The 217,550-nt window shown below is 42.3% G+C and overlaps 3 protein-coding genes, 1 non-coding gene and 1 pseudogene across 10 annotated transcripts; 3 read left to right on the forward strand and 2 right to left on the reverse strand.

Annotated features, from left to right (window-relative positions):
• Window positions 1-984: 984 nt before the first annotated feature.
• Prkci (protein kinase C iota) lies at window positions 985-60,796 on the reverse strand. Its single transcript, XM_048452655.3, has 18 exons — window positions 60,517-60,796; window positions 38,052-38,173; window positions 30,762-30,851; window positions 29,237-29,287; window positions 24,691-24,776; window positions 22,930-23,070; window positions 22,021-22,075; window positions 20,509-20,567; window positions 16,005-16,181; window positions 15,497-15,594; window positions 14,945-15,031; window positions 14,547-14,682; window positions 12,062-12,149; window positions 10,666-10,791; window positions 9,659-9,738; window positions 7,645-7,734; window positions 7,046-7,161; window positions 985-3,785 (listed from the first exon to the last, which is right to left on the reverse strand). Exons 1-18 carry the CDS (start codon window positions 60,615-60,617, stop codon window positions 3,698-3,700), a joined length of 1,791 nt encoding a protein of 596 aa, XP_048308612.1. The 5' UTR covers window positions 60,618-60,796; the 3' UTR covers window positions 985-3,697.
• Window positions 60,797-81,521: 20,725 nt separating this feature from the next.
• Phc3 (polyhomeotic homolog 3) lies at window positions 81,522-151,843 on the forward strand. Of its 7 annotated transcripts, none has more exons than XM_085682373.2 (16): window positions 81,522-81,674; window positions 85,226-85,391; window positions 89,700-89,855; window positions 93,233-93,310; window positions 99,365-99,523; window positions 101,884-101,982; window positions 108,584-108,827; window positions 114,256-115,127; window positions 115,416-115,463; window positions 120,041-120,194; window positions 124,905-125,155; window positions 133,104-133,263; window positions 137,661-137,775; window positions 139,809-139,941; window positions 140,032-140,263; window positions 144,073-151,843. In XM_085682373.2, the coding sequence occupies exons 1-16, from the start codon at window positions 81,661-81,663 to the stop codon at window positions 144,225-144,227; spliced, it is 3,036 nt and encodes a 1,011-aa protein (XP_085538499.1). In that variant the 5' UTR covers window positions 81,522-81,660; the 3' UTR covers window positions 144,228-151,843. The 7 variants fall into 7 exon arrangements, with proteins under 7 accessions (XP_085538499.1, XP_085538500.1, XP_085538503.1 ...); XM_085682374.2 differs by having other exon boundaries at window positions 89,732-89,855; XM_085682377.2 differs by lacking the exon at window positions 115,416-115,463.
• A 1,723-nt stretch (window positions 151,844-153,566) lies between these two features.
• Gpr160 (G protein-coupled receptor 160) lies at window positions 153,567-202,669 on the reverse strand. The gene is made up of 3 exons (XM_087899611.1): window positions 202,458-202,669; window positions 179,367-179,463; window positions 153,567-154,870 (listed from the first exon to the last, which is right to left on the reverse strand). Exon 3 carries the CDS (start codon window positions 154,805-154,807, stop codon window positions 153,803-153,805), a length of 1,005 nt encoding a protein of 334 aa, XP_087755737.1. The 5' UTR covers window positions 154,808-154,870; window positions 179,367-179,463; window positions 202,458-202,669; the 3' UTR covers window positions 153,567-153,802.
• LOC125412145 (U6 spliceosomal RNA) lies at window positions 165,485-165,588 on the forward strand. Its single transcript, XR_007235496.2, has one exon. It is a non-coding gene; the product is annotated as a U6 spliceosomal RNA (small nuclear RNA).
• On the forward strand, window positions 165,977-171,988 carry LOC125412118 (CDK5 regulatory subunit-associated protein 2-like; annotated as a pseudogene).
• Window positions 202,670-217,550: the final 14,881 nt, after the last annotated feature.

Raw genomic sequence — 217,550 nt, forward strand, 5'->3', positions numbered from 1 at the left:
TTCAGAAACAAGCTGTCAAGGTGTCAAGGGCTAGAGCCCCGTTTTGCCTTTCAGGGGAAAGCCGGCTATCCCAGTGGCTTGATGTCTCACACAAATTCCCCTAAACTCCCAAGGTCCTTGCTGGACTGCCTAGAAACGTAGCCAGCACCCAGTGTTGGTGACACCAGCTGACGATGTGATGCGCTTCACTAGTAACAAAGGTTGCAATCGGGATGAACACAAGGGAAGGGCTTCAATATACAGTTCCCTGCTTTCTGTCCATGAAGGCACTGAAGATGTAATTACCATGGAGAAAGGAGCGTTATAGTGAAGACTGTGTCCGAGGGACACCAGCTATTATCCAGAGTGAAGTTCCCGCCGTTTGGAACACAACAGGTCAGTGTGAAGCCTAACAGAGGAATGACCTGCTATTAATGTCTGGATAAGCTTTTACTCTGTGTTCGGTTGATCTCCTGTTTTTCACATGGGAAGACCTACTGAGGAACAGGTTTAAAATGTACTAGAATCCTTTAATCACAACTACTAGAATGTTGTCTGAATAACAGAAATTCTGTAACAAATGTTGATAGTCTAGTTCTAAAACTTTTTTGTTTTAAAGATTTACTTATCTATTATGGATACAATGTTCTGTCTGCATGTATGCTGCAGACCAGCAGGCAAGACGAGGGCACCAGATCTCATTACAGATGGTTGTGAGCCACCATGTGGTTGCTGGGAATTGAAATCAGGATCTCTGGAAGAGCAGCCAATGCTCTTAAGCACTGAACCATCTCTCCAGGCCTGTTTTTGTTTTGTTTTGTTTGCTGGTTTTGAGACAAGGATTTTCTGTGTAACAGTCCTGGCTGTCCCGGAACTAGCTCTGTAGACCAGCCTGGCCTAGAACTCAGAGATTCACCTGCCTCTGCCTCCCAAGAGCTAGGATTTAAGGGGGTGCCCCACAATTTTTTTTTAATGTGGCACTTGTTAAAAATGGTCCACTCCTCATAGGTATTAAACATTTTATTTAAAGATTTTAATGTAAAAAAATTATACAAATACAGATTACATTAATAGTGAACAAGACAATAGTCTACATGACAAAAATAAAAATAAATTTCTAAACTAAATGTACCGGCACTGAGGACACATGGAACTAGACATCCAATCCAGCTGCATGTGATAAAACGATCTGACCACAGTTTATGCAAAATAAATGATTTCTAAGACACCAAATGCCAATCGCTCTGCCCATTCACACCAAGAGCCCCGATGAGTGTTCTGAGAGAACTTTTACATAGCGTATAAAGAGCTGGCACGGCACTTACGGACTGAAAACTAGAACGAAAAAACATTTACAATAATTCTGTATAAAACACACAGAGTAAATCTTATTAGTTAAAAAAAAGATTTAAAAACAAAGACCACCATTAATCAGAGACCTCGTCGTCTCTTATTTGCACAGTATGGCAGAAAATGGATGGTTTACTGGGGACGAGGAGGGGAGGGTATGCAAATTGGATTAGTTCATTTAAGTTTGCAGACAAATTTGGCGTTCATTCACTGATTACCTTTCTTGAACTGTTTCACCACAAAAGTAGACTCACACCCCATAAGAAATATTGTCACACACATAAAAAGAATACCTTGAAGAAAATGTTTTTCAAAATGAAATACGAAGTCCCCAAAGAGTCCGAAGGTAGCCCAATGATGTGCATTTTCAAACAAACTCTCAGTGACTGTTGTGTATTCCAAGATGCCCAAGGGACAGCACCCTTCAATGGTCATAAGTGTGCTGACATGCCAGAATTCTCTACCAGTTTATGATGCGACGCTTTTCAACTTAAAATAAACCTAAGTGTTGGGGAAGCACACTTCTCAAACATGAGACAAACATGGATATACAGATAAACAGCTGCTTCCTGATGTGCATTCTACTGCATGTATTTGGCTGCCCCCCCCTTATTTATTGCAGGGGAGGGTGTGCATGCGCCATGGTGTGCCAGCTTGTAGGAGTTTGTTCTTTCTTTCCACCATGTGGCAAAGCCAGGCCATCAGGCTGGGCAGCAACTCCTTTACCTGCTGAGCCACCTCGGTGTCCTTTATTTGGCTTCAATCAATGGAGGTTTCCAGCGCTCTCAGCCTTAAGTTATTTGAAGAAAAGAAAATGCATGACACAGACTTGGGAAACTTACACTTCTAATGAAACATAGGATAATTTTTAAATACCTACATGTTTTAAATCATTATAACACTCAACACTAGATAGCATCCCTAAAATTAAATTTTACTGATTTGACAATTGTACTTTATCTAGATTATTAAAGTTCTTTATATAAAAATATTTAAAATAAACAGCAGAATGATGTTAAATGGTACTTCTTTAAATAAATGTTGCTAAATACTAATATTAATGAAAATATTGCGGAGAACTGAAGAACTCTGCCTCTGAAATGCATTCTATTATGTATTATTTTTGTTACCTAAGACATAAAACTCAGTAGGAACTAGAACTGTGGTGTGCGAACACGCGTGTTACAGTTACTCATGTCATAACATAAACTACTGTTCTGGAATTTCATTGTAGACACCAACTGGTCTCAAAAGTACAAACAATGTACTTTGGGGAAGGAATCAAAAGTAGTTAAGACATTCTGCTTAGAAGATAAATTATTTCCCTGCATACTAAGTAATAAAATATATATACATAAACGTTCTGCCTCCCCTGAATGAATGGAATGCTTTTCTAAGTTTGGGAAGAAGTGAGTACTTCCTCATTATTTAAACCAAATCTCAAAAGCAACTGTAGGATTCATTCTCAGTAAGAAACAAAACATTACTATTATTCTGCTTTTTCCTTTATATGTACTGAGCAGCTATCCATATGCTCTCTGGGTCCTTGAGCTGCATACGCTAGCTCTCTCTGAGAAGGCAAGCTCAGACACTCAACCCCTTATTCTAAAAAGAAAAAAAATTAAATACAAAATAAGCGGGTGGTAGTGGTGCACACCTTTAATCCCAGCACTCGGGAGGCAGAGGCAGAGGCAGGTAGATCTCTGTGAGTTCGAGGCCGGCCTAGTCTACAGAGTGAGTTCCAAGACAGGCACCAAAGCTACACAGAGAAACCCTGTCTCAAAAAAACAAAAACAAAAAACAAACAACTCACAAAATAAACCATTGAGCCACTTTTTCAAACATAGCTAATTTATAATCCAATTCTTAATAAAACAAGTAAATTGTGTATCAATTTGATAACCGTTCCTTTAAATATCAATAATTATCCGAACTAATGAGAAAATTTATAGGAGGATTCTTCAAGGAACTCTGAAACTAGTATACGAGATGTACTGTGAGCCACCCTCCACTACACAATTAAGCCTTCAATTGACTTCCCACGAAATGACAACTGTGGGACACTGATGATGCAATCCCACCCTGTGTCACAACGCAACAGAGGCTCTGCTTGAGAAGCTGTGGTATTTCCTTCAAACTAAAGACAACTTCCTTGCTCATTACTCTGGAGAACAAGCGTAACTAAAGTTTGACATGACTGTCAGGAAGCTAGCTCTAATTTCTTTTTCTTAGCTCTATGAGTCCTATCATGTATAAGAGGATCCTGAGAGATGTCTGCAGGTGACAACATAAATGCTAACGGTGCCAGGCTAACAGCTGACCCGTGCACTAAATGGCAGGAAGCAAATGAACAGCTGAAAAGCGAGGGTCAGACACATTCTTCTGCAGACATCAGAAGAGGGTTGATATACTCAAAACCTTCAAATTCAGACTGATCGATCTTCCTCACGATGTCACTGTTGAAAGAAAAGTGAATTTATTGTCATCATAATCAAGATTTTTTTAGCCTTTAAACAGTGAAATACAACTAAAATGCAAAAACAGCTAAATGATTTTAATTGTGGAAAGAAAACAAGTTCTTAGATTAATCACAAAGTGAGTTCTAGAACAACCAGGAAGGAAAAAAAAGCCCACGAGGAAAACTAATAGCCCCACAAGCAGCAGCCTGAGAGCCAAGAGGGCTCAGAATCAGGCTGAGGATTTTTAAAAACACAGAAATGATCACAATCCCAGTTATTTTAACTTTTCCTCTGAACAGAACTCTCGATTAAGGTAAATAGGCAGGTCTAATTTAACACCAAGCTCAGCAATCACTTAGCCAGGCAGTGAAGAGAAGGAAGAAGTTAGCCAAAGGAAACGGCAACAGAAACAAGTCCACCGAGACCTGGGGCAAGGGAGAGGCTGGCACCGCGTCACACTGGACACACCTCAGTGCACAGTGAGAGCAGACCACCCAACACTCCAGTACCTAAAGGGTGTGCCACACTGCCAAGCCCTCCTTGATGGAGCAGCATACACTGCAAAGCTCTGAGAGAAAGTAGTATCCTCTAATTTTTGTGTGTACATACATGTGCACACACACGCAAGCACCCATGTACTTGTGGTCTACAGCATGTGGCTTCCTCAGTCACCCACCTTACTTTCTGAGCAGGATCTCTCACAGGACCTGGAGCTCACTGTGGAAGGATGGTTAACCAGCTCCAGGTCCCCAGCATCTCTGTACCCCGAGTACTAGGATTATAGATGTGTGTCGTCACACTTGCTGGAGATTTGAACTCAGGTTCACATGCTTGCATGGCAAGCACCTTCCCCCTGAGCCATCTCCCAACCCCACTGTCTGCAATATTTCCCACAGCTGAGTCCTGCTCTAACCACATGTGGAAAGGGAGGGCAACACCGAGCTGGAGAAACCAAGGCAGTCAGCATTCACTACACTGCATGTGGAACTGGAAAGGTGGGCAAGTGTGCAGAATCGAAGAAAGCACCAGAGCTGGAGCTGGGGACTACAAGGGCACCGAGGGGGAGGGGCCCCTGGAAGGACGGCACTGCATCTACAACTAATGATGTTTCATGAAAGGATTTCACCTCCACTAGTCAGATCTAGTCGCAATTTCAGGTCTCTGGAAAAGAGGAAGATTTCAACTGGTGAAAATGACAGAGGAGAAGAGAGACGTGAGTCAGGAGAGAGACTAGCGGGCAGTGGTGAATGACAGACTGCCCAAACACCTTTTGTGTTTTAGTGATAGGCCTAAGAGGTAAGGCAGGGACAAAGGTGGGGTGGGGGTGTGGACAGTTGTCACCTGGGAGGTTTCTGACTAGGGCTGAAGAACTGAACAGTCCATGAAGCACACTGGATAGGACACACAGTAAAGGAGGAGGAATCAGTGAGCTGGGGGGACTACACCCTTGGTATGAAGTGTGAGACTGGACCTCGGGTTACAGCAACAGGACAAGAAAAGAAAGCTCAGATCCAAGTGCTACAGGAAAACACAGAAAGCCGCCTCAGCAGTGGGTAGTATAGAATCTGCCGGCTGAAAGACATCAACAAGCACAGCTGAGTCTGATCGACAGGAATAGGTGGTGGTGCAAGAGGCAGCCGTAAGGCATGACCTAAACCAAGGAATAGCATAGAAAGTGGGCTGAGTTGTTTATCCATCAGTCAGTGAGATGTCAAACAGAAGGACAGGAGCACCACAGAGCGGCAGCAAGACGCTCAGCAACCACCCTCGCTTCTTCTTCATAGGAACCCTATCCAGTGGACATGACTGCGGACGGCAGCGAGAAGCTCAGAAATCACGCTCACTTACTCTTCCTAGGATCCTTGTGAGGCGGACACCATGAGAAGGAACAGGACCCGAGAAGCCATGCAGTCCTACAGAAGGCTGCACGGCAGGGGAGAGCAACAGGGACTTGAGCACCTCTCTCTGGCTAACTCCCCTGCTCCTTCTAACACACAGTCTGTCAGGAACATCCACCACACAGGGCCCGCTGAAGTCTCCAGGGCACGAACTGAATACAGCAACAGAAGGTTGCCATGTACAGAGCCGGGGAGGGGAGAAAGATGGCACAGACAAGCTGACCTAGGACGGCACTGCTCTGAGCGCCACACCGTCCCAGACGTGGGGGAGAAGAGGGCTAACCAAACAGTGCTCTGAGACCTAGGAACCAAAGGTTAAGCAGCAAGCTCATCTACAAACGTCTACCAGTGCTGACCACACTGACAGAGTCTGGTAGCTACCGTTTATTTCTTACTAAGAACAACAACAGGCATCTCTTTAAATGTCTGAAGAGGAAAGAATCAAGTGACAAAACCGTGCTGTCTCACAGAAGGGCTCAGGTTGTGTAAAAAAGCAAAACTAGTGCCTTTAGGTAGGAGGAAAACTAAGGTACTGAAGTAGTAAGAGCTGGGAATGGAGAGGGCAGACCAGACGGAGGGGCAGCCTTCCAGGAGTGAGGTCTTTCCCAGCAGGAGGCAGAATAAGGGCCCAGAGGAGTGAGGCCCAGACCTGAGACACAGACGTCTGCAGTCCTGAGACACAGTCATCCAGAGAGGTCACAGTCCTGAGACACAATCACCCAGAGAGGTCACAGTCCTGAGACACAGTTGGCCGAATGAGGTAGAGACAGATAAATTCTCACAGAGTCAGGAAAAGTAGTCCCTGAGAGAAGGCTCCAAGGAACAGCTGCCAAGAGTGTGTGGACCAAAATAAAAGTGAACACCAAGAGCAAAGGCCCCTTAGATTAGAAAATCTTTGGGGGGGGGGGAGGGAATCAAAACAATCTCTAATCACTTGAAATGACACAAACAAGTAGTCTGACCCCTGCTGGCCACACAAGAGACTTGCATCATTTTTAAAAGGAATACCCAGAAACTCAGAGAGATGCTCATATTGGAATGGGGCAGTGCAGTCCAATGGTAAGTACAGGTCTTGGCCAGTCAGCCCCAGGTGTGAATCCTGACACCTGCGCACCTCTCCTTAACCTCTCTGAGCCTTGGTTTCTAATCTGTAAAGATGACAATGCCCACTTTACAGAGCTGTTGTGAGAACTGGGATAATGCACACAAAGCAAGTAGATATAACCACTGCTAGAGTTTTAAACAGTCCAGCAATGGATGGTTACATATAAATTAGAGAGTATTTCCAACAATTAAACAGCCTTAAGATTTAGATTTCAAAAGAAGTTTAAAAACATTTTAGTGTGTGGAATTACTTACTCATCATCTGGAGTGAGCTGGACTGGTTCATTTGTAAACTGGGAATCAAAGTTATCCAAACCAAATTCTCCAGAAATGTTTGGTTTAAAGGGCGGCACCACCTGCTTCTGCTCCATCTGAAAGACAGCCCAGAGGAGAGCTCAGGCCGTACCCAGAAACACCGTGCCTCTGCACTCTACTTTGCTCTCCCACAGCTCACGTGGCACACTGCTATACCAGTTCAGCAACCATGGCCACATTTTATTAATCTGAATGTCGGTATGGGCCTTAATATTACAAACTGCCCCTGTACATTAATATACTGTTCTATTTCTAAAACTTCTTGTTTATCTCCTTTTTTAAGACAGGGCTTCTCTATGCAGCTCTGGAGCCTGTCCTAGAACTCACTCTGTAGGCCAGGCTGACTTTTGCCTCGCAGGGGCTGAGATTAAAGGCGTGTGCCACCAAGCCCAGCTCTCTAAAGCTTTTTATAAGTACTATAGGGTAGTTTTAATTTATTTAAGCTACAATATCTTAGCTTTTCAGTAACTCATTAGCATAATAAAAGTTGGCCCTTGGTTATAGTAAAACCCGAGCAGCAACAACAACACAGTACATACCATGTCCCAGTCCACATTCCGGAAGAACGGGTGTCCTTGGATGTCAGCAAAGCCAGTTTGAGGGTGGCAGCCCAGCCGCTCCTTTGGGTCCTACGGCAGAAGCAGTGTTTCGAGGGCGAGATGAGTGAGATTCCTGTCTTATGACGCTTTGTTTGGAAATGTCTAGCTAGTTCTAGAAAGCCCCACCACCAAGTGAGTCATCTAGAGCGCAACAGCTAAGGGTCCCTCCTGGCTCTTCAACAACTTCTCAGGGCAGTAAGCGGGGTAAGCATGGCAGCAGACATGGCGGTGAACACCTATAACCCCATTGAAGTATTTTCTTTAAATCGACCAGACACAAAAGAATTGGAATTCAGTACATTCTGAATGTAATCTTCACTTGATAATTGTTCTTGTTGTATACGGTCTTACTATATTAAAGTTAAAACTTTTCATTTTTGTTTACGAAAAAAGCGGGTGTTGGGGAATATTATTTTAAGGTGTGTTGCTTTTGGTTTATGTTGCATTTGTTTAACTCTGTGACGCTATGATTCTTTGCCTGTCTAAAACACCTGATGGTCTAAAAAAGAGCTGAATGGCCAATAGCGAGGCAGGAGCAAGGGTAGGAGGGGCTGGCAGGCAGAGAGAATAAATAGGAGGAGAAACAGGAAGAGGAAGACATCAGGGGTCAGCCACTCAGCCAGCCTCGGAGTAAGAGAGAAAGTAAGATATTCACAAGTAGGGAAAAGGAAAAGCCCAGGGGCAAAAAGTAGCCGGGATAATTTAAGAAAATCTGGTAAGAAACAAGCCAAGCTAAGGCTGGGCACTTCTAACTAAGAATAAGCCAGTGTGTGATTTATCTGGAAGTTGGGTAGTGGGCGCCCCCAAAAGCCTAGAGAGAGAGGTGGAGGCAAGAATGTCAGGAGTCCAAGGCCGTCCTCTGTTACACAGAAGGCAAGGTCAGCCTGGGCTAGCGAGTACGACCACCACTGAGAACCCTCTGAACGTTATCACACTTACGTTTAGACCAGTGCGATAGCCCTATGCTCAACTACAGCAACAAACCCTCATGTCTAAGACAGTGACAGCCATTACCTGATCACTGGACCTCATAAAGCCTTGGCTTTTTACTCTTACTGTGAATTGGAATGTTTTCTTTTTCGTAAAAGGCATTTTATTTTATAGATTAGCATCTCTCAACTTCATTTCTCATTGTATGAAACATAAGCTTTCCAGTTTAAATCTTCCCTCAAAAAAATAGTCACTCAGGAGTTTAGTGGTTAAGAGCACACTGGCTGCTCTCAACCAACTCTAACTCCAGTTCCAGGAGAGGTGATGCCCGTTTCTGGCCTCCCTGTAATGCAGTAATACACGTGGTATACAAATATATATGCAGGCAAAAATCACCAACACACACACACACACACACACACAAATAGCCCTCTAAACTAAGTGCCGATTTCCAATTTTATTAAACTTTGTCATTATCTGCTCAAGGTGGCAAATATAATCCATTTCCTACCTTATTTATGTGAAATAAAATTTATGAATCCCAAATTCTTAATCTTAGACCCTAAACTCCTCTAGTGCATCAACAACCACAAGTGATTGATGCTTACATTTTTAAGATGCTATTTCGTTTCCTCTGAATTTTATTTTATATTGGGTTCCAATTATGAAATGGGTAGAAAATACCACTGTCCACCTGCTCAAAAACTACATGGTGATAAATGGGTGTTATGGATAACGATACACAAAACGGAAGTGAGAATGCAGTTATAGCTGTTCCCAAGGACAACATTCTTCCTCCACTGACATGATATTTATGCACTTACACTAAAAGCATCAAATCTAGAAATCTAGCTGGGGTAAATTATACTGGCCAGGAGGTGATCAAATCAGGTGAGGATCTGATCGTGTCTCATTGACTATGGAATAAACTCCACCCTAAACGCACTGCCTGCACCTCCACTTACCAGGCTGACTCACACAGTAGGGAATGGAGGTCACATCAGATTTCACACACGGTTCTTACCTTGTTGAGAAAACTCTTCAGCACACTTGCTGCTTTTACAGACAGAGAACGTGGTATGCGAATTTGCTTTTCCAAAATAACTAGGAAGGTAAGAATGACAGTAATTTTCAGCTTTTTATGTGACTGGAATATTTAAGTTTTTTTCTTTAGACGCCAAGATATTTAAGGCATTTCAGCAGAAAACACATTCTCTACATAACTGAAATTCTTCATATAGTTTCCCAATCCCTTGGCCCTCCTTCTCAGAGCTGGGACCTCACCTGAACACTGCATTTACTATTTACAAGCATGTTTTATTTTTTATATCCTTGCTGTGCCTCAGTTTCTTCCTCTGTAAACAGGAATAGAAGCAACACCTGCTTCACAGGGTTCTTACAAGGTATAAAGTTAAGAAGGTAAAGCGCTTGCATATGTAGCACAGAATTATTCCAGGAAATGTAAAATTAAGCTCCATCCCCACCAGCGGTCCCGACGAGTTCCCGACGAGCAGCTCTACACTTCCAAGCACTAAGCACTTCTCATCAGACTAAAGTCTCTGTTAAATGTACAGGCACGAAACTGTAGCTCACTAACACTCAGTGTGTATTCTAACCACCAGTGAGGCCGGGGGCTTTTCATATTAACCACTTTGTGGTAGAGAAGCCTGTGCCTGGCCCCCTGCTCCTGTTCAGCTTTCAGCACTCCTCGCTGTGGGCACTCCAGCCTTACCACCTCTGGGCTCTCTGATATCCTTACACTGCTTTTCTTGAGCTCGGGCACCAAGCCGGGGTTCACGTGCAGAGATTAGACTCTCCAGGCACAGACCCCGCTTCAGTCTCTGCGGCAGACAAGCCAAGCGGCTGTGTCAGGAGTGCGGAGGAGCACTGCAGACGGAACTACAGACTAGAGTGGGAACGGGAAGTCAGAGTGTATATCCAAATCATTCCCTTTCTTACTCAGAATAGTAATTTGAAAGTCTTAATTTTGTTCTATATTATTGAGAATCTTAACAAAATACTGTAAATTACCTTGGAATAGATAGTCCTCTGTATTTTGATCAGGATTATCAGAGCTCCCAACAATATCAAAAGGAGATCTTCCGGCCATCATCTCAAACATGAGCACTCCAAGAGCCCACCAGTCAACACTGAAGCCTTTGGAAAGAAAATTCAAATAAATCTTCTCTGTATTCATGAAAAGCCAGCAATCAGAAATCTACTTTATCATGAAATGAAATGTAAATTCTAATTAGATTATAAATAGTCTGGCAGGCACTAAGAACTACAGAAAAACTGGTCCAACCTTAAAAGGAACATCTATATACGAATCCCTCTTCCCAAGTAGAGAGATGGTTATGGAGGATGGGAAAGTCTATAAATGCAGGAGGTGCTGGACCAATACAAGGAAACAACAGCTTCCAGACACATCAGGGCAGCTGCACACAGGAACTCACAGCAATTGGGACAGCATGCACAAGCCCCATGCAAACTCTAGCCAGACCAAAGGCCAGCGCGGGAAGGGAGGAGCTGCAGGTGATAGCTGCTGGGGGAGGGAGTTTCCTCTAAGAGAGTTGCTCCTTGTAAGCTGACCGCGCTCCTGTGGGCAGCACACACTGGACATGAGCGAAAAAGAAAAGGACACAAAGGTGAGTGAGTGTGTGGGGGTGGGCTTGGGAGGAACAGGACAGGGTAGATACGATCAAAACATATTGTATGAAATTCTCAAAGAACTAATAAAAATGATAAATACAAATGTAAAAAAAAATTAATGGAAGTCGGATGTGGTGGTGCACATTTCAATCCCAGCACTTGGCAGAGGCAGTCAGATTTCTGTGAGTTCAAGGCTAGCCTGGTCTACCTAGCAAGTTCCAGAACAGCCAGGGTTATGGAGCCAGACCCTGACTCAGAAAAGGGGTAGGGGGATAGGGCGATGTATTGTCTGATGCTTGACTGCCTGACCTAGCCTTTAGCATCTTTTAGACTCCTAGGGGAAATACCCCAGGGGATCTGAACAATCTAGAAGTTCACAACACTGGCTTCACACAGCTGATGGTTTAAAACCTACGTGGGCCATTTCTGGCTACTATGATTTAAACTGTTCTGTGCATCAGTTCCCTTATTTATAAAATGAATCAATTACGGTAACCTCAGATTTCAAGGGAGCTTAGAGTTAGTTATTTATCACAGTTCTTGCCACTGCTCAGTGTTTGTCACTAGTAAAATGTTATTCAAATGTATACTCCACCAAATACCAAACTCTTTTTGGCTCTGGTTTCAGGACCTGAGAGTCTTCATGTAGGTTAACAGAACCAAGAAACATTCCTATTACCAGGACGAGTATTAAAATGCTATAGTATATTGTAGTTCGTACCACACTAAACTACCAATATAGCAATAGCTAAAATACCACCTATTTATTTATTACCATAGTCTTCTCCTCTTAAAATTTCAGGAGCAATGTAATTGGGAGTTCCACAGAAAGTGCTGGTTGTATCTCCAGGCCGTAATCCTTCCTTTCATAGGGGAAAAAAGGAGGGAAAAAAAAAAATGAAGGATAAGATACTATTTTAAATTTGCCTCTCTTGTACTTCATCTACTGTCTAAACTCACCACGTATATGCAATATATTAAACCTAAAAAATATCATTAAGAACATTTATCTTACCATGAAAATTGGGATTGCTACTAGAGTAAAGAAAACTTATTCACACCAGATGTTGCTAAGGTCAATTTAGCAAGAGGCAGGTGACTTTGAGGCCAACATGGTCAACAGAATGAGTTCCAGGACAGTCAGGGTTACACAGAGAAACCCTGTTTCAAGCAAAACAAAATAAAAATCACTTTTAAAATAATATTTGTTGGGCTGGAGAGATGGCTCAGAGGTTAAGAGCACTGGTGGCCCTTCCAGTGGTCCTGAGTTCAATTCCTAGCAACTCCACGATGGCTCACAACCATCTGTAATGAGGTCTGGTGCCGCCTTCTGGTCACTCTTCCTGTGGAGCGTGACTTCTGCCTTGGTGAACAGTAAGGAATGCACAAACAGGCTAAGTAGAGAAAACACTCTTAGCTAAATGGAACACCCATGAAGAACTATAACAAATATAAATTTCTGTATACCTACTAATATATTTTTTAAAAAAAGAATAAAAATGAACAAGTTAGAAAAATTTCATTGTCTTCAATCATAAGATTCTAACATCCCTATATCAGAGAATATAGGCTACATACCAATAACTAATAAGCAGAGAAAATTTTAGATTAAAAACTGAAACTGAAAAGAAAAACCAAGCACGGTGGTGCAGGCATCGTCCCCACACCTGGAAGACTGAAGCAGAGAACTATTAATTCAGGGACAACCTCAGCTACACAGGTTTTGATACCTTGTCTCCAAAGAACAAAGCAGAAGCAAAGTCACAAAACAAAACCCACCCAAACACAAATAAACAGAAAGTAAAAAGCAATCCAAAAACCAAATATGTTACATATACCCATATACGCAGTATAAATATGGTCAAATAAAGGGAAGGACAGTCCTTGCAGGGCTGGGGAGATGGGGGTAAAATCTTGCGAGACAGTCCAGGTCTGCCTTGAGCTCTTGACCATCCTGCTTCAGCCCTGCAGAGGTGAGTCATGCTACGGCCTCCGTGTGCTACTGGTAAGTTTTACTCTTGTTCAAACAGTGGAGGAAGAAGAGGAGGAGGAGGAGGAAGAGGAGAAGAAGGAAACCACTGTTCTAATTTGCTCATATTTTCATCTGCTCTTGAAACTCACAAGAATCCACTATTATTGTGGTTACTTAATTCATTTTTTTTTTTTTTTTTTTGAGACAGGGTTTCTCTGTGTAGCTCTGACGTCCTGGAATTTACGGAACTTACTCTACTCTATAGACCAGATTGGCCTTGAACTCAAGAGATCAGTCTGCCTCTGTCTCCCAAGTGCTGGGATTAAAGGTGTGCCACCACCGCCTGGTGTGATTTAAAAAACAACAAAAAGAGAGAGAGAGAGAGAGAGAGAGAGAGAGAGAGAGAGAGACCACGCTAAGAGAGAAGAGAAAAATGGCAAAGGGTCTCCCTAAACAGAAGTGAAGGATACACAGGAGTGCACTGACTAAACCTTCTCACTGTCTACAAATGAACACTTACATAACAGAATAAATGAAGGTGTGTCATAGGAAAGTGGTCTTGAGTTGTACACATTGTGTGAAGGCTTTCTTTCCTAATGTAAGTTAGATATACAGATGTAACATTAAATCCTCAATACCACGCGAGTGTTTTACTACTGTAAAAACATGGAATTCTGCTCTGGTGGCACCTCCTCCAGGCGGATAAATAGAGTGCATACACCCACACACCTGGGGATGCTTTGTTGGAGGAGCATTAATAAGTAGAACAGTTCTCTAGACATTTTGTGGCAAAAGACCAGATCTCTAAATGAAACACTGTTGCCAAAATATAAACCACCAATAAATAGACATAATCTGAGACAAAGCAAAATGCTTATTTGATTTTGTTCTTACTTTATATCAGAGATTTGAAATTTAAATATAAAAACAGACTCCTAAGGAAAGTTTGCAAGTAGGTTCAGAGTCCACAAAATGGTAAAAGATTGGAAGATGATATGCAAATATTGGGTTAACATGAGGATTGTAGGTAATTTTTATTTCCAAATTTTATTCAAAAGTGTATCAGCTTTCAAGACAAAAAAGTTATAATCAATTAAAAATATTTAACCCTATATATAACACACATATTCCAAAAGACATGGAATTCTGAGAATGGCCAAATGGTCAGGGAGTACACACTCATCTTCAACTAGAATTCCAAAACCTCTTAAACAAGGCAGTGATCACTTCCCATCTGAACATGAAGTTACTCAGTTGACAGCCACGAGCTGCCCGAGGGTTCGCTCACCTTACACATGCCATAGTCAGTCAGTTTGATGTGTCCTTCAGAGTCCAGCAGCACATTATCCAGCTTCAAATCTCTATAGATTATTCCTCGCTCATGAAGGTAATTCAGTGCTAGACTGATTTCTGCAGAGTAAAACCTTAAATTGAAGAAAACATACACATGATTTTCCTACAACTGGTCACTGCTTGAAAAACCCTAAACATACAGTGAACACAAACAGATTTTAATATGTGATAGGTATACTATAATTTGTTATGTAAACTAACCTAGTTCAGCCTCCTCGTGACTTACAAAGAATAAACCAGCAACAAGATAACTTGTTTATGTACTGTTTTCAACTAGCTGACACAAGGTCAGGCAGTCCTGAGGCACAAATCCAACTCAAACAAAACACTTACCTGGCATGTTCTTCAGGAAGCTTTCTTTGTCGCTGCATATGAAACATTAGATCCCCTCCATTTACATACTCTATAACAAAAAACAACCTAAAACAGAGGCAGAACCACAAGTCAAAATGAGTCATATAGTTGTGGCATTTCCAATAGAACAGCAATCACATAGCATAAGGGACTGACTGAGTCCTCGCCAAGAACTTAGTGAGAACAAGAGGCACGGACACAGAGAGGAGTCCAGCATGGCACAACTACACGGACTCCACTCTAGAGTGTCTGCTTGGGGTAAGGAGCTACTGACTAGGTGAGTCATGTCTACATGTCATGTAAGGTAAAGGAGACACTATGTCCTAAACTGTGAATGTGCAGGGCACTAAAGGGCTGGCTATCTACTGCTGTGTCTTAAGAGCCCCTTCTCTCCCTGTTTCTTTTCTGTTTTTCTATTAGTGACTGGTGTTAGACTGGTATTGCTGATTGTAGCAGGAAGTTCTTAGTGCTCCTACAGGAATTACAGGAAACAGATGAAGCCCAGGAACATTCTGTCCACTTTAACCTCACCTGCTTTCTGTCTGGAAGCAAGAATGCAGTCCAACAAGAAAAGGGTGATTGGACGCCTGCTCAAAAACATGTTTCTCCGTCTGCACCCAGTCAATGTCCTATTTAAACCAACGAAATCTATGTCAAATGAAACGACCAAAACTATGAAAAATTTGTTCTTAGCAAGCCAATCATCACAAATGTTAACTAATTCGATTAAATATCAAAATTACTCACTGTCATGAAACAAAAGTTATACAAAGAGAAAATACAATAACAAAATGTCCAGTATTATGAAATAGTCTTGAACACGCAGAAAGCTCAAGTACTTCCCTTGATAATGATATGCCTTGACGTTATTTTTACCTAAGGCATGTTCTTAGAGAAGCAGACCACAATAACGACGCACAAATGCTGAAGTAGTGCGCTTTTGTTGTGTCTGTCTGTTGGTATTCTGGATTAAACCAGGGCTTCGTACATGCTAGGGCTTGCCTCCAAGTAGAAAAAACATAAACATCACCATGCTTACCTCATCATCATTGACGAGCTCTTTTTTCACAACTTTCATTGCATAAATGCGATCTGTTTTTTTTAATCGAACCAACAGTACTTTGGCATAACTTCCTCTCCCTATAACGCGCAGCAAATCGAAATCCTGGAGACCTAAACTCGATGACGCTTTTCCACTCTCCCTGGTGTTCGTCGCCTGTTGAGAACATTTATACAACAAAGTTTTACCTGGAAATATTTTGCTCAATACTTTCTATTTCTAACAAACTGTTCTAACTATAATGATTTTAAAGTATTTTCTTAACATTAAATTTAATTTCTTAACTCTTTTCTTATATATTCTAAAACATTTGCTTGGGGGCTAAGAAGTGTTAAGAACAGAGCTGATCTGAGGAATGCTAAAGGACGTCTTGAAAAGGACCTGACAGGTTTCAAGCACAGTATCACGGAGACACATGAGTTACACTTGACACTGACTTTCATGACTGGGAGAAGAGATGCTGATAACGAGGAGAACATATGTGGACAGGATAACACTGGCAGCTCTGTGTATTGTTTGGTTTTCTAAACAGAATTTAAGTTAAAATAGAATATCAAGATAGAAGAGTCAGCCAGGCGTTGGTGGTGCACGCCTTTAATCCCAGCACTCAGGAGGCAGAGGCAGGTGGATCTCTGTGAGTTCGAGGCCAACCTGGTCTACAAAAGCTAGTTCCAGGATAGGCTCCAAAGCTACAGAGAAACCCTGTCTCTAAAAACCAAAAAAGATAGAAGAGTCTGTAAGGAAATGGTTGACACCAGATAAATGTATCCTGGGCTGTGAGAGGACACACTCCAAGGTGTATGAGATGCTACAGGCAGGAAATGAACATGAAGCAGTACAGATAGCAGTAGATTTGATATTAAAGGGATGGCAAAGTAACCCTTTCAATTCATTTAAAACTAGAAATTTAAACATCCATCAATTTATGCAGATCATCAAAGATAATTTTTTACACGATATCTGCAAACCCAAAAGAACACCTTTAGGGACCATGCCCCATAAGAATAAAGCAGAAGCCAGGGGTTGGGGCACTCAAATTTAATCCCAGCACTTGGGAGGCAGAGGCAGGTGGATCTCTGTGAGTTCAAGGCCAGCCTGGTCTACAGAGGGAGTTCCAGGACAGGCTCCAAAACTTAGAAACAAAAAAAAAACCCCTACAATAATTAAAAAAAAAAAAGGATAAAGCAGAAATCCTATGGTTAAAAATATCAAGAAGAGGAAGATAGGAGAGGGAAAGGAGGGAGGGAGAGGAGAAAGAAATAAAAGCTCCAGATCTGAGTCCTCCGGCCTCTGCAAGCACCTGCACTGACGTGCACATACCCACGTAACACACACACACACACGTAATTAGAAACAATAACAACAATAGTTTAAAGAGAATGGCCATGGGGATGGAGAGGGGACCACTGCTCTTCCAGAGGAGCCTGGTTCCATTCCCAGCACCCACACGGCAGCCCATAGCTGTCTGCAACAACAGTGCCAGGGCATCCAATGCCCTCTTTTGAACTCCACAGGTACCAGGCACACATGTGGTACAGACATATGTGAAAGTAAAATATTGATACACATAAAATAAAGTAAACACATCTAAAAAATATTTTTAAAAAGTTTACATTAAAAAACTAGAAATAATAATAATTACACTTTGTAATACTAGATTCTCATTATTGAAAATACCAATTTAGTTCTTTAAGAAGAAAAAAACATCAGGTGGAAAAGGCCAAACACTAGAAATAGAAAACAAAGTGGGTAAATTTAAATAAAGAACACTGATTTAAACCCCCCCATCAAAAAACTGAAAATATGGCAAAAATATCACTGAAGACAGGAAGAGAGAAGACTGAACTTCAAGTACTAAGTTTACTTTAAAGGGCATCTTCTTGAAAATGATCAAAGTATCAACAGCTTGTGTTGAATCTTAAGGCTACAGGATCGCTACATAAACCAGCAATAGGATGAAAGCTTAAAACAATTTAAAAAAAATCCATCGCCAGTATCTCCACTCAGAGGACTGGCTTACTAGAGACTGCCCAGCCTCAGCGTGGACAAGAATGAGGAACAACCACAATTCTCACAGGAGTTTGTAGTTTGGTGGAACTACAAACACACAAATGGAAGCCTGTGGCCACCATCTCTTTCAGTGGATTGTACATACTCTTTAGCACATCTACTACTCACGCCCCAAAAGTTGTTATTTACTTACATAATTAATTATTTATGAAGTACTGGGGAGTGAAATTTTTATTTTATGTAGTACTAAGGACCTCATGTATGCTAGGTAAATGTTCGACTCCTCAAACTTCTCCAACCCTTTTTTCAGTTTTTATTTGAAATCGGTCTTCACTAAGTTGTCTAGGTTGGCTCTGTTATCTTCCTGCCTCAGCATCCTGAGTAGCTGGGATGACACACTGGCTTTCATCAGCTGGGTCAGTAGCCAAACCATACTTATAAGATTGTTTCATCTTAAATCATAATAATTCCAACTAAGAGGGAAAATTGAAGTGGGACAGATAAATGGAAATGATAAAAATAACTGAAGTACTGCTCCGTGGAACATGACATCTATGTTACACGGAAGAAGTCAGATACATGCATTTTGTAGGAGTCCATTTCTACAGCTGGAACAAAGGCAAATAAAGGGGCGCAGACAATGGCTACTTTTAGGGGAGGGGGAGGAGGAGACAGGACAGGCCTCTGGAGTGGTGGTGCATCTCTCTTCTGAGAGGTCATCCTATGTCACTGTGTCAAAAACCCATCTAGCTACGTCCCATCACCTGAGCATTAGTTACACATACTGAAAAGGTATAACCACCAAAGCAGTAAGAGTAATGATGATAATGATAAAATGCCAACACGTTTCTAAAAAAAACTAAAAAAAAAGTAATAAAGACCACCAAAGAGCAGATTAAAGAAATATGAGCAATACACGGGTCCGGAAGAGCAGAGGACACATTCTTTAGTGTCAGGGTTTTCTTCCTCTATATGACTCAATCAGCCTACAACAAAACAAGACCTGGTCACAGTGGCAGAGTGGGTTATAAATGTTAACAACCTCGGCAGTGGAGAAGCAAACATGCACACTTAGAAAGACTAAAAGAAGATAAAACAGAGTGGAGACTGGGGCGCAGCTGGGCAGGGCAGGAGCACCTGTAATCCCCCGTCTGGGAGGGGGAGGAAGCAGGATCAGGAGACAGAGTCATCCTTAGATATGCAGGGAGTTCTAGGACAGCCTGGGCAACAGGAGAACTTGACTCAAAAGAACAAAAGAAAACAAACAAAAGGTAATTGACTAAATCAGAAGGAGTCTAAGATGCCATACTAAAAATACGGGATCAACAGATTTACTTCAAAATTCTGCTGGAGTAAAGCATGTAAGGAGACAAAACCCCGGCCTTAGGAGTTCACAGTTAACAGAACCGAGTAGTGCATAGGGGAGGGGCTTTGCTACAATGTTCTGTCTGCTACTTCTGTATCAAATTTCCATAATAAAAAGTTGGGCGATAACAGCCATCAAGCACTAAAAAGTGAGAAGAAGAAAAGGTAAGGACTAATCTTCCATGACCAAGATTTAGACACTCTTCACACAATGAGAAGAGGCAAAGGGCTGCTTCCAAGACAACAGACTGGGAACAGGTAACACGTGACATTCTTTTTCACCAAAAGCTTTTCGAAAACTGGTTATTGTTTTAATTAATTTCTGTTTTAGAACAAAAACTTGGACTTGAGAAACCGCTCAGCAGTTAAGGACACTTGCTGCTCTTGCAGCAGATCCAAGTTTAGCACCACATCAGGCAGCTCCCAGCAGCCTGGAACAACTGCCTCAATCGACCTGACACACTCTTGGGCATCCATGACCACCTGCACATATGTGGCATTTTCTTACGCAGATACATACAAAAATAAATATTAAAACCCAATAAACTGCCTAATAGAAAGAAAAAAAAAAGAAAAAATCACTAGTCAGATGGCTTAGCAGGTGAAAGAAAGTGTTTGCTACCCAGGCCTTGCAACCTAAGCGGGGTTCCCAGGAGCCATATACAGGTATAGAGCATCAGCTCCACTTCTACATGCATATGGCAGCATGCCTATCTCATTCCTACACATCACACATACAATAATAACAATAATATTTTTAAATAGCAATTAAGACATTTAATCATTTACACTTTAAGCAATTAGTCCAGAAAACAGAAGAGTCTGCAGTATGTTTCAAACAATATTATCAAGTACTGAATGCTATTCCTATGTATATTGTACTTTTTGCATATGCTATCTTAAACTGAAAATAAATTTAAGTTATTTCATAATTAAAACTACTTAATAAAAAATTTAAATAAAAATAGAACTCTAAAATCATTAAATGTTTTCCTTGTATTGATTGTTACTGTCTAGTGGGTAAGCAGCTCCAAGTGTTACATTTCTAAGAGATCACGTCCTTCTAAGAAGCTAACGATGCTGTATACAGTAGTACAAATTATCTTACCTCCTTTTCTTCACCAACTTGGTCCAAACTTTCATGACTTGAAGGATTATATGGAATTACTAAAAATTCAAAATCAAATATTAAAAAAGAAAAATAATCAATGATGAATTTGACTTAAAATTTTTCTTTTGACAGTTTTTCTTGTCTTTACATATGAGTAAGTAATTAGTGAAAGCTTAATATTTGTTAAGAGTAGTGAAGGGGCTGGAGAGATGGCTCAGCGGCTAAGAGCACTGGCCAGAGGTCCTGAGTTTGATTCCCAGCACACACATGGTGGCTCACAACCATCTATAGTGGGATCTGATGTCCTCTTGTGGTATAAAGTCATACATGCAAACAGAGCACTCATACACATAAAACAAATAAATCTTAAAAAACATAAGGTAAAGGAAGATCATTTAAAAAGAAAGAGTAGTGAAGGCAGGGAGGAAGCACCCATTGGCGGTCAAGTCCTGCCTTTTCTCTTATTTATGAATAATTTGTTCTCTACAGAGGACTATAAATCCTACTGAAATGCTTTAACACCCGCAAACAGAGATGGCAGGCCTATAACCTTTATCTTAGAAATGCTTGACTCTCACAGAGATGAAGACCTGTCATGATCGGGCTTCTGCTCTTCAAAGCTGCTGGGGGTTGGAGGAGTAACAGCCCTCAGCTCAGACTGTTCAAGCTTCTTTTATGACCAATGGACCAGGTACCAGAAAAATTCTTTTAGCTTCAGCATTTCCCAAATATGTGCTTAGATTTTGCTCCTGTTTAACACAACTCATCCTACACAGTCAGTTTGCTATGCTGAATCTCTACATTTCCAGAGGAAAGATTTGAAGGAAACCAAGTTGCTTCATCAGTCAACATGCTGCAAACTCAGCTTTGTACTTTCTCACTGTGAAAACAAACTAGGCTTGCTGAATTTAAAGGCTTCTCAAAAGAAATTTTTTGAACTAAGAAAGTCATTTGTTAGCTTACACAGTCGTTTTTTCAAATGCTAAATGTGTATATTAAAATACTGTGACAAATTTTACAATCACAAAATATGCTTATGTACATTATGTTTTTAAACTTAGGCTTAAAAAAGCTACCACAAGACTGTGGCAAGGAGGCTCCTGGGGCAGAGGTTGAGGGTGGGGAGTGCAGGAGAAAACAGGGAAGGAGAAGCAAGAGAATTTTTATTTGAAAATGCTATCATGAGGGCTGGAGAGATGGCTCAGCGGTTAAGAGAATTGCCTGTTCTTCCAAAGGTCCCGAGTTCAATTCCCAGCAACCACATGGTGGCTCACAACCATCTGTAATGAGGCCTGGTGCCTTCTTCTGGACTGAAGAAAGAATACTGTATACATAATAAGCAAATAAATAAATATTTCTTTAAAAAAAAAGAAAAAGAAAATGCTATCATGAAATCTAATACACTATATGCTAACTCAAAAAATAAAAAAAAAAAACCATGAAGTCTAATGTGAGAAATTAGACTTAAGAAAGCCCCCCAGAGCAGTCTCTAGCCACTACTGCCCTTACCTGTCTGTGCGTGGTCTGGGTGCATGGATGACTGGTCCATTGGCATCATCGGTTCCTACAAACAGTTCCAAACACACAGTAACTTACAAGATTCTTTTCAAACCTCCAAATCTCTATAAACCTAGAAATGACAGTATCTCAATAGGATGTATCATACTAAAGCTTAAATGTGAAAAACTCTACGTGATATGAGTTACATTATTATTATACTACTTAACAATATAAAGCCATGCACTACTCCTATGAATGACATAATTTTTACAGAAAAACAAATACACAAGGGATTTCAGGTGAGTTAGAAATAAAATCGTGGACCCCTACCCCTTTACAGTTCAGTATGACACCTTCTTCTGACCTCCAAGGCCAGAACACACTGGGCATATACATATACATACACATAATAAAAAATAAATCTGAAAAAAAAGACCAAATCATACTGTTGAGAAAAGTGAGTTAGAAAAGGATGTACACCGATAACACTACTTTTACTAAAAGTACGTAAAAAAAAAGACACACTCAAAATAATGAACAAAATTATTAAATACTTTAAATGACTAAAAACTAATTGTTTCTCCTGCAATAAAACACTAAGGAAAATACAGGTGGAAGGAAGGAGGAACCAGGGAATTTAAAAAGTATGGAAAAAACATTAATCAAGAACACTTTGAATCTTAATTCAGAATGAAAAATCTTAACTTCTGTGAGACAACTAAAAATGTGACTGCTGCCTAGACAGCATGTGATAATGGTTCCTTCAAGACTTGCAAAGTTTACGAATCTTAAGTGGAAGGTAAAGGACTCCTACACACTGTATTTTCTGAGATGTACTTCTGTAACACCTTCCTGCTTTAACCCTGTTAAATGAAGCAAGCTACACACATATATAGCAAACAATTCTCTAAGCCTTACCGGTGGCAAAGAATGCCGCCCACACTCAATTGTGACAAGCTTGTGGCACTTCTTATGAACCAACAGTTTGCAATTGATGCACTTATATCCTTGTCGTCCAAGTCCCCAGATTCTGTCTGTGCAGATGGCACAGTGAGCACGCTGCAAAGAGTAAATTCAAGAATATTTGATCAGTCAGTCAGTGGTGGTGCACACCTTTAATCCCAACATTCAGCACGCAGAGGCAAGTGGATCACTAGAAGTTCCAGGCCAGCCTGGCCTACGTACTGAGTTCCAGGACAGCCAGAGCTACAAAACCTATCTCAAACAAAACAACCCCAAAAGAGCAAAACCATAAGCCATAGCTATTTTCCAACAGCTTACCCATTATGCCTTCAATCCCAGAATTCAAGAGGCAGAGGCATACTGATCTGTAAGTTCAAAGCCAGCTTGGTCTACATAGTGCGTGCCAGCCAAGGCTACATACTAAGACTCTGTCTCAAAAAAAGCCAAACAAACAAACCCCAGGATATTTAAAAGTCGCTGGTTTTCCTTTTAACTGAATTCCCTCATCAAGGCATCAGTTGTCAGACTATAGCAAAATCAGATGAAACAAAATTTTCTCAAATAATTTTTTTCAAAGGCTATTGACGATCAGTGAAAAATAAAGAGAAGACAGTCAGTTTAAAGAGTCATGAATATACCGCCATGTTGCTTTCTGATGTTAAATTCAAGAAATTTTCATCTTTACAAAAATTTCACAGTAATGAGCACAGGAAACGTGGCTAATAAGCTCACAGTCTTCCCGATTATGCAGAGGGCAAACCAGGCTTTCCTAGAGAACTTGGGCCTTGATGACGCCAGGGCCACTGGCAAGAAGAGTTTGGGGATCTCGGGCATTCATCTCTATTGACATTGATGAACTGAGGACACGATGTTAATTGTAGAAATGAAATCCATAAATGTATAGTTATCAAAAGAAGTTAAACCAGGCACTCCCGTACTTAGGCAGGCAGAAGGGATTGCCATGGGTTCTTGGTTAACTTCAGCTATACCAAGTACCAGGCCAACTCTAGCAACACAGTTTAGAACCTGTGTCAAAAAAGGTGTGTTTCTAAACACAGGCTTATGCCAACAGACTGCTTGTTCTCAAATCCCAGCTTTGTACTTACTGGCTAAACAGCTGAGATAAGACTTAACTTCATTTTTCTCATCTATAAAATAGAAATACAGTACCCATTTCACAGGGCTGAGTAAGGATTTAGTGAGTCTACACAGGGAGAGCACTCGGGAAATTGCCTCATATATGTGAAAGCTAGCCAAGGCTTCACTACTATTACGGTTTTCTAAACAGTGAATTCAAGGGCTTATACAATAAACTTTGATAATTTCTGCCTGCTTTGAATTATATGTAAACGTAATTTTCTTATAACTTTAAAAATCCATATTTTTTTTCAGACTCATTTGGAAATAAGGTGAAAACATTAGAAGTTTAACCTAAGTCAAAGGGCATTCATTCATTTAATCAGGACCTTCTTAAAAAGCCGGAACCATTCTCAGAGCGGCAGGCTGTGAGTGAAGCAGAGAAGCAGGCAGTGAAGGAAGCGCTATTCTAACCAGAGCACAGCCCCAGTAGAGGGCGGCAGATCAAGGCCTTGCTGTTTACTTCTTTTAAAAGGACTAACAAGTTTTAATAACAAACTGTCTTTCTCTCATAGGGAGAAAAATAAATAAATAAAAATATATGTCTCAAAGTATTAGAATCCAACAAAACAAGTTTACCCTGTTGAAACGTTTGGCTTGAAAAGTGTGACCATTTGCACAATAAAGCTTCCTCCACCGGCGGGCCCCTCTGCGGTAGATGGACTCTGGAGAGAGAGCAAAAGTTTAAAGAGCAGGTTTGAATAAAAGCCACTTAATTAAATCTGACTTTTCCGTGATGTGGACCGCTGGAGAAACCATAGTAACACAAACTAGAACGGAAATGTACAACGGGCTCGCTGCAGGGCCGGCTGCAAACACACAGGGCACCGACACTGGAATAATTAGTACTGGTCTCTTTTCAAGAGATTCCCACCTAACTCTGAGAAAAACTGGAGCTCCTGGACAAGCTAAAGGAGTAAATATTTGCATCCTTTACCTGATTTACAAGTTACAACTTACTCTTTTGTTATATCTAATATCTTCTCAACAAATACAAATAAAAACAAAGTCTTTTTGTCCCCTCAGAATGATTCCGAAAATGCAGTGTCTGAAACTAATGACATTCACTCTAGTCATCCATAACACAATATAACCACTACATCTTAGAAAATTAACTCAGAAAGCAAAGATACAAACTTTCTTTCTTAACTGTTCCAAAACTGTCTTTCAAAGCTGTCAGGTCCTACTCAGGAACAAATCACAATTCAGCCATTGCATTTGGTTTCTTTGGTTTGGCGTCTGGTTAGTTGGTTTTCACGTCTAACATACTCAAGACCATGCGCTCTGCTTTGCTCTGCATGTCTTAAGCAGTATTTTTGTGCTCCACACCCCGGGTTGCAGAGTCTGCCTCTTCACGATCAGAGTTAGTGCTAAAACTCTGAGCAAGTGTAAGGCATACACCTTTAGTCCCAGTACTGGAGGCAGAGGCAGGTGAATCTCTGTGAGTTCAAGGCCAGACTGGTCTACAAGAGCTAGTTCCAGGACAGCCAGGACTGTTACACAGAGAAACCCTGTCTTGAAAAACCAAAATAAACTTTTGAGCAAAAATACTCTAGAGATGCCTTTAAAGAGAACAGGGGCCAGAGGAATGTCTCTGCCGCTGAGTGGACCTCACCGCTCTATCAGGACTAGAGTTCAGTTCCCAACACCTCACAACTATCTGTAACTCCAGTATGGCGGCGTAAGCACACGGGGCGGGAGATCAAATGCTCTCTGCTTCTCAGGCATCTGCACTGGTATGTGCACACACACAATTAAAAATAAAATAAGAGTGTTGATCTTTTCTGATGGCATGCCATCAGAGGCACACAAACACCAGAACGTCAGCGCCCACCACGACAGACACCTTCACCAGGAGTGACTCTGCATCCCTTCTTCACTGAAAAGGTACATCCAACTTCATGAAAGTTAATCTGTAAGTGATACTTCCATATAACTACATCTACAACAAACTTTCATCCTTTTTGGTCTGTTTTTGGTAAAATACTGGGTCCTGTAACTCGTGTGAGGTCCTGAACCCAGGACCTCACACGAGTTACATAAACATTCTACCTACCACACAGTCACGGGTCTGGCCCACTCCAAAGGTTTTATATAATTGCTATTATCTTTTTTAATTTTTAAAAATATTTGTCAGTGTTTGGTTTGTATGTATGTATGTATGTATGTATACCATGTGCTTGCCTAGTACTCTGGAGGTGAGATGGGGGAGCTGGATTCCCTGGAGCCAGAGTTACAGATGACTGTCAGCTGCTACATGGGTGCTGGGAACTGAACCCAGGTCCTCTCAAAGAGCCATGTCTCCAACTCCCACAAATATTTTTTTTCTTTTAGCTTTTCGAAACAAGGTTCTCTATGTAACAGCCCTGACAGTGCTGGAAACTCCTCAGACGAGGTTGGCCTCGAACTCACAAAGGTCCTCCTGCCTCTGCCTCCTGAGTGCTGGAATTAAAGGTATGTGCCACCACTATTGCTAAAATGCACAGGAAGACAGATTAATCTAATCCATTTGTAATTTTGGCAATCCCTCACTATGACATGCATTATCTAGTAGTCACTGCAGTCCACTAGACATGGCACTTACTATCTACTGGTGATATTTATCAGTGCTAGTTAACAGGAAGAAACATTTCTAAATTATTTTAAAGCAGATGTAGCACTGAATTCACTATTTCAAGTTAAAGTAGAAAGTACCAGCTATAATGTTCTTAGAAATCTCTTTTTCTGCTTGCAGAGCTAGGGATACAGCTAGAGCCTTGCACACTAGTGGAGCCTTGCAGCATGACGCCTGACACCAAACACAGGTGTTTTTGTTTGTGCCTACATTATCTAGTGAGGGCCAGCACATGTTAACTTACCAGATGCTCTTATGAATTAGACTATATACCCTAAATTTAAATATTTTACTGCTGTCTAAGAACTTAAAGGGCCAAGAGACCACAGTCATGGTTATCAATTTTCCTCTCTAGTTTAACATTCATTTGGCTGGGGAAAAGGTGGTGTCAGACCTCCACCACTACTTTGAAAAGGTCAATGAGTGTGCAGTGTAAGGGGAAGCCTAGAAATTGCATTTGACCCAGAAAGCATGCCATATACCTACAGTAGACTTCCACGGGCACAGAGCCCTGCACAACTGTGTTAACAGTGGCTCTAGGCTCTCTCCAGAGCTCTGCAAAAACAGTCAACACGGCTTTAACTCTCCTTCCATTAGAACCTCAGCAAGATGTTGTGAGCTGAAATCAAACCTGGTTTTCACCACTGCCTGGGTGTTCTGCCCATTCCTTCTATTTCCCCATCTTCCTATGTAACACATTACATCTATTTAATATTATAGCTCTTTGTTTTCCCTATCCACTGAAGAGCATTAAATCATAAAATCAGAAGCTTAGACTTGGAAATTTCACATAATTCTATAGTGATATTTTATTTATGTTTTAGTACATAAAGCTTGTCTAAAGATCAGAAGGACAAAGCTAAGCCACTAGATGTCAGGTAGTGGTGGCACACACCTTTAATCTCAAGATTTGGGAGACAGAGGCAGATGGATCTCTGTGAATTCAAGGCTATCCTGGGTTACACAAGATCAATGCAGAAACAAATCCAGGTGGTGGCGCCTCACATCTTTAATCCCAATACCAGGGAGTTGCACCTATCTTAATCCGGGTACTAGAGGGAATATAAAATCGGAGGAGAGAGAGGCTAATTCTGTTTAGTCTGCGGTCGCCCGGCGCTGGTACAGGTGAGACTTCTCTAGTGGCTTGGCTGCTTTGCTTTTCTGGTTATTGGGTTGAACCCCAATACCTATTCTGGGTTTTTATTATTTGTGTTGCATAATTCAAAGCAAAACATTCATTACTTTTCTTTCTGAAGTCATGTTTATGTGCAGAAACCCTAAAAGAAAATGCGATTCTATGACAATCCCTAACAGTGTGACATCTACAAAGGTACCTGGAAGTGAAGTGCCAAGTCACTGATTCTCACGTTGTCCAGAGAGCATAGCAACGAATGAACGTACGGGGGTCACTAGACTCGGAAGTCACGCATGTGTGCGCACAATCAAGTACAGTGGCAAACAGACTAGGTTAAGCACCGTTAAATCTGAACAAGTGATTTGTAGGTATCCTTTTTTCCAAGATGTTTTGAAATTTCCACAGATTTGAAAATACTCAAAATTAAAAAAAAATGAAGTCACATGACTTAATTGAATTGTGTTTTTATATGCACAACAGACAGTTGTGTAAGATGTGGCTAGATGAAATTCATTTGGCAAAGCGCAGCTTAGGCAGTTGCTAATATATTCTAAACTAGACTGAAGAAACAGAGTAGGTCGAACAAATTAAAAGTTCTAGTTCTTTTTTTGTTTTTGCCTTGGATTTCTTGTTTTTTTTTTTTAAGATTTATTTAGTTATCATGTATATAGTATTCTGCTTGAATGTATGCCTGCAGGACACAAGAAGTGCACCAGATCTTATTACAGATGGTTGTGAGCCACCATGTGGGTGCTGGGAATTGAACTCAGGACCTTGGGAAGAGTAGCCAGTGCTCTTAACCTCTGAGCCATCTCTCGAGTCCCCAAAAGTTCTATTTCTTGAGGTAGGCATGGTGGCACATGTCTTTAATCCTAGCAGACAGGTCCTTCTGTCTGTGTGTTGCTTTCACTGGTTAATAAAGAAACTGGCTTGGCCTATTGAAAGGGCAGAATTTAGGTAGGCAGGGAAGATGGAACTGAATTCTGGGAGGAAGAAAGCAGAATCAGGGAGATGCCATGGATCCGTCACCAGAGATAGAAGTGCTGAATTTTTGCCGGTAAGCCACTGCCACATCATGATATACAGATCAATAGAAATGGGTTAAATCAAGATGTGAGAGTTAGTCAATAAGAGGCTAGAGCTAATGAGCCAAGCAGTAATTTAATGAATACAGTTTCTGTGTGGTTATTTCAGAGCTAAGCTAGCTGGGCGCCAGGACCAACAAGCGGTCTTCCGGTTACAGAGGCCAGCCTGGTTTACAAAGCAAGTTCCAAGACAGTCAGAAACCTTGTCTAGAAAAACAAAACAAAAAGTTCTGTTCCTGTTTACTGTGAGCAATTCGAATTTCAAGTGTACAGAGTATTAAAAACACTCACTGTCTTCTCCTGGGCAAGGCATTCCAGGACGTTCTGGCACACAAGGAAATACTGAAAAAAAATTAAAACTAGTTAACAGCATATTTACAAAATACAAACTATACAGAATTAAAATTAATACAAAATTCAAAGTGACTTGAGTTACCCAAGGTAGAATTCCAACACATGGCCAAAATTAGTCTACTAAAGGCTCTCATTTTTACCAAGCCTATATATAAAGCAACTTTCTGTGAAAACAAGTATGTCTGTAAGTAACACATTAGAAGCTCAATTTACTAATTCCTGACCCTTGCGAATAATCACTTTCTTCTTTTGGGCCTTAAAGAAGGCAACTATTACTTTTTTTAAAAAATAATTTTTTTTTTCTTTTAAAGAATGACCAAGGGCTGGAGAGATGGTTCAGAGGTTAAGAGCACTGACTGCTCTTCCAGAGGTTCTGAGTTCAATTCCCAGCAACCACATGGTGGCTCATAGCCATCTGTAATGAGATCTGGTGCCCTCTTCTGGCATGCAAGTGTACATGGAAAGAATGTTGTATACATAATAAATAAATAAATCTTTTTTTAAAAAAAAAAGAATGATCGAGATTGGCTTTTTTTTTAAGATTTATTTATTTATTATGTATTCAGTGTTCTGCCTGCATGTATCCCTGCAGGCCAGAAGAGGGCACCAAATCTCATTACAGATGGTTGTGAGCACATGTGGTTGCTGGGAATTGAACTCAGGACCTGTGGAAGAGCAGGCAAAGCTCTTAACCACTGAGCCATCTCTCCAGCCCCCTAACTACTACTTTTTAACATCCTTGTCATAGAAAACTTTGTTTCAACAAAGAATTAAATGACAAAAACCAAAGTTTTTAAAAGATGTGTACTCAATATAGGAATGAATTAATATCAGAAAGAGTATCAAAATCCCCAAAATATTAGCTTATATTCCGGGCTATATATTTACAAACATACCATAGAAAGCATATAATTCTCATTATAATGAGAAACATCTCTTTAACTAACTGTACTGAGTGAGAGCACCCGGAACAGGAAACTGTGCTGGGCAAGTACTCTACAACTGAGTTAACTCTCACTGTGTAGCCTGGGCTGCCCTGGAGCACAAGATCCTCCTGCCTCCACCTACCTGGATAACTGACTATTTCTCTAACATTTTAACATTTTATACTAGAAGAGGGTAGCCCCTGCCCTGCACACACACGTGCGCGCACACACATGGGCACACACACACTAATACAGAGACTTCTAAAACGGTACAGGAATTGTTGTTAAGTTGTAAAACAATGGGAAATCACATTTTAATATCCTCGAAGACTATACTCAGATAATACACCTCTCTTACACTATAGGAAGCAGGCTCATTTTACTGCTCCAGCACAGGGAAAATAAGTTAAAGACAATTATATAGGGAAGAGGCCACATATAATAAATGATACCTAGATTGTCTTTAAAGAGTCAATAAAAAAAAACAGTTATGTTTAAGTTACATCTTTGGGAGAGTTGGCGGATGGCTCTCTTACCATGGATCAAGAGCTCAGAGTCCTTGTTCAGTTCATAGAGCCTGAAAGCTTCTTCTAATTCCAGCTGAGAAGACACTGTGCACGGATCTCCTAAAACACAAAGGGAAGCTCAATCTTCATGCTCTGAGTTGGATAACTGTAAGCAGATTCTATAAACAGTAATGGAAGGAGTGTTGACGAGGACAGATGTTTAGACACTTCCTAGACCTCCATTCTTTGGGTAGATGACATCACATCCAGTTCAGGCTGCAGAATCAAACACAGGGCCCAGACACCACATTTCCTACATATAAAAACCACTCTGAGCCGGGCAGTGGTGGTGCACGCCTTTAATCCCAGCACTCAGGAGGCAGAGGCAGGCGGATCTCTGTTTCAAGGCCAGCCTGGTCTACAGAGCAGTTCTAGGATAGGCTCCAAAAATACAGAAAAGCCTGTCTCAAAAAACCAAAAAAGAAAAAACAAAAAAAACACTCTGTTCTGTATGAATGTGCATGTGTGTGCACGTGCATGCACACACACATACATACACAGTAGCAAATCTACTCTGACTACCTGTAGGCTGGCATGGCTCACTTAGATGGGAACGTTTAGAAGCCAGTCTGTTGCCTCTTCCTTCTCCTTAGTATTGTGGATGGAGCCCAGGACCAGGCCTGGCAAGCACTTTAACACCAAGGTATAGGGCCAGCCCCACCCCTGTTTTGTTCTGTTTGGGGATAGGGTCTCAATAAATTACTCAGGCTGGCCTCAAACACATAATCCTCCTGCCTCAGTCTCCCAAGGTCTACACCACCAGGTGTGATACTAGTTTCCTTAAAAGAGGAGTAAAAGCAGCTCCACTGCCATACTAGAACTCACTCTGTAGATCAGGCTGGCCTCGAACTCACAGAAATCCATATGGTTCTGTCTTCTGAGTGCTGGGATTAAAGGCATGTGCCACCACCACCCGGCCCAGCTATTACTTTTAAGACCTCAGTAAATATTGGTTCTTTTCTCTGGCATTGCCTGGAATGTCTCAGTTCTTTAGGAAAGCCTGAGTGTGGACGGTGAAAATGGTTTACGGGAGGCATCTGGAAGACAGCATTATCACTCAGCCGGCTTCTCCCTCCTCCGCCCTCTTAATCCCCCCGGTGCAGCTTTATAATATTAGGACTCATTTGCCTGCAGCCAGGGCAGCTCGGGGACCTGACCGAGATCTGCGCTGCAAACGGTACCTTAAACCACGTGACAGGGGACACGGAATTGACAGGAAACCCTTGTCTGTCAGTGTGAGCCAACCTTGGGAAGTCCCTTAGCTCGTGACATGGTCTTCAGGCAGGCCTGCCCCCTTTGGCTCTGAGGTATTTCAGCTGGGACTGTAACTGAGTATGGCTGGTTGGGACCTTTCTCTAAGTAGTGACTTTGTCAAAGATTTTCTTTCACATTACAACATTGCTCAATTAGGTCACAGGAAAGAAAACACTAAAGCACTCTGGACTAAGATAGTTCAGCTTGAGCCATTTAATAAAAAACTTTTTTAGATTGATTTATTTGATTAAGCATTTTGCTTGCATAATATATGTGCGCCACATGTGTGCCTGTGGCAGTCAGAAGGCATCAGATTCCCTGGAACTGGAGTTCCAAACAGTTGTAAGACACCTGTGTGTGCTGCAAATTGAACCTGGGTCCTTTGCAAGAGCAAAGGGCAGCAAGGGTTGAGCTGCTGAACCATTTCACTTGCCCCCACTTTTCTTTATATTAATTTATTCATTGACAATTGCACAATATAAACAATGCATCCAGATAGTGTGCACTCTACTCTAACTGTACTTTCCAAGGGGCCCCCAACTCTTCCCTCCATTCTTCCCAGGCACCCCAACATATCCCTATTCCCTTTCATTTCTTTTTTTGTTAATAGCCTATGAGCACTGTCTGCTGGAATGATGCCTGTCTGGCTGACTCACTCTTGTGTACATAATCGTAGCTGTAGTGAGCCTAAAGACAGCACTCCACGGCACCCCTCCCCATCCTGGGTCTCTCACAATCTTCGCACCCCTATTCTGAGACGCCCCTCCTCTGCCACGTTCCCTGAACCTCTGGTGAGAAGGATGTCACAGATGTCCTATTTAGGGATGGACACCAGCTTGAGTTAGTCTTAAATGCTGAATTTTAGTAACACGGACAACAAGGAAGAAACACCTCTCCTGACTGACCAAAGTGCTGAGTCATTCCTGGAGTCAAGAGGTGACATATATACACCAGCCAACATTCCTCAATGAACAAGTCACTTAGAGCAAAGCCGGGGCCTGAACTGGATCCGCCCCCTGCTGTGGTTATATGAAACATTCCTCCATGCTAGATGCCACTGATTCTGCCTAATCTTCAATCACACTCAGTTTACAATGAGAGTAAAGTGAAGTCATTTCCTTTTCACACTGTCTCAAAGAAAACAGTGTCTCTATTCTTTTCTTCAACTCAGCTGCTGAAGCCTTAATCCCTTTATCTTTTCTGGGCATTTGTAACATTAGCCCTGATAACCCAGAGAGCCGTGAAAAGTAAGTTTTCAACTCACCAACTTGTAACAGAAATAGGTAACCAAACCAGAAACTGGTACAAAAGGAAAAGAATTTCATGGCCTTTTCCCTCTAATGATAGACAGGAGACGACAGTCATGGGCTGTTTGTGGAGCCCCGAGAACAGAGAAAATGACTGGAGAGTGAACAAACTGAGTGAACAAGGTGTGGCATCTCTGTCCCTGAAGGCAACACAGAACATAGAAAATACTCCTAAAAACAGTGGCTGAAATAAATCCACAGTAACTACATAGAGGGTTCAAAGTATCAAAAGGCTTCTTCCTTTTTTTCTAAAGTATTCATTTTTATTTTATGTGCGTAGGTGTTTTGCCTGCATGTGCGTCTGTGTGAGAGCGTCAGATGCACTAGAAGTGGAGTTACAGACAGGTGTGAGCTGCCATATGGGTGCTAGGAATTGAACCTGGGTCCTCTAGAAGAGCAGCCAGTGCCCTCAACTACTAAGCCATCCCCCAAATTGGTTTCTTTCAACCGCCTATGTAGATATGGATACAGAGAAATGTCAAGAACAGAATAATTTTTGGTGAAACTTGGATTTCAAAAGTATCTAAAAGAAAAATCTTTCCCTGCCAAGTTTTGCTCAGTTTGAAAATAAAACTGCCCCTCTCCTCCATTTCAATCTATAAGTCATAAAAATAACACAAACAGCAAAGATCAGACGCGTGGAGCTTTTAGTGAACACCAAGACTTCTTAAAAAATGATGCATATGGGGCCCGGTAAGTGCGTTTGCAGCGCAGTTACTGGCAGAGGCTGCTGGATCCCTGAGGGCTACAGTTACGGACAGTATGAACTGCCCCCCCCCCATGGTGCTGCACTTGGTCCTCTGTGGAAGCAGTTTTTACTCTTAACTGCTTAGCCATCTCTACACCAGGATCTTAGCTAAGTATAAGAGCCTCTCAAACCTCAGAAGCGTGTAGATGGGGGTCTTGTCTAAAAGAGATTTATGTGGGTATGGCTGTTACCTAATGGGACAGTTTTAACTTGATACATAGAAGGTCTACAATGCTCAAATGAACATGTGACTTTCAACTCTGCAGGAGAAAGTCTAAGCAAGTTTCTGGTCTTCAAACGCCATTGCCTAGGAAAAGAGAAGGACGACCCAAAGCAATGTTAGTCCTGGAAGACCACTTCCGGAGAACAGCAACGATTTTCCTGAGGAACAGTGGTATCTGCTGTTCTAACTCAGAGCCTCCCTTCTTTGGGACAGGAGTAGGCACTGCACTTCTCCTGTCTCTAGTTTATTATTCAGTGAGTCGTTCACAGGTCTTCAGAACTAGCAGAGGCAATCAAGGAACCTAAACCACGGGTGGACAAGACAAAGAATGAGAAGAGCATGTTTGGACTATGAACCTTTTGTCATCATGGATTAGGCTCTGGGTGGTTTGGAGTGTATTAGTACTTCTGTATAACCATAAGGAAGCAGGAAAGTAAGGCAATCACCGATAATATATTCAATCTTTTGTTTTTCTTGAACTGAGTGCCTGTGTGTCACATGTGACCTTTTTGGACCATGTTTGATAGGTAAAGCATTCTATATAAGTCATTATAAAACAAAGATGACCAGGAAAGCTACTTTTCAAAGCTAACTCTATCACCAAATTTAAACTTATAGAATAAACACAAATACGTTCTTAGTATTTGCTCACTGCAGTTGACTTTGAGAGAATTAAGAGATTAATAAAACCCACATATTAATCGTTAGGTTGTTCAATACACCTACTTTTTTTCACCTATAAAAAGAAACAAATAATCATTAGGCTCTAAAAACAGTTGTTAGATATGAAATACCCAACTATTTGTAAAATAACCTGACAAGATGCAGAACACAAAACTTAGGTCACATATTCATTATATTTAAATCCATATTCCACTTCCTGGCCCCCATTGGTTCCTGGCCATATCATAATGCAAAAGACATTTAGTCCAACTTCAAAACTCCCATAATCTAACATGGTCAACACTGTTTAAAAGTCCAAAGTTCAAAGTCTCTTCTGAGACTCAAGGCAATCTCTTAACCATAACTCTCTGGGAAACAAAATATTTCCACATGTGATATATATTATCATTCAAAAACGGAAAAATCAGGACACAGGAAATACTGAAAACTATAAATCTTTAGTGGCTCTGCCTTTCCAGCTTTGTTGCCTGCAAGATACACATCTCTCTTGGGCTGGTTCCACTCCCTGTGATCTCCTTGGGAGAGAACCCATGGCTATAGTACTTATAACATCGTGGGGTCTCCAATACAATCCAGGCTTCACTTTCAGAACTTCAAACAATGGCATCTTAGGGTTTCCATGCAGGGACTCCCTTTGCCACACGCCAGGCCTCAGTGGCTCTCCTTAACCGTGGAGGAAGACTCCATACACCTTTCCTCATGTATTTCTCATGACTCTAAAGCCAGAACCGTAAGGACAAGAGTGCCAAGTTCAGCTGCTCATTTGGGAGCCTGGTCCTCCCCTTGAATCACCTTTGCAGAAACTTTCCTTGTAGACTCTTAAGAGCAGAAAATTCAGCTGGGCAGTGGTGGTGTACACCTTTAATCCCAGCGCATAGAAGACAGGTAGGCGGATCTCTGTGAATTCAAAGCCAGCCTGGTCCAGGATAGCCAGGACTACACAAAGAAACCCTGTCTAGAAAAACAAAAACAAAAAAAGGCAGAAAATTCCTCAGGCCCTTTCTTTTCACAAATTGGAAGCTTAGCTGGGTAGGGTCTTGCCCTGGTCCCCTTGACCTGTGAGGACCAGGCCTCTCCTTAATCCCCTTATCTCTCAGCACAAGCACAAGACTCAACTCCAACACTCAATTTCCTCCCCCCCCTTTTTTCTCCTCACACTGTAGTTTTGTGTTTCTTTTTGTCCCACTTGCTATTTTCACCGCAGACCTGCATAAGAGTGATTGCTAACAACGACACGACAGTTAATACCACGTCCTGAAATCTCCTCCAAGAAATTTTCTTTGCAATTTAACCTCAGGCAAAGTCTTAGGACTACAGTGTGGAATATTCCTTTATACTGTGGACATATGCCCTTGAGATTGGTTTAATAAAGGAACCAACTGGTCCATAGCAGGACAAGATAAGGTTAGGGGGAGAATCAAACAGAATACTGGGAAGAAGGGTGGAGTCAGGAGCTGTGAGAGATGCAGAGGAAGCAGGAGATAAACATGCTGTGTTGAAAGAAGGCACCGCCACATAACAGAGGGTAGATAAAAAATAGGAGCTAATTTAGATGTAGGAGTTAGCTAGCAATAAGCCTGAGCTACTGGCCAAGCATTTATAATTAATATTAAGTCTCTGTGTAGGTTAATTGGGAACTGGTGGGCAGGAAAGAAACTCCCCACTACACCACAGCAGAAGCCACATTCTTTTGCCAAAATATCACAAGAATGGTCTCTAGCCCAGTTTTTAATATTGTTTCTCTGAATGCTGGGCCTATATAATCCATATTGCTCTCAGCAATACTGTTTTGCAAGATCCTACTAGGAGGCCTATTTAACCCAGCCTACAGGATTCAAATGTAACTTTTCTAGACCAAAATCCCAGTCTTCTAAAAACAGGTCAGGCCTGTCACAGCCACAGTACCATTCCTAGAGGACCAGGCTTCTATTCCCAGTAACCACACACTGGCCAACAGCTCTCTGTAATTCCAGTCCCAGGGGACCCAAGGCCCTCTTCTGGCCTGTTCAGACACTGGACACACATGATGCAGAGAGACATGTAAGCAAAACACCTACTCAAATCAAACACACACAAAGGAAAGGCATAATACTGCATCTCATAATCATATATTCTGTCAATTAAAAATAAAAAAATAAAACTATACAGAGAACTAAAACAAAATAAAGTAAAATAAAAATCGTATCTACCATTCCCTGTTCTATGTAAGAGTATATGGCAGTAATGGATACACAATTACTATTCACCTAAAATGTTTTGCTACTAAGGGTGATAGCTCACATAAGGAGACCAAAGAAGGGGGTCACTGCAAGTTCCATATCAGCCAGGGCCACATAACAAGACCTGCCTTTATTTTAAAAAAGAAGAAAAAAGTTAATTTAGGGGCTGGAGAGGTGGCTTAACAGTTAAAAGCCCTTGTTGTTGTTGTTCTTGTAGAAGTTTAGCTCCCGGCACCACAACCTTCTGGAGCCAGTTCCTTCAGGGGGATCAGATACCCTCTTCTGGTCTCCTTAGGCACCAGGCACACATGTAGGCAGCGGATGGTGAGAAGCCTTAATTCAATGTCTTCGAACTGAGGAAGCTGCCCATTCTTTCATTCTATCAGCCCTGGTCCTTAACCCTGTCTAACACTGTGACAAGCCTCTTGAGTTTGAGGACAAGCAATGTCTATCCTCAAACAGTTCACAGGGCTTTGTGGGTACAAGTCACTAACATTGCCCTGAAGTAAAATGATCACAATCACTAGGACTGCTCCGACATTTTCCTTACGATACATTCAGTTAAGAACAAGTAAACTTTTATATTAAAATATAAGACATTTATAGTCAAAATTAAGTTAAAATGTTGCACCAATAAAACATTTGCCTTACTTCACTTTGGAGAGGGAAAGGAAGACTGTGTACTCTGATTCAAATCTTAATCTAAGTACTCAAGTGTGGCATTAAATTTCTACTTTATCTTTCCCTCTTGATTTTCTTGGGACTCTTACTTTATCTAAAAGCAAATGCGCACACAGGTAGCACCCCTTTACCCCAGTCACTCACCTTCCTCGTCTATCCATTTCATGGTGAACGGCTGTTCATTGTCAAAAGAACACATATCTCGAACCTCACTGCAAAGTCCCTCAAAGGAGATGGAAGGCTCAAAGTGTGTTATCATAATGTCCCTGAAAAAGAAAAAGCTTCATGTTTAAAGCCATACTGATCTACATGTCACTGAACACCTGATGACAGGCTAGTTATTCTGTGTGTACATGAAAAATTAAAACATTAATGAAATAAAATTACAATACAAAAAGCACTGGATTTCTAGAAACCCTTAACTCTGTTCTGTCACTGAGAAGGCGCCCTCACTACTCCCCACTGTCACAAGGCCTCCCACCTCCACAACCACACTCTACAAGCATTTCCCTTGTACCCATCTAAACTCTACTTCAAACCCCATCCCCAGATTTTCCTACCCCCAAAAGTCCACCATTCATTTAGAGACTGTCCTTTTGTTACCCTGGCTCCCTTAGCCTTGACTTATACAAATAACCACCATAAATCTATCAATCATTCTTTGTATAGCATGAGTTCTACATTTCTTATCTCATTTTCAGCTTTTCCCCCTCAAAACTTGTTTTCCAAAAATAGCTTTAAGATAACTTCCTTTAGTATAGGTAATCTTCCTCCCCAATTACAGGAATACACTTTTAATAAAAAGTATTAATATATAAAAATAGCAAACAATATTTATTATTGCATTAATATATTAGCACTAGATGAACCATTTAAATCCAGTAAGCAGCTGTTCACTTAACTTTACAGTTGTTGAGTGTTTTCTAGTAGAGGCCTAGTGCCCCCCTAGGCAGCCTCTCCACAGCGGCCACTCTGCTGGACTAGCTTTAAGGTTTTATACAATGAACACAGCCCATGACTTCCTGCTGCAAATCCAAGTGTATCTACTATGCAGAGTCAAAGTTAATGTCCCTAGGTAGCTGGGATGGTTAGCTTCGTTGTGGACATGGGAAGAGCGGCCTGAGGACCAGTCCAGCTTTGGTTGGTCTGCAGACATGCCTGGGAGGGGTTTTCTTGGCTGAACTACTTGAGGAGGTGGGGGAGGAGCAGAGAGCTGGAGTGAGCCTTTTTTCCCCTAGGTTGCTTTATCAGGGTTTTGTATCACAGCATCAGGGTCTACAGCCTACAGAGCCGTCCCAGCTACTGCCCTGGCCTACTTCTCCAATGGGCGAGATAAACATGTGTTTCTAGTCTACCCTCTGTCCCAATCAGAGTACAATTAAACTTGGTGAAAGCGAACGCAGAGACATTTGCTTCATGATATCCCTGAGGGCAATGCAGAACAGGATGAATACCTGTCAAAAGTTAGCTCTGACCTCAACATAGGAAGGATAGATAATTCTAGAGCCAAATATCAGTGCCATGACCATGAAACACAGACTCGAGTTACCTCAAATTCCATGTTCAACATGGTAACATTTTCATGAAGTTCTAAATCAAACCCACACTTCAAACACACTGGTGGGACATCAGAGAGGTGACTCACAGAAAAGCAGGACCTCTCTGCTGTCAGCCTAGATGCTCGCCGATGACACTCCTTACTTAGCTTTCGGCATGAACGTCAGCGGCCAGTCAATATATTTGAAAACGTTTCATTCGTTAGACACCAGGATGTTAGGTCAGACAGAGATGGGCAAGGAGTGGTTATTTAGGGAGCTAAAAGCAGCCCAAGATAAACTGTTCCTAGGCTGTGGACCTGCAACAGGACAGCCTCTCCAGTACCCAAGACCTCGCCAGGTGGTCAGGCTTGTAGAAGGTTTCCGGAAGAGGAGCTGTGACTGGATCTGGGTAGCAGAGATACAGAACACAAAGGATCTTTTTAATTATTAACATGGCAGCCACCAGTTATCAGCCAAAAGAACTGACAGCTACAGTTAGCTAGAGAGGGAGCAGAGGCAGGCGGCCCCTCAGGGCTGCCAGAACTGACAGCTACAGTTAGCTAGAGAGGGAGCAGAGGCAGGCGGCCCCTCAGGGCTGCCAGAACTGACAGCTACAGTTAGCTAGAGAGGGAGCAGAGGCAGGCGGCCCCTCAGGGCTGCCAGAACTGACAGCTACAGTTAGCTAGAGAGGGAGCAGAGGCAGGCGGCCCCTCAGGGCTGCCAGAAGTGACAGCTACAGCTAGCTAGAGAGGGAGCAGAGGCAGGCGGCCTCTCAGGGCTGTCAGAAGTGACAGCTACAGTTAGCTAGAGAGGGAGCAGAGGCAGGCGGCCTCTCAGGGCTGCCAGAAGTGACAGCTACAGCTAGCTAGAGAGGGAGCAGAGGCAGGCGGCCTCTCAGGGCTGCCAAAAGTGACAGCTACAGTTAGCTAGAGAGGGAGCAGAGGCAGGCGGCCTCTCAGGGCTGCCAGAAGTGACAGCTACAGTTAGCTAGAGAGGGAGCAGAGAGCAAGGCGGCCTCTTGTAGAAGGCCGCAACCACATTCTCCACCATAGATGGCGCTGGACCGCCAGGTGAGCTAGAAAGCTCACACGTGTTGGTATTTTTCCACTACTCCCAAGGTATCACCTGGGACTGGGAGCAGTTGACCAATCAAAGAGTGACACGTCCAAAGCAGGGTCTGTTTCCTATATAAGGGATGGGTTCCATCTTATCTGTGTCTCCGCCATGTGGCTTATGCTCTAGCTCCCAAGAGGATTAAAGCCTTTCTGCAGAAGTATCCTATGTGTACCGCGTGGTTCTTGCTGGCGAGACGGTAGCGCGGGACATCTGGTGCCGAAACCCGGGAAGAAGAAGAACTTTGCACCGCCGGAGACCCCTTGGACACAAGGAGGATTCAAAACTGCAGACATGCATGCTTAGAGAGGTACGCTCTAAAGTCCAGAGAGCATATCAAAAACTGAGCAGCAGTGGGAGGTTGTGCGCGTGCACCCAAATAAGTTAAAAAGGACCCCCCAGTGATTTTAAAAAAGTAAAAATGGGGGAGAAGGCTGATTTACAAGGTCAAAAGCTTTATGTTATGTTGTTTGTGTTGTCTGTTGTGTACTGGATAGGAGAAAGATATTTAAACTTAAAAACTGCTAAGGATATGATGTTTTGGGAAAGAGGTTCTGTTTTCGTCTCCACAGAAAAGGAGAGCCTAAGGGTGTACTTGGGATTTATATGGTTTGAATCACCGAGACCTCCTAAAATGTTGTAGTGTATACCCCTAAAATACAGCGGCCCAATAACAGCAGAAAGCAGCCAGAGACTAACGACGCCCAAATTCCCTAAAAGATTAAATGAGGTTCTTTCAGTGATTACAGATCTGCAAGCCTGCTTCTCTGAGTTCCGCTTTGCTCCGTACACCGGTTTGGACTCGGAATGGGTGCAGCTGGGGCTGGAGGGCGGCTGGAACGGAGCTTTGCTCTGTGGCTATGGTGGGGAGCTCGGTTGGTGCCTGGCCTGGAGGGTGTCACGTACCGAGAATGAGAGCGGTGCTACAAGCTGCCAGGCCAGAATTGTACCTAATTGTACCTTGCAATGTACCTAAAACTGTGAGGGTCTCTGAGGGTAAAATGGCTCTGGTTCCATTTGGCTACGCTAAACGATGCTGACTTCAGGCAGGGCTGGTCGTATTTACCATAATAAAAGCGCAATTAAGGTTTAGACGCAGTAAACAGGCAGTACCATATTACATCTACATAATGCGACTTAAGTTTTTAAGAACTGCTTAGCATTTTAAGAATTCAAGTCCTCCTAAAAGATTGCTGTGTATACGCTTGGCTTGTCTGGTGTTTCAGGATCCGCAGGGAGGTGAATGCGAAGGGCCCTTGGATTTTGGGGTGATTGGGTCGTTGGCTGGATCTGTGAGAGTTTACAGCCGCTTTTGCTGTGGCACAGGTGTTGAGAGTTTGCTAGTAGGGAAGCGGCCCTGGTCGCCGCCTCTCCCAGTGGCCCCTTGAGCCGCAGCGGCTCTGGCGCGGACCTTGAGATGTTGCAGGCCTGTGCCGCCTCGGTCTGAGTGTCGGCTCCCGCCGCACTCCCCCACCAACACAGCCGCGAAGGTCTGGGCTGGCCCCGTGGGAAAGGCGGGGGCGCCTGGGGGTGGAGCCAGGGCCGCACACAACACTTGGATGGTGGGCGGGCTCTGGAACCCAAGGCCACCGTACCAACAAGGAATACGGGAGCCAATAAATCTTAAACCTAATATCTACAAACAGGGCCTGGGTTTTTCCTAGGCGCCACTGGGACAGCACGGCCTATATCATGAAAAACAGAGACCCTCAATCAGCTATCTACCACAATGGCTACAGCCCTGGATCAACAGGCTACCATAGATACATCTATTAGAGGTAAAATAAAAAACAGGTAAATATCTTATGGCAGCTTGCCCAATTGGGCTATAAATGGAAAACTCCAGCCTTATATGTGACCAATGTACCATATAAGAACTTTATAAAAATGGCTAACTTGTCCCAAAAATTGTCTTTGTATCTTGCAGGAAAATTTTGATGATTTGCTGTCCTCCTTAAAACGGTCCATCGTGACAATCAACTCCACGCGAATGGACATAAGCCTGGTCAAAGAATTCCAGTCCTGGATTATGTCCTTCATCTCCTACTTCAAAGAATGGGTGGGGGTTGGAATGTTTGGAACAGTCCTATGCTATGGAATAATGTTTCTCCTCTGGATGGTCTGCTGACTCAAATCCCAAAGTCTTAGGGACAAAATGGTTTTTACACAGTGCTGGCTACCCTGGAATAGGGAGCCTCTGCTTATATATGGTTATCTATGTTAAAGCAGTAAGGTTTAAGCCAACCAGCTCCTGCACCCCTAGGACCATGGTCCATGGCACAGGATGGAATGCTTGGCTTAGCTAGCCCTAAAGGTTGTGGAGCTAAAGAACATCACACAGAGAATGGCCCTCTCTGAGAGATATGTCGTCCTACATAAGGGTTTCCTGCCGTATATTCCCTTTCCCAGAAAAATGGCGGAGGGCAGGCCGGATAGGTTCCAGGTGTCATAAACCTAGGGACAGATTCCGTGTAAGCCCATTTTAATGTTTTCATTTTGGGAAGTGCGACCTCTATCTTTACCTTTTGAGGGAGTTGCCTTTCTGCAAAGAAGTAAAATTAGGGGGAGATGTAGAAGGCCGCAACCACATTCTCCACCATAGATGGCGCTGCACCGCCAGGTGAGCTAGAAAGCTCACACGTGTTGGTATTTTTCCACTACTCCCAAGGTATCACCTGGGACTGGGAGCAGTTGACCAATCAAAGAGTGACACGTCCAAAGCAGGACGTGTTTCCTATATAAGGGATGGGTTCCATCTTATCTGTGTCTCCGCCATATGGCTTATGCTCTAGCTCCCAAGAGGATTAAAGCCTTTCTGCAGAAGTATCCTATGTGTACCGCGTGGTTCTTGCTGGCGAGACGGTAGCGCGGGACAGCCTCTCAGGGCTGCCAGCATCAGAGAAGCTTCCTCCTGCGGCAGGTGGGAACAAACACAGACCCACTGCTAGACGTTAGGCAGAGTGGCAGACCTTGGAACACTAATCCATAAAGGGGATGTCTCCATCAAATCCCTGCCCTTAGGACTCAGGGAACTGAGGAAATGGAGGCAAAAGAGTGTCAAGAAACCAAGGCCTTCTAGACGCAACAGGGCTGGCACACATACAGAGACTGGCAGCACGCACAGGGCCTGCACACGTCTGTACCAGATGGGGTCCTAGAGCTGAAAGAAGTGGACACACGGCCCCCACCCATAACCTAGAAGCAAGCTCCGATTGCCACCTGCAAACCAAAAATTTGTTTTCTCCAGTGGAGTCTCACTGGGAAACTACTCTTAAGGGTAGGCCCCACACCAACAGATGGTGAGCACAAGACTAACAAGCCGAGGTCCTTTGTGTACATATTATGGCTTTTGGTTTGGGGTTTTATGGGGTCCCTGTGTCTTCCAACATGTGTGTCTCTGTATCTATGCATTTCCTCAGCATTTTCTTTGGTTCTTTTTCATATTTGTTTTACCATATTTGATTTGTTTTTTGTTTATCTTACTATATTTTATTATTATCTACTTTTTAGATGTCTGTTTTTTTCTTTTTCTTTTCTGGTTTTTCAAGACAGAGTCTCTCTGTGTAGCTTTGGAGCCTGTCCTGGAACTTGCTCTGTAGATCAGACTGGCCTCAAACTCAGAGATTCACCTGCCTCTGCCTCATAAGTGCTGGGATTAAAAGTGTATGCCACAACCACCCGGCTAGGTGTCTATTTTCTAAAGAGAGACAGAAAGGGTGTGGATCTGGATGGGAGCTGGGGAAGGACTGGGAGGAGTAGAAACCATAATCAAACTATACTGTATGAAAAAAAATCCTATTTTCAAGCAAAGAAAAATAGATGATTTTTTCATATACATTTTGATAACGCCCCCTCCCCCAATGCCTCCCATATCCTCCTCATCTAACTTCATTTTTTTCTCTCCAAAACAATAAAAAAACCAAAAATCAAATCAAATCAAAACAAAATTTAAAAAAATCTATTAAGATGAAATATCAAAACAAAAAGCCCACAAACACAAATCACGGAGTCCATCTTGTTTGGCCAGCTACTCCCGGGGCATGGGGCCTGCCCTGGAGTGTGACTGACAGACCCCATGGCGATGCTCCATTGGAGAAAACTAATTTTCCCTTTCCCAAAAGTTATCAGCCGTAAATAGCTTCTTCATTGGGGTGGGACTTTGCATCCACTTCCCCTCCTCAGTGGTAAGATTTTGTGTGCCTCTGTCAGTCCTGCTATGTCTAGAAGACACAATTTCCTTGGATTCACCCACTTCGTCTGGTCCTTGAAGGAAGGGATTTGACAAAGACATCCCACTTTGGAACTGAGTGTTACAAAGTCTCTTGCCCTCTGTATTTTGACACAAGACATTCTCGGTGATATTCATCTAGCCTTTTCCTCTTCCCTTCCTCCCACACCACCTCTGAAACTTAGTCCACACTCTAAGCTTTGCTCATTATCTCTACATACATATCTTCTGGGTTACAACTGTCACATTTAAGACTCTAGACCTTGCTCTAACTCCTTTTTTCAACTTGATCATACTGTCCCAAAACACATAACTATAAGAGATACTAGTTTACTCACAACCCTACATTATAGTCTAATTCTGAGAGTTGATAAGAAGCATTATCAACATCACAAATATGTCAACCACACAATGTCTTATAATTCTAAATCTGTCTTACATTCTTTTTACTTAATTCATATTTTAATAATATATCTACAACTAAGTTAAAAAAAACAACCAAAAGCTAAACTTCTTGGATGCATATATTCATACTGGTTCTTTGTTTGCTTGTTTTTAGAGACAGGGCTTCTCTGTGTAACAGTCCTAGCTGTCCTGGAACGCACTCTGTAGACCAGACTGGCCTTGAACTCACAGAGATCCACTGTCTCTGCTTCCCAAGTGCTGGGTTTAAAAGTGTGCGCCACCACCTGGCTTCACATTCCTAAGCTCAAGTATCTTGAATGTACTGTAGTGATGTAGGAAATGATAAAGTTTCTATAGAAAATCATTTTCCATCAAATACACTTTTGTCAATGGAATACATTTTTTAAATTATAAACATTCACAAAACACTTTGTCTTGTTTCTTAATGATAGGGTCTCACAAAAGTGGCCCTGGCTGTCCTGGAACTTGCTCCATAAAATACTCTGCCTCCTGAGTGCTAGGATTAAAGGTGTGGGCCACCATACCCAACAATACACACATATTTTTAAGCAACCATATCTTATTCAAACTTTGTAATTGTCAATCTAAACATTAAGGCCCACCTGACAGATTTTGAAAGACAAAAATCACAGGGTCACAACAGTATGTGGCAGTAGCAAAAGGACTCATTTTCAAATCTTAATCTAAAAAGTCCTGTAACTGGTGCTGTGCTCCGAGCTGCTCTCCTCAGCATCCAGCACACCCACCCCCAATCAGTACTGGAGAAGATGATTTCTGCTGCCATCATTAGACCATTCGTTACCAGCCCCTTCAAAATCTGACTCCTTGCCTGCAGATACGGACGCACCCCATTCTCCAACAACCATAGGGAATATAAAGGCCTTAGATGCGCCAACTCATCCTGTAAGGGTCTGGAATGCTGACATTTCAGTTTCAACTTCAGGGCAGCTTGATTGTTTTTCTAACTAACCCTGTGCTCTGGCTTGACTGTGTGTCCCTTCCAAAACTCATGGTGTAACTTAATCTCCATTTATTAATCACTGTAGTGGTAGGAGGAAGAGGGGCCATGCTGGGCATGGTGGTGCATGCTTTTAATCTCACTAAGTAGAGGCAGGTGAATTTCTTTGAGTTCAAGGCCAGTCTGGTCTATAAAGTAAATTCTAAGCAAGCCAGAGCTACACAGTAAGACTTTATCTTGTCAAAAATAAAAAATAAAAAAGAAGAAAGAAAAAGAAAATGAATGAACAGAAAAAAAGAGAAGTGGGCCTCCAGGAACAGTGATTAAGTTATGCAGGGTTTCGTGGGCTCCTTTCTGCGTCTGGTCCTTTCACTAATATTGAGGGTTGTTGCCTTCGTTGGAGAACAGAGTGAAACGGAGACATGCTGACTAGAGAAATCAGACCTTTAACTACAAATCTGTTTGTAGACTATGCTATCTATAATATTGTTACAGAAGAACAAACAGATTCACAGAGCCTCTTCCCTTCTCTTCCGTAACTGTTACTCCTGAATAAACATCACCCACTCTCATACTCTGAACTATGGTTTTCCACAGCAGAAGCCAGACAAAGTATATCTTGGTTTTTTTCAGTCTGATTTAATAAATTTTACACATGACATAGCTCACACACAACAGGAATGAATTTATGTCCATCTGTCCATCCTGGAGACAGAAGTCCAAGATGAAGGTACTGTAGGTTTACTGCCTGCTCAGCCTCAATTTCTGTTCCAAAGATTTGAAACTTCTAGTTGAACTGTGGCCTTAAAAAGGGCTAGTCTAGGGTCACTTCACAAAGGTACTAATCCCATTCACCAGATGCAATGCAACTCCCAGCAGACCCCCACATTTTATCTTTTGAGTCAATTTCAACATATGAATTCGGGGGGAAGGCACAAATATTCAGACCATAGTAGTGTATTACCCTAAAACCTCCACCAATAACTTTTACAGATGATAAGCAGGATACAAAATTAACACACATAAATCAGTAGCTTCCTATATACAAATGACAAACTGACTGAAAAAGAAATCTAGGAAGCAACACCTTCCACGGCAGCCTCAAAACATATTTGCACCCCTGTATTCACAGCGGCATTGTTCATGACAACCAAGAGGTGGGAGGAACACAAGCGTCCATCCAGATGAATGGATAAGTGTTATACAACATACAATGGCTATTCTTCAGACCAAAAAAAAACCTATCCATATTACACATCACAATCCCTGAAAACATCATGTACCTTAAAATAAACAAGTCAAGCACACACACAGTTCTAGAGTTTTCTGAAGCTTTACTTTTCATGAGTGGAAAAAAAGCAGAACCTTAAAAATAAATTTTTTTTTTTGGCTTTGAAAAGTCTTCCTATATCACCCAGGCTGGCTTTGAATTCTTTAATCTCCTGCCTTAGCCTCCCAAGTATGAGAATTATATCTAGGGTTCATGACACCTGGGGAAATATCTGTGTAATATTTAAAAAGCCAAAGTACATATTTCCCTAAGAGACTAAGTGTAGGGGTGGTTTATTAGCTACCATTCCTTAAGTTCCAGGAGCTAAAGCATTTAGGGAGCGTTTGTGTAAACACTTTTCTCCTTGAGAAAGCACCTGGTTTACAACGCTCCACAACTAACAGATCCCAATTACAATAACAAAGTGAAAACTGAGCTGAGGATGAACACACGGCACTCAGAAGGTGGAAAACAAAATATACACACATTTTTCTGGCTTTACTCTATTGTCATCATAAATTACTTAATGGATGGTCAACAGATTGGTGTTTTACCACAGAGTCCCTAAGTGGCAAATTTAGGTAGTTTTACTAATTTTTAAAGGAAAAAAAAGGGGGCATCATTAATTTTGTTAGTGATCTCCAGAAGACAACTGTTTAGGAATCCAATGATCTTATTTTCTGAAATATAAAATGTAAAACCTCCTCAAGACTGATTTTAAAAGTAAAGTCAAGAAGAAGCAACACTGAGTTCTGCTATTTAAACATAAACTTTTCTTCTGAAATGCACGGGTTAACTAAAAAATGTCTTATTTGAACTTTATTTAACTTACAGCAATTGCCTGGGCAAGATTGTCCACAGAGGCCAGAACCATTGGACAAAGGGTTCAGAGGCAGAGAAGAGTCCTGTGATCTCACAGAGAAGAGTCCTGTGATCTCACAGAGAAGAGTCCTGTGATCTCACAGAGAAGAGTCCTGTGATCTCACAGAGAAGAGTCCTGTGATCTCACAGAGAAGAGTCCTGTGATCTCACAGAGAAGAGTCCTGTGATCTCACAGAGAAGAGTCCTGTGATCTCACAGAGAAGAGTCCTGTGATCTCACAGAGAAGAGTCCTGTGATCTCACAGCCATTATTCAAGAAGCTGTCAATGCCTTCCCACGAAGACAGCAGACTAGAGGAGTCCTCAGACCCACCTAAAGCAGGTCATGCTAACACGTCTTTAATCTCAGTGCTCCTATAACAGGGTGGGACGAGAGAGGGAAATCGCCTTTGAACCAGTGCACACAGAAGTGATCGAGAGATCCTGTCTCTCTAGGCACAGTGATGCACACACCTTTAATCCCAGCACTCGGGAAGCAGAGGGAGGTGGATCTTATGAGTTCAAAACTAACCTAGTCTACATAATGAGTTCCAGTACAGCTACACACAAACACACATGGGGGGGCACCTGTCACCAATGAGGTTTAGAGTTAATTCTGATATCCAATATTGTCCACACAAGTTATTGTAGCACGTGTCTACACACACACACACACACACACACACACACACACACACATATGCCACACAGAGATTTAAAAAATAATAATAATAGAGGGGTGGCAAGATAGCCCAGTAGTTATAAGCACTTGGTGCTCTCGCGGAAGACCCAGATCAGTTCCTAGCACCACCCATTCGGAGGCTTACAGCTAACCATAACTCTAGCTCCAGGGGATCTGATAATGCCCTCTTCTGACCTCTGTGGGTACAAGGCACACATGTGGTGCACGTACATAATACATGCAGGCAAAACACTCATACACACAAAATAAAAATAAATAAGTTTTTTTTAAAAAAAGACTATACCCAGGAGGTGGTGGCGCACATCTTTAATCCCAGCACTTGGGAGGCAGAGGCAGGAGGATCTCTGTGAGCTCGAGGCCAGCCTTGTCTACAAGAGCTAATTCCAGGACAGCCTCCAAAGCTACAGAGAAACCCTGTCTCATCCATAAACAAATAAATAAAATTTAAAAGTAAAAAATTAAAGAAAAAGACTAGAAGCTACCTCATACTGAGTTAAGAGGACTGTTCAGTAGTGACGGAAGAGGCTCTTCCCCTCAGAAGGGTGCACAGCACAGCGGAGAGTACGGGGAAGAGTGCACTGCAGCAGGACAGGCAGACAGAGGCTCCTGCAGAAAGCACTGCCGACGGACTTCACACACAAGCCTCTAGTCCAGCGCAGGTTCGTCTGCACAGGTGTGCAGACAGTCACAGAAAGAAGAGCCACCTTCTCACTCTACAGTGCAGTCTACATGACTGAGAAGACAACTATTCCGAAACCAGAGAAAGTAGACTTCAAAGCAAAACTAAAGACAAACAAGGGCACTACCTATTAGTAAAAGGAATAACCATCAAAAGGACAAAGCAAGCCTGGGTATGTAGCCAATTAGCACGCACAAAGCCTGGAGAGATGGCTCCACCCTAGAGCTGTGCTGCTCTTTCTCAGCACCCACACCAGCGACTCACAGAGTCACAGGACTTGACACCATCCTTTTCTGGCCTCCCCTTGGATGGCAGGCACACAAATGATGTGTACATACACACAACACAGGAAGAACACTCATACACATAAAACTTTAAAGCATAGTTTTTAAAACCCTAGATTTGGTACCTAATACCACATAAACCAAGGCATGGTGTGCGGTGAGCCTGTAACCCTAGTGCTGGGGAAGCAGAGGCAGGAGGATCAGAGTCAAGATCACCTTCAGTCACAACAGGTTTCCAGGTCCCCCTGGGATACCTAAAATTCTATTAAAATAACTAAATGGATATATAAGAATATGTAAAAATTATAAGCACATATGCACTAAATCTGCTCCCCCCAAAAAAAAAACAAAAACAAATAACACTACTGGGCATAAAAGGTCCCACAAGTCTTGATACAATAACAGACGGTGACTTACTGAATCTCATCTTTAGAGAGGTCATCCAAATAACAAATCAATCAGTTAAACTAGACTACAGAACAAATGATCTTCACAGATGTACAGAATAGCCTGTCCACAAGAAAAGAAACACATTCTCAGCACTCTGTGCACCTTCCCTAATACGGACCACAATCTAGACCACAGCGGGTCTTCGAAAAGGCAAATTATATTTTCACATCATAACGGAAGAAAGCAGAAGTCAGTAGCAAGAGAAACTACAGAAACTACTCAATTACTTGCAGACTGAACAATATGCTCTTATATGACCAGTGCGATGCTGAGGAAATCTAGGTGACGTTTAAAAATTCCTAGAATTACCGGGCGGTGGTGGCGCACACCTTTAGTCCCAGCACTCGGGAGGCAGAGGTGGGCGGACCTTTGTGAGTTCGAGGCTAGTCTGGTCTACATCTACAAGAGCTACAGAACAGGCTCCAAAGCTACAGAGAAACCCTGTCTCGGGGGGAAAAAAATTCTAGAATCAAATAAAAAGGAAACCCAAGGCAGTCAGCAGCCATGGATACTCATTAGAATCAGAACATGTGGCCATACAGCAGGATGATCAGCGCTGACAGCCAAGGTGCATGTCACCACTGAGGACCGGGTGGGAGCCCAGGATCTGAGACCCCACCTGGGGCCATGCTGGGGTCTGAGGGCCACCCTGCAGTCGGGGTGCCATCCAGACTTGGGCTGCTGCTGAGGGCCATGTCTGGGTCCATGGTCCTATCACAGCCGAGTCTGTGTTGATGTCCATGGCCTGGGTCCAATGGCCACACAGATGCCTGGGCTCTGATCTGCCACCAAGGGACATTAAAATGGTCAGGTTGCCAACTGGGACCAAACTGCAACCAAGGATCATTTCTGGGTCCATGGTCCTATCACAGTCAGGGTCTATTTTGACACCTGTGGCTCCTGCTATCATCAAAGGCTGCACACATGCTCAGGATACCAGAAGCCATATTGGGACCTGAGGGTCATGTTGCCACAGGTCATACAGATTGGAATAAACTACACTATCACCTGGGGCCATGGTGGCATCCATGCCCAGGCCTGGACTGCAGTGGGTCTGTGGCTCTACTGTGCTAGGGTCTGTGCTAATATCCATAGCTCCTGGTACCAATGAAGGCCATGCAATGCACGAGGTCTGGGTTGTCACCTGGGGCCACCTTGCCGATCTGAGGGGCCTATGCAGTCACCCTGGGCCATAGTGACATCTGGGCTTAAGAGGTTGCTGAGGACTATCTTACCACAGCTGGGGTCTATACCAATGTCCATGGCCCGGGGTACTATGATACACCACTGCCCATTGTTACCACAGGGGCGCATGTGACCCAGGGTTGACCATGTGTTGAACCATGAGTTAAAATATAAGTGCCTTGCTGAGCTGGCCCCACCCTGCGCAGGCCCTGGGATAACAGACCCCAATTACCCAGACATGAGAAAGCTGGGAGAGCTGCTGCCCCTCCCCCAACCCTCACCCCACACTCGGGAAAGCTGTTCCTGACCCCCCCACCATGGGCCCGGGAGACAGGAGGATCCAAGGGTTCTCTGATAAACCAGTCTTGCCAACACGGCAAGCTCCAGGTTCAGGAAGACCCTTTCTCAAAAATGAGATGGAGAGCAGCCAGTGAAGGTCCTTGATGCTGTCAGCTCCACGTGCACACCCTCACACACATACATTTACACAGACACCGAGCACACAAATAAATAAGAGGGCTGCATATGACAAACCACTAAAGGGGAAAACTGAGAGCATTTTCTCTAAAATTAAGAACATGACAGATATGCCCATTCTCACTGCCCCTACTCAGGAATAGTCAATCTTTAAGCTAGAGCCATAAGAGAAAAAAGTGACACAAATAGGAGAGCAGAAAGTCAAAATCATATCCATTGTAGTGTTTCTACTATAAGTAGTAGGATTTTTAAAAAAGTCAGGAGTTTTTCTATATACCAGTGAACTTGAGCAGAAATAAGTTGGGAGAAAAAAAGAAATCCTATTCACAGTGGCTTCTAAATAAATAAATAAATGATACTAAAAATAATTTTAACCAAGGAAGTGAAAGACTTCTCCAGCAAAGACTAAGGCACTGAAGATGGCGTGAGAACAATGGAAACACCTTTCATTCATGGGCTGGCAGAATTAATAATGAGAAGATGACTGGCTATTTACCAAAAATAATCTCCAGATTCCACAAAATTCCCATCAAATTCCAGGAACATCTCTTCACACAACTAGAAATAACAATCCTGAAATTCATATGGAAACACAGGCCCCCACCAAATAGTCAAAGCAATGATGGAGGTATCACAGTGCCCCATCTCCAAGCTATATACTACAGAGTCATGGTAACAAAAACAGACAGGCAGACCAGCAGAACACAATAAAGACAAGTTCATACAGCAATTGCCACCTAATTCTTGACAAAAGTGTCAAAAGCACACATTAGAAAAAGGATAGCCTCTTTAACAAATGGTTCTGGGCCCAAGGCTCAAGAACACCACAGAAGAGGAGACGGAAAGATTCTAAGGTCCAGAGGACCAGGAACTGCTGTGAAACTGCTTCCTAGAAATGACAGAGACGCTAAACTCAATATACCTCAGATAATATGGCTGACCAAACAAGTCCTAAAGAAGGACACCACCAACAGACATGCTAACATGGAAGAGTGATATCTTATCTGAACCCACCCTAGACGAAGAACTACAGGCAATTAAGGATGGCTGAGAGAGGTGGAATTAAGTTTTCCCAAGGATGAGCCCCAATTGGTCATCCAAAACAAAACAGTCAGTCCTGAAACCATATTCATACGAATAACACTAAACAGATTCAGCACGTTCTATTATATGTTTATGCATTTATACACACACATATGAGTATATATGTGTGCAACAGTAACAAAGAAAATAGATCATGGATTTGAGAAGGAGCAAGAGGTGAGGAAAACAGTAGTGGTTGTAGGGAGTAAAGAGAAAGGGAGTAACGATGTAACTATAGTTTAATTTAAAAATAAAATTTTAAAAATGGTGCTGAGAAAATTGGATTTCTACATTTACTATACAGTAATATATAGTATATAGTAGAAAACTAAAGTAAGAACCCTACCTGTAATTCGGCATAAAAATCAACTGAAAATGGGGGCCAGTGAGATGGTTCAGTAAGTAAAAGTGCTTGCTGCAAAGCCTAAGGGCCTGAATTCGATCCTCAGAACCCACAGGGTAAAGAGAACAACTCCTAAGAGCTGCCCACTGACCTCTCCACACCCACCACATAGCACGTGTGCTCCCGTGTGCTGCACAAACACATAAATGTAACCATTTTTAAAGTAATTCAAAATGAATCAAATTCTTTAAAAGCGGACTTGAAACTCTGAGAATGCTACAGAAAAGGACTTCAAAATATAGGAAATGCAAGGACTTTCTGAAACAGACACCAATAACACAGGAATAATACCAAGAACAATAGGCGGGGACATATGAAATTAAAGACCTCCTCTTTGGCAAAGAAACAATCACCAGAGTAAAAACAGCCCACAGAAAAGGGGAAAAACAACTTTGCTGTTTGCTGACAACACACTGCGCAGGAGAGTAGTATCTTGAATATGTAAAGAACAAGATAAAATAAACCTCAAGAAAATCACCCCATTGATAAAAGGGCTAATGAACTGAACGGACAGTTCTCAGAAGAAATCAAAATGAACAATAAGTTCATGGAAAGTGTACAGCATGCTTAGCCATCAGGAAAATGAAAACTATTTTGAGATCTCAGACATCCCAGTCAGCACGGTCACCATCAAGAAAACAAGCAGCACGGCTTGGAGGTGAAGACCACTTGTTGGTTTTCCAGAGGTCCTGATCAGTGCCCACAAGGCGGCTCACAACCATCCTACACTCCAGTTCCAGGGGATCTGACCACCTCTTCTGACCTCCATGGGCTCATCCAGGCAAGACACTACCACACATAAAATAAAAATAAATAAATTGTCTAGCATCCAAAAGGCAGAGGAAGGTGGATCTCTGTGAGTTCAAAGCCAGCCTAGTCTTCAGAGAGAGTTCCAGGACAGCCAGGGCTACAAAGAGAAACCCTGTCTAAAAAAAAAAAAAAAAACCAGCAACAAATTAATTTAAAAAAAGAAAGCAACAACGAACACCATCAGGGGGAAAGAAGACTTACACACTGCTAGTGGAACTGCCAACTGTTCTGTGGATGGATGTAGTGGTTTAAACAGAACTGACCCCAAAGGCTCACATATTTAAATGTGCTATCATTAGGAGTGGCACTACTTGACAGGGGTATCAATGTGTACTCCTGGAAAACTCAAAAGTGAACCACCTATGAGCACAGTGTCATGCCCTGTAATTCCAGCTGCTAGGGAAGTTGAGGCAAGAGAATTACTTGAGGTTGGGAATGCTACACCAGTCAAGGCAACACAGCAAGACTCCAATTAAAATAATAAAATAAAAATAAGGATACAATAAGTCTGCAATGTCCCTCACAGGCTCACTGTCTGAATGTTTAGTACACACATGCAAGCACTATTTTGCTGGAAACACTGAAGTGAGGCCCCACCAAGAAGTAGGCTACACAGCGAGGTCTGTGTGTCAGTTCATCACCTCCAGTCTTGCTTTCTGCTTCCTGGTCCACTGTAAAGTCAGCAGCTGCCCTCTGCCTCAAGCACCTGCCACCTGATGTCATACGTGCACGCATGGGGCCAAGAATGACGAGCTGAACCCTTTGAGACCATGAGCTAAACAACTTCTTCCTTAAGGTACTTTCGTCAGATTATTTTGGTCACAGCAATGCAAAATAAGAGGAAACAAAGCTCTCATTTGTGAAAGAAAAAACTTCTTGGTAAAATACACAATATATCAACCAAAACAAAAACCTTGGGAATAGGAGATTAAATAAATAAGACTTACCAACGCACATCAGACTATATCCTGCAATAATCAAATTGTGTTATGTACTAAACAGATCTCTCCCTAAATCAGTGGCACAGAATGAATCTGTGCACACTGTGAGAAATGCAGTAGCAGTTACTTCAAACCAGCAGTGAAAGTAGGACCTCTTACCAAAAATGCTAGAATTTTAAAACATAAGTTGTATCAGAAAACTTCTGATGAGTATACCCCAAAATAAAGTACTGAGAAGGTGACTGCTTAAAACCCGCACAAGCAAAATGTAGACCACCTGTAAACGAGAAAGGCATCTACTTAAGGCAACAAACCAAGAAGGTACATATAAAGGAGGAAAAAGATTTAATTACACAAAATGAAAAATCTATAAATAAACGAAAAACTCAGAAATGCCTGGCAACTTTACTAAATAAAATGTCAATGCCCCATCAACAAATTAGAAGGAAAAATAGGTTGGAAAACCAGCTAAGATTGGTGAAATAGTTGCATGGTATGCATGAGAGCCTGGGTTAGAGCACCAGCTCGGCATAAATCTGGGGTGTGGTGGCACACATTTGTACTTCCATCTCGAGAGAGATGCAATGAAACCAGAAGCTCAGTCACCGTCTCCCAAAGAGTGAGCCATATGCCAAGTGGGGACACTGTGTAAGAACAGAGAGGGACCAATGGAAGGCAGAGGAGGGGAAAGAAGGAGAAAGACCACACAGGAAAATGTGTTACCAAACACCTAGTGATCCCAGCACTCAGGTGTCACAGTCTGGAGGATGGAGAGTTCAAGGCCAGCCTGGGTTACCAGTGAGTTTGAGGCCAGCCAACTGCCCAGACTATCAAGAAGGGGAGGAGAAGGGAAGGAGAGAAGCATGTCTCCCTCTGGGGAGAATTTTCTAAACAGCTGCTTCCTTCCGTTTCTTCTTCAGCCCTTCAGTGTGCACGAGCTTCTCGGGCCTCCTAACTCCTCCAGCTCCCTAGCACCAACAAGTCACTTATCTCAGTGTCTCCAAACTCAACATTTCTGAGGGTTCTTTTCTCTTTGGCCAAGCTATGGTCAGCTGCCCCATGGATCTGGCTCCCGCTCTACCATTCCCACCTCTTTCGTTTTTTACATACAAGCTATGACTATGTAGCCAAGGATGAATTTGACAAGTCTTTCCCAAGTCTCCTGCTTCTATCCCCTAAATACCAGGATTACAGGCAGGCACAACCACACTTGGTTTAATGTAGTGCATGGATCAAACCCAGGTCTTAGAACACCGGGCAAGAACTCCACCAGCTGAACAACATCCTCAGCTTCAATGCCGAAAAGTACACAGCTAAAATAATTTTGCAATACTCTTAAAAACAAGACCTGACGGGGCTTGTTCACTATAAGGGGAAAAATGCAAACAGCTCTGCATTCCAAATGTGCAGAGTCAATCCTGAGCTGTGGACATAACTCAGTAGGAGGGCGGCTACAAGAGCGGGTATGATCCCCTGCACTGCCAAAAACAGCTGGCGTGCACTGAGGAACAATGGCTTAAAACACGCTTTCTACGATTCCCGTACACATACAGTGTAAACAAATGAGCAGTCCAGGCGGTACCTGGTTAATTCTATCCCACAAGTACCTTTACATAAGGATCAGCACACAATGGCAGTCTATCACTAACCAAAAAAACCTGTTTCTCTTCCTCCAACAGCACTATGTAACAACTGAAAAGGGCCACCGACAAGGGTTTCCATGTTGGGGGAAAAAGGGTGCAGACCACAAGATAGGCACTCTTGGTTGGTCTCCAGTCAAACCAGATTGTCAGTGCTTTTAAAAACTAGAAAAATCTACTTTAAAAACTAGAAAAAAAAAAAAACTCAAATTGCATGCTTCTTCTAAGAGGAAACACTTTCCCTCAAAATCAAGTTTAACAGACTAAGTACACTACATGCGTACTTGAAAGGAGAGGGTTATTCACCCACTGAAAACATTCGAAGGTTCAGCCTTCACTGGGAAGTAGCCCTGTTAGGAGGAATTTGGCCTTTCGAAAAGGCTAATGAAAAGACGGTTTTCTTCGGGGGTAGTTTTTGTTGCTGAGACAAAATCCTGTATAACCCAGGCTGGTCCCAAACGCAGTATGCAGCAAGGACAAGCTCACGCTTCTGCTCCTCCTACATCCACCTCTTAAGTGGTGGGGTCCCAATGTCCCACACAGCAGGTTTATGCAGCTGGGGAGGGACCCGATGGCCTCTCGCACACTAGGAAAGCACTGCACCAGCCGGGTAGTACATCCCAGCCCAAAAAACATTTTTGAAATGCAAACCCTCCTGTAGTTCCCAATATAAGGGAAGGGGAGTCCACTTTCTAATCATGTATGGGATTTGTTATCAACTCATTAACTATCCTTGCTAGTGATTCATTGTTGTCTCATCAATGTTAATAAGCAGCTGGCTGGAATAATAATCACCAGTTTAGATTATTGTTAATAAACATATAATCTTAATGGCTGACTCAGCGATCAGAGAAAGGTACAGTTTAGAGTACTGAGGTTGTCCTTAGAGGAGGGTTGGAGGAAAAGGCACTATTAGGACGTTTCTGTTGATTGCGAAGCACTAATGGCATGTAGTTACTTGTGTCTTTCTTTAGTAAAACTTCTTAAATTTTAAAAGATATTAGTTAGAATGTCTTCAAGGAATTTTAAACAGAAAAATCATATATGCATACTTTTGTGTTTTCTTTTTTAAATAATTGGAGCAATAAATAAGAAAATCCCTACAGAACACCTGTATTTCTAGAGTTCAACACACTGATTCCTTTCCAAAGAAATACTGGACATTATTTACATGATATACCTGTTTGCACTTGTCAAACAATTAAAAATACGGGGAAAATGAAAAAGCATTAATCCTTTCCTCTTTCACTGAGTCACTGTGGCTAAATATAGTAAGTAAAAAACTAAAAACAATAGCTAAACAATCAAAATCTGAGATACACAGGAGACAGGAGGTATACAGTATAGAAAATTATATACACTATAATTTTCATCTTTCAGTGGAAGTAATCAACAAATGCTATCTAAAGATGATACCTCAAAAACATAAATATAACTTTCTGGCGATTTATTTCTATTTATGTATACGTGTGTCACATGTATGGGGGTGCCACAGTGGCCAGAACAGGGTAGTGGGTCCAATGGAATTAGAGTTACAGAAAATTGAGAGCCACCTGATAAAGATACTTCACACCCAGAGCTAGAGAAATGGCTCAGAGTTTAAGAGCACTGGCCTCCATTCCAGAGGATCAGGGTTCAAGTCCCAGCACTCACATGGCAGCTCACAAATATCTACAACTCCAGTTTCAGAGGATCTGACACTATCACACCAATGTACATAGAATTAAAAAAATTATTTTAAAAATAAATAAACAAAAAGGCACTTCAAACCCAATTTGAGTCCTCTGGGAGAACAGCAAGTGCTCTTAGTGGCTGAGCCAGCTCTCCAGACCCATAAATGCAACCTTCAGAAGAAGCACAAATTAGCCACCGACAGTAGAGCCCGTGGAGACTGGAGAGGGAAAGCCACACTTTATTTTGCACCTGTACACAACGTGTGCTTTCCTATTACGAGCATGGATTCATGCTGACTCTAGTTTGTTACCCTCAAAGATCAGACAATTCCTTTAAAGTCCACTGCATTTCACCCTCTATGCCTAATAGCCATGGGCTGCTAACTTTGAAAATAGAACACACTTTAAAGCAACCTGTGGGTAACCACCCCTTAGAAGGCTACAGACCCTTTCACTGGGGTTATATGAGATAATCAGAAAACAAAGATATTTACATTACAATGCATAACAATAGAAAAATTAAAGTCGCGAAGTAGCAATGAAAATAATTGTATGGTTGGGGATCACCACATGAGGAACTGTATTAAAGGGCCACAGCATTAGGAAGGATGAGAATCAGTGTTCTCAAGTAAAATATCTCTCAAATTATCAGAAAGTTGTATGGTTTGCTCTTGGAAGGGGAGGGGGGTTGTGGTTCTTTCAATCTTGCAAAGTTTGTTCATAGCTGACCATGAACCAAAACAGCTAAAGCAGTTATTATGGAAACTACCAACTTCTCAAAAAATTCAAAGAAAAAGTACAGAAAAATGTGTTGGGGGGGGTTGTTTTAAAGTCAAAACCTCTGTTACCCATGCTTTAAGAAAAACAACAACGTCTACTGTAAGTCCTACAGATTAGTCCTGAAGTCAGTCGACCTTACCGAGGCTGAATAATAACAAGCCTAAGGCCTTCCATGGAAGCAGGAAGACGTGTGGACCTCCAGTTCTCTCTGAAATGAAGAGAGCGCGACCTGAAGGTCTGCTATCCTCACTGACCCTCAGGAATGTACAAGCACGCACAGCACTTTGAACCATGTGGTACTTGAAATTTTCAAAAGCAATTTAGTTCTGCCTAGACAAGCAGTTGGGCTTTCTGTGAATCCCTACTCTCCAGTCTCCATGACCACGCTAACCTCGCACCTCACCAGTGCTCCGAAATGATCTCAAGGAAGGGAAGAGCTTTACAAGACATGCTAGAAAATTATTTGACACAGTGATCTCAGAACTGATTAGCTCTGGCAGCCACGTTAGTCTGAACGTTTGGTAATCAAGTGAGTAACGATCACAGGATTTAAAGCTCTGTCTTCTCGCCTTTCGATATCTCGCCCTAACTAAGCGCTTCCGAAATGTGGACCAGCACATTTGCCACTTAATTCTGACCGTATCTAAGGAGCCGGTGCACATCCTTTAAAAAAGGATCGACTTCAGTACTAAGTTTATCTCTTATACTGGCTGGATGACCGTAGTCCAGATTCACTTCAGGAACTCTCCCACTGCGAAGGACAGATATAAAATCTGATTTCAAAAATCGGAGGCTTCAGGCCTGTCGGTAATGGAAAGAGCCAGCTAACTGGAGCAGTCCAAGCTTCCGAGCAGCCGGTGAACAGAAGGTTCCCTCGAAATCCTCAAGCCACCCAGTCCCGACACAGTAGCAAATCTCACGGTCAGCTGATTTGTTCTCCCCTCCGGTTGCACCTACTCTTCTCCGCCGACTCCTAGCGTCCTACACTCATTGGTCCCGGGTGCCACCAACCGCGCCCCTCGCCGCCCCCGGGATCGCTCGAGCCCCGTCGCCAAGACCCTTGCCGCAAACCCGGGCCAGGGCCGCCCACGCCCCGCGCGGCCACTCACCCGCGGTAGTAGGCTTTCACCCGGACCTGGTGGGAATGGTCCCCGCCGCCGCCGCCCGCGACTGTGTGGGACATAGTGCTGCTGTCCCTCTGGGTCGGCATCTCCTCACTCCCCCGCCTCGCCGCCGGAGGCCGAGGGGGCCGGGGCAGTGCCGGACGCCGCGAGGGACTTGGCCGCCCGAGCCTGTCTGGAAGTCGTGGCCGCCCGCCTCACCGACCTGCCCGCCTAGCCCGCGCCGCGGAGCGAAGGGGCGCCTCGCCGCCACAGCCCGCACCCCGACGCTCCTCCCGCCGCGCTGCACAACACGCCTCCCGCCGCGGCTCCTCCCACCACGCTCGCTCCCGAGGCCGCATTCCGCGGCAGGGCGGGCACTGGAGCTGCGGAGCCGGGCGCGCTCATCCTCACGGGGAGGGAACGGGATCCGCCGGCCTACCACCAGACGCTCTCAAATGGAGAGCGCTTGGAATTTCATCATAAATTCTAAAATGAAGCTTTTAAACGGAAATATCCCTATTGGAAAAACCTATAGGGCACACACGCTCAGGGTTGATCCCCCCATTCTTGTACTTGGTCGCGTCCGCGGCTAGTCGGCTATGCTTCCTGGAAGATTTGTTGCGTGGGTTTCTGGGATTTGGAGTCCCGGTGGAATTCTGGGACTTGTTTCTTAAGTATAGGGAGCCGCGTTTTTTCTGTATCTCGTGCTTCCCGAGATTGTAGGCATGGAAGTTCTAAAAACAGCTTGAGTATCTGAGGGCACTGGAAACATGGCTTCTTCGCAACTTGAATTCTGTTTTCTGGTCAATTCTCCTTGCCAATTTCATCGATCACTAAAATTAAACAGTGCCGTTTGGGGGAATAAGATTTAGCAACCTACTAAGAACTTTTTTTTTTTTAAAAATCGAAAGAGGGTTTCTCTGTAGCTTTGTAGCCTGTCCTGGAACTCTCTGTAGACCAGGCTGGCCTCGACCTCACAGAGATCACTTGCCTCTGCCTCCCGAGTGCTGGTATAAAAGACATGTGCCCCCATCGCGGTGCAAAACAATCTTGAATACAGTACATCATCATCACGGTTGTCCAGGAGGGCAACCGTGCCATCTGGATGCATGTTTTCACCAATAAAAAATGGTGGTTACTGAAATCAGCAAGGATGTGCTTAATCTGCTCTGCAGCTCCTTTGAGTAATTTCGTGTAATCTTTGCTGTGATTTTTGTCGCCTCTTTGGTAGAGCTGTTTCTTCTAAGCGATGGTTCATGATATCAACACGGGTGACTACTGTGCTTTCAGTGCCTTCGCCCTCCTCTTCGGCAGAAGCATTTCCGTCAATGAGCGAGTCACAGACGCTACCCTCTGTTCTACTGACCATCTGGCCCACCACCTCCAGGCACTCCTTGCCTGCGCTTTACCACATCTCATAGATGTCAGAGAACGCCTCATCACGGCTGATGAGGTCCCGGTAGATGATCATGACGGTGGCTGGTGACAGGGCGCTAGCCTGGCAGCTCAGAGAGCACGGTGCAGTCTGAGTGGGCAGAAAAGGCCAACTTGAGCGCTCCCCAAACTCACATCTGTAGTAACTTTTAAAACAAGGAAATGAAGCTGGATATGGTGGCACATGTCTGCAATTCTAGCACCTGTGAGTGGAGGCAATCAATAGTTCAAGGCCATCCTCAGCTACACAGTGAGTCCCAGGACACATAAGGAGACCATATGGACCATGGACACCACAGCATGTGCCCCACTGTAGCTCGAACCACAGATACCAACATGTTCTCCGGGAGCAGCATGGACCATGGACATCTTTGGAGGAGGCCCAGACCAGAAAATGAGCCATGCTACATCTCGGTCATCCTCTCGTTGCTCAAAGCCAGGGTAAAGGTGCTCAAGTGAGCTCCAGGCTGCTGCGCACCCTGAGTCACCTACTTGGCAACAATGTGCTCTCCGGTCCACCTCGGCCTCCTCCCACAGCTGTCACTGCCATTGTGTCTCTGGTTCCACCTCTTTCCACCACGCATGTGTACTCCATTCCCCCGTCTTTCCCTCCTCTCCATCGCATATTTGTTTATGGAAGTGGCATTGCAAACTGCAGTGTGTCACACAGTATATTTTTTTTCGCAGTATATTTTTTTGACCAAACAAATTTACCTGCAAATATTCATTGCAACGAGTCATTGGTAAGGTTCAGGGTTTCTGAATACTGTCAATTCTGGTCTATCATTAGGACTCATCTTGGATATCCTTCTGTTGCCCAGAATCAGGGTCATCTTGGCTAGGCAGGGCGACTGACCTAGGTAGGAAGCTGTTGGAAGGTAGACTTTTCTACACTCCCAGCCCACTTTAGTGTTTTTTTTTAATGCCCTGGGGCAAATGTTCTACAGTGTTCCTTACGATCTCTCCGTTCCTCCCCTTTTCCCTCCCCTTCTAGGGTTTTGCCATGCCTTCCATGCTGACCCTCACACCTCAGCCTCCCAAATGCTAGTATTACAGACATGAGACACCGGGATTACTTTTTAGTTATTCGGAGTTTTCCCTGTGGTTGTGGTAAGAATGTCCATAGCGTTTCCTTTATGTGCATTCAAGAAGCATTCTGACAGTGGTTTTATATGTAATGCAGTTGAAAATAGGTAATGTAATATGCAAACAGTTAAACGGAACACAGAAATGTAATTTTCAGTAACAAACTACTAGAAAATATTGAGGCAACTCTTTTTTGTTGTTGTTGTTAACCTCTTTAATTAAAGAAAATAAGTCAGTAGAAGAGAGCCTTTTATTGCTTGGTTGTTTGGTCTTGAGACACTATTTCACAATGTAATCTGAGCTGGCCTGAAACTTACTATATAGATCAGGCTGGCCTCAAATTCATAGAGATTCGCCTGCCTCTGCCTCCCACGTGCTGGCATTAAAGGCGTGGATAACTGAGCCCAGCAGCAGAAGAGCTGTGAGGTCCTGGCCTAACAGGAATCATATCTTAAGGATTTGATTATCTTATCCTCATAAGGAGAAAGAGTCTAAGGATAACTGTATCTTAAGAAACCTTCTGCCCGGCAATGGTGGCACACGCCTTTAATCCCAGTACTCGGGAGGCAGAGGCAGGTGGATCTCTGTGAGTTTGAGGCCAGTCTATTCTATGAAGCGAATTCCAGGACTGCCAGGGCTATTACACACAGAAAAACCCTGTCTCAGAAAAAAAAAAAAGAAAAAGGAAGGAAGGAAGGAAGGAAGGAAGGAAGGAAGGAAGGAAGAAAGAGAAGAAGAAGCAAAGAAACCTTCCTTTTTTTTTTGACCCTCCCACTGATGGACTTTCATATTCGTTTTGAATTACCTCTACCCCCACGTGCCCTTCAGATGGGATCAAATGTGGAAAAGTGTTTGCTCTGCCCTTCAGGTGGTCGTGAAAATCTGCCACTAGATTTTCACTCTCTGTTTCTCAGACGATACAACATGGGAAGCCTCCCAATCCATTTTTTCTGTTTCCTAAATGTTATAGACCCTCAGTAATATCCTCTGCTTTGTGCTGGAGACACAGTGCAACGGTAGAGCGCTTGCCTAGAGTGACTGAGGTTCTGGGTTCATTTCCCTGAGGGAAGAAATCAATATCCTCAACTTGGCATAAGCCTCCACCCTCTGCAATTTCACTGAAACTGGGACAACATCATCAAAAGGAGAGAAAACTATTCAGACTGGAAACCCTGGTCATTCGGAGGGTTTTATTGCCTTGTAGAGATAAGCATTGGTACTGGACTCAGCTATACTTGCCTCTGACTGCTTGTAATACCTGGAATAGAAAATCAAATTTGTGCTAAAAACCCAAATGTTTAAAAGACTTAAAAGTATTATTTGCAAATGTTTTCTCATTTTGCAGCCATCAGAGAGCTTATCCCATTCTGGAGCGAGGCAATAGTCTGTTTGGAGAACAGTGAGTGAGAGAACAGGTGATAGATACAGACTCTGTGGTCACGCTTTAATATCACGTCATTTTACTTAAGCTTTGCATGTGGGGGTTGGGTGTGTGTGCATAATTGTATGTGCATGTAGTAAGGAGGCCGCTTGTTGTGTCCTGGCTGCTTAGCCCCAAAATAATCACACAGAAACTGTATCAATTAAATCACTGCTTGGCCCATTAACCCTAGCTTCTTATTGGCTAACTCTTATATTAATTTAACCTATTTCTATTAATCTGTGTATTGCCACACGGCTGTGGCTTACCAGGTAAAGTTCCAGCGTCCATCTCTGGTGGCTACATGGCTTTTCTCTGACTCTGTCTCCTTTCTCCCAGCATTCAGTTTAGTGGCCCCCCCAGCTCTGTTCCCCTATAGCTATACTATAGGCCCAAGGAAGTTCATTTTATTAATTAACCAATCATATTCACAGCATACAGAGGGGACTCCCACATCATGTGCACATTTGTCATGTGTATGTGGGATCCAGAAGCCAACCTCAACTCTTGTCCCTCACTCAGGAACCATGCACCTTGTTTTTTGAGGCAAGATCTCTCACTGGAACCTGGGGCTCACCAATTAGGCTGAACAGTCTGACCAGTGAGCCCAAAGAGCTCCCTCTGTCTCCAGCTCCCCGGCACTGGGGTTCTAAACATAAGTCACCACAGCTAGCTTCATGCTACCACACCTGGCTCTTTACATAAATTCTAGGGGCTCATCACAGGTCCTTATTCCTGTTGGTAGGCACCACACAGGTGAGCTATCAAACCAGCCCACTGCTTAACTATTGTAGGGTATTCAGGAGAGAACCCTGCTCAAACATGGGTTAAGCCAATAGGAAGTCTTTATTAGCTGGCCAGGTGTTGCACTGAGCTTTTCTCAAATAGAGCCTTTAAGCACAAAAACCATGTTCTGGGTCGACATAATTCAGTTAACAAGAACAGTTATCCAGAAGTGGAATTGCAAAAGCTAAAAATCAAGGGTAGTACATTTTGAGACTTTCCCAGAACTGTACAGACTTTGACAGATGAGAGTCTTATTTTAGCTTTGGCAGGCGGTGCTGTCTGTGTTCTGAATTTTACAACCTGAATGGCACGTCCGTCATGGAGTCAGTGGTGCTAAGGTCCGGGGTACCCACTACACTAACCTTAAAAGAAAAAGTCATGTCTGGGAAGTAGAAGCAGAGGATCTCTGTGAGTTCAAGGCTAACCTGATCACACAGGGAGCTGCAGAACAGCCAGGACCACATAGAGAGGTCCTGTCTCGAAAAAGCAAACAAGCAAAACTCATGAGCAAAAATGACCAAGACTCTTTGTGGAGTCTGATAATTAGACTAATGTTCTGTTGATTAATCTTTTCAAGTTAGCATAAATAGGTAATAAGGGCACTCAAGTTTTTTTTCTCCTTTTCTCGATTCTCCCCTATCCTGAATTCCCTTCCCTACTCTACTGACATGACCAACTTCATCTCAGATAATTTCTGGGTTCTCTCCTCATTCTGGCCACACAGACTTATTTACATATTGTTTCCCAATCTCCTGCTCTATACACACTAATTATATAGCATTAAAGCATGAATATATTTTTACTTTGAAATAGAATTGCTTTATTTTTAATTGAAGCATTACTAAAAATATTTTTTTGATAATCATAAAAATAAAGTTAATTTATTGATTCCAAAACACACATGCATACACAAGCATGCACACACATACATATACAGGTATCCATACACAAAATAAAAATAAAATCCAGTAAAAAATTATAAAACACTTGTCTAGCCAGGCAGTGGTGGCGCATACCTTTAATCCTAGCACTTGGGAGGCAGAGACAGGCAGATCTCTGTAAGTCTGAGGTCAGTCTGATCTACAGAGCAGGTTCCAGTATAGGCTCCAAAGCTACAGAGAAATCCTGTCTCAAAAAACCAAAACTAACCAACCAACCAAACAAACAAACAAACGAAAAACCCCACTTATCTAATGAAGACAACCAAATACCCAAAGTGGTCTAAGAAAGTTCAGCTAGTACCTTCTGTGTGGGTTAAATTGGTGCCGGGCACTAATGCACACTCTTCTCTTTCAAGCAAAGTAGAGTCCAGATGTGCTATCAGGACACGAGCTAATAAAAAGAAAAAGGCAAAGTTGTGACCAACACAAACAATAAGCAAGAACAATACCTAGAGTGGCATTTCTCTTCTTTGAGAACGAAACAACACATTTGTTTCCAGTTAGACTAAACGCAAGAAGTTGACGCTATAAATGACATGTTGGAGCTGGAGAGATAGCTCAGTAGTTAGGAGTATTTGCTGCACCTAAAGAGGTCCCACGTTCAATTCCCAATATCCACCTCGGATAAGCCATGACTCGCTGTAACTCCGGCTTCCAGGGGTCTGACACCCTCTTCTAGACTCTGAGGACACAGTATTTATGCACATATACTCACACTCAAACACACACACAATTAAAAATTTTTTTAAAATGTGGATGACATGACTGGAGAGCCTCTGTCCAAACACAGAAATTTCTTCTGAAAGTTGTTTGTTTCCTTTGAATTGAGTACTGGGAACTGAACTTAGGACCTATCACATGCTAAGCCCACAATGACCCAATAAGCTACAGCCCGAGAGCCCATACACGTCTAATTGTTAAATGTTATTTAACGGTGTCTGCACAGTGCTAACAGTTCACCTTAAAATAGAAATTACCTTCCGATTTAGAGAAGCAGAGCTTTCCTTAAAGATGGCATATTACATTGAAATGTAAACACATTCTAATAATGTCTCTGAATGGGCAGCATTTACCCAGCTTGCCAGAGTCTCCTTTGGGAGGGAACCAGTTCTCTCCCTGACAAAACTGCTGGACTTTTCCTGTGTCTCAGAAACCACCTCTGCTTGCTTCCCGTTGGACTCCAGTATTTCCGTATTGATTTTCTTCTGATCTTGACTGGGACTAAATCACATTTGGGGGCCAGGGATAAATCGGGAAAGATGGAGCTCCCAGCCTGGAATGGTTTCCTGTTGTCTGTCAGGTATGCAGTGCCTGTGGGGGGGCCATGGGAGGGCCGTGGGAGATAAAGCCACCAAGTTCATCAGCACACTCAGCTGTTCACCGTGACTCGACCATGTGACGGCTACGGAATGGCCTCCTGCTCCAGAGAATAACCAACTAGAAGGGAGCCAGTAATTACATCGCAGAGCACCACACTCAGCCTTTTGAAGCAAGCTGCCATTTTCTTTGGTTGCCTCAGGTTGAAGCAGGAATGTTACTTTGTAAAGTCTTGTTGACTCGCAGAAAATTACTGCACCTTCCTGTTTGTGGTTGTGTCTAGTCAGCTCCTGGATCTCCCGGCCCCCAAATTACGAGCTGCTTTGCATGTGAGGCTACACAAAATCAATCTATTCTGATTATACGGTAAATGCTGCAGCTACCGTTTGGACTGCTAAAGAAGAAGAAAGTAGAAGAGGCTCGTGAACCTTCAAAGAAAAGAAAAAGATTGGTTTGAAGGCTAAGCTCCCCAGTAAACAATGTCCATGCTGGACTGGAGATGTAGCTCATTGGTGGTGCTTGCCTAATACACCAAGTCCTGGGTTGAATCCTCTCGGAATTTCTTTTTGGTTTGCTGTGATAAAACACTGACAAAATCAATTTAGGAGAGCCAGGGTTTATTCTGGCTCACAGTTCCGGCTTACAGTCCACCGTTTGGGGAAGTGGAAGCGGCAGGAGCGCCCGGCAGCTAGCCACGCTGCATCCATAGTCAAGAAGCAAAGAGCAAACTACGCTTGTGCCCGGCTGTCTCTCTCCTTACCCAGTCCTGAACCCACCTTTGAAACGGTGCCACCCACCTTTAGGCTTTGTCTTCCCAGGGGTTAAAAACACTGGCTGCTCTTCTAGAGGACCCGGGTTCAATTCCTAGCACCCACACGGCAGCTCACACTGTCTGTAACTCCGGTTTGAGGAGATCTGACACCTTCATACCAATTTATATAAAATAAATAAATTTTAAAAAAAGAAAGAAAACCTTCGCAGGCATGCACACGTTCCAATCCAGTCTAGATAATCTCCTATGGAATTCCCACCCTAGGGGATTTCAGGTCCTTCTGCCAAGTTGACAGTGGGGATTAATCATCACAATCCCCAGTGAACCAAGTGTGGTGGGAAGCTGTAACCTCAGCCCTTGGGAGGCAGAGGCAGGACGATCAGAAGTTAAAGGTCATCCTGGGCTCCACAGAAAATTTGAGGCCATCCTGACTACACAGAATTCGATTTCAAAAGCAAAATAGGGTGGATGGGCAGCAGAGAAGGCTCAGTGATCGGCAGAACTAGCTTCTCTTGTAGAGGACCCGGGTTTGGGTCCCAGCACCCACGCCAGGCAGCTCTCAACTGCTCGTGCTCCAGTAGCTATAGTCTGTAATCGCATTCTAGGGCATCCGATGCCTGTGGGCACCTGACTGTACCCAGTGGACACACATCTGTATAGGCACACACAGAAGCATATAAAACAATTTCAAATCCTTACAAGAATGTGACATGCTGAAAAATGTAAATAAGATACACAGAGAGGAAAAATAGAAACGTCAGAGGACTGGTGAGGAGACTCCACATACATGTGGACATACATGGACATGTAGTGATTCAAATAAGAGAAGGCTTGGATGAGAATGATCACTAAAATCTGCTTTGTTGGAGTTGACTTTCTCAGAAAACCCACTACTTATCAACGATTTACTAGGGGAACACTCTTGCTCCTCCAGAAGGCTCATGGGACATCCTGAGCGGAAAGCATCATTTCACCGGCCAGGATTGGTGTGAAAAGTCATCCCAGGGCTTCACGCTATACAACTTGGGGTATCGCTTGCTAAGGCACAGTCACTGGGGTGAATGTGAGTACGCTGGGCCTGTGATGCAGAAGGCGAGGTCTCTTGGGGGACGTATGTCCAGGTTACCAGCTATCCTGCATATGACGGATGTACACACGTGGGCTTACTGATCTGAGGGTGGACTCACATATGTAACTCCAGTTGATAGCTGAACACCGAAAACCAAGCAGGGAAACCACCATTACTCTGATCTTTCTGAATACTGCCAAGCAGCACTGGGTGTCTGCAGTTATCAAGAGGACTGCGTAGGACCGGTGGTGAGATGGCAGAGTGGGCTAAGGCACCTGCTGCCAAACCTGACAATCCAGGTTCAAGTCTGGACCCACACGGCAGCAGCAGAGAACTGCCTGCCACAAACTGCTTTCTGACCCCACACGAAGGCACTCTACACACAGACACAGATAAATAAGATGAAAGTGATTTTAAATCTCACAAACACAACTATTTATTATGTCACAAAAATTAAAATGGAAAGATAATATTTGTATTGACAAATGGTAAAGTAAACCGTTGTTTATGTCTACTTCAGCACCAAACTTAACCTCAGTAGGACAGGAAGGAAGGCGGCAACATCGAATAAAGCAAGTCTTTATTTTTTGCTTTTCTATTGTTAATCCCGCCGGTTGAGAATAAGACCATCACCACAGTTTAAAGCCAGATTTGAAGCAAGCTTTAATTAAATACTGGCCATGTGGTGGCACAGACCTTTAATCCCAGCATTTGGGAAGCAGAGGCAGGCGAATCTCCATGAGTTTGAGGCCAGCCTGGTCTACAAGAGCTGTTTCCATGACGGCTAAGATTATTACACAGAGGAACCCTGTCGTGAAAAGAACAAACGACAACAGCAACAACAAGAATTGTTGTATGTATTCGTGTGCACGTGGAGGCCAGAGCACAGGCTGAGAGAGCCAGTTCTTTCCTTCCACCTTGAGGATTACACATTTGGAAACCGGCTGGGGCCTCTCACCAGGCCCTTCTGCGCTAATTTAAACGCTGACAAGCAGAGACGGTTGACAGTCCTTTTCCTCCAGGCAAATCCCCTTGTGAGGGAAGAGTTTTACCTAATTCACTTTATCTCACTTAGAATCTGCATACTGTGTGTGAGGGGCTCCTGTGCACAAGGAGGTAAGAGGACAGCCTCAAGCGTTGCTCCTCAGGGTAGGCAATGTCCACCTTTTCTTCAGGAGGCAGGGTTTCTCAGCAAACTGGAACTTGCCAGTAGGTTAATCTAGCTGTCCAATAAACGCCAGGGATCTGAGGTCTCTTATCTTTCCAGAACTGGGATTACAAGTGTGTACCACCATGCCTGTTTTTTAAATATGGGTTCTGGGTATCAAACTCAGGCCCTTATGTTTGCAAGACAACGACTTTATTGTCTGAGCTATCTCCCAGCCTGTTGTTTGGAATCTTTCAAACAGAATCATGGGATGATTAAACTACTAACTGGAAGTTATTTTGCTATCCATGCCTCTTCTCCAACATTAATATGCATCTAAGTCGTCTGTTGCTTAGAGGGTTTAGAATTGGGTCTCAGAGTCTCCGTTTCAAGCTGTTTTCACGTGATGTTAATTTTGTCAATCTACAAATTAGAGTTTGAGGTCTTTAAGAATTGGGACTGGAGAGATGGCTCAGCAATTAAGAGCACTGGCTGTTGTTTCAGAGGACCCAGGTTCAATTCCCAGCACCCACACGGCAGCTCACAACTGTCTGTAACTCCAGTTCCAGAGGATCTGGCACCCTCACACAGACAGACATGCAGGCAAAACACCAGTGCACATAAAATAAAAATAAATCTAAGTAAACGTCTTCATTTAATAAATAAAGTCCAGAGCACTGAAATGGCTGATTTTATAACATAGAGGGGTTTTCCATTCTTTGATATAACTTAAAAATGGTTAAATATGTAACTTACCTACATGGTTTTGATCACAGAAACTAAATGATGGAAAGAAGTCAAAATAAAGCTGGGCGGTGGTGGCATCTGCCTTTAGTTGCAACACTCAGGAGGCAGAAGCAGGCAGAGCTCTGAGTTCAAGGCCAGTCTGGTCTACAGATTGAGTTCCAGGGTAGCGAAAACACAGAGAAACCCTGTCTCAAAAGGAAAAATAAAAATAAAAATAGCTTAAATTTGAAATTTAAACTTTCTGATAGATGAAGAAAAAGTCCTATAACTTCCTGAAATTCTTAGTTTTACTTTTTGCATTTTATTTGTGTGCTAGCGATCTAACAGCCCGTGCTGAGTCGCTATGAGTTCGAGGGCTGCTTTAGCCCATAGTAAACTGTTCCTTTAACAACCAGGAGGTTCCCCACATGCAGACCAGTGTCCGTACCATTGCTTCATATACCTTTTTTCTTATTCAGTCAGCTTTTATTTAATCTTCAAAAAAGTATTAGTAAGGGTTGGCTAGATGGGTCCACAGTTAAGCTAAATCCTCAAGTGGGCTCAGAGCACTGACTGCTCTTCCAGAGGAGTCGGCTTTGAGTCTACCACCCACGTCTCTAACTCCAGTTCCTGGGGATCTGGTGAATCCTGGCCTCTAAGGGCGCTAGGAACTAACAGGGCACAATAGCCATTCATGCAGGATTAACACCCAGACATGTAAGATAAAAAAATAAAATAAAATAAAATAATCTTTTAAATTCTATTGTGGTTTTCATTGTCACTTGTTTTTGAAACAGGACCTCATGTATTCCAAGCTGACCTCAGACTCCTTACATAGGTAAAGATAGTCTTGAACTACTAAGCTTCCTGCCCTACCTCCTAAGCGCTGGTGTTACAAGCATGTCATCACCATACTTGACTTATGCTGGGGATTCCACCAAGGCCTCTTTTGTGCTGGGCTACATCTACCAAACTGAGCTACGTCTTCAGCAATATTTCGTCTGGATTTTATGTATTTTAACCCAGTTAGACAGCTCCGAAATCTGATTTCAGGCTGGATTATTCCATCTCCTTCTATCACATAATTAGGAAGCAAGCGTGAACTAGAAAGAGGGCAGAGTGTATTTTCCTTCACTCTTCATAATTTAAGATTACAATAAAAACTTCTCTTAAAAGTGAATTTTCTGACCTTTAGAAGGAAGTCTATGTTTTTTATTTGTTTAAAGATTTTTTTCTAAAAGTGTTTAATAACAATATTAAGAAATACTTTACACATATTCTTTATTAGGCTGTTGATCTCTCTGTTGCTTCTGGGAAAGAGACAGTGAACTGCTAGAATGTTTCCAAGCTGCTGCCTCTGTTGAGCCTCCCACTTAAACTAAGGTTTCTCTTTCCTGTCCAAGCACTAAACAAGCCTGAACTTGCTATGCTTTCGAGAGGAGAAAACGGGCTTGTCCAAGGTAGGACAGCTGCAAACTTAGGAGCCCTTTCTATGGTAGGGAAAAGAATGGAACTTAAGGCTGTTAGCCGGCCTTCCTTCCTTCCTTCCTTCCTTCCTTCCTTCCTTCCTTCCTTCCTTCCTTCCTTCCTTCCTTCCTTCCTTCCTTCCTTCCTTCCTCCCTCCTTCTCCCCCTCTCTCCCTCCCTCCCTCCCCTCTCCCTCTCTCCCTCCCTCCTTCCTCTCTCCCTCCCTTCCTCCCCTTCCTCTCTCCCTCCCTTCCTCCCCTTCCTCTCTCCCTCTCTCCCTCCCTCCCTCCCCTCTCCCTCCCTCCCTCCCCTCTCCCTCCCTCCCTCCCTCCCTCACCCCTCCCTCCCTTCCTTCCCTTCCTCTCTCCCTCCCTCCCTCCCCTCTCCCTCCCTCCCTCCCTCCTTCCCTCCCTCTCCTCTCCCTCCCTCTCTCCCCCCTCCCTCCCCCCTCCCTCCCTCCCTCCCCCTCCCTCCCTCCCTCTCTCTCTCCTTTCCTCCCTTCCTTCCCTTCCTTCCTCCTTCCCTCCCTCCCCTCTCCCTCCCTCCCTCCCCCTCCCTCCCTCCCTTCCCTTCCTTCCCTTCCTCTCTCCCTCCCTCTCCTCTCCCTCCCTCCCCTCTCCCTCCCTCCCTCCCCCTTTCCTCCCTCCCTCCTCTCCCTTCTTCTCTCCCTCCTTTCCTCCCTTCCTTCCCTCCCTCCCTCCTTCCCTCCCTCCCTCCCTTCCTTCCCTTCCTCCCTCCTTCCCTCCCTCCCCTCTCCCTCCCTCCCCCCTTCCTCCCTCCCTCCCCTCCCTTCCTCTCTCCCCCCTCCCTCCCCCTTCCTTCCCTCCCTTCCTTCCCTTCCTCTCTCCCTCCCTCCCTCCCCTCTCCCTCCCTCCCTCCCTCCCTCCCTCCCTCCTTCCTTCCTTTCTACCTTCCTTCCTGTCTTTTCCTGCGGGTTAAATTCAGGGCCATGCTTGTGTTATGCTTACCACTGATTTGTATCCCCAGTTGAATTTCATAGTTTTGAAAAAGGAATTGTTTAAATGCATAAAAGATACCGTGAAATATCTGTTGCTGGAAGATCTCTGTGAATTTGAGACCAGACTGGTCGACACAGTGGATGCCTAAGGAATAAAAAAAAGAAAGAAAAAAGGAAAGGAAAAGAAAGTTACTGTGTGTCCACTAGATACAGATTTCTTTTCTTTTAATAAACTAAGAGATAATGTTCCTGTCCCTCTAGTTGGTGCAGTCCCCTTGGAAAGGCCACACTTCAAACAGCAGTTAAGACTGTGTGACAGTCCCAAGCAATAGAACAACACCAAGGAAACTGTTAATCTTGGGAGAACAGGTAGGATCTGTAGAAACCCAGAGGTAATTATACACAGCTAGGTTAGAGAACCAAAAAACAAACAATGACAAACGAAACTCTCTGATAAGTTATCTCAGAAACAGAAGCCGTCCTCATTCATTTAGAAAAGACTTTCATCAAGACTAAAATAAAAGCCACCTTATCAGGAGCTAAAAAGCAAAGGTTGGACATTTAGTTCAAAGACAGCCAGGACCCTCCTTTCACAGGTGACAAGCTGAGGCCTGCTTCTCCTCGGCAGAAAAGACAGGACTGATGGTCTTCAGGACCAACGGCCGTCTACAATTGTAAGTCTATAACTGAGCTCCGCCTTGGGAACCTTTGATTTGAGAAATCCGTTCGACTTTCACCTTCACGTGGTCTAGCTTCAGCATTCTTGGGTCGATATTAGAAGTTGTACATCAGCTTTTCACCCATCAGATATGTTTACTGAAGGCTTAGTATATACTTAGTCCTTTCCTAGACATTAGGTAGGAAAACATAAACCTTGCACTTAAGTAGATCACAGTAGCAGAGCTCCGTCAATATTTACTTAAAGGCATGTGATAAGGTTCAAGGTAAGTCGGTGGGGGAAAAGAACAGTTTCACTGTAGTTGCTTTTAAACAAATGATTCTGGGACAATTAGCTATCCATCCAACACAAAGGAGTGAAGCCGGACCCCCACCTCAGCTGCTTATAAAAATTAACTTAAAGGAGATCAAAAACCTAGATGTAAGAGTTTATTATAAAACACTTAGGAGAGAACGTCGTTGGTTTATGACTTGACGTAGAGAGCGATTTCTTATATATGATTCCGAAACCATAAACAACGAAAGAGAAAGAAATGGGCAGCTTGAGTCCCAGCAGAGGCAGGTGGATTTTTGTGACCTGCAGGCCAGCTAGGTTTACACAGAGAATTCCAGGACAGTTAGGGCCACCTAAAAAGGAAAAAAAAAAAAGATGAATTTGGCTTCATAGAATTAAACGTGCTGAGCTGGTAGGCGGTGAGGCACCTTTAATCCTGCTGGGATTAAAGACATGTGCCGCGCCACCACCGCCTGTCACATGATTCTTTTTATATTAAATGCCCAATGGGCAATCTGCAGAGACGTACAGCAGGTTAGTTGTTACCTGGAATAGCAGGAAAGTCAGAGAGAGGAGAAATACATGATCAGCACAGGGCTGCTGGAGGGGTGACAGAAATTACAGAATGCTAATGATTATGCAATCATGTGCCTATATCCACACACACTCCTGAGCGTTGATTTTAAATTCATTTTATGTTATATGAACTATATCTCAGCTAAAAAGAAGCCTTGGTAAGTACTGTGTGTATTGAACAACTGATTCCAGCGGGGAGAGGCTGGGAGAAGTGGCGGAAGAAAATGGTACGTGGAGTTTAAAAAACAATACCAAGTGAAGACAGCAGGTAGAGGAAGGGAGCCACAAGCCCGCTTTTGGGTGCTGATGAGATGGCTCGGTGGGGAAAGGCGTTGGTCACACAAACCTGGCAGCGTAAGCTTCATCCCGGGACCCCACAGTGGTAGAAGAGAACAACTCCTGAGGGCTGTTCTCTGACCTCCGCGTGTACGCAAAGGCATGTGCGAGCCCACACTCATATGCGTCATATGCATATGTACACACATAACTAATAAGATAAACTTTAAAGGAAAAAATCACACATGCTAGTCCTGCCATTGAGTAACTATGCGGCCTTGCTAACACGACTTAATCTTACTAATGTGACAAAGCTCTTCTGCAGGATGAAGACCAAGGTCTGCTTCTCGGATTGTTGTGTACAGTGGGTGGTAGAGCTCATGCCGAGCAGTCGTTGGGGTTCAGTACTGCTGTCTCTCCTCCTCCTCGGTATTTTCTTACTGTTAATTTTGGTGGTGCTGATGGTGACTGTAAAGACTGAGCAGGGGAAAGGCTTACTTTGTGTTTGAATGGTGAGGATTTGATGAGGCTAGTGTCTAAGGGCAGCAGGAAGCAGACACTGGAAGATGTTTTTGAATAAAAAGACTTTTTTTTTTTTTTAAAAAAAGGTCCTTTGGATTTAGTCCTGAGAGATGCAGAAACCAGGGGACATTTGGGGGAGAAATAGAGTGCAGACTTGAGTCTTTAGATGAAACCAGAATGGACCAAGATGTTGCTATGTGATCTCATTAGAGGATGCAATTTCTTAACCTCATTGAGTATGAGCCAGTGCCTGACATCTTAAAAGCTTTATATATATATATATATATATATATATATATATATATATATATATATATATATACTAGCTGAATATGACCTTGAATTTCTAGTCCTTCTACCTTTACCTCCTAATTGCTGGGAATGACGCGCCCAGCTACCCTTTTCCAAATACTGAATTACCTGAAAAATATTCTACTCCCTTTCCAAAATACATTGCTTCTGGGCTCCTTCAATACTATGTTGAAGCTTAACATTTGTTGTAGAGTAAATAATCTGGTGTAAATCAGTTTTTTGTCACTATAATAAAAATAGCTGAGGTGAATAACTTATAAAGGAGGAAATGGCTCTTGATTTCAGAGATTTTAGTGGGGACACATGCTTTCTTTGGACAGTGCTTTTTTGGTTTTTGTTTCTTTTTCATTTATTTATTTATTTATTTATTTGGTTTTTCGAGACAGGGTTTCTCTGTAGCTTTGGAGCCTGTTCTGGAACTAGCTCTTGTAGACCAGGCTGGTCTTGAACTCACAGAGGTCCACCTGCCTCTGACTCCTGAGTGCTGGGATTAAAGGTGTGCATCACCACTGCCCGGCTTTCATTTTTTAATTTATTCTTATTTATTTACTCTTATTTTATGTGCATTAGTGCCTGCATATATGTCTGTGTGAGCCTGTCAGATCTTGGAGTTCCAGACAGTTGTAAGTGGCCATGTGGGTGCTGGGAATTGAACCTGGTCCTCTGGAAGAGCAGTCAGTGCTCTTAACCATTGAGCCCTATCTTCAGCCCCCTGGTTTTTTGGTTTTCCAAGACAGGGTTTCCCTGTGTAGCTCTGGATTTCCTGGAATTTGCTCTGTAGACCAGGCTGGCCTCGAACTCAAGACACCCACCTGCTTCTGCCTCCCAAGTGCTGGGTTTAAAGGTACTTTTAGGCCTGTAGTGAGGTGCAATCAATATCATAGCAGAAGTGTGTGGTGAAGGTCCTGGCTGGGGAGAGTGAGAAGAGAGAGAGAGAGAGAGAGAGAGAGAGAGAGAGAGAGAGAGAGAGAATGCCTATCTCAAGTCAGTGCTAAGAATTCAAGGCTCCGAGTGAGGGGTAGGATGGAAAGACACTGGAGAGTTTTAGCAACACAGTGTCATACTGTGGTTTACGTTTCATCTGGGAACTACTGTGTGAACAACAGAGTACAGAACAGGAGTGGAAACAGGGTGACCTGCAGGTGCTCACTGCTGCGGTCTGGAGAGGAAGAGAATGGTAGCTTGGCCTAGGCTGGTGAACAAGTTTCCCTTCTGCTGCTGTGGTAAAATACCCTGACAAAAATCAACCCGTGAAGAAAGGGGTTTATTTTAGCTAACAATTCCAGGTTACAGCCTGTCATTATGGGGACATCAAGGCAGGTTATCAAACAACTACTCACACCTATCCACAGCCAAGAGCCAAGAGAAGTTAATACACACCTGCTTGCTTGCTTGAGCTCAGCTTAGTTTCTCCACTCCTCTACAGTTCAGGAGCCCCTGCATAAGGAAAGAGGCCACCCACAGCGGGCTGGGTCTTTTTACATCAGTTAATTTAATTAACCCAGCAGCCTGCAGACACACCTAAAACAGACAATTTCTTACTGAAGCTCTCTTCCCCATGATTTAGGTTGTATCAAGTAGACCATTATGGCTAACTACCATAGTTGGTAACAGTGGAGGTGGTGTACAAAGACAACCTTGTACTTTGGTAAATTCATTTGTGCCCACGGTGGTGGGGACATAGATGAGCATATTATTTGAAGCTGGGGCTGAATGGATTTCAGGGTTTACAAATGATGGTATGACAGAAAAAGGACTCAAACTGGCTTCATCCTAAAGTCCCACTTCTCAAACTCTTCTGGGATGCTGGTGGAGTGTTAAATGCACACCATACAGAAAGGCTGAGTAGGAATGATCCAAGGCATTGTTGAGTGCTTCTTGGGTATTCTCCTACTTGTACTGAGGTCTCATGACAAAATGCCTCTGTAGTGGGTGATGGGTGGTCATGGTCCAAATTCTGCAGTTAACGTAGATTTTTGCTACATTGGATCACATGACAGCCCTTGCAGTTTAATGCTCTGTGTTGTCACTGTTTAGCACCTGGGGAGATAAAGCCAACAGTGTATGCTGCCACTCACAAGTGTACAAAGGAAGATAGGACTGACAGGCCGATCATTTGCAAGAGTGGGTGAGAAGTGGCAGACTAGAGAAACATTTTCAGCTTCTACATTATTTGATTTAGTAGGTGTTTGGTTATAGCACATTACTTTTAATAAGAGAAAGCAAGTCTATATGCCTTTTTCTAACTTATATAGTGGAACTTTATGCCTTATGCATCCAAATATACAATTGTGCATCCCCTAACTAGTATATAAAACTTTCCAAAGGGTTTTAGTGATTTTCAATAGGTCTGAAACAATCTAAAATCATATTTAAAAATTGCTAACAGATTGAAAAAGAGAAACAGGGTGGGGCCACATGGGAAATGCTACTCTCCCTTCCAAGGTTAAGTGTAATTTTCCCTCACCCATATCATAATTAAGATGGGTTTACAGTAGAACTGCATTTCTCAGTGAATGTGTGTGATGCCTGTTCTTGGTTGTCAAGTTGTCTATAGCTGGAATCACTGCTGTGCTCATGGCTGGGTGCGCCTGTGAGGGATATTTTCCTTAACTGAGTCATTTGAGGTGGGAGGACCCACTTTTTTGTTTTTGTTTTTCGAGACAGGGTTTCCCTGTGTACCTCTGACTGTCCTGGAACTTGCTCTGTAGACCAGGCTGGCCCCCAACCCACAGAAAATACACCTGCCTCTGCCTAATGAGATTAAAGGTGTGCAAAGGCATGCGTCACCACTGCCCAGTTGGGAAGACTCATTTTTAATCTGGATCTTTTGCAGTGGGCAGAGCCACACTTTCTTCTAGTAGCCTATATAAAAGACATGGGAGAGGGTCCCTACTCTCTGCCTGCTTGTCCTCACTCTGGGTGTCAAGTCCGTTCCTTTTCTGGCGTTAGAGCCTTACTTCTTTGGGATTTTGGCACATACTGAAGATCATTTGAGACAGACAGCCTTGTGGACTGAACAACTACTGGATTCTTGTGCTCTCTGCCGGTAGACAGCATTGTTGGACCACAGCTTGTCAGTCGCTCGAATAAATCTCCTTTCTCTCTCCCCCTTCTTTTCTCTTTCTCTCCCCCACCCCGTGTGTGTGTGTGTGTGTGTGTGTGTGTGTGTGTGTGTGTGTATGTTTCAGTCTATGAGATCTGTTCCTCTAGAGAACCCTGACTAATAGAGATTTTGGTACCAGGATTGCCATTGGGTGTTCAAAGCTTGGCGAGCTGTTCTGCGGCCTCAGGAGATAAGAACGCATGTGAACTGCAGAGGCTGGAGGCCTCCCGGCTGGTGAAGTTCCAGAGGGAAGTCTCAGTGTCACTGCTGCACAATGTGAATTAAGAATCTGTAGTTCAGGTCAACTGAAGAGCCGGCTGCGGCTAACAAGAGAGCAGAACCATTGAAGAAGTGGGACAGTTGACGGCAGTCACCTGGTGCTGAGGAATTAGCAGGATTAAGAAGAGACCAGCATCATTAAGGCGGAATCTTCTGGGAAGTTTTTCCTCAGAGCCAGCATACAGAAGCTGCGTTCCAGAAGTGACCAAGGTTGTAGCTCTTGCAGACTTTGGTAGTTATAAGAGTCACCCAGGTGGTCCTGGTTTTGAAGACATGATGGGGTCAGGAAGAGCAGCTGGGGCTTGGCACTGGGAGAGGCCCGGAGAAGCCATTGGTGAAAATGCAGTCACAATAGCAGTTAAAGGGGTCACACAAGGACGTTGAGGCTTGGCACCATGAAGAGAGCACAGGAGAGGCTATTGGTGAAAGTGCAGCCACAGAGGACCCCAGTTGCCACAGAGGACCCCAGCACTTTGGAGATGTCAGTACTATGAGATGGCCACCAAAACCAGCGACAGTCCTGGGGCCAGCTAGAACTAGAAGCCCAGCTGTGTGTGCTGTAGATTGTGGAGCCAGAGACTTGACCTGAGCCCTTCAGAGGATCTCAGTAGATTGTGAGTGGACTCTAGGCATCAGACATTGAGGATTTTACACAGTTGGAGTTTGGTTTTGGTTTGATTTGATTGTGACTAATCTGTGGTTCTTTCTTCTTGAAGGAAGGAAGTATTTAACTTATTTTTGATTTTATAGGAACCTATCGTTGAGAGAATTAGATTATAAAAGACTTTGGATTTTAAAAAGAGACTACATTTTTAAATATTTAAATGTTTAAGGACTGTGGGTGGGACAGTCGACGCTTGGAAAGTTTTCTATTGTGATGTCTTTATGTGTGATCTTGGGCATGAAAAAGAATGGACCGGTTGTGGCTTACCAGTGATATGTTTCTGTGTCAAATTGACAAGGGGTCAGTTGTACTGGCTAGTTTTATGTCAACTTGACACAAGCTGGAGTCATTTGCGAGGAAAGAGCCTCCAGAGAGGAAATGCCTCCATAAGATCAGGCTGTAGCAAGCCTGCTGGGCATTTTCTTAATTAATGATGAATGTCCGGTCCTTGTGAGTGAGGTCACCCCTGGGCTGGTGGTCCTGGGTCCTATAAGAAAGCAGGCTGAACAAACCAGTTAGCAGCATCCTCCAGGACCTCTGGATCCACTCCTGCCTCCAGGTTCCGACCCCTGTTTGAGTTCCTGTTCTGATTTCCTTTGATGGTGAACTGTGATGGAAGTGTAAGCCAAAATAACCCTTTCCTCCCAAGGTGCTTTGGGCATGGTCTTTCCTCACAGCAACAATAACCCTGACTGATCCAGCAAACATGAGACATTATTTATGATCAGTATGCTTCTTTTTCCAGTCAAGAACAGAACTATCTGTTACATGCTTCACGGATCTGTGAAGTAAAATGATGTATGTGTATGGATGTCTACAAAATCCACTCAGCAGATTAAGACTACTTCGGATACACGTATTTAATATTTTACAGTTGTAGGCAATTTTTGGCTTTTTTTTTTTGAGACAAGGTCTCCGGTTTCATATAGCCCAGACTAGCTTTTCTATATAGCCTAGGATGTCTTTGAATTTTTATAATTTCTCTTGCTTACACTTTCCACGGGTCCCACCCCACCTGGTTTATGCAGTGCTGGGGATTGAAACCAGGACTTCCTGCAAGTACTCGACCAACTTCTGTATTTCCTGTGCTTAGCAGAACTTTTTCTATTTTAGTCGCAGACCCTGGCCTCAGGCAAAGATTCTGACTAGAACTAGCGGGTGGCTGAGAAGCACAGCTAAAGATCGGCCACTTCGCAGAGAGCTGAGGTGGGAGGGAGACGGCGACTCTCGGCCTCACGTGACCTTAGGGGCCCCCCTGGGCAGCTCGGATCCCGCCCCTCGGCTCGGGCGAAGGGAAGGGGAGGCGCATGCGCACCCCGTGTTAGTGATGGAGGAGAGAAGATGGCGGAAGCGGAGTGAGTGACTTGCTGGTGACTGATGTCGTAACCGGGGGGCGAGTGAGGGCAGCGACACGTCCCCCCGAGGGAGCTCTCAGGGCCCCGAGGCTGACAGTGCAGGGTTGAGGAGAGGCGAGAGTCCCGGCGTGGTGGGGGAGCCGGGGCGGGGGAGGAGGAGGAGGGTGGCAGGTCCGGTCAGCCTCCCCTCGGGAGTGCGTACGGCGCGGTCCGGCCCCGCCGCCGCGCGGCCCTACCCGTACGGCCACCCCGGGAACCCGGGCCTCCGGGGTCTCCCCGGACGCGAGCCCTGGAGCGCTCTTCCCGGGCTGTCACCCTGGCCGCGGGCCCCTCCGAGGTGTGTCGGGCTGGGCGGCCGCCGCCAGGCCTCCGCGCTGGTTCCTGCGGCCGAAAGCCGTCTGTCCGTCCGTGCGGCGGGACCGCGGAGCCGGGGACGGCCGGGGACCGCGGGGAGGCGTCCGAGCGGCCGAGGCACCGGGCCTTTCCTGGTGGTCCCCCTCCGGGTTCGGGCTGCAGCGGCGTGCGTCCTTCCCGGAGGGCCGCATTCTTGGGTGGCGCTGTGATGGTATGCTAGGTTAGCGACTCGAAACTTCAGCGGTTCCCGGGTAGGCCTCTGGTGGGGCAGAGCCGAACGGTGCAGGTATTTCCACGCCAAGCCCATGCACTTACCGAAAGTGTTCTTTTGTACCAGGCCTCGAAACGTAATGCGATGATTTTTGGTCAGTTGCACCCACCAATGTTTAGAATTAATGTCTAGATTCTCTGTGACCATTTTTGGTTAGTCAGAACTACTTGCCATCGCCTTTGGACTTGAGAACACAGCTGAGCAGAATAAGACTTTGAAAGACCAGGGTTTGGACTGGGTTTTTGGATTGGTACATGGTGCAGAAGTGTCATGACAGAGGGTAGTTTGAGTAAGATTTTACCTTACTGCTGATTGCGCGTCATATTAAACAGGTGCCGGATGATACTATGGTTTGCTGATTAGAAGGCAATTAAAAAAATAGCAGCGAAGTATAAAAGTGTGTGATTAAATTTACAATAAAAAAGTAGTGAGAAATCCCTCCTCTCCATTTTCCCCTCACTTCTGTGAAGTGAATGTTAATTCAGGGGTGGTGGGCTGGAGAATGTGAGTCTCACCATGATCCCCTACTTTGTTTTAGAAAGACAAGCAATGCCCTTGTTTCATTCTTGTCAACGATGGGAATGTCACTTGGGTTAAATTTTATTTCTCAGGAGAAAAAGACACATAAGGAAAGAGGAAACTAGTAAAGCCTCCCCGTGTGTCTCCCCAACCCTGGAGTGACAGCTAGTGTGGTTTCAGTTTGCAACAACATGGAAGCCTTTGCAATTGACCTCAGAGCTTTGAGTTTATTAAAACATTTATTTCGGTGAAACTTTGCACCACAGCGTAAATGACATAAGATTGTAATACTGGAGGAAAAAGATTATAAAGTTTGCTACAAAAATATATTTTACTAGCTGTATATAGGAAAGTGAGTCAATTATATTCTACCACCGCCCCAAATTTTAGAGCAATTCTCCATGAAAAAAGATTTTTGTAAGGATGTAAGAAGTTGCCGTGGGTGGTGGTAGCGCACACCTTTAATCCCAGCACTCGGGAGGCAGAGGCAGGTGGATCTCTGAGTTCGAGGCCAGTCTGGTCTACAAGAGCTAGTTCCAGGACAGGCTCCAAAGCTACACTGAAAAACCCTGTCTCGAAAAACAAAAACAAACAAACAAACAAAAGAAGTTGCTTTTATTGACTACTTCATTTCCTTCAGTGGACTCATCTGTTAGTAAGCTAAACTCTGTACTAGAATTACTAAGGACAATGTTGTAGACTAATAAAAAAAGCTACTGAGAGCTGTAAAAAAAATAACTTAAAATGTTTATATGTATGGGTATTTTGCCTGCATATATGTCTCAGCATTACTCCATGGTTTGTGCCTGGCTCCTCAGAGGACAGCAGAAGGCATCTGATCCAGGGACTCAGTTTTGGAGGGTTATGAGTCTCTGTGTGGGTGCTGAGCATCAGCCCAGGCTCTTTGCAAGAATAACTAGTGGTCTAACTATTGAACCATCTCTTCAACCCCACTAACTTTTTAATTTTTATTCCTTAATTAATTACTTTTCTTTTTAAGAGGCAGGATCTTGTGTAGCCCAGGTTGGCCATATTTAGCTAAGGACGACCTTCCCTAAATGCTGGAATTACATATGTGTGTGCCACCATACCAGGTTTCCTGAGACTTTTTAAATAACTGTATGGCACCTACAGTTAAACTAGTGATTTTAAGTCCTTAGGAATCTTCTCTAAAGTATAGCTAAGAATGACTTGGAGGGATGGAGAGATGGCCAGCAGTTAGCAAAGGACCTGAGTTCAATTCTTGCACCCACATTGTGGCTTTAGAACTGTTCATAACTCCCCATATGCATGTACAGGTGCACACAGACACATATGAACTCTTCCCTGCAGACACCTAAGAAGGCATAAATAAGCAAGAAACTCTGATATTGGTTTCAAATCTACTTTTTTTTTTTTTTTGAGGCAGGGTCTCTCTGTGTTCTGTGTAGCCCTGGCTGTCCTGAAACTCTGAAGATCAGGATATCCTCGAACTCACAGAGATCTGCCTGCCTCTGTGCCTCCTGAGAGCTGGGATTGAAGGCCTGCAACACCACCTCTGGGCTTCAAATCTATCCTTTTGATTGAAAAATGTTTTCATACAATATATTTTGATTATGTTTTTTCCCTCTCCAATTCCTCCCAGATTCTCCCTATCTCCCTACCTATTCAGCTCTGTTCTTTTCCTCTCAGTCTTTTTTAAGCAAACATAAAAACAAAAACAAAACCCCAGAAACAGCTGGGTGGTAGTGGCGCGTGCCTGATCCCAGCACTTGGGAGGCAGAGGCAGGTAGATCTCTGAATTTGAGGACAGCCAGGACTACTCAGAGAAACCTTGTCTTGGGGAATGGGAAGAAAAAAGAAACCCAGAAATGTATACCCCCCTAACGGCCCACAAAAGCGAAAATCAAAATAAATAACCAAAAGATCAATTCTAGACAAAAATTGCCAAAATGAAGCAAAAGGTCCTTGAAAGTTCACTTTGCATTGACTAACTTCTGGGCATGGGACCTGCCCTGAAGTGTCATTGATAGATATATCCAGTGAGACTTCTTTGGAGAAAATTTATTTTCCAGTTGCCAATGGGTGTCAATTGCAGATAGTTCTTGATTAGGACTGGGACCCTGTATCTACTCGCCTGTCTCTCAAATCTGTCCTTTTTCAATAATACAAACATGAACTTCAATCTAGCCTTGGTCTCAGTTACTGTTCTGAGTCATTTGAATTCCGTTTAGCAGATATTACTATCAACTATTCTGTGTTTGGGGGAAGTATGTTTCCCTTCTATTTGGTGATTGTGTGCTAGCTTTATTGTATTAAGGCCTTCCTAGACATTTAGACTCTTAACTAATTGTGTTTGTAGTGAGTATTCATTAAAGCTCATAAAATAGTGCTTTTTACCAGTACTGATCCTTTGTGTTGTCTGCAGATTTAAGGATCACAGTGCAGCTATGGATAGCGAACCAAACTCTGGAACATCGTCAGTGTCAACAACAGCCAATAGCACTACCACCACCACTATCACCACTTCCTCCTCTCGAATGCAGCAACCGCAGATCTCTGTCTACAGTGGTTCAGACCGACATGCTGTTCAGGTATTTCAGCTATATGCATGGGGAGGTTAAGACTGAAGGTGGCGTACTGTTTTGTTCCTAAGTCAGTTGTACGTGTTGATTCATATCCTAAGATAGAATTGGAATGGTTCAGTCTGTGAATGCAGCTCAGTGGTTGAGTGCTTGCTAGTCTGTGTTTGTTTTCTAGCATTGTCAAAAATCAAGTAAAAGAAAAGAAATAATATTAAGTTTTTAAAAACCAATAAAGGTATTTAATAATTGTACTATTGAGAGGCCTTACATTTATTCGTATGAATCTTATAAGATTATGTGTTAGGCAGTGAGGGAACCAGTACAGGACCAAACTAGACCCTCTGAGTGTTGGTGACAGTTGTATGACTAGGGCAGACTGTGGGACCACTGGCAGTGGCACCAGGATTTATTCCTACTGCGTGTACTAGCTTTTTGGAAACCCATTCTCTTTGGATGGATACTTTGTACAGCCTAGATGTGGTGGCAAGGGCCTTGTCCTGCCTCAAAGCAATGTGCTAGACTTTGTTGACTCCCTGTGGGAAGCCTTGCCCTCTCTGAGGAGTGGGATGGAGGGTGGGAGGGGGGGAGGGAAGGTGGAGGGAGCAAGATGAGGGGAAGGAGTACAAAAAGGATTTGGCAGATAAAATCAGAAAAGGTAGTTTTTAAAAAAAATTAAAAAAAGATTATGTGTCAGGAAAATTATAATTGAACGTCTCTATGTACCACTGTGAGAGTGAAAATATTATGTGTAAGATGTTTAGGATAGTTGTTTCAATAGGGTTTCATATTTGAGCCCACCAGTGATTTAGAGAGAATGTCTCACCTCCAGGCGATGTAAGAACTCTAAGCAGGACAGCTCTACAGCCTCTTGGGTAGAGAGGGAAGAGAATATTTTGAAAAATCTTTATGCAGTCACTTAATTGAGAAAGTAAAATTGACTTAGTTTAACTTTATTCCAATAGAGACAATAAAGTATTGTTTTAAAAAAGACATGAGGTTGCAGTCTGATGGGTTCTTTGTTTGAACTCTTTTTTCATTATTCTTAATATCTGTGTGTCCTTGGGCAAAAGACATGATTGTCTCCTTGAGCCCCAGGAAGCAGTAAGATGAGGATAACACTGTACTTTTATCAGTTACTGTGAGAATTAAGTGAAGCATCGAGAATTGTATGGGGGACATACGCGTTTCTAATAAATGACAGTAGTGTCTGTCTGTTGAACAACTTTTTGTGCCAAGCATTTGATGAATGCTTTCCTTATGTGGATTATTTTGTTTAATCCTCAACAGACCTCTGTACAGTGGGCATTTTACAAGTGGGAAAATCAGTGTTTCAAATAGGCTAAATAATTCCAAATTCACATTGCTGGTAGGTTTTCTGACTTCAGCTTCTGCCATTAGCTACTCTGCATTCTTGCTGCTTCCATGTTACTTGTCTTCATTTTATAGGATCCTCAGTTGCATTCTTTAAAGTTGTGAAGTTGTGGTTTTTTTTTTTAATGCTGAGAATCAAAATGTTCTTTAATAGTTGTTTTCTTCACTGTTTATGCTACACTCCTCCCTGTGCTCTGTTCTTCCATGGTAGATAGAAGACAGTTTTAGACCTAGTCAGCAAAGCAGAAATTCAAACTCAAATGCACAGTATGCTTCTAATGCCTTATGTTTTCTCTGTGTGAATTATATGTGGAAGAATATTATATGGAAGAACATACAGATGGTATGATATTTGACTATGCTGTTTTTTCATTTTTCTTTTTTTCTTTTTTTTTTTTTGGTTTTTTGAGACAAGGTTTCTCTGTAGCTTTGGTGCCTGTCCTGGAACTAGCTCTTGTAGACCAGGCTGGCCTCAAACTCACAGAGATCCGCCTGCCTCTCAAGTGCTGGGATTAAAGGCGTGCGCCACCACCGCCCGGCCTTGTTTTTTCATTTTTCACTTAAACTGGATAAATTCATAAATGAAATGTTACTGAGCAGGCGCTGCTAGGTCTGTCAGGAAGCTCAGACTCTAGTTATTACAGATTACTGAATTACCTCATCTAAGATGTCTTCAAAGCCATGTTCATTTACCCAATTAAGTATCTTCTGTTTTAGTCATGTGGATTTTCTTCACCCTGGTTTCCGTAGAGAAGCAGTAAGAATGGTGTGCTGTGCTATAACGTGCAGTTTCAGTGCTGGGTGTCTGTGGTGGGCGGACTGCTGACACTGGCTGTACTGAGAGAACTGGTCATCAGACTGCCTGTTCACTTGTTACTCAGTGTGAGTTTGTAGAAATTTGTTATGGAATTAGAAGATCATATGTGGATTTATCTGACCAAAGAGAAATATTGTAGGTCTGGATCATTTAGTGTTTTGTCCATAGTCTTTGGCTATGAGTACTCAGCTAGGAATCTGAGAAGACTCCGTAACAGGAACAGTGTGTAGTTTGAGAGATAGGAATACAAATAAATGGTAACTCATGAAAATCTGAGTTAAGGACTTCATGACTTTATGTCAGCTCTCCTGACTTCCTGTGGGTTATAGTACTTTTGCTCCATGGGTACTGTGAAACCCTGCTGTAGTGCTGAGATTGGAGCTCTGCTGATCCAGAGTCACAGTGCGTGTGATGAGGCAGTCTGACTTATCTTTTGAACAGATGGAAGGAGGCTTTTTCTATTGTCTTTTTAGAATGATTGACCTCTGTGGGGGCTCAGATTTTGTATCTATTAATAATTACTATAATTAATGATTTTTATGAGTTTATTTTAAACAAAATCACTCAATTTTATTCAAAAGATTGGATTTATTTATGTAAGTGTTTTGACTGCATGTGTGTATGTCCACCAAGTGCATGAAGTGCCCATGAAGGCCAGAAGAGGGTGTCCCATTCTCTAGAACTGGAGCTGTGGATGGTTGAGAGCCACACTGCTGCTGGGAACTAAGTCTGGGTCCTTTGGAAGAGCAAGTGTTCTTGACAGTTGAGCCATCACTCCAGCCCTATATATGTGTTTTTAATGTGTGTTTTTGCCTGCGTGTATATATGTGTACCACATGTGTGCTACTTCTCCACCCAAAGATGGTGTCAGGTGCTCTGGAACTGCAGTTATAGGCAGTTGTAAACTGCCACATGGTGTTGGGGGCCATACTTAGGCCCTTCACTGAGCCAGTTCCCCAGCTCTAGTAGTTGTTAAAATATTCTTCCTCCAGAGTTCTGGGAGCTGGTGAGATGGCTCAGCAGATAAAGGCATTTGTATTTGAGCCCAACAGCCTGAGTTTGATTCCTAGAGTTCACATGGTGGAAGGAGAGAACCAGGTTCTGCAAGTTTCCTCTGACCCCACGCACACATGCCTTGGTACATCAGTACACAAATAAAGAAATACAGTTTTAAAACAAAGATTAAGACTAGTCCTATGTGGAAACAAAAAAAAATCCGGTATTTTTTAAAAATTTAAAAATTATTGAGTCATTTTCAAAGAGAAAAACTTGTTTAATTTTATACAGTGTTTAATATAATTGAAGGACTTTCAGACATGTGTAGAAAAGTTCAAACCAGACACTAAGTTCATCATACTTACCTTGTTATTTACTTGAGTATTTTAAGACCAAATACTATCCTACTCAGTGATTTTCTTTACCTTGAAATATATTAGTACTTTGTATCATATAGCTCTGTATCTGCACTGTAAAATACAGAAGTCACTAGGCATACCTGTAGCAATTTATTAAAACTAAAATTCAAGTTCAGTTGAAAGTTAAACCCACTTCTTTGTTCCAGCCATTTTTATGAACTTGCTGGACGTGTAGCTGGCGGTCATTGCGTTTGTTTGTATTGCTGTTGGTAATGACTGCATGGTGAAAGTACTCTTTTTACATATGCGCTGAAACCTACCAAGCTGTATTCAGAAAGTCTATAAAACTTAAATTCTTACTACTAGTGTAGGAAGGGTTATTTTTAGAGTCAGTAGTAGTATTCTTTTGGATCTTTGTCCATCCTAAAGGTGTAACTTACTATATCCCTTCACTTAGTAATTTTTTTTGACTACTAATGAGATTTTAAGATTTCATGTATATTTGCCATTCTACTTTAAGTGTATGATCTGGGTAATTAACCTAGTGATATGTAACAATAGGTAAATGTCTCAATAAGGTTAATGACATTGAGTATTAAAATAGTAAAAACTTAAACTGAACTTTTTATACTGAAGTTTGTGGTTAAAGCTGATGGTTGATCTGAAGTTTCAATGGTGGAGCCTAAGCTCAGCATGCATAAAACCTCGAAACCAGAGGGGAAAAGGCAGAGGTTGAGATGCTGGTTTGACATAGGGTCCCTTACCTTATCACAGGTAATTCAACAGGCATTGCATCGCCCCCCCAGCTCGGCTGCTCAGTACCTCCAGCAGATGTACGCGGCTCAGCAACAGCACTTGATGCTGCACACGGCTGCTCTTCAGCAGCAGCATCTCAGCAGCTCCCAGCTCCAGAGCCTCGCTGCTGTCCAGGTGAGAACATAGCGGACAGTGTGTCAGATAGTCACAGCTGGAAATAAATAGGCAGGTGTCCTGTCAGCGTTCTTAACGTCCGTGCTTGTTTCCACTAGAGGAGATAGGTACAAGTTCACTGGGAGGAGAATGGATAGGTTTGTATGTTGTCTTGTTGCTCTTTATCTAAGGTAGATAAATGTTCTATATATGGTGTACTTTTGTCTCCGAAATTTTAGGGACAACACTGAATACTTAAGGTTACATGAATTACATTTTTTTAAATCCAAAAGTAAGCTAGTTTTTTTCTTTTTATGTCTGTAGTTTATATTCATTAAAGAATATCAAGTGGAATAAAAGTATAAGAGGAAAATGAAATCAGTCCTATCAGTAACTTAAATTTTATCATTAGTTTGTGTCTTAAAAACATTTTCGTTAATATTGTACAATTTAAACTTTTTGTGAGATTTAGTTGTTAATCTTAAATCTCAACAAAAAATAATCTTAATTCTCAGAACCTGAAAAATGATGTTTTTCTGATATCTGTAGGTATTTTGCTTCTTTTCAATAGTGTACTTTTGATTTTTGTTTTCTTTTTTCAAAGGCAGTGTCTGCTTACTTATGCAGCCCAGGCTTGCCTCATTCTCATGGAAATCCACTTGCTTCTGCCTCCCAAATGCTAATATTAGAGATGTGTACCACTATGCTAGGCTTCAACAGTAGAATTTTTTTTTTGTTATTGTTTTGTTTTGTCTTTTTGAGACATGGTTTCTCTGTGTATCCCTGGCTGACCTGGAACTCACTCTGTAGACCAGTCTGGCCTCAAACTCACAGAGATTCATTCGCCTGCCTCTGCCTCCTGAGTGCTGGGATTAAAGGCGTGCGCCACCATCAACCGGCTTCAATAGTAGAATTTAGAATAATATTTTAAATAACACATATGTATATGAGTTAAGAAAATTGAAACCCATTGACTTGCTATAGCTTGAGTTTCCTTTCCTTTTCTTTTCTTTTCTTTTCTTTTTTCTTTTCTTGTGTAGCCCTAGCTGCCCTGGAACTCGCTCTGTAGACCAGGCTGGCCTGGAACTAGGGGATCTGCCTGCTTCTTCCTCAGTGCTGGGATTAAAAGCATGCATCACAACTACCAATTTTCATTTCCTTTTTAAATAAAATTATTAGTGGTTTTGGTTTGTTATGTGAGATTCCCTATGAGTGTGTGATTGTATGTATCTAAATGTGTAATGATTATACCCATGTGTGCATATGTGGAAGCCAGAGTAGGATGCCAGGCATCTTTAGTTTTCTCTCTCTATAGCTCTCCTATCTGTTTGCCTTGAAACAGGGTCTCTCAGGAACCAGAAGCTCACTGTTACAGCTAGGCTACAGCATGTAGGATCTCCCTGCCTTTGTCCTTCAATACTGGGTTTAAAGGAGTGTAAAGCCATGTCTGGCTTTTTATGTGAATGCTAGGGATTTAAACTCAGTGTCCTTGGGCTTACAGAGCAAGTGTTCTTACCACAGAGCCATCTCTGCAACGCTTAGTTTCCTTTTCATGTTGGAGTACGAACTCAACTTCTTTTTTTTAAAAGTTTTTTTAAAAATTTATTTAACATTATTTTATGTGCATTGGTACAAAGGTGTCTGACCCCTTGGAACTGGAGTTACAAACAGTTGTGAGCTGCCATGTGGGTGCTGGGCATTGAACCTGGGTCCTCTGGAAGAGCGGCCAGAGCTCTTAACCCCTAAGCTGTCTCTAGCCCCGAAATTCAACTTTTAAAGATAACGTAGAATGAAATTGATGATGAGTGTTCTTACAGTCTGGAGAATGATCTACCATAGTCATATTTTTTGTTTTGTTTTGTTTTTTGAGACAGGGTTTCTCTGTGTAGCATTGGCTGTCCTGGTGAATTTACTCTGTAGACCAGGCTGGCGTCAAACTCAGAGCTTCACCTGCCTCTGCCTCCTGACTGCTGGGATTAAAGGTGTGCCCCACCACCACCTGGCTTATTTTATGTTTTGAATGAATGAGTTTGTTAAGTAGATAGTAAGAGAAAGTAATGTATTAGATAAATAGGTAGAAATAAAAACATCAAATTAGGTGGTCAAAATAGGGGCAAGCCCCACTGAGGTCGTCAGTTGGAGTTCGTAATGGAATGCCCTGGGTTAAGAAGAGTGTCCCATCAGGTAAGACTCCCAAGTACCAGCACAAATAACACCAGAAAAGTAATATCAGATCAGGGATTTGCAAGACCAGCAAAACCCCCCATCCAACTAGCTAAAGTTCCCAGTGTACATGGCCAGTTGGAGCAGAGTATCCTGTTGGATGAGGCTTCCAAGTAAAAGAATGCATACCAATGTATAAAGATAACATCACCAAATTGGTACACAGACTCCAACAAAAACAACTGAAAAGAGAGTCATCTAGAGTTTTCTCCTTGTGGTTGAGCTCCACCCCCACCCCTTCCCCTATAGCCAAACTTCCAGTTTTTCTTTCCCTTTTATTTTATTATTTACGTATTTAAGTATTTTATTATTCATTTATGTATGTGTGTGTGTGTGTGTGTGTGTGTGTGTGTGTGCTCACCTGTATGTTAGAGCCTGTGGAGGCCAGAAGGGGGCATTGGATCCCCTGGAGCTGCAGTGACAGGCAGTTGTGAGCCACTTTCCATGAATGCTAGGAATCCAACCCTGCTCCATCTGCAAGAGTAGCTCTCTTAACTATTGAGCCATCTTTCTAGCCCTGGTTTGAACACTTTTACTTCATGGAATAGACAATAATAATATCGGATGGGAGTGGTTTATGTTTTCTTGTCTTGGGCTATTTTGTTCTTTCTTCCCTTCTGTTACAGAGTTTGTGAGGTCCAAGTCATTCCCAGGCAAGGAGTCTCAGTAGACACTTGACATAATGAAACATGGTTGGGGCTGACGTTTGTTGAGGGCAACCCTACTTCTAGTCCTAGCTGCTCAGTGAACTCAGACAACATAGCATACATTATGAGAGTGCAGCTGCTAAAGCAAGATTAGGGTCTTTGAGATGGCGTAGAGGGGAAAGGCACCTGCTGCTATGCTTGGCAACAGATTTGTTGAGCTGAGTTTGATTTCTTGGACCCACATGGTAGAAGTTGTGTTCTGTGAAACACATGTGTACAGTAACACAAAACCAATCAATACAGAAATGTAGAAGTAAGACTAGTCAGTGGGGCCTTTGTTTTCACCTTTGTTTTTTCTTTAAAAAAAAAATGGCCAGGGTAAAGTCATGTTGAATATAAAATGATTTGTTTCATAGATAGACTTGAGAATTTTTATTGTAGTTTTATATTATTGTAACTCAAGGAAGAGTTTGTTCCCTCCTCCCCCAGGAAGTTTTTAGACATATTACAATAGTTTTCTTATTCTAGGCAAGCTTGTCCAGTGGAAGGCCATCTACATCCCCGACAGGAAGTGTCACACAGCAGTCAAGTATGTCCCAGACATCTGTAAGTATCCTAAAATTTCTCCTAGACTTAAAGTTTTTAATTATTGTTTTGCAAAAGTAAACTTATTATTCATGAGACTGTTGTTTAATTAACGAGTGCCTGAAAATGGGAGTAATAGGTTGGAGATAACTTTTGAAAATGTGAGGATTTTTCCAGGCACTTGTGCCGTATACCTGTGAGCCCAAAGCTCTGGAGGCAGAGGCAGGTGGGTCTATGTGACCTACAGAGTGAGTTCAGGACAGCCAGGGCTACACAGAGAAACCCTGTCTCAAAAAACAACAAGCATTTTGTCTATGACTTTATGTGTGAGGTACTTACAGAAACTGTGATTCCAAGTGAATACATTTTCTTTTGTTTTTTGTTTTTTTGTTTTTTGTTTTTTGAGGCAGGGTTCCCCTGTGTAACAGTCCTAGCTGTCCTGGAACTAGCTCTTGTAGATCAGGCTGGCCTCGAACTCACAGAGATCACCTGCCTCTGCCTCCTGAGTGCTAGGATTAAAGACATGCACCACTGCCACCTGGCCATGAATATACTTTTTTTTTTAATGCTTAACTTTTTTTATGTTTTCTTTTTTTATTGATATTTATTGAGCTCTATATTTTTCTCTGCTCCCTTCCTTGCCTCTCCCCTCCCCCCCCTTAAATCTTCCCCCAAAGTCCCCATGCTCTCAATTTACTTAGGAGGCTTGTCTTTTTCTACTTTTTTTTTTTAAGATTTTATTCATTTATTAAGTATACAGTGTTCCTCCTGCATTTATGCCTTCATACCTGAAGAGGGCACCAGATCCCATTATAGATGATTGTGAACCACCATGTGGTTGCTGGAAATTGAACTCAGGACCTCTGGAAGAGCAGCCAGTGCTCTTAACCTTTGAACCATCTCTTCAGCTCCCTTTTTCTACTTTCTACTTCCCATGCAGATTATATCTATGCAAGTCTCTCTTAGTGTCCTCATTGTTGTCTAAATTCTCTGGGATTATGGTTTGTAGGCTGGCTTTCTTTGCTTTATGTTTAAAAACCACCTATGAGTGAGTACATGTGATAATTGTCTTTCTGTGTCTGGGTTACCTCACTCAAAATAATGTTTTCTAGCTCCATCCATTTGACTGCAGAATTCAAGATGTCATTTCTTTCTGCTGTGTAGTACTCCATTGTATAAATGTACCACATTTTCCTTATCCATTCTTCGGTTGAGGGGCATTTAGGTTGTTTCCAGGTTCTGGCTATGACAAACAAAGCTGCTATGAACATAGCTGAGCACATATCCTTGTGACACGATTGAGCATCCTTTGGATATATTACCCCAAAGTGGTGTTACTGGGTCTTGAGGAAGGTTGTTTCCTAATTTTCTGAGAAATCACCACACTGACATCCAAAGGGGTTGTACCAGCTTGCAATCCCACCAGCAATGCAGAAGTGTTCCCTTTCCCCATAACCTCTCCTGCATAAGTTGTCATCAGTGATTTTGATCTTGGCCACGTGAATATACTTGTAATGACATAATGATACTTGTCCTAAGATAGATAGCACTGTACCATGGAGTATGCCAGAACTGAGTGGCTTGTTGTGTACAAGAAGTATGAAGGGAGAATAGATGTCTTGTTTGTTTTGTTTATTGGTTTTTTTTTTAAGATTTATTTATTTATTATGTATACAGTGTTCTGTCTGTCTGTATGCTTGCTGGCCTGAAGAGGGCACCAGATCTCATTACAGATGGCCGTGAGCCACAATGTGGTTGCTGGGAATTGAACTCAGGACCTCTGGAAGAGCAGTCAGTTAAGAAGGTTTAACCTCTGAGCCATCGCTCCAGCCCCCTTGTTTTGTTTATTGTTTTGGCGAGCTAGCTCTCCCACAAGTGATTTGACCAGAAGCATATTACAATGGCTAAGTAGCTTACAAAACTTGGTTCAACAGTAGAAGAGACATGTAGTTGGATTTTTCTCTGGACTGTCGGTTCCCAAATAACAACACAGAGACTTATTAATTATGAAAGCTGACCTTATCTTAGGCTTGTCCCACTTGCTCTTATTGCTTAAATTAACTCATTTTTTTAAATCTACATTTTGTTACGTGACTTTTATCTCTTTCCCGTTTTTGTGTATCTAACTTGTTCTGTAGTGTCTTTGGTGCACCTAGATTCAACTCCTCCTTCCTCTCTCTGCCTGGAAGTACTGCCTGTACCTCCTGCCCAGCTATTGGCCATCCAGCTCTTTAATTAAACCAATCGTAACAATAATGTATCTTCACCCATTGTGCACATATCCCACAACAGAGACAGTTTGTGGTAACAGAAGTCTCTAGGTAGTAATAATGAGCAATGAATTATTAGGTGACGTCTACTCATGCTCGCTGTCTTGGTGATCTCCTTCCGCTCTGACTCCCACAGTCTTTTCTCCCCTTGTCCATGGGGGTTTCCTGGTATAGGCCTCTGTGCCTGCTCCCTTCTGCTGTCGGAGAAAGACTATGATGAAGACTGAACAAGGAGTATAGCTGAATATCATTAGGAATCACTTCATTGCTTCTGTTGTTGGTGTTATTTATATATATATATATATATATATATATATATATATATATAAAAATCATTCATGTTCAGTTTTTCCCTACTAGCCAGTCTCTTGTTCCTGGCCGTCTAGGCAGTGTGGGGTGGGAGCTCCCTCTTGTGGCATGGACCTCAAGTTAAACCAGACATTGGCTGGCTGGCCACTCCCACCAATTCCCAGACATCATTCCCCAGCACATCTAGCAGGCAGGACAGATTGTTTGTGGAGCGTTTTTGTGATGTGATCATATTTCATTTTAATTTTTGAGACAAGGTTTCTAATTGAAACTGAGCTCCTTGGCCTGCCTCAGAATGGCCATCCAGCAAGTCCCAGGGATCCTCCTGTCTGCCTTCCCAGTGCTGAAATTATAGATGTGTGTGTGCTCCACCTTTTCTGTTGGTACTGGAACCAAACTCAGATCCTCATTCTTGTGTGACAAGCACTTTACTGAATCTCTCCAGCCTGTGTTCAGTACTTTTTAATGCTGCTCTGCTGTGAGGCACAGTATTGGGTACCAAAGATACGAGTAAATAATCAAAGGCTATTATGGTGGGCATTCTGTTTGACGGGCTTTTTTCTGATACATTACTTGTAGTGAGCACGTTGGTGATAAACTTGAATCTTTAGTATGCCTGAAAATTTCTAATTCATACCTTTTGTAATTATTTTAACAAGGGTGTTGTATTAAGCACTTTCCAGGAAATTTGAAAACAAGGAAGATTGTTTTCAGAATTTTAGTTATTAAACCTAAAAGTGTAACTTGATCATAGAGTACTTGCCTAGCATGCCAGACTTCAAGGACTGAAAACAGACATTTACTTCATTACAAACAGAAACAGAAGTAGCAGGGATCAGACCTGGGGGTAGACAGGGAAGAGGCCAAGCAGCTGTGACACACTGAAAGGACATAAGTCATCCCCTACTGGCCCTAGCAAGACAGATTCTGTGAACCTAACAAAGAATTTCAGATAGCTGCTTTGAGGAAACTGAAAACTTTAAATACAGAAACCAATTCAGAGAGTTCATCAGAGATAGTTAACGGATTAAAATTTAAAACAAAAAATCCAACACAAGTCCTGGAACTGAAAAATACATTGAAGAAGAATGAAAGAAAGAAAAAAAAACCACAAACCCAGCATCAAGAGTAAAACTAACCAATCAAAACAAGAGTCTGTGGACTTCAAAGACAGATAACTGAAAAGTGTAGCCTGGGTTATAGCCTGTGATCTCCAGGAACACCTTAGCCCCAGACTGGAACCTTCTGATTGTTGTGGCTGATACAGCACTAACCCCTGTAGCCCCCACCTCTGCTCCTGAGGTTTGTATGCAATTCAAGTCTTTGCAGGCAACTAAATTTCAGTTTATATCACAGAGTTTATGAATCTTATCTAGGGCAAGGGCAGGTTGAAAGATTTAGTTAGTGGGTACCAGCCTAGAATTAGGGATTTAGGGGTTGGGAGAGTCTCCCCTGGGGCTGGGAGTGGGGTAACCCAGGTGACGTAAAGGGTTTCTTCTCTTCAACAACGTCTTTTCTTACTGTGCGTGACCGTCTCCTGTGTGTCTCACCTGGGTCTCATGAAGGCAGTTTCATGTGTAGATACTTCAAGTTGACGTTTCCCCTGGTAGAATATTGCTATTCTATATCACTATTTTGTTCTATCAAATGCTAATGTATGAGATTATATTAAGGGACTATGCAGGGAGTGTGAATTTGGATTTTATACCCACACATGGTAAACCCCTGAAATTTTGAATCTCATAGATGCTTCCCTTCACTCTTTCAGTATGTCAGGACAGGTATAACAACTTCCTAGCTGCTTCTCAGCATACATGAGTGGAACTTTTCACATATTGATCAGCCTTTCTCAGAATCTTGTTTCAAAATAGAGATTTCACTTCCAGCTTTACCGTATAATAGACCAATGTGGACATTCCATCTTTGTAGGCTTAATAAACCTAGATATGCCTTGGTGTCATTTGTTGCTACATGTCTGGGTTTGCATTTCTGACTGACTCCTGAACATTTCCCTTCCCTGTTCCCTTGTGCATTTCAACTGCTTTCTCATTTTCATGTCAATTTGAGCATTTCAGAGAGTATCTTTGAGCACATGAATGTGTATTCACTTGCTGAATCAGAAGTCTAGTAAGCTATTTCTTAATTTTGTTCTCTACTTTGTTCCAAAATGATTTAAGGTGAGGTTGAATTATGTTATTCTCTGAAATTATTTAAGAATGGGTGATACATGAACATGAAATGACTTGGAAAGACGAGAAAGGATGTATATATCTCTTTTTTCCCTGTTTCTCCACCTACCTCTTTCCATTTTCCCTTCACAGATCCAACAAGTTGACAGTTTCTAATATATTTTCCAGGGATCTATTAGTCCATGCACATTTTTGAGCTAGGGTCTTGTTATGTAGCTCATGCTGGCCAGGAACTTGAAGTGTAGCTTAGTTCAGAATCACCATGAACTAGCAGTTCTCCTGCCTCAGCCTTCCTAGTTCTGATTTTATTTTCCTTTTTGTTTAGCCCAGGTCTCTTGTTCTCCAAGTTGACCTGGCACTTAATCATCAGTAGCCCAGGGCTGGCTTTTAACCCAGAAGCCTCCTGCCTCAGCCTCTTGAGTGCTAGATTACATGAGGCATAAATCACTACCTCTGCTTGCTCAGTATTTCCTTTTTCTTTTCCTTTTCCTTTTCCTTTTTTTTGGCTTTTTGAGACAAGGTCTCTCTGTAACATCTCTGGCTGTCCTGGAACTTGCTTTGTAGACCAGGCTGGCTTCGAACTCAAAAAGATCTGCTTGCCTCTGCCTCCTGAGTGCTGGTATTAAAGACATGCGCAACCACCGCCTGGCTTCTAATTAATTCTTAAGTGTGACTTTAAACTTTAAAATGTTGATACATTAATTTCATAGTCAATATTCAGGATTTTCCTATCTGTTTAATAGATAGCAATTGTATTTTCTGTTTTCAGAACCTTTAAGTTAAAACATTACAGTAATTATACGTTACCCACATATTTTTCATATATGAATGGATTATTTGTGTTTTAATTTTTGTTCACTTCAGAAGCTCCTCAAAATATGACTGTGACAAAACAATGTATTACAGTTAGAACTTTAAAGTCACTCTGTGTAAAATTAACGTAATTGGACATTATCCTTAGTTTTGGGGGAGGTAGTAGTAAAGCCATTTTTAAGTTGCTTGAAGTCTTCCTGAAATGTGGATGTGTTTGGAAGTTGTTCCAGTTAGTAAGCAGTCTATGCTGTGTGTTTGCATACAGAGTCTATGCTGTGTGTGACTCACAACCGTCTGCAGTGAGGTCTGGTGCCCTCTTCTGGCCTGTAGGCATACACACAGTCTGCTTGTATGCAAATTGCTGCCCAAAATGAAGGGCTCTGTCAAAGCTTATCCTTGAGATTTCTACCATTGGTTGCCTTGCTCCAGCTTCCTGAAGTTGAGAATATGGAGGCAAAACATGGAAGCATGACCTGTTACGTTTTCTTCCTTAGATCAACCTCTCCACTTCTCCTACACCTGCTCAGTTGATGAATCGCTCCCAGGCGTCCAGTTCCAGCAGTGGCAGTATTACCCAGCAGACTATGTTACTAGGGAGCACCTCCCCTACCTTGACGGCCAGCCAAGCTCAGATGTATCTCCGAGCTCAGATGGTAAGATCTAAGATACCAGCTCTTCAGTGTCTGAGGACGGGAGAGTTCCAGTGCTTTTGGATTTGATACAATAAGGCACTTTTAATACTTAAGCAGTATTTAACTAGTGTGTGTGTGTGTGTGTGTGTGTGTGTGTGTGTGTGTGTATGCTCAGCCTTTGAACACTTTTAAATATTCATAAAAATTACACCGTGAATTAATAGGTCTTCTTGGTAACAATATTTTTTAATAGTGGTACTTATTTTAAAATCTTTTTTCATATTTTGAGATCTCTACAATTGAAGAACTTTTTATTACTGATGCCATCTTACAGTTTTATTATTTACAGTGTTATATAAATTATTCTACTGACATTGATGATTTGAGGAAATAGTTGGAAATATTAAAAACTTTCAATGAGAAGTAAGAATTTATGTCCAAGGGCCTTCTGAAATCTGGATTGGAGTTCTGATTGTTTTTCAGATAATTCATAGCTTTGGTTATTACTGTCTCAAGTTCTGTAAGGTTGCATTCTTATGTTTACTTGAGCTTTTTTTTATTAATATAGGAATGTTAATTGATAATTTTATAATTAGATATCTATTGATTACCTGATTTAATTATTGACATTTTTAAAGGCATGTAGACATTGGCTGACATAATTTTGTGCAGTTAAGCAAATGTTTTAATATATATATTTTTATTTATATAAGATATATATATAGATAGATAGATAGATATGAACCTAATTAGTTAGTTAGTTAATTTTGCAGTACTAGGGACTGAAACCAGGGCTTCATGAATACTAGACAAGTATCCTATCAATACTCACCATCTTCGGCTTCCTTAATATGCAGATTTTGACCAATGAACTGATTATATATCTGATCCCTATTTATTGAAAATTGGAAAGCAAGTTTTCAGTCTTATTTTTGGCAGGAAGTGATGATGTGACACAACTTTTATTAACAAATTGTAAACATCTCCTTTCTCTTCTGGATTACTTTTCTCTCATGAAATTGTCTTTAATAATATGATTTCACAATTTGAAATATTTTTGTTTTGTTTTGATGATTTTGACCTTTAAAATGGGCAATTCATATGACTCAAACAAAATAAATCTTCATTTGTGGGTGGAGTGCTTTTAGACTGGTTGCATGCACTAAAAGTAATAAAATTTGTTGGTGAATTTAGATTCAGTAAGTAAATGAGTAAAGAATTCAAATGTAAAAGGGTTTAGAGGAAAATAAGGGGTTCAGGAAATGAGGGGGGATGGTGAATATGAACAGGGGATAGTGAATATGATGGCCATGTATGTGCATGCATGAAACCCACAGTGTAATCCAGTGTTGTATAATTAATACATACTAGTAAATGTTCAAGGTTAGAAAAGGTCCCTAATTGATTATTTTAGTTTAAATAGCAGAAAGGTAGCGAGTACTTCTTGAAATGACTTTAAAAATAGTGTGTCTCGGGCTGGAGAGATGGCTCAGAGGTTAAGAGCATTGCCAGTTCTTCCAAAGGTCCTGAGTTCAATTCCCAGCAACTACATGGTGGCTGACCGCTATCTGCAATGGGGTCTGGTGCCCTCTTCTGGCCTGCAGGCATACACACAGACAGAATATTGTATACATAATAAATAAATATTTTGAAAAAAAAATAGTGTATCTCCACACTTTAAAGCCTATCGTTATTTACTAAATCCAGTTAGACTGCGTAGATTGTATGTCTTAGAAATTAATCGTACTTGTTTAATATTAAAAGTTTGAAAACAAGATGGTGATGTATGGATTGTTTTTCTCTTTTGTTGTTTTGGGGTAAAGGCCTTTGGTTGCTCCTCTGTTTTAACATTCGAGCATTTATATTTAGAACAAATAGCCCTTTATAAACAGGGTTAATATTAAGAGCAACCTTACTTTGTCCTACGATCGGTCCCTTGTAGCTGAGAAACATCGTAGTATGTGGCACTGTTACTGTGTGGACTGAAGAGACTTTTTGGTGTTTCTTTGCCTGTTTCTTACCAAAATTAATCTATATCCTAGTGTAGTTTTATTTTCATTTCCATCTTTGGAATCCTGAGGTAGTAGCTTTTATTTGGGACAGAATTTGGTTTGAGGATCTCATCTCACCAAAACACATTCTTTTCTTTGAGTAGTTTTCCCCTACTCTCAGAATTGTGAGCGATTTCAAAGCTGTTGGTGACTTTTTTTGAGCTCTGTGATCACACCTTTGTTGTCGTGTGAAGCCTTTTGCTTAGGAGGTAGTCCTGACTGCACTGTCTCTCTGTCACAAAGTTCAGTCTCTTGCCTGCTTGCTACACACTGTGTGTGGGACATGTTCTTTAGTCTTAGGGTGTTATTTTTGGTTTTCTGTCTGTACAGCTGATTTTCACACCCGCTACCACTGTGGCTGCTGTGCAGTCTGACATTCCTGTTGTCTCGTCGTCATCGTCACCTTCCTGTCAGTCTGCAGCTGCTCAGGTGAGATTGTGTATCACAGTGTGGTACTGGAGTTCTGGGTCTCTCTCAGTGGAAAGGCGGTCACTGTGTTTCAGCTCCTCTGCTTCAGAGTGCATTGCCATGCCTTTCAGGTGAAGTTCATAAAGCACTGAGAGCTCCAAGAGCATGCTTGTTTTGTAGAAATGACATATAATCAAACAGATTTAGATTATTAGGTGTTGATTCATCAAGATTAACAAGAGTTTTATTATTGACACTGTATTTTTAGTTTTGCTGTATACCAGATTTCTTTCTTACATGAGGTATATTCTTTTTTGTAGATTTCCTTTGCAAGCAGTTACATAACAGATACGTCAAAGTAGATGATAATTTTAAGTTTAAAAATGAGTTAACTCAGGAAAATTTGAAGTTAAAAACATAAGTAGAGTATTACTTTATTTGGTACTATGGAAAAAAATGAAACTTCTCTCTTATTCAAAAAATAAACTAAAAGTAGAATGTAGGCCTAAAGGTAAAAATTAAAAAATTTAATTTTCCAGGAGAAAGCAGGACAGCATCTTTGCAAGTCTAGGGTGGGCAAGGCTTCTTAGAGCACAAAAGAGATTAACTAGAAACAAAAATAAGTGATAAATTGTACTTAAACTAAAAACTATTCTTTAAAGAGACATTACAAAATGAGTATCTAGGATACAAGCTGAGGGAAACTATTCTCAATATATGTATCCGACCAAAGATTGTACCTAGAATATAAAAAATGCTTATAGTTTAGTAATAGATCATGATATCAGTTAAAAATGGAAACAATATTTGAAGAGATAGTTCACACAAAACATTAACTATATAGACCAGGCATGGTGGTGCATACCTTTAATCCTGGCATTTATGAGGCAGAGGTAAATAGATCTCTGTGAGTTTGTGGCCAGCCTGGTCTATGTAGTGAGTTTTAGGACAGTAAGAAGCACAAACAAACAGGCAGACAATATATAAAAGGCCAATGAGCACAAGATAAAAATGTTCAACATCATAGATCATAGTGAGCATCATCATACATTCATCTGGGTGGCTGAAATGAAGACTGACACTATACAATAGTTTTTAATAGCTAAACATTCTTTTTTTTTAATAGCTAAACATTCTAATGCTGAGTGTACAACAGATGGTGTTACAGTCATCGGTGGAATAGTACCAAAAGTAAAAAGAGCAAACCACTAGTACATCTCATAAGCATGGCTAGCAAATGAAACTAGACACAATAAGTATGTCCTCTGTGATTCTGTAGTTTTAAAATTCCAGAATCAGAAAAACCCTCCATACTGAAAAAATTAGGTTAATAGAGGTAGGAAAAATTGACTAGGAGGGATGTTCATTGTGGTGGTTGGATGTTCAGTGTGTTGGTTCCATACTTTTTTTTTTTTTTTTTTTTGACTTTTTTCGAGACAGGGTTTCTCTGCAGCTTTGGAGCCTGTCCTGGAACTCTCTGTAGATCAGGCTGGCCTCAAACTCACAGAGATCCGCCTGCCTCTCTCTGCCTCCCAAGTGCTGGGATTAAAGGAATGTGCCACCACCGCCAGCTCTGGTTCCATAAATTTTGACCTACTATCAAAATTTATGGAATAGGTGCATCTTACTGTAAATCATATCTCAGTAAATTTCATAATGATCATTTAGATTGAATAAACTTTAAGTTAAAATAATTGAATAGACTATTGCTTTATGTGGTACTATTTTGTTGTTTTCATAGTAAAAATGTTTATGACAGACATTCACTCATATATTGGGCCATCTTTGGCCTTTTATTTACTTATACATTTTAGAATATCTTTTGTTCATTTGGGGTATATTTTTAATTTTCTTTTTTTGAGAAAAAGTTTTGGTAGTAGCCTTGGATGGCCTAGTACTTGATATTATCCCCCAGGCCTTCAATTTGAGACAATATTTTTGTGTCAGTTCCTCAGTGCTAGAATCACAGGCATGAGTCACCATGTGTAACATGAAGGCCAGTTTGTTGGGGTTTCTGTCCTGCCCAGTTCCCACAGTTGTTAGGTCCCCCCAAAAAATCACACAGAGGTCTACATAAGTTATAAACTGATTGGTCCATTAACTCAGGCTTCATATTAGCTCTTATAACGTATATTAGCCCATTATTCTTATCTATGTTAGCCACATGGCTTAGTACCTTTTTCAGCAGAGTAGGTCACATCTTCCTTCTTCCATGTCTGGGCAGGTCTGCAGAGAGAGCTTCCTTCTTTCCAGAATTCTCCTGTTCTCATTGCCCTGCCTCTACTTCCTGTCTGGTTGTCCTGCCTATACTTCCTGCCTAGCTACTGACCAATCAGCGTTTATTTAAAACATAATTGATAGAATACAGAATTGTCCTGCACCAACCATGTATCAGCTCCTCAGTGCTGGAATTACAGGCATGAGTCACCATGCCTGGTGCATTTTATTTCTCATTTCATACTCAGGCTTTCTGGTGAATGTAAGAAATGAGATAGTAGCTGGGCAGTGGTGGCACATGCCTTTAATCCTAGCTCTTGAGAGGCAGAGGCAGGGATCTCTGAGTTTGAGTCCAGCCTGGCCTACAAAGTGAGTTCCAGGGCAGCCAGAACTACACAGAGAAACGCTGTCTTGAAAGACCAAACAACAACAAGAAGTAAATGAGATAGTAATAATTAATATTCTTTGATTTTTTAATAGAACTTCTGTGTATTGATACATTTAATAATAAAGACTGATTTTCATGTATTAGTTATAAAGATTGTAGCTGAGTAAACTCAGAGTTTTCTTAACTTGCTCCTGGCCCTTTGCAGTTACTTAACAGGGTCTGCTAGATAGTGCTCACTAAATGCTAATTTTAAGGTCCTGGCTCAGCTCCAATTGCTTTACTTTATATTGGAAATGATACCCCTCAGCTGTTACAAGTGGCAAGTGAGGCAATCAGAAGCTCCTCATCACAGTGCTGCCGCATAATGAGATATCTCCTGACTATTTGACATTGTGTGAAGACAAATCACACATGTGGTTCTTAGCTTTCAAGAAGCTAGAAATGAAGAGATAATAAATAACTGTTTAAATGACTGATAGTTTCCATGATAAACCAACCAGCTGCTTAGGAGATAATGTTTCTCTTTAGTATGATCTAGTACTCCGTTTGCTTACTGTTTCTCATGACGAAAACATTCTTATGTGTCGTTAATGCAGCTAATATAGTTTGTGAATTGGTCTTCTGGTGACATAGGATGTGCCCTGTCCAGGCTCTGTGGCTATGCGGGTCTGACTTGGTTAAGGCTTTCAGGGGACTGAAGGGATCTCTCTGTGAACACTGATTTTGTATGACAGCGAATGAGGCTGGCAGTGCTAGGCGATACTGACCAGCAGAGACACACCTTCAGGTTCAGGACTGTTGGGTATGAATTTTTTTTTTTTTTTTTTTGGTGTGTGTATGTTTCAAGACAGGGTTTCCCTGTATAGCCCTGGCTGTCCTGGAACTCACTCTATAGAACAGGCTGACCTTGATCTACCTACCTCTCTCTGCCTTCCAAGTGCTGTGACTAAAGGAGTGTGCCACTATGGCCCTTTTTAATTTTCTTTTTTACTTTTCTACCTTTTTTTTTTTAAAAAAAATAAGTATGTAGTTTTAAAATTGAGAGTATCAGATTTGTAGTTTAATGTTCTTATTTAAACTACAAAAGTCAGTATATCAATTCCTTTTTTCCTCAGTAAAAGTGTTTTTTTAGACAATCTTATTGTATACTTCTGGCTGACCTGGAAAACTAGATATAGATCAGGCTGACCTTGAATTCACAGAAGTCCCTCGGCTTCCACATCCAGAGTGCTGGGGTTAGAGGTGTGTGCCATCTAACTGGCACAAAAAGGATGTTTATAGAAGAATAAGATGCTGTTTGTCAAAGGGCAACCTGGGGAATGCTGATTTGAGAAGTCAGCTCAGCACAACACTAATCCCCTGCCCTATCTCCAGCCCCCTCTTCTGCAGAGAAGATGCTGTAGTAATGTCTGCAGTGCTTGATTTCAGTTAAATGATTCCGAGAATTATTTTGGTAATGATATATTCATTATAGAAGTTAGCAAAAATACCTCATGCATGATGTCAAAGTTTCTTATAGAATCATAGGCTTGTTTCAGGGGAAATGAAAATTAAGGCTAAGATGCCCATTACTCCTCATCTGGGGATGGATTCTCTCTCCCCAGAAAGATACTGTCTTGGAATATGTGGTCTTTCCAGTAGTGAGTGTTACTTCTGGTGCTGCAGTTTCTACAGTGTAAGTTATTTACTTTCAGTTAGTATTTGAGTGAAGATAGCAGCAGGTTATCTAAAGTCTACACGCTCATATAGAACATAACATCATACTTAGCTGTGGAGGCATGAACATTGCCTTTCAGGATTCCAGGAAGCAGTGTGGTGTAGGTATTAGGGGTCATTGTGTCAGATCTTCATTTACTGTTCAGATGCTTTTCATCCTGAAGGAACCATTCAAGTTTTTTTGGCTTATTTTTTCTTGGTTATCATTATTATATGGTCTACTGCATGGATCACTTGTGGAAAATGCTATATTCTCTATTATGTAGCTCTTCCTGGGTAAATTGATTGTTTTACTTATTTGTTTATTTACTTACTTATTTTAGAGTCAGGTCTTGCTGTATGGCCAAGACTGTACTGGAATTAACTATGGTTCTTAGACTGGCTTTGAATTTGTTTGTGATCCTCCTGCTTCTGCCTCCTTGTGCTGTGATAATAGGCCTGTGCCACTATCACTATCCTGATAATAGTTTCTTGTTTTTTCTTTTGTTATACCAGACATGGATCCCAGGGCCTTGTACATATTAGGCCCACCTAGCTATATCTTTGTCCTTCCTGAGATATTTTAATGTGCCTCCACAAAGATATTTAATGAAGTTTGTTAGTAAATATGGACAAATTTTAGTGTTAGCATAAGAGCCATAAGTGGAACTAAATAACTTTTTAAATATCTATATGATGTGATTTCAAAATCAGATGTAAGAGAATATCCCAACTTAGGAAGTTCCCAGTTTTTATAGTTCTGAATTGCTAGGGGTGCAAAAGTCAATGCTGGAGGCTCTGTCCCTATTAGCTGAGTCTCCTCTCACCGTTTCACAAATGTGTATGTTGGTCATGTACAGACAAGCTAGACATTGTGCTGTAGGCCAGTCTCACTCAGATTCCATGGAAACATCCCAGAGTGGAAGGGCAAATTCTTCACAAAGAACTCCAGGAAGCTCTTCTGAGAGAGCCAAGCAGATTATTGAACTGTTAATAATGGCTTGAGAAAGAATGATATTAAGGCAGGCAGAGCCAGAACAAAGGGCACCAAATGAAGGAAGTATATGGTGTATTTATAGGACAGTGAGAGCAGTTTGGCAGTTGTATAAGATTGTAGACTGGAGAAGAGAAAGTGGATTCATAGTGGGTTGGGCCTACATTGTTGGCAGCCAGGCAGAGAGTGACCGAGGAAGGGATCAGGGCCCCAATTCTCCTTTAAAGATAACCCCTTAGTGACCAACTCTCTACAGCCACTCCCTTCTTCTACAGCTCCACAGCCTCCTAACAGTTTATTCAGATGTTAAGTCCATTTGCTAACTACTCCACTGATGAAGGCTGAGTCCTCACCCCCTCCAGCACTGCTTGTTCTGAGACCATGCCTAGGGTACATGTGTCTTTTTTGAGGTGGAATGGTGAGGTACTTCATTTGCACACATTAGCAGTAGCTGTAGAATTGATAGAAACTTGTCTGACATGACTGTTTGACACTGTTTTGGCATTTGGACCTGGAATAGAGCCTTGAGCACCAGCTAAAATGTGTAGAGTCAGTGAGCACCCTGAAACTGAAGAAGTTAGTCCTCAGCAGCTTGTCATTCATTAGCTTTGTCTAGGTGGTGCCTCCTTTGACCCTCCGAGACTATTGCTAGTACTAAGTGTATCTGGTACATGTTTCAGATAGGCAAGAAGCTATGCCACTGTGGGTGAGGCATTTTCTGCCTTGCTCTTTGGAAAGGTATAAGCTCAAGTGAGATGAAGTTTGATAATCCTGTCAATTTACAGTGTTTACCTATTTCAGAGCTCTGCGTAATGTTTCAGCTCAGAAAAACCAGTTCTCAAAGACATTGAGTGGTCAATAACAGAATTTCAGTTTAAGAAGCTTTCTGAAAATGCTCTCATAGTATCACACTGGAGCAGATGATTGGAGAAGTCAGTTGTCCTACAGTACTCCCTCTAACACATTTAGAACTGGTCACTTTTGATGTAGTGCATGGCAGAGGCGTTTCTTCATATTTATACTGCATTTGCCGTCATCCCCTCCCCTTATTATTGATGTGGTTTTTATTTAGTTCTTTCTGGTCTTCCTGTTCTGCTCTTTCACTCACAACTGTCTTATATGTCCTTTCCAGCCTGCCACATAGTAGTTAAGACATGTTCATGTGGAGCGACCTTTCTGTAAGGGTTTCCTTAAGGATTATCGGTTGTCTCAGGAGTGTGGACCTCTTTGTGTAGGAGGCACAATATTAATTACTGTCATTATTGTAATGGTTGCTGTATCAGCTAAAGCTATGTTTTCATCTTTATTTTTTGTTATGTGGTTCTTAGGTTCAGAATTTAACATTACGCAGCCAGAAGTTGGGTGTCTTGTCTAGCTCACAGAATGGCCCACCAAAAAGCACTGGTCAAACTCAGTCATTGACAATTTGTCATAATAAAACAACAGTGACCAGTTCTAAAATCAGCCAACGAGACCCTTCTCCAGAGAGCAAGAAGGGAGGAAGCCCAAGCCTGGAATCTCGAAGCACAGCGGTCACTCGGACTTCAAGCATTCACCAGTTAATAGCACCAGGTGGGGTAAATGTTCGTCGAAAATAGTTGTCTTAATTGTTTTCTTAGCAGACAGCAAAACAAAGGACATGTGCTACTTGAATAAGAGTAACAATTTTAAAACATTTTTAAATGAGAATTTTTGTCAGCTAAAGAAGATCTCAAGTTGTTTGAAAAAATTTAGAAAACCTAGTAATTGAAACAAGTTATACAGAAAACAGATGGTCTTTCATTGTTGTTACTTGGCACTTAACATCTTTATGATGTTGCTCTCTTTATAGTAATAAAGTCTTTTAGCTTTTAAAAAAGAATTGTCTTAACTTATTTAGTATGCTTTAGTGGGACATATTTTTAAGCTTTTAGTAAAAAAGTAAGTGCATCTTGATCAAGTCGTTAGTGGAGATTTGTTACTTTTTCAAAACAGAAAATTGGGCAAATAAAGAAATTATTTTCCTAACTTATCATCCACCACTACCAGTGTGGGATTTCATCTGAGGAAAAGCTGTCAAGGAAGCAGACCTTTTCATTCTTATTCTGCCATGCGGATCTCTTTCCTGCAGGTCATCCTGCTTCATGGTTCCAGAGTGAGCTTCCTGACGCTTGTTCTATACTATTGAAATCTACTTTTCCCCCTAGACTGATTTCTCTGTGTGTTTGGTACTGAGGATTGAGTCTAGTGCCTCCCAACATGGCACACAGCGCTCTAACATGGAGTTACAGCCCTTTAACTTCTTCTCATGTTTCTTCTGTGTTAGGATTGTCCATGTTCTTAGCTTTACAAACTCTCAAAATCTTGGCATTGTCTGATTCCTCTAAGTTGAAATGCCTCTTTCCTTTGACCTGTTATAACTGTAGTGCTTTCTGAACCCAAGCCTCTTTACTGGACAGTGAGCTCCTTGAGGTGCTCCAGCAGTGGCTGTGATAGGCACCGTGTTCAGCACTCTGTTGTGTCTTTTCACCTTTTCACAGTAATAGCACGAAGGTTTGTCTTCTGTTCTTTTGCCTGCGATAGGTACGCACATGGGTATATTTGAACTAATCACCCAGTTTCGACACTTACGCTTTGGAAATTGTCAGTCATTCCCCTTAGCATTATTTAGCTACCACCATGCTTAGGATTGTTATGAATGAATCTTAGAGAAGTGCTATAAACTTTGCTAGTAAATCCATTCATGCTATAGTTAGATATTGTTTCTCTCTCTCTCTCTCTCTCTCTCTCTCTCTCTCTCTCTCTCTCTCTGTCTTTAGTAAATATCTATACCCTGGGGTGTGGTCTGGTCTGTGTGCTTTTGCACAGCATTGCCCAGAGCATTCTCAGCCTCACGGCAGCACCAGGGCTTGAGTCAATGTGGAGCAGCAGTGCCTGCTGCTCCTGAGCTGACGGGTCAGAGGGTAGTGTCCACTGAGACCCGTCTTCTTATTCTTTCCTTAGCTAGACCTAGGCCAGCACTCATTTTAAATAGAGAAAAAAAAACCAGACCCTCTATTTGTATTATTTATTTCCTAATATGGTTGCCTAATAGTTACTGGAGTGGACATGGTTACTGTTTTCTTGCATGTAATTTTAGGGTCTAAAAAATAACCTGATTTTCTTGACCATTTCTACTTGAGGGTGGAAGCTTTCATGTGTTAGCAATTCTGTTTATTTATTTAGAAGACAGTAGACCAGACTGGCCTTGAACTCATGACAGCTTTCCTGCCTCAGCCTCCTACTGTGCCTGATTGTTAATTTTTTTCCCTCTGAGACAGGGTCTCTCTGTACAGTCCTAGCTGTCCTAGAACTCCCTCTCTAGACCAGGCTGGCCTTGAACTCATAGAAATCCACCTTCCTCTTCCTCCCAAGTGCTGGGATTGAAGGAGTGTGTTACCACACTTGACAATAGTTCTGTTTTTAATATATAAAGGTGAGAATTCACCTTTAACCACATCCCTAGAAATCAGGAAAGGGGTTTTCTATGCAGTTTTTAGAGGGCTCCCCCCCCCCCTTTTCTTTTCTTTAGAAATTAATTCAACATGCAGTGAAAAAATCCTCTAGTCGTTTGGTCTGGCTGCCACCAAGAAATGTTGTACATACCTTGGAAGTCTCTGGCCATTCCCAGTTTCTGATGAGGACTGTCTTTCTACCCTGCCACTTGCCACTTTGTTTTTGTCCTCCCTTGGACTTCCCTGTGTGTGCACAGTGAAGGAGGAGAGCTCTGATGACTTCTTAAAAACATTGTTTTGGGGGGGCACTTACTTCTTTAGTTGTAGGGGTAGGACAGGGGCATAAGCATTTCACAGAGTCCATGTCGAGGTCAGAGGATAACTTGTGGGAGCTGGTTCTTTCCTTCTATCATGTGAGTTCCGGGGGTCAAACTCAGGTCATCAGGTGTGAGTTCCGGGGGTCAAACTCAGGTCATCAGGCTTGACAGCAAATGTCTTTACCTGTTGAGCCATCTCACCAGCCCTAGTATCTCTTTTTATTGGTATACAGATCTCTGCCATGCCAGGGCTGAGCTCACTCCCAGGATCCCACGTGACCTTATTTCCTTCCTTCTCTGTCTCTACATGTAGCCACTTTGGGGTTATTGTTTCAGCATGGTGAATTTGGGAAAGGGGCAAATAGTTTATAATACAGCCCTCAGCTCAGGCTGGAGGATTCATTTGATAGTGCTTTCAGTTGATCTGTCACATATTGCATTAGTTTAGTATAATTTCTTCTTCATGGGGTTGCAGTAATTGTTGAATGAAATGATATTTTATTTTAATAATAAGAGAAACTAAGTCATTAATCTTTCAAATATTAGGCCCCTGTGACAATAATAAAGTGTTCATTAAAGTCAGAGAAATGAAGCAGCAGGACACAATTTTGTAGACATTGTCAGCTCTTCTTGCTCATAGTTCTCATCCTGTATCCTAGGACTTGTTCTTGCACTCTGACTTCTGATCTAAGAAGAATTTAATTTAGATAAAGAATAGACTGTTACTCTACTGAAATATCAGATAATTTACCTACGACAGCACACAGACTCATTCTAGTGTATATATCGCTTGTGTTCAGGACCATGAAGCATGTGGGGTTGGAAAGAAGACTCAGCAGTTAAGAGTGATTATTCTTGTAAGGACTGGAGATCTGTTCCCAGGACACTTGGATGGGTCATGACTGCCTGTAACTCCCAACTCAAGGGAATCTTGATGCCCTCTTCAGGCCTTCTCAGGAACCCACACACAGACACATAATTAAAAATTTAAAAAGTACTTGACAAAGATTTTAAAATTAAATTATAACATTCTTATTAAAAAATGGAGGTGAAAAGACCATTTCCTCATCTGAAAGAAGAGATGACAGCCACTTGCTCCAGCTGTGACCCAAGTGTTGAGAGAACGGGAAGCACTCTCTGGAGTCACAGGATCTGGTCACCGCTCTCCTCTAACTCTGTCACACAGCTGTCTCCACATTTGTAGAGGCTGGCAGTCTTCATCTGAATTACTAGCTTACGTGAAAAATTATTTTTAGATTAAATTTTAGAACTCATTTTTCTTTTTTTCAGTGCTATTTGAGCCCATGCCACACACATGTGTTCTAAATTGAGCTATAACCCAGCCTTTCATTTAAAAATAATTAATAGATAGTGAAATTGTAATTTTTTTTTTTTTCAAGACAAGGTTTCTCTGTGTAGCTTTGGAGCCTGTCCTGGAACTCTCCCTCCTTCCTTCTTTCCCTCCCTCCTTCCTTCCTTTCTTTTTCTTTTCTTCTTTTCTTTAGACAAAGTTTCTCTATGTTGCTCCAGCTGTCCTGGAACTCACTCTGTAGACCAGGCTGGTCTTGAACTCAGAGATCTGCCTGCCTCTGCCTCCTGAGTTTTGGCATTAAAGGTGTGCAACACTGCCTGGCAGATGTTAATTTCTTTAAAGAATCTCTGTATTTTTTTTTTTTTTTGAAACAGGGTTTCCCTGTAGCTTTGGAGCCTGTCCTAGAATTCGCTCTGTAGACTAGGCTGGTCTCCAAGTCAAAGTCACAGAGGTCTGCCTGCCTCTGCCTCCCAAGTGCTGGGATTAAAGACGTGTACCACTACCGCCTGGCTAGGTTCGCTATAATTTTTAAACATACCATTTTATATGTATGACTTTTGCCTGCATATATATGTATATCATATGTGTGCCTGGTACCTCAGGAAGACAGAAGAGGGTATCGTATCCCCTGGACTGTAGTTACAGATAGTTCTTAGCTGCCACATCGGTGCTGGGAACCAAATTCAGGTCATCTGGAAGAGCAACCAATGTTCTTAACTGCTGAAAGATCTCATCAGCTTGGTCCCTAAATTTTAAATTATAATAAAATGTAAAAAATGTTTAAGAAAAAAAGTTATTAGAAGTTTGTATAAGGCTGTTGCCATAACTGTTGTTGAATATAAAAGAATGTAAAGTGCTATGTAACTTTTATATTTACATTGAGAGATAAATTCTGTCTTTATATTTAATTTAGATGACTATTTTTGGGGTGTGTGGGGGTGGAGACTTTGAGACAGGGTCTCCTTATGGTCCTGACTGGCCTGGAACTTGCTATGTATGGAGATCGGCTCACCTCTACTCAGAGATCCATGTGTCTTTGTCTTAGTGCTAGGATTAAAGGTGTGCCTACCATGACAGCTTAAATGTGTGTGATTTTTGTGTGGTATTAAGCAGTCATTTCAGATACCTTCCAGTGCACTCAGTTTTCAGTCCTAGTCGTAGAGTCAGCATGGTGTGCACTGTCCCAGTTGTTAAGACCTCTGGAGGAGATCTGATCGATACCACTCAGTGCTTACCACTCACTCTGGACTTGCCATTGAGTGCAAAGGAATAAACACCATCCCTTATTTTAGGTATCATGATCTTATTTTGCATTCTCTGCAAAACAATGATTGCTCACTTAGGTTTGGAATGGCCCCTCCACTATAAGATTCAGCCATGTATTTTGCTTAATTGATTGAAGTTTTATGTGAAACAATTTTATTCTGATCAAATAATAAAGACTTCTTCCAAGCTAAAATGCTCACTTAGGAAGCCTTCTAGCTAGTTGATTATGCTGTTAGTTTGGGATATGTTTTGTCATAGACGGGATGAGATCTTGATCTTGAAGTCATCCTTGAGTGCTGATACTTCCCCTTCAGAGAAGAGGCGGACTCAGGAGACTCAAGTGCAGAGACCTCAGTGCTAGGCTGGTAAAGCTGTTCTGTCGATTGGAGAGTAGGACGTGGGAAGCTATACATATGTGACTAGATTGCTTTTCTGTCAGTGTTTCACAGCGTAGCTTATGTATCTAGTATTTTAGCCTTGCAAGGAGAATGTCATAGAATGTCAAACTAGAAGACTTGTAACAGACTGCTAATGACTATGACTCTCTAATGTGAAAACTCTCCTCCTTTAAATTTATGTAAAAACTGTTTTGTTTTGAAATCAGTACTAATTGTCATTTTTTTCTCTCACAGCTTCATATTCTCCAATTCAGCCTCATTCTCTAATCAAACATCAACAGATTCCTCTTCATTCACCACCTCCTAAGGTTTCCCATCATCAGCTGATTTTACAACAGCAACAACAGCAGATTCAGCCAATCACCCTTCAGAGTCCAACTCAAGATCCGCCCCCATCCCAGCACTGTATCCCGCTTCCAAACCATGGCCTTTCTCCAGCTCCTAGTAATGCCCAGTCACAGCATTGCTCACCAATTCAGAGCCATCCCCCTCCTTTAACTGTGTCTCCTAATCAGGCACAATCGGCACAGCAGTCTGTAGTGGTGTCTCCTCCTCCACCTCATTCCCCAAGTCAGTCTCCTACTATAATTATCCATCCACAAGCACTTATCCAGCCACACCCTCTTGTGTCTTCAGCTCTTCAAACAGGGCCAAATTTGCAGCAGGCTACTGCTGATCAGGTACAACCCACAGCACAGCTGAATCTTCCATCCCATCTTCCACTTCCAGCATCCCCTGTTGTACACATTGGCCCAGTCCAACAGTCTGCCTTGGTGTCCCCTGCTCAGCAGATTGTGTCTCCAACATCACACCAGCAATATTCAGCCCTGCAGTCATCTCCAATTCCAATCGCAACCCCTCCACAGATGTCGACATCTCCTCCAGCTCAGATCCCACCACTGCCCTTGCAGTCTATGCAGTCTTTACAAGTGCAGCCTGAAATTCTGTCCCAGGGCCAGGTTTTGGTGCAGAATGCTTTGGTGTCAGAAGAAGAGCTACCTGCTGCAGAAGCTCTGGTCCAGTTGCCATTTCAGACTCTTCCTCCTCCACAGACTGTTGCGGTAAATCTCCAAGTACAGCCACCAGCACCCGTTGATCCACCAGTGGTAAGCCCTTGGCAGCTCTTTGACTTTCTTGCTGAACTGAACGTAAAGTTGGTTCTCCCACACTGTGCTGTACTGTGAAGTCTAAATGTCTATGATTTTCTAAGCTTGCCTTTTTCCCGTGTCAGTATTCCAACCATGTATTGTATGGGCAAAGGAAAAAAATGTCATTTGTTGTAGTATGGTTGCATGCTTTAAATTTGTGATGGTTATTAAAGTCCCTCGTTAATTTTATTACTATTTAAACAAATCCATCTGCTATCTTTACAGAGTTGATTTTTTTTCCCCAAGGGAATGCATTTGAACCAGTGTCATCTGCACAAAGTTTTTTCTCTTAAGGTGATTATCCTTCATAGATCCCTTCTGTATGTTCTTAAGCGCATGGTTTATCTAGCTAACCTTTCAGTTTGGGTGCATTTGGAAGTCCTGGGCCTTGAGCAGCTTTTCTTTCAAGGAAGAGGTATGATTGTATGATATAACTTTTTTGACAAAATTGTGTTTTGTAATTAAAATTGTAAAAACATTTATTCCAGGGTAGAATTTAACTTTGCAAAAAATAATTGACTTTTTAAACTTTCTATCTACTAAGAGAAAATAAATATTTAAGTTATTTCTCAGTTAAAAGGCTCAAAACCCTGAGTGTCTTTGACACTGAGAGTAACAGAAATGCGCTACAGTATGAAGTAAGAATTTTGAGTAATTTGGATTTCAGTGGAATGTGTCAGAGTGAGCCTCTCAAAACGGACACATGAGGCCTGAAAAAGGAGGTTATCTTGAAAATAGCTTTTTTCAAAATTTTCTCTGAAGGACTTATTAAAATTCATTAAATGTTTTATGCAGAAATTGAAATAAGGTCCTTATGAGTTTAATCAGAATGACCAGATTCAGTTTCTTACTCAGGAAAAAAAAGTTTTCTATAAGGAAGTTTTGTGTCAAACTTTGAACATCACTGAAAGTCAGACCAGTTCTCGGGAAGCTGGGGCATGAGTTTGGCTATCTTGGGCTGTCCAGTGAGTTCAAGAGCAGCCTTAACTACAGAGTCCATACAGAATATTTCTAAATTGAAATATTTAGATATCAAATAACATTAATCTCAGAAAGGAAAGGAGTTTTGCTCTCTTCATTAGTAGAAACATTCGACTCTTATGACTCGATTTTGTAGTTTGTTTTTCTATCCTAAGTGTTCTTTTTTTTTAAGATTTATTTATTTATTTATTATGTATACAGTATTTTGCCTGCTTGTATGCTTGCATATCAGAAGAGGGCACCAGACTCATTACAGATGGTTGTGATCAGGACCTCTGGAAGAGCATCCAGTGCTCTTAACCTCTGAGCCATCTTTCCAGCCCCCTATTCTAAGTAATCTTAACAGACGCGGAGCTGCTCAGTTTTGCCTGTTACTGCCCTGGAAAACCAGAAACCAGGAGAAACTGATGTTAGAAAACCCTGTTCTTTAACTGTGCCTCTGTGTTTATTTTCATGGATTTTTAGTAGGTTTTGCTTTTGAGGATACAGTTGAGTGGTAGAGCACCTGTTTAGCATGGGCCAGGCCCTGTGCAGTCCCCAGTACCCTCAAAACAAAAGCATGGAAAACAGAGGTTTAAGAAAAATACAGTACCTTCAAAGGAATCAAATTTCATTTCATTTTCTTAACATTTAATTAGGAGATTGGTTTTCAGTGAGTAAACAATAAAATTTCCATATTCCCTATATCCTTTTTAATAAGAGGACTTTGGGTTAAAATAATTAGGGCAGAAATGCCCAAAATAAAACACTTTAAATACTGTGCCAAAAATATTGTTGGACCTGTCTTGCTGATTTTGTCCCCGTTACTGTGTGACAGCAGGCCCCTTCCTGCACACCAGTGTCCTCTCCAGTCCTTTCCCAGCAGCTGCTTACTAAGTTGCTGTTTTGTTGTCTTTCCTGCAAAAACACCATTTCCACCCTTGATTATTTCAAGTACTTAAGTGTGGATATATTTCTTTCTAATAAGATGTAAAAATTGAAAGAAAAAGGTGAATTATCAAACTAAATCAGTTTGTTTTTCAAAAAGATATTTCTATAAAAGAAACAGTTTTTTTTTTTTTAAAATTAGGTGTAAGTAAGATATGTTGAGGATAGATGATTTAGAACTAATAAACACATGTTCCTCAGTTTATTTAGGAAGGGAGACAGATGGGAATGTGGACTTTACTGAGGTAAGTTTGGCGGTCTTCGTTATTTTTAGAATAGTTAGTTATGAGCTAAATAGGACTTGTGTAGTTTGTCATGATCTTGTGAGCAAAGCCTCCGATCACTACCTTCCTCAGAAGTCTAGCTGTTGCATTTTAGATGTTTTTGTGCTGATTGTACCAGACATGTGTGACAAATTTCTTTTGCCTACTTTATTTACCTGTAAACTGGTTTTCTTTTACATGGGAGATTATAAAAAGCTCTCCTCATTTAACCTCATCATAAGAAGAAAAGCTATTTTGTAGTGTTCTTTGATTGATAATTTGAAAAAACAATGCTATTTGTATTGTGGTCTTGTCCTTTTTTAAAAACTACTCTTCAAAAAGTCAGAATTTTGTGCACAGTCGAGCTCTGTTTTTTTAAAAAGATAGTGTAAGCAGATGCTGCAACAGCAGGTGGCCCAGCAGTGAGGGAGAGGGTTAGCAGCTTGGCTATGGCCTTCTTTGAAAGACCTGTTTGTGAAGGAAAGAGTGCCATGGACTGAACTGGCTAAGAAGCCACTCTGCATGGCTGCCCTCAGCCAGCTCTCCAGCCGCTCCTCTGAACGAACTCCGCACCTTCTAGGTTGTAGGTGCCACAAACTTTATTTTATTTTTGTTATTGTCGTTTGTTAACATGTTGGTAGTGATGTATTCCATGCTGAGTATTATTCTATATTGTTTGTATATTACTTAGTGTATACTAAACCTTGCTGTTAGCATGAGCAGAGTAGTGGCTGCCAGTTGTGTAGTGTACAGTAACAGTTGTGTAGTGTACAGTAACAGTTGTGTAGTGTACAGTAACAGTTGTGTAGTGTACAGTAACAGTTGGCTTGATTCCATTGTGGCTGAGGCTTTCGGTGAAGCAGTTTTCTGTTTCTGGGTTGCGAAAAGATATCTTTTAAAAAATATTGCCTACTTAGTGCCTAATTAGGATCATAGTTTAGGATATCATGTTAAATATAAAATAACTCCAGTGGAATTTTAGGTTTTTGTTTTTTTGGTTTTTTGAGACAGGGTTTCTCTGTGTAGCTTGTCTGTCACTGAACTCACTCTGTAGACCAGGCTGGCTTTGGACTCAGATATTTGCTTGCCTCTGTCTCCTGAATACTGGGACTAAGAACGTGCACCACTACCACCTTCAGAAATTTTATTTATTTATTTTTTAAGCAAAAGTCATGTTTAATCCTTTTTTCCTGTTGTTTAGATGGGCTCTTGCTATGCACTCAGGCTGGTCTTGAACTCAGTATTCTGTCTTACCTTTCTAAATGCTAGGATTGCAGGGTTGTATCACCTAGATAGGTGTTTTATTCTAAGTAGATGCTTTGAGTTTTGTTTCTGTTTTTTATAATTTGTTTGGTTTTTATTAAATCAGTATTACTTGTGGTTATGCACATCTTCATAAATAAAACTTTATAGTATTTTACATGGTTTATGCCAGATTCAAAAATCTTAATTATTTTCATATTAAATTCTAGACACCTCAAATTATCATTTTTTCCAACAGTTTAACTAAAATGGATGTCACTTAAAGTTAACTTTGTGAATGTTTACAAGTTTTTTTTTACTGTTAAGATTTATTTCAATGTTAATTAGTTAAGAAATCTTAAAAAAAAACCTCAATCTTTGTAAATTTAAGCGGAAGCTTTGCCACACGAATGGAAATGAACTGTCTTACATCTTTGTGTTAGTAGATTATCTTTCATAAATAGCAACCAATCAAAGTACATCAGTTAATTTCTAGAGACTCTTTGAAAATTAATCCTTAAGTTTAATAAAACCTTAGTTGAGTAATTTAGCTCTAGTTACATGGTTTCTCCTCTGTGATATTTTTTTTCAAGACAGGGTTTCTCTGTGTAGCCGTGGCTGTCCTGGGACTTATTCTGTAGACCAGGCTGACCTCAAACTCACAGAGATCAGCCTGCTTCTGTCTCCCAAATTCTGGGATTAAATGTGCGCGCCACCACTGCCCTGTTTCCTCTGTGATTTTGATGTCAAAGTCTTTCAGTAAAACCATCACAGTTGCATTAAAAGCACTAAACCCTCTTCGTGGGAACCGAGACGTAGAACCACATAGCTTAGGTTGTGTGTTCGGTTTTAAAGAAAGATAATGTTCGGTGTGTATTGTACTAACTCATAAGAATTCATTTGATTCTTGTGTAGAACAGAAAGGGAATGAAAATATGATTGCTGACTTTTCTGTAGTTTCATATACAATAATTTTCCTAATTCAGTTTTTATTAACAATGAGTAATCTTACATATAATTTTTGGCATTATATTGCCCTGGCATATATTATTTTGGAAGTTTACTTAGAGTGTCTATAAAAGTACTGGCCCCTCTTTTGATTCATGATAGGTTAAAATTAGTAGAAGCAATGGTGTTTTAAAAATAGTTATTTGATTGTATAAAACCAAAACCCTGTTTTTTTAATCCTTGAAAACATGTTCAGCTATGGTCATTATCATTTGGAAAGCCCAGTGGTTCTGGGGTCACGTAACTGGCCCACAGTGTGCTTTCAGTGGTGCGCTGCTAAGTAGTATAAACACTTTTGTGAGTGATTTCAGAGTTTTCCTTTCAGCTTGGCAGTATAGCCGTCTGCCCTGTTTTTAGTTTAATATATTTAGAATTAATTTTTTTAAATTAAAATACCACACTAGATGTAGTTTTGAAAATATTTGAAGGCAGTATGACTTGTCATTGCAGGTTTATCAAGTAGAAGATGTGTGTGAGGAAGAAATGCCAGAGGAGTCAGATGAGTGTGCGAGGATGGATAGAACACCACCACCACCCACCTTGTCTCCAGCAGCCATAACTGTGGGGCGAGGAGAGGACTTGACATCTGAACATCCTTTGTTAGGTGAGGAAACAAAATATAGGGGGAGATTCTTTTTGATAGACGGCAGTAGTAGGAAATGTTCTTTTCATTGGAGATGACATTAAACTGATATTACTGTTAACTGTAGCAAAAGATAGATTATCTTTAAAGTTTAAAATGTATGAAGAGCATTGTTTTATTAAAAATAAATAAGATTTACTTGTTTTCTTGGGAAACTCTTTAATAGCAGTGGAAAGTTATTGACTTATAAAATATTTAGCACCACCGGAACGAAAAACATGGCGTTTCAAGCATTGTACTTATTAGTGGCTTATACAGGTATGTTTCATGTGCTTATTCACATTCCTGTGTTAGGTATTTCTAGCTTAAAAATTAGAATAGGGGACTAGGGAGATGACTTAGTGGATAAAGTACTTGCTGTTCAATCATGAGGACCTGAGTTCAAATCCCCAGAGTCCACATAAAGCCAGGCACAATGGTGGACACCTATAATCCCAGTGTTCTACAGTTAGATGAGAGGTGGAGAAAAGGGAATGTCTAGAAACCTGTGGGCTGGCTAGCCTGGTGTATGTATCGGCAAACAATAAAATAGACCCTGTCTAAAAATCAACATCCAAGGTTGTCCTCTGATCTTCACACATGCTTCATGTATGTGCTTTGCATACACAATTGCACGTGGGTGTGCACGCGCACACACACACACACACACACACACACACTTGCACTTTTCAAAATTAAAAGCATTCTGAAGTTATAATCTGATTAAGTGCTTTAACGGTTTCTTTAACATACATGGTACTTAAGTTCTTATTTAAGTAATACCAATATTGACTCAGGCTTAGTTTAAACTGTTCTGTGTTTTGATGATTTCATGGTCCTCATGATTGTTTTAAATTAAGAAAAAACACTGTCCTAGGCGTGGAAGCAAACTGTGGGGGCCTGAGGAGGTCTGATACAAAGTAGCACTTGCCTTCCTTTTCTCTGACCATCTGTTTTGCTCCCTTCTCTGAACTTTATTCCCTAAAGTGAATATCCAGGAAGGAGAGAAGAGGGAAATCAGCTTTCTTCTCTTTTCTCTCTTGAAAACAGAAAATATGCTGGGCATGGTAGCTCACGCCTCTAATTCATGAGTCAGAGGCAGGCAACTCTGAGAGTAACATTTTAAAAACCTCCTAACCATGATTCTAGGTGTGGTGGTGCACACTTGTACTCTTAGTACTTAGGAGGCTGAGGTAGGAGGATCATGAGTTCAAGGCTAACCGGTTGTCTGAAGCTAGCTTGGGCTACACAGGATACCTGTCAGCAGTCTCAGGTATTTTTATTTTCTGTTGTTTTTAAATACTTCCCCCCCACACACACAAAAGACAGGGTCTTGACTGGCCAAGGACTTTATATGTAGCCAAGGCCGGCCTTGAATTCACAGAGATCCTACCTGCTTCATATCTCCAGAGTGCTAGGATTAGAAAAGGTGTGCACCATGATGCCTGTTTTAACTTTTTTTTTTAAACTTTTTACTTTTTGGTGGTGCTGAGGATAAAATCAGGGTCTTAGGCATGCTAGCAAGCTGTGCTCTTAACCTACATTTTCAGCCAGTATGTAAAGCTTCTTTACTCTGAAAGCATTTGTTGCAGCAGATATCCTGAAGTTTTGATTCAAAAGTAGAAATATCAGCTTACTTGACTGTACTTATGCTTTTATTGCAAATTAAATATGGCTCTTACTGCTAACACCAAATGTGAAATGTTGGAACACAGTGGTCTTCATGATTTTTCCCTCATGTATTGTCTGAGACCCTTCCAAGCCCGTCTTTCTGGCTGTTGCCAGATATGGTGTAGACATGTCAGTCTTGTGATTTACTTCATTCCTCTGTGGTATGTGGAAGGGGAGTAAGACAGTGATATTTAGAATAACCTGTCAAATGATGGAACTAAGGAACTTGTAAAAATAGACTTGTTTGGGAGTAGAAAGATGGTTCAGTGGTTAAAGGCTTTAAAAGTTTCCATGTAAAAAAGGAAGGACAAATTCACAGCCCAGTGTGTATCTGTAAATAAATTCAGCAACCTATTCCAAAGTCATAGAGCTGCCTAGAGGGCAGAGCAGTAGTAGTGTTTCTGCCCTGTTGTAAGTAGCCGGTGTGACTCATACTTTGCTTTCTAACATTTCTAACAGCTTCTTGTGAATTGGCAAATACTCGGTGTCAGGTTTTTATATATATATAAACACAACTTTAGAGGACTTTACTCATGATCTAAAGATTAATTCAGCCAGGCGGTGGTGGCGCACGCCTTTAATCCCAGCACTTGGGAGGCGGAGGCAGGTGGATCTCTGTGAGTTCGAGGCCAGCCTGGTCTACAAGAGCTAGTGCCAGGACAGGCTCCAAAGCCACAGAGAAACCCTGTCTCAAAAAACCAAAAAATTTTATCAGATTATCACTGAGCAGTATTTTCTGGAAAAACTCTACTTAATGCAATGTGTTTGTCCATTTTGTGCGTTTGATCTGGATATGGTGAAAATGCCTATAGCATCAGCATTTAGGAGACTGATGAGGGAAGATGTGGAGTTTGAAACCAGCCTAGGCTACCTGACAGGAACCATTGGCTTGTGTTTCTGAAGTGTGGGGACTGTAAAGGTGCTACACCTGGGAAGGATCTTCCTGCTGAGCATCACTGGGAACGTGGGCATCCTAGACAGTTCCTCCACGATGGAAATGAGGTCCTGATCACACTCTTATAAAGTTCTACTTCTTCACACTGCTGTTGAGGATTAAGTTCCTAACACAGGAATTTTGGAATGTCCATTTAAACCGTAACATGTAGTTTTATATTTATTGAGCAAAAAAGTCTTTAAATTGGTAAGAGTTATTTCGAATTTTATTTTATTTTAGTTCCCCATAGATTTTTTTTCTATAGAAAAATAACTTTCAGCCATACCTAATAGTGTTTTTTTGTCTTTTGTCCCACAGAAGTATTTGTGATGATTGAACACATGGGTAGGGATATTGTAGTGTTTCTGCTTGATAATACATGTGGATAGTCGTGCATGTATTCACAGACATTCGCAAGTCACCAATCTATGAATGCTTTGCTTTTCTTGCCCCTTCCTTCTTCCTTTTCCTATCTCCCCATCCCTCCTTCCTTCTCCCTCCCCCCTCTCCTTCTTTGCCTTTCTTTCCCTCTTTTTCTTGTTAAAAATAGCTTCTGTAGCTTTGGGTTTATTTTGTGCTGGGGGGGGGTTGGTTGTTTTTGATATACTGTCTCACTCTGTAGCCCTCACTGGCCTAGGACTCTCAGAGAGAGTGAGATCTTGCCTGTCTCTGATTCATAAGTGCTGGAATTAAAGGCGTGCACTATCATGCCTGGTCAATTATATGGCATTAAACAAGTTTCAATATTTTATCTTTGTGAAAATACATTACTTTATTATTGCTATAATAGTGTTGATGAAACCTACAGGATATTAATTAGATTGGTCTTACTAAGGTCTTTGTGTTTCCATTTTTTATTTTGAATTTTAATATATATTTTGTGGTATAGGGGGTTTATTCTTTTGCTTCCTACTTATGCATTTTCCAGTGATCTATAACCCCAGTCCCTGCTTCATCAGTTGAGTTTTCTGTTTTTTAAAGAACCTATTTTTTTTCTCTTCTATCTAAGTCAACTATATTTTTAGCATCATTAACTGGTAGTGGTATCAGTCCTTGTTTTTTGAGATAGGGTTTCACTGTGTAGCTGTGGCTGTCCTGGAACTCACTCTGTAGACCAGGCTGGCCTCCATCTAACAGAGATCCGCCTGCCTCTGCCTCCTGAGTGCTGGGATTAAAGGTGTGCGCCACCACCACTTGGTTGGGAAGAGTTAACATGTGCTCTAGCATCATACTGTCTGGGACAGTGCCCCAGTTTCCTTGCCTGTTTGTTGTATGACATTAAGGCAAGTAAGTTAATCTTTCTGTATCTTGGTTTCCTTATTTGTAAGATGGAGTTGATTACATTGATCACCCATAAGCTACTTGTGGATGAATTGAGGTACAGCATGAAAGCATTGAAAGCCGCCTAAGTGCTCAGTGAGGGTCTTTGCACACATCTGTGTTTTCTTCAGACATTTTTTCTCACTATTATGTCTAGACAGAAACTTCTCTCTGCTGTAGTACTGACAGTCAAGGGCCGGTGCTGCTGGCGGCAGTAACTCTTCACCCATTGGATTGTCAGCTGACCCTTCCTATGGGCTGCTAAGTGCCCCAACATTTCCCATCAGCCCATACAGCAATGCTAGGTTGAAAGCAAAACGTGTTTGAGAGATTTGGAGGACCTCCCAGCTTTGGAGTTACAGTCTATGACCTGCTCAATCACTGGAATTCCTACTTACTTAGGGGGTTCTCCATCCTTTTTAATTTTTCAAATGATTATCTAGGTATCATGTGGACTAGAGAGAATGTAAGGTATTTATTACCTGTATAACTTAAAAGCAGGCAAATTCAACTGATCATTTTTGAAATTACTTTGAAAATGATATTTACGACATTTTCATGTTTTATGGGGATAATAAAAATGGTTTAGATGATAATTTTGAGCATGTTAGTGTACATCTATAGAAAGGGGAATTAGCTTATTCCTTCTGTGGGTATTGTGCAGATGAAATTATACAGTAAGCATAATGCTCTTGGAAAACAGCAGATCTGAGTGAGCTTCCATCTCTGCAGGGCAGGTGGCTAAAGGTCCATCCCTTTTCTTTCAGAGCAAGTGGAGTTGCCTGCTGTGGCCTCAGTCAGTGCTTCAGTGATTAAGTCTCCATCAGATCCTGCCCATGGCTCTGTTCCTCCACCACCACTCTTAATTCCAGCTGCTGCCACGAGGGGCAATAGCACATCTATGGCCAGCAGCGCTCCCAACCTAGAAAACAAACCTCCACAGGCTATTGTCAAACCACAGATCTTGACTCATGTTATTGAAGGTTTTGTGATTCAGGAGGGATTGGAGCCATTTCCTGTAAGTAGAAAGTTTTTTGTGTTTTAGAAGTTATTTTTAACCATATAACACTATCTTAAAAAATCGTCTGCTGTTGTTCTCTAAGAAAATACTTATAATCTTATTTTAAAGGTTGATTTTTTGAGTATTTTAAAGAATTTTACTCTCTAATATTTTATGTATTTTTCTATATAGGTTCTGAGACATTTTGTATTAACCATTTTTGATCTTAATTTTGCTTATCTGCCTGATGGAGATGCTCTTTGGGTGTTAGAATTAAATATGCTAGCATTATTCTTTGCTGTTCCTGGCATTTACTAACCATAGCTATTACTTATTATTATCATTGTAGTGACAATTGCAGCTTAACTTTTTCATGTTATAAAAGTAATTCATGCTTTAAAACTTGAACTATCTAGAACAAATAATAATATCACTGCATGTGTATTCACATAATCAAGATTGTTATTATGCATACAATTCTTTTACTTCATAAGTGAGCATTTATCATTAATAACATTTTTGCACATTTTGAAATGTGACATAATCTACCTTATGTACAACCATAATATACAAAATCCTCTCAAACACTGTTTTCATCTTATCACTGTTTAAATAGTCTAAGATACAACTTAGTGGTAGGATACATTTTTAGCATGTTTGAGATGCTTGTTCACGTGGGGTGGGGAGAAAGATATTATTCGTTTTTATGTAAGTTATCCAGATTTTAAATAGTTTTTATAGCGTAAATTCCTAAAAGTAGTAGTATTTTGAAACATTATTTTATGGAAAGTTTGTTTCCTTATCTGCTATAAGCATGCTTAATAGAATTACTTTTATAAATTTTGCTTGAGGCATATTAAGTTACTGAAATAAGTACAGATGTTTTAATTACAAAATTTTGATTCTACTTTAATAGTTTTTTTTAAAAATTATTTTATGGGTATGGTGTTTTGTCGGCATATATGGTTGTGCACCACATGTGTGCTTATGGCCCTTGGAAAGTAGAAGAGGGTGTAAGACCCTTGAAACTGGAATTACAGGTGTCTGTGAGTCATCATATGGGTGCTGGGAATCAAACCAGGGTCCTTTGGAAAAAGCAACTAGGGTACTTAACTACTGAAGATCTCTCCAGCCCCTATAGAAATTTCCAATAAGCCACGGTTCCCTCCCGTTCTACAACCAGCATTCTTTCCAGGTTAGCTGAGGACTTGACTAAAGAATCAGTACATTTTCTTGGCTTAAAATTTTCCTGAAAATATTTCTAAAATAAGGATTCACGATGCTGAACACAATGACTATTTGTTGTTGATGTTAGCATCTCAGTGTTTGGGGAGCTTGTTTGTCCTATAATTACAGTGATTAGCTTGCTGAAGACTTAAGTGCTAGTCTTGAAGTGCTTTGTAAAGAAGTAATCTAGCCAGGCGGTAGTGGTTTACCCTTTAATCCCAGCACTCAGGAGGCAGAGGCAGGTGGATCTCTGTAAGTTTGGTGTCAGCTTGGTCTACAGTATGAGTTCCAGGACATCTAGGACTGCTACACAGAGAAACTCTGTCTCGAAAAACCAGAAATAAGTTAAAAAGAAGTAATTTAAACTCTTTGAACATAAGCATCCTTATCTATAAAATATATAAAGTATGAATATATAAGGGTATAAGTCTTTGGTACAGTCTTGCTTAGCATGTATGTGGCTGTGGCTTTCATCTCTAGCATTTAAAATGTTCATCTTTGTGTGTGTTGCATTTATTATTATTATTCTGAAGGAAGAACTTGAAAACATGCTTAATCAGATTTTTTTCCCCTTTTATTGAAAGTAACTTTTGCCGTGCGGTGGTAGTGAACACCTTTAATCCAGCACTCGGGAGGCAGAGGCAGGCAGATCTCAGTTTGAGGCCATCCTGGTCTACAGAGTGAGTTCCAGGACAGCCAGGGCTACACAGAGAAACCTTGTCTCAAAAAACAAAATAAAACAAGTAGTTTTTATTTTCACATAAAATATCCTAATTATGTTTTCCCTCCCTTTACTTCTCTGTCCCTTTGAACTCCCATCCCATCTAGATCTATCCCCCTTTCTGTCTCTCATTAGAAAACAAACAGGCTTGTATTGGATAATAATAAAATATGATCAGATAAGACAAAAACTAATACATCAGAAGAGGAAAAAGAAAAAAGAAACAGAAGGAAAGAGACCAAGAAAAGACACATGAAACGTTTGACACAGAAGCCCACTTGTTTGGACATTCAAGAATTACATTAAAACACTAAACTGGAAGCCATTTATATATATGCAAAAGATTTGTAGGGTACAAAGACACAGAAAAAATATCCATAAATAAAATAAAAATAAAAAATAAGATAATTAAAAAGTAAGCCCTGATATTATACTCTAAGACAAGGAACCTCCAGTAATGCCTATTGGACGTGTTTTCTGTTGACCTGCAGCCTACATGCAGACTGTTCTCGAGTAGTTTGTTTCTGCAGGGAGACTCCCTTGGAGAAAACTAAACTTTTATTTGCAAGTGGTTATTAGAGCTTGCTTCTAGGTTAGGGATGAGTGCATGTGTTCACTTCTCCTTTTACCTCTAGGACCCCATTTGGTACAGGCCCATGTAGGTCCCGTGCATGCTGCTACAGTCTCTGAGTCTTTACAGGCATTGATCCTGTTGATTTGGAGGGCCTTGCTTTCTTGATTTCCTGTCCTCCATCCCTTCTAGCTTATACTCTTTCTGTCTCCTCTTCTGTGGGTTTCCTGAGCCCTGAGGAGGATTTGATGGAGAGCCTTGTTTAGTGTTTGAATGTTACAAGGATTCTCATTCTCAGCGAATTGTCTGACTGCAGGTCCCTGTGTTTGTTCCTATCTGCTGCAGGAGGAAACTTCTCCAGTGGTGGCTGAGCAAGGCACTGATCTATGAGGATAGCAGAATGTCATCAGGAGTCATTTTATTATTATTATTATTTTAAGTAGGACAGTAGTATTTGGTTTTGCTGTAGGTTCCTAGGCTTTCTAGTCTTTGGTTCTTGGTCACCCAAGCAGTTGGGTATGGGGTCCATATCATGGAGTGGGCCTTAAGTCAGATCAGATAGTGGTTACTCCCGTAAGATTTATGGCACTATTGCACTTGCATATCTTGCCGGCAGAATATCATTGTAGATCATAGGGTTTGTGGCTAGGTTGGTATTTATGTTTCTCCTTTGATATCACGCAGAGTACCCACCCTCCTGTACCAAATATGCTAGACCATGGGGCTGAAGGCTCTGTGTAGACACAAGCTCAACTTCTTCATGTTCAGTGAGCTGTGTAGGTGCTGTCTTCAGCATTGGGGCCTTGCTGTTTGTAGAGAGCAGCCTGTAGTCTTGGCAGCAGCCTGGTTGTTTGAGATTCCCATGGGACAACTTTGGCCAACAATTCAAGTAGATGAAACCTAACCCCAGTACTGGAAGCACTGGAAGCTTCATTTGGTGACAAGTTGGGGCTCTGTTTACTTGTTATTTGGTGATTTCTTTTAGATCACCCTCAAGTATGTATATATTTTAGGAGGCTTCTACTGTATTTCTTACTATCCTGTAGGAGGAGGGCCTCCTCCTCCTGTCCTGGCCGCCCAGCTAGTTTACACCCAAAACAACCACACAGAAATTGTATTAATTAAAACACTGCATGGCCCATTAGCTCTAGTTTGTTATTGGCTAATTCTTACATCTTAATTTAACCCATTTCTATATCTTAATTTAACCCATTTCTATTAATCTGTGTATCGCCACGTGGCTGAGGCTTACCGGCAAGATTCTAAACAGTGTCTGTCTGAGGCAGAGGATCCATGGCTTCTCTGACTTTACCCTTCTTCCTCCCAGCATTCAGTTCTGTCCCCCCCCCCCGCCTACCTAAGTTCTGCCCTATCAAAAGGCCAAGGCAATGAAAACAACACATAAACAGAAGGATCTCCTACACCACTATCCCTCAAATTTTAGCCGTCTTTCCTCATGTTCCCTCCATTGTACCCCTCTTCCTCTACCTCCCCACTTGATTTTCCCATTCGAATCTTCTGCTCCATACATCCATAACTATTTATTTTATTTCCTATCCTCCCTCCCCTAGTCCCTTACTCACCTAACCTCTGTGATTTTATGAATTGTAGCTTGCTTATCAGCTAGTACCCACATACAAATGAATACATACCATATTTGTCTTTCTGTGTCAGGGTTACCTCACTCAGGATATTTTTCCAGTTCCGTTCATTTACATGATGTCTTTTTTTTAAACGGCTAAGTGATATACCATTGTGTAAATAAATGTACATTTTATTTATACATTCATCTTTTGGGGGACATCTAGGTTGTTTTCAGTTCCTGACTATTATGAATAAAGTAGCAGTGACCCTGGTTGAGCAAGTGTCTTTGTGGTAGGATGGAGCATCCTTTGACTATATGCTCAAGTGGTGTAGCTGGATCATGAGTAAAGCAGCTCACATCTTCCTGAGGAGTTGCCACATGATTTCCATAGTGATTGTACAATGAATGATTGCTCACCTTACTCCACATCCTTATCAGCATGAGTTGTCATTTGTTTTATTGATCTTAGCCATTCTGATAGGTGTAAGATGAAATCTCTAAGTAGTTTTGATTTACATTTCCCTGATGACTAAGGATGTTGAGCATTTCTTTAAGTGCTTCTCAGCCATTTAGACTTCCTCTTTTGAGAATTCTGTTAAGATCTGTCCCCATTTTTTTCTTTTATTGAAATTTGATTTATTTTTCTCACATAATATATCCTGATTATGGTTCCCCTCCATCTGCTCCTCCCAGTTCCTCCCTACCTCCTCTCCCATCTGGATCAACTCCCGTTCTGTCTCTCACTAGAAAAAGAAACAGGCTTCTAAGGGACAATAAATAAAATACAGCAAAACTATCACTTCAGAGTTGAACAGGACCAAAGAACAGAAGGAAAAAAGCCCAAGAGAAGGTTCAGGAGTCAGAGACCTGCTCATTTGCAAACTCAGGAATCCCATAAAAACACTAAATTGAAGGCCATAAAATAACTTGCAGAGAACCTGGTACAGACCTGTGAAGGTGCTTGTTTGCTGCCTCAGGCTCTGTGGTTTATGTGACCCTTAATCATGTTGATTTAGAGAGCTTGTTTTCTTGGTGGCCTCAGTTCCTCTGGCTCTTACACTTTTTCTGCTTCCTTTTCCACAGGGCTCCCTAAACTCTGAAGGGAGGGATTTGATGGAGACATTCCATTTAGGGCTGAGTATTCTGAGGTCCCTCTCTGTCTGACTGTGGGTTTCTATATTTAGTCTCATTGCTGAAGAAGGAAGCTTCTCTGATTATGACTGAGGACTGTAGATCTGTACCCATTTTCAAATTGGGTTGTTTTCTTGATACCTAGTTTTTTGAGTTCTTTCTATATTTTGGATATTAGTCCTCTATTGGATATGTAGTTGGTAAAAATCTTTTCCCATTCTGTATGTAGTCTGCTGCTTTGTTCTATTGATAGTATTATTTGCTGTGCAGAAGCTTCTGAGTTTCATCAGGTCCCATTTATTAGTTGTTGATCTTAGTGTCTGTGCTAATGGTGTTTTGTTCAGAAAGTATTTTGTGACAGTGAATTCAAGGCGGTTCCCCACTTTCTCTATGAGATTCAGTGTATGCAGCTTTATGTTGAGCCTGGTCCATTTGGACTTGAGTTTTGTACATGGTGATAAGTATGGATCTATTTGGATTCTTCTACATTCAACCATCTAATTTGACTAACACCATTTGTTGAAGATGCTGTCTTTTTTCCAGTGTGTTTTTCTGGCGTCTTAAAAAAAAAATCAGATGTCTATAGGTGTGTGGATAAGGTTTGTGGATTCTCTGGATCTTCAATTTGATTCCATTAACAGACATGTCTGTTTTTATGCCAATGCCATGCTGTTTTCATTCCCGTAGTTTACAGTACAATCTGTGGTCAGGGAAGATGAGACCTCCAGAAGTTCTATTACTAGTCAGGATCGTTTTGCCTATCCGATTTTTTTTTTTTGTGTTTCCGTATGAAGCTGAAAATTTCTTTTCAAGATATGTGAAGAATTGTGTTGGAGTTTTTATGGGGATTGCATTAAATCTGTAGATTACTTTTGGTAGTAATGAGCATGGGAGATCTTTCCATCTTCTGACATCTTCTTCAATTTTTTTTTCAAAGACTTGAAGTTTTTATCATACAAGTCTTTTACTTGCTTGGTTAGAGTTACCCCAAGATACTTTATATTATTTGTGGCTATTGTAAAAGGTGTTGTTTCCTGGGTTTCTTTCTCAGTCCATTTGTCAGTTGTATTTAGAAGGGCTACTGATTTTTGAGTTAATTTTATATCCAATTACTTTGCTGAGAGTGTTTATCACCTGTAGGGAGTTCCCTGGTGGAATTTTTAGGGTCACTTATGTATGCTATCATATTATCTGAAAATAAAGATATTTTGACTTCTTCCTTTCCAATTTGTATCCCCTTGATAATTATTAAATTTGGTTTTATCATAGAATGTCTTACTCTTTTCATCTATGGAGATTGAAAGTTTTAGTCGATATAGTAGTTTGGGCTGGCCATCCATAGTCTCTTAGAGTGAGTAGAACTTCTGTCCAGGCCCTTCTGGCTCTAAGAGTCTCCATTTAGAAACCAGCTGTTTTTCTGATAGGTCTCCCTTTATATGTTACTTGGTCTTTTCTTTTGCAGCTTCTAATACTTTCTCTTTTCTGTGTATTTAGTGATTTTTATGTGCCAAAGGGAATTTGTTTTCTGATCCAGTCTATTCGGTGTTTCTGTATTTTTAAAAGCCACCAACAAGATGGTGAGCAGGTAAAAGCCATTTCCATGCTAACTGGGCAGTCTGACCCACAAAGAGGTAGAAAGAGCATACTTAACCCCATAAATTTGTTCTCTTCTGTCCACATATGTACTGTGGTACATCCTTATCACCCCTCCCCCCATGTGCGAGCTAATAATGATAAGTTGGGTCTCGTGGCACAGGTTTGTAACCTCAGTTACTTAGGCTGTTGATGTTAGAGTTCAAGTTCAGTGTGAGCAAGATTCCCTCTCAAAGTAAATGACACAACACATATTCTGGGCAGTGTGAACTGGGGAAAAGGCATCCCCTGTGCAAGGATGAACACACCCATGACTGTTCCCCAGTCTTCATCACCAGATCATGAAATGTTTGCAGATGCATACAGACTTGTGTTAGAGAGCTAGTCTTGTGTGTTCAAGCTTTGGGAAAAAGAGATGGTTGCTGAACTGAACAGTACCATGAAAAGTGAAGCTGGACATGGCATTACATAGGACTATAATCCCAGCACTGGACAGAGGCTGAGACTAGAGGAGCTACATAGTGAGAGGCTATCTTCAAAGCATTCTAAAGAAGGGCTGGAGAGATGGCTCAGGGGTTAAGAGCCCGACTGCTGTTTCAGAGGACCCATGTTCAATTCCAGGCACCCACATAGCAGTTTACAACTGTCTGTAACTTCAGTTCCAGGGCACGCAACACCCATGGCAAAACACCAATGCACATAAACAACAGCAACAACAATAAAACATTCTAAAGAAACAGATGAGGGTATAGTTAGTGTAAGACCTTGGATTCAGTCCCCAGAACTGCAAAATAAATCAATTCAAGCAGCAACTGCTTCCCTTTCAATGCTTTCTTATTGTGCATGATAATTTGATTGCTTCTGTTTTCAATATTACATATGTAAGGAATCACTAAATTTTTAAGACTTTAAAAAAATCTACTTGCCTAATGTACCAGTGCATTGTATATGATTGCAGTGTGTATTCTGCTGCTGGCTAGCAGTAGTGCATATGTATAGAACCTTTGCCCTTAATTATTGGATTTGATGATTGAGTAAGTAAATATCACAACTACCATTCTTTCAGAGGGGTCATTTTAAAAATTAGACTCATTTATTTCTGATTAATTTTTAGAGATCATTTCTTTTCCATTTAAAGGTGAGTCGCTCATCTTTGCTGATAGACCAACCTGTGAAAAAGAGGCCTCTTTTGGATAATCAGGTGGTGAATTCTGTGTGTGTTCAGCCAGAACTACAGAATAATACAAAGCATGCAGATAATTCGTCTGACACCGAGATGGAGGACATGATTGCTGAAGGTTTGTGGCGCTCATCGAATCTTTTCTTTAACTTTGACTTTCATTGCTGAAAAATAGGATAAACTTTTATTCTGCATAGGTTTTCACTTGGAAAGAATTCAGTTTTGCTTACATACAGCGAGTATGTGAACACTCTAACCAGAATAATGGGTGCACTGACCACTCTGGTAACTCAGTAACTAGGACAGCAGTAATATTGGTGCTGATTTATACAGTGTTAGATTTCTAGTGAGGGAAAACAATTTGAAACAATCAGTTCTTGCTTTTAAAAAGCAGACCTAATAAGTAACAAATGAATGTTTTACTGAATTTGCTTCAAAATATAAAGCATTTAGGTGTGTTGTTTTAGATTTATTCTTGTGATGGGTGTTATAAGCTGGGTATTACAGTTACATTCAGGATGTTCTCTTCAGCCAATAGATGATAACATTTGTTCTAAGAAAAAAAAATACTGTTAATCTCCTTACTGCCCTAGCTCCTTTTCAACTGACTATACTCTAATACCAAATATCCCTTAGAAGTCAAATTGATAAAAATGATTGAGGGAAAGCTCACACAGGTAAACACAAAACTGATGTTCTGTGCCTTCTAGGTTACCTATTTATAGTTAGCAAAGCTTGTACTTTTTTTAAAAATGAGATTCTGAATGTGTGCTTAAAAAAATAAACAATGAAACAAAACAACCTAGCTGTATTGTGTAGGAGTCTTCATAAGAGATTGTTCTTATCATTTGATCATGGCCCTTCAGTTGATGTCATTCAGTCTGAAGTGTTTAGTCAGGGACTTACAATGGTGAACTCATTAACATCTTTGTCTTCATAATTATCCTTCGAGTCTCTAAAATTAATTTATTCTTTTGCAAATACTCATTTCGTTTATGTTACTTTATTGTGTGTTTTTACACAATGTTAAATTTACCAAAGTGACATGTTGGTAAGTTAAACTGTCATCCTTCAGACTCTTAGAGGGTAGCACCTGCCGCTGGTGGTGTTTTATAAGCTGTTGTGAAATAGTCAACATTTTTACTTCTTATTTGAACCACCAAGCCTGTAATAATATAACATATGACTTTTACTAATGTTTGGTTATTTTGAGCTCAGTTTGATTTTTTTTTTCTGATGTGGAAGATTCCTAACCATGAAGTGCTCTAAGCATTCAGTTAGAAAGAGCTGTGCACTTTCCCCTGTACCCAGGTCCATTGCTGTGAATGGTCTCATGCCATGCACCTTTTTGCTTTCTTCTCTCCCAAACTTCCCTTTGCTGCCTTTCTTTCCTACTTCTCCATCCTTTCCTCCCTCTTTATGAAAGTTGTAGTCATTTTATTTCACTGATACAGTGTGTATCTCTTAAAAGCAGATATTTTCTTACATAATTAAATAAATTAATAATTTTTTGGTGTAATACCTGATCCATATTCAGATTTTCTTAGTTATCTGAGCATGTTCTTTCACAGTCATCTGATGAACATCAGGATCCAAACAAGGTCACCATGGTGACTTTCATTATTAGAATTTAATATTTTATTTATTTTAATTCTCAAATATATGTTTTTAATTAGTTGATTATATGTGAGGACATTTCTTATTTTAGATGAAAAGTAGCGAAGATGAATGTTTAGGTTTTCTTTTTTCTTCTTTTGCTTGTATCTGTAAGAAGTATATAAATAAAAGTCTGGGCTAAAATGTGTTTATCATATCAACCCTGCTGAATATACAGAAGGAACATGGACTTCTGGGAAGTTTTAGAACATGTTTCATGATTTTGTAGTTTATAAACTATAATGGACAACATATAGCACTGCTAGTGTGCTGCGCAGGAAGGCATGAAAGCGTACCCTCCTGCCCACTAGGGGATCTCCGTTCCAGAGCAGCAGATATTAGATGTGGATAACAAGAAGACAGAACTGTCTGAAAGTTATTTACAGCTTGGTGAATTTCTTATATTTATGAGTTTGATCTCTGTTTTGTGTTAAACGAGACAAGGAACAAGCCTAAATCTAAGATTACAGGCAGGAAAACCAGTTTTGATCAGGATGTGAACAGATGTACAGAGGATGTGAGCATAAGGAGCTGTAGGAGCACATCGACTCAGAGGAGCACTGAACAGACAGGGGAGCCAGGCCCAGAAGGACCCTGGGTGAAGACCTCGGGCTTGAGGGGATTTTATGGATGAAGACCTAGGGTTTATTCAAGTTTTTGTGGCAGTTGTAATAAACTGAAAAGGGTTCAGCATTGTGCTGGTCATCTCTGTCGGGTGTAAGTCTGACATATGACTGACACTTGCAGTCTAAGTAGGGAGAGGAAGGGAAGGACTACAGGGAGACAGGACAAGATGTTACAGAAGGAGAAGAAAATCTAAAGATGGCTAATATATTTCAGAGTAGAGAACTATTACATAATGCTAACATTTTGCCAGGTGGTGATGGTACATTCCTTTAATCCCAGCACTTGGGAGACAGAGGCAGGCAGATCTCTGTGAGTTCAAGTCCAGCCTGGTCTACAGATCTAGTTCTAGGACAGCCAAGGCTACCAAAGAAACCCCCCTGTCTTGAAAAACCAAACCAAACCAAACCAAACCAAAACAAACAAGCTAATATTTTTTTTATTGATTTTTATTGAGCTCTACATTTTTCTGTGCTCCCCTCCCTGCCTCTCCCCTCCCCTCTTCAACCCTCTCCCAAGGTCCCCATGCTCCCAATTTACTCAGGAGATCTTGTCTTTTTCTACAAGCTAACATTTTAAGTCTTTCATAGTTTTGATTTTCCAAGGCCATTTTATAATTTCGGCATTTTTATTGTATACACCGGTATTCATGCAATAAAATTTAGAGTAAAATGGTGCCATCATTTACTTTGTGGCTGTGGCTTTTTTTTTGTTTGTTTGTGTATAATTTCAGTTTAAAAACCACCCAGTTTTAAGATAAGCAAACTATTAAATTCATGGAACATACCATTTGCTTCTCTGCTACTGTGATAACGTTGGCCAAAGCTAGCTTGGCAGGGGAAGGGTTATTTCAGCCCATTATCAAAGGAAGCTGAGGCAGGAACTGAAGCAGAAACCATGAAGGAACACTGCTTACTGACTTGCTCAGCTTGCTGATTTGTACAAAATCCAGGACCAGGAGTGGCACTGCCCACAGTGGGCCTACCTCAATCTTTTATTTTTTTTTTTAAAAAAAAAAGCTCCAAAGACCTGCCCACAGGCCAACTGCTGGAGGTGATTCCTCATTTGAGTTCCTTCTTCCTAAATGACTCTAGTTTCTGTCAAGTTGACAAAAAAAAAAAAAAAAAACCAAAACCAAACCAAAACAAAACAACAGTACAGTTGACCCCTTGGTAAGTTAGTGCAAACACTTTTAAACTTTAACCTTTCTTTCTTGTGCACCCCAAGATCCCATATTAATATCACAATATGAAACATATTCCCACTTCTGTGTGTGAGTGCTCTGTCTTCATGCACACCAGAAGAGGGCATCAGACCCCTTACAGATCAGTGGGAGCTACCATGTGGGTGCTGGGGATTCAACTCAAGACCTCTGCAAGAGAAGCCAGTGCTCTTCACTGCCGAGCCACCTCTCAGCCCCAGTACTCTTAGTCCTTATGTGGAAACTGTGAAGTGGAGCAAACATCCATGTAATAGTTACTTCAGCTCTTTGGGAAAGGTCATGAAGATTGAGCTGTTTGCTTTAGGTGCTGTGCCTGAAGGAAGAGGTAATAGTAAAGGAGAGGGTTTTAGTTTGGGGTTGGGGTTAGGACTAGCATTTACTTATCAGGGAGCACCCTAGAAAATGCACCAGTAATTCAACATTATGAGACTGTTTGAGATTTTAAAATCAGAATTAATTTTATTTAATACTAAAAGGAACTGTTTTATAAATTGACATTATATATCTTTATAAAATTGGTCATACACTGCACATAACAAATATTTTATATGTCTTACTAAAATCAAACATACAAAAGTTCCTCCGTTTTGAAGCCATTCTTCTCTCCATAGGAATTGAAAGGGTTTCTCTGCTGTAAATCTTCATAGCGTAGGGCACCAAACTCGTATGTCATATTCTGCCTTTTGAAAATGTTCCTTTCTAGTGGACAGTGAGTATATGGCATTCACCTTCACTTCTCGGTGTTTGTGAGTCATACATTGTTGTTTGTACATTCTAGATGTGCTGGTTTCTTAGCAAAACCAGCCTATGCTTATTTGTATAGATGTATTTATTGTATAGAAAAAAACCCATCATTTTTATGTAGAAACAAGGAATTAGTAGGAGCCCAGCCAGAGTAGCTCTGGATCCAAAGAAGGTGAGGAAATCTTGATCTGACAATGTTGTGTAACTAGAATTAGAGGCTGAAAGAAATTTTGATCACTCAGATTTTTGGCTTTTCCCTTCTTTTTTAGAGACATTAGAAGAAATGGATAGTGAATTGCTCAAGTGTGAATTCTGTGGAAAAATGGGATATCCTAATGAATTTTTACGGTCAAAACGATTCTGTACTATGTCATGTGCCAAAAGGTATGTTGGTGTTCTTGGATTTGTTTAGGAGAACCAGTAACTTTTGCAAAAAAAAAGTCAAGACGTGGTTATAGATGAGCTTTGGTAGGAGTTAGCTGTGGTAACAACCGGGAAGGTTACTCTGTGTAACAGCCAGCCGCTTACTCTGTGTCTCGTTACTAGAATTTACTAAATAGATTTTTATTTATGTAAATATTTATGTACTAATAATGCAGTTTCACAGTGAATACTCATGAAGCATCAGTGCAAGGATATGCTTTGGAGAATCTCTCCTATAGCATATGTAAGTATATGATAGAATGTTAATTTTTGTGGTTTTAAAAATCATAGCTAATTAATTACTAATTAATTTTGAAATTAATTTTTATGTAGGATCTTGTATTATAGCCCTGGCTGGTCTGAATTGACTGTATAGACCAGGCTGGTCTCCAACATTCTATGGCCCTCCTGTTTCTGCTTCTCAAGTGCTGGGATCATAGCCATGTACCACCATCCCAGATAGAACCCTAGTCTGTAAAAATTAATACAGGTCATAGCAATGTACCACCATACCAGATAGAACACTAGTTTATAAAGATTAATACGGGACCTGGAGAGATGACTTAGCAGCTACGAATATCAGATGCTCTTTTGGAAGACCTGGGGGGTATGCTTAGGTTAATTATTTTGAAATTTATACACTCTTAAGAAGCCAGTGAATTTCTTGTTTGACCACACCATTTTGTATACTTGTCAAAGAACTATCTTTAGTGAGAATAATAAGAGTAAATTTCTTTCAAAAGTGTACTCATTGCTTCAGTTCATTACTCAAGTGTTTATTCATGATTGGTAGTAGTCTATAAGATTGTGTAGGATTTATGCTCTAACTTGAAGTTCAGTTTGCATGAAGCACATGAAATAACAGTGGCTTTCTAATGCTGGTCAGAACCACTTACAGACTGGGAAATGGTCTGTCTTTCAGGGTACTCTACACTGTCTGCTACTCCCTTTCCCAGACAATGACTACTTCAGATGAACCTCTTTCTGTCAGGGACCCTAGCATAGTGAAGCCTGGCTGACAGAGCAAGGAAGAGAGGAAGAGTAGCATCAGGGAAGTGCTTAGCTGTCATTCTTAGAGAGCTAAATCTGTAAGAACTAATTGCCAGGCACAAGACTAGTTCTCTCCTTTCTTCAGTAGTACGTTCTATCACCTGATATGTTAGTTATATCAGAACTTCACTTTGCTGAGCCCACAGATAAACCCATATGAACACAGCAGGACTTTTTCAGTTATTTCAGTGGCTCTCAGGGACATTTGCATCGTTAGAGGACAAATAGTCTATTATTTCTCAGAGTATTCCTTACTTTCATCTCTGATATTTTCATAAAACATAGGTAAACAAAATTACATATATTATTCTAGAATAGTTATCAGTAACAAAATTAATATGTGTGTGTTTTGCCTCTAAAAATATATGTGCATTTTGTGTGTGCCTGATATAGAAGCCAAAAGAGGGCATTGGAGCCCCTAGACTTGGGGGTTCAGGAGTTGTGGGCTTTCATTGTGTGCTGAGAACCAAACCCTAGTATCCACATGTGTAGATATGTCTGCACACATATGTACTCCAGTACCTGCATATACATTAAAAGCAAAAGACAAAGCAAAACCCCGAATATATTACATATTAAATAGTTTAAATAAGCTTTGGAAATATTTATTACAAAATATCTCTTCTGGAACCATGAATTTTCTTGCTATGTTGCAAGTTATCTTCTGCATTTTGCAGGTTTTTTATTATTCTTCTATAATCAAGAGAAAATACTATTACCTTGTTATAGGTGTCCAGTATTATGTTGAGAGATATTTTATAATATAACAGGCCATTTTTGACCTGTAGGTTAATCCATTCAATAAGATAGTTGTACTTTGTGAGATATTACAGTCCTTAATAATTGTCTAGTACTTACTATGTCACAATTGTACTTTAAAATTAGTTAAATTCTAAATTGGTTGTCCCATATTTTGCTTGATTTTTCTTTCTTGAATTTCTTAGGTACAATGTTAGCTGTTCTAAAAAATTTGCACTTAGTCGTTGGAATCGTAAGCCTGATAATCAAAGTCTTGGGCATCGGGGTCGTCGTCCAAGTGGCCCTGAAGGAACAGCAAGAGAACATATCCTTAGGCAGGTCTGTAGAAAGCTTGCTTCAATGTACAATGTCCTTTTCAGAAATGCAAGGAAAGTGCAATGCTGTATTTTACTTTACTGCATTTTCCAGCTTCCAATTACTTATCCATCTGCAGAAGAAGACTTGGCTTCTCATGAGGATTCTGTGCCTACTGCCATGACAACTCGTCTGCGCAGGCAGAGTGAGCGGGAAAGAGAACGTGAGCTGCGTGATGTGAGGATTAGGAAAATGCCTGAGAACAGTGACTTGCTTCCAGTTTCACAGACAGAGCCCTCTATATGGACGGTCGATGATGTCTGGGCCTTCATCCATTCTTTGCCTGGTATGTGACTCCCCTAGCCTGGATGCTTTTTCCTTGTGCCTTCACAAGAAAGTGACGTTACGTCCATCCACAGCTTTGGCATTGAAGGCTAGAGAAACTGTGTGTGCGTTTGCTATTGAAATGTGACCTGCTTTCTCTTACCTGTCCTCAGAATGACTGTGCACTCCTTCATGCCCCCAAACGAGTAAAAAACGGACTGACTAGTCCTGCCGTTGCTCTGATGCCCAGTCAGTGAATGGTAAGGTGCTCTCTTCTCTGAGGGCAGGAGAGTGAATCAGACACTTCTCCCCTTCTGCTTCTCTATTTTCTAATCATTTTCCTCTTTGTTTCCTCAGACAATTCTTTTAGAAACTGAAACAAGAAAGACCATATTTTTTTGTGCGTGTATTTTTGAAAGCTAATTAACACTGTAGAATAGGACAAACTTGATTTCTTTGTAAAAATGTGACATCCATTCTAATGCTGAGGGTGACCTTCTTATGGCTGCCTGCTCTCTGATACTTACCTACTAGCTTCAGCTTCCCCTACCCCCCCTTTTGTGTTTTTGAGACAGAGTTTCACTGTGTAGCCCTGGCTGTCCTAGAACTCACTCTGTAGGCCAAATTGGCCTGAAACTCATAGAGATCCATCTGTCTCTGCCTCCTGAGTGCTGGGATTAAAGGCATGCCCCACCACCACCCGGCTAGACCTTCTTCTTTTACTGAGTTCATTTGCATTTAAGATCATTACATATCATTAAGAAGAGACAGTGTTGATTGGTTTTATTTAGGCCATCCTCCCTCCCTCCCTTCCTTGCTGATGAAATGGTAGTATTTCTGAATTGCTTTAACCAACCAATAATCCTATTTGTGCAGTCAGTTATTGCTTTTCCAAAAGTTTATCTTAGAGTAGCTTAGGGTAAATCTTATACCAGGAAAATGTGTTTCGCTTTCTTTCTGCCTTTCTGGTATTTATAAATATCTTTCTGAGCTCCTTCAGGCTGTTTCTTTTTCTTGAGTATTTTTACAAGCTTTTCTCATAGTAGGAATAAGCGTATACATTTTGTGATCTCTTACATTTTCTTTTCAGATAGGATGAGCTTCCTTCTAGTCAGGGCCCCTGTATTTTTATTCCTGGGTTTCTGTTATTTTTGTTTTATCATGTTATTAAGTGCTTAGTGGGTCTATGTTAAGGCACCCAGGTAGGAGATTCAGTCTCAGAACTGTTAGGGTGAGAAGTAGCATGAACTTGTGGGCACAGAGCCCTTCTGGTTAACCAATTTCAGGCTATCTTCTGTACTTTAGTGAACTGCCCTTTCAGAAGGACTATTCTATGCTGATCTGTGAATCCATAGATTGGATTTCTCTGTAGAAAAGTAAAGTAGGAATTATTTCTTTAAAGTATAACTGCTTCTGTATATGTCTTTGGGGACATGTTTATACAGCAGTATTGAGTGGCACTTGGTGTCTTTCCTGCAACTTTAGTGAGGTCAGTTTGTGCATAGGATGTTTTGATTTAGATTTCAAAGTGGGAGAATTGATTGTGGACACTGGAAAATTCAGGTGAGACATGAGCAGGGCCAGTGTGTTACCTAGAGCTATTTCCTCGGTCATGAGGCAGCAAAGCTGCCTGGCTGCCTCCTGTGTGTAATGTACTCAGGGCTCGGCTTCAGGCTCTCGCAGTGTGAGCCGCTGTCAGTCAGGGTATTGAGTTCTCACAGAACTTTTATTCAGAGAATCTTGAATACTTAAAAAAACATCTTGTTTTTCCCCAGTGAGTTTCTAGATGTGTGCTTGTCTCCTTTCTATAAGTCACTTCATATTTTTTTCATTTTTGTGCTAATGATACTTTTTGTGGTTGGCTTGAGAAAATTGGGATCTAAAAATGATGATAATGCATACTATTTAATCATGCTGTTTCCCAATACACTTTAAAATTATTTTGCTAGTGCCTTTACTGTCTACCTACAAACTGACATCTGGAAAGGAACCTCAGTCAAGAGGAAGAAGAGCATGCTGAGTGCTTCCTCTCAGGAGCTTTTTGTTTCTCTTCCCAGTGCAGCTTTTGTGGTCCCCTCTCTTTTACTCCTCATTTCTGAATCTAAGTAAGCCTATCCTCTTTCTCTCTTTCCTTCCCTGGTTCTTATAAATAAGACTGGAGAGAAGAACCTTAGTTCTTCCATAAAAGAAGGATGAAGTCACAACTAGATGCAAGATTAGTCAGTTTTGTTGAGAGCTACTTCTGGGAAAAGAAAAAGGGGCTTTTCTATGGTGAGTAATCCCGTTTCATCTATATGTGTGGTACTTGGGCAAAGCCATACAAATTACATACAGGACTTTGAAATATAAATTTTTGAAAGTCTGAGAAATTACCAAAATAGAGAAACGAAAAGCTGGCTGCTCTATAAGATGCAGTAAAGGAAGAAATAACAGCCAGTGAGGGGCACTAAGGAAAATGATGGCCACTCAAGTGAGCACATGCGTGAAGCACGTTACTCCACAGACAGCTCTCCACAGTGGGTGACATGTTTCCAGTTATCATTTCTTCACCCATCCTTATGTAAATGTCTGCTGCACTGTAGTGCTTTGGGGGTGCTCCTGGTCTGTGGGTAGACCTTGTCATCTTACAAGCTAGATGATGACATTGACAATGGAAAGGAGAATCATCCTAGCAAACTGTTGTATTCCAAGGTGCAAATTAATCATTTTCTTTTCTAATCATCTGCTTCTGTGATTCCACCTTGGAATACTGATTTGAATACAAAAAGGCTGTGAAGCTGTTAGGTCTTGTTCTTAAGCTAACTTTATACTTTCACTGTTTGTGAGGAAGCTTTTATGTTTTTGCATTCTCTTCTCTTTGGACTCCTTAGTTCATTACTGAGCTTAGAGGTCTCTTTCCTATGATAGAAATGATTGGGTATTTGGTAGGCCATAGAATAGTTGGGTTTAGATAGTGGAGCCTACTTTAGGTTGAGGCTTTGCACTGCTTGCTTGGCAGAAGATTGCCAAGTAAGATTTCATGATTTCAGAGACAGCTTGCTTTGCATGTTTTATTTTATTTTATTTTTACCAAAAAGTTAAGGTGAAGCGAGCTAAGGGGTGTGGTGACATGTTCAGAGGTAGAGCACTCGCCTGCCATTCTCAGGATTCTGGGTTCTAAAAAACGGATGGGGGCTAAGGCACTTTCCTTAGCATGTATGTGGGAAAACAAGGTAAGTTCAAGACCAGCCTACACAGGCTAACAGAGAAAAAAAATGAGTAGAAATGACTTGAGTGATGTTAAGCTTTGAAGTTGACATTACGAGTTGAACAGTATGGTGTGTGTCAGCCGTCCTGTAACATGTTAATACTGGGGGGTTTGTTCTCTCTGAGGGAGCAATACAAATATTTTAGACATACTTGGAGTTATGCGAATTCAAAGAAGGTTTGGGTGGTAATGGAAGTTTATAATCTGACACTTTAGAAAATATTTCCAGATTATTATTTTATTTTATAAAATAACATTTTATTCCTCTCTGCCTATATGTGAAGTTATGTTATGGGAATATGAGCCCATAAGGTGTAAAGCCTATCATTTTTGCATGGGAAATGCAATGTATTGACTGATTTTTCTTACCTATTGTTATTATTTCTGCAGTGTTTTTTAAAAGCAAGATTTCCAAGTAAACTTTCCTTGGTTTTGGCTTCTTCAAGGATGAAGCCCAGGCTTACCAGGGCAATGGTTTATTAGCTTCTGTTGCAAGCTCTCAGACCCAGGGACAGAAGAACTGTCACTGTTAGGAGCTCCGTCTAATTGTGTGTAACTCTAACCTTCCTCTCCTGGAATTCCAGGCTGCCAGGATGTTGCAGATGAGTTCAGGGCACAAGAGATTGATGGACAGGCCCTGCTCTTGCTAAAAGAAGACCATCTCATGAGTGCAATGAACATCAAGCTGGGCCCAGCCCTGAAGATTTGTGCACGCATCAACTCTCTGAAGGACTCTTAACAGGAACCCAAGACTTTGATGTATTATCAGTTATATCCCTCATAGTAGGTAATGGTAAAGCCTCATTTGACTGAGAATATTAGACTGATGATGGAAGGCCAAGCACTTTGGGACCGCCACTTGCAGTGCCGACATTTCTCTTCAGATACCCTAACTCATCATACATTTTCATAATTAGCCAACGTTGGTAAAGTTAATTTTACCAGTTACATACAACACTGAAAGACTTGTTACAGAGGCCCATATTTTTCAAAGAAACATGTTATACTAGATAATTTTTTAAAGGTAATGTTTATCATTAGTATAAGAGAAGCCTTTTAAAAATAATTATTGATTTACAGTCCCCCTCCTTTGATTCTGTTTTCTTATACATTTTTCTACCCTGTTAGTTTTCCAAAGGTTATCGTAGAGATATAAGGTAATTTAGGAGCCCATTGACAGAATCGAATGCAATGAAATATCAGTATGTTTAAAAAACCCATCTTCCTGACAAATGCTTTGTCTTTAAAACAGGATCGTGTTCTTGCATAAGCAGTATTTATGGAGGTCACAAGAGTCTGTATTCTAGACTTCACCCAGATCGGCATGACTGACAGTTTTCCTCTTGGTTTTGTACATTAAGAGCAATAGTTCTCAGTGAAGGTCTCTTTTTGTCCTCTAGGGGGCATTTGGCAATATCTAGACACATTCTGGTTACCAAAGCCTGTGGCTGTTACAGGAATTGAGGAGGTGGTAGTGGCAGCCAGAGATGTTGTTGAAAGCTCTTCAGTGCACAGGACTATTACCAAGAATGACCTTTTAGAGATGCTAGCAGTGCCAAGGTTGAGAAGCTGGTGAGCAAGGCGTGCTACGTGTTGGTCTTTTTCACGTGCAGGGAACATACTTTAAAGATAAGGTCTGATAAGAATTACATGTATAGTGAAGTATTATTCAAATGGCATTAATGTTCTGCTGAAGGTTTTTTTTTTTTTTTTTTTTTTTTTACAGTTTAACTGTATACTAGAAAAGGGAAGAAAATCCGTAAAACTGGTCTACAAGATTAGGGTAATTTACAGAACATGTGACTGATAGGGCGTACAGCACTGGTCACCTTTTCCTGACTGTTGTCCTGTACTGGTGAGGGTGGAAGATGCAGTCATGCCTGGAAGAGTTGGCAGGGGGGTGTGACCCGTTTGTGTGCTCTCTTGGAGCGACCCTGCTGAGTCTGTCTAGAATGCACATTTCTTTCTTCCTTAAGTCCTTGGATTCTTCCCATAAAGCATTGAAAGTGACTTCTCTTAACCGAAGTGTTGACTCAGCAGTTATTTTCTGTAGAGTTAGGACATTAAGACAGAGATTTCTGTGGGTGCTCTGAGAGCCTTAAAGTGCTGGACATCAGAAGAGTTGATGACTTTGCTTTCTCTATCTTTACCACATCATTAAGAAATCTGAGCAGTTAAAGGAGTGGCTAACAAACCCTTGGCCACAGACGTCGGAGACAGCAGAGTCTGAGTTTACTCATTTACACTGCTCTTTTCAGAGACTCTGTTGAGCCAGTAGAAGACTAACAGATGTCACAAAGGTATCACAAATATTTATCTTTTGTCTTTGTGTACATTAGAAAATGTTGGTTATTTTTATACAAAAATATAGTGGGTAATTTTTTTAATCTTTAGATGCCTCTTGTTTGAATGTATGCTTTGTGGGATTGTTAATGTAGTAGTTGAAAAGGTGTTCACTGGTAGTCCTGTGTAGACTCAGAATGTGAAAGTAGTGGGAGGCTCATGTTTCCAACCTACAGTAGTATAGTCTCTGTTACATATTTCGTTGCATCACATTTTGTTATTAACGTTTCTAGAAAGGTAGGTACTCTCTAGTCCATCTAGACTAGATGGACTAGAGATTTACTACATTTATTAGTAGTAATGACTCATCATGGGAGTTGTCATAGATTTCCCCCTCATCCTCCTAAACATAGACTAAGCAGCACTCAGAGATTGCTACTATATGAAGGAGGCACAAAGGTAGATTTCCTCTGGAATTAAAACTGGATTGTAGTAATCCACAGTTAATACAGAGTTGATTGTCCAGTATAGACCTCCAGCAATAATGCTTCCCTCCTGCAAATGACTATATATATATGTAGTCTCTAAGGTATTAACTCTACAGTTCTAGAATCAGCCTACTGTGTGCTTATGAGAAGCTCCTGGGCCTAGCGCTGCCTTTAAGCAGCGCACAGGAAGAGCTTCTGCTAGAGAATGCCTTCTTGTCCTTAACCTCAGATGTAGTCCAGATCTTCTGCTGTCCGCACTTAAGTTCAACAAGAAAATACACTTTTTTTTCCCCTTACAAGTGGGTTGTTTTATTAATAATGGCTTGTTTGCTGTCATTTGGTAGTTCTCCCATTGCTGCAGGTATTTCTTTAATTTAATCATCCTAATTTGAAAACTTTAATAATATGTATGTCCCCCTCTCTCCTGAGCATTAGATTGTTCAGTATGACATAGATAGGAAGAATGCGATTTTCATTCCCTTTTGTATTACTAAGTGCTTTAAGAACTTTCCTGGAGGAAAAAAATGACAAGCAGAGGGGAATATGGGTTCATCCTATTTTTGCTACTTGAGTTTGCATTTCCTTACTTTAAACCCCTTTTCCACTATGGGACATACCTTTCACATTTTATTTAAGTTCTATGTTCTTAGGGAAATAAAACAGCTGGCTTGTAAAAGTTACTTTATATGACAATACTTACAAGCTTTGTGTAGACATGTGCAAGGCACAGCTACCGAGCTTCATTATAAATCAGCACAGCATAGGAATGCTGTCTTCGTACGTGACAGCTCTGGGGGCATGTAACTGTGATGGTTACACTCACTTCCATTTGCTGTGGAGTTCTTTCTAATTGTTACATCCGGGCTAAAGCTTCACCTGGGAGGAGATATGCTAGAAAAGAGGAAAGAAATGGCCGTGAATGAGCTAGAGATGGCTAAGAGGCAAATGGAACTTCCCACTTTTGCAACATTGAACACATTTCTGCACTTTTGAAGTTATCTAAATAAATAGAAGTGGGTTTTTTTTTTGTGTGTGTGTGTGTGTTTTAGGAATCCTGCTGCTTTCCTCTTTTTGTTGTTTGTATTGGACCATGCTTTTAAATAATTTTTTTACATAGTCAATCTTCATATAGTAAGTGCAAAATTGTTAGTCACAGATCTGTTTACAATACGAGTCTTGGATTGACGTCTTTCACAGGACACAGTTTCTTACAAGTTTGTTTAGTTGTGTGCCTCAGAACTCAGAGCCATGCTTTAAGGGACTCAGTACGATCCTGAACCAGAGTGGTAGGGAAGAGATAGAGTCGTGTAATTTTAGGCTTTGATTTCATGTGTATACGTGATTTTAGAAAGAATAGATTATTACTGATGCATGTGAATGAAGCTGGTCTTGCAGCTATTGTCATTGTATGAACTCTGACTGGGAATACTGTTAAAGCATTTCAGACATGTTTTCAGCCTGAGAGGCTGTATGTTGCGGTTTGAAGACTTTCATCCTTTGTGATGCCGGCAACACTTGCTGCCAACTGGTATTGTTAGTGGCATGGAATGGCTTCACCTCATTTCCTTCACTAAGCCCCTTCTGCCCCCAATCCTACCCCAAATAAACTGCATAGAGCTTTCTTCTTAGTTCTTGCTTGGGGTTGGGTAGTATCCTGCTTGGAAATCTTCAGGATTTTTTAATGAGGCTAGACCTTTATAACCATACCAGTTGTATTACAATGAAAGGTTTGTCAATCTATGCAAATCATTGCCTAGGTATGTTTCTTGTGCACCGTACATCTAACTGTGTGACTAGTTGGACCTTGGACCCATCTTTTTTTTTTGTTTGTTTGTTTTGTTTTGTTTTGTTGTTGGGAGCTGACAGGAAGACGACACTGCTAGCTAAATGAAGACATTTAACATGATGGTGGTCATTAGCAGCTTAGAAAGACCCATGGTGCTGGGTGGTTGGACTCCCATTGTAGCAATATAAAGGTCTTACAGTGTGTTAGTTGTTTTGTTTGCTGGTACTAGGGTCTGCGGTCAGGGCTTCACACTCCACCTCTGAGCTTACATACTGTGCTTTCTGCTTGATTGCCTATACTAACCTGGAATTGTGATCCTCTGGCCTTCTTTCAAGTGCTGGAGTGGAGGCCTGTGCCACCATGCCAAACTTAGCCCTGGTGGTTTTAAATGTCAAGATTTGCCTTTAATCAAATGAGTTCTTTCTCTTATCACCTGACCCTGCTCTGAGGTGGGTTGATGTTACTGGTACCACTGGTACCCAAGTGAGTAAAAATATGTGTTAGAAATAGTAAATATGTTACTAATATTTAATTTTAACCTATTGAACCATATATCTTAAATTCTCTGGGAAGATATTTCTCTTGTGTTAGAAGATTATAAAGTGCATTACCCTATAGTGTATAGTTGAAATAAAAGTTGTTTCTTCAATTTAAAATGTTGAAAATGACACTAACTTTTTAAAAAAGTTACCCAAAATATTAAGACCTTACAAGTTGTGTGTATTAGTTCTAGAGTTCAAGCTATTTTGAAATTATACTAAGAGATTTTTTTTTTTAAAGTTACAAGGTACCAATTGAAGTACAATTACTACCATCATGTTTCAGAGTAGAATATTAGGAGGTTCTGCCCTCTGTTGTGAAGTGGTCCCAGCTTCCTAAGACAGAGTCCCATGTGTGTACACACTCTCTGGCAAGTGCCATAGTTAGGGAAATTATTTCCATGGTGATTTTATTTTTTTTTCTCTTTTGGTAGCTTGTGAACATTGTGTTTTATTTAAAAATGCAATTCAAGTAAAATGTTAGGTACAGAATGAGATTCTGACACCTTATATTTAGGCAGAGGTCTTTCTATTGCTTTTCAAGTATACACCTACTGCTCTCTGTGATATTCCTGGTATTGGGTATGAATCTGTAGAAAGAAAAATTTTAAAGAAGGTATGTAATGAATGAATTTTAATTTTGAAACAATCAGTATAAATTTAAAACATTATGCTAGCATGGCATAACTTTATGGAATATAAGAGGGATATAGCTAAGTCCTTTTATACTGTCTGAATTAACACCAGTCACCATCTTAGATGTCCTAGTCCCTATTACCTTTTGGCTTAATGGAGTACGTCAGTGTTAACTGTGCTTTGTGGACTTTTCTCTGATGGTGGTGAAAAAGACGTGGCGATTACATTATTGAAACAAACATGAACTCACTGTAGAAGGAAGGGACTTTTGTAGTCTTGCCTCAAGTAAACTAAATATGTACAGTGTTTAAAGTTCGTGTACTTAGTACCTGTGTTAAATGTTTTGGTAGTACTAAAAAATGAGCAAAATTACTCTTTTTCTTTAGTAGTGAGTAACATAAATCCACCAGCTGCATTACCCTGCTGAGTGGAGGTGAAATACTGTGGTTGTAAGACTTGGCATTACTCCAGATGACAAATTGGCTGTGTGTGACACCTGGGCAGTTGCTTGGTTTGTATTCTCATCTGAATGCACAGTGTGATACCTGCACTGTTGATTTTTGGCTTAAGTAATTACTGAAGAAATATCCTCCCCCAGCTCTAAAATCACAGCCCTGAGCTCCATAATTGGGCTTACCACAGTATGACTGAACGACAGGTGATACTATTCACACGCACTTACTCATCCATTTGTCAACTACTGGACACTTGGCTTGTGTGCAGCATCTACGACTAAAAAGAAGATAACGCATCAAGTCTTCCCAAACAGCCTCACTGCTGCTTAAGCATATATGTACTTTCTCCCAGCTAATGTCCTGTTGCCTGGGAACTGGGGTTATTAACAACCAAGGGGTCCAGTCACATCACCCCTCTCATACTGCACGTCTGTCGACAAGAGAACACCTGCCGTGACAGCTGTGAGGGCTGTGACAGACAGTGTCAGACTAGTCCTGGGCATGGTGTGTGGCAGGTGAGGAGCTGATGTAGAATCTTAGACATCTTTAGATCCAGTATTGATAAGAGCAGTTTTCCAAAACAGAGACATCTAAGAGGAGACCAGAACAGGCTGCTGCTGGTTCTCCAGTGTTGACTGTGGTGTGCACTGCTGTCAGTCAGAAGAGGGATGCACTGCATCGTGACACGCAGGACTGGTAACGCAGCAGGTCCTGCTGCGCTGGCAAGTATTTGGGGAGTAAAGATGGAGTCACAATCAATTTTAATTGGGTAAATTCTCTTGTAACTCTGGGATTCTGTGAATCAGGTTGTAATTTTTTCTTTAAATACTAATATCAGTTGATGATACTAACATTCTTTATAAAGATATAAAATATATTTTAAAAACTTATGTATCATAGCTGTAGCTTTTTAAGGTGGGAAAATGTCCAAGTAAAGTGTTAGATGACTATATATAATGATGCATTCAAACAGATTTTCTTTTTTTTAAGGTATACTAATCTAAATAGCCCAGTAATCTGGCCTTTAAATTGTTCTGGGGTGCTGGTACTCTTAAAGTGTTTTAAGTTCTTTAAAGTATACCTAAATTGTGAAATATTCCATGCTATTTAGATCTCTGTTGCATTAACACTGATTTTGTAGATGTATTCTTGGAACTTCATACTTCAGCCAAGAATACAGAGATTGTAATTTTGTATGTGATTTCTCACGTTGATGGACTGCTAATCACCTCATTCAAAAGATGGGTCTTTTGTTTTGTTTTGTTTTTCCAAAATTGAGAAGTTCTTGGAAAGGGCAGGATTGTGCTAGGGATGCAGGTTGTGTGTTGCAGACAGTGTGCACAGGAGCGGATGCTGACAGTAGGAAAGGGCTCCAGGCCTCTGGATTCAGGTAGAATGTTCTCTTTACTGCTTCAGATTTGTTCCACAGGGGCAAATTGCTGTGATTAACTACTTTTTAACCTATTAAGCACATTTAAAAAAAATTACTTTTGATTCTTCCCATTGTTCTAAAATCAAAGTTTCATACTAAAAAAAATCTCAAAAGATGATTCATCAGGAAAAAAAAGCACCACCACGGGGGAAAGAAAATGTGTTTTAATCTTAGAGAAAGCAAATATTAAGGTTATATGGATGTGTCTTACATGGGATGTTGTATGAGTCCTCACAGAAAAATGACATAGTTGTAGCACCTTAGCATAGACTTCCTAGACTGGTGTTCATAGCTACAATTTTACAATGTATAACCTGAAAATGAAGTTAATTTTGCATTATAAGAGCACACCATTATCTATGTAAAAACTGTTCATTTGATGTATTTTTTTAAGAAAAGAGAAAGCACTTTCATATTACGTCGCATGTGTATGAATTTTAGACTTCCTGTTCGTATGTCTATTCAGTGAGTAAAACGGAGCATCAGATGTTTGCTGGCAATGTTAACTGCTAATGGAAGCACCTTATACTCTGCTGCTTAAACTTGCTTGGATTGCACCTTTGTTACCTGCACACTTTCACATAGAGTATTGTAACATGGCTTCGAGTGGGTCTGGGTGGAAGATTAGTGGTGGGCCTACAGGATCTTTTATTTATGTTGTTTATATTACAATAATATATTGTAGACCAGTTGTAACTTCAGTTCTTTACAAATAAAAATCTGACTGGTTATTGTATTTTTACTTATTTAAGCTTTTGAGAGATGGGAAAATCTAAGTAAAGACCTTAATGGAGGGCTGAACTGGTTATACATTTCCTAGCATAGAATTACTAAAAGTATACATTAAGTTCAATATAGCTAAGTATGTTTTATTCTTATGTTATGGCCAATTGGAAGGCAGAGACAAACATGGCGAGGAAAACGTGCACCACAGAACTAAAAGACCAGCTCCTGACATCTGAGCTCAGATGCACCTCACAGGAGCGTGTCTGCTGAGCTTTGCTGTTGGCAGTAGAGGGCTTGTCTAGCATGCCTGAAGCCCTGGGTCCAGTCCCCAGCACCACGCAGATCAGGTGTGGCTTTGGATGTAATTGTATCTATTTGCATTTTAAAACTAGAACAATGTAATTTTTTATTCCTACTTTCTCTTAGGTGTTAATGCCTAATTTTTAAACATTTTAAATACTATAGCCTAATGATTAAGTTCCGTTCCTTCCAGTGTCTCCTTGCAGCACCACTGGTCACAGATGAGCATATATGACTTAAATCAGGTCAGCCATTCACTGAGGTTTTATATCTGAAAGTAGGAGCCATAAATTGGGATAATGAAAGCCCAGGTTATTGGCAGCTGGAATTTCCTCTGCATTAACAAATGAAACGCGACATCCCCGTGATAGCCTCCTAGTTTATTTCACCACTTCATTGTGCCAGCGCTTTTATTTATTGAGTTTTGATTTTTTCGAAACAAGGCTTCTTTGTGTAGCTTTGGAGCCTGTCCTGGAACTTGCTCTGTAGACCAGGCTGGCCTTGAACTCGAGATTTGCCCACTTCTGCTTCTTGAGTGCTTGGATTAAAGGCATGCACCACCGTGACCCAGCCTGTGCCCTTTTTCTTAGAATGACTCAGGTTAGGTTTGCATCACAAGGTGTTGTCTGGAATGTTGGATATCTTAAGTGTCAAACATATGTCACAACTACTTGTTAAAACATCTTGCTTGGTGGGAGAGAGACTAAAAGATCTCACATGGCCCTGGCTGACCTCAAGGATAAGGATGACCTTGAATTTCTTGTCTTCCTGCTTACAGCTCCCCAGGTATTGCAGGCACACACTACTACACTACAGCGTACATAAACTGTTGTGTGCTGTAAGCACTCCACCTAGTGAGCCTCACCCCAGCCTCTAAGTCACTCATTTTAGAAATGCTAGGGGTGGTTCTTGAAACACATTGTGTTTCTAAAGAGCAGCCAACGTATCTATGTAGCTTAATTCATAATATGATTTCAGCTTATTCTGACTTACATTGCTTCTCTTTAGGGGTGGTTTTCCCAGGAGATTGGAAGTGATCAGTTGTGCCCAGGAGGTTTGGGAATATGTGGAAACATTTTTGATTGCCACTTCTGGGGAAGGTGTCACTGGCGTTTATACAGTGTGTGGGGTTACCCCAAAAGACAGAATCATCTAGCCCTAAATAAGAGTCTAAGGTTTTTTATAGTATATGTTGCTAACTTGATTATGATCTGATATAAATGAACATACAATTGGCATGTTATGGCAAGAGGCCCTATGGATCCTAGTTCCATAAGCTAAACAGCTGAAACTTTCCAGGAATATTTATAATATAATATAATATCTTAGCTATATTTAAAATGAGCTAATATTTCTCTTAAAGTTGGCAGTGAAATCTCAAATTTAACATTTTGCATTCAGTAGTATTTTTTGGAGGAAAACATCAAGCTGGCCACATGTTAATGTGTTTATTTTACTTTTGGATTAACATCAAATACTTACACAGTGTTGCTGAACAGACATGGAAACTTTGTTGTGTCCTTGGCACTATTTAATATCCACTACAGAGAGGCTGTGCTGAAAAGTTCTAAGTTAGGGGACACAGCTTCAGTTCTGTGCCCTGAGCCACCTCTGTCCTGCTTATGATCTGTGGTGCTTCTGAAGTTCCTCCCAACACAGCAGCCTGTTGTTAACAGATGATTATGGATACGGGCCTCTCCACTTGCTTAAGTCTATGGACTGGAACGAAACAGCATTTCCAGTTGACAAAAGGATCCAGAGGTAATGTGCTGTCCTTTAAATAAAGCTTCTGGCAGTTAAACCAAGAAATTGCAGCAATGAGAAAACTGTTGACAAAGTACAGCCAGGGCACGTTCATGTCTACGTATGCTGGGATTTGAACTCTGAGTGAGAGGGTGAGGGCCTGAAGTGCTACAAAGGGAAACCAGGTAGCAAGAAAGCACACAATAAGCCTGGGCAAGAGAGCTTCTCTAGCGCTCACTCCAGAGTGGAATGGGAAGGGGCAGTAGAGGATGGTCTTGTTCATATAGGATGCTATCCTAATAGCTTGTACCAAGGCAACAACTTCCGGCCACGAAACCAGAAAAGCCACAAATAAAACTACCAGCATAGACAATGACAGCCAGTAACTCTGTGTGCTGACATAGGAAGGGCATTGGTACAGAGAAGCGTTGTGCGTCTTCAGGCTTTGTGAGATGGCTGGCTCTCCTAGAACATACGCAAAGACTGAAATCCAAGTTAAAACGACTGTCAAGAAATAAAATAACCTTCGCCACTTAGATGAATGCTTGGTGGCTCCAGACAGAATCAAACAGTAGTCTATACAAGCTAGTAAGCAAACTGGATAATGCAAAAAGCCATAAGTGAAGGAAATGATTTGTGTGAGCAGACAAATATGATACTGTGTAAACCTAATACCTAGAACTACAAAGTCCCTGAAGTAGGACAGAATGGAAAGGTTAACCCACAGCAGAAGATCAACAAATGCTAGTGAGAAGCAGAAACACTCCATAAAGCCCCAGTGGGTGTCTTTCCTTTTCAACCCTAGCATGAGAATATTCAATAACGTTTTCCCAAGTATGATGAGGAACAACAGACGGCTAAGATCTACGGGCTGCTTCAGCTGGTGTGATAGGTGCTGGAGAGAGCAGTTCTCTGAAGGAAGATCTGTCATTTTAATTCAAGACGATCTGATGAAGACATAGGACAAGAAACAGCTTCATTTTATTTTCTTTCCCTGCAAAAAGAAGAAAAACCTTGATGTTATCTCGGTGGTCTCTCTACTGTAAAACTTGACATGCTTCTCCATCTGCACAGACTCGTGACTTGTGAGTGGAGTGAAGTGGCATTTCTAGTGACAGATGCACAGACAATGATCTCTCCTTACGCTATGAATAGAGATCACGATCAAACGTGGTCAGTTTTTGAGCTGTCTTTAAATATTACAAAAAAGTGTGACTTCTCTATTAAGTATGCTCTATTAAGTATGGTTTTTAACAACTTGTATTTACCTCAGCCAGAACATTAGAAGAAGCAGGCTGAGGGTAATTATCAGTTGCTCCAGACAACCTCTCTTTTTGTCCTTTTGACAGTAAAATTTAGAGGTTATGTGTAGGAGCCGTTCTGAGTAGCCATTTTCACATTTTTTCATCTAGATTTCTCTTAAGCTCAAAAATAGCTGGGTTAAGAATAATGGGAGTCTATGAAAGAGCAGGATTTCTCCTCAGGATATACTTGTTTAAATATGGCAGCCGGGGAGAGAACACAGGAAAGAGCAGGATTGGAAGCATAGGTGCCTGAGAATAAAAATACAAGAGCAAAGGGCAGGAGCTGAAGCTTGAGTGTCAAATGCATGGACAAGTGGAAAGCAGTCAAAGAGGAAGAAGATTTCAGAAATGGCCTTTCAAGAAAAAGAGATTGGATAAAGTTTATTGTCTGGAATATACAAACCCCCTCCTGGGTTTGATCCCCAGCACTCCACCCTCTCAAAACCCCAGACAACAACATGTATCTCAAACACACACATCAACAAGAAAAACAGTGGAATCCTAACAACAAATCTGAGGGATGTCAACAATTAGATGGGTTAAACTAACACACGGTAGGCATGTCATTAAGATGTGCTGTATGTGCCATTAAAATATCAAGAGGGCTGGGATGTAGCACAGTGGTAGTGCATTTGCCTTGTATGTTCACAACCCTGGGTTTGATCCCTTCTACAAAAACAACATTAAAAAGCTTATTCAGATAGGAAGATTAATTGTAGTAAGAGGCACTATTTTTATTCTTTTTGAAACTTCACACGTTAAAGTAACGATAAATTTCTACAATATTTTAAGTGAAATACAAGGTGTAATATTACACAACATAGAGGCATAGTGGCATATGTGTTTAATGAATCCCAGCTCCTAGGAGGCACAGGCAAGTGGATCTCTTGAGTTCAAGGCTAGCCTGGTCTACATAGACATAGAACATCCAGATGAGCTAGGGCTGCAGCTATCTCATATAAATAACTTAATGATACACTTGAAAGCTTAAAAAATAAGAACACCCAAAAAGATTAGGCAGGAAGAATTAAACTTAGAGATGGAATCAATGAAATAGAAAGAACAACAATACAAACAATGAAAAGATGGTTTAGTTCTTTCAAAAAATTAAAAGTATTGACAAACTTTTAACCAAATTAACCAAAAGAGAGAAGATCAAAATTAACATTAGAGATGAGAATGACATTACAGCAGACACTGATGAAATTCACAGAATCATGAGGACATGCTTTAGAAATGCATTTCTGTATGTTTACAACCTATCAAAGTTAAAAATTGAAATAGACCCATAACATCTAAAAAGATATAAGCAGCAATTAAAAATCTCTCAACTAAAAAAAGCCTGGGCCAGATAGAGTCAGTTTGAAATTTTACAAAACACTCAAAACACCAATATTCCTCAGGTTATTCCGTTATACAGACCAACTAAAGAAAATTAAGGATCAATATTTCTTATGAACGTAAGTGCAAAGATTCTCAACAAAATACCTGCAAACAGAATCCAAGAAGACATAAATGTTATTCACTATGATAAAGTTGGCTTCCTCCCAGTGATACGAGAGTGGTTCTATATGTTAATCAATAAACATAATCCTTCACATAAATAGAATAAAGGACAAAAACCACATGATCATCTCATCAGTTATAGAAAAAGCCTGTGACAAAAAAAAAAAGCCAAAACAAAACATCATTTCATGAAACATTTTGGAGAAGAGAAAAATGGATCAGGAATGACTAAGTGGGGCAGGGCTTGGGAGCACATAGTAGAGAACAGACTATGCCGAGAAATAACCAATATTAAAGGCCTTTGAGTCAGGCAGTGGTGGTGCACATACACCTTATATTCTGGCACTTGGGAGGCTAGCCAGGTGGGTGTCTGAGTTTGAGGCCAGGATAGTCTACAGAGTGAGTTCTAGGACAGTCAAGGCTACAGAGGAGCTGTCTTAAAAAAAACAAAAGGCCCTTGGAAAGTACAAGTTTAAATGGAATTATGCTCAGAGTGGTAGGCAATACCCAATTAGATATCATACGCCTTTCAAATCAAACCACCAGTACCTGGGAATGGTCACTTACTATTATTATTTTTGAGTTGTCAATGATGTTCATACACCTGCACCCAAACATCATAACCTATGCCAATGTATTATTGGTTGCCCTCTAGAAATTGATGGTATAACCCTATTGCTAAGTCAGACAGTGGTAGTGCACACCTTTAATCCCAGCACTCAGGAGGCAGAGGCAGGTGGATCTCTCTGAGTTCGAGACCAGCCTGTTCTACAGAGCAAGTTCCAGGAAAGGCTCCAAAGCTACAGAGAAACCCTGCTTTGGAAAAACAAACAAGTAAACAACTCTCTATTGCTGGAGATAACACATACTTGAGAAATCTAGCTGGTACTAACCTGGAAGCTTTCCCCCTACTGGCTAGTTTTCATATTGTTCGAAGACACTATACATGCATGAGAAAAGTAATTGTCTCATCCAGCTAGGAACTCTGAGCTATAACAACAACCTGCCTGGTTATAGTGGCACACATGTTATAGAAGTAACTAACCACTTTTTGATTGGATTTAAGACCTGTTAAACAGGATAGAACCCATATCTGGATCTCAATAAGGTCCAGAACCTGTGGTTAGATAGGTCATGGGCCCCTGGAGGAAGCCTATTATTCTGCTAAATGGATATAGCAATAAAACTACTCCTAATGACTTACTGCTATAGCTGTAGCCCAGTGTATCACTCAGTCCTCATCAGAAACACTTATTATAGTAGTTGGCAATAGAGAGTAGGAGACTGAAATTCCCAGCCCTAAATGGGATATCTGTATCTTATCCTTCCTTTCAAGGCTCAAGATTCATGTGGAAGATGGTACAGAAAGATTTTAAGAGCCAGAGGTAGTGAATGTCTTCAAGGAAGTTTTTCTGGACACAACAGACAGATGCACATGTTAACTGACAGAGCTTGTGATGACATGCACATGACCTGCACACACTCCATCCACACTGAATCCCAGAATGGAGGAGGGGATGTGCCACAAAGTCTCACCCCTAGTTGAGGAGCTATTGGCTTGTACTGGTGTCAGGAGAGGGAGATTCCATTTTCTTTAACAGAATGATACTTGACATATTGGCCACACTCCAGAGCAAGACCCATTCCCAGAACTAGCTGGTCAACACGAACTGGCTCAATGGTTTTTTGTTTTGTTTTGTTTTGTTTTTTTGAGTAAGAGTGGGGAGTCTGGGGAGAGAAAGAAAGGAGGAGGGAGGGGAGGAGTAAGGATATATGAAGTTGGCTGGACAAGGAGATGAAGCAGGCAGATGAATACAATCAAAATGCAGTGCATGAGATTCTCAAAAAATATTTAAAATAATAACAGCAATATATCAAGTCCCTGTGAAATTATATATTCCTAAAATACTAAATTATAGACAAAAAATTTAAAAAATGGTTAACACTAGTAGGTGTTTCTGTCTTTAGTAAACTTTACAGAGTAAAGAAAATTGACAGACCTCAGTTGCCTGATGATCAAATAATCTCAAGGAATTAGTGAAGAGACTGGGGGCAATGAGGCCAGTGTGTGGAGGCTGTCAGTCTGCTCAGTGTGGATCTCACTACCCAGCACCACCAGTCTAGTGCGCCATAAGCTCATTCAGTGTGCGGAGGCCATCAGTCCATTCAGTGTGGATTTTTTTTTTAAATGGCACGACACTTTTTATAATCAGAAAAGTAAGTTCCAAATTCTCAGTTCAAAGGCTGTTGCTAAGCACCAGAAAGAGGTTGTCTAGTATCAATAGGAATAAGAACAGTGACTGGGGCCCCAGCCATGCAGCCCAGACAACCATAGGTAGCCAGCAGAAGTTCCAAGTCCAGGGGTTGGTCCTCTGCTCTGGTCACCTCCCCTTCAGGGACTCAATCTAGCCACTGGGACTCCAGGGGATCCAGTGTGGGGCTGGCTACCCTAAGATGGGACTTTGGCAGGGTGAACAACCCCTGATCACAGGTAGTGGGGACAGGTGCAGGCCCAAACGTGTAGTAATAGGCATCAGAATCAGGGATGAACACTGTTGTAACGGGGATGAAGAGTCCAGATAGAGGCTTCTAGCTGCCCTGTCAGTGTCTCTGGGGTGGAGAAAGCCCTGAGAGGTGGGAAAGCAGCCACGGAGTCACCACCTCTTCACATCTCTTATGCAGCTGGAGCATCTTCAAGTAGACACTAACATCATCCCACAGCCAAAAGGTGTGAGCTGAAACCTGGCCAACCAAATGCACGCTGTGGCCCTGAGTCACTTAAGCCACTGTACTCAGGCCAGGGAACACAGTGGGTGTAAAGTGGGGGACAGAAAGTGAGGCCTAGGCTGACACTCCATCACACATGCCTGCCACACACAGGCATAAATGTACACACCACTCACACCTGCACACATGCATGAGACTCAGAGATACAGAAACATTGGCAATTAGAAGCACCAAAAGATGCTGAAGGATCCCAATATATGACGGGCACAGTAACACCAAGAGTCCTGACACCTATGGAAGGGACAGTAGGATGATGGGATGACTTGGCGTTTGTTTCTCCTGAATATGATGAGCCCGGGCCTGCTCTCAGCACACAGCGGGGGCTCTCCTGCCTTGACCTCAGTCTGTGAAGCATCTAAAGAGTAAAGGTTCTCACCAGTGCTGCCGAACTGCAGTGTGACAAATTCACCCAGGGAGTTATCTATAAGCCTCATGTTCCAGGACTCACAGACAGGGCTTGGTGGGCCACCCTGGGGCAGAGTTTCGAGTTCACTATGTCCTCAGGGCCTGAAGGGATGGCTCAGGATCGAAGGCTGGGGATGACGGGCTGGTACCATCCAGTAGGGACTGCCGCCTTGGTTGACAAAGGGGCCTCAGAAGAGGCTGGGGGGCCAGGCCTGGCTGCCCCAGAAGTGAAGGGCGATGGGGTAGGGAAAGTAACAGTTGGGGTTTGCGAAGATGGTCTGGGCCCAGAAGTGACCTTGGGCTTCTTTGGGCCCACGAGGGGTTATTTAGGTAGGTGAGATTGCTCTGGGCTAAGATGTGGACTCTTCTGTTGTTGTGACTGTCTAGGACTCAGCAGGGCAGGCCTTGGAGGGCTACTCTGCTCTGGGGCTGCTAGAGGCCCACCAGTGACTGTCGGGGGCAACTAGACCGGTCCAGGAGAGATATACGGGCTGGCTCTGCTGACTCAGTGTGGATCTTCTGACCCAGCACCATCAGTCTTGTGTGCCATAAACTTATTAATGTGTACAATTTGTTTATATAAAAATGTAAAAATTGTGTTAAAAAGGCAGTATTGCAAAACTATCCATAGGTATAAAAGAAATCCAAGAGGCAAGCACTCAAGGTTTCCCCCCCATTCTCACTTCAGTTTAACTTGACCCTTTCTGAAAATGGTCCATTCCAGATCTAGCAAACAAGGACAAAGAAATGTAGCTGTCCACCTGATGGATACTGCATGCCCAATGGTGATGGCCTGAATAAGGAAGGAAGCCTGGAAGGAAGGACAGACCACGCAAAGCTCTCCTTGGAACAAGAGACAAATTGACTTAAATTTAAACATGACAATGTTGTTTTAAAATGGGGGTGATGGAGGAAAATGCTGATATAAAATCCTGGGCCAAGAATTGGCTCCATGGTAGAGCAAATACTCCCATAGAGGAGCTGGTTTGGGTCTCAGCATCCATACTGAATGTTTCACAGCTATCTGAAACTCCAGTTTCAGGGATCCAATGCCTCTGGTGTCTATGGGCAGCTTGACTCAAGTGGACACAAACACACAATTAAAAATAAATCACAAAATTCAGGGCAGCTGAGCTGGTTCAGATAGTGAAGGTGTCTGCTGCCAAGCCCAATGACCTCAGTTGACCCACAACCCCATGTGATGCAAGGAGAAAATTGATTCTTTCAGGTTGTCCTCTGACCTCCACACAGACTGTGGTTCCTCCGAAAATGAATGAAAATTAGCAATTTCTTTAAAATCCAGTCTTAAAAGTATATCTCTGGAGTAAAAGGAGAAAGAGAACGCTCTATCTTCAGTGATTCTATTGCTTACATCGTCCATCCAGACTGGAATTAGCAAAGCCAGAAAGTGTTCCCCGGGGAACAGGAAAGCTCAGTTCTAAAACTTGTCTGGAATGGCTGAATGAAGAGTCTGAAACAGAGTGTGTGGGAGAATCACATACCAGGAGAAAACCCAGGGAAGGTGGTGTGGGAGAATTATCTGTAATCTGTCAATCATGTATTTTAATAAAACGCTGATTGGCCAGGCAAGAAGTATAGGTGGGTCAACCAGACAGGAAGTGGAGGCAGGGCAATGAGAATAGGAGAAGGCTAGGGAGGAGGAAACTTCAGCCATTCCTGCCCAAACCACCGAAGAGGCAACATGTAAGCTGCCCCGCTGGAAAATGTACTGAGTCATTTGCTAACGTAGATAAGGATAATGGGGTAACATAAGTTATAAGAACTAATAAGTAGCCTGACCTAATGAGCCAATCAGTTTACAATCTTATGAAGTCTTGTGAGTGATTTTCTTTGGGCTTGCCGGTTGTGGAGTACTGGGCGGGACAGATACCCCAACAAGCTGGCCCTCATGCTACAGGAAGGCACACATCTGGAGGTGGAAAAGCAATAAAAGGGGGCACGCAAGAAATGCAGTTCTGGGTCACTTTACAGTGGGTCCTGAGTATGGCTACAGAAAATAAAACTTTCTCAGATGAGATATTCCTTAGAGAATTTTATATACGTAGTCCCTTCTTGCATAATCTACTACAAATATCCAAAAATTCCAATATTTTCTCCTTTCAGTAGGCCCCCAGAATGAGGCGAAATCGTCTTCTACTCTACTTGTCCAGAATTTCCTCAAGAAGGATCCACAGGGGTTCGGAAATGTACAGAACAACGTCCTTCCTGTATTTATTCCCGTGCCTCAAGTACAACCTGGAGAGCACACAAGGAAGGCCTTTCCCAGACATCTTGTCCTTGAGATCTGGCCCAGCAGGGAAGCACTGGCAGACCTGCGGGCCCTTCTGTGCTTTCCTGTCTATAGCACTGCATAGCCCTGGCTGTCCTAGAACTCACTCTGTAGACCAGGGTTCACCAGCCCCTGCCTCCTGAGAGCTAGGACTGAAGACATACACCATCACACCCAGTTCCTATCTTTAGATTATCCTATCCTTACTACACTACCACTAACATGTTATCCTTACTATACTATACCATACTATACTAAATGCTATCCTTACTATAATACACTAACATGCTATCCTTACTATACTATACCATACAATACTAAATGTTATCCTTAGTATAATACACTAACATGCCATCCTTACTATACTATACCATACAATACTAAATGCTATCCTTACTATACCATACTATACTATACTATATAAAATGTTATCCTTACTATACTATACTATACTAAATGCTATACTTACTATACTACACTAACATGCTATATTAACATGCTATCCTTACTATACTATACTAAATGCTATACTTACTATAATACACTAACATGCTATCCTTACTATACCATACTATACTATACTATATAAAATGCCATTCTTACTATACTATACTAACATCCTATACTGACTATATTACACTAACCTGCTATACTTACTATACTACACTAACACACTATACTTACTAGGCTACACTAACACACTATACTTACTAGGCTACACTAACTTGCTATACTTATAGGCTACACTAACACGCTATACTTACTAGACTACACTAACATGCTATACTTACTAGGCTACACTAACATGCTATACTTCTTGACTTATTGTTTTCATTTTCTGTTTTCAGCTGCATTACCGTTGGCTCCTTGTGTGTTGCTTTGCTATAAAAAAGGTGTGTCTAACCTCTGTGAAAGGAAACACGAGTGACCATCATTAACAGTCATTCCAGTAAACAGTCTAAATGTCCCTGTAGCTAAAGCAAACATCTTGAAGTAGAGGCAGCCCAACTGCTTCCCATCTCAGTTTCTTTGAGCAGCAATGAGGCCTGTACTTAGATTGACAGTCACTTGAGATGCGGAGTTGGGCACACCTAACACAGCATCTGTTTAGAGAACTCTCTTAGTATACCAGTTTTCCCAGTGTCCGTACAAGTAGGTCTTACTATTTGGTTTAAGGATTTCCTAACACTTTTGTTCTAAATAATATTTTTAAATGAAAAATCACTATATTTTCCCAAACCAAAAACAATTGAGCAAATTTACAATTTTACAATTGCTTTAGCATCTAGCTGAATATTAGTTAAATTCTATCTGCATTTAATCTATCTAGATACAATACACATATTGTATTGCTTCTGGAAAATTCTCTGTGCATTCATAAGAGCTGGAGAGTAAAAAGGGTTAGTAACTTCAGGTACTTTTATAATCCAGCAATCATGTTGCAGAATCTCATTTCTGATCCTAAGTTTCTGCCCTGATTATAGCAGGAGACAGGTGCAGCTGTGTCCGCACTGGGCCTGGGGTGCAGGCCAAGGACAGTGCCACACCTGTCTGTGTGAGAGGCTGCCGCATGGAAAGGACCTGCGGAGAACACTATTCCTGAGCTTGTCAGGGTTCACATACCCTAGTCCTAAAATCAGTCCTAAAAAGACGGCTCATAATCATGGCCAAAATCACAAGTGGAAAGGAAGAAAGGGGCCCAGCCTATCCATGAAAGCACTGTCTAAAAACAGGCCCCGTCCAAATGCAGGGGCTCTGTCACTGCCGTACCCACAGGAGACTGCAGTTAGCTGTTGGCTCAGAAAACTATTCTTCCAAAACATAAATGCATTCTTTTAAGATGTAATTCTTGTTTGATAGTGGTTTCGAAACTTGTTATCTATAACTGATAACGTACAACACCGAAGTTCCTGAAATATACACAATGAAAATTTCCCGTGTTGTCCATTGACACCCAGCACACATTACACACCATGTACATATACACATTAATTCCTAGGTTCTCGCTGGTAGATGGGCCCGTGTGGGGACATCCTTCAGTGTTCTCTTCCCTGCCACATGGTGGATGATACAGTTCAGGATGTGGAGGCTCTGCCAGTGTGGCTCCCTGGCTATGGGGAGGGTTGCTGAGGGGTCACAGTCGACGCACGGTGTGAGCAAACCTTTGCGGCATTAAGCCGCTGGGATTCTGAGGCAACTGTTAAAGCCTACCCTGACTAGTGCTCTGTGTCCTTTGAAAATGTTTTTAAACTCACGTTATTTATTTCACAGCAGAAAAACTAGTAGAGGGAACTGTACCTTTGAAAAGCAATACAAATGTAAGAAAACTGGTTAAAATTACAATTCAATTTTAGTTTACGTAGTCTAGTAGCTTTTAGGTTTCCTTCTGACTTGTTCAGACAGGAAAAGAATATCTCAATTCAATGATCTGAATCTGAATGTCAAGAAATGAGTGCTGAAAGGAGGACATACTAAAGAGCAGAAATCAATGAAATTTAAGAACAGCAACAGGGCTGAAGCTTTTGTAATCATTAAAAAATAATTAATGACTATTTTGAACCATTTTTCCAATAATTTAAGCATTTGTGATAGCCAGGCAGTGATGGTGCAAACCTTTAATACCAGCACTTGGGAGGCAGAGGCAGGCAGATCGCTGTGAGTTCAAGGCCAGCCTCCAAAGCTACAGAGAAACCCTGTCTCAAAAAAGAAAGGAAGGAAGAAAGGAAAGAAGGAAGGAAGGAAGGAAGGTAGGAAGAAGGAAAGAAGAAAAAAAATCACATCTTGGGGCTGAAGAGATGGCCGTTCTTCTAGGGGACCCAGGTTCAATTCCCAGCACCCACATGGCAGGCAGCTCAGAACTGTCTGTGACTTCCCGTTTCCTGCTGAAAAACACTGATGCACATAAATTAAAAATAAACAGTTTTAAACATTTGTGATGAAACAGTATAGATACTACCAAAACTCATCCACAAAAGAGTGCTAAATATCTTTATTAAAGAAACCAACCCTGGCTGGAGACACGGCTCAGCAAATAAAAGCACTCGTTACTGTTGCAGAAGATCTGGATTTGGTTCCCAGCTCCCACACAGAGGCTCGCAGCCACCTGTAACTCTAGTTCCAGGGGATCCAGTGCCATCTTCCAGCATCAGTAGGCAGTAGGCACATCCGTGCTGCATGTACACAATACAGGCACAAATACCAATACACATAACATATTTTCGTCTTAAAACATCTATTTAAAAAACCTTTCCTCAAAAAGTTTCAACACAGTTGCTTCCCTTGATTGATTCCCCTGAATGTTTAAGAATAAGTATAGGGGCTCGCTTCGGCAGCACATACACTAAAACTGGAGCCATAAAGACATCAGCATGACCCCTGCGCAAGGATGACACGCAAATTCGTGAAGTGTTCCATATTTTTAATAGAGTGTCCCAAACGTGGCAGAAGAAAAGGTCTGTCCTAGCAGAGCCTGGAACATGAAGGACTTTGGAAATCAGATCACTGAGCTTCAACCTGAAACTCCGCATCTGCTTCCTGAGGAAAGGATGCAGCAGGAGTGTGCTGGCCCCCTGAGCACATCTACAGGACGGACACTGAACTCAAGGAAGGGAAAGTCTGAAGCAGGGAGAGATCAGTTGCTTATCAGTGCCTCCAAAGCAGTGGAGAGCCTCGCTGAAGTGCAGCAGGTGGAAGACCTCCTGACGGAAAGATACATGTTCTAGAAGAAGATGTGAAAGCTGCCCAAGCAGAACTAGAGAAGGCCTTTGCAGAGACAGAAACAGAGAAGGTGTTTCGCCTCAGCTTGGAAAGCAAGTTCTCTGCGATGAAGAAGACGCAGGAGGGGGACCTGGAGTTGACTCTGGCTCTGGAAGAAAAGGACAGACTGAGGAGTTGAACTTGTCTTTGAAGAGCAGGGAAGTTTTAATTCAGTGCCTTAAAGAGGAGAAATCTCAGATGGCATCTCCTGATGAGAATGTGTCATCTGGAGAACTCCACTCTGAGGAAGCAAAGGAGACAGACATTGAGGCTGCACAAGGGAATGACAGAAGGAGAGACATCACTTGGAAGAGAAGATCCAGGCACTTCAGGAGGATCTGAGAGAGAAGCAAAGAGAAATTGCTACAGAGGAAAAATAGCTTAAAGAGGGATGAAGTCATTCAGGGCTTAACCATGGCATTAAAATGAAAGGAAAAAGAGGTTGAAGAACTTAACTCTGAAATCAGAGCTCACTGCTGCTCTCACCAAACCTGGGGAGCCCCCCTGATAACACAGACCACAAAATTCCAGGGGCCTGAGGGCTATGAGGCTGCCCTGGCAGAAAAGGAAGCCTTGTTGGCTGGGCTGCACTCAGAGCGCTGAGAACCACAGACTGCTCAGGAAAGGTAAAATGGTCACCCAGGAGTTGAGTGACCTGAAGAAGCAGAAGCTGAGACTAGAGAGGGACCTGGAGGAAGCCCACCAAGAGGGGAGCCAACGGGTCCACACCATCCATGACCTTAGAAGTGAAGCTGCAAACGAGTCCACACCATCCATGACCTTAGAAGTGAAGCTGAAAAACTAAAGAATGAAGCGAATGGGAGAGAGAATGCAGTGGAGAAGCCTTACAGGAGTCTGCTGAGCGAAAGCAGTACAAAGCTCCACACTGCAGAGCCGGTGCTCGGGTGTCTTACAGAAAGTGAAAGTCAGAAGAACCTGCTGCTTTGGGAAAAGCAACAATCAGACCATGAAGGGCTGACGGGACTTACAGACGGAACAGAGCATCTATGTCCATCTGGCGAAGACTCTGCAGGACTCAGTATCAGCGACCTGCAGGCTGAGCTGAAAGAGGTTCTTGCCCGGCGGAAGCAGCTGGAGCAGGATGCGCCTGCTATTGGAATCTGCAGAAGGCCCTGCGGGAGCAGCTCCGTGAAATTCGAGGTGGGAAGAAGAACCGTTTTCACTTTATAGTGATTGGACATCACGTCTGTTTGCCTTAAGAGCACAGTCAGTTTCAAGTGGAGCATTTTTCTCAAGAAGAACTCAAGAGAAAGGTCAGTGACCTCGTACAGCTTGTGAAGGGCCTGTGCACAGACAACCCACACCTAAAGAAAACCATTTTTGATCTCTCTTCCCCATGGATTTCCAGAGAAACGACAGACTTGAGTCAACAAAACAAACACAGATCATGGAGGACTATGCCAAGAGTGACTGCAAAAATGAATATTTAAGGCATATGGATTCCAATATTTTAGACCTTGATGGGGCCAACACACCTGGTATCCCTGGAGACCAGAGCCTGGAAGACAAACTCCTGGGCCTGCTTGCCACTTTGTTCCAAAAGAAGGCCACCCTGATGCTGGAAGCCAGACCAGATCTTCTGAAAGCACTGGGTGCCTTGGTTTTGGAACGAATATACTTGGGAGAGCAGGAACTTCCTGGAGATCACCTTGATAGTAAAGCGAAGAAGGCACTGCAGGAAGTAGCTCTTCAGCTGAGAGATGAACTTGACCTTCCCTTCCCAGACAACTCATTCTCCAAGTCACACAATGAACTCAAGTCAGCATGGGGGACCTGGCTAGTAAAGACAGGTGACAGAGCCAAGGTGGAGCTGAAGAATGTCCCAATGCAAACTATCACCATAGAGGGGATACACCCCCCCCCCCCCGTGGATTCAAATCTAAGGGGAAGACAGAAGCTTGGGAAGAGAAACCCGAAGAGGCCACTTTCAGCACTGACCCTGAGTCAGAGGCCTTGTGTGAGACGCTCCCCTCCCATTCCCTAGTACAATCAACAAGGGTGCTCAGAAGACAGACTTGATGATCCAATTAAAAGCTTCTGAGTTACTAGAAAATGGGTACGACCTTCCTGCTTCCCCAGAGGTGGTGGCTCAGCTCCAGGGCCGGGTTCTAGAGCTGCAGGGGGAGCTGGAAGAGTGCGAACCATGCAATAAGAAACTCCATGAGAAGCTCATTCTGGCAGAGGCAGTGACGGAGGGGATGACACTACCCAACCCCGCGTTGCTGAACGGGCCTGCGGCTGTTGCGAGAGCAGCCTACCAGGACAACCCAGGCGAGCAAGAAGGACCTGAAACCACACACTCTGCTTGGGAAGACAAGGAAGCGGACAGTGACCAATACACAAGCTTTGAGATCGGTTCTGAAATGTGTCCACCTGACGACCTTGCTCTGTTACCAGCATGCAAAGAGAACACTGGAGACTTCTTAGGACCAATCTCTGTAGCCACTTACTTGAATTCTGGGAGTCAACTCTCCATTAAAGACGGTGTGATTGGGACTGATCAGTCTGAGAATACTAGTATCTCCAATGACACAGAAGCCTTAAAACAGAAAATCCATGACTTGCAAACCGAGCTGGATAGCTTCACTGTCCAATTACAGAAGCCCCTCAGTGCAGTGAGGCCATTATCACAGTTTTGTGTGGGACAGATGGGGCTCAAGATGGCTTGAACAAGCCTATGGGCCAAACTGATGAAGAAGAGATGACAGTTTCAAGTTTTCACCAAGTACAGTATGTGAAGCATATGAAATTCCTCTATCCACTAACCCCAGAGGTGATTGACCGCGGGATGCTAGAGAGCCCCACACAGCAGCTGGTGGAACAGAAGGAGCTAAAGAAGGAGCAGGATTTTAACTTGAAACTTTTCAGTGAAATCCATAACCTGGAGAACAAGTTCCGAGACCTCTCTCCATCAAAATAGATTCATCGGTTCAGTCCCAAGCCAGGGAGCGCTCCCTTCAGCGGCAGCAGATTAAGGATAGCCATGACATCTGTCATTTACTGTCAACACATGAGCACCGTGATCAAGGCATTTGAGGAACTTCTGCAGGCCAGTGATGTGGATAGTTGTGTGCCTGAGGGCTTCCAGGAACAGCTAACACAGTGTGCTGAGCTGCCTGAGCAACTGGAAAAGCTGGTTCTCCATGGAGCGTTGGCCGGAGCGGAAACACGTCCCCAGAGGAAACTGCAAGAAAGGTTGAGAACGGAGGAAGACAACTTAACCCATCATCATCTCCTGCCTGACTCTCCTGGGCCTTCTGCCTCTCACACTGTCAGATGGTGAGATGTGTGGTAAGTTCTTCCTGTCCTCAGAAGAGAAGAGAGACCACAAGCCTGGGAAGTTACTGGCCATTTTCCTCAAGACATACTAATGGAACACATACAGGATATTTGAACTTTGAGAAAGTGTTTGAAAGAACCTAATAAAACAAATGAGAAGCTCTGGAAACAGTTGGAAGGGCAGGGGTCTGAGACTGACCAAGGTTCCACAAATGTTTCTGCTTATGGCTCAGAGCTGCACAGCTCTCTGACATCAGAGATACATTTCCTGAGAAAGCAGAACCAGGCCCTCCGTATGATGCTAGAGAAAGGGTCCAGAGATAAACAGAAAGGGAATGGGAAATGACTTGTCCCTGTCTAGGAAGCTGCAGTCTTGAGCACCTTCAGCTAGAGCACACCAGTGTGAAGGGGGGAAATGAGAGGTTACAGAGAGACATCAGCGAGAAGCAGAGACACAGTCGGCAGCTGACCCAGGAGATCTGCAGCCGCCGCCAGGAGCTGAGCAGGTACAGGAAGAAGTGAAGTCAAGGCAGCAGCTGCTCTCACAGAACGATAAGCTCCACCAGCCCTCCAAGTGGAGCTGAAGGTGGATGAGACGCTGGATGAGAAACATAGGAAGTTACAGAGCGAGGCCCAAGGCGAGGCATCTAGAGAAGGCTGGAATGGACCTGATTCTTTCAGCGACCTGCATGGCCTCCTGACAGAGATGAGGGCTCTCCGTGAGCAGCTAGAGAGGAGTATCCAGACCTACAGCACCCCGAGGAGCAGCTGTCACAGGGAGCAAAGACGCCCCAGGAAGGGGCCCTCACACTGGCTGTCACCAAGTCAAGGCCCTGTCACCGAGTGGTCCCTTCAGTTGGACAAACATGATGGCGATGAACGTCCTGAAGTCATTGATAATTCATTTGATCTATCCGAGTCCACCCAGGCAATGACACTGAAATCAGCTTGCGAGACTCCGCCGCTGTCTGGAACTGACGTGGACTCCCTCCAGTGACAGTTGCACGTCCATCATCAGCCTCCCTTGTATGCCCTGCCTGGTTGCTGAACACCATGTGTGGACCAGCAAGAGTGGCCACCACATGCTGGGCCTGACCGAGGACTATGATGCCCTCCCTAAGCAGATCAGCCGTGGCCAGAGACTGCTTGCCGAGATGGACATTTAAACTCAAGAGGCTCTGGGCTCCACAGGTCAAAAACTGGGGTCAAAGATTCCACTCTCTGTGCCTCTGAGCAAGTTTTTCTTTAGCGTGAATACAGCCAGGCTGATCCTGGAAGAAGCCTCAAGGTTGCTGACACTCTTCTGGAAGGTCCCAGTCCCCACAGATGGCCAGTGTTCACTTCACTGTGAGCAGATTGGAGAAATGAAGGCAGAGATCGCCAAACTACACAGAAAGTTGTTTGAACAAGAAAAGAAGCTGCAGAACCAGCAAAACTTCTGCAGCAGAAAAAGCACCCGGAGAAAGTCGCCTGTGATCAATTGGTCATCACTCACCAAGTCCCTCAGAAGGCCAGTCGAAACCTGCAGCAAAGGACCAGGACTGCCCATTCAGGAACATCCAGTCCCAGCAGTCCGGGCTCATGAGGACACTTTACGGCTAATAAAGCTTGTGGTTCTGAGAAAAAAAAAATAAGTATAGATTGTGCTTCATGTCACAGGACTAGAATAGTAGTTCAAGAAAAGTGTCTCATAAATCAACATATTTTATGTACATAGTAACACAAACCTTTAAGAAAACACTCACAATGGAATCTCCCAACACAAAGTCCTACACAACCAGTGCCAAGCAGTTTAGAAAATCTAGTAACTCACCATGTTAGCTGAGGGTAGGGAAAAACCTCAAGATCAGCTGAGGAAATGCAGAAAACATTTCCTAAAACCCAGCAGGATACAAACTCACAAGCCACAGACAGGAACTTTCCCAACCAGACAGGCAAGATTAAGACACACCTATACCTCACGCTTAGTTCCCAGGTAGCCACTTCCCTCAAGATCATGCTATATCCACTCTCCATGCCTACTGAGTGTCTCACGAGCATCCCCACCCACACAATGTGCAGGAACAGGAACTCAAAGGGACACAGACTAAAAAAAAGAAGGAAAACTACTTTCATTTGTGGGCGACATGGCCATGTACTTGGGGGATTTTATGGAGCCAAAATAAAGCTTGGCTAATTAACACAATTCATGATTATATTTATGTAATACTACAAAGGTCTGGAAAGGAAATAAATGTACAAGAACAGGACAAACCAGAAAAACTTAAGAATACAACTGACAAATCACAATATTCTGAAAACCAAAAATCATTATGGAAGAGAAGTCCTAAATCAGTGAAGAGAGACAGACTAGAAGACTCAGAAGGTTTATCTTGTGGAAACTGACAAGCTGATTTATGATTTATCTCGAAAGATACATGTCCTGGGAGAATGAAAATGATTTGTATGAATAACGTTATGTAACTTTTTAAAAACAATTTATATACTCTAACTTGCTGTAAAGGACAGAAACAGAAACAGCATGGGATTAGCACAAGGACTTTCCCATAAGTCAATGGCACAGAAAAGAATTCAAAAACAGATCCAAAAAGTTATGGTCAATTAATTTTCCAAGAAAGTGCAAGGTGATTCAATCCTTGAAAACAACGTCTTCCTTGAAGACTGGTCTTTGCACACACATACAGAGAAAATGAAGAGGAAAGCCTTATTTGTGACATCGGAGGACCCTAATCGCCAAATCACTGATTGTTCTTAAAAGAAAATACTGAGCGACGTTTTTTTTGCTGTATTTCCTGCACTACTGCGCCACCTGCAGACAGAACAGTGCAAACAAGCAACCGCCAAAATAAAGGAATAATGATAAAATCTGCAAAGTGTCATTTTGCAGCCCTAGATGTTCAAGATGAAGGCAAGTCACCAAAGGAGGAGATGAAAGAAGCCACTGTTACCTACAAAGCCGACCTGCCAAGAAACCTTCAAGTTCAACGATAGTTTCTCATACAAAAAGAGAACAGGGAAGAAATCACCCACTGACAACTAGAAGCAGGAAAATCTATGAGACCTGTTTCATTGGCAAAATTCCAACAGTGCAGTGACCAGTGGGAGGGGAGGTGGGGGATTCTCTGAAGAGCTAGAAGAAGAGAAACTATTATCAGAATAAATTGCACAAAGAACATCTATTTTCTTCTTTTTTAAACACCTATTTTCAATAAAAGAAAAAATATAAACCCACCAAAGGGGGGCTTAAGATAGTCAAGCAGGTACAATGTGTAGAACTTATTGGATGAATTAAAGCAAAATTATAGTCAAGTTGGGTGCTAACTAGAAATTTTAGCATACTAAGGAGTTTTTAATTTTGTTGTGATCTGAACTCTGCTTCCTTCAAATTCAGATGCTGAAGCTCTAAACGATAGTACCTCAGCGTGTTACTGGATTTCTAGAGTCCTTACAGAGGAAATGGAAATTAAGAGTTTTAAATATGCATAGTGAAGAGTTTACTAGAATTGACCTCAAAATCTGAAGTGTGAACATAGGTGAGAAATGTGTGGTGGGCAGTGGGGATGGGGCAGGCTTGGCCATCAGTGAGGTTATTCAGTGTACCCACACAGATGTCAGAGTGTGGAGATGGAGCTCAGGAAAGTACCTGGGCTCAATCCCCAGCAACCACCCAAGCCCCAAAACCCAAAAATACAAACAAAAAAAACCTGTCACCTGTATGGCTTTGAAAACTTTTAAAAGTACTTTTAAAAGGAATAAATCTTCTAGGATGAAACTCTAGAAAAATTGGTGAGTGACCAGTAAATGACCCGTGTGTAGAGTGTGGCACAGAGAGCAGGTGTATAAGGAGACTGTCATGAACAGACCCTGGGCTGGGGAATGGAGCCCAAAGGCCCCACAGCCTTGCCAGATGCAAACTAAACAGCTCCTCTCTTCTGGTTCTGCTGTGCCTGCAGTTGCCTCGATGTCCCTCCTTCCTGGCACGTGACTTTACTCCCACACTTTCACACACTGCCCTCTCGGCGTCTTCCTAGTTGAACTTGGACCTTTCTACACACTTCCTGGCCTCCCAGGATTGCCTCTGAAATTGGTGGAAGCCTTCAAGAGCCTGCGACTTTGGCATCTTGCATGTCTGCAGAACCAGGCCGACATGTATGACAGCAGGGTCGGCCACCACCTTGCCTCCATCTTACTGGCGCCTGAGTGTCCTCATAACGAGCAAGGTAAATACTGGCAGAGGACTTTGAGAACCTAGAGCCGTATCTTATAGGCTTATAGGTACGCCTCTGTCTGATCCTGAAAGCTCAGCCTACAAGTCACTGGTACTCAGGAATCAGGGCAGAAAGCCTCTACTGGTTCTGAAAGTCTAGAGCCACGTCCCTGTCCCCAGCACCTGAAGCCAGGAGCCACCCACAGCTCTAAGTGCAGTTAAGTTTCTGGCTTTGAATCCCCATATCATAAGCCTCTCCTACTCAGAGCCTGGAGGCTGCCCACGTGTCATTCCCCACCCCCAGAGAGGGTTCCTCTGCTGATTGGTGACAAGGACCGCCAACCAACCTTCCAAGCTTGAGCTGCTGGGCCATTTTGACAAAATGGCTAAACTTAAACTTTGTCCTGTCCTCTGTCTGGCAGCTTTCTCACGGGGTTTTCAACGCCTTCTGCACGTTATGTGTATATGTCTCGAAGCCCCTGGGGTGGTGTGCTTGCCTGAGGGGGTGCGTTGAAGTCAGTGTCTTCCTTAACCCTTCTTCCACTTTATTCTTTGAGACAGGGTCTCTCGTCAAATCTGGAGCTCACCAGTAAGCATGATGACCTGAGTTTGATCCTAAGGACCCACATGGAAGGAGAGAACCAATTCCTCCTGCAAGCTGTTGTATGACCGCATGTACACCATGGTGAACGTGCGCGCGCGCACCGCGCACACACACACACACTGATAAATAAATGTACTTAAAGACAGCAGCAACATCTGAAGGCTAAGGCTTATACATAAACCTTGTTCTGGGGACACTTTACATCCAAACCATCATACTTCCCATGCCCAGGCGCACATGGTTTCCAAAACCATGCTGATCATTGCTGAGAAATGATCCAAGCCAACTTCTGAAGGAGATCTTCCACCAGTGCTGGCCTAATTCCCTGGACCTATGTCAGTCTGCTCTCCCGTCATAACCATGCGCCCATTTTTATTACTGCTCCCTCACGATCCAGGAAGTCCACAAATCTGAAGCTGACTCTGGTGAGTTGGCAGAATTTGGGAGGGATAAGCAGAACCCTCGAGCCAAATCATTCTACCCAAATAGATATGGTGCTTTTGAGTTTACTGATGTAAAAAGATCTGTGTATGGCATATATGTGCCTTTAAACTCTGTATTTAAATACTGTGTGTGCAGATGTATGTGCACCACAGGGTGTGTGGTGATCAGAAGACATATTGTTTCTCCTCCACCCTGGAGACCCTGGAAACTGTCAAGCACCATTCCCCACTGAGCTATCTTCTGCACCGTCCACCATACTTTTTTTTTTAAAAGATTTTATTTATTTATTATGTATACAGTGTTCTGTCTGTAATGTATGCCTGCAGGCTAGAAGAAGGCGCCAGATCTCATTACAGATGGTTGTGAGCCATCATGTGGTTGCTAGGAATTGAACTCAGGACCTCTGGAAGAGCAGGTAGTACTTTTAACTGCTGAGCCATCTCTCCAGCTCCCAACCATTCTTCTTAAGAGACGATCTCTCACTGAATAGAATTTGCTATTTATGCTAGATAGTTAGCAAGCCCTAGTTAGAGAGGCTTGCATCAAGGTGCCAGAGAAAATCCTGTGTGGTTAGGCAATGTAACAGAAGCAGATTCTTTGCTATGTGTGAAATTATGAAGGTGAAGCAGAGAAGACCCCAGGATCTTGGAAATACCAGGAATGTATCCTGTCTGCCAAGGCAAGCTACAGACAACAGGGCTGTAAGGATAGGCCTGCCCAAGCCTGTAGGGATCACATCATGCCACCATGTGTCCCAAACACTAGTAGTGGAACTGTAGGATTTAGTGTTCTCTCTGCTGGGTGTTGGCTTTGGGAAACCTTGCAAAATCCTTGGTTGGAATGGGACTGTTCACTCTGTACACTATTTAATTTTAATGGAAGCATGTGACTTGCTGTTTTGATTTTTATAAAAGGGCTTCAAAATTAAGATTTAGCCTTGAGTCTCAGAAGAGATTTTGGACATGGAGTTTTGAATAGTGTTGGAAGTGTTAAGACTACAGAACTGCAAGCTAGAGTAAATGCATTTTATGTTGTGGGATGGTAGTCCATCTTTGGGAGCAGGGGATCAAAAAAGCTGATCTCTGGTCATGAATTTCCTCTTTTGTTGTTTTTCATCTGGGAAGGTTAGGGTTTCTATTGCTGTGAAGAGACACCATGACCACAGTAACTCTTATAAGGAAAACATTTAATTGGGGCTGGCTTACAGTTCAGAGGTTCATTCCATTATCATCATGGCGAGGGCATGGCCATGCAGGCAGACATGGTGCTGGGAAGTAGATGAGAGTTCTACATCTTGTAGGCAGCAGGAAGTGGTGTGTGTGTTACCCTGGGCAGTATCATGAGCGTATGTAAGAACTTGTAGCCCACCTCCACAGTGACACACTTCCTCCAACAAGACCGCATCTGCTCCAACAAGGCCACACCTTCTAACAGTGCTACTACCTTTGGGGGCCATTCTCTTTCAAACCACCATAGAAGGTCTTAGTTCTTCTTCGTTCCCAAAGGCTGGGCACAGCAGCTTTGGTCTCAAGTGATTGTTTTCTCAGGACCTCAGTACATCACTTTATCCCCTCAAGGCCTGAAGCTTCTGCTGAGGAATCTGCTATTTGTTGGTTTTTTTATTTTTATTTATTTATTTATTTATTTATTTATTTATTTATTTTTTGAGACAGGGTTTCTCTGTTTAACAGTCCTGGAGGTCCTAGAACTCACTCTGTAGACCAGGCTGGCCTCGAACTCACAGAGATCTGCCTGCCTCCGCGTCCCAAGTGCTGGGACTAAAGGGCCCCCACAGCCTGGAAAGGAATCTGCTATTAATCCAACTGGAACACTCTGGATTGTAACTAGGGCTTTCCTATCTTACAATAAATTTTAGAATCTTTTCTTTGCTTTGAACTTCAGCACTTATGCATTTTGTGTTGAAGATCTTTTCTGGTCACACTGCGGCTCAATATACCTCATTTGCATATATGTCTGCATTTTACCCAAGATTTGAATTCTTCTCACATTATTTCATTAAAATAGTTTGTGTCCTTAACTTTTTCCTTTGAGTATTCAAAAATATATATATACTCTTTGTTCATTTAATGGTATCCTAGAGGTCCTGAATACATATTCTTGCCCTAACTGAGCTTTCAAAAGGCCTGTCTTCAAGTTCAAATATTCTTTTTTAAAATTAAACAGAACTAAAATATAATTACATCATTTATCCCTTCCCTTTCCTCCCTTCAATTCCTCAATATCCCCATGACTCCCTCTCAAATTCATGCTCTCTTTAATTACTGTTACACATTTGCATCACTATGTAGACACAACCTGCTGAGTCCATTTAGTGTTGGACTATATATAGGATTTCAGGGCTGACCCCTTGGTACTGGGTAACTAGTTAGGGGCCTCATCCCTGGGCTCTCTGTCTTGGGGTAGGGTATCATGAGATCTTCAGTAGTTGTTAGAGTGTCTGTTAATGTTGTCATTGTTCAGGTCTCATTTAGGCCCATACTGAGGTATCATGGGTATAGCTTCCTTGTTACTTTTAGGAGCCACCACCTCACAGCAGACCCCTGACCCTCAGCTTTTTATAACCGTTCTACTCTCTTCCCTTATGTTCCTGAGCCTTGGGTGCAGGAATTGTATTGGAGATGTATCAGCTGGGGCTTAGTACCTCACGGTGAGGCTGTACTCTTCACTTTGACCAACTGTAGTTTTCAGTGATGGTCTGTGTCTTCCAAAAAGAGAGGTTTCTTTGATAAGGGATGTGGTGGTTTGAATGAGAATGGCCCCCATAGGCTCACAGACTTGAAGGCTTTGTCACCAGGGAGTGGGACTACTTGAGAAGGATTAGGAGGTGTGGCCTTCCTTGGTGGAGGAAGTATCACTGGGGGTGGGCTTTAAAGTTTCAAAAGCCCAAGCCAGGCCCAGCCTCTCTCTCTTCCTCCATCCTGTGGGTCAGGATGTAAGCTCTCAGCTACTGCTCCTGTACCAAGTCTGCCTGCCACACTCCCCACCATGATGACCATGGTTCTAAAACTGTAAGTGAACCCCACAATTAAATGCTTTTTTTTTAAAAAACAAAATAAGAGTTGCCATGGACATGGTGTCTCTTAACAGCAATAAAACACTGACCAGGCTGAGGGAGGTAGTGTGTGCCAGCCTGGCTGGACTTGGAGAATAGATACAGCATGCGGTGAGACGGGATAAGGTCGTGAGTTAGATATTCTTTCTTCTGCTTAATCTAGACTGTCTGTTGAGGCAGCAACTGCATTTTTTATTTAATTTATTACGTTTTTTTTTCATCTCAAGATTGCTGTTTGCTTCTTTTTCAATCTATTTCTCTATGGAATCTTGCATTCATAATATGTAGTATCTCTTCAGTATCATCTCACTGTCTGTATTCTTTTGGATCTCATTTTAAAAAATACAATCATTCCTTTATCTTTCAACTGTTTCTTTGTAAATTAGTGTAAAAAAGAATGGGTTTCACTATGACACATCTGTCCTTTACTTGGCTCATATTCATGCCTGCAGGGCCTTTTATGCCCCTCCCCACAGGCCCCTTTCTCTCCCCAGTAATAATCGTTCCTTTTCATCCTTTACCAAACATTTCATCCCTTTAGGTTATCTGGAACTTCCTGTCACAGTCGGGGTTTTCTCTGAGAGGACTCAGGTCACTCATCTGTTCAATCCTCACGCTCCTGCACTGAGATCTGGGTAGCTGGAATTCAGACCCTCTTAGTAGACAGATTTCTCCTGAAGATGTATCTGGAAATATGGCACAACGTTGGCTCTGTAGATGGCCACCACAGAACAGTCTCCTTCTAACTTCTTTGGCTGTGACTAATGATTTCATGTAGCGTGTGCCATGTGTGCTGCCCTGGAGGTGAAACCCACCGACTCCTCTGTGGAGCACACCAAAGCAGAGAAGGCACAGCACAGTGGTGGGGTTGAGGTTCTCCTAAAGTGGGACAATTAAAGGTCCTCAGGATCTGCTGACACTGGCTTTGCTATAGCACAGGCTTTCAGCATGGCTGGGTCCCACAGTGCGCACGGGATAGAACTCGCCCCTGTGACCAATCAGTGATTCAGACTTGACAACAGCACATGGTCAGACAGGGTGCGTGGGTAAGGCAGCAGGCACTTCCTGGGTGAGGCTTCTATAGTGCACCCAGGTGGACTACACAGCCGAGCTGAGTACGTTCTCTTTGGTCATGTCGTCTGGGGACTGGTCAATGCTGGACCCCACGGGGTTGTCCAGGGCCCCGTTGGCACAGCCGCATAGGCAGACCAGCACGAGCACTGAGCTACTCCTGCTGACGATGAGACGCGGGTGGACTGCACTGGGAGCAGGCGGCAGGAGTTCGTGGGCCTTCATGAGCCTCCGTGCTTATGGCTAGTCATGCTCCTGACAGCCAGCCCCTCCCAAAGGGAAGGCACCCTGGCCTCCTGATTCTAGAGGGTGACACCGTTCTGTCTCAATGCCCGGCCCCTACAATATAGGGCACAGTGAACGTCTGCGGAGTCCCAAAGATGGGAACACACAGGTGAGGACTTTAGGTCCAGATATCCTTTCAAGCTGGCTTTCGTAATGGCACCCTGGGGCACGGGTGGCAGTCAGTGGACTATGTGAGCTCCTTTAACTTGCATATTTAAGGTTCCTGACACCAGGAAGCGTGACGGTTACGCAAACTTCCAGGAGTGAAAACTGTGAGCACACTGACTGTGTGATGCAGCTCTCTGCCGCCCTCGCAGGGAAGCTGGTCTCCTCGAGCTCTGGGTGTCCAGTGGCAGGCACCAAGACACTTTGTTTTCCTTACTGTGCTGTGGTCCTGGCCTCAGGTTCTCACGGGAGTCCAGTCTCTCTAATTCCCAGGCGCTCCAATGGTCACTCACCTCGGAACACAATTATGCATCGTTAGCTTTTCCGTGTGGAGGAGGTGAGCAATGAGGACTTCTGTTCAGCTATCCGTCAGGAGGGCATCTCTGCAACCTTCAGAGCAGGCAGAAAAGAAAAATCCTTACAATGTTTTTAAAGGCACAGAAACTGACTAGAAACTCATTAAAATCAAATTCTAATCACAGAACGCCAAAAGAGCATAGAAATTATTTGGGAAATCTTTTTCTAACGCATGTATCTAATGAATGACATGTGGCCACACTATGCACACAGAGCATTCTGGACTCAGAGCAAGGTGACTCATAACAGAATCAACAAAACTGAAGCACACTGAGCAGAAAATGAGCAAACAGCCAGCGACGTCTGGAAGCTCTCCACGTCAGTCATTAGGAAAGCGAAAGCCACAATGACGTGCAGCCTTGCATCCCCAGAACAGCCAAGTTAAAACCAGTGATACCAAACACCAGAAAAGAGGCCCAGCTGGTGCTGTGCTTCAGGGTTTGAGTCTGAACTGTCCCCAAAGGCTCACGTATCGAAGGCTTGCTGACAGCGGCTGGGATTTTAGGAACGGACTGCACTGGGGGCTCTGCCGTCATCAGCAGATGACAGGGACCCCGGGGATGTGACTCTAAGGGTCTATCTTGTCCTCAGTCTCAGCTTTCTCTGTCTCGCTCTGCTGTCTGGCTGCTATGAGCTGCTCTTCCTAACCACAGTCCAAAGGCAATGGAGCCACCCTACTCATCGTTGCTAAGATGCAGAAACCTAAATGGATAATGAGACTTTACACACACACAAACAGAATCCTATTCAACTGTAAAGAAAATGAAATCACGAAATTCGCAGGTAAATGGGTGGAACGTGACAGTATTACTGAATGAGGCAGCCTAGATCTGGAATGACACATGCGGCACGTTCTCTCTCATCTGTGGTTTCTGGCCCTAAACCTTCACACAGGAGTACACAGCCTGGAACAACTGCAGAAGCTGGGAGGTGAAAATGAACCTTTGGGGTGGAGGAGCGCTAGAGACCAGAATAGCAGGATAACGTGAGACCGGAAAAGTGAGGTATTAACTGGGGTGGGGGGGGGTAGACAACACTGGGGATGTTTGAAATAGCCATCGGGAATGTTACTTTATATACAGTACATATATGCAAGCCTATGGTTGCTTGAATGTAGGCCAATATTTCTATATTGGTGTGGCAGCCAGGCTCTGAAGCCATAGGCCCACCTGAGGTGGTCATGTAGACCTGCAGACGCCTGTCACTGCCCTCAACAACAGCCAGGATGTGCTTGCTACTCCTTCCCTTTTGTTATAAATGTAGATCGCCTGGGGAGAGGTGTTTGCAGAAGCTGATGACTTAATTGTAGGTTGTAGGTGCTGTTCCTAGCTGCTCATTCTGGAAAAAGAATATTAATGAGGTAAGGAGGTATCCACCTCTGTTGAACAGGGGTGGGGGGGTGGGGGGGGATTAAGAGATTTTTTGATATAATAAATGCGGGTAGGGAGAGGAGCCTGCGATACCCTTCCGTGTAAGCTGTGTCTGGTTATTCCTTGTGCCTCCGCACCAGTCCAGTTAGGGAAAATAGTTTTCTATGTTGGGACCCATGGGCCCTAACACTTGAATGAGGACAGTTGCCACAGGCTCATACATTTGTCCCTAGTTCAGGACAAACTGTTCAGGAAGGATAGGAGGTGTGGTGGTGGAGTAGGTGTGACCTTGAGGACGTGTGTCACGGGGGGGGGGGGTAGGCTTTGAGGTTTCCTAGTCTCTGTCTCAGCCCCCTCCCTGCTTTGGTTCAGCATGTAAAGTTCTCAGCTACCGCTCCAGTGCTATTACTGTCTGCTTCCTGCCGTGATTAATAATAAACTAACCTCTGAAACTAAGAAATCACCCAGTTAAACGCTTTCTTTCCTAAGAGTTGCCCTGGTCATGTCTCTTCACAGCAGTAGATTAGTCACTAAGACGAAGCATAAGTACACACACACAGACACACACACACACACACACACTCATACATGAAGGGAAGCTACTTATGATAATGCTCTTTCTGAGAGCTGTAGACTATTTAACAAACCCCAGTACCAGGTTTGGGAAACCTCCTTTCGAGAGCTTTGGTCAGGGGAGTCCAAAAGGCTCCCCAGACAACACAGGTTATGACTGTTGCCCTGGGCTGTCTCCCAGGAGTTGAAGGCATGTCCTTATTGCTGAAGGCAACAGTATATTTGGCCCACAGAATTCAGAGGGTTCAAACTGGACCTGGCCTGAGGCCTCCTCCTGAGGACTAGCTTCTGTTACCTGATGGTGCTAGGAAAGCTGCCAAGGGGACACTCCTGGGCCACAAAAGCCAGCAGGGCACGCTAGCCCTAACGGTGCAATAGTGGCGCTTATATTTTGGCAGTAACAAACGGCTGTCTTGTTGGATATTAGGTCTGATCAACAGGTGGAAAATCATGCCTGGGACTGGAAACCAAGCAACTACTCCTGGTCAGAGGCAGCACGGATCTCAGAGAACCCACTGCTGTCACTCTTCCAACTGAGCACCATCCCTAACTGTATTCTGACACTTACACCCACAGCTAAGTGTGGCTCTCCACTCATCAAAGCAGCTTCCTTCGGAAGCAGATGGAGACCACTGTAGAAACCTACAACTGGTCAAGTGCAAAGAACAATTGATGTGGGGTGCCTGAGCCGAACCGATACATCCATGACACAACCCGATGTAGGATTTCCCTCTGTGAATATGTTTTATTACTGTTGGTTAATGAATAAAGCTGTTCTGGCCAATGGCTTAGCAGAGCAGAGGTAGGCAGGAAATCCGAACAGAGATATATAGAGAGAGTAGGCAGAATCAAGGAGATGCCATGTAGCTGCCAAATGAGAAAGATGCCAAGACGCCGCCAATAGAAACTTACTGGTAGGCCACAGCCTTGTAGCAATACATAGATTAATAGAAATGGGTTAAAACGTTAGAGTTAGTTAATAAGAAGCCTGAGCCAAGAAGAGGCCAAACAGTGTTGCAATTAATAATTGTTTCTGTCTGTTTATTCAGGCTGAGCAGTCTCCAGCTACAAAATGGTGCCCATAGGTTTGGGGCTAACGTGCATTGCCAGCCACACACTTTGGGTCCAGGTGCTTGTTTGCGTGGGGTTAGGAGCAAAGTAGCTGAGAGCATGCATGCTGCTCAGCACCCTGTCTGGGAAAGCAGCTGGATCGGTTCTGCTGGGTGTGCACAGTCAGGAGAGCAGCTGGATTGGGTCTGCTGGGTGTGCACAGGCAGGAGAGCATGGTGGATTCCCACTGCCATACACAGAGACATTTCCAGGCCACACAGTGCTGCATGGCAGATTTAGCTTTTACTCAGATAGAAAGGGTTTATGTGCTACTCAGTGCTTCCCAGAGTTGAGGTGGTGAGCACAGCTTCCACCTAGCAGTCCCAGAGCTGGCAGTAATGTACCCCTGCCATATTGAAAGGCCAAGAGAGGTGGAACCAGTATTCAGGGCTCTGCAATCACACTGCTTACCATTTTAAAATGCTCCTTGTCAGAAAAGGATTTCAGATACACAACAGGACACATTCAGACATAAAAGACCTCTAAATGAGATACAGTGTGTTTTAAAATGTACATAGGCTTGGGAGAGAGAGAAAGAAGAATACAGACAGTTATAAAAAGAAATAAAGTTTTTAATGAGACAGTAAAAGTAATATAAAAGAGTACAGACAGTCATAGATTAAAGGAGTAAAGAAAAATAAGCCATGTAAAGATGGAAAATACACAGAGAGACTGGATTATGTATATTGTTGTGTTTTCTTTGAATTTTTTGACTGCAGGGAGACATTTGATTTTGGGAGCTGCTAAGCTAAACCAACATATATATTTTAAGGGTATCTTGATTTCAAAATTTGAGTCTAAGGGTATGTTACTTTGGAAAAGAAATTCTGCTTTTGTTTCCACAGAGGATGGGAACCTGTAGATTCCTTCCAGACTAATGTGGTTTGATAGGACAAGACCACCCCCCAAGTGTCTCCACGAACCCCTAAAAATACTTACCCCAACAAAAATCAGGAAGCAGTTTGAACAAAATGATGCCCAAATTCCAAAAATGATTGTTCATAAATGTTTGTTTTCATTTAAAAGGGGTTGGGTATAAATCGTTAATGGTTACAGTCGGTCTCAGTCTCTCTCTCTCTCTCTCTCTCTCTCTTAAAAGAGAGATATGCTATAGAGATTATAGAGATGAATACTTTACATTGATATGAATCTTGGTCTATTGATACAAATTTAAGGGTAATTTTGTTAAATGTATTTCTGTTACTGTTTAGACAGCTCATTTAAAAATGTAATGTATAATTAAAAATTGCAGATGAATAGGTAGTCCTAATAGTCAAATTGTAGTCATATTAGTTAGGTTTTCTAGATATATAGAGATATATTTCAGTTAGATAGATCATCTTCAACACTTCGAAGACCTACAGAATATGGCACTTAAAATGTTGTAAGAATTTAGACTTTTCTCAACAGTGAGACATGTCTGCTTCTGGCAGCACTTATTACTTCAGAGTTTGGGCATTGACGGGCATTGAAAAAAACCTGTTATGGAATTTGCCTTCAATGTGACAAGGCTAGTCATCTGGGCAAAAAAAACCTGCTCATTCCTGGACTTCTTGATGATATGCAATATGAACTGCACATGCAGGACACACAGAAAAGTGACTGCTGAACTTTCCAAAAGACAGGATGGTCCTTCAGGGTTCCGGCTTCACAGAAGAAACTGCCAGACATTCTGCAGGATACAGAAGAGAGTGACTGACAAACTGCCAAGATAGGCAAAACAGCCTTCCAAATTTCCTGCTTCATGGAAAAGTCTGCCAGATACTTTGGGCATTTAGGCTGAGGACGGAAGCCCCAACATCACAGAAGAACTGTGGGTGACTGTCCAGGCAGTGAGATGTCTCTGCCAGTTTTAAAACTTTGGAAGGTGCTTACAATGCCCTTCTGGTTTACTTAGGTAATAGTATATCCTTCTGGAGTCTTTGAGGAGTTGAAGACAGATATAGCTTTCCTTAGTTATGATAAAGGATAAATTAGATATAAAACTTTAGATTCACAAAGACAGGATAATTAAATATTGTAACTGTAATTCTTGCTTGATACCTATTTTGTTATATGTAATTTTACTGCATTAAAATTAAAACCTTCCTTTTTAACTAGACAGAAAAGGGGAGTTGATGTGGGATTCCCCTCTGTATGCTGTGAATATGCCTTATTTTATATATATATATATATATATATATATATATATATATATATACTATATATATAATATATATATAGTAGGAGGAATCAAGGAGACGCAATGCAGCTGACGAAGGAGAAAGATGCCACTGGAACCTTACTGGTAGGCCAGTCTCATGGTGATACACAGATTAAAAGAAATGGGTTAATTTAAGATATAAGAGTTAAGAAGAAGCCTGAGCTAATAGGCCAAACAATGCCGCAACTGATATAGTTTCTGTTTCCGGGCTGGGTGGCCGGGAAACAAACGAGCAGTCTCTCTGACTACAGACTCCTGCACTAAGGTCAGGGAATGTCACACGTGGTGCAGATAGATTGTAGGAGCCAGAGGACCAGGAAGTCTGCGGCATGATTGTGTGTTCTAGACAGGGAAGGTACATCCATGAACTCACAGTAGGGTTGCTGAACAAGGTCTGAGCAGTGACACCACCAGCCGACATGCAATGTGAATGGGGAAGTTTCACAGAGCTCCATCTCTCAGTGAAAGGCTCTACCTGCTGAGATGGAGAGTTAGTCTTCCTCGGGAATGTATTCCCAAAATGGCTGTCCAATCTAAGTGGTTAGCCCTGAAGCACGGTAATAAAAACTCACAGAGAGAAACAGGGGTTCAACCTGAAGGTCAGAAAAGCAAAGCAGCCAGCCACTGGTTCTTACCTCGACCTCAGTACAAAAATGGCGATCCTGCCTCCAGGAATCTCAGAGTGCAACTGAGACTGAGAGCTGTCTCCTCCCGTTTTACAATCCTCTCAAGTTCTGGGATTAAAGGCACACACCACCCACACATAGTTTCTATGGCAAACTAGTGTGTCTACTGGGATTAAAGGTGTGTGTTATTGCGGCCTGGTCTATAAGGCTGGACAATATGGCTGTTTTCCTCTCTGAACTTCAGACAAGCTTTATTTATTAAAATATAAATATCACTACACAGCCCTAGAAACATATACATACAAGGAAAACTAAATGATTTAGCAGATTTCCATCCCTGTGTGTGTGCGTGTATGTGTAATAGTAATAATTAAAAAGGGGCCATGAATTTGAGAAGGAGCTGGGAGGAATGAAAGGAATGGAGGAAGGAGGCAGAGGAAATAACGTAATTGTACTTTAATTAAAAAATAAGTGTTTTAAAAAGGACTGGCAAAAATTTAGGTAGTCATTTCACCACATAAAATGATTACTGATCAGATGGAAAAGTCCTCTACATCATTCATCTTTAGGAAAATGTCAATTAAAACTGCCGTGCCAGGGGAGCATGAGCAGCTCCGCTGCCACCCCAGCCCAGATACAGCGCTTTGAGTCCGCGCACTCCAGCACCCACTCCCTCTCCGAGCGGCAGAACCAGATCCAGGAGCACATCACCACCACTGAAGAGGAAAACCTGAGGCATGGCGGGGACTGCAGAAGTCTTAGTGGGCCAGGATTTACTGCGCTTCAGAGGCCAGAGGCCTGGAGGCAGACTTGTGGGAATTAGGCGTTTGCACATAGTGTGGGTAAAAACTAAACTGAGGGATGTGCTAGTTCTCAGTGCCACTGGGAGGAGCGGATTCACGATGGAGGGGTGGGAAGGACGGAAGAACCAAGTGGTGCACACTCGGTAGAGAGAAGCTGAACCACTGTCCATGTCCCAGGCCTGAGCTACTGCTAGAGGCCATGTTGATGTGCATGGCTTGGCCTGTGCTGCCGCCTGAGGCCATGTTGACGATCGTGGTCCATAGTGCTACCAGGGGCCATGTTGGGGAGGCCAGGTGGAGGTCTGTGGTTTATGCAAGTCCATGATCCGTGTTCCATCTGGCTGTAAAGGACAATGAAGCTTCTCCTGCGGCGGTATTTCAATCATCATCTGGGCTTCACAGTCCCACAGTCAAGGCCCTGATGGCCTCTCAGGCCGTGGCCTAGAGGACCTTCTGGTGCCGTGGCTGCCATGGCCATGATATATAAACTAAGTAACTATCATTCTATTTACCAGAAACGACTTGGAAGTCAGATGGGGGTGTGTGTGGGGAAACCTGTTAGATCAAAGAAGCCAAGAAGCAACAAGCTGACCTTGCCTTTTGGCTGGAGACCCATCAGGATTTGTGTCTTAAAATCAAAAGGAATCACCAAGCTCAAGTCCTGCCAGTTCATAAATAGATAAGAAATTACGTCATTTCATAAAAACAAATCCTTTAACAATACAAAGGAATAGCCTACTACTGATATATTCTACAACACAGATTAACCTCAAAAATGGAAGTTAAGAAGTCAAACTCTGGGGAGATGTCTCCTCTACTAAAGCACCTGTGTGTCATCATGAGGGCCTGAGTTCAGCCCCAGCATCCACACAAAGCCAGGCCTGGTGATGTGTTTGCAATCCAGCTAGACAGGCGCAGACGGGGGCTCCCTAGGCCAGTGAAAGAACATGTCTCACTCAGAAAAGGCTCCTGAGAAATACGCGAGGTTGTCCTCTGGCCTCCATGAGCACCCACACCCGTACACACTCCCCCATCTAAAGTCAAGTCCCCAAAACCATGTTCTAAGATTCCATTTGGATAAAACGCCTTAGTATTTATGAGACCAAACAGACTGCTGGCGGCTCAGGGCTAGCAGAGAAAGGATGGACATGAAGTTTAGGGACAATAGGAATTTCTAAATTGCATCTTGGTGACAACTGCTCAAATCTTGAAAAACACAGACTTAAGAATTTACAACAAGTGGGCTTTAATGGCATGTAACTTGACTTTAGCAAGATGGTTTTAAATATTTCTACAAGGACGTTTACAGCAGCTTTATGATAGCTCATAAAGCTATCTCAGAGGGCTGCAAAAGATGGAAAAATATGACCTATTTAAGGAACAAAATATTAGTTGTTAATAAAAACTACTTAAGAGGGACTGGAGAGACGCTCAGAGGTTAAGAGTACTGACTGCTCTTCCAGTCAGTCCTGAGTTCAATTCCCAGCAATTGCATTGTGGTTCAAATCTAGCTAAATCTGATGCTCTCTTCTGGTGTGTTGGCATGCATGCCAGCAGAACACTGGATACAGAACAAACAAACAAACAAATCTTTAAATTTATGACTTAAGAGCTGGAGAAACTGCTCAGTTGGTAAGAACTAAGAACAACTGCTGACCAGCCATGAAGATCTGAGTTCAAATCCTCAGCAACCATGTAAAAGGCTGGGTATGGCTGTTACACCTGTAATTCAGTACTATGGGAGATTTGCGTGGGTTTACTGGCACTAATCTATCTCCAGGTTCAGTAAGAGACCCTGTCTCAAGGGAATAAGGCAAAAAGTGGTACCCCAGTGGTTCTCAGCCTTCCTAATGCCGCAACCCTTTACTACAGCTCCTCGTGTTGCTATTTTCGATGTTACTGCATAAGTGTAATTTTGCTACTGTTTATGAATTGTAATGTAAATATTTGTGTTTTCTGATGGTCTTAGGTGACCCCAGTCAAAAGGTCATTCAACCCCCAAAAGAGTCATGACCCACAGATTGAGAGTCACTATGATAGAGAAACCATATGCATACACCACACTCACTCTTAAACATAGAGTCACAGAGATGAATCTCAAAACACGCTCTGGCCTGCCTCCCTCCCTACTTCCCTGTTTCCTTCCCTTCCTCCCTCCCTCTCCTTCCTCCCCCCCCCCTTTCTGTGTGTGCATTCAAGTTCAAACTCTAATTGAATCACATTTATAGAGATGACAGTTGACTTTTTCTTTATCAAAAAGAAAAATCTTAGGACATCTTCCAGAATAAAGTTTACATACCATGAGCACCCGGTGTTCTGAAACCTAATAGTATCAGACTTAGGAAGCAAACCCAAGACTGGTTACCGTCACATTCTACAGACTTGGGGATTACAGACTAGTCACTTCACACAGGCAATTACTACAGGTGGCCTTCACTCCTGCACCCTGGGACACTGGAAGGAAAGTCTGAACTGTGCACACAGCACACAAACCACGGAAGAGGCCACTTCCCAGCCAGTGGTATCTGTGACCACACAGGACTCGGCCCGGAAAGAACTCTGCCACCCTCTGTCACTTACGTTCCCTCCTCCGTTCACCCTTGAATAACCTCAGCGTCTGCTCTGAGCCAGTCCTGGAGGCACGACAAAAATGGAGATATAAGCTCTGCTCCCGCACCTGTCTGTAGACCACTCACACAGGCCTGGGCTAACATGGGGCACTTTGCACACTCCTGGAGGATATAAAGAATATTTATAGCAATTGTACCTTTGGTCCAATAGCAGCATTCCAAGAATTAAGTAAAAGGAAGTGGGGAAGGAACCACCGGACCAGTTCATTCTGGTGTATTTCCAACAGCCATAAAATACCCTCCCTGCTGAGAATCAAAACAACTTGCTAACAATGGGAATCAGTCAAACGAACTATGCCACAGTCAGTAGAGAGACTATTTCCTGAAGTCATGAGATACATGCTGTGGGGAAAGAAAACAAACAGGAAAAGACTGTCATTAACAGTCCAGGGACGGAAGCCGGAAGACGAAGCCATGCACAGTAGGCCTTTCATAAGCAGGCTTGACAGAATTCCCCTGGATCCTCAGGAAGGGTAAAATGCGGCACAGTTAAGAGAAGGATCTTGGTTCAATGTTTGTTGAAGTTGATTTAAGAGTCTGCACTTTATCAAGTTCCCAGATAAGGTGGGTGCCCCTGTCACTAACCCAAGATGGCCATCTTCAGGTGAACACAGGCACAATTTACTTTTTATACCATCTTACATATTCCATAAGGTAAAGTACATTTGTAATTCTGCAGAATGTTTGAATACATAATTATTTTTTAAGGCAACTGTCTTAGTTAGGGTTACTATTGCTATAAAGAGACACCAAAACCATGGTACCTCTTATAAAGGAAATCATTTAATTGGAACTAGCTCACAGTTCAGAGGCTTAGTCCGTTATTGTCATGGTGGAAAAGCAAGGCAACACAAGGCAGAGAAGGTGCCAGAGAAGCGGCTGAGAGTTCTATCTCTTGCTCTGCAGGCAACAGGAAGTGAACTGTGTGCCACAGTGGGAGTAGCCTGAGCATGTGAGACCTCAAAGCCCACCCTACAGTGACACAATTCCTCCAACAAGGCCACACCTCCTAATAGTGCCACTCCCTATTGGTCCAGCATTGAAACACATGAGTCTACGGGGGCCATTCCTGTTCAAACCACCACAACAACCATCTTGAATACTCTGAAATGGGATTAAAGATTTATTATGTTCAATACAGAATAATTTAAAATAAAAATGAGCAATGGCATAAATAATTAAATTTAATTTTATTGTTATTATTATTTTAGCTCTGGGGTTCACACTCAAGGCTTTGCACATGTTAAATGCTCTACTACTATGCTGGAGCCCCAGCCCTCTAATTTTTAAGAGAATGGTTGAAAACTGCTGAAAGGCCATGAGGCTATTAATATTTACAAAGCATGGAGAAACAGAATGGTAAACTTTAGTCATGGCATGACAACTGGGTAAAAATGGCAACGTTGTTGTTAAAGGTACTAAGTTTAGGGGGAAAGCTGGATTATACCTGTGATTCTAGCCCTTGGGAGGTTGACAGAGAAACATCACCTTGTGCCTGAGGCCCACAAGGGCTACAGCAGGAATCTATCTTAAACGAAGAAGGAAATATACCAAATGTTAGTATCTTAGGATCCTTGGGAGGGGTAAAGCATGTGTATTAGTCACTTTGTTGCTGTGAGAAAGAGCAGGAAAAACCATCATCTTGGGCCAGTGAGATGGCCTAGTGTGTAAGGCGCTCCTGAACAAGTCTGATAACCTGAGTTGAAGCCCCAGAACTGACTCTCTAAAGTAGCTCTCTGCCCTCTGTATATGTTCCGTGGCACATGTATGCTGGCATTCATACGCTTACACCATACACACCCACCCCACCAATAACAACAACAGCAACAACAATTTTTTTTAAAATCATCTTACTGAAGGTAACATTTATTTTGGCTCATGGTTTGAGTTTAGTCTATGGTCAGCTGGCTCCACTGCTCCCATGGCAGGCAGAAACCTCTTGGTGGAAGGGCATAGTGGAGGGAGGCTGCCCACTGTATGACAGACGTAAGGAAAGAGAGAGAGAGAGAACGAGTAGCTATGGCTTCCCTCTTCTTCGGCTTCTGTTCTGCCTGGGCCAAGCCCACCTTCAGTTGCTGTCCCCTCTGCAAACATCATCACAGTCACACCAGGGACAAGCCTGAGGACTCTCCTCGGCATCTCTTAAGCTGGCACTGGAGGTGGTTGCTCATCACACCGGGTTTAAAGCATTTCAGCAGTACGTAAACTAAAGGTGGAAGGACAGAGGCTACCACGGTCCCTGGACAAGGATGACGCACAAACCTGTGAAGCATTTCACTTAGAAAATATTCACTTCCTTTTAAACTTTGTAGAACAGGAAAGAACGAAGGCAGGGTTAGGATTAGGAGGTGAGGATGTCCCTGAAACATGGCAGGGCCAGGGGACAGATTGGAAACTATTCAAGGCTTGGGAAGGCAGGACCAGGCTAGCTCACTCCCCAGAAGCAGACACTTCTCATGGACGCCTTAAAGACGTAGGCAATGTACAGGCACGGCACTACCTCTGATAAGGAAGATAACGCCCAGTCTGATGCCCACTTCCAGGCTGCTTCTCCCAAGAGCCTCAGTTCATTTCCCTTTCTCCTTCCAGGCAGCACAGCCAACAGTGACAGATGCTACTGACAGTCACACACCAGAGAGCACTGTAAGAGGATAGAAGATGCTTAATACTCAAAGTGGGACTACTGGTTAATAATACAATACTTTTCCAAGTTCAAAAGTAAATTGTACCCTGCTCCGGAGCTTCCATTACAAACTGTGTAAGAACGTCTAGACACAAACAGCACAAAGTCTGGCTGACGGATGAGCTCCAGTGTTGTGTGTAGGGCAGAATGTTGCAAGTTCATAACCTAATTACAATGATCCTGTGTTGTGATCCACCTGCAGGGGAACTTCCTTGTGGTCTGTAATTGACAAGGATGTTTGTGTTCTTTCTGGCCGGTGGGTCTCCACAGAAGGAGTAGAGGTATAAAAGGTTGCTGGGCAAAATAAAGGTTTCCATTCTTCCACCTGCAAAGAAGCCTCTGCGTCTCAATCCCGGCACCCCCCGCCAGTCTTGGCTATCCAGGCTGCACTGGCCGCAGCAATCCTGGGCTAGCTTTAATCCCAAATAGTCATTCCTCGGCTACCTCTGTGTCTGGCCTAACGTCCTGTGACTAACAGATAAAAATCCTTGGCCTGTACGAGCAAACCCATAGTTTCCAGCCGTCCAAGGGCTGAGGGTGGTAGCGTCTGAGGCCTATGGCAGAGCTGCCCCCACTTTGCTATAAGCCACCTATCTGACACAGTCACTAACTATTTGAAAAGAATCTTGATTTGTGGCTTCTTTGCGCTGTGCCTCTAGAGACTTCACGAGGCTTTTTTCACACTGAAACACAGAATCTGCTCCCAGACCAAGGTCACTCACAGCTCACTGCACGCTCTCGCTCCCTTTCAGGTGGGAGCTGTTCGCTCGCTCTCTATCAGAAACAAGTTTGATGGCGTTCTTCACTGTGCCCACGTCAGGATTCCAAAAACTGTTCTTGGTCCTCATGATACCTGTGAGGTACGCATATCCCACGAGTCAGCACAAATACCACTCCACCCCAAATCCCTGCCAGGTTCTTACTCTTTACTGACAGCCTGCTCTTCACACTGGACTTAGTGAGCATTGGTGCTCTCAGGAACACACACGGAGGGCGGGTTTCCATTACGGTCACAGTCAGAGGGGATTTTCCCAAACAGCAGAGCCTAAGACCAGGACACGGGTGCACATGGCACCCACTTCAAAGCTGCCAATACATGAAGCACACAACACCGCTTGTCGTGGGGCAACCCACAGACCCTTCTACAAAGACAGGCTAGAGCTGGAGAGCACCTGTAACTTTCTGTCTTCCTTCCAGCATTACGAGGTGGAGAACGTGAATGAGCCACATGGGGGAATGCCTTACCCCCATGACCTTATACCGCACAGGCACCAACAGAGGCTCATCTCCAAGGAGGACACTGCTGCGAACTGTGTTATACAAGAGACATGACAAGGAGAGGCTGAACACAGGAAGACCAGTAAATACACCGAGGGATGGAAACCCAGACCCCAGTCCCCCCACACCCGAGTCCTCGCTCCAGATTGCTTTCTCTTACTTTGTTCTCAAGCCAACAGTCAGGCAACCCTCTTTCACTTGGCCAAGGAGATCCTGACAGAGCACACAGTCCAACCTGCATCCCAGAGCACCTGGAAGGTCAACCACCAGCCCACTGACTGCTGTTTAAAAACCTGTGTGTCTAGAAGACAGGTTTATGTATGTGGGCCTAAGCAGGAATTCCATCTGCAGCCCTTCGGTAAGGGCTTTCTTATCCAGACGACATTCCTGCAGGGAGTCTATTGACAAAGACCTCAGGACAGTACCTTTTCCCGAAACCATTCCATTTCTGTGCGTGCCCAGGCCTGTGGAACTCAAGGGCTCCAGGGAAGGAAACCATATTCTGAAGAGAACTTAAACTGTGATGAAACTGCAGACACAGCAGGGACGAGAACACCGACCCCATGACCTTAACAGAAAGTTTCGAATTGAGGAAATCCAGCCACCTGAGCCTTGACTTGCGGAAGCATCTGGGAAGCTGGACTGTGGGCCAGTGCCTCAGTTCCTCATCCACGCCAAGCTTTCTGAGAAGCCATGCCTAAGCAACATATAGACGTAGACTTGCAGCTGACCGGAGTCAGGTGGGCAGAGCAGAAACGGGGAGGGGCAAATCCTGGCAGCCCTTCAGCATGCCTGGGATCCGGTTCAGGTTAATTCCGGGACCCAGCCTCAGGACCACTTTGCTCCCAGAATCAGGCTGGAGTTCCCAGGGTGCACTAGCCCTACCTTCTGACGTGCTATCACGGGCACCCCTTCCCCACCCCGAGGCCCCCAACACCAACTATACCTGAGCACAGCTAGAGCATCACGTACCCCAGAGAAGCAGACGAGCGTGAGGGTGGTGACTGCTCCCCGTGGGGCTCTCGGTGGGATAAACACCATGGCCGAGGCAACATGGGCCGGAAAGGGCTGACTCCAGCTCACTGCCTGCAGGCTTTCATCCAGGGATATCAGGTGGAGCTGAAGCAGAGGCCATGGAGGGCTGCTGCTTTCCTGCTTACTCCCCACAGTATGCTCAGTTTGCTTTCTTATACACCTCAGGGCCACCAGTCTGGAGCTGGCACGACCCACAGTAAGCTGGGCCTTCCCACATCAATCTATAGTTTAAAAAGTGCACCGTAGGCTTCCCTGCAGGCCAACTTGGGGAGGGGCACTTTCTCAATTAAGGTTTCTTCTTCCCGAACGACTTGAGCTTTTGACAAGTTGACATAAAGCCAGCCAGCACAGCAAATGAACTTGTGTTCTCCCAACACAGGCACATGCGGAATAAAACACAGCCTTCTCCCACTCTCCAAGGTCAGGAGCCTCGGCACTTACCTTTGGTTGGCCCTTTAGGTTTTATTTTTGTTTTCCCTGGTACTGGAGGGCTGGGGAGATGGCTCGGTGGATAAGTACTTGCTGAGTGAGAATCAGTACTGGGCTTTGAGTCTCCAGAACCCAAGTAAGTAACGGGAGCATGGCAGCCAGCTAGAAATTCCAGCTTTAGAAGGTGGAGACAGGATCGCTGGAGCAAGCTAGCCACAATGGGAGTTCCAGGTTTGACTAAGAAACCCTGATTAATAAAAAGAGGGCAAGGGTGATTGAGGATCAATGCTGACATCATCCTAAGGCCCCCACATGCATGCAAACATGTGCCAACATGTCATTCCACATGTGTGTCCCTTATATGTAAACATGCACCAGCGCCTGGAGGATGTTGGCAAGTGCTCTACCATGGCCCTATAGCCCCAGCCCCTGTGTTTGTTTGAGAAAGGATTTTGCTACATGGCCCAGGCTGGCCTTGAACTTGTTTATGAGTCTGCCTCAGTAACCAGAGCAGCTGGAATTACAGGCATGTGCTCCATTATACCCAACTAGTTCTTTCTGTCCTGATAGTAAACTGGGGGACACCAGTTTTGATAGCCTGGCAACAAACAAGTTAATGGGTTCGACTGTTGTACCACAGCCTCTGCCACCAGCTCACCACTCCCAAACCTGTGCAACTGCTCCCTGCCCACATGTCTGATATACTTACTGAAAGAGGAAGAAACGTGAGGGTGACAGACACTTTGGGGGATAGTGGAGACCTGTGGGAACAAGAACCCAGCGGCTTTCATCGCAGAGGTGGAGCTTCAGTACTCCCTTGAACATATCTTAGAAGAACAGATCATGTAAAAAAAAAACTATTTTTCTTTTCTTTTTAAAACATTTATTTTGAGTGTGCATGTGCACACATGTGCATACTCAAGCATGTGTCATGGCACGTGTGTGGAGGTCAGAGGACAACTTGCAAAAGCAAGCTCTCTTCTACCATGTGATTTCTGGGGGCTGAAGTCAGGTTGTGGGGCTTGGGAACTCAGATGGACCCTCTGAGCCGTCTCTTGGGTCCAAATCTGTTGTTCAACGCAGGTTCAGTTTCCTTTTTAACTCATCTGGCTGGCCCTGATTCGGGTCCCTAGTGTGTCACCACGGAGGGTTGGTGGGAGAGTCTGCGCTATCGAGCTAGCGCCTAGATGGACAGCTCATGCATAATGGAGATCCTAGAGTACCTGTGGCACTGCAGAGAGGCTGGGAACAATGCAGCCCTCACTTCTCACAGTGAGGGTTCGGTTGAGGCTCCTGTACCAGGCAGAGAGTCTACTTTTGGTAAAGGTGCCAAGGCTTGCAGAATACCCGGAGGAAAGCCTGGTGCTGTGCTTCCTTCACTTTGGTTCAGACACCCACATGAATGCCACCCACTCCAGGGGTAGCTGTCTATCTAAGCCGTAGCACCATTAATAAAAACCCAGAGATAGGAACTAGGGTTCAACCTGAAGGTCAGAAAAACAAAACAGCCAGCCGCTGACTCAGTCTGAAATGACAATCCTGCCTCTAGGAATCTCAGAATGAGACTGAATGAGAGCTGTCTCCTCCTGTCTTATATTCCTCTCTAGGGCTGGGATTAAAGGCGTGCACAACTTCTGCCAGGTTTTTATGGCAAACTAGTGTGGCTACTGGGATTAAAGGTGTGTGCCACCACTGCCTGGTCTGTAGGCTGACCAGTGGGGCTGTTTTACTCTCTGACCTTCAGGCAAACTTTATTTATTAAAATACAAATGAAACATCACTACACCTAACCTCGCTCATTCCCTAGACTCATTCATTCTAGACTGAAGGCATCCAGGGTCAGGGAACCCTCACAGGACAGATTACTCTCAAGATAAAGGCAACATCTCTGTTGGGTGAGGCTCCTCTGAAGAGCAGAAGTAATCACCCTGCAGGAACCAGACTGCTTCCCTAAAGTGACGAGAGAGGTAACAACTTCCTCAGACCACCTTGCAGAACCAGAACTGAGACCCTGGCCAACCAGACCCCCTTGATCAGAGATTAACCCCTTGCTTAATTATGCACACATATCTTTTGCCCCAGTCTCGATTCCTTCTCCACTCCATTTAAACCTAAAGTTAAATGTTTCCCTGAAGATGAACTTGGGACCATTAGACCCTTTGTCTGTCCCTCTTCCCAATATGGTGACTGAGTCCCCTTTCTTTATCATTACTTGCTTTTTAAAAACTGGACTGTAGGGATGTGGTGGGAGGGGAAGGCAGGGGGTAAGCCTGGCTTGTTCAGACTGCTGGGCTCAGGCCTCTGCCCTAAGGCTGCAGTCACAGGCCATCAAGGTAACCACTAAGCCTTCTAAGCATGATTCCCTTCCAAAAACAGGCTGTGATGTGGTACCTGGTGTAAGGCGGATCTGTGAGAATTAAGTACGTTTGTTAAGAGGACTGGTGGGGTAGATTGGTGGGTGAAGCTTGAGGAGGTTGAGTTCCGGTCCCCAGAATTTCTGTGAAAAAGCCAGGCGTGGCGAGGCATGGAGTTGCGGCAGAGACAGGTGGACCTGGGGGCTTGCAACCTCGCTAGATTACTCGAAATGGTGAGCTCCAAGTTCAGTAAGACCATCTCTCAAAACACAAGGTGGAGAACGGCAGAAGATGCCTGATACCAGCCCCCGGCCTCCAGAGACACATGAACGGGTGAGCACAGCAGTGTACATACACATACCTCCACCCCGCCCTAGACAACGTCAGGTGGGGAGCCAGGCAAGATGACTCATGCCTGTAATCCTAACACTCGGGATGCCAAGGAAGGAGGATTGCCCATAAGCTGAAGGCTAGCTTGGGGTATATAAGTGAGTTCCTGGACTATAGAGGAAAACTCTGTCTCAACAACTAAAAGTTGTATAATTAATAAAAAGGCTAACATGGACTCTTAGTTAAATTTTTCTTCTTCCATCCTTTTAAAAAGTGGTAAGAGGAAGAGAACATTGGAGCCACTGGGCGATGTCTTGCCTACCACACACATTAGACGATGGGTTTAACCCCCAGGACTACGGAAAGCCAAGAACAGGACCATAGCAGGAGGTGCAGGCAGGTGTGGCAGATGTTCATGGTCATCTCAGGTACAGACAAGAGTTTGAGGCTAGCCTGGGTTACGTGGGAACTGTATCAGAACAACAACAACAAAGAGGGCTGGAGAGATGGTTCAGAGGTCAGAGGTGCTTGCTGCTCTTCCAGAGGACCCAAGTTTGGTTCCCTTGTTAAGTAGCTCACAATCATCTGTAATTCCAGGTTCAGCATACCCAACACTCTCCCCTGGCCACTTCAGGCACCCACACATACATGGCATACACAACAGAAATACATACACATACATAAAGGGAAATAAATCTTTAGAAAGAAAAAACAAACAAAAAAATGACTCCAAGTCAACTTTTGGCTCCCTGAGACCACAATGTCACCCTTCGTTGAAAATCAAAGTGTGAGGAGAACCCGTGGTCAGTATGTAAAATAAATCAAAAAAATAATTAAATAAAGTAAAAAAGAAAGGAAGGAAAGAAAAAAGGAAACCAACCCCTCCCCACCACACTCCCAGGCGAGAAGGTTGAGGCAGATGACGGCCGTGTTTGCAAACATGGCTGCTGACTTGGCTGCCATTCCTCCCCTTCTCACATCCAGGCTAACAAGGGCACCAACGTGCCTTTCTAATGTGTTTATCCCCTTTAGGTAAACAAGTCAGATGAAAGATGGTGCCACATCTGTAGGGCTATAACAGCTTTTAGCACTATCTATCCGGAGAGAAAAAGCATCAGGCCATTGCCTTGCTATGGAGGGACCTGCAACTTTCTCTCTCCACATCTTCTTTTAGAGGACTCGGGAGAAAACCGTGTTGGGTAGTTATGTAATTGTGATCTCACGCTAATACTCTGGGGGGTCACTCTGGCTGTCAAAAAAAAAATAGGTGGCACAGGCCTTTAATCTCAGCACTGGAGAGGCAGAGGTAGGCAGATCTCTGTGAGTTCAAGGTCAGCCTGGTCTACAAAATGGGTTCTAGGACAGCCGAAGCTGCACAGAGAGACCCTGTTTTGAAAAACAAAATAAAACAAAAATTAGGGTGTTTAGCAGGCTTTAAGGATCCTAAGTTTGATGACCTTTACAGAAAAGATACAGAAGGTCACTCTGTATTAACCAATGGCGCTCCAGAGATCCCCAAACAGCACAGACTACTGCTAATGCTCTTGGTTACTCTTCAGAAATGGGCAGTAAGACCCTATTGCTGGAAACATTACATGCTTGATCTAGCTGGTACTCAACGGGAAGCTTCACCCCACCTGGCTAGCTTCTGTACTGCTGGGAAGTACTATGCATGCACCGAACTGTGGACCCTGAAAACTACAATCAGAAATGGTCCGACAAGGTATGTCCACGGATACACCAGTGGCACCAGCAGTGGCACAGTGGTTATGGCGTGAGCAAGCACTTCCTGACTGCATGAGATGGACCGCAGACCTGACACTGTGGCTAGACAGCTCCTAGGGAGAACCTGGCACTACTGTTCTGCCAAATGGATACAGTATTAAAGCGACCCCTAATCACTCTCGGCTCTCCCCATCAATGAGTACATCGCCCAGCCTCTCAGACAAGCTTCCTGAGTAGAAGACAATTAGCACAGAGATCCTCAGCTGGTCACCATGCAGACAACAAGAGGCTGGGGTGCTCAGTAAAATATCTAAATGGGATATTTATGTCACACTCCTTTCCCCGAGGATCAGGATCTTCAAGGAAGAAGGGGGACAAAGTGTAGGCACCAAGATGGCAGATAACATCAAAGACACAGTGTTCTCAAAATACAACAGGACACTACCAGACGGACTCACAGCATCTGTGATAACATGCACAAAACTGCACAAGCTCAAGACAGCCTGCTTGGGGGATGGGGGCATAAAACCTCATCAGTAGTCCAAGAGTTGTTAGCATCTGATAGCTGTAGCTGCTGGAAGAGAGAGTAGGGTTTTTTAACTGCATGATTCCTGGTAGGTCAGCCGCATTCCAGGGCAGGGCTCACACCCAAGAGTAGTTGGGCAATAAATTGGACAGGATGGGCTTACAAAAAAAGAAAAAAGAAAAAGTAGAAGTTGGGTGGGTAGGGAGGTGAAGATGAGGAGCAGGACAGGGTGAACATGATCAAAATTTACTATATGAAACTCTCAAAGAATAAAATTATTTTTTAAATGTAGGTGTTTATGTATTAATTAATCCACTTAGCATAATGCTTCTGAGATCTATATTATACATATTATTTAGTATTATATAGTACATCAGTATTTTCCTTTGTATAGAGAACTTTGCTCTTTCTAGTTTGTGGGTAATTTTAAACTGTCATGAGCAGTTTTGTTAAAAAAAAAAGGGGGGGTTATTTTTTTTTAAAAAAAGGATATTTTGTATCTCTTAAAGAAATAGGTCTAGCCGGGTGGTGGTGGTGTACACCTTTCATCTCAGCACTCCGGAGGCAGAGGCAGGCGGATCTCTGTGAGTTGGAGGCCAGCCTGGGCTACAAGAGCTAGTTCTAGGACAGGTTCCAAAGCCACAGAGAAACCCTGTCTTGAAAAAAAAAAACAGGGAAAAAAAAAAGAAAAGAAAAGAAACAGGGTTTACTGACAAAGAATTCTGACAGGCCTGAAATGGGTGATGATGTTACCTTACCAGACCCCAAACCATTGAAACCCTTCTCTTTAAAGAATGGGGCTCCTTAAGGGTCCATTGCATCAGCCAAGTAACAGAATGCAGAGACAGTGAGGTAACTTGTGGCCGAGGCCTCCTTCCCCAACAGGAAGGATTTGGTAACTTAGTGTGGGTCAAAGTCTACATGCTACAGCCTTTATGTCCAACCCTTCCCTTACGGTGAGAGGGCCACAAGCAGTGGGGTGAAAAGTCACACAGACCTCCCACCTCATTTCAGCAAAACTGTAAATGAGTCTGTCACCTTTGGTTTCCTATTTTCTTGGAAACTAAGGGAGTGGGTTTATGGATCTAAGTGCCTGGCAACCATTGCATATTTCTTTCATTCATACAATGAAAACAGAACCATATGCCAACTGATTTTACTGAGGTACTGTGAACCAGGTTCCCAGAAAGGAAAAACAAAACAAACAAAACATCCAGAAACCCACCATACCCGTGAACAGTTTAGCTGATGAGAACTCCATGACTGGAGAGCTAGCATGTCTGCAGATCTAGACTCCAATCATTTTGTGCTATCTTTAGTCCCCTGAACAACCACTCATTGCCCAACTCTGGTCTAATGGCCTTGTGACTCTCAGTAAAATTCTCTGGACTGTATTAACTTAGTAGGCCGCTAACTTTCATCACCCCAGAGCTAAGGCCGATCAGCCAGCATCAGGCAGGGCTCTCCCGTCTTTGCTGCGATTGCCTAACTGATGTTTCTGCAATGCATGCTTTTAAGTGACTTAAGTTATGACTTTCCTTTGTCCTCTAACTATAAAAACATCATGAAACCATTTCCACATTAGAACATGTATTTGGGAAGCCTGAATCTGTGTTCCTAGACCGTGGTCCTTCATACCTGACTCAAGAATAAACTCGTATTTCCCTTTGGGGTGATTTTTCTAACACTTCAGCAATCCACAATCACAGGCACAGTTCTCTCTGGTGCCTCTTTTTAAATCAAAGGAACATTCAATCCAGCTGTAGTGAAGTTACTTAGAACAACGGTTCTTGCTGCGGAGTCTGCCTTCCCTGTCTTCATCCACTGTACTTCAACAGTTCCATCTTGGAATCTACACTTTCACAAATTGCCAATCAAGTATGACAGAGCCTGGTAAGAATTACAGGATAGAATCTGAAGAAAAATAATTTAGACGAATATAACTATCTCTCCACACAAACAAAAAGAAAAGAACAGCATGGACCATGTGACTGCGGGAGTCAGTTCTTGGCTGGATGTTTGTTTCGTGATCCTGAGAGCAAAATGGAATCAATACGGAAAAAAATACAGATCTTTTCAAGGGTTAAGTACATCCTCACTCATCTTATGTTGTGTCCATCATTACAAAGCTATTGACATACAGAATGTTCCAGAAGTGCACATGATCCCAAGAGGACACGTGTAGCTCACTACTCTGGTCTCTTCTGGGGAGTTGAAAGTGCTGGAGACCCAGCCCAGGCCCTGGAGCGTGACCGGCAAACGCTCTACCGCTGAGCCAGACCCAAAGCCCAGTTCTATTTTTCTGCTGAGTATAACTCAGAGGGGATTTGAGCCACTGGAAAAAATGCTAACACATTTGATACAAACCGCCTGACTGGAGGCAGCCTAACCCCCAGGTTTGCCAATGGTGTGTGTTCAGAAAAAGCTGAGCCAGCACCCACCTGCATGAACTTGATCCACTTAACAAACACCTGTAAGCCTGTGTAAGACAGATGAGAGACTATGATCTTTTTGGATCAGTCTGACGAGGCAGTATTCACATCCAATTTATGAAAAATAATTGATATATGAAAGGCTTTGAAACTAGAGACACCTGTATAGGGCTGAACTTATTCTCTGGAAAACAAAAGAGAAAGGCAGTGTGGCAACTTTTAAAAGACCCAACACATGCAAAAACAGACAAGACTTGCATGCCGAACATCCGTCATTGGCTGCTAACCTCTCATGGCCCAGTGCACTCCTGCACCCTAAACCTTGAATCAAATTCTCAATCCTTATGTCAAGTTCAGTCAGTAATCCTAAAAAATCAGTTTTTAAGTAATGTAATTATGAAGCCAGCAACATGGTTCAGGGCTCTTGCCATTAAGTCAGGTTCAGGGCTCTTGCCATTAAGTCAGAACAACTGAGTTTCAACTACGATCGCATGTGGAGAAACTATTTCCAAAACGTGTCCTTTTACTTCAACAGAGAGACCCCCCCCCCCCCCCCACACACACACACAGAGAGAGAGAGAGAGAGAGAGAGAGAGAGAGAGAGAGAGAGAGAGAGAGAGGCAGGCATGCACACAGTGTTTAAAAAATTTTTTTAAAGGTAAGGATGATACCCTTTCTAAAACTAAAAACATTTCCTCAAATTTCAGAACGTTCCAAAACCACACAGGACACAGTCGAAACAGGTTTCCAACCCCTGCAGTTTTCATAGGAGTCGACCTCCAATAACTTTAAAAACTTGATTCATAACGAAAGGCTAGGCATAGGTCCTGTCAATGTATCAATGTTTACATTTTTATTCACAAATATAAAGCACACGTGATACCACCTTCGTGTGTCCTCTAACCACGGGCGTTATTTACCTCTGGGATGTGAGCAGCAACGCCCTTATCGGATCATTTGCATAAGCTGGAGCTGAAGCGGGTGTGTTTCCTTCTCCTTGCAGTCCAGGGGTGTGTGTATGGGGGGGGGGTGCCACCGCTCGCCCACCTCCGCAGAAGTAGCTTCAACCCCGCTCTCCCAGGGCGGGTCCAGAGCCAGTCGCCGCGCTCCAGTACCAACCGCCCGGCAGAGCCCAAGGTTCAGGCGCAGCACCCGGGTACGCCCGGGCGAGTGCCAAAAAGCCAGCGAGGAACGAGACACACCCACCTCACCCCTCTGCTGCCAAAGCCTGGGAACCGCGGCGTGCGGACCGGCCGACCGCGGGACTCTGCTCCTCGTCCGCCTCGGCTCTGCTGAAGCCCACCGCGGCGCGGCGCCACCCCGAGTCCCGGGAAGGGAAAACCTCCTCGCGACGCGACAGTCAAGTGGCCCCCAAGGGTCGTGGGCTCACTTTGGCTGTCGCTAGTCAGCACCCGCTTAGCGCTAGCAGCTTCAAGCCTCCAACCCCGTGACGCCCGAGGGGCGGGGCAGCGCGCCGCTCACCTCCGCTCGCCCCGCCCACCTCCGCTCCACTCACCCCAGGTGAGCCACAAGGGGCGGAGCTCACCTCCGCTCGCCCCGCCCACCTCCGTTCCACTCACCCCAGGTGAGCCACAAGGGGCGGAGCTCACCCCCGCTCGCCCCGCCCACCCCTTCCCTTCCTGTCCCAGGCTATTAACAGAGCAATCTGGACACTCCTCTTTTCTTTCAGTCCAGTCTGGCCTAGAGCCCTCTGGGTAAGCTGCCTGAGTCCACGCAGAGATCGCCCATCTGGCTCATACTGGAAAAAGCAGGCTCTGGCTTGTGAGCACGCACTCCCTAGACACTGCGTAGGACGTCCCCTGCCGGTGAGGCTGGAAAAGATAGAGCCAGCAGAAGGCTGCAGGGGTTTCAGGGTGCAGGAGACCCCTTCCGGTGCCAGACCTTGAAGACCCAAGCCCAGCCTGAGGTGCTCGCATCATGCCGCCAGTTTTTCAGGTTTACATTTGGCAACTGTCTGCAGATGAGGATGTTCCCAAGGCGACATGACTTGAGACGCCTGTGCCGCTAGGCAATTGCTTTAGTGCACTATAAATTCTGATTTTTAAAAATCAAAATTTACAGTAATATACCTTGTGGTTTTTTTTTCTTTGCTGGCCAGCGTTAATTCAGTAAACATTTGTTGAGAATTTATGACTTGTTAGTCATTTAAAATACGACATGATTTTCTCCCACTGTCTCAAGCAGATCTAAGTTCAGGATTGTAGTCTAGGCCTTTTACCCTCCCGATGGGGCTAAACTGACCTTGCCAGGAACTCAGAAATGGCCTGGCAGGGTAATAAAGGCCCCTCGGGTGTTAAATGTGGGCTGTAAAGGGAACAGGAGTGTGCCTGCCTCCCATCTCAGAGGAGGCATCCTGGAAGAAAGAAGCCGCGAATGAACTCAAGTGAGGCTGTGGTCGTTCTCCCCCTCCGGCCACGCAAAGAGAAGGTAGAGCACCAGAAATAGCTAGGGGGATCCTTTTGCGTGGGGGCGGGGTGCAGTGGCAGATCATTGACCGAAGAAAAACAACGGCCACTATCTGTGGAGTGTGTTCTTTAAACAGGGTTAGCCATCCATCTCTCTAAACTAGGTGTACACTATCCTTATATGCTAGGCTTACCAGATCCGGCTTACCAGGAGAGGTGCCTTGGTAAACATTAGGGCCGGAAGAAGTAGCTCCGAGGAGCCAGCCTACTCTTTCACAGTGCCTTACTCCAGGAGGCAGAATCGATCCTCAAATGCTCCTAGATTACCAAGAATCCCCACATACCTATGTTCCCCCTCTATGCCCAAATTTCTTATCAATACTGTCCTGAGGCTTTTCCAATGGAGAGGTGTGAGAATGGCTACTTACCAGACTACATCCTACCCAGGGCAAAATCCTGTTCAGGTGCTGGTGGTGGAGACTATGGCAGACCCATTGCTTCCCAGTTTCTCTCCTTCCAGCCTCTTCTGCCTCCCTTCAAACAAAATTTGTCCAGAAGGGTGTTGTGATGGTTAACCTTCCTTGCAAACTTGATCGGATGTAGAGGCACCATGGAAACACACCTCTGAATGTGTCTGGGAGGACATTTTCTAAGAAGCTTCACCGAAGTGGGAAGACTCACCTTGAATGTAGGTGACACCATCCATGCGGACTGGGGTCTGGGAGTGAATGAAAGGGAGAAATGGAGCTGAGTGTTTCTTTCTTTCTTTCCTGGCTGCACTGGCTCCACTCCTGCCTTCGAGGCCATGATGCACTGTAGCCTGGAGACATGAGTCAAAAGGAGCCTACCTGCTTATTTGGTCCCAGGTACTGTCAGGAATTTTGTCACAGAAGTGGAGAGATGAACTAGGTCAGGTGCTCCATGCTCTAGGAACTGAGATCTAAGGCTTCTGTCTCAGCTATCTCTCGTCTGAATTGTCAGATGCCTACGAAGTAATTCCCCAGCTCAGCGTCTCCTTCAGGGAGGCAATTTACCAAGTCAAAGTGCAGCAGGTGTCGTTGCTGGGAAGACCGGTTACACAATTCTGGACACGGAATGCAGAAGACAGGAAATGCAGAAGGAAGTCCAGGCAAGGCTTGCTTTCTTGAGGAAGACCACCCCTTCTCTCCCCCAGTTTTCTTCCTGCGGTGAGCAGGGGGCGGAACAACACTCAACAGAAAAAGGGGCTGCACCCACCCTTACCCACTATGCCCAGACTTCTCATAACAGAAAAAAGCAAACTCCTCTGCTGTTTAACTCCTGGTCAAGACAGTTTCACACAAACGAGCCCCATAGTAGCAGGGATGCTGTCCGTTCAGAAGACAAACCACTAGCTAAAAGGGCATCACTGCAGAAAGAGGGATTTTCTAGCATCAGACAGACCAGGCTTTAGTTTCAGCTCTGCTGATTATATTACCTAATGATCCTGCCTAAGTTTGTGAAATTAGATTTTGTATTGTAAAATCAAAAGCTATCATTTTTTTTTAAAAAAGCCTATGATACATAGTACTCGGCATATAAAATGATTTTTCGGTAATCATTGATAGCTATCTGTTTCTGACCTCCACCAGTTTTCTTTAGCAAAATTCAATATCAGCATTCTGTATAAACTGAGGACATGTCTGCTCAACGGTATGGGTGAGGGAAGGTTTTTGAGAGAGAGAGAGAGAGAGAGAGAGAGAGAGAGAGAGAGAGAGAGAGAGAAACATCTGGAAGAATCCAGAGCAGGAAGAGAAAGTCGCAGACTGAACACAGCCAGCATACTCAGCCCGGCCAGGAGCGGGGAGGGGGAGGACAGATGAGGACCAGGAGAGGAAGACGGAAGAGAGAGGGGCAAAAGAGACCGAGGACAGCGGAAAGAGTGGCTGCGGAGAAATGAGTAGCTGGGGGTGGGGGAGGTTCCTGTGGAGAAGTTCCTGGGAGGGGAGGAGCAGAGAAGAGCCAGGCACCTGTGACCTGACTTTGTTGTGCTTGTAGGACCGCAGCCAGACATGTGTCTCTTCTGCCAGTGATATGGGAACTGGCTCTTTTGTTAGAGGGGAACCTGTCCCACAAATTCTTGAGAAATGTTGGCTTTTGTCTAACCACCAGAACTGGGGGGAGGGGAATTTCCTTTGGACTGGACAATATTCATTTTCAAGTTTCATTCTTTAAGACAATTGCTTATTCAGATCCTAATTTTTTTTTGCAATAGCAAGTTTCATTACATAGCACAATGGCCTAGTGCCTTGTATTTATATGTCTGTGTCTGTATATGCCTCGTGTGTGGATGGTTATAGAAGCCAGGAGAAGGCATCTGACCCTCTGGGGCTGTTTCCAGGCAGCTGTGCGCTGTCTGTCTTGAGTCCACTGAAAGGGGAACAAGTGCCCTTAGCACTGAGCCACCCCTGTAGCCCTTGCATAGCATCTTGTCCTAGTTAGAGAGACTGTTGCTGTGATGAAAGACCATGACCAAAGCAACCCTGGGAGGAAAGGGTTCGTTAACTCATTCTTCCACATCACTGTTCATCAAAGGAAATCAGGACAGGAACTCAAACAGGGAGGGAACCTGGAGGCAGGAGCTAATGCAAAGCCATGGAGGGGAGCTGCTTACTAGCTTACTCCCCATAGCTTGCTCAACCTGCTTTTTTTTTAATTGATTGATTTTATTGAGCTATACATTTTTCTCTCCTCCCCTCCCTTCCTCTCACCCATGGTCCCCATGCTCCCATACTCAGGAGATCTTGTCTTTTTCTACTTCCCATGCAGATTAGATCTATGCATGTCTCTCTTAGGGTCCTCAGTGTTGTCTCAATTCTCTGGGATTGTGAATTATAGGCTGGTTTTTCTTTGCTTTATGTATAAAAACCACTTATGAGTGAGTACATATGATATTTGTCTTTCTGGGCCTGGGTTACCTTGCTCAATATGATGTTTTCAAGATCCATCCATTTGTCTGCAAATTTCAAGATGTCATTGCTATTTTCTGCTGTGTAGTACTCCATTGGGTAAGTGTACCACATTTTTCTTATTCATTCTTCGTTCGAGGGGGCTTTTAGGTTGTTTCCAGGTTCTGGCTATGATAAAAAATGCTGCTATGAATATAGTTGAGCACATGTTCTTGTAGCACGATTGAGCATCTTTTGGATATATACCCAAAAGTGGTATTACTGGGTCTTGAGGTAGATTGTTTCCTATTTTCTGAGAAATTGCCATACTGATATCCAAAGGGGCTGTACCAGCTTGCATTCCCACCAGCAGTGGAGGAGTGTTCCCTTTTCCCCACACCCTCTCCAGCATAAGTTGTCATCAGTGTTTTTTCTCTTGGCCATTCTTAAAGGTATAAGATGGAATCTCAGAGTTGTTTTGATTTGCATTTCTCTGGTGGGTAAGGATGTTGAGCATTTCCTGAAGTGTCTTTTAGCCATTTTAGATTCCTCTATTGAGAGTTCTCTGTTTAGGTCTGTACTCCATTTTTTATTGGATTATTTGTTTTTTTGATAACCAATTTCTTGAGTTCTTTATATATTTTGGAAATTAGCCCTCTGTCCAATGTGGGGTTGGTGAAGATTTTTTCCCATTCTGTAGGCTGTCATTTTGTCTTGTTGACCATGTCCTTTGCTTTACAGAAACTTTTCTGTTTCAGGAGGTTCCATTATTAATTGTTTCTCTCAGTGTCTGTGCTGCTGGGTTATATTTAGGAAGTGGTCTCCTGTGCCAATGCGTTCAAGTGTACTTCCCACTTTCTCTTCTATAAGGTTTAGTGTGTCTGGCTTTATATTGAGGTCTTTGATCCATTTGGACTTGAGTTTTGTGCATGACAATAGATATGGATCTATTTTCATTCTTCTACATGATGATATCCAGTTATTTCAGCATCATTTGTTAAATATGCTTTCTTTTTTCCATTTGATATTTTTTGCATCTTTGTCAAAAACCAGGTGTTCATAGGTGTGTAAATTAATATCTGGGTCTTCCATTCAGTTCCATTGGTCCTCCTGTTTGTTTTTATGCCAATACCAGACTGTTTTCAGTACTGTAGCTCTGTAATAGAGCTTGAAGTTAGGGATTCTGATGCTGCCAGAAATTACTTTATTGTACAGGATTGTTTTTCCTATCTTGGGTTTTATGGTTTTCCATATGAAGCTGAGTACTGTTCTTTAGAGGTCTGTGAAGAATTTTGCTGGGATTTGATGGGCATTGCATTGAATCTCTAGATTGCTTTTGGTAAGATTGCCATTTTTACTATGTTAATTATACCTACCCAAGAGCACTTTCCTCTTTCTGGTGTCTTCTTTCATTTCTTTCTTCAAAGATTTAAAGTTCTTGTCATGTAAGTCTTCCACTTGTTTGGTTAGAGTTACTCTGAGATATTTTATGCTATTTGTGGCTATTGTGAAGGGTGATGTTTCTCTGATTTCTTTCACAGCCCATTTACCATCTGTGTACAGGAGGGCTACTGATTTTTTTTAAGTTAATCTTGTATCTTGCACATTACTGAAAGTATTTATGAGTTGTAGAAGTTCCTTGGTAGAATTTTTGTGGTTGCTTATGTAAACTGTCATATCATCAGCAAATAGTGAGGATTTGACTTCTTTTCCGATCTGTATCCCCTTGATCTCCTTTTGGTGTCTTATTGTTCTAGCCAGGACCTCAAGAACTATATTGAATAGATATAGAGAGAGTGGACAACCTTGTCTTGTTCCTGATTTCAGTGGAATCGTTGGGAGTTTCTCTCCATTTTGTTTGATGTTGGCTGTTGGCTTGCTGTATATTGCCTTTATTATGTTTAGGTATGTTCCTTGTACCCCTGCTCTCTCCAAGACCTTTATCATGAAGGGATGTTGTATTATATTGAAAGATTTTTCAGCCTCTAATGAGATAATCATGTGATTTTTATTTTTCAGATTGTTTATATGGTGGACTGCATTGACAGATTTTAATATGTTGAACCATCCTTCCATCTCTGGGATGAAGCCGACTTGATCACAGTGGATGGCCATCTCTTCTTTTTATTCTAGAGTTTTCAAATGTTCTGTTAGTTCACTAATGTGGCATTTTTCCAGCTTCTTTATGTAGGCATTTAGTGCTATGAACTTTCCTCTTAACACTACTCTCATTGTGTCCCATAAATTTGGGTGTGTTGTGTGGTCATTTTCATCGAATTTTAGGAAGTCTTTAATTTCTTCTTTCATTTCCTCCTTGACCCATTGATGATTCAGGTGAGCATTGTTTAATTTTCATGTGTTTGTGGGCTTTCTGAAATTAGTGTTGCTCTTGAATTCTAATTTTAAGTCATGGTGATCCAATAAGATACATGGGTTTATTCCTTTTTTTTGTATCTGTTGAGGTTTTTCTTTGTTATCTTGTATGTAATTAATTTTTGAGAAGGTTTCATGAGGTGCTGAGAAGAAGGTATATTCTTTTATGTTTAGATGGAATATACTGTAGATGTCTGTTAAGTCCATTTGAGTCATAACATCTGTTAGTTCCCTTATTTCTCTGTTAATTTTTTGCCTAACAGACCTATCTAGTGGTGAGCATATGGTATTGCAGTTTCCCACTATTATTGTCTGGGGTTTATGTATGATTTAAGCTTTAGAAGTGTTTATTTTACATATGAGGGTGCTCTTGTATTTGGGGCATAGACATGATTCAGTATTGAGATTTCCTCTTGGTGAATTTTTCCTGTAACTAATATGAAATGTCCTTCTCTGTCTCTTTTGATTGATTTTAGTTTGAAGTCTCTTTTGTTGGATATTAGGATAGCTACACCAGCTTATTTCTTTGGTCCATTTGGTTGGAAATTTTTTGTTTTTGTTTTGTTTTGTTTTGTTTTTGTTTTGTCTGATCTGTTAGCCTGTGACTTTTTATAGAAGAGTTGAGCCCATTTATATTAAGGAATATTAATGACCTGTGACTGCTAGTTCCTGTTGTTTTAGTTTTTGTTGTTGGTGATTTTCTTGTATGTGTTTTTCCCTTCTTTAGGATTTTCTGCTGTGAGATCATCTATTGTCTGTGTTTTTGTGGATGTAGCCAACTTCTTTGTGTTGGAGTTTTCCTTCCAGTACTTTGTGCAGGACCGGGTTTGTGACTAGGTATTGGTTAAATCTGGTTATATCATGGAATATCTTGTTTTGTCTGTCTATGGTGATTAAAAGTTTTGTTGGGTATAGTAGCCTGGGCTGGCATTTGTGTTCTCTTAGTGTCTGCATAACGCTTGACCAGAGCCATCTAGTTTTCATTGAGAAGTTAGGTATAATTCTGATAGGAAGTATATGTCTTTATATAAGAAGCATATGCCTTTATATGTTACTTGGCCTTTTTCCTTTGTAACTCTTAATATTCTTTCTTTATTCTGTATGTTTAGTTCTCTAAGATCATTATGTGGTGAGAGGGGACTTTTTTTTTGGATCCAGTCTGTTTGGTGTTCTGTGAGCTTCTTGTATCTTCATATACATATCTTTCTTAAGGCTAGGAGAGTTTTCTTCTATGATTTTGTTTAATATATTTTCTGTGCCTTTGGACTAGAGTTCTTCTCCTTCTTCTACCCCTATTATTCTTAAATTTGGTCTTTTCATAGTATTCCAAATTTCCTGGATATTTTGTGGTAAGCTTTTTTTTTTAGATTAAATGTTTTCCTTGACTGATGAGTCTATTTCCTCTATTGTATCTTCAATGCTTGAGATTCTCTCTTCCATCTCTTGTATTGTGTTGTTTATGCTTGCATTTATGGTTCCTGATCGTTTTCTCATATTTTCTGTTTCCAGAATTCCCTTGGTTTGTGTTTTGTTTATTGTCTCTATTTGGTTTTCAAGCCTTGAATTGTTTCTTTCATGTATTTGATTGCTTTTTCTTGGTTTTCTTTAAGATATTTGTTGATTTCTTCCAATTTTTTGTCTTTTCCTCCATTTCGTTGAGAGATTTTTTTCATTTCCTCTTTAAGACCCTAAACATTCTCCTAAAGTTATTTTTTAGGTAATTTTCTTCTGCTTCATCTATATTTGGTTGTTCACATTTTGCTGTTGTAGGGCCACTGGTTTTTATTGGTATCATGTTGCTCTTTGTAGTGTTGAGTGTGTTCTGTGTTCTTACCTTGTCTACCCATCTTTTCCTCTGATTGGTATAGTTGGGGCTGTATGTGTCTCTGGTGATCAATCTTCCAAGTGCCAGTGGATCCAAGGCTCAGATGGCTGCTCCTCGTGGTGCAGTCAGGGCCATGGCTTCAGTCACCTGGAGGTCACTTGGTGTTCCTGGAGGTTGCTCATCGCTCCCTGGGATCACTGTGCAATACCAGGGGTCATTTGGGCCTTCTCCCAGGGAGGTTGCTTGCTTGGGCCTGCTTCTGCTGAGGTAGCTGCCTTGGGCCTGCTCTGACTGGCAGAGGTTTCTGGCTTCGTCCTGCTCCAGCAGAGGTCTCTGTCTTGGGCTGCTCCCTTGGAGGTCTTTGACTGGTTCCTGGTTCCACAGAGGTTTCTGGCTCAGACCTGCTCTCTCAGTGGTCACTCCCTTGTACCTGCTCCTGTGGAGGTCACTGCCTTGGGCCTGCTCTGGAGGAGGTCATTGGCTCAGGTCTGTTCTTGTTCTTGCAGATATCTGCTGCTTGGACCTGTACCCATGGAGGTTCCTGGCTTGAACCTGGTCCTACAGATGTCCCTGGCTTGGGCCTGTTCCTGGGGAGGTTGCTGGCTCGGGCCCGCTCCCTCAGAGGTCACTGCCTCAGGCGTGCTCCCTCAGTGGTTGCTCCCTTGTACCTGCTCCTGTGGAGGTTGCTCTAGACTTAAGTATCTTGCTTTTAGGATATTTGTTGCTAATCTTTCCCATAAAATTACTGCAAGTTCTTTGCCAGTGTTCATTTTCTGCCTAGGGCCAATTTCAACATTAGTAAAAAGGTACCACAATTTCTGTTAGGTCTATTCCTGCTAAATGACAAAGTCTCGTTTTCCCTTTCAGAACCAATCCAGAAACCTCTACATAGATCTTTAATTTTTTACTCTGTTTATGTGCTAAAGATCCATTATAAGATATTATCTTCTCTCTGCATACAAATTCCTGTAGGAGAATGAGTAGAAGGTAGTACGACTAGAATATAACCAAGTTCTGGATCCAAGTGATCCACATGTGCATCCTGTAATTTCTTTTCTACTAGAGTCAATTCTCTCTAGCCTCAGATGATAATTTTCTTGGAATATTTAAGTCCTTATCACTTTGTAAGGGTTGAAATAAATTACTTAGCTCTTGAGTAGTTAATCCAATTGTGGGACATAGTTAGTCAATATCTCCCTGCAGTTTTTGAAAACCATTAAGGGTTTGTAATTGATCCTTTCTAATTGGTATTAAATTCTGTGGTCGAATTTTCTGTAAATCTATCTTATAGTCTAGATAACTAATAGAATTTTCTCTTTATGTTTTTCAAGAGCAATTTATAATCCTCAGCAAAGAAAAATTCTTTTTACTTCATCAAACATTTTTTGAGGTATCTGTGTGTATCACACAGTAAGATATGATTCATATAATGATAGATTTTAGATTGAGGAAGCTGCTTATGAATTATTTCCAATGGCTGTTGTACAGAATTTTGATGAGTGGTGGGGCTGTTTAATATTCCTTATGAAAGAATTTTCTACTGATTCTTTTAAACAGGTTAAACATTATTATAATTAGGCACTGTGAATGCAAATTTTTCTTTTTTATTTTCTTATAAAGGTAGAGTAAAAAAAAGCAGTCTTTAAAATTAATTACTATAATAAGACTATCACTTAGATAATAAAGAAGGCAAGGGAATTCCAGGCTGTAAAGAGCCCATTGACTGAATTACCTTATTTATTACTCTTAAACTGTTAACATTTTCCATTTTCCAGATTTCTTTTTAATAACAAATATAGGAAAATTCCAAGGACTGGTTAATTCTTTAATATGTTGAACATTTAGCTGCTCCTGAACTATCTGTCCTAGTACTTGTAATTTTTATGATTTCAAAGGTCACTGTTCTACCCACACAGGTTTGTTAGCTAGGGCAGTTGATATCTTTGAAAGACCGACAGCTGTTGTGCCCTGCATATGTACAACCTGAATGGTCTATGACTGTTCTTAATAATACCTTTTAATATTTTCCTCTGAAGTATTCTTTATTTTATGGTTTGTTTCTGAGACTGGACAAACATTAATCTGTGTTTTCCACTGCTGCAACAAATCATATCCCGATAAGCTCATGGTTATATTAGCCATATTATGGCTTCAATTTCTCTATTTGTCCTTCTGGCCCTATACACTCAACCCATTTTACACTTTGTTTTACCTGAGATAAATTTCCAATCCTTAGAAGCTGAATATTTACCTCTTGAGGAGGTTAATCAAAATGCCAAGGTTTTGGTGAAATTATTACTACATCTTTCTCCATGTCTAGTAAGCCTTCAATTGCAATGCCAATGTATTTTTAGTTTTGGTCAATGATCATTTATAGCCATTTGCCAAATACTTGTTTTCTGGTCTCTCCTGAAGTTTTTGTTTTATCTACTGAAGCTGTTTTGTTCTTGGTTATATTAAGGCTTTAAGTTACAACGAACATGAAGTCTTTTCATTGCTCTGTGGGTGAGATCCTCTAATGCTGGCAGGGAATGATTGGATCAGATTTGATCTGGGGGCCTGCAGGAGGTCCCTGTGGTATTTCCTGATGGCAAGGGGTTACCTTGCCTGTTCCTTGTGGATCTGCACTCATTTGTCCAGTGCTGGCCTTTGCTACACCTTCTGCCCTTCTGTTTGGATTCTCTCCAGAAACAAACAAACGAATATTGTTCCTAGGAATACCTTGCCTATAATCCCTTTTCAGATGACCTTCCTTGCCACAATTAAAAGAGCTTGACATTTTTTAAAAACCTTTTAGAAATTACTTTTCCTATTACAGTAGCATCATAAACGTGAGATCCACTATCAACTATTTCTTTTTTTTTTTTTAAGTAAGTTTTATTAAATTATAAAAGTTTCCATTTCCGCCCCTCTTCCCAACACCCTCCCACTCCCCCCACTCCCTCTCCTCCTCCCTCTTCATCCCTTAGGGCAGTCAGGGTTTCCTGCCCTGTGGGAAGTTCAAGTTCCTCCCCCCCTCCCAAGTCCAGGAGGTGAGTGTCCAAACTGACTTGATCCCCAAAATCCAGAATATGTAGAGGAAACAGGTCCCAGTGTCATAGTCAATGGCTTTTCAGAAAGACTCCGGGCCAGCCACATTCAGAGAATCCGGTCAAATTCCGAGAATCTGGTTATATCACTTCCTCGTTCAGTCCCAGTCCAACTGGCCTTGGTAAACTCTCATTAGATCCGTTCCATTGTATCAGTGGGTGATAGCATCCCTCGCAGTACTGATTTCGTTTTTCATGTTCTTCCTCCTTCTGTTCCTCATTTGGACCTCGGGGGGCTCAGTCCGGTGCTCCAATGTGGGTTTCCGACTTTATCGCCGTCCTTCGCCAGATGAAGGATCCCTCCACAGGATCGGAGCCCCTCGCTGGTCAGAGGTGCCCCTGCCTGCAGTCTTGGCGTGCTGCAGGCCGGCTTTTGGAACCTATCAACTATTTCTAATGCATTCCTTTACTGGTGTTGATCTTGCCTTTAGAGGTCGAATTAAACTTTTGCATTCTGAATTAGCACCTTCAAAAGTCAAGCATTTTCAAATACTCAGTTAATATTTGTCTCACTTCTGGATATGATACTATTCTACTCACAACTGAATGTAGCAGGAGGGCCCGCTTGTTTATTCCCACCCCTCGGCTAGCATCCACCTGAAATAACCACACAGAAACTGTATTAATTAAATCACTGCTTGGCCCATTATCTCTAACTTCTTATTGACTAACTCTTACATCTTAATTTAACCCATTTTTAGTAATCTGTGGCAGTGGCTTACTGGGAAAGATTCAGCATGTCTGACTCTGGCAGCTCCATGGTGTCTCTCTGGTTCCACCTTTCTTTCTCCCAGCATTCAGTTCTGTCTTCCCTGCCTACCTAAGTTCTGCCCTATCAACAGGCCAAGGCAGTTTCTTTATTCATTAATGGTAATGACAGCACACAGAGGGGACTCCCACATCAACTGAAGTTAATCTTTGCACAAAAAAAAAAAAAAAATCAATGAAGGCTTCTTTTGGGCCTTGTAAATGACTTAAAAAGTTGCAAATCAACTTTTCCCCAAGCATTTAAGGCTGCTAAATGACATAGCACCGAGTTGTGACCATCAAATTCAAGCTGCATTTGCAATTCAGCCTTCTTTCACCAAAAAACCGATCTTGGAAAATAAATATCAATACCTCTAGCCCTATTCTGTTGTTGGATGGCTTTCACTTTTCACTGTGTTCTCCATTGTGACTGAGGACCAGCTTCCAAATATTGCCACAGCTGAATTGTTCCCGTCTTGCAGGATAATTCTATTCTGAGTTTCCCACAAATTTAACATTGCTTCAAATAGGGGAATGCATACCATATAAAATGGCTTCTTCCTTAAATCTCCTCAAACCTAATATTTCTATAAGATTCTACTTAACTTCTTGATGAGCTTGAGGGTGACTGTCCTCTCTTGGTAGTTCTTGTATAGTAACTGAATAAATTCAAGGTGATTTCCTATTAGCCTGGGTCACCCTTCTTCAGTTTCATTATACAGTGGTACAGTAGGTTCTAAATTTCTCTATCTGTTTCTGAGTATTCTTATTTTCATTTATAAGTCTTTCTAAGGTTTATATCCACTTTTCATATTTGGAACAATTATCAAACTACTTTTTATATTTGACACAAACACACTATGGCTAGTTAGGATAAAATATGAATTCACAGACTGATATTAAATATAAGCAATATTATGCCAATTTCAGTTAAGTCCTTTATCTTTTCGTTTTCTGCTTCTATTTTTAAGTCATCTAAAGCAGTAGTATACAGGGTTCGAATGCCCTGCAGTATGGTATTTCCCATCCTTAACATGGGAAAGATTTTTCCTTTTACGATTAATTTATTCTCTCCTTAAGGACTTCCCAGGTGTCTTACCAAATCTGATGACTTCTCGGTTTGTCTGCTGCTGACATAATTTCTCTGTCCCTGTGGTTGAGTTGAGTTGGACGCCAAATGTCGTTTTTAGATAAGTCTCTATTCTTCTATTTTTATCAATAAAGACTAGGGAGCCAGATGCTGGGGTGAAAACCTGCTAGATCAGAGAGACAGAGAAAGCACCCAGCTGTTTCCTCCTCTAACATTGTTCCAGAAAGAGAGCTTTCTCTTATTATGTTTGAAACACTAACTACTCCAACTGGATGTCCTTCCCTTCTACTTTCTATGTCTGTCTCTCTCTGTCCTCCTGACTTCTTTTTTCTATGTTTTCTCCTGTCAGTTGATTGCTTGTTTTGCCTCTTGACCTCTGGTTGATTTTATTTAATCCCATTTACAATATTCAAGCAAAAAGCTTTTGGATAAAAGACATATTCTAGGGCTGTCTCACACCACAACTAGAAGAAGGTTTCTTCAATAAATAACATAGTCTTGGCGTTCAAAGTGTGATCAAATGTCTTGCAACAATATTGACTATGGAGAGTTGGCTTAGGGATTAAGAACACACGCTTTTCTCCCAGAGGACTGGGGTTCCATTCCCAACATCCATATATTGGTTAACAACTGTCTGTAACTTCCAGGAGATCTAACACCCTGTTCTGACCTCTGTGAGCATATGTGCAGGCATAAAAACTAATATACATGAAAAAAATGAAAATAAAAACAATTAAGTGGGGTGGTGGTGGCACATGTCTTTAATGCACTTGGGAAGCAGAAGTAGGAGGATCTTTGAAATTAAGGTCAGTCTAGCATACAGAGCATGTTACAGGACAGGGAAACACTCTCTCTCTCTCTCTCTCTCTCTCTCTCTCTCTATATATATATATATATATATATAGTTAATCATATTATACATATACATGTGTGTATATATAGTTAAAGTATTATGAAAGTATTGTTTTGAGTGTTTAATGAATTGGTCTGAATATATAAGTAATTTATGCCATTGCATATGTGGTGATTTATAGTGATATATTATTTATGTTTTAATAAATAGAACATATCTGAATATCAGAGACCAAGCAGCCATAATAGTCAGCCATACAGGCCAGTGAGTGGTGGCACATACCATTAATCCCAGATTTGGAGACAGAGGCAGACAGATCTCTGTGAGTTCAAGGCCACCCTGTACTACACAAGATTGTCTAAAAGAGAAACAGAGCCCACACAAAGGTGATCCCAGCACTTATGATCCCACGCCTTTAATCCCAGCACTAGGGAGGTGGAGACAGGTATGATATGGCTGGGCAGAGAGAGGTCTTAAATGGGGCTACAAAGATCCTACTCAGTGGGGTGTGGGTACGTAGTGTGGGGTGTGGGTACGTAGTGTGGGGTGTGGAGTGTGAGGTGTGGAGTGTGGGGTGTGTGGTGTGTGGTATGGAGTGTGGGGTATGGAGTATGGGGTGTGTGGTGTGGGGTGTGGAGTGTGAGGTATGAAGTGTGGGGTGTGGAGTGTGGGGTATGGAGTATGGGGTGTGTGGTGTGGGGTGT

The sequence above is a fragment of the Myodes glareolus genome, chromosome 20 (assembly GCF_982192425.1).
Source record: "Myodes glareolus chromosome 20, mMyoGla1.1, whole genome shotgun sequence".
Taxonomy (NCBI): domain Eukaryota; kingdom Metazoa; phylum Chordata; class Mammalia; order Rodentia; family Cricetidae; genus Myodes; species Myodes glareolus.

Bases quoted from the DNA above. Each gene is read 5' to 3' on its own strand.
- Phc3 (XM_085682373.2), top strand. The intron at 133,264-137,660 runs GTTTGTGGCGCT...CTTCTTTTTTAG, and splicing joins GGAGGACATGATTGCTGAAG to AGACATTAGAAGAAATGGAT. The intron at 139,942-140,031 runs GTCTGTAGAAAG...TGCATTTTCCAG, and splicing joins GAGAACATATCCTTAGGCAG to CTTCCAATTACTTATCCATC.
- Gpr160 (XM_087899611.1), bottom strand. From the start codon at position 154,807: ATGACAGATCTTCCTTCAGAGAACTGCTCTCTCCAGCACCTATCACAC.
- Prkci (XM_048452655.3), bottom strand. From the start codon at position 60,617: ATGCCGACCCAGAGGGACAGCAGCACTATGTCCCACACAGTCGCGGGC. The intron at 12,150-14,546 runs GTGAGCGAACCC...CCCCTATGAAAG, and splicing joins CTGACTATGGCATGTGTAAG to GAAGGATTACGGCCTGGAGA. The intron at 3,786-7,045 runs GTAAGTAATTCC...TTCTTTCAACAG, and splicing joins CAGCTCACTCCAGATGATGA to TGACATCGTGAGGAAGATCG.